This window comes from Bombina bombina, chromosome 3 (assembly GCF_027579735.1).
Source record: "Bombina bombina isolate aBomBom1 chromosome 3, aBomBom1.pri, whole genome shotgun sequence".
Classification (NCBI taxonomy): domain Eukaryota; kingdom Metazoa; phylum Chordata; class Amphibia; order Anura; family Bombinatoridae; genus Bombina; species Bombina bombina.
This window is the reverse complement of record NC_069501.1, coordinates 909,069,815-909,358,172: the sequence shown is the minus strand read 5'-3', so window position 1 is coordinate 909,358,172 and position 288,358 is coordinate 909,069,815.

Genomic DNA, 288,358 nt, shown 5'->3' with positions numbered 1-288,358 from the left:
ATCAGCTATTTCAAATGCCGAAATAGGGGTAAAGGAGCTACTTGTAAACAATTTAATACACGCCAGCAGGTAAAATGGATCACTGGGCACAATTTAAAGGGGAGAAATTTCTTGGGTAAACTGTCCCTTTAACATATCCAATGAAATTGGGAATGCCTTGTTTCACCTCATCAATTGAGGTTCAGGTTACATAGAAAAGACTGTTTTCATTATTCACTTTGTGATGAATATATATATTTTATTTGTAAATAATGTAGGAAGTATAACCATTTAAATGTTTACAATTATATAAAGAGTCTTAAAGTGAAGGTTAATGTTCATCAATGAGTGCATGGTTTTTAAAAATACTTTTAAAAACAGGGGCACTTTCATTGATGAAAATTAACATTGCACTGGATTTGAAGAAATACTTACCTTTTACTCTTGCAAAACCGGATCGCCGATCTCAGCCTCAGTTCCTCTGTAGTGACATCAGAAATTACGAAAACTGGCTTCCTCCAATCATGGCTTGCACCCCAGAGTGTCCAGCTCGTGATGCCTGGCTGTGATTGGAGGAAGCCAGTTTCGTCATTGCTGTGGTCTACAGCAGGAAGAAGAAGGAGGGGGATCGTGGATCCGGCTTTGCAGAAGTTAAAGGTAAGTATTTCTTCAAATCCAGTGCAATGTTAATTTTCATCAATGAAAGTGCCCCTGTTTTTAAAAGTATTTTTAAAAACCGGGCACTCATTGATGAAAATTGACCTTCACTTTAATGAAATTATGCAAAGGAACAAAATAAGTAAATACGCATTCATATCCTATCCAGCTGTGGTGATTATTGTCAACCTCAACATCTGAAAAATAATGAACACCCACAAGGAAGCTTTTGATTTTTTAATGTGTTTTCTTTCTTCATGAATTTCTAAATGGCCTTACAGACCCGGTGGGGCAGCAACTTTTCAAGTGAGCTTTATTGAATCTGGATGTCTGTCTTGAAGAAGGTAGTTTTCTTCCTCCAAAACATCACAGTAATTCACATTAAGAAGAGTGATGATTTTTTCTTATGAAAGCATGGACGTAGATGTGGTGTTTTTTTTTTTTTTTTTTTTTTCAGAACCTTTGCATTTGGCTTGTAATTATTTCCTTATTGTGTTATTATTATCTTACATTCTGTTCTGTACACCTGTCAGGGTCCTTAGCCTGGCCGCTTGTCATGGCAAATGTGTTACCCCCAGCAGACCTCTGCTGTGATACTTGTGTATGCTTGTCCTACTGCTGAGACCAAAGACCTCTGTTGTGATACTTATGTATGCTTATTCTACTGCTGTGTATGCTTATTCTACTGCTAAGACCAAAGACCTCTGTTGTGATACTTGTGTATGCTCATCCTACTGCTGAGACCAAAGACCGCTGCTGTGATCCTTGGGTATGCTTATCTTGTTCAGATCAAAAGGCCTCTGCTGTGATACCTATGTATGCTCTCTTGTTCCTGGACATTTTACAAAATACTACACCAACAGTACCCACTGGGTTCTGTGCTTGCTGAGAGACTTGTGCTTAAAGGTTTCATTGTAAAGACTTTATTTGTTTTTTATTCTGGTTCAATATTGACCTCAGTTTGATTTACCTGTCTCTGCATTATTTTTCTTCAGTAAAGTTTGTTCAAGAAAATACTTTCTTTGTTTTGGTTTTCTATTCCTGCATACTGAGTTCCAGACACCTCCCTCACAACAACTGGCTGCCCAGTATACTCATGCATCATGTTTACTGGGAAATATAATAACTTCTCTTGAAGGGACATTAAAAGCCTTCAATGGACATGCAATTAGAGGAGTGTTTCTTCTAACAAATGCTACAAGTGTTAGTGGTGGCATATAGTGCCATGTTGATAGTTTAGGACTGTATTAAGAAAAAAAAAAACACAGTACCGCCCAACCATACCTTTAATAGCTTTTTGACTGATATTATTAAAGCACCCCCCCCCATACGCACGCATAATCAGACCTGTCCCTGTTGAATAATAAGGATAACAAACTAAATTCATATTTTTACATTGTATTGCTTTATGTCAATGATTTCATAGGTCATTTATTCTTTTATATCTACAGTACTGTGCAAAAGTTTTAGGCACGTGTGAAGAAATGATGAAAAGTAAAAATGCTTCCAAAATTAGAAATGTTAATAGTTTAATTTTGTCAATTAACAAAATACAAATTAAGTAAACAAAAGAGAAATCAAAATCAAATAATATTTAGTGTGGCCACTCTTTGCCTTCAAAACAGCATCAATTCTAGGTACATTTGTGCAAAGTCAGGGATTTTGTAAGAATATAGTCAGGCGCAAGAATAAACTGATATACCATACCATACAGGTGCTAAAGATCATCAATGTAATAAGTAGGTTGAAACACATGCATTAACTGAAACAGAAAAAAAACTTTTGTAGGAGGAATAAAACTGGATAATGAACATCCAAACTCTGCTAACAAGGTGAGGTTGCTGAACACAGTTTAATTTCAAAAGTCATACACCATGGCAAGACTGTCCATAGTAATAAGACACAAGGTAGTTACACTGCAACTGCATCAGTAAGGTATCTACAAGACAGAAATTTCAAGGCAGAGAGGGGTTTCCAGATGTATTTCCCAAGCTCTTCTGAAACAGCACAAAGAAATGGGCAAAGTTGACGAACGTAGATGCAATGGTCAGCCAATTAAATTTAGTGCAGCAGATGAAAAAGACATCATGCTTACTTTCCTACTTAATTGGAAGGTGTCCAGCAGTGTTATCAGCTCAGAATTGACAAATACCAGTGAGACCCTGGTACACTCATCTACTCTCTGGAGAAAAGTGATATACAACAATTGCAGGATTGGACAAATGACTGTGAACTAAAGTTTAACACAGCAAAGTGTAAAATTATGCATTTAGGGAAGAAAAATCTAAAGGTTAATTACAGACTCAATGACACTTTACTTACTGTTAAAAATGAGGAATGGGACTTGGGAATTATTATTTCAGATGATTTAATGTTTAGTAAACAATGTAGTACTGCAGCGAGAAAGGCCAGCAGAATGCTTGGATGTATTGGTAGAGGTATTTGCATCAGAAATAGTAAGGTTCTTACGCCACTTTACAGAACATTAGTTAGGCCTTATCTTTAGTATTGTGTGCAGTTCTGGAGGCTATATCTTCAGAGGGATATAAACAAACTTGAATCTTTGCAAAGGAGGGCTACCAAAATGTTACATGGTCTAAAAAATAAAACGTACTTGGAGAGGCTCAATGACCTAAATATGTATAGCTTAGAGGAGAAAAGGGAAATAGGTGATATGATAGCAACTTTCAAGTATATTAAAGGTCTTAGTAAAACTGAGCAAGTAAGTATTTTACATAAAAGGAAAATTTAAGAACAAGGGGTCATGATCTCAAGCAGAAGGTTAGTATATTCAAGAGTAATTTGAGGAATCACTTCTTTACAGAAAGGGTGTACCTCTTGTGGAATAAACTTCTACAAGAGGTACTAGTAATGACAAACACTGTGGGAACTTTAAGAATGCCTGGGACAAGCATAAGGCTATCTTACCAACTAGATAAAATTATACTTTTAGGAAATATCAGGCAGACTTGCTGGGCCTATGGCTCTTATCTGTCATCAATATCTATGATTTTATGTTTCTATGTTAGAAATGGTCTTCATGGAAGACTTGTGGGGAAAAAGACATGCCTATGCAAAAAGAAACAAGGCCAAGTGACTCAGCTATGTATGAAAACACAGGAATTGGGGTGCAAACAAATGGCAGCATGAGCTCTGCAAACAAATGGCAGCATGAGTTCTAGACTGATGAGTCAAAATTTAAAATATTTGGCATGCAGTTTGTTCACTGAAGGGCTGACGAGTGGTACAAGAATGAGTGTCTGCAGGCAACAGTGATGCATAGTGAAGATTCCGTGCAAGTTTGGGGCTTTATTTCTGCAAATGAAGTTGGAACTTTGGTCAGACTCAGAATTAATGGTCTCCTCATGCTGATAAGTACAGGAAGATACCATCCCCTAATGCAATATCATCAGGGAGACATCTGATTGGCCCCAAAAAAAATTGCTGTGTGACAACAACCCCAAACATACAGACAAAAATCTTTATTGTAAATGAGTCCTGTAAGTGATGGTATGGCCCCCACAGATCCCTGATCTCAACATCATCAAGTCTGTCTGGGATAACATGAAGAAATGGAAGCAAATCAGAATGTCCAAATCCACAAAAGAACTGTGGTTAGTTCTGCAAGATGTCTGGAACAACCTACCTCTCAAGTTCCTTTAAAAAAAGATGTGAGCAAGTGTACCTAGAAGAATTGCTGCTGTTTTGAAGGAAAATGTTGGTCATACCAAATATTGATTTGATTTAGATTTTCTTCTGTTCATTCACTTTGTATATTTGTTAATTGTTTTTTTACTTTTTTAAAATATTTTTCACACCTGCCTAAAACGTTTGCACTGTACTACATATGTACAATAATTTGTAAGCTATTGGCAAGTAAGAAAACATTAATTCAACCCTAATCATGAGTAACTAGGAAATTAGGAAAGTTAATATTTAACATCTTTTTGTAAGGGCTCTTTGTATTGCATGACCAGTGTGATTGATTTAGAATTGTATGTGTGTTGGTTTATTTGACTTATTACTTTCTGTTTTATAGTTCTTTGTTTTATAAGTTTAACAGTTAACACAGATATTATAACATGAATATGACATTTATTTGAAATAGTCTATATATAGTTTGCTATTTTTTTATTCCACCAAATTTCTCTGAAGTCCCAGCTGCTGTTAATCTGTTTGTCTTCCTGACCCAATTTAATTGGGATAAATATAGACACATTTATCAAAAGAAAAATATTGCATGCCTTAAAGCATAAACATTTTATTTTTAAGCCTTGTATAAATAGTATTTTGTCAAGTTTTCTGATGTATCAGACTGTTGTTAAAAACCATATTTCAAAAGAGAAAATATATAGATCAGAATCTTAAAGAAGCTAGACTTAGTTTTTACCCTGTGCAGACCAAACATATCTTTTTATGTTACTAAAAATCAAGATTATACATTTTGTATATACTTTGTGTCACTATGTCAAGACATTACATATATTTACTATTTGTTTATTAAAACAAATGGTTAAATAGTGCAAAATGAGTACATGATTTGACATTATTAAAAACAGTCTTTGGCTTCTCTGGAAACTGAGGCATTTGCCTGACATATGCAGGTGCAGAAAGGACAGTGAACAGAGTTCTCAACCCACAACAATCTGACAATACCCGGGACAGTTAGAAGATCTGCATTCATACTGCAGTCCATGTTTTTGTGTGAGCTGTTTTAGTTACACATCAGCACATAGGTTTTATTCTGGATTGGCACATACATTGTAGACTTTGACACCTTGCAATAAAATATTAAGCAAGTGATCATGCATGTACACTATGCAGTAATTATAATGAGCCTGTCTTTTAACTTATGTAGGCCAGGGGAAATAAAAACATTATGATAAAAACAATTATTAAATAAATAAAATAATAAACATATGTAGGCCTAGAAAATTAAAATTAGCACTAAATAAAAGTAAATTAAAACAGCTTCAAAAAAATTCCTAAATGCAATTATGTTAATTATTGTCATCTGAGTAGGATGTAACCTTTCAATACCTTTTAAAAAGCTTTAACCTTGATTTCCTCTTCTAGGGCATTTCTACCTAATTTTTTATTCATTAGAGGCTTGTTTTCCTTTAAATTAATTGCATGTTTGACACTTTGTTCTCCCTGCTTTTTCTAATGAGACGGCTTATTGTTTTTGCCTGGGATGACAAGATACAAGACGTGCAGATAATCCACATCTTCCCTAGTAATGCAAGGTTATTAAATCTGGGCTTATAAATATGGCAAATATTTCCGTATTGCATATTGTAAAACTGTGCATTTTTAACAAAGGCACTGTATATATATTATGTTTTTTTATGCATTATTATGTTTGTATACATTACGTTTATTTTGATAAAGTAATAACTCTGACAAGCACTACCTTAAATTTTCTAAGTGAGCTACCTTCTCTAGATTAGAAAACAGTAGAGTGGAAAATAACAGAAGATTGGTTTCCATAGACCACTGTTTATTTCCTGCCTGTTATCCCTGAGAAATATTGAACTCTGGGTTGTAAAGATGCCAGTAGCAAGCACAAATAAATCCGTTTTACTCTCTGTTATGAACTATGACTATTTTTTATTTAGTGTATTAATTTTGAAGAAACAATCATGCCTGATTCCACACAAAAAAAGCCCAAATCTTTACTAGATTTAATAAAAATATTATGAATAGATAACATTATTCAACACATAATAAAATAACAAGGAATTGCTTTACAACAAAAAAAACAACTCATAATCAGATACTGCTTTTATCACATCAAATGCATTAAACTTCTCTGAACCAATGTCCTTTTCATCCTAATGTACTAAATTAAATATCTGCTCCTTGTAGGATTTGATTCATCTAAACTAGATTAAAATCAAATCATGTACAAAATCAATTTCACTTAAAGTACAATAATCTCAGCCCACTGAGACCCCCTTCTCGTAATCACTATAAATTCTGTCTTTGCCGTTTCCCCCTCTCGCATTGCAATGTGTGCATAATTTTAAGATATTATTAAAATATGACCTTGCACATCTTTTTTTTTTTTTTTATGTTGAATCGTTTCAGTAACTTGTATTTTAGCCAAACATAACAATTACATTATAATTTCCTCAGGTCAATGCAACTTAAACTGTATTTTTTCTTAATTAGAATGGAAACTACTGTGTACATTTTAATACTGTTTGGAAGCTTATTCTATTTTTTTTTTATTAATAATTTATCTAAATTGTTGACTCTATTATATTTCATATTATGTTTTATGTAAACAAATCTCCAAAGCTTGGATAAGCTGGTCCTTTCTGACTCATCTCTAGTCAATATGTGCCTTCAAATCCTAAAATATGCATTAGAAAATACAATGGATAATTCTGTTATGTCTTCTTGGTTAGTGGATGTTTCTGTCTTATGCTTTAGTTCTGTCTGACATCACTAGATGAATATTACTGTCTCAAAATATATATGTAGTGATAAGAAAAGAGGCAGGACTGGCAGTTTTACCTGTCAGCTGAACCTTAAACAACAATGGCACTTCATTATTTTCTCTTGGGAAAGAGTGTGTTGCTTGTACTTTAAATAAATCAGACTTCTGAAGCACATCAGGGAATATTGTACCATTAAAGGGACATCTAAGTGGAAAAAATGCTCTAACGTGTTATATCATTTTAATATTGACTATTGAGTCTGCATATTCATATAGTTAATGTCAACTCCAGGACAGCACCACTAGAACCTAATTGAACACATCTGCAGAGCTCATGGCAAGAGGCATATGTGCATAGCCACCAGTTTCCAGCTTGTTCCCAGTAGTGCATTGCTGCTTTAAAGTCTACATAGATATGCTGTTCAACAAAAAAATACCAAAATAAGTAAATTGAAAAGTCTCTTAAAAAGTCATTTTCTATCTGAACCATGAAAGTTTAATTTTGATTTTTATATATTTTTAACTGAGATTAAAAGCCTTGATCAATAAAACAATATAAATAATGTAACTGTCAACCTCAAACACCACTTAGACATTGTAAGGGGCATTTATCTAAAAATAATTTAAAAAAATTGTCATGCATTTGAAAGAATACCATTTACACATGTTGAAAATATTTTTTGTCTGAAAAATGTAACTGTAAAGTTAAAAAAGTTAAAACTAATACTAAAGAATTGGTTCTGTACTTTTAACCAACGCTCATTGTTGATAAAAACAGCTTCCCTTAAAGGAGCAGTCAACACAGTAGATTTGCATAATCAACAAATGCAAGATAACAAGACAATGCAATAGCTATTCAAATGAGTAGTAGATTTTTTCTGACAATTTTAAAAGTTATGTCTTTTTCCATTCCCCCTGTACCATGTGACAGCCATCAGCCAATCACAAATGCATACACGTACCATTTGACAGCCATCAGCCATTCACAAATGCATACACACTTATTCTTGCACATGCTCAGTAGGAGCTGGTGACTCAAAAAGTTTAAATATATAAAGAATGTGCACATTTAGTCAATGGAAGTAAATTGGAAAGTTGTTTAAAATGGAATGCTCTATCTGAATAATGAAAGTTTAATTTTGATTGAGTGTCCCTTTAACACAGCTTTCCTTAACATAACTTGGGGAGAGGGACACTCCTATGCAAGTATGATGAGAAAATATTGGTTTATTCAAAACACAAGTTTAAAAACAAAAGCTAAAATACAATTTGAAATGTCATCTTTTAGATTCCTTGAAGATTCCTTGAAGTGTTACCCAAATAAAATTATCCCTGACAAATTAAGATGTCTTAGATGATCTTGCCTGAGCAGAGAGGTTTTGAATACCAGGCCCTTTGATACAATACTTATAGGGGCCTATTTACTATGGTGCGAGTGGACATGATCCTATATAGCGGATCATAACCGCTGCACATCGATAAATGCCACCCCCTGCCGCTAACAGGGGATATCAATCAACCTGATCGTATTCGATCGGGTTGATTTCTGTCTGCCACCTCAGAGCAGGTGGACAAGTTATGGAGCAGCGGTCTTGAGATGGCTGCTTCATAAGGCTCGCCGGAAACAAGGGGCCTCAAGCTTCATACGGAGCTTGATAAATATTCCCCATAGTAATGTGTGTGGACATCGGGCCCCATTACATATACGGCGTCGCCCACAAAAGCCGGTGACACCAGTTTTTGTGCAGTTTTGGTATCCAACATACAGCGCTGCATATAAATGCGGCACGTATATTTCACCCGTCGCCCACAGTTTTTACTCCTATAAGCTAACATGGGATCGCGTCGCAAATCGATATCCAATATTCAGCGCAAGGACTTATGGGGCGAAAATGGAGAAATCTTAACCATTTTAACCTCACCACACAAGGCAGCCCCAGCAAGCCTTGCACTGAGTATGGGAGCACCGTAACTCCCGAAACTGCCTGCAAAAATAAACTAACACCTAACGCATGCGCAATATCTATCTACCTGTCAACCGCAATCCCCTACCGCAATAACTAATAAAGTATATTAACCCCTATATCCGCCATCAAACCCACATTTGAGTAGCTCTCATCCTATTGGCTGATTTGAATTTGAATAATCAAATCAGCCAATAGGAATTCAAGGGATGCCATTTTTAATCACGTACCTTGAATTCACTATCCAGTGTACGGCGGCGATCGTATGAAGAGGATACTCCACACTCCATGGCTCCGTGGTCACTGGTCTTCATTTCCAGGGTCGCCGGTTTTCATTTCCAGGGTCGCCGGTCTTCAGTTCCAGGGTTGCCGGTCTTCAGCTCCGCAGTCATTGGTCTTCAGCTCCGCCCTCTGCCGGATTGTTCCTGGAAGAAGAAAGAAGAGATTGCAGCTTGGAAGAAGACTTCACCACATGGGACAGGATCTTCTCCAACGGACTTCAGGAATGGTGAGTATCAACCTGGGGGTTAGACTTAGGTTTTTAAAAAAAATAAAAAAATATTTAGATTAGGGTGGGCACTTTGTAAAAGAGCTAAATGCCCTTTTAAGGGCAATGCCCAAACAAATTACCTTTTCAGGTCAATGGGTAGTTTAGGTTTTTTAGTGTTAGGTTCTTTTATTTTAGGGGGTTTGGTGGGTGGGGGGTTTACTCTTAGGGGGGACTTTGTGTGTATTGGCTGTAAAAGAGCTGTTTATGTTGGGGCAATGCCCTGCAAAAAAAGACCTTTTAAGGGCTACTGTTTATTCTTAGATTAGGGGTGTTTTTATTTTGGGGGGCTTTTTTATTTTCATAGGGATTAGGTATAATTTTTAAAAATGTGATAATTTTGTTTTTTATTTTCTGTAATCTTTGATTTTTTTTAGTTTCTGTAATTGTAGCTTAATCTACACCAGAATTATTTATACTTAGGTTTTTGTTTTTTTTTAAGTGGTGTTTTTTATTTTATTAGTAACTTTTTTTTATTTTGTAATCTGGGTTCATTTAGGGGGTGTTAGGTTAGGGGGTGTTAGGTTAGAGGGTTTAGTAATTTAATTATTTATTTGCGTTGTGGGCTTTGGTGGTTTAGGGGTTAATACTTTAATAGGTAGTTTGCGTTGTGGGCTTTGGCGGTTTTGAGGTTAATATTTTAATAGGTAGTTTGGTTGTGGGCTTTGGCGGTTTAGGGGTTAATACTTTTATAGGTTTATTGCATTGTGGGTTAATGGTGGATTTAGGGGTTAATACTTTAATAGGTAGTTTGCTTTGTGGCCTTTGAAAGTTTAGGGGTTAATACTTTAATAGGTTTATTGCGGTGTGGGTTAATGGCGGATTTAGGGGTTAATACTTTAATAGGTACATTCAATATGAAAGGAAATTTGTCCAGAGAATGCACAAAATAAAGTATTGGATAAATAAAGTAGAACAGGGGTAAAGAGAGCTATTCAGGGAGTCGTTACTGTAGCAACATGCAGCGTGTGGGAGGGCCAATGATTATTCAAATAACAGATGATGTAGAGATCCAGCATGAGATTAAATACAAGCACAATGAATGAAAAACGATAGGGGTATATACCATCAGTGTAATCAGTGTATTGACCCGCTAGTAACTTTAAGGCTCTTAAATGACTCAGGGAGGATTATGAAATAAGCACTGTAAGTAAATTAGCCACTCTTGGCAGTGCAAATCATCCAATATGCAATGACTCAATTTTTATGAATCAATAAGTAGTCCCGGGCTATATACAACCAATATGTACCTTGTATGCATTGTCTTTATCAAATAACTGGAACATCCGTGTGTGGCTGCAGCCTGGCTTCTCCGTGTCTTCTCAGCATCTCCTCTTCATGCACACGCTGCTCCGCTCTCAAGATCCTCCTATAGCTGCAGCTTGACCTCTCTCAGTGTTCCCAGCGACTCCTCTCCAAACACAGGCTGCTCGGCTCCTAAACTCCTCCCCCTGAAGTCCGTGTCAAGTTCCTCTGTCAGCTCTCTTGGGGTAAATGGAATAGTGCAATATAATGGAGTCCCAGTACTCCACAGATACAATAGTAAAAAGTGGATTCCAGTACCCCTTTGGGAAAAATTGAGCTGATAACAGAACAGTTTAAAAATGTGAAAATCTTTATTGGTAATCCATTAAAATGGCTAAGACTCTATGGGGTAAATGGACGAGATAAGTTTGACCAGTTTCGGTCACTAAGACCATAGTCATAAACTAAAACAGTGCAACAAGTGCACGCTATTTAAAAGAATCAAGCTCTCCTCATTGGAGGAACTTGACCACATCCATTTTAACCCTTTATGACAACAGTTCTGGATACAGAAAGCATATATAAACATATGTGGCAATGCAAAAATATATGTGTATACATAAAAAATTCCAACAGTAATACAAATCATATAAATGAGGTCACAGAAAATATATATCTACACGTATGCATGGACAGGGACCCAGTTATATCCTATAATTATTAAAAGAGTATGCAAGTGCTATACAAAATTGGCTAAGTAACAAGTTAAATTAACAATGTATAATCATAACTCAGAAAAAATAACTGATATAGGCAACGGGTATATCTAAACTAAGACACCTAAACAGAGTTCCCTGTATGATGACCATTCACTTATTTTATTTTAAATAGACCGGGTACAATAAACACATGATACCTGAGTAGCTTTAAGCATAAACTAAGTTAACAATTGTGTATATACTTTATTTTAATTTATTTTATTTTATTGTGCACCCTGGCATGCAAAACACCTATATAAGTATGTGGATTCAAATTTGCTTTGCTCGAAAGGGACAAGGAAGCCCATAATGGAGAAATGCAACAAAGATATAAGCTTATATATTAGCATTAAATCCCAATGTATCTATTGTAAACTAGTGCTTTGAAAAAGGTGATGTTGGAAAATAAGAGCAGGAAAAAGGGACGATAAAATGGGTAATAAAATTGAACCAAAAATACTACTATGTCTCCTAACACAATATTCCCTCATCTATAGATATATTACTGGGGAATATTATTATTAGGGCAATGTCTGAGATAGCTCAAGGTGTTAGCGGTGCCAATAATTTATTATATCAAATTCTGAAATGAACCCCACAGGTAGCAGGCTACCGAGTTTATGAATCCAGTATATTTCTTGCCTAGATAATATCTGGAATTTGTCTCCACCACGAGGGGGTCTCAATACCTGTTCGATTGCCTGCCACCTGAAGGATCCAACATTGCCATTATGAACCTCCAAGGAATGTTTGGAGAGTGCTGACACTGCTCTATCATGACTGAAATGAGAAAGGTGTTCTTTAATTCGGGTACCCACTTCTCTTGTGGTTCTACCAACATATTGCAGAGAGCACAGGGTGACCTCTATGAGGTAAATAACAAATTTGTTAGAACATTTCACACACGAAGGTTGTGGAAATGTGTACATGTTCACAGGACTTACAATTCCTTTTACCACATTTAAAGGTCCCTTTTTAAGTGTAACCATGAGCTCTGTGCTTTATTGGTTTTCAGTAAGCTAGGTGAGAGAATGTTGCCAAGTGTCATGTTACCTTTGCATACAAACTGGCAACCTCCACCTAAGGAGGTACGTAATTGTTTGTCACCTCTCAAAATAGGTAAATTCTTCCTAATGATGTTGCATACTTGGTGGTACTGATTTGAGTATGCTGTAACAAATAATGTTTTTTGTTTATTCACCAAGGAACCATCCTCTTTGCCCTCTTTTCCTTTCTTGGGGGCAAACAGTTGTTCTCTGTCCAGCAATTGGACCTTCTTGTGGGCTCTATTAATCACCTTTCTAAGATAATCTCTGGCTAATAATCTCTCTGTGAGTGTCTGACTCTCACTTCTGAAATCCCTTTCTAGGGTACAATTATGTTTTGGCCACAGGAATTGTCCTTTGGCTATTCCCTTAAAAACATGCCCAGGATGATTACTCTGGGCATGTAGGAGGGAATTTCCCATGATGGGCTTCCTGTACAAGGACGAGATAATTCTTTTATTTTGAAGGTCTGAAGTCAGGGTCACATCAAGGTAATTGATTGTTGTTTTATGCCACTCATATGTGAAATGTAACCCTACATTTCAAGTAGTTTCAAGTAGTTAACATTTCAAGTAGTTAACAAAATCTTGTGCTTGTGTTGGACCAGCGGACCAGATGATTAGTAGGTCATCAATAAACCTCATGTACCTAATTCATTTTGATGAAAATGTATTGCCATCTCCATAGAAGTGGAACTGCTACCATCACCCCATAAAGAGGTTGGCGTAGGCGGGGGCAAATTTTGCCCCCATTGTGGTTCCACGTCTCTGGAGATAGCAAACATCAAAAAATTGAAAAAGTTATGCTTTAGTAAAAAATCAATAACCTTCAGTATGTAATCCTTGTGTTCATCAGAGGACCCTGTATACCTATCCAAATAAAACTTGGCAGCCTCTATTACATATTCATGGGGTATTGAGGAATATAGGGAGACTACATCAATAGTCATCCAACTAAATTCCTGTTCCCATTTGATTTTCTCCAATTTAGATAGTGTATGGGTAGTATCCCTTAGGTGGCTAGGTAAATTGTGTACCGGGGGCTGTAGAAATTGATCCACCCACCTAGACAAGGGCTCTAGTAAAGAGCCTATACCTGCTACTAGAGCCTATACCTGCTACTATTGGTCTACCCTTGACCTCAGAAAGACTTTTGTGGACCTTCGGGAGATGGTGGAAGATGGGCATCACTGGATTATCGATTAATAAACAGTCAAATGTCTTTCTATCTATGATGCCCATCTCCAATACATCATCCAGGAGGTCTCTGAGCAGGGTCTGATATTGTATAGTGGGATCCCTACTTAGTGATGTATAGGCATCTGAGTCATTCAATTGTCTCAAAGCTTCACTAGTGTACATATTTTTATCCATAATTACCACGCTACCTCCCTTGCCTGATTGCCTAATAAATATGTATTCATTATTCTTTAGGCTATTCACTGCTTCTCTTTCCCTCCTTGTCAAGTTAGAGGGGCTTTTCTGTTTTGATATAGATAGTGTCTTGAGATCCTCTACCACCCTTTTGTGAAACACTTCCAGACTTTTCCCTCTAGTTTGTATGGGGTAGAAGTTTGACCTAGACTTAATTTTACACAGTGCTCTTTCTAAGGTAATCTGTTCAACATTACCATGAGACAGATCTTCTAGATTACTGAGAGCACAAATGTCAGAAAAAGTAAGATCATCGTAGTTAACCATAGACTCTATCTGTCTCTCATCCTCTGTGGTCTAATTTCCCTGAAAGAACTTTCTTAAAGTCAGTTCCCTCACAAGCCTATTCACATCTAAAATAGTTTGGAATAGGTCAAAATCTTGTGAGGGAACAAACCCAAGGCCATAATTTCGTACCTTATTTTCTGAATCCGTTAACCTATATGTGGATAAACTGATCACGGAATTCCCTTTTATTGGTAATTCTGTATCTGTACACTCCTGTTGCCTCTCACTGAGTATCTGTGCTCATTGCCCGCTGTTGGCGGTGCCTGTACTGAGCCCCTCCCCCTCCTCCTCGCGGTTGCCTGGGGGCCCAGTGAAAAACCTGAGTGTCAGAATTGGCATGGGCCTGTCCCTGGGTGTTTTCTCTGATGTTAGTATGGTAATGTGACCTGCCCCATCCTCTACGTCTACCTCTCTTAGGAATGGCTCCTGGGTTTTTGCTTTCCTTAAGAATGCTTTTAATTTGAGGGGCTGCTACTGTTCCCCCTACTGCAAATGATGAGTCTGCATCCTCTGGCTCAGAGCCGGAGCAACCATCTGCCTCAAAACTTGAAGCAAACCTTTCTTCATCCGATAAATCCGGCTCTGAGTCTGAGAATGCTACTTTTTCAGGGTTTTCTTCAACCTCGGTTCTGGTTCTTCAACATCCCTGCCTACTATTCTTGCCCTTCTGTACAGAAGTTTCAGACCTCCATTCAACTGGTTAGACCAAGATTTATTTCTTTGGTGTTTATGCCTAATGTAAACTACACCTTTCGTGTAGTCTTTTTGGTCCCTCAAAAATTTAGAATGTTTTGTCTGAATGATCAATTTCCTGGACTCTGCCATAGTTTCTTCAAAATGTCATCAAACTGGGGATACATTTCATACTGTTTATAATTATTCAACTCAGCTTGCAGTTGGATGATCCTGTTCTTAATTTCACCCAACATATCCTTATACTCTATTAATAAAGCAATTAATTTCAGAGAGCAGTCTGTAAGTGGTTGGTTCCATCTATCTATAAATGCAGTGTTCTTGATATCATAAGTGGGGAATTTATTTATCTGCAGACCCCTAGGGACCATTTTCAGGGTGAGGTATTTGTCCCATCTCAATTTCTGGTCCTTGGCCATGCATGGCCACATATGTTTAAATATGCTTTCTTTATCCAGAACTGTTTTTATAAAGGGTTAAAATGGGTGTGGTCAAGTTCCTCCAATGAGGAGAGCTTGATTCTTTTAAATAGCGTGCACTTGTTGCACTGTTTTAGTTTATGACTACGGTCTTAGTGACCGAAACCGGTCAAACTTATCTCGCCCATTTACCCCTAGATTCTTAGCCGTCTTAATGGATTACCAATAAAGATTTTCACATTTTTAAACCGCTGGGTTACCAGCTCAATTTTTCCCTAAGGGGTACTGGAATCCACTTTTTACTACTTTAATAGGTAGTTTGCGTTGTGGGCTTTGGCGGTTTAGGGGTTAATACTTTAATAGGTTTATTGCATTGTGGGTAAATGGTGGATTTAGGGGTTATACTTTAATAGGTAGTTTGCGTTGTGGGTTTTGGCGGTTTAGGGGTTAATACTTGAATAGGTTTATTGCGGTGTGGGTTAATGGCGGATTTAGGGTTTAATAGTTTAATAGTTTGTTTGTGTTGTGGGCTTTGGCGGTTTAGAGGTTAATACTTTAATAGGTTTATTGTGGTGTGGGTTTGATGGCGGATATAGAGGTTAATATTAGGCATATTGCGTTGTGGGGGGTTGTCGGTTTAGGGGTTAATACTTTTATTAATTCCGATGTGGGTTTGATGGCGGATATAGGGGTTTTTATGTGTCAAGCTTATTTTTGGAAGGCGTGTTAGACTTTTATGGAATTTTGATATTTTTTTAATCTTTCTTAGGTGCCTGCGCCATAAATGTAATCTCGCCCATCATCTTTCATTAACTATACTAATGCTTTTTGTCTCATTGATTTTTTTTGTTGTTGAAATTTCCAAAGCCTACATTTAGACTGGTTTAGAATCAGTATAGTTATTGTATATGTTGCTATCATCATGCTCATCTCAGCTTCGTAGAATATGAAATAAATAATCAAAATTGAAACTACTTCATGCTAGAACTGACATATTCCCTCTTGTACATGTTCAACTCTTAAAAAGCAATTTTCTATAAATTAGATAGCACTATTAAAACCTTAGTAACTAGTAAAAAAAAAAACGTTCAGTTTAGCATTATTATTTGTTTTTAAGTAAACTATGAATCAATATAATATGTTACATGAATTGTGTAAACCCATGTTTATCAATATACAGTCCCTACACTAAAGTATTGGTTTGTTATGTGATCAAATATAAAATAATAAAAATAAAAAAATAGTGGTGTACTTGGTTTTCTTGCAAAATAAATGGTGTCACTTAAAATTATTCTAATAGAACAGCTCAAGATTTTAATATGTATATTTATCTTTATTTACGACTACACATGAAAAGATTTAAGCCAAAAAAGTATAGAATACTAAATACAATAACTGCTGAGTAATAAGATAGAAAATATATCTAGGTTAGCACAACTATTCTCATACAGAATAAATAATGACAGATCACAAAGTATTGCTATGGAAATTGAAATCACAATGTGTACAATCACTTGTCAAGTCCCAATCTTTCTTCTATGTTGTCTATTACCTTATCAGTCTCCTTTTTTATTACCAGATTTTAAGCAAAGACCACAGTCCTCTATTTCAATCCCATATTTTTCTATGATCTACAACTATCTTTCCCTCATGTGCTTCTCTGTATGGATTTTTACCTTTCAATCTTAATCTCTAAAGGGACAGTAAAGTCAAAATTAAATGTATACGATTCAGGTAGAGCATGCAATTTTAAACAACTTTCCAGTTTACTTCTGTTATCAAATTTGCTTCATTCTCTTGGTATCTTTTATTGAAGAGTAAAACTAGGTAAGTTCATAAGAGCCCAATAATGAGCAGGTGTTGTTAGTATGGCAGCAGTGTTTTGCAACATTATTTGTAGCTTTGTTATACAATGTTGCAAACCCTGTCACTTTAAGTCAATCCTGAATTTTCCTGCCCACATGTTCTACCTAGCTCATATTTTTCCTGTCTTGTCTTGATCATTCCTTCACAATCTTTATTGCCACTCAGATTTGCTATCAGTTCAGACTTATATGGATAGTTTAAGTCGCAAGCTCTAAAAATAGAATGAAACAGAAGAAGGCATCACAATAGTGCACATCAGTGTGACAAGGTCTCTACACACGCAAATAATGATTGTACTTACAAGATGAGCAGCACTTTATAAGTGCCACAAAAGCCTCCTGGACCTTTAACAGCTGTCCAGATGCAGTAAGGATTCCCGTGTTTGCTCGTCTTTTAACCCCTTGAGTACTCTTGATGGAGTCTGGGGTTCCTGTGTCTTAGTAATCAACTGTATGACTGGAAACAGGGATAAAGGCAACTCCAAAGTTAACCTCCAGTGAGATTAATCAGTGTTCAACAGAATGTTCGTAAAAGCCGTGAAGTCAAATGACTAAAAGTATTTTAGGCTTTATTAAAAACAAATAAAATACAGCATACACAACGCGTTTTCCGGTCACACTGACTGCTTCATCAGGTGTATAAAGTAACACTAAAACATTCATGACTTTTAATGGACCCATTCGGCATCTAATGCCGCTCAGAGCGCATGCGTGTAAAAATACACCTGGCTAATGAGGTGCAGGGAACAACCGGCTTCAGTTTGATTGGATAAAAAAGTAGGCTTTGTCAGATAGATACTTATTCTTGCGGAGATGTCCGGGCATAGCAAAAAACCTATATTAAAGGGATCACTGAACCCAAATTTGTTCATTTGTAATTCAGAAAGAGCATGCAATTTGAAGCAACTTTCTAATTTACTCCTATTATCAATTTTTCTTCGTTCTCTTGCTATTATTTTTTGAAAAAGAAGGCATCTAAGCTTTTTTTTTGGTTTCAGTACTCTGGACAGCACTTTTTATTGGAGGATGAATTTATCCACCAATCAGCAAGGACAACCCAGGTTGTTCACCAAAAATGGGCCGGCATCTAAACTTACATTCTTGCATTTCAAATAAAGATACCAATAGAATGAAGAAAATTTGATAATAGGAGTAAATTCGAAATTTGCATAAAATTTCATGCTTAATCTGAATCACGAAATTAAATTTTTGGGTACAGTGTCCCTTTAAGTTGACGATCCATTCTTTAAAGATATATAGACAATAATGTAGACATCTCCATATACACTTAAAGTGGTCCGAGATAAGTATGAAAATTTATGTTCCAATGCGGTACATCGCAAAAAACGATCATATCCTAACCTTAAAAACCAATTCACAGATATACAACCAAGCCGGATGCTTACCACTCACTTATACTTGGCCAGGGTTTTCACATGTATTTGACAAAAAAAATTTTTTAATCTCCAATAAAAATAAAAATTAAAAAACATTCCAAATAAATCTGATATTTAAATTGCAGTGAAAGTCTTCATATTGCAACATTAAATAACCTAAGATCGTTAATTACTGACCTCACATAAAAATATTCTATCAGACAAACTAAATACTCCTAACATATGATTAATGAATGCCAGATAAATCTGATAATTCCAGAATAAATATGATAATTGGATGACAGTAAAAATCTACATATTGCAACAATAAATAACATTTGAACATTAAATATTGACCTCTCATGAAATATTATTCTATTAAACAAACTAAATACTCCTAACATATGATTGATAAATATATTCCAATATCAAATACTGTCCCAAAATGCATAAATACTAAATCGCTAAAAGACCAAGAGACCCACAGATTTACATTGTCCAAATTAAAATAAACATCAAATTGACATGATGTTCAAAACAAAGATACATACTAAAATACATAAAAATCTAAAGAGAAAATTATTTTTAGTTGAATGCTGCCATATCAATGTTTTCGTTCAAACCAAATGGATTTAAAGTTTTCATTTTCCAAATCTAAAATGTTTCTCTTTGTCTGAGATGGATAAGTCTATTCCTACCCCATTTGGGAAAAAAAATATTCTATTGGAAAAATACTATATATTTCAGTCTGACCCCCATGGCTGCACACCCCATGTCTTGGCAGACTATGATTAATCAAGGAATTTTTAACATTTCTAGTGTGTTCACCCCATATTTTTTTCAGGAGTCTGGAGGTTCTCCCTATATACTGCAAACCACATTTGCATTCCAATAGATATACTACAAATGAGGAATCACAAGAAAAACGAGATGTAATCTCAAATTCCTCCTTTGTAGAAAATTACTTAAATTTAAATCTATCTCCTGTAGTATATGCACAAAGGCCACAATTGGGTCGATTACATTTGTAAAATCATTTTTTACCTGACAGCCAATTGCAATCTTTAGAAGGTTTTTTATTTCTGTATTTCTTCATTACAACCTTGCTAGGGGCTAATTTATTTTTTAATGAGGGTGCTCTTTTAAATGTACATATTGGATATTCATCTATGAGGCTCTTCAAAATTGGATCATATTTAAGTATATACCAGTGTTTATAAAGTATATTTTTAATCTTATAATTGACAGTGTATTTCGTTATAAACCTAAGGTTGTTGATATGACTGTTATTACCTACTAAATCCTGCATCTTTATGTTTTTCTAGATTGAAAAATTCTGACCTCTCCTTGTTCCTAGCTTTCAATAAACCTTCTTCAACCAATTGCACAGGATATTCTTTCTCTAGGGATCTAGATTTTAGAGCCTGGGCTTGTTCATCAAATAAATCTAATTTTGTACAATTTCTATGTATTCTTCAAAATTGATTATAGGGTATATTCTTTTTCCAAGCCTTATAATGGTTACTTTTAAAATTGAGATAGCTGTTAGTATCTACTGACTTGAAGTGTGTCTTCGTCAATACACAACCTTCTGTATCCCAATATAATACTAAATCCAAAGAATCAATATTATCGAAACCTATTTTGGATGTAAAAGTAAGCCCCATCATGTTATCATTAAAGGGACATGAAACCCAATTTTTTTCTTTTGTGATTTAGAAAGAGCATGTCATTTTAAACAACTTTCTAATTTACTTATATTATCTAATTTGCTTCATTCTCTTGATATCACTTGCTGAAAAGCATATCTAGATATGCTCAGTAGCTGCTGATTGGTTGCTGCACATAGAGGCCTTGTGTGATTGGCTCACACATGTTCATTGCTATTTCTTCAACAAAGAATATCTAAAGAATTGAGCAAATTAGATAATAGAAGTAAATTGGAAAGTTGTTTAAAATTGCATGCCCTATCTGAATCATGAAAGTTTAATTTTGACTAGACTGTCCCTTTAAGGGACTGTATGAAATCCAAAGCTGATGTTTCAGAACCATCCCAAATGAATAACAGATCATCAATGAAACAGCCATAAAACACCAGATTCGCCCCTTTGGGGTGAATTGTATATATAATTCTCTTCATATAACCCCATAAATAAATTAGCAAAACTAGTGACGAATCTGGTGCCCATGGCCGTTCCCTTGATCTGTAAGAAAAATTGTTCTTGGTACACAAAATAATTGTGTTTTAACACAAATGAGATGGCCTCAAGCATAAAAAGCCTTTGTTTCATAGGTAAATATAGGTCCCTTTTCAGGAAGCTATCAATTGCCTCCAAACCAAGATCATGCGCTATGTTAGAATAAAATGATGATACATCACATGTCAACCAGAGCAAATCTTGTCCTCCTTTCTCAATTTTTGATAGTTTAGCAATTAAATCAGGTGTATCTTTTATGTACGAAGGTAAGCCTATTACAGGTTTCTTTAGAAAATTATCAACATACTCAGACAAGTTGCTAGTTAAATTCCCTTTACCAGAGATAATAGGTCTTCCGGGTGGGTTAACTGTACATTTATGGACCTTAGGGAGATGGTAATAGTAAGCTAGATTGGGAGAATTAGGTACTAGATATTCTTTTTCTTTCTTAGTTAAAATCCCTTCTGTAAAACCAGCATCTATCAATTTAGTTAAGCTGGCTAGATATTTTTTAGTGGGATTGAAAGAAAGTTTCTTATAGTTTTGAGGATCTAAAAGAATCCTATCAGCTTCTTTTAAATAATCAGACATATCCTGTAATACTATCCCCCCTCCCTTATCAGCCTGCCTGACTACTAAATCTTTATTCTTAGTTAACCTTCACAAAGCTTTCAATTCATATATATTGAGATTAGGCCTACTGACCTTACTTTCAAGAGAGCCAAAATCCTCCAAAACAAGATTCTGAAACAATGTGATGTTTGGACTAGTTACTGGGGGATTGAAATTAGATCTAAGCATCAAATTGGAATGTATGTAATCATCAAATAATGAATTACATAAATCCTCAGGTTCATAGTATACTATGTCTTTATTTGGTCTTTCCAGCATATTATCAGTGATAATAGAAATCTGATTTCTAGAATTTAATTTCTTGTCACAAAAGTATCTCTGTAATGATAATTTTATTATGAACCTATTAAGATTAACAAATAGTTCAAATAAATTATGGCCATTTGAAGGGCAGAAAGATAAACCCCTATTAAGTACACACATTTCTTCGTTCGTTAATATATGACTTGAGAGGTTAAATATACCTTCTTTCATTCTCTTAAGTTTCTCCTTTTTGGTTGATTTGGCTCTACCTCTGCTGCCACGTTGGCGTATGTTCTTTTTTTTGTTGATGAGGGAGTTGCAAACTCTTCTCTTGGAGATGCTCTTTCTAATTGTTTTAAACGAAAAGGAGCATGTCTTTGATTTGGTATATGATGATTTTGTTTTCAATGCAAATAAAAATCCTGGGGTTTATCCAATCTCCACTCAGAACCCTCATTTCTAAATCTTTGTTGTTGGTAATAATTAGGTTTATTATCCTTAAATGTTGGATCTATATAATATTCTTGGTTATTATCATAACGACTACCCTCTTGTTTTCTGTGATTAAAATATGGTTTAGGTGAATAAAGATTATCAGTATATCTCCTAGTGTCATGTAATGTTGAGTATCATAATCATAATCTTTCTCCATGAATTGTTAGTTTCCCTTGAAGGACCTGGAGATTGAAAATCATATCTAGGATTCCAATTCTTACTATGATCCCGAATGACATTTTTCTTTTTGTCTTTGGGTTTTTTATAATTAACTTTAACCCATTTGTTTTGAACTATTTCATTTTTATTAATTGGGGGTTCCTTATACTCCATATCTTCCTCAGATTGAAATTCCTCCATTCTGGTGTTATTATTGGATGTACTATATACTCATCCTTCCAGATAATCTTTCTCATCTCTAGCAAGTTTTTTAATTTTATTCTTAATGAGTTTTTTCTGAAATGTGTCAGATTTCTCTAACACTTCTTTATTTTTATTAGCATATTCGGGGTGCTGCTCAAATTTACCCAATAAAATTTGTAAACTGTCAATTTCTAATTCTGTATTACTCAAAAGAGATTCCCTAAATTCTATAAGTAGATCAATAAGCTTAAATGAACAATTGGTTAGTTCATTTTGCCATTTTAAAATCAAATCATTATCATGTGTGAAGGAACATAGTTTGGACAACCTAAGGTCTCTTGGTATATCACCTTTACTTTTATATTTCCTCAGAGTGTCAATATCCCACCAGTGTCTATGTTCACGTTTAAGTGCATCTTCTAATTTGTGGAATTATTGTGTAATTGATTATTCATCATCCCCTTTAGACATAGACTCTAAAGGGGTATCTAGATTACTCAGAGTTAGGCGTTGATTAACTCTTTGCTCTTTACTCTGCATCTTGTATTATTCAAAATATTCCGCAATATATAAATAACTGTGTGGAACAATAATGTTCAATAAAGTCGCAATCTAACTAGTGCCTGTGAAAAAATCTTAAAGTGTATAAAAAAGTCAGATGCGCCTATAGCGATGTCAGTGTCATAATATAACAAATTAGTGAATAAGTGTTGCGATTGCAAACCAATAGTGTCACAATATGGCACTAATGGAATAATGGTACTCGTAATCACAACGAGTCTATATACCACAAACAAAATATACCAGATAATAAATATATATATGATCGCTAGTGCAAAAATTAAGTGTTAGAAAAACAAAATAAATAGTGTCAGAAACAGCATGCTAAATTGTAGCAACCTATAAAGTGTAACAACCTATAAAATGCAGAGATATGATTAACAGGGTTGCACAAGCAAAAAAATATATGCATATATGTTAGCACAAAAATAATATATTCACCAGTGATAGTGTAAGAAAGTAAAAAAATAGTTCATATAAGATGTTTATACTGAAGACTTTAAGTCCACAACAAGTATCGCAGATGTGTCAGACCCATGGCTGCAATGCTTGTTCCAAAAACTTGATGGCAATTCAAGTACAGCAGGTCTAAAAATAGAATGAAACAGAAGAAGGCGCCACAATAGTGCACATCAGTGTGACAAGGTCTCTACACACGAAAATAATGATCGTACACTTGCTAAGTGCCACAAAAGCCTCCTGGACCTTTAACAGCTTTCCAGCTAAACAGCACAGCTCCCACAGATATATGCAGTAAGGATTCCCGTGTTCGCTCGTCTTTTAACCCCTTGAGTACTCTTGATGGAGTCTCGGGTTCCTATGTCTTAGTAATACACTGTATGACTGGAAACAGGGATAAAGTCAGCTCCAAAGTTAACCTCCAGCGAGATTAATCAGAGTGTTCAACAGAATGTTCGTAAAAGCTTTGAAGTCAAATGACTAAAAGTATTTTAGGCTTTATTAAAAACAAATAAAATACAGCATACACAACATGTTTCTCAGTCACACTGACCGCTTCATCAGGTGTATAAAGTAACACTAAAACATTCACGACTTTTAATGGCCCCATTCGGCATCTAATGCCGCTCAGGGTGCATGCGTGTAAAAATACACCTGGCCAATGAGGTGCAGGGAACAACCGGCTTCAGTTTGATTGGATAAAAATGTAGGCTTTGTCAGATAGATACTTATTCTCGCGGAGATGTCCGGGCATAGCTTAAAACCTATATTAAGTTGACGATCCATTCTTTAAAGATATATAGACAATAATTTAGACATCTCCATATACACTTAAAGTGATCCGAGATAAGTATGAAAATTTATGTTTCAATACGGTACATCGCAAAAAGCGATCATATCCTAACCTTAAAAACCAATTCACAGATATACAACCAAGCTGGATGCTTACCACTCACTTATACTTGGCCAGGGTTTTCACATGCCTTTGACAACATTTTTTTTTTTTAATCTCCAATAAAAATAAAAATAAAAAACATTCCAAATAAATCTGATATTTAAATGGTAGTGAAAGTCTTCATATTGCAACATTAAATAACCTAAGATCGTTAATTACTGACCTCACATAAAAATATTCTATCAGACAAACTAAATGTTCCTAACATATGATTAATAAATTCCATAAGTCTCAAGCTCCCTTTCTTTTTAAAACAATTCATAAAAGATTTAAAAAAAAATAATCACCTTAAAAGGGACAGTCTACACCTTAGTCATCTTAAAGTCTTACTTTAGATTAAGCTGCAGCTATCCTCCTGCACCATTTCTAAATCATGCAACAGTAACAGTAAAACAGTTATTTTAAAAACATAATTTATGCTTACCTGATAAATGTATTTCTCTTGTGGTGTATCCAGTCCACGGGTCATCCATTACTTGTGGGATATTCTCCTTCCCAACAGCAAGCTGCAAGAGGATCACCCACAGCAGAGCTGTCTATATAGCTCCTCCCCTAACTGCCACTACCAGTCATTTGACCGAAGACAAGCAAGAGAAAGGAGAAACTATTGGGTGCAGTGGTGACTGTAGTTTAAAAATAAAAAACACCTGCCTTAAAATGACAGGGCGGGCCGTGGACTGGATACACCACAAGAGAAATTCATTTATCAGGTAAGCATAAATTATGTTTTCTCTTGTAAGGTGTATCCAGTCCACGGGTCATCCATTACTTGTGGGATACCAATACCAAAGCTATAGGACACGGATGAAGGGAGGGACAAGGCAGGCGCTTAAACGGAAGGCACCACTGCCTGCAAGACCTTTCTCCCAAAAATAGCCTCTGAAGAAGCAAAAGTATCAAATTTATAGAACTTTGAAAAAGTATGAAGCGAAGACCAAGTCGCCGCCTTACAAATCTGTTCAACAGAAGCCTCATTTTTAAAAGCCCATGTGGAAGCTACCGCTCTAGTAGAATGAGCTGTAATCCTTTCAGGAGGCTGCTGGCCAGCAGTCTCATAAGCTAAGCGTATTATACTCCTTAGCCAAAAAGAAAGAGAGGTTGCCGAAGCCTTTTGGCCTCTCCTCTGTCCAGAGTAGACAACAAACAATGCAGATGTTTGACGAAAATCTTTAGTAGCTTGTAAATAAAACTTTAAAGCATGAACCACGTCAAGATTGTGTAAAAGACGCTCCTTCTTTGAAGAAGGATTAGGACACAGTGACGGTACAACAATCTCCTGATTGATATTTTTATTAGATACCACCTTAGGTAAAAAAACAGGTTTGGTACCCTTGAAGAACCTTAGGAACTAAATTTAAACTCCAAGGCGGAGCAACAGGTTAAACACAGGCTTGATTCTGACTAAAGCCTGACAAAACGCCTGTACGTCTGGAACCTCAGCCAGACGTTTGTGCAAAAAAATAGACAGAGCAGAAATCTGTCCTTTTAAGGAACTAGCTGACAAACCCTTCTCTAATCCTTCTTGGAGAAAAGATAATATCCTAGGAATCCTGACCTTACTCCATGAGTAACCCTTGGATTCACACCAATGAAGATATTTACACCATATTGTATGATAGATTTTCCTGGTGACAGGCTTTCACGCCTGTATTAAGGTATCAATGACCGACTCGGAGAAACCGCGCTTTGATAAAATCAAGCGATCAATCTCCAAGCACTCAGCCGCAGAGAAATTAGATTTGGATGGTTGAAAGGACCCTGAAGTAGAAGGTCCTGCCTCAGAGGCAGAGTCCATGGTGGAAAGGATGACATGTCCACCAGATCTGCATACCAAGTCCTGTGTGGCCACGCAGGTGATGTTGAAGGACCAAGGCGCTGCTAGAGCATCTATCAGCGCTGCCTTGGGATCCCTGGACCTGGATCCATAACAAGGAAGCTTGGCATTCTGGCGAGATGCCATGAGATCCAGTTCTGGTTTGCCCCAACGTTGAATCAACTGTGCAAACACCTCCGGATGGAGCTCCCACTCCCCCGGATGAAAAGTCTGACGACTTAGAAAATTTGCCTCCCAGTTCTCTACTCCTGGGATATGGATAGCTGATAGATGGCAAGAGTGAATCTTTGCCCATTGAATTATCTTTGAAACCTCCAACATCGCTAGGGAACTCCTTGTTCCCCCTTGATGGTTGATGTAAGCTACAGTCGTGATGTTGTCCGACTGAAATCTGATTAACCTTACTGCCGCTAGCTGAGGCCAAGCCTGAAGAGCATTGAATATTGCTCTTAGTTCCAGAATGTTTATTGGAAGGAGTGCCTCCTCCTGAGTCCACGACCCCTGAGCCTTCAGAGAGTTCCAGACTGCACCCCAGCCCAGAAGGCTGGCATCTGTTGTTACTATTATCCAATCTGGCCTGCGGAAGGTCATACCTTTGGACAGATGGACCCGAGATAGCCACCAGAGAAGAGAATCCCTGGTCTCTTGATCCAGATTTAGTAGAGGGGACAAATCCGTGTAATCCCCATTCCACTGACTGTGCATGCAGAGTAGCAGCGGTCTGAGATGTAGGCGGGCAAACGGAACTATGTCCATAGCCGCTACCATTAAGCCGATTACTTCCATACATTGAGCCACCGAAGGGCGAGAAGTATAATAAAGAACCCGGCAGGAATTTAGAAGTTTTGACAACCTGTCCTCTGTCAGGTAAATCCTAATTTCTACAGAATCTAACAGAGTTCCCAGGAAGGAAACTCTTGTGAGAGGGGATAGAGAACTCTTCTTTTCATTCACTTTCCACCCATGAGACCTCAGGAATGCCAGAACAATGTCCATATGGGACTTGGCCATTTGTAAATTTGACGCCTGTATCAGAATGTCGTCTAAGTAAGGGGCCACTGCTATGCCCCGCGGCCTTAGGACCGCCAGAAGTGACCCCAGAACCTTCGTAAAGATTCTTGGTGCCGTAGCTAACCCAAAGGGAAGAGCCACAAACTGGTAATGCCTGTCTAGGAAGGGGAACCTGAGAAACCGATGATGATCTTTGTGTATCGGAATGTGAAGATAAGCATCCTTTAAGTCCACAGTAGTCATGTATTGACCCTCCAGGATCATAGGTAGGATGGTTTGAATAGTTTCCATCTTGAAAGATGGGACCCTGAGAAATTTGTTTAGGATCTTGAGATCTAAGATTGGTCTGAAGGTTCCCTCTTTCTTGGGAACCACAAAGAGATTTGAATAGAAGCCTTGCCCCTGTTTCTCCTTTGGAACTGGGTGGATCACTCCCATAACTAGGAGGTCTTGAACACAATGTAAGAATGCCTCTCTCTTTATCTGGTCTGCAAATAATAATTGTGAGAGGTGAAATCTTCCTTTTGGGGAAGAAGCTTTGAAATCCAGAAGATATCCCTGGGACACAATTTCCAATGCCCAGGGATCCTGGACATCTCTTGCCCAAGCCTGGGCGAAGAGAGAAAGTCTGCCCCCTACTAGATCCGTTACCGGATCGGGGGCTGATCTTTTATGCTGTCTTAGAGGCAGCAGCAGGCTTCTTGGCCTGCTTACCTTTGTTCCAGGCCTGGTTAGGTCTCCAGACCGGCTTGGACTGGGCAAAATTTCCCTCTTGTTTTGCATTAGAGGGAGTTGATGCCACGCTCGTCTTAAAGTTTCTAAAGGCACGAAAATTAGTTTGTTTGGTCCTTAATTTATTAGACCTATCCTGAGGAAGGGCATCACCTTTTCCTCCAGTAATATCAGAAATGATCTCCTTCAGTCCAGGCCCGAATAGGGTCATCCCCTTGAAGGGAATGTTGAGAAGCTTAGACTTTGAAGTAACGTCAGCTGACCAGGATTTAAGCCATAGCGCCCTACGCGCCTGTATAGCAAAACCTGAGTTCTTAGCCGTTAGTTTGGTTAAATGAACAACGGCGTCAGAAACAAATGAATTGGCTAGCTTAAGCGCTTTAAGCTTGTCAAGTATATCATCCAATGGAGTTTCTACCTGTAAGGCCTCTTCCAGAGACTCAAACCAGAAGGCCGCAGCAGCAGTGACCAGGTCAATGCATGCAAGAGGCTGGAGAATAAAACCTTGTTGAATAAACATTTTCTTAAGGTAACCCTCTAACTTTTATCCATTGGATCTAGGAAAGCACAACTGTCCTCGACGGGAATAGTTGTACGCTTAGCTAGGGTAGAAACTGCTCCCTCCACCTTAGGGACCGTTTGCCATAAGTCCCGTGTAGCGGCATCTATTGGAAACATTTTCTTAAAAATAGGAGGGGGAGAGAACGGTACACCTGGTCTATCCCATTCCTTAGTAATAATTTCGGAAAACCTTTTAGGTATTGGAAAAACATCAGTGTAAACAGGCACTGCATAGTATTTATCCAATCTACACAATTTAATGGCACTATAATGGTGTCACAGTCATCCAGAGTAGCTAAAACCTCCCTGAGCAACACGCAGAGGTGTTCAAGCTTAAATTTAAATGTAGACATATCAGAATCAGGTTGAAGCATCTTCCCTGAGTCAGAAAAATCACCCACAGAAAGAAGATCGCCTGCCTCAGCTTCTGCATATTGTGAGGGGATATCAGACATAGCTACTAAAGCACCAGAGAGCTCTTTATTTTTTCTAGTCCTAGAGCTGTCTCGCTTTACTTGTAACCCTGGTAGTTTGGACAATACCGCTGTAAGGGTATGATCCATAACTGCCACCATGTCTTGTAAAGTAAATGCCATGGGCGCGCTAGATGTACTTGGCGCCACTTGAGCAGGAGTCCCTTGAGCGGGAGTCAAAGGTTCTGACACGTGGGGAGAGTTAGTCGGCATAACTTCCCCCTTGTCAATTTCCTCTGATGATAAATCTTTTAAAGACAGAATATGATCTTTATAACTTAAAGTAAAATCAGTACATTTGGTACACATTCTAAGAGGGGGTTCCACAATGGCTTCTAAACATAATGAACAAGGAGTTTCCTCTATGTCAGACATGCTTAAACAGACTAGCTATGAGACCAGCAAGCTTGGAAAAAACTTTGATAAATGTAAACAAGCAAAAAATAAAAACGGTACTGTGCCTTTAAGAGAAGCAATTTTTGTCAGAAATTGAAAAACAGTGATAAAAAGCAGTAAATCTTACCAAATTTTTACAGTGTGTATAATAGACTAACATAGCATTGCACCCACTTGCAAATGGATGATTAACCTCTCAGTTTCAAAACCTGATCAAAAAAACGATATAAACGTTTTTTTAACAGTCACAACAAATTGCCACAGCTCTGTTGTGGCCCTACCTGCCCATATAACGACTTTTGAAGGCACAAAAACCCTTTGCAGAGGTCCTAAGTGTTCAGGGGACTCCTTCAGGGAAGCTGGAAGTCTCAAGCTGCAAAAACTACTGCACGATTTAGGCCTGAAATTAGGCCCCTCCCAACCTGTAGTCACAGTGAGAGGGCCATAAAAAACTATCCCTAGGCAAAATCTAGCCAGCCATGTGGAAAAAACTGGGCCCCAATAAAGTTTTATCACCAATATGTAGAAAAAAAACCGTTTAAACACTTCCAGCAAACGTTATCTTATTTTCAGTAATGTGAGAAAGTAATAAGAATATTACCTTTTACAGCAAGCATGATACTAGTCGTTATTAAATCACTGTAATCAGGCTTACCTTATATAAATCCGGTATTAACAGCATTTTCTAGCATATTCATTTCTCTAGAAAAATCTAAACTGCACATACCTCATAGCAGGAGACCCTGCACGCCATTCCCCCAGCTGAAGTTACCTCTCTCTTCAGTTATGTGTGAGAACAGCAATGGATCTTAGTTACAACCTGCTAAGATCATCAAAAACCACAGGCAGACTCTTCTTCAACTTTCTGAGGCTAAAACAGTACAACAGTACCATTTGAAAATGATAAACTTTTGATTGAAGATAAACTACATAAATTCACCACATCTCTCTAGCTACTTCCTATGTTGTCGAGAGCTGCAAGAGAATGACTGGTAGTGGCAGTTAGGGGAGGAGCTATATAGACAGCTCTGCTGTGGGTGATCCTCTTGCAGCTTCCTGTTGGGAAGGAGAATATCCCACAATTAATGGATGACCCGTGGACTGGATACACCTTACAAGAGAAATGACTATTGTTTATGGTCACTTTGAAATGGCTGCAAAGCTCCGCCCACTGATGACATCATGATCTGGGCTGCATTAAAGGCATCTCTAGTTACAAAAGACATACCCATTGGATTCAAGAGGCTATCAATGCTATTCAGCAGAATGCATAAAAGCTGCAAGAAAAAAAAGCTAGGCAAAGGGTTTTAAAATAGAGATGCATACATGTAGCCACCAGTCAGCAAGCGCTACCCACTTTGTTGAACCAAAAATTGCCCGGCTCCTAAGATTACATTCCTGCTTTTCAAATAAGGTTAACAAGAAAACAAAGAAAAGTTGATATTAGAAATAAATTAGAAAGTTGCTTAAAATTGCATACTCTATCTGAATCATGCAAGTAAAAATGTGGGTTTCATATCCCTTTAATGGCTAAGTCATGCTATTGTATTAGTGGTCCCTTGTGAAAGGTATAAAAAATAAGGAAAAAAAATCAAGGATTGCTCAACATTATGGTGTTCCATATTCAAATATGCTCTTTAAGATGTATTTTAGAAAGTTATACTTTTATAATTGAACTGACACATGGATCAAAATTATTCTTGAAAGTAATTTCTGCACTAGAAAAAATATCCAAAACGAAGCAGCTGTATAAAAACTTGATTTCTTTATTCCTTAAAAGTGTATGCAAAGGACATACAGCAACATGGAAAGGGTTCAGACAAATAAACTCTGACCGGTTTCGGTCATATTGACCGTAATCATAGAATAGCACCTGTTAGGGGGTGCTCCCTTTTATGCTGAAAAATCCATGTTCATTGGTTAAAAATTGTGTTGCTGAACACCTTAACCCTATCAATACCTTTGTCCCTTTTAATCACAAATTGAAAAACTTTCAAAATAGTAAATTCATGGGTACATTAACAATTGACAAAATTTGTGAAGAAACAATTTAGATGAATAGAATCTTAAATAGATGATTTTTTAACAGCAAAAGAAAAAGCAAATGAATTAACATTTTAAGCCCATAGAACCATGGGATTTAACAAATTAACGCAGATGCTGGATATACAAGTGTAATATTGACATCACATAATTCATATTTATTCATTTTGTGCAATTATCTATATAATCCAATGACGTTGTATCTTTATTTTTACCATTCCACCCCTGTTAAAGACAAGAGAGGAATTGATAATAACAACAAACGCCAAGTGTATAAAGAAAAGATAAGTACAATAAAAATAAGTATAAATATGAATATATATTATAATATAATATGAGCAGGTTCATATATGTGAGCGTGTAATGATTTAACAGAAAAACATTGACCATATAGATGGACAACTAATAATACTCTTGAAACGTACATTAAGATAAAGTGTAAGTCACTGTTCCATAAGGTGTGTATTGTTTTATCTATGTATTTACCTTATATATACTTATGAGGCAATAAAATCAAAACACTCAAACCTGTTCAGTTGTGCTAGCTCAAATATTTGCTATCATTGGTGTGTATATTTGTCTAATATCAATAGTCTCCCTGAGTAGTTATTTTTGCCAATAATTAATGATGTCATACTCAGAGTTGTAGCCATATGGTAAGAGACATTTGGTTTTAAAAATCCAATATGTTTCTTGTTTGCATAATATGGACAACTTATCACCGCCTCTTAGTGGTGTTGTTACCTGTTCTATAGCTTGCCATTTAAAGGATGAAACATCCTGATGATGGAAATCTATAAAATGGGTAGAGAGCGCTGAACATGTGCGTTTATTAGAGATATACGATAAATGTTCTCTAATACGTTTACCTGCTTTTCGGGTAGTTCTGCCTGTGTACTGTTTTTTGCAAATAGTGCATTCTATTATATAAATTACAAAATTACTTTTGCAATTTACACAATCTTTAGTATTGAATTCTTCTCCCATTACATGGGACCTAAATGTTGATGAAATATTTACATGATCACAAGAAGAGCAAACTTTCTTTCCACATTTGAATGTTCCATTATATCTCAACCATGATGACCCTGAATTCTTTTCATTTTTTAGCATGCTTGGGGCTAAAATATTTCCAAGGGTCACTTTCCTTTTAGGGACAAACATACAACCCTGTTCAACTGTGTTCCTTAGGTACTTGTCCCCCATTAGTATTGGTAAATTCTTTTTAATTTATGCACTGTATCATTTTCATCATTATGATTTTTAATCATTACCGTTATTTTGCAAATTGGAAAAAAATAACTCTCTTTTCGTGTATTCAAATGCTGTGATGTACTTTAATGTGATATATTATGAAATGTTACATTAATTACAAATATTTATCAGCTATTTGACATTTCCAATGTGGACTTGTTAAAGTCCAAGAAACACACAGCTCAGCATTATTGTGATATGTGTCTTCACATTATCTGTGGTATGTTGCTGGATAATAAAATATATATGTCAGCTTACAGTAACAGCTGTCTTACATAAACATATTTTCCAGAATTAAAATAACATTTTGTTTTGCATGTGCTTTGATACATTTTTTTATACACATATTATAAAGACAAACAGTAAATACTAAAAAATGTTACCCTATTCTTGGCATTTCTTTAATTGTTATCTTTCTCACACACAGATTGACTGATGTTATAAAGATGCTGTGTTTTCAAAAGCACCCAAACAACTTATTTTTCTATCACACATTATCTTTAATGTCAAGTTTATTACTCATATTGTGCTGACAAAAATACAAATCAACTCAAACACTAAGATAGCATTAAGATGAATTCATGCACAACAGCTTTTTCATTACTTTAGGGGACATAGAATTCCAAGTTTTCTATTGAAGAAATATTGCATGCAGTTTTCATTCTTAATAAAAAGGGAGAAAGGGGAGAAGAAATGACTCTCCTGTGCTAAATGGATATAAATACTGAATCTACATACAGCAGAGGATTAAATGGCCATAATACCCAAATGTTTAAACACTTGAAAGTGATGCAGCATAGCTGTAAAAAGCTGACTAGAAAATATCTCCTGAACATCTCTATGTAAAAAAGAAAGATATTTTACCTCAAAAGTTCCTCAGTAGCCACCTCCCATTGTAAAGGATTTCTAAGCAGCATTTTAGTGTGTCTGTTCTAGGACAGCTTAGGGGATGAGCCTCGTGAACTCTCATAATATTTCACCAATCAGGTAAAGGAAGCATACTATGAAATCTCATGAGAGTTAAGTCAAATCTCATGAGATCACAGTAAGAGTTCATGACCTCAGCACTGCTGATGCTGATTGGCTGATGTTCATTTCTTAATTTTTTTTTATTTTTACCTGCAGCTGGGAGCAGGTGAAATATAACTTTTTACACAGAACTTACTCTGCTGAGCTGAGGAGATTGTGAGGTAAAATATCTTCCTTTTTTACATAGAGATGCTCAGGTGATATTTTCCTGTCAGCTTTTTAGTTAAAGTGCATCAGTTTCAAATGATTTAGCATATGAGTATTATGTCCCTTTAAAGTACCACAACCATAATCCTCATTAGGCAGTGAACTAATGAACATTTCATACATTAGCATATGATAGTGAAATTGAGCATAGCACTCTACGCAGGCTTATTTGGAAACAGTGACATCACAAACAATGTTACCACCACAGTAAGAGAGAGTTGGGTCTTGCACAACATAAAATTGATTATTTTCTGTGAGTCAATACATGCTCCCTGGAAATATATTAAGCCCCCCAACTCTTCATCAGTTGCATTCTAAACCCAAAATCTTAAAACAAAAATATATTAGCTAATATATGCTCCCCCTATGTGCAGCCTAGGTCCTATGGTCCCATCTGGATCAGTTATAGAGCCAACCCTGGCAGCAGCGGCATACCTACAGGGGTAATTGAGACTGGGCCCACACCTCTAGGGAGCCCATATTGCCTTGAAATCACAAGTGGTATCACTGTACAGGACTAATCAATGAAGAAGGATGATTGACAATTACACACAAGCAGCTCTTCTTGCTTCTATGGGGAGAGTGCCACAGCCTTTGCCCCGGACCCAGTGAGATATGGTTGTGTCCCTGCCTGGCAGAACACTTAGAATAATGTGTTTCTTTCTCTAGAAATTGTGACTACACATTAGAGCTTAATTTGGCCCACTACTGTTAATACTTAAAGGAATAGCCTAGTCAAAATGAAACTTTCATGATTCAGATTGAGCATGCAATTTTAAGCAACTTTCTAATTTACTGCTATTAGCAGTTTTTCTTTGTTCTCTTGGTATCTTTATTTGAAAAAGCAAGAATGTAAGCAAAGGAGCCGGCCTATTTTTGGTTCAGAAGCTGGGTAGAGCTTTCTGATTGGTGTCTAAATGTAGCCACCAAACAGCAGGCGCTACCCAGGTGCTGAACCAAAAATGGGCCAGCTCCTAAACTTAAATTAAAATAAAGATACCAAGAGAAGTAAGAACATATGATAATAGGAGTAAATTAGAAAGTTGCTTAAAATTGCATGCTCTATCTGAATCAGGAAAGTTTAATCTTGACTAGACAATTCCTTTAAGATTACTGTAAAAGTCATGTCACTAAGAACATACTTCCCTAAGCACCTCTTCCCCTACTTGGTCTTCCTTAGCTTTTTTTAACACTACAAAAGCTGAATGTTAGCCTTAGAAAATCATTTGTGCTTGCATAATTGCATAAAAGGCAGGGATACCTAGTTAGGAAAAGTGTGCACGTGCATGCCTTTTATAAATATTTCTATAGCACTCCATGATTGGCTTTGTTTGATGTCAGTCAGAGCTAAATACACCATCCTGCTTCAGATAGCCACAGTGAGCCCATATTAAAAAGCATGATCAACACTTATGCAGTATTTAGACGTAAATTATTTTAGCACTATATTAAAAAAAAAACAAGCTTTGTATTGGCTTCTGATTTAACTCTATGGGGCATATTTATCAAGCTTCGAATGGAGCTTGATGCCCCGTGTTTCTGGCGAGTCTTCAGACTCGCCAGAAACAGCAGTTATGAAGCAGCGGTCACAAAGACCGCTGCTCCATAACCCTGTCCGCCTGCTCTGAGCAGGCGGACAGACATCGCCGGAAATCAACCCGATCGAGTATGATCGGGTTGATTGACACCCCCTGCAGGCGGCCTATTGGCCGAGAGTCTGCAGGGGGCGGCGTTGCACCAGCAGCTCTTGTGAGCTGCTGGTGCAATGCTGAATACGACGAGCGTATTGCTCGCCATATTCAGCGAGGTCTGTCGGACCTGATCCGCACTGTCGGATCAGGTCTGACAGACCTTGATAAATAGAGGCCAATTTCTTTAATCAGTTTTTGCACTCTTTAACCTCCCTTTAAATCTAAACAAATGTTTCTTTTTTCTTAAAATATATTGAATTAATCATTTTTGTGTACACAATGTTCCAGTGAACATTCATGCAATCTATATTTTTTGCATAATAAAAGCTTACAATTCAATTTAATTTAAAAAACTGTTTTGTTAATTTTGTTGCCATAGTTATTAAACATCACCACACTGTCTATGTTATTAAATACAAATAGCAGTGAGAATTTTAGATCCTTAAAGAGACATTAAAGTCATTTTTATACAGATATCAGACATTGCAAAGTGAATTGCAAAAGCTATATTTTAAAAGCACTCATTTTGTAAGGGAAATTTGAGTTGATCTGCAATTCAGAGACAGACCCCTTGAAAAACCTCTTGAATGTTGTTTATGTTATGTCTTTATTATAGCCAGTTATAGACAGATAAAAATGAGTTGCTACATGTATAAAACAATAATTTTGCAGCATGTAGCAGAGTCAGGGTTCAGAGTTCCACGGATATTAAACAGCATTAGTTTGTAATATTAGATGTTTCATTATGTGTTATTAAAAAACTTTGCAATATACTTCCATAATTTATTGTATTCCTTTTTACTGTAATTTAAATTATTGTTTTTCTAAATTCAACTGAGTTTCAATAAAGTAATGGCTGCCGCCATATTCCTCAAACTGTTTCCCCTGCTAAAAGAACAGATATAAAACAAGTAATAAAAGAGACTATACAAACAAGGCTGTGTGAGTCCATAGGATTATATAAAAGGGATTCCACACAGCTCTGTTTGCGCAAACAGAGATAAAAAACTACTTCAAACATGGTGGCATCAGTTACTTTATAGACACTAAAATACTTTATAGAAACTAAACATTTACACTTATATTTTCAATATTTAAACAACTAATATAATTGTAATATCTACTGTTTATTAAGTCTAACCCTGCCACATGTACTCTGAGTTCTTATAATTTGAAAACCTATCATTTTCAAAGTTAATTTACAGGAAAAGGAAGGTGAATAACTAATGAAATTATATTGCCATTATTTTACTGTGTATAATTTAAAATTTATATTACAATCTCAAGGTCCTCTCCAGTTAATTATTCCTTTTATGGGGAATTTAATCTTGAGTAATATACCCATGACAAAACATAAAATAAGGAATCTTATATAATTCAATTTTTAAGCAGCAAATACCTGTGTATATCTTTGCATGGAAAAATAAATAAAAAACCAAAACTACAAGGAAGTACACGTGTGCAAGTTGTGTTGATGTTCAAAATGAACTAAAATATTTTTTTAGCTTAAAAGGGGGTGTTATCCTTTTAGTATGAACCTACATTTCTATTTAAATCCTTTAAGGGGACATTTGAGCCAAAACTATGAGAAAAAAAACATATACTGTGCCTGCGCACATAAAGCATATTTAAATATACTTCATGAACCAGCCTTTTGAACATTGTGTCTGCTCAGAGCTGGGGGTGCCTTACGTTGTGCTTGTGACACAGTACAAGTCACTGCCAGCAATCTCAGCAAATACATTGTTTAACATGAAAAGTAAAAGCTCACACTAAAAACAATAATATTGTTGACTAGAATAATTTTTGATACAGCAGGTATATTTGATAAAAATGCTACTATTTAAAAGAGAATTACAATGATGTGCATTTAAATTGTGTATGGAATGTCCCTTTAATCACACAATATCATTAAAACAACACAAGGTTAATGTTCAAAAATCTAAACTGTACAAATCAATGTTTAAAAAGACATGCATTCTAAATGCATTACATCTTCATTACCTATTAATACAATAATACTTTGCCTATTTGAAACTTGTATTACTGAAAAGAATTAGTGGGGCAATCTATTTTAAAAGCATACATGTATAAATACTTTATGAATCAATAAATACCTATTTATAGCAACATATCACAACCATGCCTTTTATCTGGGTAAATGCCTCTGGCATTCTTTATTTGTCATACACAGAAATGGTGCTTCATCTTTACAGTGTAATAATAACAATAAACAATTAGTATTATTATTATTATTATTATTATTATTATTAATATTATTATTATTACTATTATTACTATTATTATTATTTCTAATTTCTGTAGTGATGGATACATGAACAGACAGATACAATTAAATCACAAACCATAATAATATTATTATTAATAATAATATTAATAAAAATAAATAATTGCATAATGTTATTTGTAACTTCTGTAGTACGGAGTGCACAATGATTTATACAGACAAAGAGTAACAGACACGGACTAAATAAAACAAATTAATATAAGAGGGGCTTTGTCCTGTTCTAAAAAACATACAGTCTACACACTAATAATTTCTTCAGTGAGAGGTAAAAAAAATACACTCAGAATGTACTAAAATGTGTAATGATTATGGTAATATAAATATAGAAGTGGAGCTAGTTTAAATAAAAAGAAATCAAATATATTGGTATCCTACTCAAATTGCAAAAGTGACTACTGGTAGTAGTGTATTAATTTTTTATTTTTACTACTAATTGCTAAGTTTAAAGCTGGAAAATTATATAAAACATTGTGGGCCAGATTACAAGTTGAGCACAAAATATTTCTTCAGCGAAATCGATATTTGCGCTCAACTTAGTAATACCAGTGCAGGCAAATGTGCGCTGGTATTACAAGTGAGGTCTCGTTCATATTGCACGGAAGCATTGTGCTCAGGAGAGTTTACGCTTCCTTAGGCTCCAATGGGAGCCTCTTTCTCATGCCATCAGACATGACAGAGAAGCTAGCGCAGCAAAAGGGAGTAAGTTGTGCAGCGATGGGCAGAAAATATAAATATATATGTATATGAATAGATACGTATATACACATATTAACACATAAATATACTGTATATGTATATAAGCATTTACATATATGGGAACACACAGTCCCTATAGCCCGCATTGTAAAGGCACTTTTCAGTGCCGTTTTTTTGTTCTAATACCACACACCAGCCAACTTTAGCCCCCAAAATGTTTATTAAAAAAAATGATACTTTTTTAAAAAAAAATAATAAACTATACTTTAATTTGGGTCCAGTTGGGGCACTTTTAAAAAATTCACCAGAGGTCTGACCTCTGGTTAATTTTTTGAGCTCTAATTGCTACCATGAGCTTGCAGTAGCAATAACCAGCCTCTTGTAATGGCTGGTTATTTATTACGCCTCCATAAACGGGAGAATTTGCCTGTTTACAGGCACATGATATATTAGAGCTCCGCTTGTAATCAAGGCCTGTGTTACCAATTTTTAAATACATAATCAGTGTAACATCTTAAAAGCACATTCTGAAAAGCTTTCGAGACCTTGTAGTGCTGACTTGATTGCGCAAGCCTGCAACGTCAAATTTAGGCCTAGATTATGAGTGGAGCGTGAGTGCGATATTTGTGCTCCACTCAGTAATACAAGCACATGGCAGCCTCGTTCTCATGCCGTCAGACACGGCAAAGAACCTAGCGCAGCACAGGGAGTAAGTTGCGTGGCGGTGGCCAGCAAATTTAAATATATGTATACTATATACATATATAGTATATGTATGTGTTTATATATGTATATAGACATATTAACACATAAATATATATGTATATAAGCATATACTTAGATATTTAAAGTAAAAACACAGTCCTCATATACTTCAATGTAAAGGCACTTTTCAGTGCCATTTTGTTTCTAACATCCAACATCCCCTCACTTTAACCCATTAGAACTGCTTTTAGCAGTTATTTTAAAAAAACATAAAATAAAAATGCTCATTTTTTTTATTTTAAAAAGGAACTGTCCACTTTATTTAGGGGGCAATTGGGGCACAATTTTTAATTAACCAGATGTCTGACCTCTGTTTAATTGTGCTAAGCGCAAAGTGCTCCCGCAAGCTCACAGGAGCATTAAGCCACTTATAATGGCTGGTTATTTAACGTGTGTCCGTAAACTGGCAAATTCGCCCCTTTACGGGTGCAAGTTAAAATAGCGCTTCCTGTTTATTATACTCCTCACCACCACACTCACTCATTCAAGGTGATTGACAGGCATTGCTCTTTTGAAATTAGTTGTGTGAGAGCAGGGGCCGGGATTGCACAATATTAAAGCTCTGCTTGAGAATATATGCTAAATTTACCTTTATGTATTACTCTCTAAATCACCTTAGAAACTATACTAGAAAATTTAAATAAGTTCACAACTTATTAATTTGCAGTTCTTGCCTTTTCTAACATACCCTTTGTTTATGATGCATCAATCTTTTTATTTAGCTGTTAACAGCAAAATAAACACTTTATAAAGTAATTTGTAACCTTGCAGGCTTTGAAACTTAAAAAGCAAAGTTTTTTTCTTTAGACATCCCTCAAGTAGCTTAAGTCTGGCTCCCTCCTCCTCTGAACAATTTATATTATGTGGCACCTTCAAGCCATTTATGATTTATTGCATCCTAATTTTCAGTTACCATGGAATCCAGGCCTTTCATGCAAAGGGTGTGTTTGTATGCAAACTTTGTTTAAAATAAGGAGACATTTTTTACTTTATAATTATTTTTTACATTTGTATTTGCTTATCATTTGCAAAGCACACAAACATTACTTTAAATTCTCCTACAATCTACTGAAGCTTAATATTTAAAACTAATGGATAAAACAATTCCCAATTTACGTTATGCCTGTGACCCGAACTCTTAGCTCCATTTGTTTTTAGATAAAACATTTTTAGATAAAATAGTATGCCTGTATAGGGAGTAATTATCAATTGTAATATGTTCACTTTGTTTAGATTTCTGTACTTTAATTCCTAGAAATTAGTATTCACACATCATTTCTGAACCACATTTTGAAATATTATTCATTAACCCCTTAATGACCACAGCACTTTTCCATTTTCTGTCCGTTTGGGACCAAGGCTATTTTTACATTTCTGCGGTGTTTGTGTTTAGCTGTAATTATCCTGTTACTCATTTACTGTACCCACGCATATTATATACCGTTTTTCTCGCCATTAAATGGGCTTTCTAAAGATACAATTATTTTCATCATATCTTATAATTTACCATAAAAAAAATTATAAAATATGAGGAAAAAATTGAAAAAAACACACTTTTTCTAACTTTGACCCCCAAAATCTGTTACACATCTACAACCACCAAAAAACACCCATGCTAAATAGTTTCTAAATTTTGTCCTGAGTTTAGAAATACCCAATGTTTACATGTTCTTTGCTTTTTTTGCAAGTTATAGGGCAATAAATACAAGTAGCACTTTGCTATTTCCAAACCACTTTTTTTCAAAATTAGCGCTAGTTACATTGGAACCCTGATATCTGTCTGGAATCCCTGAATATCCCTTGACATGTATATATATTTTTTTAGAAGACATCCCAAAGTATTGATCTAGGCCCATTTTGGTATATTTCATGCCACCGTTTCACCGCCAAATGCGATCAAATAAAAAAAAATGTTCACTTTTTCACAAATGTTTTCACAAACTTTAGGTTTCTCATTGAAATTATTTACAAACAACTTGTGCAATTATGGCATACATGGTTGTAAATGTTTCTCTGGGATCCCCTTTGTTCAAAAATAGCAGACATATATGGCTTTGGCATCGCTTTTTGGTATTTAGAAGGCCGCTAAATGCCGCTGCGCACCACACGTGTATTATGCCCAGCAGTGAAGGGGTTAATTAGGGAGCATGTAGGGAGCTTGTAGTTTTAATTTTAGCTTTAGTGTAGTGTATTAGACAACCCAAAGTATTGATCTAGGCCCATTTTGGTATATTTCATGCTACCATTTCACCGCCAAATGCGAACAAATAAAAATAAAACGTAAAATTTTCCAAATTTTAGGTTTCTCACTAAAATTATTTACAAACAGCTTGTGCAATTATGGCATAAATGGTTGTAAAAGCTTCTCTGGGATCCCCTTTGTTCAGAAATAGCAGACATATATGGCTTTGGCTTTGCTTTTTGGTAATTAGAAGGCAGCTAAATGCTGCTGCGCACCATACGTGTATAATGCCCAGCAGTGAAGGGGTTAATTAGGGAGCTTTTAGGGAGCTTGCAGGGTTAATTTTAGCTTTAGTGTAGGTATCAACCTCCCACATGACACATCACACCCCCAGATCCCTCCCAAACAGCTCTCTTCCCTCCCCCACCCCACAATTGTCCCCGCCATCTTAAGTACTGGCAGTAAGTCTGCCAGTACTAAAATAAGAGGTTTTTTTGGGTTTTTTTTTTTTTAAATAATAATTCTGTTCTGTAGTATCCTCCCTTAGCCCCCAACCTCCCTGATCCCCCCCAAACTGCTCTCTAACCCCCCCCTCTCTCTGCCTTATTGCGCCATATTGGGTACTGGCAGCTGTCTGCCAGTGCCCAGTTTGAAATCAAATATGTTTTTTTTTTATTTATTTTTAAAAAAATACTATTTTCTGTAGTGTAGCTGCCCTCCCTCAACCCTCAACCCCCCAACCCCTGCCAGATCGCTCAAAAAATTTTAAATGCCCACCCTCACTCCCACCGAGTAAAACCTTGTGCTCCCACCGAGTACCATTATTGTTCCATAGTGTAGGGTTCCCACCCGCACGCGCGCACCCCCGCTCCCGTGCACGCGCGCGCACCCGCTCCAGTTCACGCGCGCGCACCCGCGCGCGCACACCCGCACTCGATCCCGCCCCCCTTCCCACCGATGGCCGCCCACCCGCCTCCCTGGGTAAGCTCCCACCCACCAACGAACATGGCCATCAATGGCTGATGCAGAGAGGGCCACAGGGTGGCTCTCTCTGCATCGGACGGCTAAAAAATGTTATAGCAGGATGCCTCAATATCGAGGCATCACTGCTATAACATGAAAGCAGTTGGAAGTGATCAGGATCGCTTCCACTGCTTTCAAAGACCAACGACGTATGGGGTACGTCCTTGGTCGTTAACTGCATTTTTTTGCAGGACGTACCCCATACGTCGTTGGTCGTTAAGGGGTTAAAGGGATACTAAACCGACATTTTTTTCTTTCATTATTCAGATAGAGCATGCAATTTTAAGCAAATGTTTAATTTAATCCTATTATAAAATTTTCTTCATTCTCTTGCTATCTTTATTTGAAAAGCAGGAATGCAAAGCTTGGGAGCAGGCCCATTTTTGGTTCAGCACCATGGATAGCGCTTGCTTATTGGTGGCTGTAAAGAAAAAAGAATAATAGTAATAAATTAGAAAGTTGCTTAAAATGGCATGCTCTGGGGCATATTTATCAAGCTCCGAATGGAGTTTGATGCCCCATATTTCTGGCGAGTCTTCAGACTCACCAGAAACAGCAGTTATGAAGCAGCAGTCACAAAGACTGCTGCTCCATAACCTGTCCGTCTGCTCTGAGCAGACGGACAGACATCGCCGGAAATCAACCCGATCGAGTACGATCGGGTTGATTGACACCCCCTGCTGGCGGCCTATTGGCCGCGAGTCTACAGGGGGCGCGTTGCACCAGCAGCTCTTGTGAGCTGCTGATGCAATGCTGAATACGGCGAGCGTATTGCTTACAGTATTCTGCGAGGTCTGTCAGACCTGAGGTCCGACCAACCTTGATAAATAGAGGCCTAAATCTGAATCATTAAAGAAAAAATTTGGGTTTAGTATCCCTTTAATTAATTATTTATTTTTGCAAGCTTCACCAGTAAATTACTACTAGTTGACAAGTATATTAAATGAAAATGGAAAATACATGCTCCATATTCAAAAACTAGTCTATCATTATTCAGGTCAATTAAAGGGATAGGGATATCTTATCCTATAATCTGATTTTTTTTAAATTAATTTTTAATTTTTGAGATTATTAAATCATTTTTTGTTGTCCACCTAAAAGAAACTGATTACCTTTACTGACTACATCAAATGTAAACACTGGCTTCCTGCCTTTCAAATGTTAATGATTGATGTTAAAAAATGTAATTCAGAATGTGAACTCTGCATATCTTTTGTGAAGTAAAAAAGGCAGGCTGAGGAATTAGTCTGGCAAAAAACCAGAACTCATCTAAAAACACGCCAAAATGCCTGACATTTTTATTTCCACTAACCGGAAAACATGCTGTTCCCTATAATTATAAAGTGTATTAGAATTATGATTTTAGAATGTGTTGTATAATGCATTCCATCTGCTAAACATAAAATGTAGTATTATATCGAAAAATATTTTGCCATCTTAGTGTAAAAACTACACCCAATAAAAAAGAAAAGTTCACCTTTTATGATATATATACACAGTATATACCTCAAAATATCACATAGTAAAGACTTTTTGCTTTAAATACCAAGAGTGCATTTTTCTTCATATTGATATATATATACTGTATATATATATATATATCTATATATCTATATATATATATATATATATATATATATATATATATATATATATATATATATATATATATATATATATATATATATACAGTATATATATATATATATTGTGTGTATATATATATATATATATATATATATATATATATAGTTATAATATAAATTATTCAACCCTCATTGCAAATCAGGTTTATTGTCAAAATTTACAGACTCTCAGCTGTTTGCAATGAACAAATCAAACAAAAACTATTGAATAAAGTATAGGGGAGCCCTTAGTCAGAGCAAACAAATCATTTGTATAAATGGAATATATCTAACAAAATAGACAGTGATATAATCTAATGATTGGACAAATCATATAACAGAATACAATTAATAGGTAAAAAAATATATGACAAAAGTAACTAAGTCCCATAAAATAAAAGCAGGGTGTTAGAAAAGGGACCAAGGGGTGAATGGTAAATCCAGGTCCAGGCAGCTGTCTGTGAGTGGATCAAGGCCAAGATCCAGGATCAGCCAATAGGATTTTTTCAACCTTAATTCCGATTGGCTGATAGAATTCTATCAGCCAATCGGAATCTAAGGGACGCCATCTTGGATGACATCACTTAAAGGAACCTTCATTCGTCGGGAGTCTTCGGAAGAAGAGGATGCTCCGTGCCGGATGTCTTGAAGATGGACCCGCTCCACGCCGGATGGATGAAGATTGAAGATGCCGTCTGGATAAAGACTTCTGCCCATCTGGAGGACCACTTCTCCCGACTTTGATAAAGACTTTTCCCGGCTTCGTTGAGGACTTCTCCCGGTTTCTTTGAGGATGGATGTCGGCTCTTCAAACCTGTAAGTGAATCTTCAGGGGTTAGTGTTAGGTTTTTTTAAGGGTTTATTGGGTGGGTTTTAGTTTTAGATTAGGGTTTGGGCAGCAATAGAGCTAAATGCCCTTTTAAGGGCAATGCCCATACAAATGCCCCTTTCAGGGCAATGGGGAGCTTAGGTTTTTTTTAGTTAGGGTTTTATTTGGGGGGGTTGGTTGTGTGGGTGGTGGGTTTTACTCTTGGGGGGGTTGTTTGCATTTTTTTTACAGGTAAAAGAGCTGATTTCTTTGGGGCAATGCTCCGCAAAAGTTAGGTGTTAGTGTAAGACAGGTTAGGTTTTATTTTACAGGTAAAGGTAGTTATTAAATAGTTAATAACTATTTAGTAACTATTCTACCTAGTTAAAATAAATACAAACTTGCCTGTAAAATAAAAATAAACCCTAAGCTAGATACAATGTAACTATTAGTTATATTGTAGCTAGCTTAGGGTTTATTTTACAGGTAAGTATTTAGTTTTAAATAGGAATTATTTAGTTATTAATAGTAGGTTTTCTTTAGATTTATTTTAATTATATTTAAGTTAGTGGGTGTTAGGGTTAGGGTTAGACTTAGGTTTAGGGGTTAATAACTTAAGTATATTGTTGACGACGTTGGGGGCGGCAGATTAGGGATTAATAAATGTAGATAGGTGGTGTCGATGTTAGGGGCGGCAGATTAGGGGTTAATAATATTTAACTAATGTTTGCGAGGGGGGAGTGCGGCGGTTTAGGGGTTAATATGTTCTAGTGGTGGCGATGTCCGGAGAGGCAGATTAGGGGTTAATAAGTATAATGTAGGTGTCGGCGATGTCGGGGCGGCAGATTAGGGGTTAATAAATGTAAGATTAGGCATGTTTAGACTCGAGGTTCATGTTAGGGTGTTAGGTGTAAACATAAATTTAGTTTCCCCATAGGAATCAATGGGGCTGCGTTATGGAGCTTTACGCTGCTTTGTTGCAGGTGCTTTTTTTCAGCCAGCTCTCCCCATTGATGTCTATGGGGAAATCGTGCACAAGCAGTCAGCTCACCGCTGACTTAAGCAATGCTGGTATTCAGGGCCGCCACTAGAAATTTTGGGGCCCCTGACTTAACCATTGATCAGGGCCCCCCCTTTGACTTGTGCAATTTTTGACCAAGTGACTAAAACTTATATGCACTTTATTCTTAAGTGTCTATTTAAACTTGGAAATGTTGTAAAGGTAGTAACATACAAACACACAGACACACTCATACACTGAAACACACACGCACACTCGCACATAAGGATTCACATATAGACACTCTAGCAGACACGCAAAGAAACACACTCAGACACAGACACCCAAACAGACAGTCAGAACTTGTTTACATTGACCTGACAAGTAATGAGGTAAACTACAGTTTTGTAAAAAAAAGGAAATTTAGAAAACAAAATATGGAGTTCTGATTATCTTTTTGTAAAGGAAGATGCCAACTAAATGACGACAACAGCATGCAGTGGCTGAAAGGAAGGGCCCTGAACTGCCTAAACAATAATTTAAAGGTTAAATGGTAGATTGGTGATTTCCGGAAAGGTCTCATTAGTCTCAAAGTCTGTAGAAAGATGTGAATAATCAGTAGTAATGTCAAATGTCCTAAAAAGAACAGTCAATGGAAACACACACACACACAAACTCAAACTTGCACATACACCCAAGAAAACACCGACAGAGACAGCCTCAGAAAACACACAAAGACATACACACACACAGATACCCACAGAAAACAAAGACATACACACACAGAGAGACAACCAAATAAAACACAGAAAGACATAGATACACACACCCTCACTGAGACATCCACAGAAAACACACAAAGACATACACACACCCTCACAGAGACACCCACAGAAAACACACACCCTCACAGAGACATACACAGAAAACACAGACATACATATACACACACACCCTCACAGAGACATCCACAGAAAACACAGACATACACAACCACCCTCACAGAGGCATCCTGAGAAAATACACAAAGACAAACATACACACCCTCACAGAGACACCCATAGAAAAAGCTCAAAGACATATGCACACACCCTCACAGACATCCACAGAAAATGCACAAATACATACACACCCACCCTCACAGAGAGACCCACAGAAAAAAAAATACACACTCATAGAGACACAAACCAAAGCACAAAGAAATAAACCGCACCCACAGAAACACTCACAGGAGGAAACATTTATGCACCTTGTATCCCCTAAATCAACAGTGTGTGACATGCATGATAAAAAAAAATTGCAGAAATTAAGAGGTCACTTTTTAAAGAATCATATTTGTAAATGTGCAAACAAAAATAATTCTGTGAATTCAAAATTGTACATTAATGATCTGGGTAGATGGCTAGATGAAGAAAAGTACTTTTAAAAGGTTGACATATGTTTGTTTGATTTTTCCCCATTTTCCGCAACCAAGAGCACCACTTCAAATATAGTGTACAAATGTTCCCATCTGTCAGCTGTACTTATGGATTTTGAAAATGCTGTACTTTATATGGTCTTGGTGGAACCATAAGCTGTGGTACTCATACTATTAGATCTGGTTAAAGGCAGGATTTAGGTTTGTTGGTATGTATTTCAAAATTAAGTCAGCTGTAGTGTAAACTGAACAGATTTAAGTTAACCTGTCTCATTTCAAAAACTGAGCAATCTTAGTCTAAGAGTATAACATGCTATGCAGATGTAAAAGTCTTAGATAAAATGCCTCCTTGCATCTGGAAAGTCCTTGCATAAAGGGGCGGTAAACTGGAATGTAATAATATATATATATATATATATATATATATATATATATATATATATATATATATATGTATATCTGCCAAAAGGGCACCTACCATTTGTGTATTGAGGAGGAAACATTTCTGCATGGTTTTAAATATAGAATTTCTACAGCATTGCCAAATATTCATAAATACACTGCTGCTAAAAAAAAATAATGTGTTTTTATGGACCCCTGGCCCCACCATACACAACTACTGCCACACTGAAGTTACAATCCAAAATTGCACAAAGAAATAAAAAAACATTTGCTAAGTAAGTCCTACCTCTGCAAATGAAAGTGATCTGCCGTCTGACTCAGGCACACACTGTACAAACAAAGTGCCAAGTCTGTCTCACACTATGCATAGTGGTTTAGTGCACACTCATAAATCCTCTCAAATGCTAATACTTTACTCCTTATAATAACATTTCCCATGCTCAATTAGCACTCTGCTGTAGTACCCACTGGTGGCTGCCAAAATTTAAAAAAAAAAAAAAAAATTTTTATTTTTTTTTTAGTCCTTGCCTCATGGGGCCCCCCTGGCTCATTGGGCCCCTGACAGGAGTCACCCCTGTCACCCCCTGATGGCGGCCCTGCTGGTATTGGAGTGCGGTATGGAGCTCAATTTTGCTCTATGCTCACTTCTTGCCTAATAACGCCGGGTTTATAAAAACCTGTAATACCAGCGCTGTAGGTAAGTGAGCGGTGACAATAACGTGCAAGTTTGCACCGCACCCCTCTTACCGCAAAACTCGTAATCTAGCCGAAAGTGTTTACGTATATGTATGTATGGGTGTCATTTTTTTTTTAGGTTTTGATACTTAAGATTATACTATATTATTTATATATATATATATATGTATATATATATATATATATATATATATATATATATGTATATATATATATATATATATATATATATATATGTATATATATATATATATATATATATATATACACACACACACACACACACATATCTACATATAGGCATAGATGCATACACACATGGATGTGTGTTGTTTGTTGTAAAGCACTTTTCAGTTGCAAAGTAGTTAAGAAACATAAACTGCATTAGCTAATTTATATTCAACAGATGAAATACATGGAACATGACTAAAAGAAGTCAATAGAAATGGCTGCATTGGCCAGCAAATACCAAAAATCGATAGAATAATGAAGATGGGATGAAGTGCATATGGAAGGAACAAGGTAATCTTTCAATTAAACCTTCAATTGCCTCAGGAAAAAAAAAAACTTTTTCTAATTCTGTATTCTGCTTATTTTTTATATGGATGTATGAATGAAACTTAAAAGCACCCACACTATTATGCACAAAATAGCTGGATTATAACAATTGACATTATATGGAAAGATTCAATGCACAAAATAAAATTCTCTATTTGCATTATAGTTGCTTTTTAATGGTAAAGCTGAGTAAATAAGCTATGGCTGTTTGTGTTGTCCTCGCAGAAAGGTTAATTGGGTAAAATGTTTTTCTTAAAATATTTTATAACTGCTATAAAAACAAAGTGATGTGTTTCTATAAGTAAATGATTCAGTAAGACATAATTAACACTGTAAGAACTCGAATTGCTCAGGTTATCACTATGGAGCAGATGATCAGTAAAAATGTAAATATCAGATGTTTAATTAAAACTATATTAACGTGATTATGCGCAACTGGGGGCACATGATTAGATTCTTGGTATACGTCAGCAAAACTCAGACACCTTTCAATGTAGGGAGGCATCATCAAATCATAATTGGAAAGAGCAGAATGTTCCATTTTGGACATTAATGAATGAGGTTTGTGTCATAATTATTGTTAATTTAAAGACTAAAATATAAGCTGACTGCTGCTTTTTCTTCCGTAAGACAAGGGTTCAAATAAGACATGTGTTTTGGATTTTTGCTCAAGAACATTAGTTGAAACTGATCTCCATCCTTAAAGGGACAGCAAAGTAAAAAATTAAACTTTCATGATTCGGATAGAGCATGCAATTTTCACCAACTTTCCAATGTACTTCTGGTAGCAAATTTGCTTTGTTCTCTTGGTATCTTTTATTGAAGAGTAAAACTAGGTAAGCTCATAAGAGCTCAGGAGTGTGCTTGTGTCTTTAGTACTCTATGGTATAACAAAGCTACAAATAATGTTGCAAAACACTGCTGCTTTAGTGTACTTAAGACACGTGCACACTCCTGAGCTCTTATGAGCCTACCTAGCTTTACTTTTCAATAACAGATACCAAGAGAACAAAGCAAATTTGATATCAGAAGTAAATTGGAAAGTTGGTTAAAATTGCATGCTCTATCTGAATCATGGAAGTGTAATGTTGACTTTACTGTCTCTTTAACAAAACATTATGGGGCCGAATTATCAAGCTCCGAATGTAGCTTGATGCCCCTTGTTTCCGGCGAGCCTTTAGGCTCGCCTGAAACAGAAGTTATGAAGCAGCGGTCTAAAGATCGCTGCTCCATAACTTGTCCACCTGCTCTGAGGTTGCAGACAGAAATCAACCTGATTAAATACGATCGGGTTGATTGACACCCCCTGCTAGCGGCCAATTGGCCACAAATCTGCAGGGTTCTGGTTAACTGCTTGTGCAATGATAAATGCCGACAGAGTATGCTGCAAGCACTTATCGATGTGCAGCGGACATGTTATGCTACAACGTATCATGTCCGCTCGCACTTTGCAAAATATGCCCCTTAGTCCAAGATATATAAGACACTTTATTGACAAGAGCATGAAAAGACTATGAATTGCCATAATACTCTAAATAGTAAAAATGGAGACTATTTTTTGGCTTATGAATGTTAGTATCATTAAAATTCCCTTTATCTTATTTGTAAATGTATAACGTTAGTAGTCCCCAGGCTGTATTCCATAAAATTAGTTGTGTCTTATTGTTTAGTGTGTCTTATATGCCATAAAATTCAGTATTTACTGACTTGACATAACAGTAATAAAATGCACTAAGAGCAGAAACTGTGTTCCTAACTCTACAAAACAAGATTCACAAATGAGACTATTTTTGGGAATGGTGTTTCTTCTTTCAAATGGAAGTTCTTATCATTTTAAAACTACTTGGATATATTTAAATGGACATTAAGCTTGAAACAAAATCCCCAATTAAGGGTCAGATTACGAATTGAGCTCATGCGCTAACTCTGCTAGAAGTAAGCTTTCTGCACTCTTCGGGTAGTATTACAAGTTGAAAGTAAAACGTTTTTGCTTGCACACTAATCCAATGCGTGCAAAAAGCTGAAGTTATAATATCGGAACCGCTTTAACGTAGTCAAAGGAGCAAAAAAAAAAAAGGAAAATAAAAACTAACACCCTACTCAAGTGCACTTACCCGACATGAAAATATGGATATTTCACATTTCAATGTTCTTCACATAGCATGATATGTTTCTACATATATCTGATAGTATTTTGGTTCAATATATATTTATACCTATATATTTCTATGGTTATATATAGATATAGATATATACAGATATAAATAGGAATATCTATTTCAAAATTCTTAGCACACATTCTGCTATGTGCAGAATATTGGAAATATTTATTAAATATGAATGTTGCATAAATATGCTTTTCCATGTTTTCATCTACTTGACTGCAAAGGGCTCCAATGCACTTATATATAAATATGTATTTATATGTTTACATGTGTGTGTGTATATATATATATATATATATATATATATATATATGTGTGTGTGTAAATTCATATACACATATAAATACATATGTTTATATGGTTGTACATATGTATTTATATGTGTATATATGTATTTACAGACATATATACACATATAAACAAATAAATACATATGTATACATATATAGACATATGTATATAAAAGTGCATTGGAGCCCTTAGATAGTGTTATTATGAGTGTAACTCTACTTTAAATGTATTTTTGAGGTGTTTTGTGACACTTTTTTGTTTCGCAAACCAGTTAAACCAGACCTCTGAGGTCTTGCTATCCCGACACGCGTTAACTTCAAATGCACTTATGTTTACTTTTAAACTTTTAAAACGAGCGCTACATCCAAAGTGCGCAAACAGCCACAATAAACCCGATATTGCTTGTGCATAACTGATAGTGTGCCATTCATAATCTAGCCCAAAATTTAGTATCCAAGCAGTATGGCTTATTAAAGTTATCACCTATATTTCATGTGTAAAAAAAGGCTTGTATTAAAATATGTTGTTATATTTACACAATAAAACCTTTATACTCTCCTATTTTTAGCATAACAACGGTTAGTTATTGGAATTATTATTAATTTGCCAATATGGGGGATATTTATCAAAGCCTCAACCGCAAATATGCTGGAATTTCGCAGCGTAATTGTTGCGAGCTTGATCCAGCCTAGTTATCAAAGCCTACAGACCGGCAAATGTTGAAATTTGTGACATAACATACGATCAGCCGGTCTCAATCCGATGCAGATAGATGCTCGATCTTCATCCAGCCAGCGAAGTCTTCATCCAGACGGCATCTTCTATCTTCATCCATCCAGCAGGGAGCGGGTCCATCCAGAAGACATCCCGTGCAGAGCATCCTCTTCATACGGTGGCCGCCGTAAACTGGAACTTCAATGCAAGTGAAGTCATCCAAGATGGCATCCCTTGCATTCCTATTGGCAGGATAGGGGTTAAACATTTTAGTATAGTGGCGGTGTTTAGTGACAGGGTATAAATAAAGTTTGGAAAAAGCCGAATCGACGTGAGATTGATGACTGCTAGTTAATAACAGTCTGATGCTCATCGCCCCGTACTTGGTGCGCTTCTTTTTGATGGCTTTTTTCATAACTAAGGAGAGCTGATTGAGATATGTGGCTGCGATGTTAGACGATGTTAGGCGAGCGTATTGGTGCCGGCGAATGCAACAAAGTTGAGGCTTTGATAAATATCAAGGTTTATGGAATCTCTTAACACAATTATAATCCAAATTGTAAACAAAGGTTGTACAATGGCACACTAAAGCTAGCTTCCCTAGCGTGAACTATTAAAATACTACAGAGGTTATTAACAACGTTTTCAGACCTCTAGTGAAGATTTAAATAGGGAAGAGGTGCTGTGCGGCAAGTCAAAACAAACAGGCTAGTGAGGGGAGAGTTCCCCAACAAAAGGCTGCACTGATAGCACTTAAAGCAAAGACTTATGGAAGGAGAAACAGGAAATGTTAAAATATAACTTTTATTCTTATAACATTAAAATATAGGGACCCAGTGTGTGAAGAATCACATAAAAAACAGCAAAAGACTCAAATGACCAGTATCCTGCTAATTATTAGGTAATGCCTTTGGAGATATACAAGTCTCTGCAGGATTGGCACTGGGCGGGTAATATCTAATGTAAGGACATCAGTATTATTGGTAGGAGTGTAACTACAACAATGATATTATCTAGAGCTGGGGAGGCTGGGATTATGGCCTAGTTCGCTGTGATTGTAGAGAGCAAAAGGTTTGAATGCTCTATTGAGCCAGATGGAATGTGTAACATATTATTATATAGATCTCAGTGTTACCCAATCTTCTATGATTGATATTTAGTGTAATGTAGTGCTTCAACACATGAAATCTTTATATGAAATATAATCACATATGTCACTTGTATTATGCTGACCTAGATTATTTCAACATGAGACCTGGATAGCACTTGTATTGTACTGATCTTTAATTATTGTATTTCAACACACCCTCTTGTTCGTTTTAACATAACAATAATATATTGGTTATTTACATCAAGGTTAATCCAAGAGGTTATGTTTTATTTTATAACCAATTGGTATTATAGAGATGGCTTCTTATGACCGTAATATGGTAATGATTTTAAATATTTAGAAGTGCCACTGTATATGCAACATTTAAGTTGCAGTTTGCTCACACAGAAATCATTGTATTACATACGTAACAAGTATTATAATTAACCACCTTAATGTTAACGTTTAGTTACCATCTGTGTCCAAGTGGTATGGTAGCAATTAGTACTTGAGCTATTGCATGTTAATAATTCATAGAGACAAATTGCTAAGTTATTAATTTATAACCTTGTGAAATACTGGACTTTTAATAACGTATTGATAATGTATTCATATTAAGTGTTGAAAGCTGTCTACAAGTGCCACAATAATCTCTCAGACACCTCAAAAATCACCACCGATCTCCTCCCCTCCCTAGACGCTGCAGAAACAACCTTTCCCTGCAGCGTGTAAGCTTTCAAGTGTGTTAGCTACAACATGCATATGATTGCTACACTCTCTAAAGGAGTGACATGCTGCTTAGTACATAGAGTATCTAAATAATTTTATATATAAAAGTAGCATTCCTCATAAGGATTCCTCCTAAGGACGAGTGTAATTCTAGATATCAATACTTCTAGTAAACGGCTACGTAAATAAGGCTGTAATATAGTAGATACCGCCAGTGCGGTCAACAAGTCTTAAGTTTAACTAAAAAATGGAGCTCCAGTGTGCTCCTAACCCCCTGACGCGTTTCGCCCGTTAAGGGCTTTTTCAAAGGCGGAAAAACGCCTGATCTGCGGGTTTAAGTGTGTGCACTAAGCCCGATTGGACGTTTCTCCTGATGAGTTCATTGGATAGCCAACCTGTCACTCAAGTCCTATAATCAATAAGGACTGTGACAGTTTACGTGTATAACAATAACTGGATTGTTTCAATCCAGTTCCAATTGGTTATAAAATAAAACATAACCTCTTGGATTAACCTTGATGTAAATAACCAATATATTATCGTTATGTTAAAACGAACAAGAGGGTGTGTTGAAATACAATAATTAAAGATCAGTACAATACAAGTGCTATCCAGGTCTCATGTTGAAATAATCTAGGTCAGCATAATACAAGTGACATATGTGATTATATTTCATATAAAGATTTCATGTGTTGAAGCACTACATTACACTAAATATCAATCATAGAAGATTGGGTAACACTGAGATCTATATAATAATATGTTACACATTCCATCTGGCTCAATAGAGCATTCAAACCTTTTGCTCTCTACAATCACAGCGAACTAGGCCATAATCCCAGCCTCCCCAGCTCTAGATAATATCATTGTTGTAGTTACACTCCTACCAATAATACTGATGTCCTTACATTAGATATTACCCGCCCAGTGCCAATCCTGCAGAGACTTGTATATCTCCAAAGGCATTACCTAATAATTAGCAGGATACTGGTCATTTGAGTCTTTTGCTGTTTTTTTATGTGATTCTTCACACACTGGGTCCCTATATTTTAATGTTATAAGAATAAAAGTTATATTTTAACGTTTCCTGTTTCTCCTTCCATAAGTCTTTGCTTTAAGTGCTATCAGTGCAGCCTTTTGTTGGGGGACCCTCCCCTCACTAGCCTGTTTACAATTATAATCCAATTGGGAATTTTATTGCCAATAAAAGTCAGACGTAAACATAAAGAAGCAGATAAATTACTAGTTTTATTTCTTGCTTTATTACTTGTTATGTGGTATATTCCATTGCACTCAAGCGATCATGTTTACTATCAACTTGTAATATTAGTGCTACATCCGACGCTCAAACAGCCGCGATAAACCCGATATCACTTGCGCAGAACTTTTTTTAATAATCTGGCCCAAAATGTTTATTGAACTTTGCAGAATTTAAAAAAAATGCAATAAACATTATTTGTTTATGTTGCTTTCTTTACATATAATTTTACTATTTTAACTCCTTTCAAAGATGCTAGAATGAATCCTGCATACTTAATCAGGCTGGTGTTTACCTAATCCTGTAATATGCAATACAGTAATTGCTTAGATCTCTGATAGAACTCATTTATCTCATAGATAGAAAGATAGATAGATAAATAGACAGACATATAGTCAGAATATTATACAGAAGTGAGTTCACCCCCTGTGCAATATCATTTAGAAATTATTCAAAATTATACCCCCTTTCAATGCATCAAAATTTAATACACCTGTGATCACTGACACACACGTTAAAAAACTTGTGATCATTGAAACAAAGTTGAGTACACCTGTGATCTCCAATTAGCATAGTTGCACTGGTATCCTCCATGCCGAGAAGGATTGAGTCTGTCAGCAAAAATAAAAGTGGACATACAAAGTATTGAAAAAATAAAAGATTTGAATCTTAGTTATGAAAGATGTACTGACTTTTGCTGCACTGATGACCTGTGGGTGCCTGGTTCATTCAGGGGTTCCAGTAGCAGAGTCTGAGGACCTACTTTCTGTGTACCTGGTTCACTGCTTATGGTGTTTGTAGAGCTGGCCTGAGAGGCAAAATCATCTTTGTGAAAACAGCATCAAGAGGATCAAACGTGTCTTTTATAAAGATGAGGTGGCGTACGCAAAGGGATTTAATACCTGCTGGGGAGGTGATGCTGCCCACTGAGACCAGACCAGCAGGGAGAGATATAGCCACTGGCTTGACCCAGTTTTAGCAACAATCTCTCTGGGGGCAAACCCAGTACTCTGTGGCTGCCCCGGGATTGAGCAGAGAGAAAGCGATGGAACACATAGCAGGACATGTATTCAAACTCATGCCTCCAGTACCTACTGGGGGCTTTTTTTTTATTCTTTTTTTTATAATAAAGTTTTTATTTTGAATTATCCAAAGATCCAGTTTGGCGTTACATATGACCCGACCAAAAGGGTTACAGAAATTGGTCAGGGTCCATTTGAGAAGGAAACGCAATAACATCGTAAGATATTACAAACAGAAATTGTAACTTAAATATATCAATACAGATAAAAGGAAAACACAAATTATTGAGTTCCCATCCAGTTTTACTACAAATTAATCCCAGGGTTTCAAGGGCAGTTGGAGCACTCAAGGTGACCACAAACTCTATTCATGATGGGGGGAGTAGGGAGTGGTCTATTCCTAGTTAAAGGATTAGCGGGGTCATAAAAGATAGGTAATGGAGAATGGGGGGAGGAGATCTCACTTCTCCTGTGCGTGTTATAGGGGTGGGGGTAGGGTCAGTATCAGGTTCTCTTAGTATCCTAGGTGGGGTCTGATCCTAGTAAGTATACAAGCTCAATGTGCCCTGGTCCTCAGGTATCTGCCCCAAGGTTCCCAGATCAGGCAATAGGTGACTATTTGTTGTTTAGCCCGGTAAACACTTTCTTCCATATTCTTTAGGTATCCAACCAGATCCAGCACCACCTGCTGAGCTTTTTTCCAATTCCTGGCTATCAGAAGTTTAACAGAAAGTAATATATATATATATATATATATATATATATATATATATATATATATATAAGGAGATATTGGTTGTGCAGTGGAATCTTCGGGATATCAAGGTGTAATAGGGTATTGGCAGGATAAACAATATCTGGTAGGCCTAATCTGGAGCAGAGGTGTCTCGTTTTGGACCAGTGTAAGGGGCTGCCTCTCTCTCCGCAGCCTCTCCAGCACAAATCAGAGCACATAGAATAGTATTTCTGTAGTTTGGTTGGGACCATGTTCCATCTCATCAGTAGCTTGTAAAACAGTTCATACATGGTGGTGCAGTGTATGGCGGCCCTGGTAGTGATTATGGCTCATTTCCATTGGTGTGGGGGACTGTATTTTTAATATTTTAAATCTAAACTGTTAGTTTTGAATTGTACATAAGAGCAAATACCCTACTGTTCAACTTAGAAGTAAAGCAATTACAGTAAAGTGATTATATATTACATTTGAACTAAAAAAATGAATCCACTCTCCAATTGCAAAAAGATATCTGGGTGCTAACTCGATTCAAATACAATATATTCTGTTCTATGCAACTATTCTGAGGAACGGGATAGATGTCCCCAAAAAAATTGAGTGCATCGATACATAAATATATATATTGATATCTGGTACTAAATAAATGATTCAGTTATGTTATTCAGAAGGTAGATTTGGTCTTGCAATATTTTAATCTTGTCAGTGCTGGATACATAAACACTCAGTCAGATTAATGTGAATATTAGCTTTAACCATGGTTTCTTCTGTAGTTTACTTCAGAAAACATTTTCAACCATATGGTATTATGAAATCTCCTATCCAAGACAAATCAACTTTCATGTTATAATTGGATAATTATTCCTGATCTTTATGCATAGTGTAATAGCAAAAACAAAGCAGGCACACAAAAAACTCACATAGAAGACGTTAGGACACTTGTTTAATCATTTGCTAATGTATGTCTTTACATTCTGAATGTTTTCACTTACTTAAAATTGTAAAAAAACATAAAGCAGATGCAAAGCACCATGGGATTACTTAAAGGGACATGAAACCCACATTTTTCTTTCATGGTTTAGAAAGAGAATGCAATTTTAAACATCTTTCTAATTTACTTCTATTATCTAATTTGTTTTATTCTCTTGATATTCTTTGCTGAAAAGCATATCTAGATATGCTCAGTAGCTGCTGATTGGTTGCTGCACATTGAAGCCTCGTGTGATTGGCTCACCCATGTGCGTTGCTTTTTCATCAACTAAGGATATCTAAAAAATGAAGCAAAATAAATAATAGAAGTAAATTGTAATGTTGTTTAAATTTGTATTCTCTATCTGAATCATGAAAGAAAGATTTTAGGTTTAGTGGCCCTTTAACTTAAAGCAATTTAAATGTCCTTTTTTTGAATAAAATGTTAACTTTGCGCTATTTGATAAATATCTAACAATAGATGAGTGGCTGGATTACAACTGGAGCCCAAATTTATTGCGCGCCCACATGCAGGCAAATCCGACCGTTTGCTGGCGCACCATAAATAACCATCCATTACAAGTGACTGGTTATTGCTATCGTGAGCTTGCGGTAGCAATTAGCTCTCTAAAAATTAACCATAAATGTCCCCCAATTGCCCCAAAATACAGTGGGCTAAATTACAAGTGGCGTGGTACAAAAAAACCATCGCTAGCGTTAGGCTTTTTACCGTTCTCAGATTCCGCTGGTATTACAAGTTAAAAAAACGTATTTTGTGCTAGAGGTAACCCAAAAAGAGTTTTTGTGTGTGCGTGCATGTGTTCCCCCATAGAAATCAATGCAGACAAAAAAATGGGAAAAAAACACCCAACTCGATCAAACAGCCTTGCATTTTTGCACTCCCCATAGGAATAAATAGAGAGAAAAAAAAAAAAAAAAAAAACACCCTACCATCAGCCCCTAGCCTAATAACCCCTAAACTGCCATCTTCTCACATCACAAACACTAATAAAAAGCTTTCATTCTATTGGCTGATTTGAATTTGAAGATTGTTGCTTCTGCCATCCCCGCCGACCTTGACACTGCCACTGACGTTGCCACCACCGCCGACCCTTGACACTGCCACCGGGATGAAGTTAGAAGATGGACCTCTGCAGGGAAGAAGTTAGAAGAAGATGGACCCGCGATGAAGATGGATGAAGATGGAGTGCTTCCGGGATGAAGACTGATCTCCTCCCATCATAATCGGTGAGTACCAACTTTGGGGAGTTATTTTTTTTATTTTTTGTGGGTGTTTTTTTATATATTAGGGTTTTGGTTTTTTTGGGCAGCAAAGGAGCTGAATGCCCTTTTAAGGGCAATGCCCATCCAAATGCCTTTTTCTGGGAAATGCGTAATTTGTTTGGGGGGGTTGGGGGGTTGTAATGTTAGGGGATTAGTGTTTTTTCTTTTTTTTTTACCAAAAGAGCTGATTGCTTTTGGGGGGGTTGTAATGTTAGGGGATTAGTATTTTTTTCACCAAAGAGCTGATTGCTTTAGGGTAATGCCCTACAAAGGCCATTTTAAAGGCTATTGGTAGTTTATTTTTAGAATAGTTTTTGTTTTGTGTTTTGGGGTTGTTTTTTTAAGGGGTATTAGAATAGGATTATTAATTTTTTTTGGTAAAATAATTTTTTTGCAATGTATTTTTGTTATGTTAGGTTTTTTTATTTTTGTGTAATATTAAGTTTTTTATTTTTGTGTAATGTTATTTTTTTTTTTTAAAAGGTATTTAATTTTACAGGTAAGTTTTTTTTTTAATTTTAAGGTATTTAGGATTTATTTAGTTAATTTAGGGGTATTTTAATTTTAAGTTAGGGTTTTTTTGGTTAGGGGGTTTAGATATTAGTTTATAACTTTGCGATGTAGGGGATGGTGATTTAGGAGTTAATAGTTTATTTAGGTACTTTGCAATGTGGATGGATTGTAGTTTAGGGGTTTAATAGTTTATTTAGGTACTTTGGGATGTGGGGGGATGCTGGTTTAGGGGATAATAGTTTATTTATGGGTGTAAGTGTACTTTGTAATGTATTTTGATTTGTTTTGTGACACTTTTTAATTTTGGAAAACAGTTTACCACATCTCTTAGATCAGGGAAAAGATTGAAGCATAAGAGGCAATTGCGTTAGCACAATTTCACTGAACTTGTAATATCAGCAGATTGAGAATGGATTGCGAAATCGCGATTGTGCTAGTGCAAAACCGTTTGCGCCACTGTTGTTATATTGCCCAGTGTGTAGTGCTTATTAAAAAATAAAAAATAGTAGCATAAAAAAAAATGGAAAAAAAAATGCACAAAGCAGTTATCAAGGGTTAAAGATGACGGGTGCACTGAAAAGTACCTTTACATAGCGGTCTATGAGAACTGTGTCTTCCCTGTAAAATATATATTTATATCCATATATATTTATGTGTTAATATGTATATAATCTAATACTTATATATTTACATTTGCTGAAAATCGCTGCGTGACTTATGCCCTTCACTGCACTAGTTCTTATGCTGTGTCTGACGGCATGAAAATGAGGCTTCCATTGGAGTCTAAGGAAGCACGCTCTCATGAGCGCAATGTTTTCATGCAATGGGAATGCAAGGATGCGTTCGAAATGCACCTAACTCGTAATACCAGCGCACATTTTTTGTGCGCTGGTAATAGAAATTGGAGTGTAAATATTGCTTTAGCAAAAGCAATATTTTGTGCTCCACTTGTAATCTGGCCCGAAATTGTTCAAAAATCTAGGCAACCAGAAGTGGTTTCCTTTCTTTGTTGTTGTTTTTTTATTATTATTTATTTAATCTATTGTTTCTACTGAAATGAATTGATTTTTTAAGACAAAGATAGTTTACAAGAAAACTGACTTCTTCATTTTATTCATTCATGGAAAACCCTATCCCATTTAATGTTACATTAGGGCTTTACAACACTGCTGCTCTAACATTGCCCAAAGGCACTGTAACCTAAGGTACTAGTAAAAAATGTAAAATGCCTTTGAATAGTTTCAAAGCATTAACTTTGAAGCAAGTCAATTTAGTAGTATGTTCACAAAACCTTAACAGTACATGTATTTTATTGTTAGATGAGGTGTATCATAATTTTTTTTTCAATAATTGAATAAGCTAAAGAAGAAATGATGGCAGAGCAATAAAATATGCCATTCACTTCACCATGAAACACATTCACATTTTGTGCCTGGGGCAGTGGGGAAGAACTAGCTTTTTTAAAGCCTCACTTGGATATATTGACATCCCTTTTTCTGTATTTTATTTCTCACTAAACCTTTTGAAGGAAAAAATAAAGTTTTGAAGAAGTTTTAAAATGAGTAAGAAATAAATATAAATCAGAATTGAAACATATTACAATATTTTTTCTATTCTTTATTTTTTGATCCATTTAAAATGTTTTGTGCAATATTTCAGCCATAAAAGTTTAACATAAAAAACAAATATATAAATATTGTACTATGTATTAAAGATTTGTATTATAGTAAGGTCAGTAAATATAAACATATAACTAAGGAGCATATTTATCAAGCTTCGCCGGAAACAGAAGTTATGAAGCATCGGTCTATAGACCGCTGCTCCATAACTTGTCTGCCAGCTCTGAGGCCACGGACAGAAATCAATTGATTGACACCCCCTGCTAGAACTGCTGGTGCAATGATAAATGCCGACAGCGTATACTGTCTGCATTTATCAATGTGCAGCGGACAAGATACGCTACTTCATATCATGTCCGCTTGCACATTGATAAATATGCCCCTTAAAGGGAATATTACAATCTAATATACACGTCCTTGTTTTAAACTAAATAACACCAGTTACAATCCATGCTAATTGGTGTAAAGGGGTATGTTAAAGGGACAGTCAAGTCAAAATTCAACTTTTAGGATTCAGTTAGAGCATACAATTTTAAACAACTTTCCAATTTACTTCCATTATCTAAATATACACAGCCTTTTTATATGCACACTTTTTGAAGCACCAGCTTCTTTTGAGCATGTGCAAGATTTACAGGCTATACGCATATGCATTTTGTGATTGGCTAATGACTGTCACATGATGCATTAGGAAGGAAATTTGTATTAACTTTTACATTTGTCAGAGAGAAATCTACTACGCATTTGAAATTCAAACTAAATGATTTTTCATTGTCTCTTTAGTATGCATTTATTGATTATGCTATTCTTCTGTGTTTAGTGGTCCTTTTAAAGAACTCCCATGCAGGGATTAATCATTTGGACATTAGCACTAGCACACTTTATTTAGAGAAATACCTCTTTAAGTTTTGTCTTTCATGAAAGTCTTTTATTTCACTCTTTTCCTAGATTTAATATATTATACATACTGTATAACAACATTCAAAAGAATTGGAACAGGGAACATAACTTGGTTAACCTATGTTAAACGTTACTTTTGTATGCTTTAGAAATTGTAGGATAAACTTTCATAGATTACAATTAAAAATAAAAGGTAAATGTTCTTCAAAGAGACTTACAGAGACTATCCATTGCACCCCACAAGTTCTGAAGTATTTTTCCTTATTCATTATACCTCCAGACAAATGACTTGCTGTTTTCGGTGCAGGTGAAATGTGTTCACAATCAATCTCTTTTTGCAAATTATCTTCACAGTACATTTGTTATGTTCAAAACAGAGTCCTAATGTATTTTTAAACATATTCTTTACATCTGACAACGTTACCATCTTTAATTTAAAAGGCCTAGGTGAAAAAAGAATGACACGGTATAGTATATTCTTACAGTTGCTAATTGTATTTGAGTTGACGTATGAAAACAAAAAGGAGCACAGTCAGTCAATTAGTTAAATGGCCGGTTGCCTGGTTGTAGAAATCACTTTCTTTCTAAGATGAAAAAAACTATAACTTTATAATACCATCTTTTTTTTTTTTTTCTTTTCAAACCACTTTAAGGTACTCTTTATAGGTGAATTTAAAATAAGTGCGCTACCTAACAAGTTTACACAGCAATTTCTAGATGGGAATATTTACTGTTAAAACTGTGGCACCTGAAAGTTTAAGACAATAACCCTCTTATTTTATAAGTTATTCAGGTAAAGCTATGCAAGAAAATTCAAGACCAAATTAAAAACAAATATATTACTGTATTTAAGAGTTGTACATTTTTTTGTAGACATAATACATTTAGGGCTAGATTACAAGTGGTGCGCTAACTGTTGCACACTAGTGATAAAGGATTTATTACGGCTCTTTGTGTGTTTAAAGTAGTGTGCATAATACAAATTGAAAGAAAATGCATAGCTTGAGCGCAATAGAATTTACCTCAACTTCAGAGCTCTGGCTGATTCTTCAGCTCAACTAAAACGTTGCACAAGTCACATCAAAAATACAAATTAAAAATACAGTTACAGTTATATTGCAATTAAACGTTTTAAGGGCTCATAGATATGAGGTCTCAGGTGTTAGGGGAAAAAAAGCCATGCAAAGGGCTTTAACATAGAGATACATACATATACAAGTCTAAATATGTATACATATATTTATATATATATATATATATATATATATATATATATATAAATATGTATATATATATAAATATGTACAGTATATATATATACAGAAAGAAGTGCACTCACAGGAAAGAACAACTGGCTCAATACCATTGTTAGCCTGTTCTATGGCGATTTACCACCTGGGTGCAGCTTTTAGCCCAGTAATGCTTTCCACAGAGAAGAACTTTCCTGTAGTATATCAGTCTGATCCCGCCTATTACGGTCAGTCCAGCGCCGAAATACCAAGCAATTCCTCTTTGAACAAGGAACACAGCAACCACAGACGATCTGTGTGTATATATATATATTTACCTCACCCAGCAGTGATTCAAACCTTCTCCCAGCTGATGAGTAGCAATAACTATGGTTATGAATCACTGCACTAACCCTAGCTAAACTAATAAGCTGTGTGAACAGCAATGCTTTGGCGTTAAGGGAATCTGCTGAAAAGCAGACTTGAAGTAAAAAGGTGTGTCATTGTGAACCTAATTTGCATATCTTACCCAGAATCCTTTGCTGCATTGGAAACAATGTATTCCAGAGGTTTTCTGTGGGAATAACAAGCCTTCTGGCCTGTCTAGATTTGTTAATGAACTACACAATTAGTTATTTTCTCTATATTTTATGCATAGTGGAGGATTTTAAACTCACCTTTTACCTTCCCCTAATTTTAAATGTTGTTGTATTTTGCCCGAAATCAACTTCACCCAGCAGTGATTCAAACCTTCTCCCAGCTGATAAGTAGCAATAACTACGAAACAGTCTGTCCTGAGATGGTTATGAATCACTGCACTAACCCTAGCTAAGCTTATAAGCTGTGTGAACCGCGATGCTTTGGCATTAAGGGAATCTGCTGAAAAGCAGAGATGAAGTAAAAAGGTGTGTCATTGCGAACCTAATTTGCATATCTTACCCAGAATCATTTGCTGCATTGGAAACAATGTATTCCAGAGGTTTTCTGTGGGAATAACAAGCCTTCTTGCCTGTCTAGAGTTGTTAATGAACTATACAATAAGTTATTTTCTCTCTCTCTCTCAAAAATACATGTGTATACACTTAAAGATATATATATATATATATATATATATATATATATATTTCCCATGTGTATCTGCACTCTCAGTACAATTTAGTCAACGACCAGGGTGCTTAGTCAGTATATCAATAAGTATCCACAAGTAAGGACTGCACTCACTGGATTCAGGTAAATAATAAATTATTTACTTGGTGGTGACGTTTCGGGGTTGGAGGAAGGGGTCTGTGAACCCCGAAACGTCACCACCAATTAAATAATTTATTATTTACCTGAATCCAGTGAGTGCAGTCCTTACTTGTGGATACTTATATATATATATATATATATATATATATATATATACTGTATATATATATATATATATATATATATATATATATATATACACATTGGAGCCCTTTGCAGTCAAGTAGCTGAAAACATGTAAAATAATATTATTATCCAAAACAGAAAGTCAGTGAAGACTAAAGAAAGCAAGGTGACTTGCTTAAAGGAATATTAAATACCTTAAGACTATGGGGCGAATTATCATTGTCTGTCGGACATGATACGCTGTAGCGTATTATGTCCAGCAGACATCGCTGAATGCCGATAGCAGAAGCTTTCAGCATTTAACATTGCACAAGCAGTTCTAGTGAACTGCTTGTGCAATGCCACCTCCTGCAGATTTGCAGCCAATTGGCCACTAGCAGGGGGTGTCAATCAGCCCGATCATATAGGATCGGGCAGATTGATGTCCGTAGCCTCAGAGGCAGCGGACCGGTTAAGAAGCAGCAGTCTTAAGACCGCTGCTTCATAACTGCTTCAAACAGGGGCATCAGAGTTCGGCCCTTGATAAATCGACCCCTATATCTTGAGATTACGAAATGTTTCAAGGTGTTTACTGACCCTTTAAGCAAATCTCTAAACCCCCTTACAGTTTGGATTCTATACTTTTTGGATTATTGTGACATAGGCACACAGAACACATTTAAACAACAAGACTAAATCTTGAGATTTTCAAATCTTAAGATGTTTACTGCCTCGTTAAAAAAATCTCTAAATCACCTTGCAGTCTGGAGTCTTTACTGACTTTTTGTTTTTGAGTTTTAGAGGAGGGAGCAAGGATGTCCTAAAATGGACACCGTATCTATGAAATAAGCCTATATTCTAATATTTGTTTAGTCATTTTAATTTCACTCTGTGGTTAGGTTTACTGTCAGGTACAGTAATTTGGTTTACTCCATAAAAATGTTTGCTGAATACAAAAAGTCCCTTGGAATGAATCTTAAATTTCCAGCCCTTTGTCAACTTCCAACAGTTGTATTGAGATTAAAAGCAAACCAAAACCACCCATGTTCTTAGCTGATTTGTAATAATAAAAAGTAATAATCTACTGGTACTGAAGTATGACGTGTTTAAAGGGACATGTATCAGCATTCAAGCACTGCATTTTACATTATTTAATCCATTATTGTTTCTGGCCTTCTTTGTTTTCACAAATAAGCTTGTTTTCTGAGATAACCAACCACTGTTTATAATGTTACAGACTTAGGTATATTTCCCCATACAGTCTACTCCAGATTTGTTATTGTTTAAAAAGATAGATAATCCCTTTATTACCCATTCCCCAGTTTTGAATAACCTACGCGGTTAAATTAATATAAATTTTACCTCTGGGATTGCCTTGTATCTAAACCTCTGCAGACTGCTCCCTTATGTCAGTTCTTTTGACAGACTTGCATTTTAGCCAATCAGTGCCCTCTCGTATGTAACTCCACAGGCATGAACACAATGTAATCTATATGGCACACAGGAACTAACGCACTCTAGCTGTGAAAAACTAACAAATGCATTCAAATAAGAGGCGACCTTCTAGGGCTTAGAAATTTAGCATTTATGTGCAGCCACTAATTAGAAGCTAGATCGCAGTCCTGAGCCTACCTAGGTATACTTTTCAACTAAAGATACCAAGAAAATTAAGTAAATTTGAAAGTTGTTTTGTTGCTCTGTTTGAATCATGTAAGAAAAATATTGGATTTCATGTCCCTTTAATCAAACAGTTAAACAAAATATTAGTAGGTGATCAATTTTTACCTTGAGTTGAAGTGATTTGCTACTAACATGATTTTGTTTTTATAAAATGTTCATAAAATATTTCAAATATATGATATAAAGGATTTATCAAGTATAAAGAATGTTGTAACGTAGTAAGACTCTTTTCAAATTTTCTTATTTCTCATGGTATCCTACGTTGGCTGAAGAGCAGCAATCGGACTACTGGGAGCTAGCTGATTATTGGTGGCTACATACATTAGCCTCTTGTCATTAGCACACTGGGAGTGCTCTTCTATGTCCCAGCAGTGTACTGCTGCTTTGGAGCTGTGTTTAAAGGGACATTAAACACTTAACACATTTTATAAGCATAGTATCCTCCACCTCCATCTAGACATGGGTGCTGCCATGTTGAAACTTTGACTTTCATTGCATTCCAATGCTGACATATTTGTTTATGTCCAGCAACCCTTCTTCAGATGTTGCAGTGAAACACCCATTGGCAACACCCATTATTACAGGGTTGTGCAATAAATGTATTTAGTGTTTAATGTCCCTTTAACTATCTTTTTGTTAGGGTAAACATTGTTATGTGCAAGGAACAGTGCAATAATAGAGTCTTTTCTTTTTGCACTTGTATGTCTCTTTAAATTTTGCACAATAAATGCTTTTAGCTTATAAGAGCATATAGAAAAGATAAAGGTTTTATTCTGCAACATAAATTAAAAAAATGAAAATCTAATTCTGTTTTAGAAATATACAATTCAACTGTCTGCAATATTAAGTTTTAATGTTTTGGCTTCATGTCAAGATCAGCGATGTTCTAAGTGTTGAAGAAATTGAGCAGACTACAAGTGACCTTCAGATAAAGTTTGTCCCTTGAGCTGAGTGTATGTGAAAATGAATTTAACATGCTAGTAAGTTTTCTAAGTACAAGGCCTAGTCATTTGCATCCTTGTCATGACAAGTACACAGATTAATAACTAATGTATTATTAATGTGCCTTTATTTCCTTGGCTGTATCCAATTTTATTGAGAGATGCATAATTAATAGGGTGTTTTAATCATGTTACAATAACAAAAGTCTCAAAAAGCAATTGTGTAAGGTGTAGTCAACGATGTCTAGGGGGAAACATTTTCATGTCATCCATAAATAAATAATTAGAGAGACAAATACAATTGTATGTCACTGGCCTTATTAAGGTAAAAAGCTTCCACTGTTGCACTAAATATCAACATGAGACATAACAGGTTGTATATTTTTAATGCATAGCAAAAACATTATTTAGATAGATATGTCCTATGAGGCTATGCTGTACAAATTCTGTTTTAATATGCCTCAGTGGTTTATATTTCTTATGCTACGTACTCACCCAGTGAAAAAAATGCCAGCTGACAAAGCAATGAAAGGAAAAAAAGTCTGCAATACTGATGCCTTTAAACGAAAAATGCGGACCAGTAAAGTTACAGTAGGGAACATGGCTGATAAACAAGAAAAAGCACTATATTGAAATTTAAGACACGAGAGTCCACTTAAACATATTCCCAAATACATTTGTTGTATAGTAAAATGAGCTTTAGCGGGAAAACCTTTAAACCAAATATCAGGAACATCATGTAGCTTTCAAATAAATCACACAACACATTTCCTTGTAAATTAACAATTTCACCACAAATGTTTGAGAACAAACATATGAAGTAACCAGGCAAATTCTCTTTTGTGAAAAAACAAAAATGCAGGCACGGATGCAAAAAAGATAATGCAATTTATTCAAAAGCAGAAGCAATCCATAAAACAGGGAGTGAAATAACTAGTTCTTACGTGCTTCAGCTATGCCTTACTCATAGGGGCCTATTTAACAAAGGTCTGTTGGACCTGATCGGACAATGTGGATCAGGTCCGACAGACCTCTCTGAATGCGGAGAGCAATATGCTCTCCATATTCAGCATTGCACCAGCAGCTCTTGTGAGCTGCTGGTGCAACGCCACCCCCTGCAGACTCGCGGCCAATCGGCCACCAGCAGGGGGGTGTCAATCAACCTGATCGCACTCGATCGGGTTGAATTGCGGCAATGTCTGTCCGCTTGCTCAGAGCAGGCGGACAGGGTTATGGAGCAGTGGTCTTTAGACCGCTGCTACATAACTGGTGTTTCTGGCGAGCCTGCAGGCTTGCCAGAAACACGGGCCCTCAAGCTCCATCTGGAGCTTGATAAATGGGCCCCATAGACCCTAGTCTTTCACTAACACATTAACATATTTATAGGCTATTCAATTATACCCATCTCCCACACAATGGAAATGCTTCCCCTTCTTAAAGGGACATAACAATGGCTTATTAAATCATTAATGAGGTTCAATATCAATATATAGTATAGCAACATACTAGTACAAGTTAGTTTTTTTTATACATATATTGGAAATGTCACAAATCATTATTGTTCAGGGTATATGGATATAATGTTATAATATAAGCATAAATATCCTTGTACATACTATGGAAAACATTTATAGCCATATGTTGAATTAATTACTGCTAAATGGTTAGCTGAGTAGATATAATCTAAGCAGAGCTTATATGTCTTAGGGCTAGATTTATGAAAGCCCTATGGCTGCAAGTTCTCACAAGAACTTGCTCGCCATCATTTATCAAGCAGCAGTCACCAGACGGCCGCTTCCCTAACCTCTTCGCCACCTCTAATGTGGTTAAATTCAATCTCCTCGGTCTGGAGATTGCTTGTGTGCAATGGCGAATACCTGCGAGTAATTTTGCACCGCCACATGCGAGCTGAGGCGTACAGGGGTGCGTATACGCGCCCCTGTACGCCTCAGCTTTAATAAATCTAGCCCTTAATATACAAACACCTTTCACCAAAAGTTAATAATGTCTCCCGTGCACGTAAGGTAAAGAACCAAAAGCTTCTTGCTTTTTTAGTAGTGCTTCCATATCACCATCTCTAGAAGAGCGTTTTATCTGTTCCAGAATACGCCATTTAAAGTTAAAACTTGGCCTCCATTACATATGCAGCGTCGCACGCAAAAGTCGACGACGCCAGTTTTTACGCGATTTTGGTATTACATATACGGCATAGCATACAAGTTACGTGTGTATATTTCACCTGTCGGACATATTTTTTTTTACCCATAGACTAACATAGAACAGACGCGCAATTTGGTATCCAATATACAGCGCGCAGAATTCAGAAAATCTACTCCATTCTCATCTTGCCACAAATTGCAGGCGCAGCAACCCTTGCACTGACTAAAAAACCAACGTAACTCTCTGAAGGCCTAACAAACGCATGCGCAATCACATACATATCAGCCGCAACTCTCAAACAGTTAAACCTCTTCTAAGCATTTATAATTCCTGCCCCTGCAAGTGTGTCAAACCAATCAAAAACAGCACAACCTCTCACCTGCAGCCTTAAAAAACCTAGCAATGCACCCCCTCATTATCCACCATGTTTCCCCTGCTTTATCTCCAATACATAGAGAGACAGCATCGTGGGGCACAAGGGGTGTTGGAAGCCCTACAAGCCCCTGTTGTGGAGGATATACCTGCTGATGCTATAGTTGCTGCTGAGGTCCCTGGTCATGGTGCTGTAGCCATCCCTGCTCCTGCTGCTGCTGTCCCTGCTCCTCACGCTGCTGTCCCTGTTCCTGGTGCTGCCCCTGCTGATGTTGTAGCTGCAGCTGGTCATAGGCCAGCAGGGCCTATAAGACGTCTGCATCAGCAGAGGGGAAGAGCAAGGGCACCAAGGATACACAGGGTTAGGGTCACCCTGTTTGGAATGACAGAAGGGGAGGTCAGGGAAAAGTATCGCTTGACTTCTGCAAGCCTCATTGACCTATATGAGGTCTTGAAGGATGATATTGACCCTCAAGCGAATAGGAACCGAGCTCTGACTGGTATGCAGAAGTTGTTGTGTGTAGTACACTTCCTGGCATCCGGCTCATTCCAGTCAACAGAGGGCCTTGTGTCTGGCCTAGTGCAGTCCACCTTCTCCAGGCTCCTAGGGGAGGTTTTGACTGCTCTAGATAACCAGACACAGCGATACATTCATTTCCCCCATACCCCCCAGGAATAGAACAGTCTTAAACAAGGCTTCTATCGACTGGGGGGTGTTCCCAATGTCATGGGGGCAATTGATTGCACACATGTGTGTATCGTGGCCCCACATGAGGAGCCATTCCTCTATATTAACAGGAAAGGGTTTTACTCCTTGAATTGCCAGATGGTCTGCAATACCACTCTGAAATTCACACATGTGTATGCAGGCTTTCCAGGGAGTGCCCATGATTCCTACATCCTGCGCCAGACCTCCTTATTCCAGCTTTTTGAATCTGGAACACTCTCGGGAGGTTGGCTGCTTGGTGAGTATGCACTACCTTCATTCTGTCTGTATATTTCTACTAAAGGGACACTAAACCCAAAATAATTATCTCATGTTTCAGATAGAGAATACAATGTTAAACAACATTACAATTTACTTCTATTATCTCATTTGATTTATTCTTTAGATATCCTTTGTTTAAGAAATAGCAATGCACATAGATAAGCCAATCATATGAGGCATCTATGTGCAGCCACCAATCAGCAGCAAATGATATCAATAGAATGGAGCAAATTACATAATAGAAGTAAATTATAAAGTTGAATAAATGTTTTATATATATATATATATATATATATATATATATATATATATATATAAATATAAAGTTGAATAAAATTGCAGCTTCTTTTGAACTCATGAAATAAGAAATGTGTGTTTCATGTCCCTTTAAAGGGACAGTATACTATAGATATTTTTTCACTTAAAAGTACATTTTCTTAAAATGGCATGTTCTATCTGAATCATGAAAATAGAATTTTGTCTAGACTAATCCTGGCATAAAAGTAGATTGCTTTCAATGCACCAATTTAATGTTTTTTTAAAATATATCTTTTAAATGAAATCCATGTTATGTCCCTTTAATCACATGATGAACCTGTAGTAATCATAATACATATGTTACATGACAGGTGACGCAGGGTATGGCTGCAGACCATAGCTGTTAACCCCCTTGGTACACCCCCTTACAGAGCCACAACTCAGGTACCAGGAGGCCCATATATGTACCAGAAATGTCATACAAAGGAGCTTTGGCCTACTCAAAACCAGATTCAGGTGTCTGGATTTGACAGGCGGAGCTTTACAGTATAACCCCAACAAAGTGTGTTCCATTGTCAATGCATGTTGTATTCGACATAACATTGCTGTGGACACACGTATATTGGGGGACATAGAACCAGACCAAGATCAGCAGCTGGTTAATGTACCTGAGGATGTGGACAGGGGGACACTGATGGGGAATGAAGTGAGGGACTTTGTCATCTGTGAATACTTCACCTGTAAGTTACTTGTTCATAAGTACAGTAAACCGTAACATATTAGTGTACTAAAACACACCTCACATGGATGTGGATGACAATTATATGGTAAATAACAGAGGACAAGACTTATGGTGAACTATAAGAATATTTATTTATTTTTTGGCTTCTTGGATGAGGGGGCTGAGGTGACTGTAGTGGATTTCCTTGTTCTCCTGGTTTGAGAAGATTCTGATGTTTCTGCTGGTGTGCTGGCCACAGATGATAGGCTAGAGGCAGTGTCCTGCTGGTGTGTAAAGTGCTAAACCAACACACCCAAGAGTTGATTTTGTTCTCGCCATCTATTGTCCATCTGAATCTGCATATCAGACAGAATCTGCATCATCTGTGACTGGTTTTGAACACTTCCACTTAATGATGCTGCCATGTCCCTCTGCAGCTCTATGCTACATTTGTGTAACCTCTCTTGGCTCCTGAAGAACCTCTCTTGGCTCCTCTGGAACCTCTCTTGGCCTCTTTGTCTGCTCTCTGAGCTTGTTATGAGCCTCCTCTGGAGTGCAATGTATTCCTCACCCAGGGGAGAATACAATGCATCCACAGGCTCTTGAGCAGCAGGGCTTCTAGTTGCTTGAGGTTCAGGTTCAGCTGCATCTGCTGGTTCTATTGGGACAGGTTCAGCTGCATCTGCTGGTTCTTTTGGGACAGGTTCAGCTGCATCTGCTGGTTCTGTTGGGACAGGTTCAGCTTCATCTGCTGGTGCTTGAGTACTTTCAGCTATATTTTCATCTGCAGATGGTGGAGCTCTCCCAAGTGATGAGGAGAATGATGACTCTTAGGAAAGGAATTGACACATTCCTTTAGCTGGGATACACTGCAGACTGCATGACTATAATTACCAGGAAAATCTAACCACAATTGCCAGCTTTGCCACAATAGAAAAAGTGGTTCAGGTAGGTTAAGATTCCTCTGTTTAACATGTTTCAGAAGAGGAAATAGATCCCTTACCAGCTCCCAAATCTGAGGTTCACCTCAGCTAGGGAATTGCAGTGCATACCTGAACAAAGTCGGAAGCATAAGTCGCAGGCCTTATGAATAGAGGATCTGACAGGCTGTGATAAAAGTGTGGAACTGTTGTATATACACCACACCATTCTGGTAATGGCAGATTTGGCTCTGGAAAGGTTACATGTCCCAACTGCTGTATACAGAGATAAGCCGGAAAACTAGACCTCTCAGCAGCAGATGAGGCTTAGCAGGTGAGGTGGTGGAAGATTCCTGGAGAAAGGAAAAAAAATACAGAGGCGCCTCTAAGTGCAGTATCACCAGACAGGATCCAACCAGCAGCAAATATATACGTAAATTTACTCACATTTAGCAAAGCACACAGTAGTGCAATTTGGGCAGACCGAGACTTCTGACAATGGCTCTCACAGGAGGATATTGCTCCGTGTTCTCCCTGTAATCATCCAAATTTTTTACCGCTCAAAGGTAGCTTTGTAAGCAGACTCCTATTTTGCGGGGATGTCGGTACAAGGTGCAGCAACTTTTAAGAAAGTTAAATAAGGCAGCGGTAGTATGTTTAAAATACTTTTTAATTTAAAACATCTTTAAAACATCTCAAACAGTGACGTGTTTCTCAGCGTCACAATCGGCTAAGAGTACAGTAAGTAAAATACCGCTCCTTACTGCATAACCTCTTTAGACCGTAGAGCTCTGGCAACATTTAAATAATACACGGACCTCACTTCCACATCGAGGACATACAAACAGACTCTGCAACACTTTTGCAACATAATATAACATTATTACAATATAAGGAGTACATTTTTACTAAATAAGTTGCAAAAAATTTTTACGCATACTTCCAAAAAACGTTTTGAACATTTTAATATTAAATCCACCGGTGGTTTTTTTAACCCAAATCTTGGGCATAAACTTTTAAAATATCCTTCACATTTATATACCATTTTCTAAAGTGTCGGCCAACCAGTAGAAGGAGAACTTTTATCTTTAACCATATTTCTGCCTAATATCAACATTGCATTTTTAGGCTTACATATTTTTATTGATTTACTCTATATATTTTTATTGATTTACTCTTTTTATTGATTTACTCTTTCTTTCTCCCCAAAACAAACCAAGAGCTCATCATGGCATACCCACTATACTAATTCTGCTAGACAAACATATACATTTTTTTCCTATGCAAGCATCAATATATTAATATAACCATTCGTGTTTCTTGACTTTTTTAGGCCATTGCACTAGGTATTTCTATGTACTAGGTACAAAAACTTAGATTAGCTTTTTAACACTAAGATTCCTCAAACAACACAGCTGAATATATCAACTATTTTTCTATCTAAAAGAAAAAACCCCAACTAACAAATAGTATAACCGTCAAAACTGCATACAGACCCAATTAACAAGTACAACTGCCTACACTACATACAGGCCCTTCCATATACCCAATATTTGAGGTATAGACATATATATGTTTTTAATGTATATTTATTTTTGTTTCTCCTTGAGCTAATAAAATATTAATAAAAAAAAAAAAAAAAATCTAGTACGTGGTAATTTTTAAAATATATCCGATACAATTAAAAATAGACTGTAATAATTCTGTCATTTTAAAACATAAGGGTATAAGCATTAAGTTGCGCCACACACTCCTTAAACCCACACCCCTCCTGCACACCACAACTAGATATTTTTTGGGGAAAATATCTTAGGAGCTAGGGCATATCCGAAACAAGGCAGCGCAAAAAAGTTTTAAAATTCTCCTACCGTGTTTCTCAGCGTGCAATGCTGTTTCCTCAGACTGTCTTAGGAAACATACTACCGCTGCCTTATTTGACTTTCTTAAAAGTCGCTGCACCTTGTACCGACATCCCCACAAAAGAGTCCCTTCTGTGCTACTCGTTCTCACTACCCTTGGAGCACCTGAAGAGACTTTATATCATAAAGACCTTTTTGGGATTGGTATATACCGTATATATAATGAACTCTATCTGAACGTATTTGCATATACATGTTGTGCCAATTTACTAACCGGTGTTCAGTCTAATATTGTTATTATATTCTCACAAGTTAATTGATACTGTGTGAGATATAGGCCTTGTTTAGTACAGGGCATATTGTCATATCTATTCAAGTCAAGCGCTCCCTATAATAGTATTAGAGTAATAAGCTCACCACTCTTAACGCTATTTACCTGAGGTGGTGGAGACCAACAGCAGACTGTGACTGAACCTGAAGTATTTTGAATCTCTACAATAAATTTAAATATGAGCAAGAATATGTAGTTCTTGCATAGGGTGAGATAGTTTTTTAATATGCTGTGACAGGGAGTTGATAATATTTGCCATATCCTCTAGATCCATACTGCTTGGTTATTATATAAGGTAATAATGTAATTACCTTGTTGGAGATTAGTGATGTCGCGAACCTAAAATTTGGGTTTGCGAACTGCTAATGAGAAATCCTGCAAAAGTTTGCGAACCGGCGAACCGGGCGAACCCCCATTGACTTCAATGGGCAGGTGAATTTTAAAACCCACAGGGACTCTTTCTGGCCACAATAGTGATGGGAAAGTTGTTTCAAGGGTACTAACACCTGGAATGTGGCATGCCAGAGGGGGATCCATGGCAAAACTCCCACGGAAAATTACATAGTTGATGCAGAGTCTGGTTTTAATCCATAAAGGGCATAAATCACCTAACATTGCTAAATTGCTTGGAATAACGTGCTTTAAAACATCAGGTATGATGTTGTATCGATCAGGTAGTGTAAGGGTTACGCCCGCTTCACAGTGACAGACCAAACTCCCGCAGCGGGTACAACATCATCATCATCACACCGTACGTCCATGTGTGTAATGCTGCCTGACTGAGACATATCCCTGTTATCTACATCCTCTGGCAATAATGGTTCGCATCACTCATTTCTTCCAACTGATGTGTAAATAACTCCTCTGACAGATCAAGTGAAGTGGCTGTGGTGCTAGTGTTGGTGGTGGCGGCAGGCGGGCGAGTGGTAACTTGAGAGGTGCTGCCCGAAGGTAAGCTGGAGGAGGATGGTGCATCAAGGTTCGGAGCAGAAACATCAAGGTTCGGAGCGGAAGCTATTGGGTGTCCTGTGTTAAAAAGTCAACTATGTCCTCAGAACTTTTTGAGTTCATGGTACGTGGCCTCTGAACACTGGGCATTATTCTAGGGCCAAAGGGAATCACAGCACCACGACGGCACCTGCAGGGTGGCCTGCCTCTGCCTGTCATTTTTTTTTAAATGTACACTTACACTACTATTAAACAAGATATGAGTGGTGACACTGGGCAAGTGGGCACAGTAGACGCTGTGAGCCTGACACAAAAAAGCAGACTGATGTTTCACAGTCCAAAAAGTTTTTTTTGTTTTTAAATGTACACTTACACTACTATTAAACAAGATATGAGTGGTGGCACTGGGCAAGTGGGCCCAGTATAAGCTGTGAGCCTGACACAAAAAAGCAGACTGATGTTTCACAGTCCAAAAAGTTTTTTTTGTTTTTAAATGTACACTTACACTACTATTAAACAAGATATGAGTGGTGGCACTGGGCAAGTGGGCACAGTATACGCTGTGAGCAGGAAACAAAAAAGCAGACTGATGTTTCACAATCCAAAAAGTTTATTTTTTTTAAATGTACACTTACACTACTATTAAACAAGATATGAGTGGTGACACTGGGCAAGTGGGCACAGTATACGCTGTGAGCAGGAAACAAAAAAGCAGACTGATGTTTCACAATCCAAAAAGTTTATTTTTTTTAAATGTACACTTACACTACTATTAAACAAGAAGATATGAATGGTGGCACTGAGGATGGAAGTAGGCACAGTATATGCTGGGAGCCTGACACACAGGCTGGCACTAGGCTGACCTGGCAACTAAAATTCAATAACACTACCAGACTGATGTAAAAAAAAAAAATTCAAAAAATTTACACTAATGTTACAACAGATATGAGTGGTGGCACTGAGGAATTAATCACAGTATATGCTTGCTGTGGGCCTGGCACACAGGCCTTATGAAAAATGAAATTAGATTAAACTTGCAATTAGCAAACTAATGTAAAAGTTTTGTTTTTTAAATTTAAAATAATGTTACACCAGATATAAGTGGTGGGGGTGGCACAGAGCAATTAATAACAGTAGATGCTGTGTGCCTGAGAGACCCAGGCCTGATGGAAAATGAAATTAGATTACACTAACAAACTAATGTAAATTTGTTTTGTTTTTAATTTACAATAATGTTCCGTTACACCACCAGATATGAGTGGTGGCACACAGCAATTAATCACAGTATATGGTTGCTGTGTGCCTGGCACACAGGCCTGATGGAAAATGAAATTAGATTAAACTGTGTTGGTGGTGGCGGCAGGCGGGCTAGTGGTAACTTGAGAGGTGCTGCCCGAAGGTAAGCTGGAGGAGGATGGTGCATCAAGGTTCAGAGCGGAAGCTATTGGGTGTCCTGTGTTAAAAAGTCAACTATGTCCTCATAACTTTTTGAGTTCATGGTACGTGGCCTCTGAACACTGGGCATTATTCTAGGGCCAAAGGGAATCACAGCACCACGACGGCACTTGCGGGGTGGCCTGCCTCTGCCTGTCATTTTTTTTTAAAATGTACACTTACACTACTATTAAACAAGATATGAGTGGTGGCACTGGGCAAGTGGGCACAGTATACGCTGTGAGCCTGACACAAAAAAGCAGACCGATGTTTCACAGTCCAAAAAGTTTTTTTTGTTTTTAAATGTACACTTACACTACTATTAAACAAGATATGAGTGGTGGCACTGGGCAAGTGGGCACAGTATACGCTGTGAGCAGGAAACAAAAAAGCAGACTGATGTTTCACAATCCAAAAAGTTTATTTTTTTTAAATGTACACTTACACTACTATTAAACAAGATATGAGTGGTGGCACTGGGCAAGTGGGCACAGTATAGACTGTGAGCCTGACACAAAAAAGCAGACTGATGTTTCACAGTCCAAAAAGTTTATTTTTTTTAAATGTACACTTACACTACTATTAAACAAGAAGATATGAGTGGTGGCACTGAGGATGGAAGTAGGCACAGTATATGCTGGGAGCCTGACACACAGGCTGGCACTAGGCTGACCTGGCAACTAAAATTCAATAACACTACCAGACTGATGTAAAAAAAAAAAAAAAAAAAATTACACTAATGTTACAACAGATATGAGTGGTGGCACTAAGGAATTAATCACAGTATATGCTTGCTGTGGGCCTGGCACACAGGCCTTATGAAAAATGAAATTAGATTAAACTTGCAATTAGCAAACTAATGTAAAAGTTTTGTTTTTTAAATTTTAAATAATGTGACACCAGATATAAGTGGTGGGGGTGGCACAGAGCAATTAATAACAGTATATGCTGTGTGCCTGAGAGACCCAGGCCTGATGGAAAATGAAATTAGATTACACTAACAAACTAATGTAAATTTGTTTTGTTTTTAATTTACAATAATGTTCCGTTACACCACCAGATATGAGTGGTGGCACACAGCAATTAATCACAGTATATGGTTGCTGTGGGCCTGGCACACAGGCCTGATGGAAAATGAAATTAGATTAAACTTGCAATTAGCAAACTAATGTAAAAGTTTTAATTTTTAAATTTAAAATAATGTTACACCAGATATGAGTGGTGGGGGTGGCACAGAGCAATTAATAACAGTATATGCTGTGTGCCTGAGAGACCCAGGCCTGATGGAAAATGAAATTAGATTACACTAACAAACTAATGTAAATTTGTTTTTTTCTAAATTTACAATAATGTTCTGTTACACCACCAGATATGAGTGGTGGCACTGAGGAATTAATCACAGTATATGCTTGCTGGGTGCCTAGCTCACAGGCCTGATGGAAAATGAAATTAGATTAAACTTGCAATTAGCAAACTAATGTAAAAGTTTTGTTTTTTAAATTTAAAATAATGTTACACCAGATATAAGTGGTGGGGGTGGCACAGAGCAATTAATAACAGAATATGCTGTGTGCCTGAGAGACCCAGGCCTGATGGAAAATGAAATTAGATTACACTAACAAACTAATTTAAATTTGTTTTTTTTTAAATTTACAATAATATTACACCACCAGATATGAGTGGTGGCACAGAGGAATTAATCACAAAATTAGATTAAACTTGCAATTAGCAAACTAATGTAAAAGTTGTTTTTTTTCTAAATTTAAAATAATGTTACACCAGATATGAGTGGTGGCAGTGAGAAAGTTGGTACAATATATGCTGTGAGGCTCACACACAGGCTGGTGGCAGGCAGGCAAATGCCAAAAAAACAACAACTGGAGTTCTAGCCCCACAAAAAAAAAAAAAAAAAAAAAGACTGAAAAAAAAAAAAGACTGATGTAGCCTTAAAAAGGGCTTTTTGGGGTACTGTCCTTACAGCAAAGATCAGATGAGTCCTTCAGGACTGTAGTGGAGACTGAATACACTAGCCTAGCTATCAATTTCCCATTAAAATCTGGAGCTGCAACACTAAACCTCTTCTCTATTCAAAAGCTGCATCACAATGATTCTAAAATGGCTTCTGCCTGTGACCTGGGAGGGTCTGGAAGTGAGTGTCTGCTGCTGATTGGCTGTAATGTGTCTACAGACTGTGAGATACAGGGTCAAAGTTTCCTCAATGATGACGAATAGGGGGCGGATCGAACATCGCATGTGTTCGCCTGCGGCGGCGAACGCTAACAAGCTATGTTCGCCGGGAACTGTTCTCCGGAGAACAGTTTGGGACACCACTACTGGAGATCTGGAACGAAACATGAAATTATGTGTTACAGACATATGTCAGGAACAGGCTGAAGGCATCTCCAGATAACCAGAACCAAATGTCTAGCAAAATAGTCAGCAAAGAATCTACGTTCAGTACTAGGGTATCCATCAGGAACCATACTTCACAGCAGAAGGACAGAAGGTGCAGACAAAAGAATAGTCAAAAGTTCCATACTTCTCAGCAGAAGGACAGAAGGTGCAGATGAAAGGATAGTCAAAAGATCTGTTAGAATAATTAACTACCAATTAATCAGTCCAAAGTTCAAGGAACAGGCAAGGGTAGGGTTGAGAGCATAAATCAGGAAATACGCAGGGATCAAAACTAGGAGAGCAGATCAGAGACAAAAATGCCAGAACATAAGAACATCCAGCCACCAAATGATGTTAACAGGGGCCTTCTGCAGCAGTGTCACTTCCGATGGAAAAGGCCATAAATAGAGCTAGCCTCTACCATAAAAGAGGAAATATGAGGACGTTGTGTATTAAACTTAGGGAACCCATCTGAAATTGGAACTTACATAGCACACCCCAGGCTACCAGCACACTTCTTTTTTAGCTCAGCCCTGGGCTCCAGTAACACTCAAGGTTCTCCTTTGTCACAACCTTGGATCTTCACCCTGCTTCCCATCTTAAGAGACTTCCAACTTATACTTATAAAAGTCATGGAGGCCTATTTATCAAATGTCTGTAGGACCTGATCCGACAGTGTGGATCAGGTCCGACAGACATCGCTGAATGAGGAGAGCAATACGCTTTCCGTATTCAGCATTGTGAGCTGCTGGTGCAATGCCAATCGGCCGCCAGCAGGGGGGGTGTCAATCAACCTGATCGTACTCGATCGGGTTGATTTATGGTGATCTCTGTCTGCCTCATCAGAGCAGGTGGACAGGTTCATAACTGCTGTTTCTGGCGAGTCTGAAGACTCGCCAGAAACATGGGCCCACAAGCTCCATACGGAGCTTGATAAATGGGCCTCATGGTCTTTTGCTGCAAGTTTTTGGACTATGCACTTTAATAATCATTGTGAAAGTTTGTTTTTTAAATGTATTTATAGACTTTTGGATATGTATTTGTTATCCTATGTACTGCTTGATTAACAATAGGTACCTGATATACACACATAACTGTTGAACTTTTAATGCCTCTTTTAATGCACATTAGATTTAAAGGGACACTGAACCAATTTTTTTTTCTTTTGTGATTCAGATAGAGCATGCAATTTTAAGCAACTTTCTAATTTACTCCTATTATCATTTTTTCTTCATTCTCTTGCTATCTTTATTTGAAAAAGAAGGCATCTAAGCTAAGGAGCCAGACAATTTTTGGTTCAGACGATGGACAGCACTTGTTTATTGGTGGGTGAATTTATCCACCAATCAGCAAGAACAACCCAGGTTGTTCATAAAAAATGGGCCAGAATCTAAACTTACATTCTTGCTTTTCAAATAAAGATACAAAGAGAATGAAGAAAATTTGATAATAGGAGTAAATTAGAAATTTGCTCTATCTGAATCACAAAAGAAAAAAAAATGGGTTCAGTGTCCCTTTAAATTTATATTTTTATGCTATTCTCTATAAACCAAAATACCTTTTCTCTACTGTCATTAAAGTACTATTACATCTGTATACCACATCTAAATACCATGATACCCAAGTGTTGAAACACTTGAAAGTGATGCTGCATAGCTGTAAAAAGCTGACTAGAAAATATCACCTGAACAATTCTATGTAAAAAAAAAAAAAAGATATTTTACCTCAAAAGTTCCTCAGTAGCCACATCCCATTGTAAAGGACTTCTAGCTGCTGATTGGTGGCTGCAAATATATACAAATTGTCATTGGCTCACCCATGTGATCAGTTAGAAACCAGTAGTGCATTGCTGCTCCTTCAACAAAGGATATAAAGTGAACAAAATAAATTAGATAATAGAAGTAAATTGTAAAGTTGTTTGAAATCACATGTTCTATCTGAATCATGAAAGAAAATATTTGGGTTTCATGTCCCTTTAAGTTAAATCTCATGAGATCCCAGTAAAAGAGTTCATGACCTCAGCACAGTTGATGCTGTTTGGCTGCAGTTAATTTCTTATTTTTATTTTTTTTTACCTGCAGCTGGGCAGCAGCGGAGTATAACTTTTTACACAGAACTTACTCTGGTGATCTGAGGAGATTGTGAGGTAAAATATCTTCCTTTTTTACATAGAGATGTTCAGGTGATATTTTCCTGTCAGCTTTTTACAGTTATACTGCATCAGTTTCAAGTGATTTAGCATATGAGTATTATGTCCCTTTAATTATTTGTGCTGCAAATATATAATTTTCCAGTTTATTGCTTTATGTTTTAAAAGATTGCAAGTTGTCCACCTCATACAGACTTTGGAAAGATATTAAAAAAAGTATACCTTCTCTTAAAACACATTACTGGAACCAATTTTAACTAAACTGTTCATTAATGTATTTTACTAATTTTCTTTTCCTTTTTAGTGTAGTGGTATATCTATGACACTGTTGTCTCAAGTCACTATATATATAAAACTTTCAGGAATTTGCAGGTCTTTACATAAACATTTCTCTATTTCTTTTCTCAAAACTGATGTAGTATTCTGAAGTGGCAATACCTTGACAATTCTTTTATGGAACTCCTGACAAAACTAACTTGATGAAATGTTCTGCTAATGGTGCTGTCAGCATGGACTGAATTTCCTTTAACTTTTGAATCCCAGTTACCTGGAACCAGTAGCATATTCTCTTTTTATTTTAATAATTTCCATCTGACTACCTACAAATTATCACCTGTTGGTTGTGGATTTATTTTTACTTTCAACGCCCTTGAAATAGTCAACTTGATTTAAATGATGATTACAAAAAGCTATACAAAATTGCATTATGTTTTAATCTTGAAAATCATATATTTTTTAAAAACTTCCATTTTAGTAGGACATGGAAATTCCTTTCTGAAGAGCAAGAAGGTTATATTTTACTTGCTATTTATTTTATGAGGTCTTGGAAATATTATGACCTAAATTACAAGTAGAGCAATACATTTTAATTGCTCATGAGTGCTAACTACATTTAAGGTTATTGTTGGTATTACTAGTTTAAGAAGTTAGTGCGCAAGCAAAAGACTCAGACAGCTAAATTCATGATTTTGGATATTATTATTATTATCATTATTCTTTATTTATAAAGCGCCAACAGATTCCGCAGCGCTGTTCAAAGGTAACAAAGACAAAAGGACAGTATAATATGAGACACCAGACAAAATTTAACAAACAAATACAGGGGGAATTGGGAGCCCTGTTCCCGTGGGAACTTACAATCTAAATGGGTAGGAGGGTGAGAAACAGGAGGTGGGGACTGCAAAGGTGCGAATGATGTTAGTGTGAAGTTAGATGAGGGCAACTATTAGGCAAGTGGAATTCATTAGTTACTGATTTGGTGATAGGCTTCCCTAAACAAGAAGGTCTTTAGGGAGCGTTTAAAGGAGGAGAGGTTGGGGGAAAGTCTGACTGCTCGAGGAAGTGCGTTCCTGAGGGTTGATGCCGCACAAGAGAAGTCCTGTAGTCTAGCATGAGAGGAAGTGATGGTAGAAGAGGCAAGGAGTAGATCATTGTTGGATCTTAGGGGACGGGCTGGAGTATATTTGTTGATGAGTGAGGACAGGTATGGGGGGCTACATTGGTGAGGGCTTTGTAGGTCAGAGTGAGAATTTTGAATTTAATTCTGCTGTGAATGGGGAGCCAGTGAAGGGACTCACAGAGGGATATTGAGACCGCTCCAACTTCATTCCCCATAGACTTCTATGGGGTGATTTAAAGAAAGCTTTTTCATTTCGGGCACTAACCTAAAACTGCGCAAGATCAACTGCGCTAAAGCCAAAAGTGCATTAGGAATACTTCAAATTCCTCTGCTCTTTTTTTATTTTGAAGAGAATTTAAACAGTAAATTGAAATTAAAAGCACTACTTAAACCTTTCCATAATTTTTTGTTTTGTTTTCATTTAACTCTCTCAATTTTAAAATCCCACATGCTAAAGTAAGCACATTCTTTGCTTTCTCATAGACCTGCTCAATAACAAGTTTGTAGTTAATAGTCCTCCTTGAAAATTCATCTCACCCTTACACTTTATTTCTAGCACTATTTGGGCTTTTTCCCGAGTGCAACACAGAACTTTCAACTTGTAATGTTGCAATATCTAATGAAAGTAATGGGTGCGCTACTGCATTGTTTCTCAACCGTGGTCCTCAAGTATCCACAACAAGCCAGGTTTTCATTATAGCTGAACCAGTGCACAGGTGAAATAATAAGCTGATGGGTTATAGCAGGTTAGTTACCATGGTGTTACTGATCAGCTAATTACTTTACCTGTGCACTGGTTCAGCTATAATGAAAACCTGGCCTATTGGGGGTATATTGAGGACCGCGGTTGAGAAACACTGAGCTAGAGCAATGTTACAATATGAGCCTATATCAGGAAAAATATAAAAATTGTGTATATGCGTGCTAGGATCACCATTTTCAGTTTTAAAAGAATGAAATCCTTGTTGAATGTTGGGAATTCCTATTTAATTTAACAAAATTAATTGTTGGGTTTGTAGGTAACAAATAATCTGTTCTATTTTGTGTGTAACATTCTATTAAATGTAAAGGTCCTATTATTTTTCCTTTTCATGGCACTTCTTACTTTGTAACTTTAATTTGGTATGCACGACTCAGAAAATAACAAGCAACAAAGATATCAAATTTCAAAGTATTCACAAATAAATAAGCCAATTTCTCCCTACATGACTTAGGTTCTCTTGCCAGCCATTAAAACTTTTGTTCTGCTATAACGAGAAAGGGCATATTGTTTATATGAAAATTGGTGTATATTTGAGAAATATTTATTCTTTACTTCAAGGAAGTATCAAAGTATACACAGCAGTATTTTTTTGTAATGGAACCAGATTAGCATACTTATCAGTTTACAGTATTGCTTCATTTTACCAAATAGTTGGTTGTTTTCTACAATGTTGTTTGCAACATTTAAGTATTTTTTTTTTTTTGATGACTTTGATTTTTTTCTTTTTTTTTTTTTTTACTTCTAGACGGTGCTGGTAAAAGAAAATATGAACTTTCTAAATCAATGACTGTTCTGGTGCATGTGGTGTGAAAGTATATCTTATCTTTTTTTCTCTTTTATGCATACAATCCATTTGTTTTTATGGCCTACCTATAAACAGGAATTTTTAATCTTGCAAAAAAAAAATAATAATTATATAATTAAAAAAATAAAAATAGAAGACCACCTATATTGTATTTGAACCTGGATATGACATATAAATAAAGTAATATTAATAATAATAAAAAAAACAATAATAACAGAAACAATACTGTATACAGAGGAAAAAATATATCAGAACTATAGACTAGCAATGCACATACATATGAGCAATATGTTTTATATATACAATAGATCTAAAATAAGATTTAAATTATTTTAAATGCAGTGAAGGGTAATGAGCTTCATATAAATATTTCAAATATCTTCAACAGTACACATTACATTTCTGTTGCTTAATCCATTGGAATTATCTTAGATGAACAAATATATTGACTGCATTATTGTAGGGAAAGTTAATAGTCTGTGTATTAAGCGGTCCAAAACATATGTTAGTCTTTCAATTAAAATGACAGTAAAATCTAAATGTAAATCCGGACAAAATTCTTGCAGATAACAAAGAATTAATATATTTTTGTTGAACAACCACAAAGTAGCTTAATTAACTTATAAAAATATCTATAGCGAGTACAGAAAGACCTGTTGTATAATTGTACTAATTTCAGGAAAATAGTTCCATTTCCATTTCCACATACAAATATTTACAAATAAAAAATGCTGAAAATGTAAATATGATTGTTTCAGTAGCTAGTTACCCTATGAAAATATAACTGCTACACTTGTGCTGAACCTCTTATTTAAATTTAACTATATTAAAAGACAATATAGAAAAAATAAAAGAGAAACTGGTCTCAATGCCATTTTACTGTACTAATGTTGTTAGCTAGATCTCACCATTTTAAATACTGACTGCCTAATCATGGCATTTTTAATGTCAACATTTTGCTGTTGATATTTTTCACAGTACAGCCCAGGAGGAGATATAGACAATACCCCTAGTGACTAGGCACTAAGGCAGTGTTTTTCAACCAGTGTGCCGTGGCACACTAGTGTGCCATGAGAGATCCTCAGGTGTGCCGTGGCTGACAACAGTGCGGGGGTGTCCCTCTTTCAAATTTCTAAATATTGGGAGGTATGTGACAGGCTCATCAGGCATCATTTACAACCATGACATTGATATTCATTCACAGACAATCATTATGATTGTTTGTGAATGAATGTCAATATGTCATGTATAGTTTGTAGGAGGCATGGCATGACAGCACAGTACAGTGTGTGTGTGTGTATATATATATATATATATATATATATACTTTATATATATATATATATATATATATATATGTGTATATATATATGTATATATATATATATATATATATATATATATATATATATATATACACACACACATATAAATATATCCTGTATTAGGCTACAATGTGTGATTTTGTAACATTTTGGGATGGTGGTGTGCCACAGGATTTTTTAATGTAAAAAAGTGTGCCACAGCAAAAAAAGGTTGCAAATCACTGCACTAAGGAAACAGGTGTGGCTGTTGTTTATTTGATGTGTATAAAAGCCAACAACATGCAGCTACCAAAATGATACTATCACTATTTGTAATGGCACATGTGAGAAAGCTACAGATTCACACAAAATTTGCATCTCTTCCTCACTGCTTCTATAAATCATGACAAAACTGTTCATAGGATGTTATAGAAAACTTGTCAATACTATAATTTACATGACTTTCATTATTTCAGGTAGTATCAGCAAACTAAGGCCTAAATGAACAAATCCCATAGATTTAAATTTGAGAAGGGAATGTAAACATAACAGTTGAGTTGTGCTTGTTTCTTATATACTCCTTGCACATCTGTACCCCATAAGTTATTTAACTCCTATCTGTAAGAGGGACTCATATGATGACACCCCAAAGCTGACAATAACCTTAGATTAATAAATTCACAATATCAGTTACCCTAATTTGAGCCACATTACAAGTGGCGTTATCGTTTGCACTCAAGCGGTATCAGGTTTTCGTGTTGGTTTGAGCACAAGTTAAATTTTGCTTGTATTACAAGTTGAAAGTAAATGCGAACATGTGAGCACAATCTCGATATACACTAAAATGATGACGTAAGAGCTCTGGTTAACTCTTTTGCGAAAATACATTACATAGTATAGTTAACACATATTATAACACCATCTAATAAAACAATTAAAAACAATTTTTCACAATAAAGTTATAAAGGCTCAAAGATATGAGATCTCAGGTGTTAGAAAAAAAAAGGCAAGCAAAGACTTTAACATAGACATACATATACATGTCTAGGAATGTATGTGTATATATATATATATATATATATATATATATATAAATAAGAAGGAAAATCCCACCAGGGGGAAAGAAAGTAGGAGACCCGGAGACAACAAACTTGAAGTTAATATATTTTATTCAGCCAAATGGCCAGATGACAGGTGTAGGTACAGATAGACACCTGACGCGTTTCGCGCATGCGTACATGCGCTTCATCAGAGGCTAAAGAGTTTAGGTGAACCAAGACCTATATAGGGGCCTGCAACCAATCAACAAACAAACTATAGATTGCAAATAGGCAAATGGTGAGTAGTTAGTTGTTTGTGAAAGAATGTCCGCCCCTCCATAGGTCTCGCAAAATATAATATTCATATCTAACGATACACACAATAACATATCCTAACAATAAAAACTAAGATAAAATAATATAATAATAACAATAGTGAACATAGAACATTTTCAAAAAACATATGGCGAAAAGAAGAGACAGCGCAACCGCACATCAAGGTAGTAGTTATTCAACACACGAAAGTAATGCACTTACAGACAGATTAAAAGGTATCGCATTAATCCCTTCATAGGGAAAATAAGAAGCAGGTCCCAGTTCTCTCAGGAATCCTTCCGGTCACAGCTTTAGTGCTGCTGCTTCAGTATTGCTTCCACACAGTCTTAGTATATCAGAGCCGTCCTTGGCTCCGCCCCAACGCATTTCGTCTGCGCTCTCAAGAGGAAATGATGATATATAGTACGCTCCTGTGCGTTGCTATTTACATCCACTCGTCACTTCTGATTGGTTGCTCACTGTCCTATCCAGTAGCGGTATGCGGACAAGCCTCTCTTTGTTAAAGGCAATATCATAAGATCCGTTTGATGCAAAATAAACGTAAAGTCTTTCTTTTAATCAGCATACTCCATTTAGATATTTAAATGCATAAATATTGAAACATTAAAAATATAAATTCATAAACATAGTAAAATCCATACATTATCTACCGATCATTATTGACATTGTATAAAACTTCATAAAAGAGAGTTAGCATAATAAAAAGCAAATGATTTGCATACTAAAAAGGAAAACTAATACTTACATAAGAAATGTCATACCTAATACACATTTTTCTTAAAGGAACCTATATAGTTTAGAAAAGAGTTAATCCGAATTCATTCACAATAAATATTTTTCTTAAAAGAACCTACATTGCAAAAGAAAGAGTTAATACAGATTCATTCAGCAGTCCATTAGAAGTTGATTGCTATTTTAAGGAAAAAAGGTACTAATTTTAAAACATGAAGGCTTGCAAGTCTATGTCGACATTTAACCCTTTTGGGGCCATACAATTAAGCAGGTGAATCCATTTGGTTTCACATTTTCTAAGGTGCATTAACCTCTGCTGTTCATTACCCACTGCCTGTGGTATAATCTCTAGGATTTTCACTTTGAGGTTGTTTGGATTTTTATTATGTACCCTCCTAAAGTGTTCAGATACACTATGGTTTTCATATCCCTTTGTTATGTTCTCTATGTGTTTATATATGCGGCGTTTGACTTTTTTTTTTCGTTCTACCCACGTAAATCAAATTGCACTCACACATGAGATAATACACCGCATATATGGACACACATGAAGCTCTATCTTTAATTTTAAATTCTTTAGAATGATCCCAATTATAAACATGATCACCCTTACTAATGAGGCTACACATGCAACAGTTAAGTCTACCACATTTGAAAGTTCCCCCCTTGTTAATACACCAATCTGAGAGGGTCCCTTTCTTTGTATTTTTTATTTCTCTTAGTTTTGATGGAGCTAAAATATTTTTGATACTTTTATTTTTCTTAAAAATAGTTACCGGGTAGGGCTCCAAATGGGGTCCTAACACAGGGTCAGCCTGAAGGATATTCCAATGTTTTTTAAGTGTAGTTTTAATAAAGTTAGCACCTAGATTGTATGTAGTTATAAATTTAGCTCCCCATCTCTTATCCTCATTCTGGGTTTTGGTAACGACTTGTTTTTCATTAGTGCTCAGCTAACTATTTTTAAGAAAAATAAAAGTATCAAAAATATTTTAGCTCCATCAAAACTAAGAGAAATTAAAAATACAAAGAAAGGGACCCTCTCAGATTGGTGTATTAACAAGGGGGGAACTTTCAAATGTGGTAGACTTAACTGTTGCATGTGTAGCCTCATTAGTAAGGGTGATAATGTTTATAATTGGGATCATTCTAAAGAATTTAAAATTAAAGATAGAGCTTCATGTGTGTCCATATATGCGGTGTATTATCTCATGTGTGAGTGCAATTTGATTTACGTGGGTAGAACGAAAAGGAAAGTCAAACGCCGCATATATGAACACATAGAGAACATAACAAAGGGATATGAAAACCATAGTGTATCTGAACACTTTAGGAGGGTACATAATAAAAATCCAAACAACCTCAAAGTGAAAATCCTAGAGATTATACCACAGGCAGTGGGTAATGAACAGCAGAGGTTAATGCACCTTAGAAAATGTGAAACCAAATGGATTCACCTGCTTAATTGTATGGCCCCAAAAGGGTTAAATGTCGACATAGACTTGCAAGCCTTCATGTTTTAAAATTAGTACCTTTTTTCCTTAAAATAGCAATCAACTTCTAATGGACTGCTGAATGAATCTGTATTAACTCTTTCTTTTGCAATGTAGGTTCTTTTAAGAAAAATATTTATTGTGAATGAATTCGGGTTAACTCTTTTCTAAACTATATAGGTTCCTTTAAGAAGAATGTGTATTAGGTATGAAATTTCTTATGTAAGTATTAGTTTTCCTTTTTAGTATGCAAATCATTTGCTTTTTATTATGCTAACTCTCTTTTATGAAGTTTTATACTATGTCAATAATGATCGGTAGATAATGTATGGATTTTACTATGTTTATGAATTTATATTTTTAATGTTTCAATATTTATGCATTTAAATATCTAAATGGAGTATGCTGATTAAAAGAAAGACTTTACGTTTATTTTGCATCAAACAGATCTTATGATATTGCCTTTAACAAAGAGAGGCTTGTCCGCATACCGCTACTGGATAGGACATTGAGCAACCAATCAGAAGTGACGAGTGGATGTAAATAGCAACGCACAGGAGCGTACTATATATCATCATTTCCTCTTGAGAAAGTCTGGAGAGCACAGACAAAACGCGTTGGGGGCGGAGCCAAGGACGGCTCTGATATACTAAGACTGTGTGGAAGCAATACTGAAGCAGCAGGACTAAAGCTGTGACCAGACGGATTCCTGAGAGAACTGGGACCTGCTTCTTATTTTCCCTATGAAGGGATTAATGCGATACCTTTTAATCTGTCTGTAAGTGCATTACTTTCGTGTGTTGAATACATTTGTGAAACTACTACCTTGATGTGGGGTTGCGCTGTCTCTTCTTTTCGCCATAGGATTCACATATAAAGAGAGCGTTTGGAAACAAGCCTCTGGAAATAGCTGCACCTCATTTTTGAAAGTCAGTGAATAGGAGCTGGTAATATAAACTACGGCAACAAACATTACTCTATGTGAACACTCCTAAGGACATTTCCCTGCAGTGGGTAATATCAATTCAGAAAGATCATCTGTGTTTTTTATTTTCTATTGCTCTTTTAAGTATTGATAATTTTATATACGAATTTATATTAACTTGTATGTGTATTTCTTATTCAATATTATATCGATGTATATTTGCTGCAATATTAATTCAGTAATTTAACTATTTATAACTATTTTTAATCTATTTTAATATCTCTCCTTTTTTAACACCAATATTCCATATCTACTACTCTACCAAGTTGCGCTGTTAATACTTCTAGTGTGGTATTTTCAAAAACAATTTCATTTACAGAAAAATAAACAAATAAGTAAAGTAATATTTATACAAATAAATTTTGCTTAAAAAGTAGATAAATGGATCTATAAATGGACAAATATTTAAATTAAATATATTATCTAAATAACATAATATTTCGAAAGTAAAAAACATAAATAATCACTAAAATAAAAATGAAATTAAAAGCAAATGTAAAATAAAATCTTAATAAATGTTATAGCATAAATATGATAATAATCATTGTGAATAATGTCTCAAGACCATATATTAAGGAATAATATTGGTGTCCAAAAGAAAAAGTGACCTACAATATTGGTGTCGAACAATATACACCAATAAGTTAAAAAAAACATGGTATTAGGTCTAAGGACACTGTAGGACAAAATCCTTATTTTTGAAAATTATATAGCCAAGTGGTCCAGATAGAAGGCATATTTTAACAATGGTGTTGAGCTATGTCACTGCTGTGGATTAGCATCTCATGTCAACTGTCACTTAAAGACCTTTTGAGACAGTGACTAAAAGTAAGGTGGTAATGCACAATTATCTGAACCATATCATATTGAGACAATCTAATATCCGATATATATAATGTGTTCTACCATCAGTAAGCTATAGATAGTTTAATATAAAGGATATAATAGATATGAACAAAAGTAAATGAGTCAAGGAGGAAAAGAACTAATCTAACATCTCCATTTAGGGATCAATTGAAGTAGTGTAGGAACAACAAGTGAGATTCAAGCACAATCTAAACAGCCAAAGAGGCCTACGTGGTGAGAAGAGAGTTTTCCAATAAGGAAAAGAAAGATTTTTTATATTTGTTATCTAGTATTTCTTATATTTTGTTTGTTATTTAAGTGTATGTATATAGATTTTATTCTCTCAAATATTTATTTTGTACCTCACAAGCGGAATATTTAAATTCACTGTCTACCTGCCTAGGCAGTGTCTTTTTAAAATTATATAAAGTCATGTGAAATTATGTAATATTATAGAAAATTATTTGAAATTATTTTAAATTATTTTAAATTATTTTAAACTATTCAGTGAAGAGGTCCACATCCATTCTTTTATTCATTCCATCTGGGGCCCTAGTGTGTAATTTTACTATCCAAAATATTTCTTTTTTTCGAAGGGTTTTCCCTCTATCACCCCCTCGGGGATGTTGTTTTATGGTATCTATGCCAATAAAGGAAAAATATTTGGGACCTATGCCATGAGTTCTGAAATGTTTAGCAACAGGTGTTTTTGGTTCTTTCTCATCTAAGGAACGTAGGTGTTCTCGAATCCTGTCCTTTAATGGACGGGTCATGATACCTACATATTGGCTCGAGCAGGATAAACAGTTAATTAGATAGATTACAAATAAGGAATTACAATCTATCCTACAGAAAAGTTTGTTTAGTGATATTTGAAGAGAATGTATTAGTAACTGTAATACAAGTACAGCCCTTACAGGGGACATGCCCACATTTGAAACAGCCAGATCTAAGGCTTAGCCAGTTAGTGTTGGTAGTGGGTTTTCCCGCAAAGTTCTTCCTTGTGATGTCACCTAAAGTTGGAGCTTTTCTAGCTACACATCTGACACCTTGTGTAAGGATGTTTGATAATGTTTCATCACCTTTTAGGATGGTCAAGTTCTTTTTTACTATTCTACAGATCTGTTGATATTGTTTGCTAAATTGGGTGATGAATAGCATATTGCTGTTTGTACTAGTTCGATTAAATTCAATGTTCCTTTTCTTGGAATTAGTTATAAGTAAATCTTGTCTGTTTATCCTCCCTACTTGTTCTTGGATGCGTGTTAATAGGTGCTTCTGATAGCCCCTATCCACTAGTCGAGCTGTCAGTTCATGTGCTTGTGTATGATATTGATTTAGTTCTGTACATTTTCGGCGCAATCGTAAATATTGTGCCTTTGGGATATCTCTCTTTAGATGGGAGAGGTGACAAGAATCGGCACGCAATATCATATTGCGTGCCAGTGGTTTTCGGTACGTACATGTGAAAATTTTGTCACCCCTACTCTCTATACTGAGGTCCAAAAAGTCAATTTTAGTTGCATTTTTATTTACTGTAAAAGTCAAATTGTAATTATTATGATTCATATAATCTATGAATTTGTCCACTGAAAATACATTACATAGTATAGTTAACACATATTATAACACCATCTAATAAAAACAATTAAAAACAATTTTTCACAATAAAGTTATAAAGGCTCAAAGATATGAGATCTCAGGTGTTAGAAACAAAAAAGGCAGGCAAAGACTTTAACATAGACATACATATACATGTCTAGGAATGTATGTGTATATATATATATATATATATATATATATATATATATATGTGTGTGTGTGTGTGTGTGTGTACACATGTATTAATGAATTTATATGTGTACGCATGTATTTACAGACATACAAACACATAAATACATATGTACACATATATAGACATTTATAAAAGTGCATTGGAGCCCTTTGCTGTCAAGTAGCTGAAAACATGTAAAAGCATATTTATGCAATATTCATATTTAATAAAGGTTTCAACTATGTATTTAATGTAAATTTATTTCATGCAATTGGTAACTTCAAAATGCCTATAAATAGACCCCTCACCACACCCACAATTCAGTTTTACAAACTTTGCCTCCTATGGAAGTGGTGAAGTAAGTTTGTGCTTGATTTTTATAATTTCTTCTATAATAAGTGCTTCTAAGCATTCTGAAGCCCAATTCCTCCCAGAGTAAAGTGTTTGTCATAGGGATGTGAAGAGAGTATCGCCTATTAATTTTTTATGGTTTCCCTCACGGGAAATTTTTTCAAGGGTTCTCTGTTATCGGTCGTAGGGATTCATCTCCTACCTCCCTTTTCAGATCGACGATATACCCTTATACCATTACCTCTGCTGATAGTTTTCAGTACTGGTTTGACTATCTGCTATATGTGGAGGGGTGTCTTTCAGTAAGTATGTATCATTATTTAAGACACTCTCAGCTATGGTTTGGCGCTTTATGTATTAATATAAAGTTTTAAATATATGTATTTTACTTATATTTGCCATGAGTCAGGTATATGTCTATTTCCCTTTGCAGTCTGGCAGTTTCATTATGGAAATCATGTTTTAGGAAGTTTGTCTTACCTGGGGTATAGTCTTTTTTTCAATTTGACTTGTTTTTTTTTTCTTTTGAAAAACTTGTGGGCAATTAGGCTCACGATGGCGCAAAATGCTGTTATTTATTGCGTCATTCTTGGTGTGAGAATTATTTTGACGCAAATATGCGTCTATAATGACGCAAGTTCGTCATTTCTTGTGTCTTAGTTGATGCCAGGTTGTTTGGCGCATTGAGTTTAGATTAGAGTTTAAGATTGAGTATATTCGTTCTCTGTTAAAAGAATTGTTGATAACTTTGGATATTGAGGAGTCTGCTCCTCTTGATAATAAATACAGTAAATGTTTAAATTCTATCTATAAACCTCCTGTGACTACTCCTGAGGTTTTTACTGTTCCTGATGCTATTTCTGATGTGATTGCTAAGGACTAAGGTCTAAGCTTGATACTTCTTTTGTTCCTTCTTCAAGGTTTAAAAAGTTGTATCCTTTGCCAGTGGCTAAATTAGAGTTTTGGGAAAAAGTCCCTAAGGTTGATGGGACTATTTCTACTCTTGCTAAACGTACTACTATTCCTATGGAAAATAGTACTTCTTTTAAGGATCCTTTAGAAAGGAAAATTGAATCTTATCTAAGGAAAGCTTGTTTACATTCTGGCTATATTCTCAGACCTGGCTGATGTTGTGGCTGCATCAACTTTTTGGTTGGATAGCTTAGCACAATGGGAAAAATATTCTGATTTGCATAGCATTGTTTGTTTGCTTCAACATGCTAATAATTTTATCTGTGATGCTATTTTTGATATCATCAAGGTTGATGTTAAATCTATGTCTTTGGCTATTTTAGCTAAAAGAGCTTTATGGCTCAAATCATGGAATGCTGACATGGTATCTAAATCTAGGTTGCTATCTCTATCATTCCAGGGAAATAATTTATTTGGTTCCCAATTGGATTCTATTATTTCCACTATTACTGAAGGGAAGGGAGTATTTTTGCCCCAAGATATAAACAGTCTAAAAGTAAATCTAAAGCTTCTAATCAGTTTTGTTCCTTTCGTCAGAATAGAGAACAAAAAAACACTCCTTCCCCTAAGGACTCTGGCTCCAATTGAAAGCCATCTTCGAGTTGGAATAAATCCAAGCCTTTTAAGAAGCCAAAGCCAGTTCCCAAGACTGCATGAAGGTGCGGTCCTCAATCCCGTTCTACTGGTGGGGGGCAGATTAAAATTATTTCAAGACATTTGGGCAGGTTCCGTTCAGAATCCTTAAAATCAGAATATTGTTTCTCTGGGGTATCGGATAGGTTTCAGAATAAGACCTCCTGTGAGAAGATTTTTTCTCTCTCACATTCCATCAAATCATGTGAAAGCTCATGCCTTTCTGAGGTGTGTTTCAGATCTGGAGCTTTCAGGGGTAATTGTACCAGTTCCACTTCTGGAACAGGGTCTGGGTTTTTATTGAAATCTATTCATTTTCCTGAAGAAGGAAAATTCATTCAGACCAGTTCTGGACCTGATGTTTTTGAATCAATTCGTAAGGGTCCCACCTTTCAAGAAGGTGACTATAATGACAATTCTGCCTTTCGTTCAGCAAGGTCATTACATGTCCTCAATAGACTTACAGGATGCATATCTTCACATTCCAATTCATCCAGACCACTATCGGTTTCTGAGATTCTCTTTTCTAGACAAGCATTACCAATTTATCGCTCTTCCATTTGGCCTAGCAACAGCTCCAAGAATCTTTTTGAAGGTTCTAGGTGCCCTTCTATCAGTAATCAGAGAGCAGGGTATTGTGGTATTTTCTTATTTGGATGATATCTTGGTACTGGCTCAATCTTTTCATTTAGCAGAATAGATTCAGTGTCCATGACTCTGTCTTTAAAAGACAAGAGACAAATGAAATTGTTTTCTGCCTGTCGAAACCTTCAGTCTCGATCATATGTGCATGGAAGTTTTAGGTCTCATGACTGCAGCATCGGCTCCTTTTCATATGAGACCGCTTAAGCTTTGCATGCTGAATCAATGGTGCAGGGATTATACTCAGATATCACAATTGATATCCTTAGATCCCAACACTCAACTCTCTCTGACTTGGTGGTTAGACCATCGCCAGATTATTCAAGGGGCCTCTTTTGTTTGTCCTTCCTAGACTGTGTTTTCAACAGATGCAAGTCTCACAGGTTGGGGAGCTGTTTGAGGGTCTCTGACAGCACAAGGACTTTGGAATCCTCAAGAGGTGAGGTAACCAATCAATATTTTTGAACTCTGTGCTATTTGCAGGGCTTTTCAGGCTTGGCCTCTATTAAAGAGAGAATCATTCATTCATTTTCAGACAGACAATATCACAACTGTGGCATATTTCAATCATCAGGGTGGGACTCGCAGTCCTTTAGCGATGAAAGAAGTATCTCATATACTTTCTTGGGCAGAATCCTGTCTAATTTCTGCGATACATATCCCAGGTGTAGACAATTGGGAAGCAGATTATCTCAGTCGTCAGTCTTTACACCCAGGAGAGTAGTCTCTCCATCCAGATGTATTTTGTCAGATTGTACAGATGTGGGGTCTTCCTGAAATAGATCTGATGGCTTCCCATCTAAACAAAAAGCTTCCCAGGTACTTTTCCAGGTCCATGGATCCTCAGGTGGAGATGGTGGATGCGTTAGCAGTTTCTTGATTTTACCAACCTGCTTACATTTTTCCATCTCTGGTTCTTCCAAGGGTGATCTCCAAGATCATAATGGAACAATCGCATGTGTTTCTGATAGCACCAGCATGGCCTCACAGGATTTGGTATGCAGATCTTGTTCAGCTGTCCAGTTGCCAACCTTGACCACTTCTTTTAAGGCCAGACCTTCTGTCTCAAGGGCCGTTTTTCCATCAGGATCTCAAATCGCTAAATTTGAAGGTATGGAATTTGAATGCTTAGTGATTAGTCATAGAGGTTTCTCTGACTCAGTGATTAATACTATGCTACAGGCTCGTAAGTCTGTTTCTAGGAAGATTTATTATCGGGTTTGGAAAACCTATATTTCATGGTGTTCTCCTCATAAATTCTCTTGTAATTCTTTCAGAATTCCTAGAGTTTTACAGTTTCTTCAGGATGGTTTGGATAAAGGTTTGTCTGCAAGTACTTTGAACGGACAGATCTCTGCTATTTCTGTTTTATTTCATAGAAAGATTGCTAAACTTCTTGATATTCATTGTTTTGTTCAGGGTTTGGTTATTATCAAGCCTGTTATTAAATCAATCTCTCCTCCTTGGAGTCTTAATTTGGTTTTGAAGGCTTTGCAGGCGCCTCATTTTGAGCCTATGCATTATTTGGATATTAATCTACTTTCTTGGAAAGTGTTGTTTCATTTGGCTATCTCTTCCGCTAGAAGAGTTTCTGAATTTTCTGCTCTCTCTTGCGAGTCTCCTATTCTGATTTTCCATCAGGATAAGGCTGTTTTGCAGAATTTGTCTACATTTCTTCCTAAGGTTGTGAATTCTAACAACATTAGTAGGAAAATTGTTGTTCCTTCCTTGTGTCCTAATCCTAAGAATACTCTTGAAAGATCTTTACATTCTTTGGATGTTGTTAGAGCTTTGACATATTATGTCGAAGCTACTGAAGATTTCAGGAAGACTTCCAGTATGTTTGTTGTTTTTTCTGGTCCTAGGAAATGTCAGAAAGCCTCTGCCATTTCTTTGGCATCTTGGTTAAAACTTTTGATTCACAAGGCTTATTTGGAGATGGGACAGTCTTCGCCTCAGAGAATTTCAGCTCATTCTACTAGATCAGTCACCACTTCTTGGGTTTTTAAGAATGAAGCTTCAGTTGATCAGATTTGCAAAGCAGCAACTTGGTCTTCTTTGCATAAATTTACAAAATTTTACCATTTTGATGTATTTGCTTCTTCTGAAGCAGTCTTTGGTAGAAAGGTTCTTCAGGCAGCTTTCTCAGTTTGATTCTTCTGCTTATGATTTAAGTTTTTTTTCTTAAAATTTATGTGAAATTTATGAGATACCTATTTTTTTGTAGATTTATTTTTTTCAGCGGAAATAGCTGTTTTTATTTTATCCCTCCCTTTCTAGTGACTCTTCTATGGTCTTCCACATCTTGGGTATTTCTATGCCATACGTCACTAGCTCATGGACTCTTGCCAATGAAAGAAAACATAATTTATGCAAGAACTTACCTGATAAATTAATTTCTTTCATATTGGCAAAAGTCTGTGAGGCCCATCCTTTTTTTGGTGGTTATGATTTTGGTATAAAAGCACAATTATATTTCCAGTTCCTCTTTTTGTATGCTTTTTTACTCCTTATTTTATCACCCCACTACTTGGCTATTCATTAAACTGAATTGTGGGTGTGGTGAGGGGTATATTTATAGGCATTTTGAGGTTTGGGAAACTTTGCCCCTCCTGGTAGGATTGCATATCCCATATGTCACTAGCTCATGGACTCTTGCCAATATGAAATAAATGAATTTGTCAGGTAAGTTGTTACATAAATTATGTTATTTCACATTCCAATGTTCTGCACATAGCAGAATATGTTCTAAGTATTTCTAATAATATATATAAACCAGTATATAGCTATACCTACATATATATTCATCTATATATAGGTATAGATTTACATTGTACCAAACTAGCATCAGATATATGTAGAAATATATATTTATGAATAAATAGAACATATTCTTCTATGTGAAGAACATTGGAATGTGAAATATTTATATTTTTATGTTGGGTTAGCGCACTTGAGAATGCGTTTTTTCCCCCACTTTGACTACTATAGGGAAATAGGTTATCACATGTGCGATATTTTAACTTCAGTTTTTTGTGCTCATCGGGTTAGCTTGCAAGCGATAACTTTTTACTTTCAACTCATGATATGAGCGCTACCCGATGTGAGCAAAAAGTTTACTTCTAGAGCAGTTAGCGCAAAAGTGCTAAATAGCGCCCCATTCTGGCCCTATGTGTAGTTCAGATAAAGCAATGAGGTGCAAGTATGGACCAAAGAGTATGGGTAGCTACCCCAATTCATTTCATTATGTCATTATGTCATTCATTTTTAGATATTTGGAGGACTAATATTGTAACTTTTTAGGATAGAGCACATTATTGTGCCAGTTTTTATACTCAACCTTCCATCTAGAAAGCATTTTTTTTAATTATATTCTGAGAGTGTTAAAGGGATATGAAACCCCCCCAAAAATTTGTGATTTAGAAAAAGTATATTATTTGAATAGATACCTAGGTATGCATGTAGAGAAATGGCCCAGCTCCTAAGCATACGTTACTGCTTTTTAACAAAAGATACCAAGGGCCGGATTTAACAAGCAGCGGATGCTGTTGTGTCCGCCGGAGGTTTCAGGTCCACCTGAAACCTAAGTTAAGAAGCAGTGGTGTCCATCACCAATATGATCATGATATTGACACCCCCTGCTAGCAGCTGATTGGCCGCGAATGTGCAGGGGGCGGCATTGCCATGTGCAATGTTAAATGCCGACAGCCTATGCTGTCGGCATTTAGCAATTCCGGGTGGGTATGATTTGCTACAGCGAATCATGTCGGCCCGGCATTTCATAAATACACCCCCAAGAGAACAAAGAAAAATTAATAATAGAAGTAAATTAGAAAGTTGTTTAATCACATGCTCTACCTGAATCATAAAAGAAAAAGTTTGGGTTTTATATCCCATGTAAGAGTACTAGGTGAGATGTAAAATGTCAATAGACGTGTTTTTGGTACACTTACAATAATAGGTGATAACATACAGTACCAATAGAACACTGATTTAAATGTGATTTCCCAGATGATGGGAAAGTTGCTCAAATACTGCAAGGGATTATTAGTCAGGGATATTAATTACTGATTGAGGATTAAGATATCTCACACATTTTATGGTATAGGTTGCAAGTCTCAAAATGGTAGACCAGTTGGAACATCAAAAACCACTTGTTCTTCGTATGATGTTTTATGTAATATTACTGGTGATGTCACATTGATACCATTTTTGATGTCATCAAAAATCATAGGAGGGTATAATATTTAAATTTTCTGGTATTTGTGTTTTGTAGGGGAAGATAGAGGTTCAGGGTAATCTTGCTATTATTTGCTAGTCAAATAAATATGTAATAGTCACAAGTGAAAAGGCTACTATTAAACTAACTCTAGGTGAAATACTTACATTGAATTAGTTTACTGTAAAATTAAAAGGACACCATTAGAAGAGCTTACCTCCTATGTCTTATTGTGTAAAATATTAAGTGCACCCTGGTATTTGCGATTGGCAGCAAGTGAGAGTGCACTTCTTTTGAACATTATACTGTATATATCTAACTATCATCTTTCTGCTAAAAACAACGGCCACTACTCAATTCTAATCTTACTTGACCTGTATGCTACCTTTGACACCGTTGACCATCCCCTTCTCCTACAGACTCTCAGATCCCTTGGGCTCTCTGACACTGCCCTCTCCTGGATCCACTCTTATCTCTCTAATAGGTCCTTTTCTGTCTCCTTTGCTGGGGACTCCTCCTATCCATTGCCTCTGTCTGTTGGAGTACCTCAAGGCTCTGTTCTGGGTCCTCTACTCTTCTCTATTTATACTTCCTCACTGGGCAAACTTATCAGTAGCTATGGCTTCAACTATCACCTCTATGCTGATGATACTCAGATCTACTTATCCACCCCTGCATTCTTTCCTTCTGTCCTTTCTCACATCAGTGTATGCTTATCCTGCATTTCTTCTTGAATGGCCTCTCACCACCTAGAAATCCACATGTCCTAAACGGAGCTCCTTCTAATCTCCCCCTCTAATTCTACCCCGGTTTCTAACTTTTCAATTACTGTTGTTGACACCACTATCTCCCCATCACCCCAAGTCTGCTGCCTAGGAGTTACACTTGACTCAAATCTGTCCTTCATACCCCACACCCAATTGCTCTCTTCATCCTGTCACAACCACCTACGCAATATCTCCAAAATTCATCTGTTTCTGAGTGCTGAAACTACTAAACAGCTAATCCACTCCCTGGTAATTTCCCGACTTGACTACTATAATAACCTACTAACTGACCTCCCTCTCTCCCACCTCTCCCCTCTTCAATCCATACTAAATGCCTCTGCTAGGCTAATCTATCTCTCCCAATGCTCTGTATCTGCTGCCCCTCTCTGTGAATCTCTTAATTGTCTTCCCATTCACAGCAGAATTAAATTTAAAATCTTCACCCTGACCTACAAAGCCCTTACCAATGCAGCCCCCCCCCCTACCTGTCCTCACTCATCAACAAATATACTCCAGCCCGCCCCCTAAGATCCAACAATGGCCTGCTCCTTACATCTTTTATCGTCACTTCCTCCCATACTAGACTACAGGACTTCTCTCTTGCGGCACCAACCATCTGGAACGCACTTCCTCAAGCTGTCAGACTTCCCCTAACCTTTCCTCCTTTAAACACTCCCTAAAGACCTTTTTGTTCAGGGAAGCCTATCTCCAAATCAGTAGCAAATGAATTCCACTTGCCTAATAGCTGCGCTCATCTAACTCCACACTAACATCATACTCCTCACCGTTGCAGTCCCCACCTCCTGTTTCGCACCCTCCTACCCATCTAGATTGTAAGTTCCCACCGGAACAGGGCCCTCAATTCCCACTGTATTTTTTTGTTAAACTTTGGTGTCTTTTATATTGTATTGTACTGTACTTTTATCTTTGTACCCATGGACAGTGCTGCAGAATCTGTTGGTGCTTTATAAATTATTAATAATATATATATATATATATATATATATATAGAGAGAGAGAGAGAGAGAGAGAGAGAGAGAGAGAGAGAGAGATGATAGATACGATAGATAGATAGATAGATAGATAGATAGATAGAAGATAGATAAATAGATAGATAGATAAATCTGAATGTATTATAATATTGCATAAAACATTGTTAATATTTTAACAAACTTAATTAAAGGAGAAATAGATGATTTGTTCATTGCCCTCTCTTTCTTTAAAGGACAAATTAAAGATTAAATCACATTTTCATATCATTATCTTCAGCTAAATAATTTGATATATTTGGACTCAGGAAATTAAGATATTAAAAATAGTTTTTTAATATGAATCAGCAAGAATTACTGAACTAATTAAAATTAGTTTGACGTTACACACAATGGGGACGATTTGTCAAATTGGCAGTGGCAGAACATTAGCTCGGTTATAACCCAATTGTGGATTAAATATTCAGATCACTTGTAGATTATCTAAAATGAATCATTTTATGAAGACATCCTACTTAAATTTATTCTTAAAATATTTTACCTTGTCCAACAAAACTAAAAGACTTATTTTTGAGAGAAAACCAAAGTATTTAAAATGAAAGATATTTTTCTGCACAGAATGCAATAGTTATTCTTAAATAAAAGTAAATGAAAGACAAGCCAAGATTTTTGTTTGTGGATATATGTTATGCCTTTTTTTTCTAAGAATTGTGCGTTTTGCAGCTCTCTAGTTTATTTACATACAACTATATTATACAAATAAAACATATTTTATTTCTGTATGCAATTGTACTTTTAAAGCACTGAGCAGAAACAATATATGATATATGCAATTGTTTTCCCTAGGTTTTGCAAACTCATGTTGCTTTCTTAAACAATTTTATGGCTATACACTAGATTTATTCTGCAAAACAAGAAATGATAAACAGGAAGCAAATTGGATAAAAAATAGGAACTGTCAGGAAGTTTTATTTGGCATGTGAAAGATATCTTCAAAATAATTGGCCAGCTGAATTTAATATCACCACATTTTTCCCAGATATTACTCTCCAAAATCCTACCATTTTTTTTACTTTTTCTGTTAAGGAAAATGAATCAAATGAAGCTCTGCAGCTAAGAATGACCCATGGTCTTCAAAACACTTATGCTGTTCCTTGACATAACACTTTTTTTTAGGTTTACTTATATTTATTATCAACCTGTTTCTAACTCAGGTCACTTTATTTCATGTCTTTCTATAGCTTTCACTGAAAAGCTATTACCAAGTTTCCAAGTGGGTAATTTGTCAAACAGCAATGACATTTAATATTCACCTAGTGTGTCAAAATCGATAAAGAACTTAAGATACTATGGGGCTTATTTATTAATGTGCAAGTGGACACGATCCGATATTGCGGATCATGTGCGCCGCACATCGATAAATGCCGATAGCATATGCTGTCAGCATTTATCATTGCACCAGTAGTTCTTGTGAACTGCTGGTGCAACGCCGTCCCCTGCAGATTTGCGGCCAATCGACCACCAGCAGGGGGTGTCAATCAACCCGCTTATATTGGATCGGGTTGATTCCTAGCAATGTCTGTCTGCCGCCTCAGAGCAGGTGGACAAGTTATGGAGCAGCGGTCTTTAGACTGAAGGCTTGCCAGAAACATGGGGCATCAAGCTCCATACGGAGCTTGATAAATATGCCCCCAAGTGTAATCATTGTGAATATTTATGATGCTACGTTTGACTGGCCAAATATGTATCCTCAATAATATATTTTAAACCATTTATATAGGATTTTTCAAGTGACAGCAAAGTTTGTGTAACAGCCCCATATGTATAGTGGCATCTCAATAGAACCTTGTTGCTATTGAGTATTATGTGTAGTACACCAAAGTATAGCAGCATTTTACTGGTTGCTACTATCTTTATCTGATGATGCCAGCCACTATAACACTGGTACCTATGTCATATAGGTACTAACGTTATACACCAGTATTCAAAATGGTGACAAGGCTCCACCATGATAAAACCTAGTCAAATGACAACTAGATAACAATGGCCTGATACAAATGCAATTAACCTAACTAACTTAGTGCTGCAGAACTTGTTGGTGCTCTACAAATAACTGATAATAATAATAATAATAATAATAATAATAATAATAATAATAATAATAATAATAATAATAATAATAATAATAACAATAACCTAAACACTTCAGTTGTGATTGCATTTGATTATTTTATTACAACTGTTAAGAAATTGAGGTTAACTTTGTTCTAGCTCTTTGTCAATTTATTTTTACTTTAACTAGAGACTAACAATTTAAAATTTTAGATAAAATAGGGGTGTGTGCAGCAGCTGCTTTAAAGTGGTCACAGTGAAAGCTTGCATATCACAAGTTAAGAAGCAGTGGTCATATGACCTCAGAGTTGGGAGAGATGGTAGAGATAGATTACCCCAAACATGTTTTGCTGGAGTAACAGGTAATGAAAGAGCATGGGAGGGCATGGCAAAGATCGGCATCCAGGTTACCTAATGTTAAATTGGACCCTTTATGTTGTTTGTCTGTGTATTTATTATGTATACTGAAGTGCTGAAGCATGTAGGACGTAAAAAAAAATCACCAATCATATGTTGCATCATGCACTACAGCATCCCAAACTTACTCTGGAAGCATCATCAGCACAAGAACTGTATCTGGTGCTTAAAGAGGTAGAATACAACAATTTTCATATAACTGCATGTAATAGTTACTACTATAAAGAAGAATATGCACAGATACTGATATAAACTCCCAGTATAAAAACTTTTAAAAACTTAGAAGCTCCCAGTTTAGCACTGTTGATAAGGTTAGACTGGGACACCCACTGGAAGGGTCTTGGAAAACAAGAAGAACAGAAATTCCCCCCTCCCCTCCCCCTACATATGAAAATACAGAGAACATAAACAGGAGCCAGCACAAGTCTGTAAACATGTGTATACATCTAACAATAAAAGGCTTAATTACGAGTCTGAAAATCAGCACAATGTTCTTAAAAATAATCAAAACTTTAAATTTTTACAAAAACACTACCAGATGGGCTATATAAATGGATCATCTACAATACTTTTATGCAAAGAAAAATCTAGTGTATAATGTCCCTTTAATTAAATTGGTTTCCATGTCTGAGCGGCTTTACACAAGCTTCATATCAACTTGTGCAATGCCAAATGTTGGCTGGAGTGGTGTAAAGCACACTGCAACTGAACTCTTGAGTAGAAACGTGTTCTCTCGAGTGATGAATTACAATTCAGAATCTGGGTGTGGTGATGCCAGGAGAATGTTACTTATCAGAATGAATAGTTACTGTAAAGTTTGGAAGGTTAATGGTTTGGGTCCTGACATCAACCCCATTCAACAACTTTGATATGAACAGGAACCAAAATTGAGAGAGAGGCCTTCTTGGCCAACTAGAGGCCTAGCATGTTCTCTTCCTGGGGCCTGCACTAAAGGTAGTTTTGGGTCTGCTTTTGTCCCAAAACAAATGCACAAGTCATATATATATATATATATATATATATATATATATATATATATATATATATACACACATACTACAACACAAAAAAGTCCAGCACTTGAGCACAAGCTCTCAGCTAGGATTAAAAGCAAAACTGGAAGAGTAAGTTACCGCAAACTTGTTTCCAGTTTGTTTGATTATTAGCTTGCATTTGTGTACATGGCTGCATTTGTGTGGCTGTATTAGGGACCCAGGTTTTTGGAAGAGACCTTGACGTGGTACCTGGGCTTGTCCCATTTGGCCAAATGCGGTAACTAACTCTTCCAGTTTTGCTTTTAATCCTAGCTGAGAGCTTGTGAGCAAGTGGACATTTTTTGTGTGTTGTAGTGTCTGTTTTTGTAATTCTCCCTATGGACTTGCATCCAGGCATGCCCGGGGTTAACTGCCTGTATCTCTGGAAATAGTGTAGCTTTAAGTGAGTGCCATAGCAACCAAAGATGAGCCTGTTTAGGGGTCATGGAATGTGTACCTGGTCCGGTCTGGGAGTGCTGTTCCTTTCTCCTTGTTTTGCTTATGCCCAGGGTGATTACAGAAGTCTGTGAACCCTGACTTGTTCCCAGTTTGTTTGATTATTAGCTTGCATTTGTATCCATGGCTGCATTTGTGTGGCTGTATTAGGGACCCAGGTTTTTGGAAGAGACCTTGACGTGGTACCTGGGCTTTTCCCATTTGTCTAAATGCGGTAACTGACTCTTCCAGTTTTGCTTTTAATCCTAGCTAAGAGCTTGTGAGCGAGTGCTGGACTTTTTTTGTGTGTTGTAGTGTCTGTTTTTGTAATATCCCCTATGGACCTGCACCCAGGCAGGCCCGGGGTTAACTGCCTGTATCTCTGTAAATAGTTGAGCTTTAAGTGAGTGCCATAGCAACCAAAGCTGAGCCTGTTTAGAGGTCATGGGATTTGTACCCAGGCCGTTCTGGGAGTACTGTTCCTTTCTCCTTGATATTATATATATATATATATATATATATATATATATATTATTAGTATTTTTTTCTTACACAGTATAGGTTGTAAATAGGAAAAAATATTAAATGCACTGATTTAGAACAAATTGAACAAATCTTAAAAAACTAATCACAGATGTGACTGCAGAACATTACAGCAGAACAACAATGGCCAAGATTTCCTATTTATTTTTTTCAGAAATAGGCAGAAATTTACAGGTTTAAATTTTATAAAGGATATTAATATAACAATGTTGGTTGTGCAAAGCTGGGGTAGTAAAGGCATTATCTATCTTTTTAAACAATAAACAATTTGATGTTGACTGTCCCTTTAAGCAATAATCAGGTGACAGTGCATCCATAATTTGACCAACTTGCACTGTCATTCATAATACCCATATAACGTATTTTCTTTATTCTCTGAGGCTATCACCCGTTAAAAAGTGATAAATTAATAAAATTGTTATTTACAAGAATGAGTCTCAATTTTGATAATATAGTCCGAGGAAGCTGAAGCTTGGGCATCATTGCACCTTCCAACAGGACAATGATCTCAAGCATACCTCAAATTACACCAAGGCTTGATTGCAGAAATCCTGGAAGAATCTACAGTGGCCATCACAGTCACCTGACTTTAACCCCATAGAATATCTCTCTAGGGATTTGAAGAAGGCAGTTGAAGCACACAAAGCATATTACTGAACTGGAGGCCGTTGCTCATGAGGAATGGGCTAAGATTCCTCAGAAAAGTGGCCGAATGCTGGTGTCTGGCTATGCATCTCGTTTGCAGCAGGTCATAACAGCAAAAAGGTGCTCTACTAAGTACTAAAGATACTTGCCATGAAGGGTTTGAATAATTTGAGACTGCAGAATTCATTAAAAGTGACATTTTTAGTTGAATTGGGGAAACCACTTGAAGCATTTGTTGTGTTGAGCTATTTCAATTGCTTTTGTTTGATTTGTTCTGTGCAAACAGCTAAAAGTCTGTAAATTTTGACAAAAAAATGATTTTTAATAGGGGTTGAATAATTTTGATTACAAATATATATATATAAATAAATATATATATATATATATATATATATATATACTTGCAGTCTTGTCTCAATACCATGGTGCAGAGTAAATATCACATATTATTCCAATGAACCAGTCACACTCACTGGATTTAATACACAGCAAACTTATTTAATGTCAAACAAGGGCCAGATTACAAGTGAAATACAAATAATGTTCCCGCTTGAGCGTTAATTGCCCTAGAAGTATGATTTTTGCACGATACATAGACATCTTTCCCTTCTCTAGGGGACAAAATGTGTGAATCTCTATTATTAAGTCGAGTGTTTTGATTCACCGCATTTATTCATTTTTTAATATGATATTTTGTATACATTTTATGTCACACTTTATATTATAATAAATAAAAAAAAATTAACATCTGAGACCTACTTTTGTGCTTTATTTTATTGCTATTTTATTATTGTATACTTTGTTAAGCCGAGTGTTTTGACTCACCGCATTTACTCACTTTTTAATATGAAATTTTGTATACATTTTATGTCACACTTTATATTATATTAAAAAAAAAAACATTTTCAACATCTGAGACCTCCTACTTTTGAGCCCGTATAACTTTTGTTTGCAATATTTTTTTAAATAATTTTTATGTGATAGTATTATTATGTGTAAGTGTATTATGTGTAAGTTTACTTTGTAATGCATTTGTATGAGTTTTGTGCAACTTTTTTGTTTCGCAAAACAGTTAAAGGGACACTGAAAGCAATTTTTTTCTTTTGTGATTCAGATAGAGCATGCAATTTTAAGCAACTTTCTAATGTACTCCTTTTATCAATTTTTCTTCGTTCTCTTGCTATCTATATTTGAAAAAGAAGGCTTTTTTTTTTGTTTAGAACTCTGGACAGCACTTTTTTATTGGTGGATGAATTTATCCACCAATCAGCAAGAACAACCCAGGTTATTCACCAAAAATGGGCTGGCATCTAAACTTACATTCTTGCAATTCAAATAAAGATACCAAGAGAATGAAGCAAATTTTATAATAGGATTAAATTAGAAATTTGCTTAAAATTGCATGCTCTATCTGAATCGCGAAAGAAAAAAAAAAATTGGGTTCAGTGTCCCTTTAACCAGAGCTCTTAAAGGGACACTGAACCCAATTTTTTTCTTTTTCGTGATTCAGATAGAGCATGCATTTTAAGCAACTTTCTGATTTACTCCTATTATAAAATTTGCTTCATTCTCTTGGTATCTTTATTTGAAAAGCAAGAATGTAAGTTTAGATGCTGGCCCATTTTTTGGTGAACAACCTGGGTTGTCCTTGCAGATTGGACAGCACCAATAAACAAGTGCTGTCTATGGTTCTGAACCAAAAAATTGCTGGCTTCTTAGCTTAGATGCCTTCTTTTTTAAATAAAGATAGAAAGAGAATGAAGAAAAAAATGATAATAGGAGTGAATTAGAAAGTTGCCTAAAATAGCATGCTCTATCTGAATCGTGAAAGACAAATTTTGGGTTCAGTGTCCCTTTAAGTAACTCGTAATACTAGTGGTAAGCCTGATGAGCGCAAACACCTAGGATAAACCCCTTTTCGCTCACGCACAAACGTTTTCACTCCACTAATAATATGGCTCTAAAGTTTGCTGTGTATTAAATCCAATGAGTGCTACTGTTTTATTAAAATATATACAAATAAATATATACAGTAGCTGTGTCTATATATATATATATATATATATATATATATATGTGTATATATAGTATATAGTATATATTTAATTATAAGTGAAGGAAAAAGGTATTTAAAAATATTTCTTAACACACCTTCAGCTTTTGTTTAGTTGGAATAGCGCACCTTTTGGTTAGCGTGTGAGTGAAAGCCACAAGAGGTTTTTGTAGCACCCCTCATCAAAGTCTATGGGGAAAGGGATTTAGCCTGGTCACATTATCCAACTTTCAGTCTTTTGCTCATGAACAAACTTTTTACTTGCAATACGAGCTGACGAATTGATCAATAGCGCTGAGATTTTTGCACTCCACTTGTAATCTAGGCCTATGAATGTACATTGCAATTTCTCTCTTGCTTTTTATACTTAACAATTTTGGGAATAATTTATGATTGTTTAAATGGCTATTTAAAATATATTTTTTTCAATAATTATGTGTGTATGTGCATATTTTGATTACATCAAGTCTTCTAGTCAGAGTAATTAAAGGGTGAATGAAAAACCACAAAACTGATTAAAGTAATTCTTTATCATGAAGCTTATCAGGGGTTAAGTTTAAAAACTTTAGGCTAATTAGAGGCTCTAGAGATTAATTACCCTATATCTGTATAAAGGAACTGAATGAAGATGCAGACAAGCTCAGAGCGACTAGTGATTTATTGATTCAACTAATTATTAGTTTGTACCACTACATAATGGTATTTTTAAACATGGTTCTGGTGTAGCCCATTAAAGGAGAAAGGGGCAAAATGAAAATGCTGATTACAAATAAATGCTACAATTTAGTTAGAGTTCCTATGAGAATTATTTTAATATTTTTGCATTTTCTTAAATAGAGTGAATGCTGCAATTTGTTATCTAGAGTACAGTTTTTTTAACATGTTAAATTATAAATATAACAAGCTGCTTAAATTCAGTGTAAACTAATTGGAAATGTGATAATAATAGCACATGAAAGTCAATGTTTCCACACACATTTCAAATATCAGAAAAGTATCTGCATGGAAAAGATGGTAAAAAAAAATCTTTAAAGATTGGCATACACCGTTTGTATCTCTTTGCATGTTAGGGACTGCAAAAATGATAGCACTCTAACAGTACTTCCCTAGATAAAAACACAAACGGCTAGATTTAGAGTTTTGTCGGTAAAGACCCACGTAGCTAACGCAGCTTTTTTTCCTACCGCTGCTTCCAAACAACGCTGGTATTTAGAGTTGTCTGAGGGGCTGCGTTAGGCTCCAAAAAGGGTGCGTTGAGCCTAATTTACTGCCACTTCAACCCTCAATACCAGCGTTGCTTATGGTAGCGGTAAGCAGCTAAAACGTGCTCATGCACGATTCCCCCATAGGAAACAATGGGGCAGTTTTGGCTGAAAAAAAACCTAACACCTGCAAAAAAGCAGCGTTCAGCTCCTAACGCAGCCCCATTGTTTCCTATGGGGAAACAGTTTCTAAGTCTGCACCTAACACCCTAACATGAACCCCGAGTCTAAACACCCCTAACCTTACACTTATTAACCCCTAATCTGCCGCCCCCGCTATCACTGACACCTGCATTACACTATTAACCCCTAATCTGCCGCTCCGGACACTGCCGCAACCTACATTATACCTATGTACCCCTAATCTGCTGCCCCCAACATCGCCGACACCTACAATATATTTATTAACCCTAATCTGCCCTCCCCAATGTCATCACCACCTACCTACACTTATTAACCCCTAATCTGCCGACCGGACCTTGCCGCCACTATAATAAATAGTATTAACCCCTAATCTGCCCCACCAACGTCGCCACCACCTAACTTCAAGTATTAACCCCTAATCTGCCGACCGGACCTCGCCGCTACTCTAATAAATGTATTAACCCCTAAAGCTAAGTCTAACCCTAACCCTAACACCCCCCTAAATTAAATATAATTTTAATCTAACAAAATATAAGTATTCCTATTTAAAACTAAATACTTACCTGTAAAATAAACCCTAATATAGCTACAATATAACAAATAATTATATTGTAGCTATTTTAGCATTAATATTTATTTTACAGGCAACTTTGTATTTATTTTAACTAGGTACAATAGCTATTAAATAGTTATTTACTATTTAATATCTACCTAGTTAAAATAATTACAAAATTACCTGTAAAATAAATGCTAACCTAAGTTACAATTAAACCTAACACTACACTATCAATAAATTAATTAAATAAATTACCTACAAATACATACAATTAAATAAACTAAACTAAATTACAAAAAAAAAAACACTAAATTACAAAAAATAAAAAAAGATTACAAGAATGTTAGGCTAATTACACCTACTCTAAGTCCCCTAATAAAATAAAAAAGCCCCCCCCAAAATAATAAAGGTCCCTACCCTATTCTAAATTAAAAAGTAACCAGCTCTTTTACCAGCCCTTAAAAGGGCTTTTTGCGGGGCATGCCCCAAAGTAATCAGCTCTTTTGCCTGTAAAAAAAAAAAATACAACCCCCCCAACATTAAAACCCACCACCCACATAACCCTACTCTAACCCAAACCCCCCTTAAATAAACCTAACACTACCCCCCTGAAGAGCTCCCTACCTTGAGTCGTCTTCACCCAGCTGGGCCGAAGTCTTCATCCGATGGCTCCATCTTCAAGACCTCCGGCGCAGAACATCCTTCTTCCCCGACGACTAGGATTCTATCAGCCAATCGGAATTAAGGTAGGAAAAATCTGATTGGCTGATTGAATCAGCCAATCAGATTCAAGTTCAATCCGATTGGCTTATCCAATCAGCCAATCAGATTGAGCTCGCATTCTATTGGCTGTTCAGATCAGCCAATAGAATGCCAATAATATATATATAATATATCAACTCCAAAAAATAATTAACTCCTTTATCTGGAATCATTAAAGGCACAGGGGCATCCTATCTCTATCTTATAAACTACTCCTTTCTCATCAGACTTAACAGCCATCAACATATGTTATGAGATGGGAGTCAGAATTAAATGACCATCAACCAATTAAGACTTGGGACAGGATATATAAACAAATGAGCTCCTCAACCTCATCTATGCAGATCGCTGAAATGAATATTAAGCTGCTATGCAGATGGCATTATACTCCAGACAAATTGGAAAAAATGATACCTGGTTGCAACGCAAGGTGTTGGAGAGGATGTGAACATAGAGGCACATTCACACATATATGGTGGACATGCCCACCTGTGCAACAATACTTGTCAGACATTAATAAATAAATAGAATCAGTATTGGGCTCCCCTATCCCCCTTGCACTGTGGACATTCTTGTTCAATGCTCTCCCCCCTATACGCTGTACATATAGACTTAAACTCTTGACACTAATGATATATACGGCTAAAAGGTATATTCCATATAATTGGAAAAAATTTACTTTACCAACAGTTCAATTCTGGAGAGACAGAGTTAACACGGCCTTAAACTTAAAACAACATCATTGCGCAAAAACAGGAAAACGTGATGATTTATATGCCATTCGCTTCATTTGGGAAGAGTATCGACTCCTACACCCTTAAACATTGGGATACAATTCACTAGAGAGTTTACTACTGATACACTTCTGCACTGTGTGCATTATTATATAACCTTCTTTGGTGGGGTTACTGGCCCTTTAAAGCAATGATAGCCCAGCTACTTTTGGTTGTTTGACTAGGGTCAAAACAACCACTAAGGTGTGATTTTCCTGTATTAAAGTTCATTTGCGATACAGTGATATGTAACATGTGCATTGCTTTTAAAAAAAATTGTTTTGTAAGTTTTCATATTTTGTTGATTACAGCTAACTGAGATGAGAATGTGTAAGTCATAGAAAATCTTGGGATATTGTGTCCCAGTAGACAATTAGAGCATTTCTAACTGGTAGATATAAGTACCCTTAGATTCACCAAACAAGACACAAACTCAATATTCTTATTTATTGAAATGTTGGTGATTATTTTGAATCTGAATGTTTTTTGCACAGTTTAAGATCTGAAAAAACATGGAGTATAAGTATGGCATACATTATTTATGCTATTTAGACCTTACCTCTTTTTAAAGGGACATTGTATTGGAACATTTTATCCCCTTTAATATGTTCCCACTGATCAATTTTACTTGTTGGATTGTATTAAATTAATTACAAATAGCTACTTTACCTTTTATTTATCTTTTGAAATAGCTTTTTCTGCCTATTAAAACCACCATCTCTACTGAAAATATGAATTATTTTGTATTATCCAAAGAAAAACTATATAAACAAGAATTAACAGCAGCCCAGTGTAGGGGTTTAAGTGACAGTTACAAAAATGTAAATTTTCAATTCAGACACATATGTTTCAATATAATGCTTAAAAAAAGATTCTCTCGATGCAGGTGAGTTTTTAATCATGAAGCCCTAAATGTCAGCCTTTGTATATTGACAAAGAGAAAAGATTAGGAGACATTTGTGTATAGAGAAATAGATAAATTAAAGTTATCTGCTCCTTTCTGCCAGCACAGTCCATTTCAATGTGCTGTGTTTTTAATGAGCAAAAACAGATATTGCATATACAAAATAAACCTAAAGCAGCAATTTATGATATATTTTTTATTCAAAGAAGTTTTATTAAGAATCAATGATACAAAAAGATTGACAATATAAACAAGGAAGAATGCCATAATAACAGTCAAGGAATCAATCTTACATAGAAAAATACCAAGTAATTGTCATGCATCTTAGACTCTTGTTTTCACTTTTCCTTAAAACAATATTAAACTGACAAAAACAAAAATGAAGATATCTCTATGCTTGTCTTTTCGTGTATTAAAGTCTACTTATGGATATTGTTCAAATGCCGTGCTTGTGCTTAGATAAAATCTGTCGTTATAGCTGGCCAATTGACCTTTATTCATTGTCGAATGGGTTAGGTGGGGGTTCAATAGATTTGGTATAGTTTGCCCATGTTATTTGCAGTTCTATAAATTGTTCTCTTTTGTCATTCACAAAGGAGCCGTACTCTTCCAGATCAATCAAATCTGTGACCTTATTGCGCCACATAGCTTGCGAGGGGATCTCTGGTGATCTCCAGTTTTGTGCTATCAGGACTTTCATGCTATTCGTCATGATTTTTAACAGAGGTTTGAAATGAGGTTGAGGCAGCTTAAATGATTTATTTAATAACCAGATAAGGGGGTCTAATGGGATACTTATTTGAAAGATGTGTTCTATTTCTGTGATTATTATTCGCCATAACGAATTTATCTGAGAGCACCACCACCACATATGACTCATGCCACTGCCTACATGTCCACATCTCCAGCAGCGATTATTGGTATGTGGAAAGAGCTTATGAAGTCTTCTAGGAGTCAAGTACCATCCATGTAATAGTTTGTAATTAAGTTCTTTAATAGACGCGGACATGGAAGCCGATTTAGTATTAAGAAAGATATTTGTCGCTGTTTGAGGTGTGATGGTGACTCCCAATTCCCTTTCCCACATCTCTATAGAGCGTGGTAGGTTACCAGGTGGCGGTTGGGTAATGATGTTGTTGATATATGAAAGGCTATGTTTAACCGGCGGGGTTGACATGAATAGTTTCTCTATGTTGGTCAGAGGTCTTAACATGTTTAGATGTTGTTGGTGAGTTGTGATGTAGTGATGTACTTTTCTATATGTGAACCAATTGCTGGCCCAGTTGTGTCCTATTTCTATGAGTTGTTTTTGGGATTTTATCTGGTCATTGGTATTTAGGGTTAGGAGTTGGATGTCTGCATCTTTGTATTGAGTTCCTATGCCAGTAGCTAAAGTTAGCAATGAGAACTCATTATTGTAGAGAAGCGAAGTCAGGGGGCCTGGGCATGAAGAGATATATGGATTCAACCTATTGGATGAGTCCCAGGTTCTCAGAGTTTCAATTTATGATATATTTTATACTTTGCAGCTGGCATAACAAGCAACTAGAAACATGTTTGGGGGGTAATTTTACAATCCAAATGGAAGTTCTTTCTCAAAATTCCTAAACGAGGGGCATAATACACATTGTCATAAAAAAATGAAACCCCACATATGAGCAGACAGTCATCCAGAGCAGGAGAGGAGCAGCAGGAAAGAGTGTACGACACAGCATCAGAGTGTTATCTAAAATTGTCACAAGTTGGAGTAACAGCAGCAGAACAGGACAGGTGAGCACTCAGAGCAACAGAGGAGAAGGAGGACATGATGAGCTGGTACCAGTAGTATACATCAACAAACAACACAGGACTGTTTCAAGACTATACTATTGGATAACAAGTGCATTTAAAAATCCTTTAACATGTACACTATGATGCCTGACCCTTAATTAACCGGATGGAGCTCCAGTTGTAAAGCATAATGAGAAGAAAAGCAAGTTTATTGAAAGAAAATATAGCTCAGGGGTAAAGCAACTGATTTATGTGGAATGTGCCGAGCCGCAGATTTAAAGGGACATTACACTAGGTTGGTCGGATTTTGAAAATGGGAAAAATGGTGCTTTCAAGCAAGGTGAAAAATGTAAACCGGGGGGCGGAGCCAGCTACTACAGCAGCCAGACGTGTTTTTGGGAAGCTCCGGGCTTTCAGCTACAAGACTAGAAATTAAGTCCTATTTAAAAGCCTGAAATTACTCTGCTGCTCAAAAGAATATAACTATTTGCTGTTCAAAGCTAAAAGTAATTAAAGACTTACTATAATCGAGTTTTTTTTTACCAATATACTTTCCATAAATATACCATGTGGTGCCACTGAACTCCATTTACATACAACTATTCCGACTAATATGGAAGCTTTACAAGCTTGGTAGCAGAACACTGAGCGACTTTTAGAGAAGCATTTTCTGAGTCTAGCTGAGGATATCATCTCGCTACTAGATTACCTATCTGCACCACAAAACAAGAAGCCCAGGAGTGCGGGCCTGCTGTTAATTAGTAGCAACAGCGTTGTCGCAGAGGATCCAGCTACACGGAGACCGGAGACCCGGATGAGATTGGCTCCTCTGCTACTAGTGGATAACGAAATCAGTCAATCGTCAGAGACTCTTCAACTTACTGTTTCCATGGACTTTTCACCCACCCAGGCCCGGGAGATGTGGCTGACCCACGGAGCCGGGAGATGCATCTTGAAATGAAGGATCCGATTGTTCATGTAGATGCACAGGCGACCTCTAGCTTACTCCACTACAAGTATACATTGGAAGGGCTGCTGGTGAAGCTCGGCTTCACCTACCTTACAGAGAGAATGCCAATTCTCCTGCCGAGTGCCAAGTTGTCCTACACCAGAGCGGATGGCTTTCATTGCCCTGCAAGATATGCGATATGTGTTTTTAATAGAGGGTTAGTTCTCATACAACGGAGCAAGCTTGTCAAATGTGGTGTGGGTTAGTTTGAGTTCCCCTTACTTAAATGTGGAGGACAGCTTAATCCTATCTAGATTTGGTATCTCCAGGACATTATGTGACTATGTTTCACCACATCAGTGAGGACTAGCTTAGCCCTTGTTGAGGTTATTGTGACATAGAGTGCCTTATCATTTGCTAGCTGCCTCTGTGTTTTAACAACATATGCAGGCCTCACAGCGGTTTCTACTTTCTGGTTATGTACTCCTATGTCATATGTATCTCCGTTATTAGCTTGTATTGGCGATATAGACACGGACAATTACCCCACCTTATTGTTTATTGTATGTAAGCCTACTACTTTAACTGTAGTTGTATTTCTTACGTTCTAGTTATAGTATCTTGTGAGTTCATACATGTGGGATCCCTGGTCCTTTTATAGCACTATTTACAATGTATATGTAGAGGACACATGCTCTTATATCATACCTGAGTATGCTTTTAGCCTGAATTAGCAATATAGACACGGATAGCTACTCTCCTTATTGCCTATCATATGCAAGTTACTGTTACTGTTTATGATTATTCAAGTTTTCCTAAAGTATATACTTAAATTGTCTCATTAATGTGGAATGATAACTCATTTTATAATCCTCCTCAATTATTATTATATATTCTGTGCGTGTGATATCTAGTTTCATTACAATACTCCCTTCTCTGCACATGTAGGGGAATCTCCTCATAGTGTTACTATTGTACATTTACGCCTTCCAGGCCCGATTCTCTACAGAGGATAATTGATTAGTCACTAGTATTCCAGTATTATATAAGATAGACCTTCTTGTAAACTAAACTATTTTTTATAGTAGATATATGTATATATATGCTCTCTATCTGTTATGGCAAAACACCTAATTGACATTTACAAATTATGTCGCAATATGACTTATTCTATCTGACAGTAGTTTCAAGAATATCTAACAAGTTCATAATCTATTTATCTAGTTTGGAGTAATCTTTGCGTGCCATTCTTATATACAATCTAGTGTTATTTTATATTATTGCTATAGTTCTCTCATGACCTACTATGTCTCTAAATGACTATGTTATGTATCCCATGTATGCTGTTTTTGTTTATGACTTCTTTCATGATACCACGATTTCCCCCTACCTTATACTATAACAGATATATTTTTCTGTAGGGATCTCTTTATTTTACTATGATGGCCCAATTATTCTTCACACCATTTACTTCCCTCCAAATTTGTATTGATAATTTTAAAATAGCTACCCTTCCCTTCTCAGGTCAGTGGCTAGATTAGGTTATGACATATTCCATGTATTTAATGTTTCACTATGCCCTGGATTTTCTTTAATATTTTGATATATATCCCCTCTAAGTAGCATCAATTGGTTTCCTTTACATAATCCCCCTGTGGATATACTCCTATTTATGTGCCCATAGTCTTCATACTACCCAATTTCATATGGCTTACATTTGTGTGTTATCCTATAACTACCTCCCTGACAATAACTCTGGATATTTATACACAATATACATGCAACGCTCTCACATGGCTCCACCCCTCCATATGTCTGTTCTTCCCCCTATTCTATAAGCGGCGCTTGCCCGCTGAAATTCCCCCCTCCCTTTCATACCCCACACTCACTTCTAAAGCCCATGAGAGGCTGCCCATCTGGCTATCTGTTGTCTCTTATTTTTCTAGAATACCTGGCCTAAAAATGGCCTTGTAACTAGTCAGTCTCTTATGCTACAGTATTATAAAACGGAGGTTTCATAAGCCTACTCAAGGTCTGTCTTGTTACCGTCAAAATATTTTGCTCAATTTTATTTGTATTTATGATGTTAAAAGGCGATCATTGTTTTTTGTCTGTTATGCAAAACCTCAATAAAAATAATATTTTTTTTTAAAAAAAGGAAACCCCTCTTTGCAAACAGTAAGTGTCACTTATCTATAATATTAGGAAACTATAAAGATGGATGGAACATGAGAGACTTCTAAAGAGTTTCAATTCAGGGCATTAACGTCAATTTAGCAAATCCACTGAACATATTTGCAAACATTTTTTTACAATAGTAATAAGCTTAATTGCTATTGGAATTACACAATGAGCATTTTTTTAAATGTTACTTCCTTGAAACACCCAGAGAAATAACTGAATTTACTGTTTTTTGTTTGAAATCTGGCTCAAATTGTTCCCAGTCAGTAATATCCCTGATTTGACAATGCCTTACCTGTGATATCACCGTGGGCAACATTGTCACGTAGGGCTCCATTTAACAATGGTTGAGCAGACATGATTCACTGTAGCAAATCATGTCTGCTGCACATTGCTGCGGGTGGACAGCATACGATGTCTGCATTTATTATTGCACAAGCATATTGCACAAGCATTAACCAGAAATCCCCTACCCTTAACTCTATCTTTATATTTCTGGTGAAAGTGAAAACTCTTTTTCACCCCTTGAATCCTAGAGAAGGCAATAATGCATTTTTTTTATCAAAGTGTTACAGCCCTTCTTGGTATCCAAATGGTTTGCCCTGTCCCTAACTACAACCATAGCACAAACCCTGACCTAACCTCAACATTAGAACAGGAGACCAGGAAACCTTAGTATATCATTAAAGCATTTGCAGTTTTAAACATTTCTATCATAATAGTTAGTGAATTGCACACTGAAAACAATTTAGAGCAGAAAAAAGAAAGCAATTCTGCAGCTTTAGAATTAGGATGAATTGAACACAATATTTGCTTTTTACACAAATATCATGTGGTTTATCTGTTGTTAGTAAAATTGTACATCACTTTACAGAATGCTTTTAAATGTCAAGTTATTTCTTTCTTCTTTATGATGTACTGAAAATGTTGCATTTCTCTATTGTTTTGTAATGTGGGCAGTGTTAAATATTAACTCATTGTAGCTTGGCTTTTTTAAAAACTTGTATACTTTTTTAACCTCTTAAGGACATATGACGGAATTTTTCCGTCATAAAACAATTGAGCAAACTGAAAGCTGTGTCCTTAATGGGTTAATGGGTGCTAAATAATGCACATAATCAAGCAAACATTTCAAATATGTCTCAATTTTACAACAAACACACATTGTATTTATATATACACACATTTAAAGAAAGAAACAACTTCTTTTCAATGTTTCTGTGCCCTCCAGTCTGTGGCTAAAATGCTCACATCAGCTGCTTCATAGTGGATTTCTATCTCTGCTTGGTTGCTTTTAAATTGCTCTAAGCTCTTCATTCCCTCTGAACTTGTATAGCTCATGCAGAACATCTGTACTTCAGGCTGTTCACAGTGCACCTCTGGAAAATTTAAGTGCGCGCAAGACTACTAACAAGAAACAGAGTTAAAAGTTTGAAGAAAAAAAAAAAAAAAAAAAGGCTGAGAATACTGTTGGGAGTGAACAGTAATCATTTGAAAAATAGTACATTTCTCTAGGGTATGCAGACCATGAAGAATTGAATCCCTGATTGATCCCTTAGGGTGTAGGAGGATATGTAACCATGTTTAACAGAGCGGAAACTCTTGAGTGTCAGCAAGCAAAATTATGATAAAACAAAATTACAGCCAATTCTCCACAGGCACACTCAACTGTACAACACACACACATTAGTGATCTAACTCAGCAATTTAAAAAAAGGGGGGAAAATATACATATAAAAGTATTATATCAAGTTGTGATATTATGAATTTGTTTAAGACCATTTTGCTTTTCTTTCAACATAATTAGAGCTCCACAATAAGTTGATTTCAAGGGTTAGAATGGGCTTATTTTTTTACTTACAACATAAAATAAAAAAGTTAAACTTTTAATGATCGTCGAACACTTATCCTGAATTCATGCATTTGAACTACACTGCTATGGAAATGTCTCAATTTGAATCATTCCTAATGAATGCATACAACTGCAGGCTCTGTGAACAGGGATGGTGTTTGAATAAGTGTACATGGGGAATATGTACATATGCTCGGTGCACAGGAAAAAAACATCATTTATGTAAGAACTTACCTGATAACTGAATTTCTTTTATATTGGCAAGAGTCCATGAGCTAGTGACGTATGGGATATACAATCCTATCAGGAGGGGCAAAGTTTCCCAAACCTCAAAATGCCTATAAATACACCCCTCACCACACCCACAAATCAGTTTAACGAATAGCCAAGTAGTGGGGAGATAGAAAAAGGAGTAAAAAGCATAAAAAAAAGGAACTGGAAATATAATTGTGCTTTATACAAAAAAACATAACCACCATAAAAAGGGTGGATCTCATGGACTCTTGCCAATATGAAAGAAATGAATTTATCAGGTAAGTTCTTACATAAATGATGTTTTCTTTCATGTAATTGGCAAGAGTCCATGAGCTAGTGATGTATGGGATAGTAATACCCAAGATGTGGTACTCCCCAGAAGAGTCACTAGAGAAGGAGGGATAAAAAACCCAGCTATTTCCGCTGAAAAAATTAAATCCACATCCAAAAAAATAAGCTTTTCTCATAACTGAAAAGAAAAAAACTTAAAACATAAGCAGAGGAATTAAACTGAAACAGCTGCCTGAAGAACTTTTCTACCAAAAACTGCTTCCGAAGAGGCAAATACATCAAAACGGTAGAATTTAGTAAATGTATGCAAAGAAGACCAAGTTGCTGCTTTGCAAATCTGATCAACTGAAGATTCATTATTTAAAGCCCACAAAGTGGAGACTGATCTAGTAGAATGAGCTGTGATTCTCTGAGTCTGGGCCTGACCCGACTCCAAATAAGCCTGATGAATCAAAAGCTTTAACCAGGATGCCAAGGAAATGGCAGAAGCTTTCTGACATTTCCTAGGACCAGAAAAGACAACAAATAGACTAGAAGTCTTCCTGAAATCTTTAGTAGCTTCAACATAATATTTCAAAGCTCTTACAACATACAGAGAATGTAAGAATCTCTCCAAAGAATTCTTAGGATGAGGGCACAAAAAGGGAACAACATTTTCCCTATTAATGTTGTTAGAATTCACAACTTTAGGTAAAAATTTAAATGAAGTCAACAAAACTGCCTTATCCTGATGGAAAATCAGAACAGGAGACTCACAAGAAAGAGCAGATAATTCGGAAAATCTTCTAGCAGAAGAGATAGCCAAAAGGAACAACACTTTCCAAAAAAGTAGTTTAATATCCAAAGAATGTATAGGTTCAAAAGGAGGAGCCTGTAAAGCCTTTTAAATCAATTAAGACTCCAAGTAGGAGAGATTGATTTATTAATGACAGGCTTGATACGGACCAAAGCCTGCACAAAACAGTGAATATCAGGAAGCTTAGCAACCTTTCTGTGAAATAAAACAGAAAGAGTGGAGATTTGTCCCTTCAAGGAACTTGCAGACAAACCTTTATCCAAACCATCCTGAAGAAACTGTAAAATTCTAGGAATTCTAAAAGAAGGCCAGGAGAATTTATGAGAAGAATACCATGAAATGTAAGTCTTCCAAACTCAATAATAAATATTCCTAGAAACAGATTTACGAGCCTGTAACATAGTATCAATCACTGAGTCAGAGAAACCTCTATGACTAAGCACTAACAATTTGAGATTCTGATGGAAAAACGGTCCTTGAGACAGAAGGTCTGGTCTTAAAGGAAGTGGCCAAGGTTGGCAACTGGACATCTGGACAAGATGGTGCTACCAGAAACACAAACGTTTGTTCCATGATGATCTTGGAGATCACTCTTGGAAGAAGAACTAGAGGTGGGAAGATATAAGCAGGTTGGTAAAACCAAGGAAATGCTAACGCATCCACTGACTCCGCCTGAAGATCCCTGGACCTGGATAAGTACCTGGGAAGTTTCTTGTTTAGATGGGAAGCCATCAGTTCTATTTCTGGAAGACCAAACATCTGAACAATCTGAAAAAACACATCTGGTTGGAGAGACCATTCCCCCAGATGTAAAGTCTGACAGCTGAGATAATCTGCTTCCCAATTGTCTACACCAGGGATATGTACCACAGAAATTAGACAAGAGCTGGATTCTGCCCAAGAAAGTATCCAAGATACTTCTTTTATAGCTAGGGGACTGTGAGTCCCACCCTGATGATTGAAATATGCCACAGTTGTGATATTGTCTGTCTGAAAACAAATTAATGGTTCTCTCTTAAGCAGAGGCCAAACCTGAAGAGCCCTGAAAACAGCACAGAGTTCTAAAATATTGATTGGTAACCTCGTCTCTTGAGATTTGCAAACCCCTTGTGCTGTCAGAGATCCCTAGACAGCTCCCCAACCTGAAAAACTTGCATCAGTTGTGATTACAGTCCAAGTTGGATGAACAAAAGAGGCCCCTTGAACAATACGATGGTGATCTAACCACCAAGTCAGATAAAGTCGAACATTGGGATTTAAGGATATTTATTGTGATACCCTTGTATAATCCCTTGCACCATTGATTCAGCATACAAAGCTGAATAGGTCTCATATGAAAATGAGCAAAGGGGATCGCGTCCAATGCTGCAGTCATGAGAACAAGAACTTCCATGCACATAGCCACTGAAGGGAATGATTGAGACTGAAAGTTTTGACAAGCTGAAACCAATTTTATTCGTCTTTTGTCTGTTAGAGACAGAGTCATGGACACTAAATCTATCTGGAAACCTAAAAAGGTGACCCTTGTCTGAGGAATCAAGGACCTTTTTGGTAAATTAATCCTCCAACCATGTCTTTGAAGAAACAACACTAGTTGATTTGTGTGAGATTCGGCAGAATGTAAAGACTGAGCTAGTACCAAGATATCATCCAAATAAGGAAACACCACAATACCCTGTTCTCTGATTACAGAGAGTAGGGCACCGAGAACCTTTGAAAAAATTATTAGAAAGAAAGAGATAGTAAACTAGACTTAGACACCATATCATCATTCCAATATTTGAGCCACAAAGCTCTTCTAGCTAAAATAGCTAAAGACATATATTTAACATCAATTTGGATGATATCAAAAATAGCATCACAGATAAAATGAGTAGTACGTTTGGCAAGAGTAGAAATAGCCCCATCAACTTTGGGGATTTTTTCCCAACACTCCAATCTAACTGCTGGCAAAGGATACAACTTTTTAAACCTAGAAGAAGGAATAAAAGAAGTACCAGACCTATTCCATTCCTTTGAAATCATATTAGAAATAACATCAGGAACTGGAAAAACCTCTGGAGTAACCATAGGAGGTTTATAAATAGAATTTAATTGTTTACTAGTTTTAGTAACAAAAGGACTAGTTTTGTCAATATACAAAGTAATCAACACCACTTTTAACAAGGAACAAATATACTTCATCTTAATGAGATAAGTAGATTTGTAAGTGTCAATATCTGAAGTAGGATCTTCTGAATCAGATAGATCCTCATCAGAGGAGGATAATTCAGTATGTTGTCGATCATTTGAAATTTCATCAACTTTATGAAAAGTTTTAAAAGACCTTTTACGTTTATTAAAATGCGGGATAGCAGACAAAGCCTTCTGAATCACAATAAAATCTTTTATATTCACAGGTATATCATTTACATTAGATGTTGAAGGAACAACATGCATTGTACTAGTACTGATGGATACATTCTCTGCATGTAAAAGCTTATCATGACAACTATTATATACTACAGCTGGAGATATAATCTCCGCTAACTTACAACAGATATCCTTAGCTTTGGTAGAACTGTTATCAGACAGCAGGGTTCCAACAGTGGTTTCTGAGACAGGATCAGATTAAGACATCTTGCAAATGTAAGAGAAAAAAACAACATATAAAGCAAAATTATCAATTTCCTTATGTGGCAGTTTCAGGAATGGGGAAAAAAAAGCAAACAGCATAGCCCTCTGAGCATAAAAAAGGCAAGAGGCATATAGGAAGTGGGGTTTAAATAATAAAATTGTATGATGCACAACGCAAAATGAAATTTTTTGGTGCTAACAACATCGGGGGAATGACGTACCTTCGCGCCAAAAAAATTCTCGCTCCATGAATTACACATTAAATATCAGCATTTTGCAACCTCGCGAGCCTAATTTTGCCCGCGAAAATTTAATGAAAAAGCAGTACATTTTGAAAAAAAGACTATACCCCAGGTAAGAAAAAAATAACTTCCTAAATATGTTTCCCAATTTTGAAAATTATAGTCTGCAAAAGAAAATATGCATAAACCTGACTCATGGCAAATATAAGTACAATACATATATTTAAAACTTTATATTAAAACATAGACAAAAAAAATTGAGCTACAATAAACCACTTTTTATCTTGCATATTTGCAATTATTTCGCTGTGACGAGCCGGACTTGCTATTTTGGATAAGTAAGTTACTACTTGTTTCTTCAATTTAAAGTTATCACTTTACTGCTGATGAGGTTCCAATCCTTTTCCAGCTCCTTTTTGAAAACCACCTCGTTGTTGCCCTTGGAGAGGGACATATCACAGAGAGATATACCATAGAAGCAGGACTCACGTTACTTAAGGAAAACTTACTATTCTGCAAGACCAGCGCCATCCATTTCGTTTTTGTCTATTGCTTATACAGTCCTTGGGGAGAGACTGAGGAAGGGCAGCGGTCACTTTATTTAACAAGGAGAGTATTGTTTTTAGTACATTGTGTTGAGCATATTTTCTGTTAACATCTATTTGTTTGCCACACACATCTTTGCACAGTTATATTAAAACATAAAGTGCCAAACCATAGCTAGGGTGTCTTAAGTAATGAAAACATACTTACCGAAAGACACCCATCCACATATAGCAGATAGCCAAACCAGTACTGAAACAATTATCAGTAGAGGTAATGGTATATGAGAGTATATCGCCAATCTGAAAAGGGAGGTAGGAGAATAATCTCTACGACCGATAACAGAGAACTTTTGAAAAGATTTCCCATGAGGAAAACCATAGAATCAATAGGTGATACTCCCTTCACATCCCTCTGACATTCGCTGTACTCTGAGAGGAATCAGGCTTCAAAATGCTGAGAAGCGCATATCAACGAAGAAATCTAGCACAAACTTACTTCACCACCTCTATAGGGGGCAAATTTTGTAAAACTGAATTGTGGGTGTGGTGAGGGGTGTATTTATAGGCATTTTGAGGTTTGGGAAACTTTGCCCCTCCTGGTAGGATTGTATATCCCATACGTCACTAGCTCATGGACTCTTGCCAATTACATGAAAGAAATACAATTTACAAACGGTATGTTTGCTAATACATTTGTATTGGAAAACATTTTCCTCTCAAAACTAAAATGCATTTATGCGCAAATCAATTTAGCTTTTTTATGGTTTATTAGCTCAAAGAACAAATTTTTTTTAATGAAATGTCCATTTAGGTATTCATTTGGCAAAAACATGAATTAAATGTAAGGGGAATTAAAGTAAAAATGTATTTCAACAGTTAGACATTTAAATCTTGATGATATAGCAACAGAAAGCATTAGTAGAAACAGCCAATGCCCCAAAGCCCATCCAGTTATGGCTACAGATGTAAGTCAGCTCCATAATTGTGGCAGGTGTGCAGACCAAAAGGGCAGTAGATAAAACCACAATAATACAAATCATTAAAAGGCAAACAAGTGAGTCATATTAAAAAACTATTGCTATTATTATTATGGTTTCTTTAAAACATACAGTACATAAAGAAAGAGAGCTTTATAAGCATTGTATTAATACCCTACTCTTCTAAGAGTGCAACATATTTTTCAACAGCCCCTGTGCTTAAACATTTTCTCTTCATCATAATGGTAATACAATTGTTTTGTTGTGCAGTATGTATTGTTCCCTTTATTTAGAGGCCTCAAACATATCATATGTATCATGTATGTACAGACAAACCAAAAGCAGTTCTTTTTCTGTTTCACCAGATTTGCCATTAGGTAAAGCAGACAGCAGCCTAAGGGTGTCATTAATCAGCAATGGGATTTCCCATCTTGTTTAATCCATATTCCTTTACATTTGTTCTGCTCCATACTTGGCTGCCAAGCAAAGTCAATAAGAAGCTACACTTGGGGATTCGCACACTTTTTTTTTTTTTAAACAGAGATAATCCTACAGGAGCAAACATTAGTGGAGATATCACTTGAAACAATTGGGTCAAAAAAGACATTTAGAAACTTGTGCCTTGGGGGGCTATAATTATAAATCTGAGCCTCATACAATGCTATACAGTACATCTGAGTTGTGCTGTTTTTTCTTTTTTATTTTTTAATCTGCAATTTGAACTAACCATAACCCGCTGATTAGCCAGAAGCTCTTATAAAGTATATGTTATTTCTTAATATACTCTGGTATACAGGATTGTCTGTTAGGGTTTGAAGGCATTAATAAAATCGTATATCATAAATAATAACAGAACATATTAATCGTATAAAAATATTATACAGGGGAAATTTAACAGAAAATATTTTGCTACTCTTTTTAAATTCAATGTAAGTGCTATTGCATTGAATTTTTATTGTGTATTTGTCAATTATTGTATTATACTATATTTAGTGGTTCTTTAATTCCAATCACTAACCTTAAAGACAACACCGACTGATAACAAAAACCTTAGACCAAACCAAAATACTAATTCTAATCCTTAACCCTACCTTAGCCCCTAAAATACACTTAAAGGGACAGACTATTGCAGATTTTTTATTGTTTAAAAAAAAAAAGATAATCCCTTTATAACCTATATCCCAGTTTTGCATAACCAACACTGTAATATTAATATTCTTTTTACCTGTGATTATCTTGTATCTAAGCCTCTGCAGACTACCCCCTTATCTCAGTTCTTTGGACAGACTTGCATTTTAGCTAATCAGTGCTAATTCATAAATAACTCCACAGGCGTGAGCACAATGTTATCTATATGCATACATGAACTAGCGCTGTCTATCTGTGAAAAACTGTCCAAATGCGACCTTCATGGGCTTAGAAATTAACATATGAGCCTACTTAGGTATATCTTTAACAAAGAATACTCTGAGAAGAAAGTCAAATTGATTATGAAAGTAAATTGGAAAATTGTTTAAAATTGCATGCCATGAGGCCTATTTAAGAAATGCTCTCCGCATTTAACATTGCACCAGCAGCTCACAAGAGCTGCTGGTGCAACGCTGCCCCCTGCAGACGCAGCCAATGGGCCGCCAGCAGGGAGCTGTTAATCTGTTAGTCTGAAGACTCGCCAGAAACACGGCCGTCAAGATCCTTTCGGAGCTTGATAGATAGATAGATAGATAGATAGATAGATAGATAGATAGATAGGCCCCCATATCTGATTTATGAGTTTATTTTTGACTAGACTGTCTCACTATACATAACCACAAATGTAATTCTAATGCCTAAACTTGATTCCTAACTGCAGTCTGTAAATTTACACCCAATCCCTATTTCCAATTCCTAATCCATTCCCTATTCCTAACTCTAAACCTAACCACAATCCAAACCCTAATCAATAACACTACACAAAACTCTAATTCATGACTGAAACATATTCTGCCCTTTAATTTGTTCCTAATAATCCGTTTTACCTGCTGAAGTGTATTACATTGTTTACAAGTAACCACTTTAACCTTATTTCAGCATTTAACATAGCTTATTGAGGGTTAGATATTTGCGCTCCACTGAGTAATACCAGCGCACGCAAAGGTGCGCTGATATTACAAGTTAGCTATAATGCGAAGGTGACCTCACATTCGCATTGCTGGGAAGCATTGCGCTCATGAGAGTGCACTTCCATAGGCTCCAATCGGAGCTTCATTCTCATGCCGTGGCACAATGATGGCAGCAAATTGTAAATATATATGTACAGCATATGCGTATATACATATATTTATGTGTTGATATGAGTATATACACATATTAGCACATAAATGCATATGTAAATAAGCATATACATATATATTTACAGGGAGCACATAGTTCCCATAGACCACAATATAAAGGCACTTTTCAGTGCCTATTTCTTTCTAAAACCCCACACCCACGACTTTTAGGCCCCAAAATATGCACGGTGCAGTTATTTTATTAAAAATTAAAAATGATACAGTTTTATTTATGTTTTTATAAAATACACACCACTGTATTTTGGGGGCATTTGGGGCACATTTATAAAATTATTGGCTGGTCATTTATCGCACGCAGCCAGCTGAAGAAATTATACTCCCAGTGGTGTGTAGGAGAGTTAAAGGGACACTCAATCAAAATTAAACTTTCATTATTCAGATAGAGCATGCAATTTTAAACAACTTTCCAATTTACTTCCATTATCAAAATGTGCACAGTCTTTTTATATTTAAACTTTTTGAGTCACCAGCTCCTACTGAGCATGTGCAAGAAAAAGTGTGTATGCATTTGTGAATGGCTGATTGCTGTCACATGGTACATGTATGCATTTGTGATTGGCTGATGGCTGTCACATGGTATAGAGGGAGTGGAAAAAGATATAACTTTTAAAATTGTCAGAAAAAAATCTACTGCTCATTTGAAGTTCAGAATAAGTACTATTGCATTGTCTTGTTATCTTGCATTTGTTGATTATGCAAATCTACAGTGTTGAATAAAATGTTATTTTTTCATTTTTCTCTCTCATTGGTTTACAGACAGATATAAGATAAGAAGCATGTGCATGAGCACAAAGTTATAAAATAATGAGATTTGAATTTAACTACAAGCTCAACCCATTTAAATAGGCTGTGGTTTCAAAGCCCAAAGCCTACTAATTTATATTTACAAATAACTGAAAATGCAATTTCTCCAACATTTTATACTCTGCAACCGTTATAACAAGTCATTGGAAACACAATTGTACAGTATACTGTCCTTAAAGAACCATTAAAAACATAAAAAGGGGATAATAAAGAGAAAATAAGAATTTCTTTGAATTTTTAATAAACATTAGATTTTTTTCTGAAAAGTTAAAAAATGTGCTTAAATTTGATGTCCCTTGTACCATGTGACAGCCATCAGCCAATCACAGACTAATATAGTTATACAATGTCAACTATTGCACATGCTCAGAAGTACCTGGTGCCTCAGAAGGTGTGCATATAAAAAGACTGACACAATTTGATAAAGAAAATACATTTGAAAGTCTATTAAATATGCACTGCTCTGAAAATACATTTTTTAAATAATTGTTAATAATTTTGATTTTAGTGTCCCTTCAATACTTATCCTAAACCCCAGCAAAAATACTAATCTTTAACCCGATAGGACATATCAAGCTCTGAATGGAGCTTGAGGCCCTGTGTTTCTGGCGAGCCTGCAGGCTTGCCAGAAACACCAGTTATGAAGTTGCAGTCTAAAGATCGCTGCTCCATAACCTTGTCCGCCTGCTCTGATGAGGCGAACAGGAATCGCCAGAATTCAACCCGATCGAGTACGATCGGGTTGATTGAGACCCCCCTGCTGGCGGCCGCGAGTCTGCAGGGGGCGGCGTTGCAACAGCAGCTCTTGTGATCTGCTGGTGCAATGCTGAATACGGAGAGCGTACTGCTCTCCGCATTCAGCGATGTCTGTCGGACCTGATCCGCACTGTCGGTTCAGGTCCGACAGACATATGATAAATAGGCCTCTTTGCCTGCTTCCAAACCCCAATTCTAAATTTATCTTAGATCCCTATTCTAAAACCTTAATTCTAACTCCAATTTCTAAGCCTAATACATATTCCTTATTTCAAAACCTATATCTAACCTTATAAACTTTAGCCCAAAATTCACATTTATTTCCTAATCCCAAACCCTTATCCCTAACATTTTTACCTAACTCCAATCCCTAACCTTAAAACAACAACAAAAAATGTACACAACGTTAAAACAAACCCCAAAACTAATTCCATTACCAAAGCATAGCTCGTAAATTACATCTAGCTCCATTCTTTTACCTTAATCCCTAATCCCTAAATTCAATCTCTCTCTGCAATCACTAAAGCTAATCCAAATTCTTACCTCTAATTCTTAATGCTAAACCCAATCCCTCATTCTACTTCTAAGACCAGTTTATAACCTTACCATAATGTTAATCTTAAATTCTAATATTTATATCTCAACTACACACAACTTCAATCTCCAAACCTAATCTATAAATCTGAATTTAACTCCAATTCCTAATTTTAAACTCTATTTACAATCACTAAATTTACTCCCAATCTCTATTTACAATTCCTAATCCTAACCCCAATCCCTAACCATAATACTAATCCTAACCCACATCTCTAACCCTATGCTAACCGACAATCTCTAAACCTATCTCAAAAGTCTATATTGCAAAAACTAATACCTAGATTATTTAGTCCTAAATGATATCTAGTCCCTAAACCTAAACCCCTATCCCTAACCCTATACCTTTCACCATTCCCTATTCCAAAACCTTTTACCTGCACTTGCAATCTTTAGCCCTAAATGTACAGTATATCCAGTCCCTAATCAGAAAACCCTTAATCCTAACCATATATTTAATTATAATCTCTTACCCTACACCTAACCCAATTATATACCCTGACCATAATGCTAATCCTAAATTATAATATTAATAGCTAAACTACACCTGATTTCAATTTTTAACCTTAATTCCTAACCTTATATTTAACTCCAATCCCTAAACTCAACCCCTATCTGCAATTTCTAAACCTACTCCCACACAGTTAGAAAAAAGGGTACGGTTGGGGTACGTTTGTGAACACTTAGGGTTCAATTGATGTGGTTGTACCGTCAATGGATCATAATTACACCTTAAGGAACTAATATGTACCATTTAGTGGTAAATAAGGTACAAATATGTTTCCAACTGTCAAAGGGTCCATGTCTGTACCATTTAATCCCCCCAAAAAGGTACAATCACTTGTGTGACTAAAAGGTTGAGGGGAATGGGTGGTTCAATGCTGCCAAACCCTGCAAGTCCATATCATTTGTACACCTCAATTATTCATATTCACATAACTGTCAGTCACCCAAAATTAATGCAACATACATGTTGTACAGAAAAATAATTATGTTCAATTGTTGTTAGTAATATACAAGAAGCGGGCAAAGCAAAAAAAATACTTAATAACCCATTTATTCAATGATACTGTGTTGCTGGTTCTAAATAGCAAACAAGCACTTAACATTTTAATGTTTATATTTAGAGCATCAAGATGTTAGTTCTTAAACATAAAGCAAATGTATTAACTAAAATTACAAAGAATTTTTTTTTGTTTTAAACTCTATAAAATAAACAAGAGCTGTTTAAAAATCAGTTTTTAAAAAAAATTAAATAAAATTGTAACCGTTCCCCAGTCACATACATGGACACTGTGTAACACGCCATAGCGCCATCTGTTGGTTGAAAGTTTCTTGACATGTGTAACACAGCTCCATCTATTGGTAGCAGGTTTATCACCAAAATGTGTATTGGGGAAATAGACTCATTTGCATATATTTTGCATAGAGTAACAATTCAATGAATGGCTGTGAGTTTTATCGTTTATCTATGTTTTCTATATATTTATGTTTTATATAGCATGTCACCCTAAATTAAATGGGGTGTTTTTAAAGTCTAGTACAGAGTGATATAAAACTCATTGAGTAGTTCTGTTTTGTTTTTTTTGGAACTGGTTGATTAGCCTGGTTCTTTCAGGTAGTTCTGTAGCAGTCTTTGGATTTGCTTTATGACTACAGTATCCACTCTTTTTTAAAACTGCAGTGTGGTTATTGTAATTACTGTCTGAAAAAGTACACGTTAAATGAATGCATATTTGAAAATGTTTTATAATAAATTTAATGAAACAGCATTTGTAATATGCTGTGTTGATGAGTACAAATTTGCCATCATGAGGTACAAAGGGCTTGTCACTGGGGCAGTACCCTTAAAAGGCCAGATTTGCACCATTTTTTAAGGGTACAATATGGTACCATAGCACTGAGGTCCAATCTAGTCACAAAAGGTACATATTTACCTTTGAAAGGTTCAATCTGCAAGGGTACCAATTTGTACCCATGTGAAAGGGTACAGCGGGTGTACCTTTGAGGGTACTGCCCCAGTGACAAGCTGTTGTACATCTAAAGGTACAATTTTTGCACATTTTTTCTGACAGTGCAATACCTATCTCAAATTCCTACTCCTAACCCCAATTTATAACCCTAACCATAATGATAATTTTAAATTCTAATAGTTATGTAACCCTTAACCCTAATCCCTAACTCAAATTGATATCACGTAATCCCTAACCCTATTACATACCCCAAAACCTATATATAATCCTGTTCCCTAATACCACTTTAGGCCAAGATGTCCAGACATAACATTCTTGGACTAGGACCTTAGGCAGCATTGCAAATGGTAAGCCAAAGAATACTTTACATTTTATGACATGGTTTGCAGAAAAATTAGTTTTTTCATTAAAGGGACTTGCAAACAAGAATGAGAAAAAATAAAATCTGATGTGTATAATAAAATTTGCTTCATAAAAATAACCTTTTTTTACTGATAAAAAGCAGTCCCCAAAAGAATGACACACGTGCCAAATCACAGCTATCAAATATCAGACTGTATTAGTAAACTATGTATTACAACACATGCTGCACACACAAAAAAACATATGATATAGGCCAATATCTTGTCTGCAATAAATTCTTCAAGGCATTTTGTTCACAGGAGACTGGACAGAGTCAAGACCCCTTGGGGTTGAAGTGGAAGGCATGTGAGGAAAGACTGCTGGAGGCAATCTACATATCTCAAGTACTTTGTCTGCCTAACTTGATGGATTCTGCTGATTTGCCTTAGGAAGAATGTAGTAAGTTGAATAGTGATTCCTTCTGTGAAGTATATCACTTTTTCTATATAATTTTTAGGAATTTGTGGTACCGTAATATAATAGTATCACATTTTATTGTTTTGTTTTCATACAGTATTTGATTTGCAGTAATTGCTTTTTCTGTCATTTTGCATATTTTAAACATCAAATTCAAACCATAGCACCCACTGTTTATACATAATGGAAATATAGCAAATCAGTAGTTCATAAATACAGACATCTTTAAAATGGACTTCAAGTGGCATACATTGCTTCTGCCCACTGGCTATATTTAAGGCTTAGAAACATAATTATGGCAAGTCTAGAGTATAAAATGTGTCAAAACACTGTTTCTAACCATTTTACACAAGAGTCAAATTAATAACATTGTTACAAACATTGTTGCAAAGAGTTCTGTCATATAGTGCTAAAGATATGTGTCCTTTCTAGGTATGCTCTCATGCAAAAAAGTTACGTTTCTAGAAAGGAGAACAAGAGAAATAAGTAAATCTGACAATAGAAGTAAATAGGAAATATTTTTGTTTTTAATTGCACTTTCTATCTGAATCACAAAAATGTAATTTTGGTTTCTAAATCCCATTAATAGCTTCATTTGCAATTTGGTCAAATTCTGCTATTTCAAAACTTGTTTAAAGGGACATGAATCCAAAAGTATTCATTTTTTAAACAGCACATACTGTTTAGCTGTGAAAAATTGTCCAAATGCACTGAGATAGGAGGCGGCCTTCAAGGGCTTAGAAATTAGCATATTAGCTTTTAACAAAGAATAAAAAGAGAACAAAAGCAAATTTGATGTTAAAAGTAAATTGAAAAGTTGAGAGTTTAATTTTGACTAGACTGTCCCTTTAAGTCCTAAACTGTACAGATTAAGTCCCACTAGAACACATATACAGAATAGAGAAGCAAAGGTTTTTAGATTTTTTTTAACAATTTAAATTTAAAGGGACAGTCAAGTCCAAAAAAACTTTCATGATTTAAATATGGAATGTCATTTTAAACAACTTCCCGATTTACTTTTATCACCAATTTTGCTTTGTTCTCTTGGTATTTTTAGTTGAAAGCTAAATTTAGTAGGTTCATATGCTAATTTATTAAACTTTGAAGACTGCCTCTAATCTGAATGCATTTTGACCATTAGAGGGCATTAGTCCATGTGTTTCATATAGATAACATTGAGCTCATGCACGTGAAGTGACCTAGGAGGTTCATATGCTAATTTCTTAGACTTTGAAGACTGCCTCTAATCTGAATGCATTTTGACCACTAGAGGGTATTAGTTCATGTGTTTTCATATAGATAACATTGAGCTCATGCACGTGAAGTGACCTAGGAGTGAGCACTGATTGGCTAAAATGCAAGTCTGTCAAAATAACTCAAATAAAGGGGCAGTCAGCAGAAGCTTAGATACAATGTAATTACAGAGGTAAAACGTGTATTATTATAACTGTATTGGTTATGCAAAAACTGGGGAATGGGTAATAAAGGGTAATAAAGGGATTATCTTTCTTTTTAAACAACACATTTTCTGGTGTTGACTGTCCCTTTAAGAGATGTGGGGGGGGGGGGGTTCATTACCTGGATATACAACCATATACTTGTGAATTTAAATCTATTACACCTTTTTCTAGAATTATTTTTAATATTAGAATTTTTTTTGGTTTAAAAATGGAAGCTAAGATAATTGATGTTGTAATTTCAGACTATGGGGTATATTTATCAAGCTGTATGGAGCTTGAGGCCCCATGTTTCGGAAACAGAAGTTATGAAGCAGCAGTCTAAAGACCGATGCTCCATAACTTGTTTGCCTGCTCTGAGGCCACGGACAGAAATCAACCTGATCAAATATGATCTGGTTGATTGACACCCCCTGCTAGCGGCCGCAAATCTGCAGGGGGGCGGCATTGCACCAACAGTTCACAAGAACTGCTGGTGCAATGATAAATGCCAACAGCATATGCTGTCTGCATTTATCGATCTGCGGCGGACATGATATGCTACTTCGTATCATGTCCGCTCGCACATTGTTAACTATGCTCCCTATGACATTATTTCTCTTAAAAAACATTAAAATATCCCTCATTCAGATCAGTTGATGAATGTTTTCCCCAAAACTTCTTATTGCATAATTTACAATTTAAAAATTGGTAAAAAATTGGTAAAAATTGGTAAAAAGTAAAAATGGAGAGATATTTTTTTTTTTTTTAAATCAATCTAATTATAGTAAACTTGAAATATTTAGGAAGCAGCAAAAGCTATCTTAAAAACAGAGACCAAAGCCTATTTAATTAGATTGAGAAAGAAGATTAATGATAGAGAAATTCAACTTTCGAACCAAGTACGAAATGTGTTCAGGAAATAAGTACATGCCGCTACTAAAATCTTTTGGGATAAATATTACGCTTCCAAACTAGAGAGAGATCTATTTTTGAAACAAAAGATGGTTTTGGGAGATTTAAAAACATAAGCATTCTTTAGTAGCTGTCATCGTAAATCTGCTAAAGTTTTAGCTAGACAGGTTAAAAATAGAAAAATAACAATACTATAGTGGCAGTGCAAGAGGGAAATAACAGATATATGGACCCAAAGGAAATCAAACTTTATATATTCAGGATATATATGCAAGGAGAACTTCTGGAAGAAAATAAATACACTTAAAATTACTGCAGAAGAATTGCAATATATAAAAGAACCTACTTCTGTAGAAGAAATAGTGATAGCTATTAATGACTCTAAGGTCAACAAGGCTCCTGGGCCAGATCAGGTACTTATTGAATTCTTTAAGATATTAGGAAATTAGATTTCTGATAAATTAGTGAATTTATATAATCAATATTATTTGGCAAATAATATAAACTCACTATATTTTACATAATCTATTATTACTCTGATCCTTAAAAAAGATAAAAATATGGAAGACCCAGGGTCATATAGACCAATTGTACTACTGAATACAGACCTATATCTAATATAATAATATATAAAGGGACGAGACAGGGTTGTCCCCTTTCCCCACTTCTTTCTTATTTAGCTATAGAGCCTCTAGCTATCTTTTTTATACACGAGTTAAAAGGGATCCAGATAGGTGGTAGAGATTGTGTCCTCTCTTTATATGCAGATGACTTTGTTGCTATTTCTTAGTGATTTAAAGAAAATAGTATTCCTAACTTTCTTCACTTAATTTTAGTTTTCAATTCCTTTCTCTGGTTACAAAATCAATTTAGAAAAAACTGAAATTCTTTGTTTTTTATAAAACAAAGTATACAGGCTCATCCATTTAAAGTTACAGAAAACATTACATATTGTGGTATCTAGCTTCATAGAAATCCTAAAAAATGGTATGCGTTAAACTATCTGAGAGTTTTTCTAAGTGTCAGGATCTGAAAAAATGGTTTACATATTTCCATTTTTACCAGGATTATGCTGATTAAGTCCACAAATGTTGTATTTAATGCAAAATTTTCCTTTATTTAATAAAAAAAAGAGATATAAAGCTTGTCCGAATTTTATTTGGAAAGGAAGAAAGCGCGTATCTCCATAGGTAAATTGGCTTATGCCAGTGATTACGCAAGATTGTCTTTTCTTATTATTTAGATTTATAACCGTGTGACTATGATAACGTTGGCAATTGATTGGTTTCCGAATGGGAACTATATTACATTTTTTGATATAGAGAAAAAAAAAAATAATCACTAGATTGCCCAAGCATAAAATTATCTTAAAATGTTGAAAATATTGTTATAGCCTGGCAAAAATATTGTTCTGAATTGGGGATCGATTATGAACATTTCTCGAATACTTCCTATACAGGGAATCGGAAGTTTAGCCCTGGCCTTGATTCAGGGTTCTTTAAAATCTGGGCTCAGAAAGGACTAAAATATTTGATACAAACTTGTTCAGGAACAAATAACTTCAATACTTTTGATAAATTGAATTCAGAGTTTAACATACTTAAACAGAATTATTTTTTCATATCTACAATTACGTCATTTCTTTTCAACCAAGGTTAATAATTCTGAGATAGATTGGTGCCTGGGAGATATAGATAATTATATTCAAGCTTATTATGGTAGACATTCTATATCTATGCTCTATAGCATAATGTTGACAAAATAAGGACAATTACTTTTAAACATACTTGTACAGAAGTGGCAACCTTTCTTTGAATCTTTGAAAGGTTCAACAGTTAAACAAAGTTTCCCTCTTGATTGATAAAGCCATGGCTTCAGTAAGTTGGAAGGAATCAAATATAAGATTAATAAATTCCTCTTATCTGACGCCAGATAAATTAGCTAAGTACACTTGTCAAAAGTGCTCACATCCAAACGCAGATATTATACATGGTTTTTGGATATACCCTAAGTTTACTCAGTTTTGGAATAATATTAATAATTTTTGGATCAATAAGTTCGGCAGAGAAAATTTGATTATCTTATCTTGCCACATTTTTTATACTTAAAGACAGAGGGAATTTATGAATATTAATCTAATAAATATGGCTATTTGAATATGGCAAAATGTAATCTTAAAAAAGTGGAAATCTAAGACACCATCTAGTTTTGCTGAATTTACAAAGGCTTTATACAGATGATTCTTTAAGCACCAACCCACTGACGACGATGTTGGAACAATATAAAAGATTGTTTTTTTTTTGTTAAATGGCTAACAATTATTAATATTCATATTCAGTTGATCTCAGTACAGAGACAAATTGTATGTCTTTTTTTATGTTGGAGACTTTTAGCTTATTGACTATTACTGGTACCTTCCCAATGGCTGATTAGTTTGGATGATATTTAATAAACCAGTCAGATAATGAATTTAGAAGAAATAAGGGAGTAGAGAGAGGGGTCACATGTTTTTCTTTCCTTTTCTTTTCATAGGAGATTTTCTTAATATATAGTTTAAAAACTGGACAATGCTGAATTATCTTATTGTATTAGATCTGGGAATAATATTTAGTGGAAGATTAAGAGTTATAAACATGGTTTTCCCAACTCCATTTTTGATATGTCTCTATGCATTGTTTGTATTTGCTGCAAAGATTAACTCAGCTCATTATCTGTTGTATTAAGTTGAGATTGTTTAACATTGTGGACTAATAAACATTACATAATAACAAAGAAGTTGGAAGTGTGTTTAAAATTGCATGGTCTATGTAAATAATAAAAGTTTCATTTTGCCGTTACTGTCCCTTTAAAATTGTCTCAATTTGTAACTTTTTTATGCAAGAATACATTGGGTTCCATTTATTAAGGGTCGAGCGGAAATGACTCACTACCATGAATCAGGGAACCCCTGGGAGTTCGAAGTAACGGGAAGGGGACTTGACCGTTGGAGGAATTAGGCCTTGGGTGTGATTGGTTAGTTACTGTAGGGGGGCGGGCTTAGCACGCGCTGTTACGCATTTAAAGAAAGAGCGGGAGAATCTGTCATCAGAATAATTATCAAACCTTTCTAGAAAGTGCTGTGCTTGTCAGTTAGTAATTCTGCGATGTCGCATTTTGATGCGATTTTTGACCAACTTAAGTTGGAAGCTGCAAAAATGGGCCCTACCTGGCTCGAAGAAAAATTACGTCCATTGCTTAGACCGGTTGTCGAACCCAGAGTGGATATCGTGGAGGTGGCTCCGAAAACATCGAGGCGTTCGAGGCCTCCAGTTATTTCTGAACCGGATTCTGAAGGGGGTAATAGCGGTCGGAGAAAATCCAGCCCCAGTCCGGGGTTAAAGGCGTCTGTGAGGAAGAAGTCAAGTTCTAGCTCCGGAAGTCGGCAGACCGGAGTGGAGTTTGCTGATAATGTGATGCAGTCCGGGAGCACTTGTTCCATTACGGAACAATTCACTGAGCCTGTAATGAAGGGTGATTCTTTGCCTAAGGGTAAGATGGCCAATTTAGGCCAGAAAGTAGTAATTAGAGGAAAAAAGCAAGCTAGTAAAAGTGACGGCCCGCCGAGGCCTATTTTTCCGTGTGGGGGTAATGAACAAGCGAGTATATGTAGTTTAGGTAGCGCCTTAATGAAAAAGAAAGGTGAGGGTTTGATTGTATCAGGGCCGATTGAAATACCTCAGGCAGTTTCAGAACAGTTACATAATGTTTCTAAGTCGACCTTGCAATAATATGGAAGATCAGGCTTATCGGGTGTTAGACGAGAGGGTGGAAAGGCCTGAAGTCAGCGATAGTCAGCATGATACCGAGGTTGATAACGGTGTGGTAGAATTAGATTTATATTTAGATTCTTCTGAGGAGGATTTTATTCCACCTTCTCCCAACGTAGTTAACACTATTAGCCAGTTTAATCCGTCAGTCAGGATCCAGCTTTAAAGGGCGAGTTAAGAAATTTGAGGGATAGGAATGTTGAAGTAATTAAAAATTTACCTGTCACTAATGATGTTTTTCTTTTAGAAGGGAATGAAACTGGGTCACGGCCTGAGAATTCCCAGGGTCTTTTAATGGTGGGAAATGACGGCCTAAGTGGGGAGGCTTATGGTCTTCAGGAATCTTGGACGGAAAATATCAGGCTGGATATTGAGGACGGCGTTCCAGGGGTGGAACGTTTTAATGCAAAGGGAGAAGAAACAAGGGTGAGTACGGCCAACCATTTTAATTTTGGTCTTCAGGGCATGATGGGTCAGAGTATTAATAATACATTTCATAGCTCGGTTAACTCTGTTCAACGTCCAAACAGGTCTGGGATTGGGAGAATACAAGGTAGAGGTAGACAACGCAAGAGGTATGGGGATTTAAAGGGAGAAGGGTTTGAGGTCCCATCAGCTAAGAAGGGTAAGGGTGTTTCAGTGGATAGTAGGTTGGGTATGTCTACAGCTAGTAGGGGCATTGGAATTTGGGCACCTTCTGGGGGTTTGTCACATGTTTCTTTTTTACAGACGGAAAAAGGGCAGCAATTAATGACTAACATGGATCCCAGGGCTACTGGTTTCCAGAATACAGAGAAGGTTACGGCTGCATCTCAAAGGGTTCAGTCTGCAGTGACTCAGGACCCGAGTACAGGTAATGAGGGATCTGGTGTTGTGAATCTGAATGTGGGGGTTGATACAGTTGGTGTGCATGCTGATCCTTTATCTATAACTGTTGTAGCGGGTTTAAGGGACTTGTTAGCCAAATTAGAAGGAGCAAAAGTCACGGGGGGAGTCGCCAATTCATGGGTTCCCACAGAATTGGCTAACCAAAATAGGGTATTAGGGATTGGTGGTGAGGGAATAAAGGATGTAGGGTCAGTACCTCAATCTCAAATGGTCGGTTTATCTCAGCAAAAGGGGGCTAATGTTGATAATAAAACGGCTGGGGGTCCTGAGCTGAAGATTGCTGACACGGCTTTGGCCAGGTCTTGTTTGTGTTCTATTGGGCCTTTGGGCATGCATTTGACGGTAGAGTTAAGAGAAAAGATATACAAGAGAGATTTTATTGAATTATTTTCCCTCCTTCCTCTTGATCAGTCTTTTGAGATACCTGAAGACTCAAAAAAGGATTCGGCCAAGAAGGAAGAGGAGGGAAGGAAAAGACGTTACAGAAAATTACCAAAAACATTTACTAACTGGTTCCAGGCTTTTGTTATTTATGCTAGTGTATTTTCTGTTAAGTTCCCTGATCAAGGAGCGGCCCTCTTTTGTTATTTAGATGAAATTGCAGCTGCTCAGAGAACATATGGTGGTATGGCTTGGTGGTATTATGATGAACAATTTAGAAAACGTTTGTCGGTTAAGCCTGAGATGAAATGGGATGATCGTGATATGGGTCTATGGCTAAAAGTGATGACCCCGTTAAGGTCTTCGCAGCCCTTTCGAGGGAGTGCCGGCGGATCTCTTCAAAATGGTTCGTCGGCAACAGCCAAAAAAGGTTTCTGTTTTGCTTTCAATGAAAAGTTCTGTAAATGGGGAGCATCATGTAAATTCAGACACGAATGCTCTGGGTGTGGTGGATCCCACCCTTCCAGTAAGTGTTTCAAAAAGAACAAATTGGGAGGAACCCAGGAGCTTCCTGAAAAAGGCATTAACTCCGGTGAGGCTAAGCGGGATGGAGCTGTGGCTCGTACTTTACGCTAAACAGAAAGGTTGTGGTGATAAGGCCTTGTTGTTGCTACATGGTTTTGAGTTTGGTTTCAGAATTCCATCTTCAGGAGGCGTTGTTCATTACAGGGGGAACCTTAAGTCTGCTAGGGAATGGCCTGAGGTTGTTAGGAGTAAGCTTGAGAAGGAGGTTTCTTTGGGTCGGATGGCAGGTCCTTTTAAAATCTCTCCTATCCCCCATTTGCGTATTTCTCCTTTAGGAGTGGTTCCTAAGAAAGAGCCTGGTAAATTTCGTTTAATTCACCACTTATCATTTCCAAAAGGTGGATCTGTTAATGATGATATTCCGGATGAATTATCGTCTGTGTCTTATACATCATTTGACATGGCGGTTAAGTTGGTTAGAGAGGCTGGGCAATTCGCTTTAATGGCTAAAGTAGATATTGAGGCGGCTTTTCGGTTACTTCCAGTTCATCCTTCTTCACATTATTTGTTCGGTTGTTGTTTTGAGGGTTTTCTCTACATTGACTTATGTCTCCCGATGGGTTGTTCTATTTCTTGTTCTCTGTTTGAATGCTTTAGTTCCTTTTTGGAATGGGTTGTTAAATTCAGGTCTGGATTTTCGTCAGTAGTTCATTATCTGGATGATTTTCTTTTTGATGGTCCCCATGATTCGGACGTTTGTTTGAAATTAAGGGATTGTTTTTATTCAATGGCATCTGATTTTGGGGTTCCTATTGCAATGGAAAAATCTGAGGGTCCAGTTACGGCCCTTAAATTTCTGGGTATTACAATAGATTATGAAAGTATGGAATGTAGGCTACCTCTGGAAAAGATTGTGGATTTGTCAGAAATGATTCAGCAGTTTTTGGCGGTCCGTAAGGTGACTTTGAGAAAAATGCAATCTTTGCTTGGAAAGTTGAATTTTGCTTGCAGAATCATTCCTATTGGTAGAGTTTTTTCTAGAAGAATGTCATTGGCTACGTCTGGTGTTAGTAAGCCTCATCATTTTGTAAGGATTAAAAAAGGTCACAAGGATGATTTGAAAGTTTGGTTGGAATTCCTTAAAAATTTTAATGGTGTTGCAATATTCATGGAAGCTAGGGTCTCTAATGTTGATTTGGATTTGATAACTGATGCAGCTGGGGGTGTTGGTTTCGGGGCTTATTTTCAAGGGCATTGGTGTGCTGAAGTGTGGCCTCAAGAGTGGGTCAATTTAGGTTTAACCAAGAACCTAGTTTTCCTTGAGCTATTTCCTATTCTGGTGGCTCTGTTTGTGTGGGAAGTGGATTTGATGAATAAATCCATATTGTTTCATACAGATAATATGGGTGTTGTTTCTGCTATTAATTCTTTATCTGCATCATCATTACCAGTTTTGCGTTTATTAAGAGTGCTAGTCCTGAAATGTTTAAGTATGAATGTTTTTGTCAGGGCAAAACATATCCCTGGTAAGCTTAATTTGATAGCAGATTCTTTATCTCGTTCACAGTGGTCTCGCTTTCGAGAGTTGGCTCCTCAGGCAGACGTAGTTGGAGCGACGTTTCCCGTCCAACTTTGGAAGCTTGGGACGGAGGATTGGCTGAATTAATTAAAAAATCTTTGGCTCCAGGTACTTGGACGTCCTATGTATCAGTTTGGAAGGAATGGGAAATGTGGTTATGTCAATCTGAAATTAAAGAAGGGTATGATGATGTCACGTGTTGCTTATTGGAATGGATGTGGCATTGGGGAAATGTGGGTTTGTCACCATCTAATATGGAAAGAAGATTGGCGGCCCTTGCTTTTAGATTTCGCTTATTAGGTTTGTCTGATGTTACAAAGGTTTTTTGGGTCCGTCAAGTTCTTAAAGGCTTGAAGAAAAAGACAAAGGTTAGAGATAAGAGAAGACCTATTACATTTTCTTTACTTCAAAAAATTTGGGTGGTATTAGCAGAGATTTGTGCATCAAGATTTGAATTAATATTATTTAGAACGGCCTTTGTATTGGCCTTTTTTGGGGCATTTAGAGTTTCGGAACTGGTAAGCCCTAGCAAAAAAGTTTCAGGTGGTTTACAAAAAGAAGATGTAATATGGAATGATAACAGAGTAGAAATATTACTGAGAAGTAGTAAAACGGACATATATGGGAAAGGCAAGAACATAGTGCTATTCCCTAGTGGTGGTGAAATATGTCCATGTCAGGTAATGATGCTTTATGGGTCCATACGGCCTTTGCAGGATGGCCCTTTGTTGGTTCATTCAGACGGTTCTTTTTTATCACAATATCAATTTAGAGCCATTTTAAGAGGTTCAATTGTTTTATTGGGTCTTAATCCTTTAGAGTTTGGATCTCATTCTTTCCGGATTGGAGCTGCTACTGAAGCCGCTATGTTAGGTCTCAGAGAGGATATAGTTAAAAAGATTGGTAGATGGGGTTCAAGTCGTTATAAATCTTATGTTAGGCCTGATTTAAGGATAAAAAAAAACAAAAAAAACAAAAAAAAAAACCCTTGAATAGAGTGTATGTTTTGGAATGTTTGAGTTGTAATCATCCTGAATACTTCTTTTTCTCTTATTTTAGGTGTAAAGATCGTATGGGTGATGGGGCATTCGTTTATATACTGGGCCAATGCTGAGGCCAGTAAGAAAATGGGCGGCCTTCAGCTTGGGTGTCCTGTGGATAAATGGGAGGTCAAATGGTTTGGGATTAGGGGGATGTGCTGGGAACTCTTGTTTCCATTGTTTCTAGATTTTGGCAGAATGTTTCCTCGTCCTCAGGTTTTGATAGTGCATTTGGGGGGAAATGATTTAGGTATGATTCCTCAAAAGGAACTAGTTAGAAGAATCAAAAGAGATCTGGGCAACATAAAGGAACTTTATCCTGAAATCAAAATAATTTGGTCACAGATTACTCCTAGGCTGGTTTGGAGATCAGCGAGGGATTATGATAGGCTAGAAAATAATTAGCTCTTTTGTTAAGAGGTTGGGGGGAGGTGTAGTTTTCCACCCAGATTTCGAAGTAGATGGGGCTGAGGAATTTTATTTAAAAGATGGTGTTCATTTTAACCAATTTGGGCTGCAGCTATTTCTTTTCGATATAAAAGAAGCTTTGGGAAAAATATTGGGTTTGGCGGGACTGGGCTGTTCGGTCAGTCCAGTCGGTGGCGGGGGTGCTAGTTCCCAGACAAATATGGTACGCAATATGGCCAAGTGATTTGGAGGATTTTAAGTAGTTGCCTCTCCATGGGGTGAGTGGACAACTGGTTTTATAGGGGCAAGGGGTTCCCTATTAAAGTTTAGGTGTACTTGGACGGACTCAACAGGGATATAGCTGAGTCCAGTTGTTGAATAACGGCCATCTTGTTTTTGTGGGTTTGGGAACTAGCACCGCTGTGGTTTATGTTTTATTTGTCAGTAATGTTATTTATGAACATCAGGTATGTTCTGTGAAAAAATGTTTGAAAATGTTTGAAAATATTTATTACTCAATATTTAAATTGTGATGTTAATAAAATGGCTGCGGCCAAATTTTATACCAAAGCTGTGTGTAACTCTTTTATTTATGTTATTATTTTAACTTATAATGGTTATAAGGTTAAGGCCGGGGATTGACGACTTTAAAGGTCATGTCTGCTGAATATCGCTGTGAGCAAACAGCATATGCTGTCCGCATTTATCATTGTCAAGCATTTCACAAGTTTGTGCAATGCTGCACCCTGCGTACTGGTGGCAACTAGCAGGGTCTGTCAACGATCCCGATCGTATCAGATTGAGACGACTTCAATCCACCACCTTTTTGATGGCAGACATATTAAATTAAATTCCTGAAACAATGGGCTCCAGAAGCAGAAACCACTGCTTGATAAATGGAGCCAATTAACTTAAAGGGACATTATACACTAATTTTTTCTTTGCATAAATGTTTTGTAGATGATCTATTTATATACTCCTTGAAGTTTTTTTAAAAAAAAATGTTTAGTTTTGCTTATTTTTAAATAACATTGCTCTGATTTTCAGACTCCTAACCAAGCCCCAAAGTTTTATGTGAATACCGTCAGCTACCTTCTCCAGCTTGCTCCTGTTTGTGTAAAGGGTCTTTTCATATGCAAAAGAAGGGGGGGGGAGTGTCTTATTTTCCACTTGCATTGGGCTTTACAGCTACCTTTTCAACAGAGCTAAAATTAAAGCTTCTAAGTAAGTTTTTAAACAGTTTTATACTGGATTTTTATATCAGTATCTGTGCATCTTATTCTTTATAGTGGTGACTATTACATGCAGTTATATGAAAATGAGTGTATACTGTCCCTTTAAAGCCATGTTAAAGGGACAGTATAAACCAATTTTCATTTAACTGCATGTAATAGACACTACTATAAAGAATTATATGCACAGATACCGATATAAAAATCCAGTATAAAACTGTTTAAAAACGTACTTAGAAGCTCCCAGTTTAGCTCTGTAGAAAAGGTTAGCTTGAACACCTACTGAAAGTGGTTCTATAGCAAAAAGAGCAGACACTTCCCCCTCCCCCTTCCTCTGCATATGAAAAGACTCTTTACACAAACAGGAGCAAGCTGGAGTAAGTATACATCAGTATTCTTCTAAAACTTTGGGGCATGGTTAGGAGTCTGAAAATCAGTGCAATGTTATTTAAAAATAAGCAAAACTATACATTTTTTTTTAATAAAACCTGTATAGGCTATATAAATGGATCATCTACAAAACATTTATGCAAAGAAAAATCTAGTGTATAATGTCCCTTTAATGCAGCCAAGCTTGACTAAATTCAAGCTTGGCTTCTGTGTATTATTATTTTTTTATTTTTTTTAAAAAGAAGCAGCAGTTTATTAAACACTCATTCTTTTTTAATGTTCAAGCACAATTTTACTTGTTTTTGTACAACTGATTAAGGGCTAGATTACAAGTAGAGTGTTGTTTATCACTCCCACTCACAAACTAACTCCGCTAGAAGTGTACGTTTCACATGAGCTGGGTACAGCAGGTATTACAAGTTGAAAGTAAAAATTGTGAAGAACATTAGTATGTACAATATTTACAGTAAATATATACAATTGAATTTATGTGTTTATATGTGTATATATGTCGGTAAATACATATCTATACTATAATCGCATTTGTAATGAGTCTGTCTGTGTCGCCAGTTGCAAACGCATCCTCAAAGGAATGTTGGCTGCGCGAGCAGCCAAAAGAATCCACCTAAATGCAGCGAAGTTGCATCCAGGTGGATTCTGAAAATGGCAGGGTGGTTAAAGAATCAACCTTAGGTGGATTCTTTCACCACCCTGCCATTTTCGGAATCCACCTGGATACAGCGTAGGCAAACTGAGCATTACGGAAAGAAAACCTAACCGCCCACACAATGTATTAAAAAAAAAAAAACTACCGCCCGCACAAAGTATTAACAAAGAAAAACACCCACATGAATTATGAACAATAGAAACCTAACTGCCCGCACGAAGTATAAAAAAAAATACAAGTAACTGATAGCAAAAAAGCCTAACCCTTAAAATGCCAAACTCAAATAACAGAAATTACCTAACCCTTAAACTCTGAAACCCCCACAACCACAAAGTATTAACAACAAAAAAACTAACCCTTAAACCGCAAAACACCACAACGCCAACTAAAAAATTACAATATTAACCCCTAAACCGCCAAACCCTACAACGCCAACTACCTAATTATACTATTAACCCCTAAACCACAAACCACCCACAACGCAAATAATGTAACTAATCACTAAGCCCCCTAACCTAACACCCCCTAAACTAAATCTGATTATATAAAATAAAAAACATTACAAATACACAAAAAAACTAATTACAAAAAATAACAACATCTAAAATTACACAAAACATAATTATTAAAAATAGAAAAACATTACACCTAACAAAATACCCCACCCAAAAAAAACCACCCAAAATAAAAAAAAAACCTTAATCTAAAACTAAAATACAAATAGCCCTTAAAAGGGCTTTTTGTAGGGCTTTGCCCTAAAGAAATCAGCTCTTTTAACCTAAATTTTTTTTATCAATTAGCCACTAAGTAACCCCCCCCCACCCACACAACCCCCCAAAATAAAAAAACTAAGACTAAATTTTTTTTATTAAAATAAAAAAAAACTAATCTAAACCCCCCCACACTAAAACTAAACTACCAATAGCCATTAAAATGGCATTTTTAAGGGCTTTGCTCTAAAGAAATCAGCTCCTTTAACATGAATAGACACAATTACCCCTAAGATTTATATTGGGGTACCTTGAATTCCTATTGGCTGAAATTTTAAAATAAGCCAATAGGATGAGTGCTATTAAAAATCCTATTGGCTGATTTCAACAGCCAAAAGGATTTCAATAGCTCTCATCCTATTGGTTGATTTCAAAATGTCAGCCAATGGGAATGAAAACAGAAACTGTGAGTACCTATTTTGGGGTTAGAATTAGGTTTTTATTTTTTTGGGGGGGAGTTTTTTTATGATTAGGGCATTTTTTTATGGGTGCAAAAGAGCTGAATACCCATACAAATGCCCCTTTAGGGGCAATGGGTAGCTTAATGTTTTTTAAACTTAGATTTTTTTATTTTTGGAGGTTCTGTGGATGGAGGGGTTTACTTTTAGGGGGTAATTGTTTCTTTATTCATGTTAAAAGAGCTGATTTCTTTAGGGCTTCTTTAGGGCAATGCCCTACAAAGGGCCCTTTTAAGGGCTATTGTTAGTTTATTGTTAGATTACAGTTTTATTTTGAGGTGGCTTTTTTAAAGGGGTATTAGATTAGGAATATTTTTTTTTATTTTGGATAATGTTGTTTGGTTTTTTTTCTGTAATGTTAGCTTTTTTATTTTTTTGTAACCTTAGATTTTTATTTTTCAATAATTTTAATATCTTAAAATTATATGTAATGTTAGGATTTTTTTTATTTTTTGTAATGTTAGGTATTTTTGTAAATAATTTAAGTTTTGTAATTATTTTTAATATTTAGGAATATTTTTTTTTTATTTTGGATAATGTTGTTTGTTTTTTTCTGTAATGTTAGCTTTTTTTATTTTTGTAACCTTAGATTTTTATTTTTCAGTAATTTTAATATCTTAAAATTATATGTAATGTTAGATTTTTTTTACTTTTTGTAATGTTAAGTATTTTTGTAAATAATTTAAGTTTGTAATTTTTTTTAAATGTTAATTTAATTAGGGTTAACTTATGGGGGTGTTAGGTTAGGGGGTTAGATATTAGATTACAAACAGTATATAAAATATTTTGGAGATATTTAGGACAGCAGTCCGTAGCTTAAATATTTATATTGAATAAGTCTGACCAAATAGGGTTTGGCTACATCGGCAATTTAATTATATTTATATATATTAAATATTTTGGATATATTTAGGACAGCAGTCCATCCAAATATGGTGTCACTACAACTGTAACTTAAATATATATTTAAAATAAGTGTAACTAAATATGGTGTTGCTACACCTGTATCTTAATTATATATAGAATAAGTTTGACCAAATAGGCTGTTGCTACACCTGTACCTTAAATTATATATATATATATATATATATATATATATATATATATATATATATATATATATATATATATATATATAAATATTTTGGATATATTAAGGATAGTAGTTCATCCAAATATATTGTTTTCCTATACCGGTAGCCTAATTATTTATATAAAATTAGTCTAACTAAATAGGGTGTTGCTTCACCTTTAGCTTATTTAAATATATAAAATATTTGGATATATTTACGACAGCAGTCCCTCCAAATAGGGTGTCACTACACCTGTAACTTAAATATATATTTAAAATAAGTGTGACTTAATAGGGTGTTGCTACATATGTATCTTAATTATATATAGAATATGTTTGATCAAATAGGCTGTTGCTACACCTGTACCTTAAAAATTATATATATATAAAATATTAAGGATATGTTTAGTAAAGTTGTTTGTCAAAATAGGGTGTTAATACACCTGTAGCTTATATATATATATATATATATATATATATATATATATATTTATATTTATAGAATAAGTCTGACCAAATAGGGTGTATCTACACCAGTAGCTTAATTATATGTCTATATAAAATATTTTGGATATATTTAGGACAGAAGTCCATCCAAATAGGGTGTCGCTACATTTGTAGCTTAAATTTAAAAACATGCCCCCTAAATGAAAGTTTTCTTTAGAAGAACAATCTGATGAAAAAAAGAGGCGAAATGAGAGACTTAAAAAAAAAAAGAAACTTAACTAAATTAGAGGCGGGGAGATGGCTGCACTGCTGTGAAGCTCAGTAGCCTTTTTTACTCATTTGGCCACATGTCACTTATCTCGGGTGCTAACTTAGCCTACACTAGTGGATGAATCACAGGAACACGCCAACAAGCAAACAATAATGGCTGATGGGTGAGGACGGCAATGCTAGCTGAAGAAAGGTTTGAAATTTACACAACCCCGGTGGCCATCTTGGATTTTTTTTTTGCATGTAGCTGCGTACACTCTAAACTGGTGTACAAACAAACCAGCTGACTACCGCTTCAACATCTAACTGCAGACGAACTAACACTGCTGCCACTAGACGGACCGGCAGCCTCCAGCAGTCCCCAGGGTAAGAATTGCATACTGCGACACACACAGCACTACAACAGCATGGTCACACATAAGGCCATTACCAAGCATAGATAAGGAATAAGAAGGCCATGCTGCCCAGTTAAATTATCCAACAAATGTCCTCAGCATTATAAGTTATAGCAGTCACGCTCTCTTTCATAAGCACCGGCTAATATATCAATTAACCTGCGCAAGGGAGGATTTGATCACCTCTCTGGTATATATAATATTTGCTAACTATGACACTCAGTGGGTTACTTATATCTCCCTGAAATGACGCTGAGTCACTATATTATTACAAGCTGCCAATCTTAAGGAGTAAATTGCGCATCTGATACAAAAAAAGTCAGAATCCTATACTTTTTCTACGGTATTAATTGCGCCATACGCATTATTAAAACTCTTTCTGAGTGTCATGGGTGCAAGTCACTGAATATAAAGTACGTTTTGAGTGAACATTTCTTCTTTACAATCCTCCTTGATACACCACGTGAGCACTATGCTTATATACTCCATAAATTATCTCACTCTCTGTGGCTTTTGGCAGCTAGGAAGTCTAGCAGAAAAACTAATAAGGCACTGACTTTAAAGATACCATCAGTGAGCTCCTTCTTTGCCTTACAATAACAAAGCGAGAACATAACACAATCAGATAATTTACACCCTGAAACCATAGCAACCACAATACCCACAGAACTGCCCGCATCATCAACGGAGCAGCTAACGCAAATTCAGAGCACAATAGCTGCGCTCCCATCAAAATCTGACATTGCTGATCTAAAATCTTTCATTAAGTCAGAAATTTCTTCTATAAGAAAAGATATTAATGAATTAGGCTCCAGGATCAAATATTTGGAAGAAGGTCAGGAAAATTTGGAGTCAATAGTCAGCGATAACAACCAACACCTCAATTGTCAAGATGCTATGATTCATCATGACCTACAAATAAAAGTGGAGGACCTAGACAATAGGAACTGGAAAAGCAACCGACGAATAAGAAGAGTTCGCGAAGACATTACACACAATCAAATTACCACATATCTCTTACAGATCTTCAAACACCTGGCTCCCACATTGGATCTGACAGAGGTCTCCTTAGAGAGAGCTCACAGAGCTTTACGCCCACGACCAAACCCGGATAGCCCCCCAAGGGACATAATCTTGAAATTTGTCTTGTATCAGCATAAAGAAGCAATTTGGAAACAAGCAAGATCACAGGGATCTACAACTTTTCAGGGTCATACACTCCAAATCTTCCAAGATTTATGCCCGGCAACCATAGAAAAGAGATGCTCTTTAAAATTTATAACCACCATCCTACAGGAAAACAAAATAAGATACAGATGGGGATTCCCGTTCAGCCTACTAATTCAGAAGGATGGGAAAATCCTTACATACAAATCTCCGGAAGATCTTGGGGTCTTAACCTGAACTTCCCACATCCACAGCAGCAGAAGCTTGAGGCACAAAACTCATCTTTGAAGGCCCCTCAGCGGGAATATGACTCACAATGGACTCTTGTCTACAGAAGACGATCTAAAGATTCTCCAATTAAGTGAAGGGATAATTATTCTAATCTATGATGTCAAATTACTTGTAACAGCAGCTGTCTGTGTGAATACAGGTCAAATAATTATTGCCTATATGTTACAAATGTTATTCTATAGTATTGCTACAAGTTTTTAATAGACACACACCTAGATTTAGAGTTCTGCGTTAGCCGTCAAAAGCAGCGTTAAGGGGTCCTAACGCTGCTTTTTACTGCCCGCTGGTATTTAGAGTCAGTCAGGAAAGGGTCTAACGCTCACTTTCCAGCAGCGACTTTTCCATACCGCAGATCCCCTTACGCCAATTGCGTATCCTATCTTTTCAATGGGATCTTTCTAACGCCGGTATTTAGAGTCTTGGCTGAAGTGAGCGGTAGAGCCTCTACCGACAAGACTCCAGCCGCAGAAAAAAGTCAGGAGTTAAGAGCTTTCTGGGCTAACGCCGGTTCATAAAGCTCTTAACTACTGTGCTCTAAAGTACACTGACACCCATAAACTACCTATGTACCCCTAAACTGAGGTCCCCCCACATCGCCGCCACTCTAATACATTTTTTTAACCCCTAATCTGCCGACCGCACACCGCCGCCACCTACATTATCCCTATGTACCCCTAATCTGCTGCCCCTAACATCGCCGACCCCTACATAATATTTATTAACCCCTAATCTGCCCCCCCCAATGTCGCCGCTACCTTACCTACACTTATTAACCCCTAATCTTCCGACCGGACCTCGCCGTCACTATAATAAATGTATTAACCCCTAAACCGCCGCACTCCAGCCTCAAAAACCCTATAATAAATAGTATTAACCCCTAATCTGCCATCCCAAGCATCGGCGACATCTAACTTCAAGTATTAACCCCTAATCTGCCGACCGGACTTCGCCGCTACTCTAATAAATGTATTAACCCCTAAAGCTAAGTCTAACCCTAACCCTAACACCCCCCTAAGTTAAATATAATTTAAATATTATTAACTAAAGTCTTCCTATTTAAAACTAAATACTTACCTGTAAAATAAACCCTAATTTAGCTACAATATAACGAATAATTATATTGTAGCTATTTTAGGATTTATATGTATTTTACAGGCAACTTTGTATTTATTTTAACTAGGTACAATAGCTATTAAATAGTTATTTACTATTTAATAGCTACCTATTTAAAATAATTACAAAATTACCTGTAAAATAAATCCTAACCTAAGTTACAATTAAACCTAACACTACACTATCAATAAATAAATTAAATCAATTAACTACAAGTACCTACAATTAAATAAACTAAACTAAATTACAAAAAAAACACTAAATTACAAAAAATAAAAAAAGATTACAAGAATTTTAAGCTAATTACACCTACTTGAAGCCCCCTAATAAAATAACAAAGCCCCCCAAAATAAAAAAATAGTTAACAGCTCTATTACCTTACCAGCCCTTAAAAAGGGCTTTTTGCGGGGCATGTACCAAAGAAATCAGCTCTTTTGCCTGTAAAAAAAACACAATAACACCCCCCAACATTACAACCCACCACCCACATACCCCTACTCTAACCCAAACCCCCCTTAAATAAACCTAACACTACCCCCCTGAAGATCTCCCTACCTTGAGTTGTCTTCACTCAGTTGAGCAGCGATAGACCAAAAGAAGACATCCGGAGTGGCAGAAGTCTTCATGCTATCCGGGCAGAAGAGGACATCCCGACCGGCAAACATCTTCATCCAAGTGGCATCTTCTATCTTTATCCATCCAACGAGGAGCGGCTCCATCTTCAAGACCTCCGGCGCGGAACATCCTCTTCTCCCGACGACGAATGAAGGTTCCTTTAAGTGACGTCATCCAAGATGGCGTCCCTCGAATTCCGATTGGCTGATAGGATTCTATCAGCCAATCGGAATTAAGGTAGGAAAATCTGATTGGCTGATTGAATCAGCCAATCAGATTCAAGTTCAATCCGATTGGCTGATCCAATCAGCCAATCAGATTGAGCATGCATTCTATTGGCTGTTCCGATCAGCCAAAAGAATGCGAGCTCAATCTGATTGGCTGATTGGATCAGCCAATCGGATTGAACTTGAATCTGATTGGCTGATTCAATCAGCCAATCAGATTTTTCCTACCTTAATTCCAATTGGCTGATAGAATCCTATCAGCCAATCGGAATTTGAGGGACACCATCTTGGATGACGTCACTTAAAGGAACCTTCATTCGTCGTCTAGTCATCGGGAGAAGAGGATGTTCTGCGCCGGAGGTCTTGAAGATGGAGCCGCTCCTCGTCGGATGGATGAAGATTGAAGATGCCGCTTGGATTAAGATGTTTGCCGGTCCGGATGTCCTCTTCTGCCCGGATAGGATGAAGACCTCTGCCGCTCCGGATGTCTTCTTTTGGTCCATCGCTGCTCGGCTGAGTGAAGACGACTCAAGGTAGGGAGATCTTCAGGAGGGTAGTGTTAGGTTTATTTAAGGGGGGTTTGGGTTAGAGTAGGGGTATGTGGGTGGTGGGTTGTAATGTTGGGGGGTGGTATTGTGTGTTTTTTACAGGCAAAAGAGCAGATTTCTTTGGGGCATTCCCCGCAAAAAGCCCTTTTAAGGGCTGGTAAGGTAATAGAGCTGTTAACTATTTTAATTTAGATTAGGGAATTTTTTTATTTTGGAGGGTTTTGTTATTTTATTAGGGGGCTTAGAGTAGGTGTAATTAGCTTAAAATTCTTGTAATCTTTTTTTATTTTTTGTAATTTAGTGTTTATTTTTTTTGTTATTTAGTTTAGTTTATTTAATTGTAGGTACTTGTGGTTAATTGATTTAATTTATTTATTGATAGTGTAGTGTTAGGTTTAATTGTAACTTAGATTAGGATTTATTTTACAGGTAATTTTGTAATTATTTTAACTAGGTAGCTATTAAATAGTAAATACCTATTTAATAGCTATTGTACCTAGTTAAAATAAATACAAAGTTGCCTGTAAAATAAATATAAATCCTAAAATAGCTACAATATAATTATTTGTTATATATTGTAGCTATATTAGGGTTTATTTTACAGGTAAGTATTTAGTTTTAAATAGGATGACTTTAGTTAATAATATTTAATTTATTTCGTTAGATAAAAATTATATTTAACTTAGGGGGGTGTTAGGGTTAGACTTAGCTTTAGGGATTAATACATTTATTAGAGTAGCGGCGAGGTCCGGTCGGCAGATTAGGGGTTAATACTTGAAGTTAGGTGTCGCCGATGTTAGGGAGGGCAGATTAGGGGTTAACACTATTTATTATAGGGTTTTTGAGGCGGGAGTGCGGCGGTTTAGGGGTTAATACATTTATTAAAGTGGCGGCGAGGTCTGGTCGGAAGATTAGGGGTTAATAAGTGTAGATAAAGTAGCGGTGACATGGGGGGGGGGGCAGATTAGGGGTTAATAAATATAATATAGGGGTCGGCGATGTTAGGGGCAGCAGATTAGGGGTACATAGGGATAATGTAGGTTGCGGCGGTGTCCAGAGCGGCAGATTAGGGGTTAATAATAAAATGCAGGGGTCAGCGATAGCAGGGGTGGTAGATTAGGGGTTCATAAGTGTAAGGTTAGGGGTGTTTAGACTCGGGTACATGTTAGGGTGTTAGGTGCAGACTTAGAAACTGTTTCCCCCTAGGAAACAATGGGGCTGCGTTAGGAGCAGAACGCTGCTTTTTTGCAGGTGTTAGGTTTTTTTTCAGCCCAAACTGCCCCATTGTTTCCTATGGGGATATCGTAAACTAGCACGTTTTTCAAGCTAGCTGCTACCGTAAGCAACGCTGGTATTGAGAGTTGAAATGGCGGTAAATATGCCTGTACGCTCCCTTTTTGGAGCCTAACGCAGCCCTTCAGAGAACTCTCAATACCAGCGTTATTTAAAAGGTGCGGGCGAAAAAAACATGCGTAGCTAATGCACCCCTTTGGCCTCAAAACTCTAAATCTAGCCGACAGTTATCTCAAAACTAGGTACTGGAAAGGGCTGGTAGTTACTGGTAGGTATTACATGACATACATCCTCCCTCACTTGAAAACCTATCTACATCTAACACTACCTACATGGGTGGTGGGGATTGTCAAATCTTCCCAACCTTTACATAAGGATGGGCACTATAAACACTACCACTGACAATTAAGGCTAACTTATTTATCATTACTCTAAAATGTCATTTGATCACTAGCTATTAACATTAGCATAGTCAGATAACTTTTAGTTTTGAGTATAAAGTAGTAACATGACGTAAGAACAAGATACGCATAGCTACCGCACAACATGTACTGCAATATGCCACAAAAAGATTGCATCAGCATTACAATAATCTAGAGTATGATATCGTTCTGTGTTGTTTCTGTTGTTCCAGTTTTCTATCTGAAAAATGTTATATGCAATGAATATTTTATAAGTTTATCTTTGTCACAGGATATATTTAGCAGTGTTGTTAACTGTGCCACCCAGTGGGCGGGCCTGGTCGCTCTTGGGGGGGTGCTACAGCCAATGTACATTCCACTATACAATTTAACTAACATTGTACTGGGTACTGGGGGCCCCTCACCGGAGCGGTCGGGTGGGCTCACGAGAAGGTATATTAGTTATTGAAACACTTCTGATAACATATCACGATAAACCCTTTTCGACTATCACCAAATAAATGTTGGAGTTGCTGGGCATCCTGAAATATATCTGTGTGAGCACCCTCTTATGTTTAATATGGGCCATAGAGTGAAAAACAAGTGCTCGCGGATGTCACTCTTGACAAACCTAATGCTTTTGTTTGTTACTGTTTGTTTCTTATTCACTTCTTTCTTACCCCCTCTTTTGCTTCACCTGCTCAATATCACCTTCTTACAAATAGCTACCTCGCTACACCTGCCCGGCGACACTCCCAGGTTACATTCACTTATAACTCCCAATTATTTGTCCCCCCATGGCTAACTCTCAACAGTCCACCAAACCATTAGATTCCATCAGAATCCAGACAATAAATACTTAAAAGACTTAAGATCCCAGCCAAAAAATCACAAGCATTAAGAGACTTTACCAAATACAAATCAGACATAGTATTTGTCCATGAGACTCATTTTAATAAAAGTAGGGAACCTCCAACATTCTTAACTAAATTTGGAACATGCTACTATGCCTCTCACTCAAAATCCAAAAAACAAGGGTTTGGAATTTCGAATCAGAAAAACGTCCTGTTCACATCACTCAACACTATTAAGGATAGAGAAGGTAGATATATTATTTTAGTAGGCCCCCTTTACGGTCGCCCGGTTACTCTGGTCTCCATATACTCTCCGAACTCTAAGCAGTCCACCATTATCGTAACAGTGACTAACCTAATCTTAGAACACCAAAAATGAATTTTGATTCTTTGCGGGAACCTAAACATATCTTTAAACCCTCAACTTGATTGCTCCTCCATGCATTCCTCAGTCCCAACCTCACAAATCAGTCGCACTAACAAGTACCTCAAAAAAATAGTTGTCCATGACCTTTGGAGGGTATCTTATCCGGAGAAAAGAGACTACACATTCTACTCGTATAGCCAAAAACTTTATACCACAATCGACTATATCCTCACTGATGTCACGGGACTATCACTATTTCATTCTACACAAATAACCCCTCTTACTTGGTCTGACCACGCATCGGTCCTGGGTACACTAACCTGGCCAACTAAACCAATTCAAGATTATATATTTATTAACTCCTAAACCTAAGTCTAACCCTAAGTCTAAACCCCCCCCTAACTTAAATATATTTTAAATTAAAAGAAATAAATTTACAACTATTAAATCAGCCAATCAGATTTTTCCTACCTTAATTCCGATTGGCTGATAGAATCCTATCAGCCAATCAGAATTCGAGGGATGCCATCTTGAATGACGTCATTTAAAGGAACCTTCATTCTTCGTTGGGACTTCGATTGAAGAGGATAGCTCCGCGTCGGCTGGATAGAAGATGGCTCCACTCCGCTCCGGAACGATGAAGATAGAAGATGCCGCCTGGATGAAGCCTTCTACCGGTCTGGATGTCCTCTTCTGCCCCGATCAGATGAAGACTTCTGCCGGACTGGAGGTCCACTTGTGCCCGGCTGGGTGAAGACGGCTCAAGGTAGGGTGATCTTCAGGGGGTTAGTGTTAGTTTTTTTTTAAGGGGGATTGTGTGGGTTTTGGAGTAGGGGTATGTGGGTGGTGGGTTGTAATGTTGAGGGGGGTATTGTATTTTTTTTTACAGGTAAAAGAGCTGATTACTTTGGGGCAATGCCCTGCAAAAGGCCCTTTTAAGGGCTATTTGTAATTTACTATAGGGTAGGGAATTTTATTATTTTGAGGGGCTTTTTTATTTTAGGGGGATTAGATTAGGTGTATGTAGTTTAAAATTCTTGTAGTTCTTTTTATTTTCATAATTTAGTGTTTGTTTGTTTTTTCGTAATTTAGTTTATTTCATTTAATTGTAATTAGTTTAATTTAATTTAGTTAATTTATTTATAGTGTAGTGTTAGGTGTAATTGTAACTTAGGTTAGGATTTATTTTACAGGTAATGTTGTACTTATTTTTGCTAGGTAGTTATTAAATAGTTAATAACTATTTAATAACTATTCTACCTAGTTAAAATAAATACAAAGTTGCCTGTAAAATAAAACTAAATCATAAGCTAACTACAATGTAACTATTGTTATATTGTAGCTATCTTATGGTTTATTTTATAGGTAAGTATTTAGTTTTAAATAGGAATAATTTATTTAATTGTAGTTATTTTATTTAGATGTATTTAAATTATATTTAAATTAGGGGGTGTTAGGGTTAGGGTTAGACTTAGGTTTAGGGGTTAATAACTTTATTATAGTGGCGGCGACGTTGGCGACGGCAGGTTAGGGGTTAATTAATTTAATATAGTTGCGGCAACGTTGGGGGTGGCAGATTAGGGGTTAATAAATATAATGTAGGGTTCGGTGATGTTAAGGGCAGCAGATTAGGGGTTCATTAGTATAATGTAGGTGGCGGCGGAGTCCGGAGCGGCAGTTTAGGGGTTAATAATTATAAAGTCGGTGTCGGCAATAGCGGGGGCGGCAGATTAGGGGTTAATAAGTGTAAGATTAGGGGTGTTTAGACTCGAGGTTCATGTTAGGGTGTTAGGTGCAGACATATTTTTTAATTTCCCATAGGAAACAATTGGGCTGCGTTAGGAGCTGAACGCTGCTTTTTTGCAGGTGTTAGGTTTTTTTTCACCCAGCTCAGCCCCATTGTTTTCTATGGGGAAATCGTGCACAAGCACGTTTTGCCAGCTTACTGCTCACTTAAGCAACGCTGGTATCGAGGTGAGATGTGGAGCTAAATTTTGCTCAACGCTCACTTTTCTGAGGCGAACGCCGGCTTGCAGAAAACTCGTAATACCAGCGTTGGCTTAAGGGAGCAGTAAGAATAAAAGGCTTGTTAGCACCGCACAGCCTTACCGACAAAACTTGTGATCTAGCCATATGAATTGATCAGAAAAACTATAATTAGAGACCTCTCTTCGTGGCTTTCAAAAAGGTTATCATGGTCGGGCAAAATAAATGTCCTTAAAATGAATATATTCCCCAGACTGTTATATATCCTACAATCACTACCAATTCCATTACCCAAGAAATACATCCCAAGCATAAAAAAGACTTTTAGTGATTTTGTGTGGAATAGTAAACCACCTAGAATTAACACTAACATTATACAAACACCTAAGCAGCAGTGAGGATTGGGTATTCCTAATATATCTTTCTACAGACAGGCAATCTTTTTACAAAGAATCATTGACTGGCATATACATTATGACCACAAAAGTTGGGTTCAGTTAGAACACTCAATCTCAGACACCCCACACCTGGGGCTGTGCTGGAGTTCAGAGAAATTGACACATAAATTAGCGAATAGTTCCCCGTTGACAATAGAAACATTCACTACATGGGATCATATCCTATCTAAATCTATAATGATTTCATCAAAACCATCTCCCCTTACATCACTTATAGAAAATGGCCAATTCACAATAGGATACAATAGTACAATAAGCACAATAGACATAACTATCTGAGATTTATCGATTCATATGGTGACCTCAAGGGAACAAAAAATAAATGTTAAGGAAAAATGCAACTAGGCATCAATCCCATAGGGGGTGCTTCCTAAGTATATAATAATAAAATCAAATTCAAATAGTAATTACTATAAAATATACATATAAAAAAAAGGACAAAATTAAAAAAACAAATTATATGTCCCAAAACAAATATTAGCAAAACAAAATTAAGCAATGAAAAGTCTTTGGATTCCCATGGTGTGGCCGCTCTCTGACATAGGATGGTCAATGAGGTGCGATATTCTGGAGAAGAAAAGACACAGAGGCGCCAACATGGCCTAGTACCATCAAGCAGATGGATATTAGGATATAAAAGAAAGGGTACTCACAAACGCAGTGCACCAAATAGTTTTAATGGGCAGACTGGAACTTTGTAGTGGTCCAGCTCACTGTGGATGGCACACTGGGCACATAGATAAGAGCTTGATCAGCAATACATCAAAGGTGCCTATAGGGGGTTATTAAAAAGAGCTACCATAGCCTAGTACAGTAAAATCAAGTGTAAAGGTGATATAAGGTCACACTTACAATAGGTGCTGCACCTGCACATGCAGTAACAGCAAGCTGGGACCTCTCAGTCACCCAGTAGACCACTCTCTTGGCAGAACAGAATCCTCGCCAAACTCCACGAACCGGTGTGAAAATATCCCAAACAACAGCAAGTGTATCATAAAAACATATATTATTTCTTTAAAAACAAAGCAACGTGTTTCTCAGCCTCTCAGAGGCTGTTTCCTCAGGCTATTCAGTATGGTAATGATTGATACACTTGCTATTTAACACAGCTTTCTTAATCAGCGATTGGTTAATTAGTAACTATCGAGAGCTGTGTGTGAGATGCCATTGCAAGGGTCGTCATGGTAACTAATGTAAACTCCCATCTAGGTAAACAACAAAATATTGTTTAAAACCAGAGTTATCATGTCAACCCTGCATCAGCAATAATGGTAACAATGCATATATATATATATATATATATATATATATACAATAAAAAACACATCAAAGCATATATTTATAATCAAACCTATACAATCAGACAAAATACAATCCAAAGTCGCGATTAGTAAATCATCTGGGCAAGAATATAAACATAACTGTGAAATAACAACAAAAATATGTATACAAAAATTTGGGGCCCGCAAACATACCAGATCCCATTAGTAGTAACACATTGACCCATCATCGGACATATAGACAAGCTCAAAAGGTAACATCAAATTTATTTATTAAAATTATAATTAAAAATTAAAATTGTGTGTTGTATAAGGCATCCATCTCTATGTTTGCCAGGGCACTGGCTCATTGCTATATTAGGTGAATTTTTATTCTAAAATTGGTTCATAGACCTATACAAAAATCTAATCATTAATGAATGTCATCTAGAAAAAAGTTGTAGGAAATATGATCCATTAGGACTAACTAATAGTGTTAACGACACCTACCATATAGACAGAAATGACTTTAGCAAGCGATGGCAATGAGGACATCACACTCAACTTCAAGGTACTTCCCCCAACAGGGGGCGTGTGACAGTTGTCATCCAATCAAAACAGCCACTTATGGCCAACGTAAGTGAGATAGTGATGTCATCGCCTACACTAAATAATGCCCTACCTCCAAACATTACCAAGTCGTTCCATGATTGAGGAGAGAGATATGTTCTAGGGGATTTAAATAGAATTTAACAACCTGAAGCTCAACTGTATACTTGTGATCCTACATCCATCTGGATCAGGGAATCTCACTATCGACATGCTTAGCTGCGGTAAGCACCCGATCGGTCACTCTCATACCAGAGGGTGTTTTGTAAACAGCCCAATCATATTGAGACTAAATGAGCCAACATGGAGGAAGTGATCCGATTAGTCTACTATACAAGGTCCCCGCCCCCAAAATGACTAATAACTCCCAGTGGAGGTGGTGAAATACGCTTCATCTGTAAATAACCTATCAATCAACTAACGCTGTGGGCAATGTGACCAGCTCAAAGTGTCTCTTATAGTGAGGAGTATCGAGAACAGAAAAAATACTAAATAGTGGCATATTTTGTGATATACATGTGTGATCACTAGAGGGGATCTAGTGGAACCTATCCTATTTATTCGAATACATATTGGATACAAATGAACACTATAAGAGCATTCCTGTACTAAATAGTGGATACTGTGTGCTAGCTAACCTGACAAATGAGCTAGAATATAGAATGGAATAAATAAAAATTATGGGAGAACCAATAAACCTAATGTGTAAGATGTGACTGATGCTAGTGATGAGAACAAGATTCTAACCTAATACACATAATATCATAGTGTAATATTAATTCTGATAAGGGTTGGAGGTATATAAAATTGTGTAAATTATACCTTAAAAATGTGAGATATACTCAAACTCACTACGCATGACGTGAATGAAAAATAATAAACTAACCTTCTAAACAAACCCCATACTAAATTACTAGAAATACCACCGTACATCACATATAATATGTAATGTATAGTAGATAAGGACTAGAAAGTTATTCCTTTTTCAGATGTCAGTATTATTAATTACCTATATAAATAGGTATGTGTGATAACATAAATTCAAACTAGAACCTTAAGAGTATATAAAGTAAGTGAATAATAATATTAAGATGTGTGTAGTGTGAATAAAATATATATGTATATTGGAATTAAGAGTGGTAATATTGAGGTGTCTCTCTGGGTATATACTAATCATTAGGCTATTAATATCAGATGTGATGTTATGAAGTATGTAATATATAAAAAAGATGAGAACTCAATGAGAATTCCTTTTGTAAACATCATCCTTCCTACTAACCTATATTAATAATAATAATTAAACAATCACTGATTAAGACAGCTGTGTTAAATAGCAAGTTTTTCAATCATTACCATACTGAATAGCCTGAGGAAACAGCCCAGAGAGGCTGAGAAAAGCATTGCTTTGTTTTTAATTAAAGATATATGTTTTTATGATACACTTGCTGTTGTTCGGGATATTTTCACACCGGTTCATGGAGTTTGGTGAGGATTCTGTTTTCCAAGAGAGTGGTCTACTGAGCGAATGAGAGGTTCTCAGCTTGCTGTTACTGCACCTGGATGTGCAGCCCCTATTGTAAGTGTGACCTTATATCACATTTACACTTGATTGGACTGTACTAGGCTTTGGTAGCTCTTTTTTATGACCCCATATAGGCACCTTTGATGTATTGCTGATCAAGCTCTTATCTATGTGCCCAGTGTGCCATCCACAGTGAGATGGACCACTACAAAGTTCCAGTCTGCCCCATTCGCACTATTGGGTGCACTGCATTTGTGAGTATCCTTTCTTTTATATCCTAATATCCATCTGCTTGACAGTACTAGGCCATGTTGGCGCCTCTGTGTCTTTTCTTCTCAAGGGAACAAATCCTCTCCCAGACAGATCTCCTAGACAGAGGCTACTCTTATTTTCATAATTGGTTTAATTATCACAGAGTTCACAGGTTTATCTCGCAACATGAGCAAAGAAGAAACATGGTCAGACCTTTAACAAATTTTGAATCCCTATGTACATGTACACCACCAATCACCCATACCCTATCATTAATATACAAAATCCTAACCATGAAACCTCCTGGCTATGTCCCACAGTATTTTGAAAGCTGGGAAGATGACCTGGGAATCATCATCCTTCCTGAAACATGCACAAGCATTTGCCAGAACATTACAAAAACGTCAATATCATTGTCTATGGTCTAAATTAATATAAAAAATTTTACATCGATGGTACCTAACACCTAAGAAAACTCACCGCTTATACCACCACAGATCTGATCATTGTTGGAGATGTGGCCATAGAGGTAGCAGCATGGCCCATATGTGGTGGTGGTGCAATTTAGTCCAATCCTTTTGGAGACCAATTATAACAGAAATAGAATTGATTCTAGAAACACAATTCCCTTTGAACCCATTGATTTGGCTGTTGTTCAAACCGCCCAAAATTAAACATAAACCCCATAAACAACTATTCAATGTTTTGACGAATAGTATAAAATTCTTAATATCGAAGAATTAATAGTATAAAATTCTTAATATCGAAGAATTGGAAAAGCAAAACGGCCCCAACCCTGGAAATGTGGTCTTGTAGGGTCTCAGAGTTTCTAGAACTTGAGGAATACTACTATATTAAAAATAATAAGATGGACATGTATGCAGAAATGCTGGCCACATGGAAATACTATCTCAAACATAAAACTAATAAAATGGAAAATACAACACTATAAAATTCCAGGGCATTGTACATTCAATTAGGCAGGTGTGATACGAGCTGAGTTAGACAATTGAGCAATCCTCATTACTTTCTTTCCTCTCTTTCTTTTCCTTCTACATCTTTCCCCCCTCTATTTTTCTACTCACCCTCATGTATACTCCATATAACGTTTATAAAAGCCAAGGAGGGTATCTTCGATTCTTCCAGATTTACCTTCTATTAATATGTAAAATCGTACTGACTTTGTCACTCTAAGAGCTGCTTCTCCCATATTGTAATTTTGCAACTTTTTACTTTTCAATAAAGTCGGTTTATAAAAAAAAAAAAAAGAAACTAAATTGACTTATGAAGAAAGGGCCCATTTACGGGAAGCAAATGCAGATCAGAAAAGAAAAGAGAGAGAGCAAATATGACAGCAAATCAGAGACATCAAGAACAACAAAAAAATGCATTTGCTCATAGAATAAAACATGCACAAAATGTAGTATCTCAAACAAAAAAACAGCACACCATAAGCAATACAGAAAGGAAACATAAAAGGAAACAGTGCAATTCATGTTCAATGCCATTGTACATATTTTGCAAAACACACTCAACACATTGATGCAATTAAGAGATATGATGATTAATTTGATCATCATAACTGTGGAGAGCTAAATGTTATATGCACCAACTGTAATGCACTACATTTTCCTAAAGACCAGCCATCAGACAAACTATTCAGTCAATGCTGCAGCAAAGGAAAAGTAATTATTGAACCTATTAAAGTCGCTCCTTTAATACAAAGCCTAATGACAGGAACTCATAAACATTCAAAAAACTTTCACAAAAAAATTAGATCTTTAAATAGTTCTTTAGCATTTGCTTCAATGGGGGCAAATATTGCTCATCCTCCTGGTTATGGGCCTTACTGCTTTATAATTAATGGACAAATTTATCACTGAACTGGATCACTTCATCCTTCCAATGAAGATAACCGAAAGTTTGCACAACTATAAATTCTTGATCCAGATGAGGTTGCACAACAGCGCCTTATGATTAATGAAAATGCTAATTGCAACCCTGAACTAATGACTAAGTTGAGTTCTTTATTACTTTAAACAATCCTTTTGCTGAAGCATGCAAAATGTTGTATGAAGTAGAACAGGAATGCTTAGAGGATGCATCTCAAAATGGCATTACACCTGCAACTGTGACCATGGCAATAGTACAAGATCGTAAAAACAATCAACATAGATACAATGCTCCTAGGTGTAATGAGGTAGCTATTATATTTCAAAATACAGATGGTGAACCTCCTTTTGATCGAGATCTTATTATTCATTGTTGCAGTCCTAACAATAAAAAACAACAGAAAGGATAAGCATTTTAGATCCAAAGTTGGAGCCAATGTTGTATCCACTTCTTTTCCCTTTTGGGGATCAAAGTTGGTCACCTAAAATTAAACTTAATTACAACCCTACTACTGTAAGAAATATAAGAACTCAAACCATAGCAAAGCCAAGAGAAAGGGTCTCACAAATGCAATTTTATGGGTACATGCTTTCTGTTCAGCACAAGTTTAAACCATTTCTGAGTGCCAGCAAACTGACCCAGCAGTACTTTGTAGATGCATACGTTAAGCCAGTGGGTAATTGTTTAAACTATGTTAGACAAAATCAGTCAAAATTGAGGGTTGAAAAGTATACAGGTCTCATGGACCCTCTTCAAAATGTAGCTGCAGAGCAGGGCTTACTTCCAGGCAAAGCAGTAATACTTTCATCTACATTCCAAGGTAGTACAAGAAACATGGTACAGATTTACCAAGATGCCATGGCTATTGTTAGAAAGTATGGGAAGCCTAATGTTTTCATTGCCATAACATGTAACCCAAAATGGTCTGGAATTGTTGTTAATCTGAAAGAAGGTCAAGCAGTTGCATTTCACCCTGATTTAGTGGCTAGAGTTTTTCATTTAAAACTTCAAGAATTTCTTGATGACATCACAAAGAAACATGTTTTGGGTAAACCAGCTGCCAAAGTTCATGTTATTGAATTTAAGAAATGTGAATTACCTCATGCACACATTTTGCTGATTTTATCTGCAGAAGATAAGCCTAAAATGCTGAAGTAATTGACAGCTTTATTTCTGCAGAAATACCGAACATTCAAGTCCAACCCCGGTTACATGCAATTGTACCCAAGCACATGATACATGGGCCCTGTATGTATGGCAGATGGTGTTTGCTCTAAGCAATTTCCAAAATCCTTCCAGGAAGAAACTTTGATAAATGTAGATGGGTATCCAGATTACAAGCGATCCAAAAAACTGTTTCAATTGAAATAAATGGATAAACTATTGATAACTCTTGGGTTGTACCATACAACCCATATTTGACATTAAAATACAACTGCCATATTAACATAGAAAGCTGTGTTTCCATAAAAAGTGTAAAGTACATATTCAAATATATTTATAAAGGACATGACTGTGCTAATATAGCAATTAAAAAACATAAAACTCTTCTTCATGATGAGTTAACTTCCTTTATGGATTCTTGATATGTCAGTGCTCCAGAAGCAGCATGGCGGCTTTTTGGTTTCCATATGCAGCATCAATCGCATACCATCATGCAATTAAAAGTACACCTTCCTGGAGAACAGTCAGTATATTTTACTGAAGATAATATTGAAACTGCTGTAGAAAGAATACAATTAAGAGACACCACTTTTACTGCTTGGTTTAAGTTAAACCAAGAAGATTTGTCAGCTCATGCATTTCTTTACACTGATATTCCTCAGCATTTTGTTTTTCATCAAAAGACAATAAAATTGAAAAAAAGAGTACAAGATTGAGCAAATAACACCATTGGTCACATGTACTCTGTCTTTTGAGGATATCCAAACAGTTGATGGAGTTCAATTTTACTCATTTAAAGAAGCAGCTCAAAAATGCTGTCTTTTTGAAGATGATCAATCATGGGACTTAACTCTGCATGAAGCTGCAAGTGAAATGATGCTTCAACTGCTTAGATATATTTTTGCTGATATTTGTGCTTTAGCATTTCTACCAAATGCTAAAAAGTTTGCAAAAAACTTTTTGAAGACTTTTAAAGGCACCCTGGTCACACACCAGAGTGTCAAAATTGTTTAAATTATGCACTTAGAGATATACAGGATAACTTGATTGTTAATGGAAACAATTGATAGGATTTTGTTTTACCAAATCCTCCAAACAATTTTTCCAGAAAATCCCAGACACCTCTATGATGCTGCTTTTGAAGGTTATACTGGAGTCCAAATGAAGGCATCTTTCAATTATCTTCAAAGACAAAGTTTTTAAGAAATCATTGCTGCATCAGAAAATGACATTTTACCACAAAGGTGTTATTTCCTTGATGGACCTGGTGGTAGTGGTAAAACCTACCTATACAAGACTTTGTTGAGGACATTCAGAGGAAACAATGAGGTAGCATTACCAGTTGTTTCAACAGATATTTCGGCAAATTTACTTGAAGGTGGACAAACATACCACTCACAGTTTAAGAGCTTAAGTTGCCAGTTCCTTTGTTGGATACTTCAACCTCTTCTATGAGACAAACCTCTAATGATGCGCAAATGATTCGTACAGCAAAGATTATTATTTGGGATAAATCTACCATGTCTTCCAGTGATGCACTCAGATGCGTCAACAAACTCCTTCCAGAGCTGATGAATAACAACAAACCTTTTGGAGGAAAAACAATTCTGCTCGGAGGTGATTTCAGACAAACTCTTCCTGTTGTTGCACATGGAAGTAGATCAGCTATAGTTGAAGCCAGCATAACATTCAATCCACTCTGGCATAAGTTTAAGCTTTTGAAGCTGACAAATAATGTAAGATTTGTTGATCCTGAGTTTAGGTCTTGGCTTCTAAAGCTTGGAGATGGAATACTCACAAACGAGCATGGCTTTCATGAAGATATCTTTGAAATTTTATCTCAAATGATCTGCAAAGACTTCATTGCAAAGGAGATTTTTGGTGAACAGTTAAAAGATTCTGTTGCTTTTAAGTTTGCCAAAATGGCAAATTTATGTCCAAAAATAGTGATGTTGACAAGATCAATGAAGAAGTTCTTAGTTTGTTAGAAGGTGAAACCTCTACTTATTTAAGCACTGAGTCTATTGATGATGGATCACAGGAAGACAGGGATAATTACCCAGTTGAGTTTTTAAATGAATTGGCTCCTTCTGGAATGCCAGTTCATAAACTCAGTCTTAAAATTGGTACTATTATTATGCTTTTGCTTAATACTAAGAGAGGTCTTGGCACCAGATTGGTTGTGAAAGCTTTGCTCAAGTATTAACAGGTACCACTGAAGGGCAAAATGTATTTATTCCTCGAAAAGACTTAGCCCCAAGTAATACAGAACTTCCTTTTATAATATGAAGATGACAATTTCCAGTTATATTGGCATTTGCTATGACTATTAAAAAGTCTCAAGGTCAAACTTTAAATAGAGTTGGCATCTATTTGCCTGAACCTGTTTTCAGCCATGGTCAGCTATATGTAGCTTTCTCTCAAGTAAAATGCTCTGCTGATGTATAAGTTAAAGTCATAGATGGACGAGAACAAGGCTACTTATTAACAGGAAGTTATGCCTGCTTTACAAAAAATGTGGTCTACACAGAAATATACTCAAAGTAGACATAATTAAAAGAACAGCAATTTTGGATATATTTAGGACAGCAGTCTGTCCAAATACGCTGTAGCTTAAATATATATATATATATTATATATATATAAAATAAGTGTGACCAATATATATATATATATGAAATATTTGTTATATATTTAGGACAGCAGTCCATAAAAATACGGTGTTGCTACAACCTGTAGCTTAAATATTTATATAAAAGCATACTTACCAAATAGGGTGTTGCTACATCTGTAGCTTAAACAATAAATAGACTGCCCTCTATGCAGGCTTATCGCCTAGTATACACATATAAATACATTTGTTAACACAACATATACTATATATATACTGTTTATATACCTATTAAGACATGTGTATGTATGTATCTCTATGTTAAAGCCCTTTGTAGTCTTTTTTTTTCTTCTAACACCTGAGACCTCATATCTTTGAGCCCTTATAACTTTTTTTATGCAATATTTTTTTAAAGAGAGCTCTGAAGTCACGCTATCCTGACGCACATTTAATTCAATTTTGCTTGAGTGAGCCTGTTTACTTTCACATGCTACTTCCGTCAGTAAGTGCGCCACTCGTAATATTGCCCTAAGTAATGATATAAAATAAAAAATAGAGAGAACATAGAATTAAATTATATTAATTCCATGTATAATAAAGTAATACATTGTATATTCACTGGTATTATCAAATACAAGTGTTACAGTTTCTAAGCATTTTTTTCTGTCTGAAATTGCATGCAAATAGCTTTCACATAAAGTAAAAATGCATTGCTAAATGTATTTTTATACTTTCAGGGATGACATTAACTGTAATTATTGGTTTTCTTTAAGTTTCTGAAGGCCATGTTTTTTAGAGTCGTGATAAACTTGAATGTGATTGTTTTGTTTTTGTTTTTTTTATAATAAACCAATACTGTTCTTTAGAGAATATTTATTCATTCTTGAAGTGGCTTCTAAATTCTAGTTAAATGGTTTCATGGGATACCTGGAATCGCTGTGAGCTTCTCAAAATTACTTTTAATTAGAAACTATTGCTTTGAGGCTCTTGCAACATTGCATGTGAACAGACCTTACAAGCAGCTAATGTTTCTTAAAGAGACACTGATTCCAATTTATTTATTTCATGATTCAGAGAGAGCATGCACTTTTAAGCAACTTTCTAATTTACTCCTATTATCAAATTTTCCTCATACTCTTGGTATCTTTATTTGAAAAGCAAGAATGTAAGTTTAATTGCCGGCCCCTTTTGGGTGACCAACCTGGGTTGTTCTTGCTGATTGGTGGATACATTCACCCACCAATAAACAAGTGCCGTCCCTGGTACTGAACCAAAAATTGTCTGGCTCCTTAGCTTAGATGCCTTCTTTTTCAAATAAAGATAGCAAGAGAATGATAAAAAATGTATAATATGAGTAAATTAGAAAGTTGCTTAAAATTGCATGCTCTATCTGAATCACGAAAGATTAATTTAAATACTTCAGATAACAAATAATTACCATAAAAGTGATACTCAGTCAAAAAAGGATAGGAGGTATACCTGTCATATCTGACTCACAGAAACATGCATTAAAACAATAAGTAAACAAATCCATAGAAAAAATGCAAGATTATTTCTTTTAAAATAAAGAAATAAATGTAATATATAATTATTGTATGTCATATTAAAACTGAGAGCAACATTTGCAGGATTCTGTTTTTTTGTTTTTTTTTGTACAACTGAGAGAGCAACTTAAAGTAAAATCCACAATCTGATATATATATATATATATATATATATATATATATATATATATATATATATATATATATATATATATATATAAGTTGTGGGGTCACTCACTGCTTCATCAGACTTTTATTTGTTTGATGACGGGGTAAGTAACTTGAAAAGTCAAATCAATAAAGTTATTACACTGATATCAAAATAGAGAGTGCCATTCTGTAGAAGATTATATTACATATTGATAGAGCTCTCTGGTAGTTGACCTCCAGGTGCAGAGCATACTGATCCATTTGGGATGATATATTTTATATATTGTGTGTGTATGTTTGTGTGTGTATATGTTTGTGTGTGTTTTTGTCTGTGCATGTGTTTGTGTGTGTGTATATGTCTGTGAGTGTTTTTGTCTGTGTATATGTTTGTATGTATGTTCTTCATGACAGTGCTGTAAGTCGCATACAGAAGCTTATATGGCATAATTTACTATATTCTATATTTAGTTTTATATATATATATATATATATATATATATATATATATATATATATATATATATATATATATATATATATATAGAGAGAGAGAGAGAGAGAGAGAGAGAGAGAGAGAGAGAGAGATGCAGGATAGCGCACTCTCACTCGCCAAAAGTGCCAAGACCAGGGTGCATAAGCTCCAAACTCTGTCTGAGGAAGGGGTGAATGCCCGTCACTACATAATAAAGTGTGTTGTGGTTTAAATCCAGTGAGTGCATATGTTTAGTATTTTATAATATATATATATATATATATATATATATATATATATATTAAATAGCATTTTGATTAAATATATACTTATACCTATAATCCATATAGGTATATATTGAGTATAGGCAGAACCTATATTATTTCCAGTCTCACATTAGTCTGGGCACAAAGTGTTATAAGCATTGCTTTTTTGGAACTTTTTTTGGAACTCTATCCAAACTTTACTTGTAACAGAAATTGATGCTAGCACCACTCCAAAAGTGAGATTTGAATTATAACTTGGAGGTTACATACAGTACTCTAATTTAACAAGAACAAACTGTTTATTGGGGAGCTTGCCTAAGTAGTGCCGCTGCCAGTGTGTGTGTATTTAGAACCTAATTATAAGCCACACCCGTAAAGTTTAAATAAAAATAACAAAAGAAATAAACAAACACATCAAAATAAGAATGTAAATATAAATAAACAAACTGATAGTACAAACAGCAGTACAACAGAATCAAATATTCCATCTGCAAGCACAGTTAGGGAAAATCAAATTATAAAAAGGAATGTGGAAGAGTCTATAAGGAATGTGAGCAAAACTTCCGATAAAATCCCCAAAAATCAAAGTAATTATAAAAATCCTCATAATAAGTCTCAGAATGCAAATAATAGAACATGGGTTAATTCTAACAACAGATATGAGGTTTTAGATGACAATACAAATGCATCCAACCATACCGATTATGGTCATGATTGGGATCATCAGGGGGCCAAACCTAAATTTCATCATGAAAAACAGTATGATGAAAATTGTCATTTTTTAGGACAGGGCAATCATTGGTGGGGGTCAGATCACAACAATTATCAGACACCCAACAGGGATTGGAGGACAGAGAGATTACCTCAGAGGGAGCAATACCAGAGAAGACAAAACAAACGAGCTCTAGAAACCGAAGGGGAGTTAGAGCAGGAGCTAGAATACAGACCAAAAGAAAGGAGACCCAGATATTAGGAAGAGCGTAAGCTGATATTTTTAATTTAGCAAAATTAGAGCTAGATAATAATGATATAAGATTATTGAACAAAGGACTCAATTTTGCACCTAAAGCTCCACCTAATAAATTTGAAATATATTTGGATCTGCAAAAATATATACGAAAATTAATGTTGCAGAGATATTATTTAAAGAATCCACAATTAAATACTCTCCCAAAAAAAGAATATCTGGAGAGTAGAGATCTAGATACTCTTAGCATTCTAAAGGAATTACAACATGAAAATGGGTGTGATAGCAATACATCAACTACTTATAGTGGTACTATTGAGGACCTATTAGAATGCTCATTGCATGAAACTGAACCTGAGATACAGCATTCTTTATTTAAGAAAAAATCCCTATTTTACCCTTTAAATGCACAGGGTGATCAAATACCGGTTTTCAGTAAAATGGTATTAAAAGATATAGAGGAAGCGCTTACGTCAAATAAAAACTATACTGTGAGTAAATACAATGATAATCTAAGTATTTTAGAAAGGAAATCTCTTAAGAAATTATCTGACAATAACGATGTGGTGTTTCGGGGGGCAGACAAAGGCGGTGGGATAGTCATTCAATCCAGAAATGACTATCTCACAGAGGCCTATAAACTTTTGGGTGACAGAGACACATACACCATAATAGATCAAGATCCTTCAGGCAAATATGTTCTTGAATTGAACCGACTATTAATTGCAGCTAAAAATGAGGAGATTCTAAACAATGAGGAATATTGATTCTAATATGAGCCAATTTACTAAGAAATCTATTTTTTACCATCTTCCCAAAATCCACAAGGACCCTATCAATCCTCCTGGGAGGCCTTTTGTCTCAGGGATAGGGTCCTTGATTGATAATCTTTCAAAATATGTGGATATTTATCTTCAACCAGTTGTTAAAAGAACAAAAGCTTATATACAAGACACACTGGAAGTAATTAAATTATATGAAGGTATATCCTGGGAAGAGGGTCACTGGTGGGTCACTTGTGATGTGTCTTCACTCTACACCTGCATCCCCCACGATGCAGGTGTAGAAACAGTGGAGACAGAATTAAAGAATTGGAGAATTCCCTTGAAACATATAGAGTTTTTAGTTGACTGCATTAAATTTATTTTAACTCACAATTTTTTCTATTTTGAGAATACATGTTATTTGCAGACAAGAGGCACAGCGATGGGGACTACGTTTGCCCCATCCTATGCCAACTTGTATGTAAATGGATTTGAACAACAACACATATGGAACAATAACCCCTTCAGTGACAACATTATACATTATAATAGATACATAGATGATATTATTATCATCTGGAAAGGGGCACAAGACAGTATCATAAGGTTTTATCAATATATAAACAATAACAACCACAATCTCAAATTTACAGGAAAACATTCAGCCCATCAAATCGAATTCTTAGATTTATTATTATACTATGATGAAGAACAGAAAACAGTTCTAGTTAAAAACTATAGAAAGCCCACCAAGAAAAACAGCTTTATAAATGCTAAAAGTAATCATAAAAAAGAATGGATACAAAATGTCCCCTATAGTCAGTATCTTAGACTTAGAAGAAATTGTAGCAGACTTCAGGATTTTGAAAGTGAATTCATCATATTAGACAATAAATTTATAGGAAAAGGTTACAACAGTATGGTACTAAAGAATGTGAAATTAAAAGCTCTTAGTCAAGATAGGAAGGAACTGTTAGAATATAAGAATAAAAATAAATATACAACCAAAAACAAATTGGATCAAGCAAAAATGAATACATTTACAGAGGCAAGATTCGTAACTAGTTACAATGAAGGTTCTAGTCTAATACAAAAAACGTTAAATAAGCACTGGGCCATTTTAAAATCTGATCCCATTTTGGGTGCAACCCTGGGGGATCGTCCAAATATAATTTACAAAAAGGGAAAAAATCTAAAAAATATCTTGGCCCCAGTAGGTTAAAAAACAGTTCTATTAAGTTAGAAAACAAAAATTGGCTCACTAATTCTAAAGGTACCAAAAAATGTGGAAAGTCAAGGTGCAGTATGTGCACACATATTGACTATTCAATGAACTTTAGTAACTCTGATAACTCTAAAAATTTTGGAATTAAACACAAAAGTAATTGTGATGCGATTTTTGTGGTCTACCTTCTCACCTGTGGGTGTGGCCTAAAGTACGTGGGGCATACAAAAAAAAAATAAGAAGACATTTTAGCAAGCATTTGTACAATATCAAAATAAATTTGCTCAAACATAGTATATCAAAACATTTCTTAGAGGTCCATAATTGAGACCCCAAATCATTAAAAATACAGGTCATAGATTGGGTTGCTCCTTCAGAGGAGAATAGGTTATTAAAATTAAGGAGGCAGGAGACCTATTGGATCTTCAAGTTAGATGTATCTGAACCCAAAGGTCTTAACGTAGATTTCGATATACAGGCATTTATGTGAATTTAGGCATCAGAGATCTTAATATATATATATATATATATATATATATATATATATATATATATATAATTTTATGAATTAATTATTAATTATGGTTTTAGGTACACTTATATAGAATAATGAAGTTTGCACAATTGTTATACTTAATATCAAATTCTTTTAAATTGAATCTTTTTAACGTTATTTTAATTATATATGAAGTACCGTTTACTATCCTATGTGTATATTAGTTTTTAATCATGCAGTTTTATGTATTATGTATTATGCATTTTTTCATCTTGTGTTTGTATTTTGATATTTTTTAAATGTAAAATTGTTCATTCATTCAATATTATGCGTGCAGTATCACGGTGTTTGTGAACAGCACATTGACAGACAGCTGTTGGCTACGTCACCGGTAAACATTGTTCTATTGGTCAGCAAGCAGCAGAGGGTGGAGTCTGCAGGATATAAAAAGCCTGCGGATGCCGAAGCTGTCATACAAAACAAACCTCTTGAAAAAGCCCGACCGGCATCGGGGGAAATGCGTTGGGGAGCATACAGAAGAAGATACATACCGCTATATTACTGACAGTGGAAGGCAGCCCTTGGAGGTTCAAAGTGACCAGATTTGCACAAATCCAGGAGCGGTAACTTGATTGCATTTGCAGTTTGTTGCAGTTTGTTGAACTAACTGAGGACTAGATTTACTGACATGCTGATTGTTTTTTTAAAGGTTGTAAGTGCATATTGTAGCTTGCGCTTATATTACATTTAAATAAATCTTCACTTGAGTCAGAGTTTTGCGCTCCTGTTCTTTTTTTCAGACCCTTAAAGTTTGGTGCTATTTTAAAATATACAGTATTTTATTTAATGAATAGGAAGACACATGTACTGGTATTTTTAACACTTTTGGTATCAATTTTGCAGTTAGCCCTGCTTTTGATGGCATATGTTATATGCTCACAGAAATATGGTAGATGTACTGTTTTTTTTTCAAGACTCTCGTTGAAACCATTATCCCCTTTGAAAAAAAGACTTGAGAGCAAAAGTGATCAATTAAACTATGGTAACAATCATTCATTCAATTAACAACACATAACACAGTGTATATAAAGATAAAAACTTACAGTGTCATTCCAATTGCAGCCAAATTCTTTCAAGTTGCGGTAATCATTCTAGCGTAAATCAAGTTTCTGCTTGTGCGTTCACATTTAATTTCAACTGGTAATATGAGGGGTATTTAACATGCGTGCATACAGGCTTAAAACCCTGATAGTCAAACGCAAACATTAGCGCTTCACTCGGATTCTAGTGCATAATAATCTAAAATCATGGCAGCAGAGATAGTTTACTATGGGTGGCATTAAAGGGGATCTTGGGCATTTCTCTAGGTCAAGTACAGATGATAAAGTGTTTGTTAACCTTTGCACCCACTGAACTAAGTCACAGGCTTGGCTGGAGTAACTAGATTGTGACAAACTGGTTAAAGGACCATAATACCCAAATGTTTAAACACTTGAAAGTGATGCAGCATAGCTGTAAAAGGCTGATTAGAAAATATCACCTGAACATCTCTATGTAAAAAAGAAAGATATTTTACCTCAAAAGTTCTTCAGTAGCCACCTCCCATTGTAAAGGATTTCTAAGCAGCATATTAGTATGTCTGTCCCGGGACAACTGAAAGGATGAGCTGATTTGCTGCTGTTCATTTCTTCATTTTTCAATTTTTTTTACCTGCAGCTGGGAGCAGCTGAGTATAACTTTTTACACAGAACTTACTCTGCTGAGCTGAGGAGATTGTGAGGTAAAATATCTTCCTTTTTTACATAGAGATGCTTAGGTGATATTTTCCTGTCAGCTTTTTACAGTTACACTGCATCAGTTTTAAGTGATTTAGCATATGAGTATTATGTCCCAAAAGTTATTATTTCCCAAAGTATACTACAAGCTGAAATGTCCTCAAACTTACAGTCTAAAGGAGAAAAAGGAAAACAAAAAGTGAAATAGAATAAACGTTAAAGTTCAGTGTAAATAATTATGCAATGCAGTCTAAATAAAAGACCAAAGTGGCAGTTGCAAAGAGATGTCTTTACTCTTAATTTAAAGAAAGAAAAAACAAATTTACTTTGCTCCTATTCTTTTAGCATCTTTAAATTAACAATGAAAATCTGCACAGCATAATGTCTTTACTTGATCTATAATAGTATAATATTCACTTCTATATCTGTCTCCTAATTTATATCATTTATCTTTTCCTTAGGGATGACCATTAACATCTCATGTATGCTAAGTTCACTACCGTCTTTCATTCATCTTGTATCAGGTTATTTAAATTAAGCTTTTATACCAGATATTCTTTCTAATTGAGCTGAAATGCATACCAGATGTGAAATGTTACCTAGCAAATAGAACCTTTTTGACTTTTCATTTTAAAATAGCTTTGAATAAAGATAGTTTTAAGAAAGTTATAAATAAAAAAAATATTAGTCCATATTCTATCAGAAAATAATATGTTATCATTGAGAAACCAAATTAAATACCATATCAAATATCACATTAATCCTATAAAATAAAAGGCCAAGTGTGTTTGTCCGAAGCTGTCATGTGCAGTAGAGACTGCGTGCGAAGACAAACACACTTGGCCTACCTCACCTGGCATCTGGAGTGGAGTGGGCGTGGCCGGGTGGGCATGACATGGGCGGGGTTTGGCACAGTGTGGACGGGGGTGGGTGGGGCATGGGCAGGGCCGGATGCGCCCTGAGAGATAGAGAGCTCTAAAGAGGGGGGATAGAGAGATCAGAAGAGGGGGAATAAAGAGAGTGGGGGAGAGACAGCAAAAGAGAGGGGGAGAAAGCAAAAGATGGTCATAGAGAGGGCAAAAGAAAGGGGGGAGAGAGAGCAAAAAGAGGGGGGAAGATAGAGAGCAAAAGAGAGAACGAGAGATAGCAAAAGAGAGAGGGGAGAGAGAGCACAAAAGAGGGGGAGAGAGAACACAAAAAAGGGGGAGAGAGAGCTCAAAAGAGAGGGGGGAGAGAGAAAGCATCAAAGAGGGGGAGTGAGAGAGCTCAAAAGAGAGGAGGGAGAGAGAGCGCAAAAGAGAAGGGGGAGAGAGAGCTCAAAAGAGAAGGGGGAGAGAGAGCGCAAAAGAGAAGGGGAGAGAGAGAGCAAAAGAGAAGGGGGAGAGAGAGCGCAAAAGAGAAGGGGGAGAGAGCGCAAAAGAGAAGGGGGGAAGAGCACTAAAGAGAGGGGGGAGAGAGCGCTAAAGAGAGGGGGGAGAGAGAGCAAAAGAGGGAGGAGAGAGAGCAAAAGAGAGGGGGGAGAGCGCAAAAGAGGGGGAAAAGAGAGCAAAAGAGGGGGGAGAGAGAGAGCAAAAGAGAGGGGATGAGAGCACAAAAGAGGGGGAGAGAGCGCAAAAGAGGGGGGAGAGAGAGAGCAAAAGAGGGGGGAGAGAGAGCAAAAGAGAGGGGAAAGAGCACAAAAGAGAGGGGGAGAGAGCACAAAGTGAGGGGGAGAGAGCGCAAAAGAGAGGGTGGAAAGAGCGCAAAAGAGGGGGAGAGAGCGCAAAAGAGGGGGGAGAGAGTGCACGAGAGGGGGAGAAAGCACAAAAGAGGGGGAGAAAGCGCAAAAGAGGGGGATAGAGAGCAAAAGAGGGGGGAGAGAGAGCAAAAGAGAGGGGAGAGAGTGCAAAAGAGAGGGAGGAAAGAGCGCAAAGGAGAAGGGGGAAAGAGCGCAAAAGAGAGAGGGGAGAGAGCGCAAAAGAGAGGGGGGAGAGAGCACAATAGAGGGGGGAGAGTGCAAAAGAGGGGGGAGTGAGCACAAAAGAGGGGGGGAGAGAGTGCAAAAGAGGGGGGAGAGAGCAAAAGAGGAGGATAGAGAGCAAAAGAGGAGGGAGAGAGCAAAAGAGGGGGAGAGAGAGCAAAAGAGGGGGAGAGAGAGAGCAAAAGAGGGGGGAGAGAGCAGAAGAGGGGCGGGGAAGAGAGAGCGCAAATGAGAGGGGGGAAAGAGAGGGAGCAAGGGATGGTACTTAAAAAAATTGGCCCGTGCACACGGGCTTTAGGACATTTTTTTGTCAATGAAGATTAAGATAAATGTTTGGGATAAGCTGGTGTTAAAAATAATGTTCTCTTTATCTATTTCATGAAATTGTAATTAAATGTATGCTTTTTGACTACAGTATAATAGCTCTGATTTTTGTTAAACAGGATTGCTAAATTATAAAATATATACAAGATACTTGCATACAGGGAATATAAAAAAAAAAATTGTAGGATGATTTGTGATACAATTCCGAATAACCTTAATTCTATGTTAAACATTTTTTTTCCCTATAACTTTACATAAAAAGGGTAGAATATTTTTCTAACATTTAGTTAATACAAAACCAATTTCTAAGCATTGTTATACAAACAATTTGGATAGTTATTATAATGCATCCAATTACTCTTTGAAATGTTATTAAATAATTGAGCAAAAACTTCCATAGTTCTCTATGTATCCTATAATATACTAAAAATTACTTCATAAACAACATTGCATTTCTATGAAATAATCTGAGTGAAGGGGTTATATGAAATGTGTATAACTTGTCTCCCATTTTATATACATTTTTATATGTGGTTCTAAATAAAGACTTTGCTTTTATCATTAAAGAAACAGAATTACTAGATCCTATGCAGGTATTTATAAATGAGTCACTCAGCAATCTACCAACAGTGCATTTTTTATAGTGACTCAATTTTAGAAACATGATCAAAAGAACACCACCATTATTTAATAATGCTATATGAAGTTAACTAAAAAATGATAGAGCCCTGCTGACCCCCATGCACAATGTCACTTATGCCAGATAATAGAGGGGTAAAACCACTTAATTGTGCTAAAGAGGAAAGCTTCCTAAAGGTGGGCACTCCCCCAAAGTGTCCAAATAATAAACAGAATACAAAATAGGGAAAAGGAAGTTTGCAAAGCTAAATCCTCAAAGGGCATAGAAAATAATAATATGTGAAGTGATTTATAAATGAAGTATATAATTTAATATACTAAACAAGCAAACAGAATAGCATAAAATCACATATCTAATCAAACAAGTAAATGACATAAAATCCCAAATATGCTGGGATATATCTATAAGACAGTGGCCCCTATTTATCAAAGGTCTTGTGGACCTGATCCGACAGTGCTCTCCGCATTTAACATTGCACCAGCAGCTCTCAAGAGCTGCTAGTGCAATGCCACCCCCTGCAGAGTCGCGGCCAATGGGCCGCCAGCAGGGGGTGTCAATCAACACGATCGTACTCGATCAGGTTGAATTGTGGCAATTCCTGTCCGCCTGCTCAGAGCAGACGGACAGGGTTATGAAGTAGCGGTCTTTGTGACCGCTGTTTCATAACTGCTATTTCTGGCGAGCCTGAAGGACTGCCAGAAACACGGGGCATCAAGCTCCATTCGGAGCTTGATAGATAGGCCCCAGTGGATAATACTACAGTGTAATAGATCAGGTACCAAGAGGCCCCGGTATAAAAAGAGTCCAGTAAGAGAACCATAAAAATATATAAATCATAAAACTGAACAACAAAAGATTTGCTAGTATATAGACACGATATTAGAACGCTATCCAAAAAAACAGATACTTGCATGCTCTGTGATTAAAGTCAGAAGTCGCTCTGTGAATAATGTCAGAGGGAATGCTAAAAATGAAGTATCCTCACAACTGCAACTTGTGGGACTCACAGCCCCTTCAATGCGGCACCACCTAAAGTTTCTCTACAGGCATCTATTAGTGCTTGCCCATCCAGAGGAACAAAGCAGCTGTCAATATGTAATCTAAACTGATCCGCATGAACTTCAATGCTTCCGCTATGGGAAGATGGAATGTAGCTGTATGGATTTTTTTCAGGAATAAAGCCCAGAGTATACGATGGTCAAGTGTTTCGGCCTTCTGATTGGCCTTTGTCAAACCATGACAATTAGGTGTCATCAGTCTCCTTTTATACCTGTATTCAGGTGTGCAAAACTTCCCGGTATTGTAATCATGATTGAACAAGCTCCTGGTTACAGACACATGCTTGAAAGCACACAATTGTGTCATATTTAAAGTTAAACAAACCTGAATTCTTTGCATATCTAAATTACGTTCTAGGCCAAGGTAATATTACCTTTAAACATGAAACTAAAACGTTGTTTTAGCTAAATCTATCTTTACTGTGACACTGTCCCTATCATCATAATTTCTCAACACATGTATTCCCCTATAAACGCTCCTAACACAAATACCCCTCTATATGATCCTTCAACCAAAAATATGTTATAAATGTATTGCTATTCCAAACACAAACACCCCTTTGCTTAAACCCTCTCATTAAGACTAATATCCACAATTACAAAAAATAAAAATAAAAAAATGAGTCTCAACATTTACATTTCAAATTAAAGGCAGAAGGATCTTTGTCATTTGCCCCTTCCGGTCAGAACTAACAGGTCTATTTTCTTGATCCTCACTATATACTGCTTCTTTGCACCTATATTTCTTATTTTTTCAATACTGATTTCTTAATCAGATACACACTTTAGACCACAGATATGTTCCATGACTGTATGGCGTCTTTACGTCACATACCTCCACCAGACCTCATGATCTTGCCACCATTTACCATAATATCACTACAGTGGATTGTCACATGCTCACTGTTTCCCTTTGTATGATGCACTGCTTCTCATAGACACACATGAACCCTGTCTACCAGGAAAAAGAAGAAGCCACACTCTATACAGTGTATCATGTGATAGATGGAGTGTTACTACACATGAAAATGGAAGGCATATTTTAATATATTTCTTCCGACACCTAGCAACCATATGTATTACACACAATTGCATAGAAATAAAGCATTTATGTCATGCAGATAAAACACAATACCTAGTATATATGTTTCCTCTGAAGTATTTAATGTTACATACACATCAAAAAGCAATTCAAATTGCATGAAAAATATAGCCTTTTTAATTCTGACATAGGAATCACATGTATGTGCCAGTGTCAGTTTTGGTGCTCCAAGCACTGGAATATCTATTAACTAAGCTAGTGCACAAGACTGTACTTACCAGTTAGCGGCTCAGTACCCTCTAAAATACATGAGGGTATTTGGAAATTTTAATGTGCAAAAGGTGAAAATGTAACTATTAAACAAATGCAAAAGAAACCTTTCAACCACCGTACGTATTTCTAAGTGTGTTCCAATATAATCTTGCAGCTGTTTAGCCTCTTCAAACTGTTGACTTTTATGTTTCTTTTCCAAGTAAATTGAAAACTATTCAGCACAAGAATGCTATATCTAATATGATTTGTCTATTCTATTTAAGTTAAAATGTACTGCTACCCTTGTTTTTGTTCTGTCACCATATCAAAGCTCTGTGTGTAAGGAATGAGCAATACAAGTACAAATACATGCATACATAAAATGACCTCTTGCTAGTTAGAAATCAGTTTGTTTATATTACTAAAAATAACTTAACAGTATAAGCAGCAGGAGCATATACATGAAAAAAAAAATCAAAACTGACTACAGCGTGCAGAAAACTATCATGAGGATTGAAATAAGCCTAGACTTATTTACAGGAAAATGTTCACAACAGACTTATGGAACAGTTGGTTATTATTTGACATCAAAGTCTGTGTTTCTTCTGTTGAAATGTGCTGCATCCAGAGCTAGTTTGGTGTTTGCCTTCTGTATTGGTTTGAGATTTAAAACCATTTAAGATACAAAGCTTTCATATTGAAAGTTATGTTTCTTGATTTCCAGATGCAGGGTTGAGGGTTCAAACTACCAGATGACACTGGGCCACAGATTGTTTGCAAACTCAAATCAAATTTGCTATACATATATTCACAAACCGTTTATCAATATTTCGGAAGAAATCGTACAATAATTGGGGATAACCAAGCACATGAAATGAAATTAATCCCTCATAAAATATTGTATACCCCTATCATTGTACCCAGCGCTGCGGAATTTGGCGGCGCTATACAAATAAATGATAATAATAATAATAAAACTTTTCATTAAAGAAAACAGTTTTGCAATAAACATTAATTATTTAATTTATCTGCATTATGTGTAAAATGCATCTCCATTTTTTCACTTATACAGTAAGGCTTTTGTGCTTTATGTAAAGGGACAGTAAACATTGGGTAAAATGCTACATTGTTCTGCACTATGTGCAAAATTATGTAACATGATGATAGCCTTATGAATTATGTTTATTTTTTAAAAACATATGTCACTCAAAAGTATACTTACCTCTACTGTAAAGCATTCCTCTTTAGGGTGCATGCTTTTTCAAACAGCATGTGACAGACTCACAGTCTAATCACAGCAAGCTTTTCTGCACTAAGTAAAGCTTAGTCGGCTGCTTTACCTAGTGCAAGAGCATGGTAAATGTAATTCAATGACATGATTAGACTTGGGGACCAATTTATCATCTGTCTGTCCGACATGATCCGCTCAGGGGATAATGTCCGACAGACATCGATGAATGCCGACAGCATATGCTGTCAGCATTTATCATTGCACAAGCAGTTCTTGTGAACTGCTTGTGCAATGCCGCCCCCTGCAGATTAGTGGCCAATCGGCCGCTTGCAGGGGGTGTCAATCAGCCTGATTGTATAGGATCCGGCGGATTGATGTCCGCAGCCTCAGAGCAGGTGGGCCAGTTATGGAGCAGCGGCCTTAAGACCGCTGCTTCCTAACTGCTGTTTCCGGCGAGCCTAATGGATCACGCGGTAACAGGGGCATCAAGCTCCGTTCTGAGCTTGATAATTCAGTCCCCTGCTGTGATTAGAAAGTGAGCCTCTGATGCACTACTTGAAAAAGCAGCCGTCCTGAAGAGGACGGCTTCACACCAGAGATCAGTATACTTTTGGGTGACATAGTATGAGCTAGATTACAAGTGGAGCACTAATTAATCGTAAATTTGCCCATTTGCGGGCATGCAATAAATACCAGCCATTACAAGTGGTTGGTTATTGCTACTGCAAGCTCGCTGTAGCAATTAGCGCTCAAAAAATTACCAAATAATTTGAAAATTTAAACGAAATGATTCCGTTTATATGTAATATAGGGTTGCTATAACAAATAAGATATCCACCATCACAACAAATAACAAATAACCCATAAGAAGTTGTTAAAATAAGACCGGGGCAGAGTTAAGTATATGCTAGAAAAATGTAAAGGACTTTCGGTGAGCGTTAACTATACGTTTTTATCCTGTTGAAAAAGTCTGTCCGTGAACAGATGAAACACGTTCAGGGAGCAGTAAAACATACACAGCCAGAAAATAGGCAAATTAAAATAGCAAGCTGTGGAGACCTGGAGATCGGCATAGAGCTTGTCACATAGCAGGTGAATATCTTCCTGGAACTGAGACTGGACTAAGGTCAAGCCTGAGTGCTGAGATGGTGTGCATGTTTTTCTAGGGGCATTTGATCACTAACACCTAGTAAGTGCATTATATTATTTATACGGAGTGCTATTAAATTAATACCATGGGTCGCGGGTGCTCTTGTTCCTTTTTGTGTGTTTTAGTAAATAAATATATATATTTATATATTTAAAATTGCTGGCCATTGCTGCATTACTTACCCCCTTCTCTGCGCTTAGGTTCGACGGCATCAGAACAAGTCTCCCATTGGAGTCTATGGAAGCACACTCTCGTGAGCACATTGCTTCCGTGCAATGTGAATGTGAGATAGCTTTCACATTGCACCTCACTTGTAATACCAGTGCACATCAGCACGTGCTGGTATTACTAAGTTGAGTGCAAATATCACTGTCGCAGAAGCAATATTTTGCACTCAACTTGTAATATGCCGCAATGTGTTTAAAAAATAAATCATAAGGCTATTGCCATGTTACATATTTGTGCACATATTGAAGAATTATGTAACATTTTCCCTAACATTTGCTGTCCCTTTAAAGGGACAGTCTACCCCAAAAATCCCTTTATTACCCATTCCACAGTTTTGCATAACTAACACTGTTATATTAATATATATATTTTACCTGTGTGATTACCTTGTATCTAAGCCTCTGCAAACTCCTCCCTTTTCTCAGTGCTATTTACAAACTTGCATTTTAGTCAATTAGTGCTGGTTCACAAATAAGTGCATGGAAGTGAGCACAATGCTATCTATCTCACTTAAAAAAGCTGATAAAGGGGGGGCGGAGCTTGGCCGCACAGGGAGGTGGCCGCTTGACTTACTAGCTCCTAGGCCCCATTCCGCAAACAGTATAAAATAAGCTATCAGGCCTCCACAAAAAATTGATGGGAGAACACACACAAACTCCGACACAAGCGGAGAGTGTATAGGCAGCAGAGCACAGCGGTGCGAACGGAACTCACGGAGCAGAAAGTAACGGCTCCAGCAACTGCGTGGCATACTCCGCCATAACTGCGCATAGAAGCGCAATCATCCAGTGCTCCGGGACCAGATAAAGAGGTGTAAGGAGGCATCGCATCGGCAACCCAGGAGGAGGTGAAGGGTAGGAGGTCCTGAGGGGATTGTAGCTTACCGGGAGTGCCCACCATAATAGGCGACCCTGTCGGCCCTCTCTTAGGCATAATAATAGCCACAACAGGCCACGCAGCAGTGAGACAAACAGAGGGCATGGTCCCTTAGTGAGAGGAATCACAGTCAACGTGGTGTACAGACTGCAGGGATATAACATATATCAAGTAGGGGATAACAGCTGAGGAAAACAAGGCAGAAGCGTTACAGAAGGGGTTAATATAAATACACACCCCTCACTGTTTATACACACACAGGCCCCTGCACTTCTACAAAACACAGCAACCAAGGAGCCTTGAGATACCAATAGCAACTACTGTACCCCCTGCATCAGCAATTTAGTGTGATAAAGGTGCATGCTCCATACTACTGCTTTTCCTGAGTGTTTAACTATCCACCAACTGCAAACTCACACATTTTGATCTATGTCTGCCAGTGGCCATGTCTAGTAGGAGACTGAGCAAACCAGACAAAAATAATAAAACAAAGTCTATCCACCAATTCCTAAAAGCTCCAGACGCAGCACCCCTAACTGCAGACATGGAGCAATCATAAGACACGATGTCTACAGCACCACAAAAAACACCATTAGACATGGGGAGCAGCACTCCATTAACTAAGGATGACCTTAGAGCCTTGTGCACAAAGGAGGACATAAAGGAAATCATTGGAGAAGTGAAGGGCTGGTATGGAGAGCTCAAAAAGGACTTATCTAAAATCACTAATAGGGTCTCAACACTTGAAGAAAGCCATAATTCCGCTTTTAATGACATACAACACATCTCAAAGCTAGCTTATGAGCAGGAAGAGACTATCCACCATTTGCTGGAAAGAGTTGAGGATCTCGACAACAGGGGCAGGCGTAACAACCTGCGAATAAGGGGTGTCCATGAAACAGTTCAACAAAATGCTATAGAGGGGTGCCTACAGGACCTGTTTAGAACTCTTAAAGGTACAAGTGGATCTCCAGACGTCTGCATAGAAAGGGCACATAGAGCTCTACGCGCTAAACCACCACCTAAAGCCCCACCCAGAGACATAATACTGAAACTCCTCAACCACAAGGACCGAGAGGAAATTCTATGCCATGCCAGGCAAAAACAGAAATTCACCCACGCAGGGAACCACATTCAGATCTTTGCGGATCTCTGTCCAGCAACACTTCAGAAGAGAAGGGAGCTACACTTTGTTACCTCAGTATTAAGAGAACAGAAAATTCCGTACCGATGGGGATTTCCTGTCAGCATAATTGCCACCAAAGACAACACCACAGCCGTATACAAAAATCTGGATGATCTCCCCCGTTTCAGCAAGACTCTACAACTCAACATCAAAGAACCAGTGGACGATACGCCCCATCTGGCAGAGAAAGCCTACCTAGGCAGGCCTAGGGCTACAGTGTCACAGTTGGATCAACCACATCCCCACTCTTCAATGAGTCTACCACTTACAGACGCGGGTGAAAAGTGATATGGGACTATATCTATACTGGACTATATATCCGAAACTACCCTGGTAGCTTAAGGTCGTATGTTTATCTTTATCTTATACATGTTTTGTAATCTGTTTGGGGGTGGGGATACTACCCTTGAATTTTATCTTACTGTTATTATAATTGCATTGTTTGTTACAATAGGGTTGTATGTACTAGTAGTTTATAACAACGTTATCGACCTGTTGCTCAGTAGACACTGAACACCATATACCGCCTAACTGTTTATATTATCAGTAGTAGCCTGTTACGAGAGCAAGACGCACACCAAAACACAGAGTCAGACAAAATCAAGACAGGCTAACATACAACAATTAAGGAATTGAATATCCGTGGGGCGCAGTTATACATCAATACTAGCTAGCTTCAGAGTGGTTAAGCCAGTAAGGAGAAAATACATTCACTCACACTTACAACGGTAAATGTAAATGGCTTAAACAGCCCAGAAAAAAGATCTATGATCTTTAGAGACCTATACAAAAACACAGGTGATATACTGCTAATACAGGAAACACACTTCAAGAGAGGCAAAGAACCAAGACTACTTTCACATAAATACAGGAACGTATTTTTGGCCTCAGGGACATCAAAAAAGGGAGGAGTAGGCATTTTATTTGAAAACTCAGTCCAATTTCAACTCACATATATTGAAAGAGACAAAGGTGGAAGGTACATAATTCTAGTGGGCCTTTTATTTAACAGACCAATCACTATAGCAAACCTATACCTCCCAAACAAAGATCAACACCACATTTTCAAAACTATGTTTCATTCTTTATTGACCCACACTAAAGGAACTTTATTCCTGGGAGGGGATTTCAACCTACCACTGGATCCACAGATAGACACATCCACCGGGTCCACTTGCACGCCCAAACGGGTGATTAAAGCTGTTAAGAGTTTCTTGCACCAGCTGAAACTACATGATGTATGGAGAGTGATTAATCCACAAACCAGGGACTACACGTTTTACTCAAACCCACATGATACATTCACCAGAATAGACTATATATTCACGGATCAATTAGGGCTATCACTGATCACAGACTCTAAAATTCTACCCACCACATGGGCAGATCACGCACCGGTACAATGCGGGGTGGAATGGCCAGATATCCCACAGACAATATATACATGGAGAATGGATGAACACATGTTGGATAATCCATTAACTAGACAAGCTATAGACAGGGCGTTAGACAACTATTTTAGAGAAAATGCCGTAGCGGACACACCGGACGGAATGGTGTGGGAGGCACACAATTGCGTAATCAGGGGGGAACTCATAGTAAGAAAGGCAAGGGAAAAAAAGGAGAACAGACAATTCTTAAATTCCACACTGTCGCAAATAGGGTATTGGGAGAAAGAACATAAGTCAAACCCACAATCCCCAGACACACTAAAACACTTACAAAAAGCAAGGCAATCACTAAGGAATTTCCTGACAAAAGAATATCAGAGGAAAGCAGCATTCCTAAAACAAAAATATTTCGACGTTAGGGACAAGACAGGTACAACACTAGCAAAAGCTCTGAGACGACGGCAACTCAACACACATATTCACTATATAAGAAACAAGCAGGGGGACACACACAAGGACAGTAAAGGCATTGTTGAGACATTCAGACAATACTACACGTCATTATATAATATACAAGACACAGCTACATCAGAGAGCATAAAGGGCTACCTAGCAGACTTAAACCTCCCTAAACTAGAGGCAGAAGAAACCAGTAGTCTGGAGCTTCCTATAACTGTGGACGAAATAAAAAAAGCAATAAAGTCCATGCCAAGTGGCAAATGCCTGGGCCCAGACGGTTTCAGCATGAAGTATTATAAAACCTACTCTCACCACCTAATCCCCCCGTTAACAAAAATGTTTAACTCACTTTTAAAAACTAATGGATATACAGAAAGCATGTTAGAAGCTCACATCACCGTCCTACCGAAGTCAGGGAAGGACCCAAATACACCTGAAAACTTCCATCCGATTTCACTATTGAACTCGGATGTTAAAATCTTCGCTAAAATCTTAGCTCTCAGAATAAACACATTTCTGCCCAAATTAATAGACACGGATCAGGCAGGTTTCATTCCAGGAAGAGAGGCTAAAGATAACACCCTGAAGGCCTTACAACTCATATCTTATGTCAAACACAACAATATACCGGTGGTACTGATATCTACGGATGCAGAGAAAGCCTTTGATAGGCTAAATTGGCAATTCCTAAAAGCAGTAATGCGCAAAATGAATTTTGGCGATAAATTTATTCAATACGTTTTCTTCTTATACACATGTCCCATGGCCCAGATTAAAGTGAATGGCATACTATCAGAAAAATTCTATATTAAAAATGGAACTAGGCAGGGATGCCCACTCTCCCCAGTCCTCTTCGCAATCTCAATAGAAACATTAGCGCAAAAAATAAGGAACAACACACAAGTTACAGGCATACAGATAGGGAATACGGAGCACAAACTTGCCCTGTATGCTGATGATGTCTTACTCACACTCACAGAGCTGGAGAGGTCTTTACCAAGAGTATTAGAAATATTCCAAAGCTATGGGAAAGTGTCTCATTTTCTTATAAATACCAGCAAATCTGAGATGTTAAACCTAACATATGAGGAAAAAAGATTTCAACAGTTGACACAAAATTGCCCACTTAAAATACAAAAATTGAAACTGAAATACCTAGGCATCTTCCTAGCAACAGATGACAAAACAGTATTCCAGGCCAATTATAAAAATCTAGAAAAGACCCTTGTGGCGGACCTCTCTAGCTGGAAGCACAAGTCTATCTTGTGGATAGGTAGAATAAATGTAATAAAGATGAACTTTCTCCCCAGACTCTTATACTTATTGCAAACAACCCCTATCCACCTCCCACGCCAATTCTTGTCTAAAATCCAATCATTAATGGAACAATTCATTTGGCAGGGAATTAGACCAAGAATAGCTAAACAAACGCTGTACCAGCCCAAAGAGAGTGGGGGACTGGGGGTACCAAATATCCAGACCTACAAAATAGCAATTGCATTACAAAATCTAGTGGAATGGTGCACTAACAATACACATAAGCAATGGGTACAAATTGACAGACAAATAATGGGATTATGCAACGCAGGCATAGCGGCGTGGCTCCCTGCTAAACAACGACCGACAACCATTAAACACTATCCGATATTGGAAGAATTCTTTCAGATATGGGATAGACTGTTAAACACCACCACATACCTATCTAGCACTGACTCCCCCATGCAACCCATATGCAACAACCCCACACTCCCTTGGAACCAAAAGGATAAGCGAGGCGATCCGGGTACCCACATTAAACACAGGACTATCTCAATATTTCTTCAAGACAGGAAGTTGGGACCTCTAGAATCCATTCTAGATGCACACCCGGATATCATAATAAACTGGTACTCATACATGCAAATAGGCCACTACATTCAAACACACCCCAAAAAACAGTGCCTAACTAGAAAACTAACTCCCTATGAAACTCTATGCCTATCCGATAATGCCCCCAGACACTTAATTTCCATTATATGCAAACAACTACTGAAAGGGGAAGCACAAAACTTACCTAGCTACACTCGAGCATGGGAGAAGGAGCTGGGACTAGACATAGGGGAGAGGGATTGGCAGAGAGCATTTCTTGTGACAAAGAAGTCATCCATATCGGCTAGGGTTCTGGAAACCAATTATAAGCTTCTAATGAGATGGTACCTCACACCCAGCAGACTGATCAAAATATACAAAACAGCAAGCAATAAATGCTGGAGGGGTTGTGGGGAGGAAGGAACTCTAGCACACATTTGGTGGAATTGTGACAGCCTAGACACATTTTGGATGGGGGTCCTTGGACATATGCCAGCTGTAGTGGGAAAGCATATACCTAACGACCCACTAATACTTCTATATTTGTCTCTCCCCAAAATTGATAACAGAGTAGCCAAACACCTCCTTATATTAATGATAAATAGCGCCAAATCACTAATCCCCAAACACTGGAAAACGAACATAACACCCACAGTAGAGGATTGGATATCACAAGTGGTGAATTTCCTTAATCTTGAAAGATATCATCATTTACAAGCAGGCACCACAGAAACACACAAATTAATGTCCCTCATGTGGAAACAACACTTCACCCCCGAGTAACACCCAGAGGCACACCACAAATACTAACATAGGAACATGTAGCAAGGGTCTTTCTGTTTTTTCTCACTCATGTGGTTGCAATGGGGGGTAAAGGTAAATGTAAATGGTTACAACTCTCTTTCTGGACTCTGATAGCTACCTATATACCCTACAGAAGAGTAAGATGCTTTGCTCATGGACCATGACTGGACTCTACTGATGTTGAGCATGGCTGTTGTTATGATATAACATTACTGTGCATGGACTCATACTACCCAATCTTAACAAGCGTCTATCTGGACTTTGCGAAGAACAATGTCTACTTGTCTTAACAGAAAATGAGCGCTACCAGCGCTAGCAAATATTACAGCTTTCATTATTGCAGGTTATTTTATAACCCTGTTTGCATTGAGATTTATTATGTTATCATGTTATATTGCATATCATGTATGACTTTATGGTTCAATAAAGCTTTTTTTTTTCTGGAAAAAAAAAAAAAGCTGATAAAATGCACTGATATAAGAGGCTTGTCAGAAGTTTACAGGTTAAAAAAGTTATAAAGTATATTAATATCACAATGTTGGTTGTAAAAAACTTGGGAATGGGTAACAAATGGTCATATGTGGTCTGTAGAAAATGTGGGCATATTTTTAATAATTGGGGATAACCAAGCACATGAAATGAACTTAATCCCTCATAAAATATTTAATTAAATATATACATTAATAAATCTAATTTATCTGCATTATTTGTAAAATACATCTGTATTTTTTCACTTATACAGTAAGGCTTTTGTGCTTTGTTTAAAGGGATAGTAAACATTGAGAGAATTGCTACATTATTCTGCACTATGTGCAAAATTATGTACATAACCTTTTAAAGTGTCTTATCTCTTTTGTTGAGGCCAATCATGTACTTTTCACAGGAATTATATTACATAATGGGAATATAATTGTGTGTGTTATGCCCCTTTAAGTATTATTAAAGGGACACTGAACCAAAAAAATATCTTTTGTGATTCAGATAGAGCATGCAATTTTAAGCAACTTTCTAATTTACTCCTATTATCAAATTTTCTTCATTCTCTTGCTTTCTTTATTTGAAAAAAAGACATCTAAGCTAAGGAGCCAGCCAATTTGTGGTTCAGAACCATGGACAGCACTTGTTTATTGGTGCTGTCCAATCAACGAGGACAACCCAGGTTGTTCACCAAAAATGGGCCGGCATCTAAACTTAAATTCTTGCCTTTAAAATAAAGATACCAAGAGAATGAATAAAATTTGATCATAGGAGTAAATTAGAAAGTTGCTTAAAATCGCATGCTCTATCTGAATCATGAAAGAAAAAATTTGGATACAGTGTCCCTTTAAATTCATTTTCCAAGTAAGTGCTTATTTACATGTTTCTATAAATGGCAGAAGAAAAGGAGACTAGGAACATGGATTCCATCAGGCTAACTGTTTAATATAGTTTCTAAAAATATAGATCAAAATCAGATCTTGACCAAGATCTGCTTATGTTTAATATATTTGAACTATACATAAAATACAGCATAGTATAAAAAAATCACAAGCAATTAAAACACTTCTGTGTGGTAATATTTTTTATTTGTATCTAACTCTGATCATATATAGAACATATGAGATTTGTGTATGTGTGTCTGATCTAAAAAAGAGTGTATGTAACACATTCTTCTCTAAATGAGTGTATTTAAATCTACGGGTTGCAATATATACCCTCCTCCTTTGCACCTTTTGCACACAACCATACAGTCATGCTGGTGTTTTAGCCTGGTTCAAAACTCTTTTCCTGTCTTTCCGGTTGCTGCTTTCTATAATATGTCTGCCCTGAGATTAAGGCAGCTAGGCCCAGTACTAGGGTTGACACCTTTAGTTCAGGCCAACCCAAACACTTTTGCGCTGTGCACAGCCCAGTACACACTATGTATAATAGCACATAAACACAAACTTGCACATAGATATTCACACTCTCACATAGGGCTCCATTTATTAAGCAGCAAAAGCTGCTTCGAAGGTTAATCGTTTTAGGCTCGCTTGAAATGGAAGTTAAGAAGCAGCGGTCATAAGACCATTGCTCCTTAACCTGTCTGCCACCTTTTAGGGGGCAGATTGAGATCATCTTGATCCGATCAGGATTACCGATCAGGATTATTGACAGCCCCTGCTAGCAGACGATTGGCTGCCAGAGAGCAGGGGGTGGCATTGCACAAGCATTTCACCAGAAATGCTTGTGCAATGATAAATGCGGACAGCGTATGCTGACCGCATTTAGAGATGTTGAGCGAACATGATTGGCTATAAATCATGTCCGCTTGGCAAATGATAAATTAACCTCATGATCTCTATCTCACACTTGCACTCTCTCACACATGCTCACACTTTCTCACACATTTACACTCTCACACATATACACTCTCACACACACACTCTAACACACTTACACACACATACTCTCTCTCACACACACATACTCACACACATGCTCTCTCACACACACACATACATTAACACTCACACACACACACAAATTTACTAACACTCTCTCACATATACACACACTCTAACACACATCTAATCTCTTACACACACAAAGACATTTCTCTCACAGACTCAAATACACTCACTCTTTTACACAAAGACTCACACACGCAGAAAGACACACACACAGACATAAACTATCACACATAAACACACTTACACACACAGTCATACACGCAGACACACTACCACACAAAGACACACATGCAAGAGATAAATACGTGTAAGCAGGTGTAGTATGTTGCATATGCACAATGTTACCTTTTTGGCTTTTTTGCATGCCTGGGCCTGACTCAGCTTCAAACCCAGAAACACAAATGGATATCCAAACTGTCCAGGTCATTCCAGGACAGGTGCAACCCGACCCAGTACTTTCAACTCATCTCCCATCTCCCCCCTCATATATAGCTCTGCATGCAGTGCTGTATCCAGAGGAAGCATGTGGTGTATTGGCAGAGAAGTACAGGACTCAGGGAAAAAAGGGCAGTCCAGGGGGCTTATGTGCTCTGTAGTGAGAAATGGGCATATGGAAAATGTAAAGTAGAGCAGGGGCCATGATTATAGTCTGCAGTGTGATCTGATGGTATCTGGGGGTGGGATAAAGCACAGAAGCAAAAGAATAAAGTGGCAAGGTTATGTTATTTTATCACACTGATCATTTAGGAAAAAGGATGTGGAGAACTGTGCTGTAAATTATAGAAAAAAATAATTAGTTTAACTCTTCAATGCAACACTTTCCACCATCAGTTTCTTTATGATAAGAAACAGAAAGTTATAGATGCAAGCCAGTACCCAATAGACAAATCAAGTTATTTTCTTACAAGCAAAGTACGAAAAAGTAGCAAAAATAAATATTTTTCTTCTAAGAAAATAAGAAAAAGTGATTTACTATAGCAACTTTTTTGGCCTACCTAATAAAAAAAATAGTGCAAGCTTTCAAGTCTACTAGGTCTCTTCATCAGGAAGTGGTGGCAATAATCCGAGAAATTTTAATCTAGTGTTTCTTGCCAGCACAGTAAAAATCTTTTGAGCTAAGATATGCAATTTATTTCCACATATCAATTTCCACCGGCTTTGGGATTTGTACTTATTTGAATGGAAAATTGCTTTATACATTTATTTAAAGAACATCAGGATAATGAATTGCTAAGCATGTCAATGATGGAAGAAGATATCACACTTTTTTAAGATCTTATTAACATTGTTCAATGAAAGTGAGAAAGAAAATAAGTCTCATCTATTTAAAAAGGAAACCAAAAAGCAGATGTATCGTTAATGAGAAATACTTTCTAATTTAAAATAAAAAAAAAGTTTTCTCAATTTTATCTGTAAACTAAAAAACATTTGAAAATCCAGCATCTAGCAATAAGACAAAACCAAGTTCCTGCAGAGAAGACGTTTGTGCAAACATGAGTCATGCTAAGCTCACCATAAAACAATTTGGCATGGGACTGTTATTGGCTTCAAAAACACAAGAACATCTAGATTACAAAATAATTATATCACTCAACAGCTGTTTATGAATCTGAACTATTACTCATCCTTATCAGAGCTAATACTTCAATTTATTTAAATTAAAATATATCTATTTATAACAAATGGAACAGTAGCACAATGCAAGTACTTTGATGTCTAGCATGGTAGCACCTGGCACTGCTAAAATCGCTTAGTTGGATTCAAATGCACTGATTTCAGGGGTGACACTTTTGTTTATTTGTCTAGTTCCCTATGCAGTATTCTACATCACACTTGACACAATTTGCCCAGTATTGTGTGCAAGCCTTGCGATTAAACCATTTGAGAGGCGGATCATCGAGCCATGAAAATCTAAATGGCTTTTTGATTATGATTAGAAATCAGAGAAATCTTTAAAAATGGCCATGAGAGCACCAATTAGCTGATGATACAAAATAATAATCTTGTTTTTTAAAATTTGTAAATGCTATAGTGGTCCCTTTGGAGAATAAAGTGTAAATATAAAGTGAAAAGTGAATGGAACATACAATAAGTGTGCTAAAGAAAATAAATATAAAATGCTACGTTCTTATAATTTGCAAACCTATCTTTGCAGAGCAATCTGATTTTTTTTTTGTCTGCACCTCAAATTTTCATTAAATTTTAATGAAATTTAAATTTTTCTAAGTCATTATTCCTATACTCTTAAAGGGACACTGTATGGCAAACTAATATTTCCCTTTAATGGGCCAGATTACAAGTAGCTCACTATTTAGAGCTTTAGCTCAAGTGCAAACACCACCAGAAGTAAACGTTTAATGTGCGTGTATTACAAGTTGAAAATAAATTGTGCGCAAGTGAAAGCCATCACACACTAACTTTAGGACTTTGGACATTGCGACCGTGCTATCTTCTTCTCCCCATAGACTTCAATGGAGAGCGCAACTTAAACGAGAAACAAAGACTTATCGCTTGTGTACTAATTAGAGATGGGAATGTTCGGTTCATCTATAGGAATCGGTGCATTTCGGACGGTTCGTTTAACTGGACCGGTTCATGAACCGATTCACCAGTTCGTGATGCACATGAGGCAGAGCCAAATCGCTGATCTGATTCCTCCTGAATGATTCATGAATCCTGAGTCACTGTGTGACAGTCCGAGTCAAGCAATGCTATATGTAGCTACAGCACTACCAGCTTGCAGTTTCTTTAAGGAGAAAATGTAACAAATTATATACGATGTGATTGCTTTCCTTATGAATAACAAAAGAAAACAATCTACTGTGATTCTTTATTTGAGAATATGTAGTAGCCTGAATATAGTAACAAGACATCATTATGTTAAAAAAAAAAAAAAAAAGAACATGTCTAACTTATACTGTGGTTTTCCACACACGTCATTAAAAAGCAATTGTGGGGAAAGAAATATGGGTAGCTAACAAATAAAATTCTTTTGATTGTGAAAGTGTAAGTTCCCCTGAAGTTATAGAAACAGAACGTATAGGTTAAAGGGGCAGATCAGAAGGTTCAGCCCAAGAGGAAGAAAATGCTCAGTATTGCATGACAGGGATATAACCATATTTAGGCGTTTCAGCTAATAATGAACACAATACAGATATTTAAACAGAATATTACTCTTTGAATCAGTGTACTGTTAACTGAGCGATTCATTGCAAACGAGTTGGTTAATAGTACACTGATTCAACAGCACTGGTAATATGATCCTAGAGTGAGTGATGTCTGATTCTGTTGAGTGATTCATTGCAAAGGAGTTAGAACTCACTCTAGAATCATATTACCAGTGCTGTTGCTGACTCAAGAAGTGAACTGTTTCAAACTAATCAGTTCAGTCTGGTGATCTGATTCATAGGGGTCAATTTATGAAGCAGCGTAAGCTGCTTTCGACCCACTCCGCTTCAGTTCCGCCTGAAGAGGAAGTTAAGAAGCAGCAGTCCTAGAGTTGCGGCACCACATGATACGCTACATCGTATCATGTCTGTCCGCACAATAATACATTTACCCCATACAGTTCATTGAAAAGAACCAGTTCAAAGAACGATTTGTTCACAAACTGGAAGTTACTAGTGCTAATTACTCACTTCTGGTTAGTGCTGTTGGTCTACTACAGTGTTAACCTGAAGTAAGAAATTAATAATTTATATTTTATTGTTCTTCACATAGAATAAAATGTTCTTTTTTATATATATATATATATATATATATATATATATATATATATATATAAAATGCTTTTAATAAAATATATATCTATACCTATATACTGTATCTATACAAATATATACAGGTATAGAAATTATATATATATATATATATATATATATATATATATTATTTTTTATATACACAAGTCCAGTATAAATGGCACACTCCAACATATACAACTCCCTGGAACACTGCTAAACACTGATACAAAGATCAAGACTATATCCCAGAGCTGGCCCGAATCCCCAGAATATACAGCAGGCCTACACAGGTAAGTGGAAAAAAATCAGCCTGTTGCCAAACATTTCAGCTCACGCAGGAGCTTTCCTCAGTGGATGCCCAAGTAAACATAATATATAAAAATATATAGGAATAAATATTTAGAAATACAAAGAACATATTTTGAACATTGGAATGTAAAATATTTACAATGCATAATTCATTTTAATATTCAATAATAAAATATCTTTCCTGTTTACAGGTAAAGGAAAGGGCTCAAAAGCATATATTTTCAGTTGTAGTCAATATTATTCAACCCCCATTTCAATTCAGGGTTATTGCCAACATTTACAGACTTTAAGCTGCTTGCAATGAACAAATAAAACAATAGCAATTGAAACAGCTCAACACAACCGTGGTTTCCCCAAATTCAAGTGAAAATGCAACTTTTAATGAATTCTGCAGTCTCAAAATTATTCATCCCCATGCATAGAATCCCTCACAACAGCATAAATATGCAAAACAGGTGTTGTCTTAAGCACACCTAATACAACTAATCAAGGGCTTAATTGGTTGCACTAGGTGTGCTTTATCTAGAACACATGAAATACCAGAACAGGCTAGGGGTTTTTGAGTGTTAAGTTTGACTGCATGTTAAAAATATGGCTAAGTCAAAAGAATGGTCCAAAAAAAGTTAAGATAAGCGATCATCGCCCTTCAAAAACAAGGAACAGGATACAAAAAGATAGCAAAGGCACTGAATATTCCTAGAGACACGGATGGAAGCATAGTTCGCAAGTTTAAAGTTAAGGAACAGTGTTTACACTACCTGAACAGGGCAGAAAAAGAAAGCTATCAACAGCTGAAACCAGATTTCTGAGAAGGCAGATTGTGAAAAACCCTTGAGTGACTGCAAAAGACCTGCAGCAAGACTTGGTGGCAACAGGAACTGAGGTTTCAGTCTGTACAGTAAGGCGTGTACTAAACGTAGAAGATTTCCATGCCAGAATTCCAAGATGTAAATAACTACTGACCCAATAGTACAAGAAAAGATGGCTCCAATATACTCAAGATCATATAAATAAGCCACAGAAGTTTTGGGAATCTGTTCTGTGGAGCGATAAAACAAAAAAATTTAGCTTGATGGATCAGTGGTATGTCTGGAGAAAGAAGACTGAAGCATACACTGAAAAAACACTCTGCCTACAGTTAAGCATGGTGGTGGCTCGGTGATGCTCTGGGGCTGCTTTTCCTCCTCTGGCACTGGAAACCTGCAGCATGTGGAAGGCAAGATGGATTCATTGAAGTATCAGGAAATCCTAGGAGAAAATGTTATGCTAGTTGTGAGGAAGCTGAAGCTTGGTCGTCATTGGACCTTCCAACATGACAATGATCCCAAGCATCTCTCAAACCAAGGCTTGGTTGCAGATAAAGTTCTAGAAGATTCTACAGTGGCTATCACAGTCACCTGACTTGAACCCCATTGAAAATTTATTGTGATATTTGAAGAAGGTGGTTGCAGCAACCAAATCCAGGAATATTACTAAACTGGAGGCGTTTGCTCATGAGGAATGGGCTAAAATTCCTAAGAAACGCTGCCAGAAGCTGGTGTCTGGCTATGTATCTTGTTTGCAGCAGGTCATAACAGCAAAAGGTTGGTCTACTAAGTACTAAAAATGCTTGCAATAATGGGGTTGAATAATTTTGGGACTGCAGAATTCATTAAAAGTTGCATTTTTAGTTGAATTTGGGGAAACCACTTGAAGCATTTGTTGTGTTTAGCTATTTCAATTGGTTTTGTTTAATTTGTTTATTGCATACAGCTTAAAGTCTGTAAATTTTGACTGTAAACCTGATTTGTAATCGGGGTTCAATAATTTTGATTACAACTGATTGTGTATATATGCATGTATGTATGTATATACATATAAACACATATAATAAACACACACACATATATATATATATATATATATATATATATACATACATACATTTAGACATGTAAATGTAGTGTATGTATATATATATATATATATATATATATATATATATATATATATATATATATACTGTATGTATATATATATATATATATATATATATATTATAGCCCTTTCCATTCAAACACTTTGTCATATGCCATATACTTTTTAACCCTTATAAATATTTTTAATTAGTTAATATTGATCTTAATGTTTTTATCAGATAGTGTATTTATGTGCGTAACACTATATTTTGATTCATTTTTGTTGTGTTTGGTGCAACTTTTTATTTAGCCCTAACCCTTTACGGGAGGACTTCACTCACCCTAACCTGATGAGTAATAATTTACGGCTAGATTACGAGTTTTGCCTCATAACGCTGCTTTTTCACTATCGCTGCTATTACGGGTCTTGCAGGTATAGGTGTACTGCACACTTTTTTGGCCGTAACGCAACATAACTACCGCACCTTTCAAAAAGTCCTTTTTCAATGGGACTTCCATAGCGCCGATATTATGAGTTTTGCCTGGGAGGCCAAAAAGTGAGCAGTACACCCTATACCGTCAAGATTCGTACCGCCATCTAAAGTCAGTAGTTATGAGTTTTACGTTACAAATCTGTAGCATAAAACTCATAACTAAAGTGTTACAAAGTACACTAACACCCATAAACTACCTATTAACCCCTAAAACGAGGCCCTCCCGCATCGCAAACACTAAAATAAAATTATTAACCCCTAATCTGCCGCTCCGGACATCTCTGCCACTATAATAAACATATTAACACCTAAACCGCCGCACTCCTGCATCACAAACACTAGTTAAATATTATTAACCCCTAATCTGCCGCCCCCAACATCACTGCTGCCACTATACTAAAGTTATTAACCCCTAAACCTAACCCTAAGTCTAACCCTAACACCCCTAATTTTAATATAATTAAAATACATCTAAATAAAAATTACTATCATTAACTAAATAATTCCTATTTAAAACTAAATATTTTCCTATAAAATAAACCCTAAGCTAGCTACAATATAACAAATTAACTAACTACATTGTAGCTATCTTAGGTTTTAGTTTTGTTTCACAGGAAAGTTTGTATTTATTTTAACTAGGTAGACTAGTTAGTAAATAGTTATTAACTATTTACTAGCTACCTAGTTAAAATAAATACAAATTTACCTGTAAAATAAAACCTAACCTGTCTTACACTAACACCTAACATTACACTACAATTAAATCAATTACATTATTAGTCTTTACCTCCTAGATCAAATTCCTTCCCTACCTTGTCCACATATAGCAATAGTTGCCAAGCTATACTCAGTGTCACTGATATTTACTTTCTGTTTTCTTCACTTTAGGCAATCACAATATAAACAGTATCATATGCTCAATTTACAAATTATACCATGTGGCCCAAGAGTGGTCCCTACGTAACTACCATTAGATATGATTTTAGTGATTCAGTTGGTCCAAAAGTGACCAGTTCTGTGGTTACCACATAATTATATTATATAAAGGAAATAGATATGATAATATGTCCATATTTGCTGCTATAGTTGTCTTATGTACAGTAGATAGTTTACATCCAGAGCAGTGAACTTGATCGGGATGTAATTGAGTTTGTTAGTATGAGCAGCCTTTTAACCCTTTAAGGACACAGCTTTCAGTTTGCTCAATTGTTTTATGACGGAAACATTCCATCATATATCCTTAAGAGGTTAACATATTTACGCTTTAACGTTGTTTATTCTGTGATTAATTTAGCTATAGGATATTATAACTTTATGTATAACTTTACTGTCCCTTTAAGTTTTTTCACTGACTACCTCCCTGAGATATTAATATTCTGTTATATTTGCATTTCTTACTGTTGTAACCAGTATGTAATTTGCATTTTTTATCACATGTTGAACTTTTAATATTTTTCTCTATTGCTCTTTTAATAAATTGTTCTTATATTGTCACATCATTTAATTCAGCACTGATTTCATTACTTGCGTGGATTTATTAAACCTTGCTAACAACCGGAGTGTCCTTGTCATCTAGCAGCGTGCATGTCTGAATATGTAATGCATTTTCTAAACATTTGTCTTTCATGCTGATAGTTGTATGCATATAAAAATAATGACAGAATATATACATCATGCACCCTGTATACGCAGATGACCAATGGCTGAATAAGGTTACTCATGCATCACCCAGACAACAGGAGGTTAGTATTGTGTGATGTGATACGTTAAATAACATTCATACTGTGCAAAGCAGATAATTAGATTTTCTCTTTTTATATATAACTTTGGGTTCTGTTGGTCAGAACCATTCCAATTAACAGTTTGAGATTCATGTATGTTTTTTCTGTATTTGGTGAACAAAAATACTGGGCAGCCTGTAGGTGACTGGGTGGTAGGTGATATCACACAATGGTCCAACTCCAATCTTTGCCTTAGGCCCCACCAGTTTTCAGAACTGAGCAGTGATTTTTTTTCTCTCCTTTGCAGCCAGTGACACAAGTAGACATATAGCAGTGATTTAACATCCCATGACTACCAGTAACACATAAGACCTTGTTTGTTTTAAACACATTGGCTGTCAGTTTTACATATAAGAGAGCATAGATAGTATCACTTCTTTCTGGGCCATATTTGTTATCCATAAAGAAAAAGGAGTCTATTTACATTTAGCTAAAACTCATAGGATTTCATATAACTGGACATTTAAGTGTCCCGTATTTTTGTGCAGATTATACCGGACAGCTCACTGAAATACTGGACTGTCAGAAACCTGGCAACCCTAACTACATTTGCTGTTGAATCTTCAGGTTGGCTGATTCTATTCTGGGCAGGGAATGCACAGAATTTTAGTCTTATAAGAATCAATTAAAGGGACAGTATACACTCATTTTCATATAACTGCATGTAATAGACACTACTATAAAGAATAAGATGCACAGATACTGATATAAAAATCCATTATAACACTGTTTAAAAACTTACTTAGAAGCTCTCAGTTTAGCTTGTCTGTTGAAAAGGTAGTTGGAAAGCCCACTGCAAGTGGGAAATAAGACACTACCCCCCTCCCCCTTTTTTTTGCATATGAAAAGACCCTTTACACAAACAGGAGCAAGCTGGAGTAGGTAGCTGACGGTATTCTCATAGAACTTTGGGGTTTGGTTAGGAGTCTGAAAATCAGAGCAATGTTATTTAAAAATAAGCCAAACTATACATTAAAAAAAAAATGTATGGGCTATATAAATAGATCATCTACAAAACATTTATGCAAAGAAAAAATGAGTGTATAATGTCCCTTTAAGTAGACTCTACCTTGATGTGATATACTTGGATTTTGCAAGTGCGTTTAACACAGTGCCACATGAGACATTAAAGTACAAGATTAAGGGACTAGGAATAGCTGAAAATGTTAGCTAGATAAATAACTGGATAAAAGTCAGGGAGCAACACTTAGTATTAAACAGATTATACTCAGATTGGACAAAGTTAATCAGTGGAGTCCCCCAGGGATCAGTACTGGGCCCTGTTATTGTTACCATTTATATTTATGAATTGGAGCAAGGATTTAATAGCAACATCTCTATTTTTGCAGATAACACAAAGTTGTGTAAGGGCATTAGGTAAGTACAGGATGAAATTGCCTTACAAGGGGATTTACAAAAATTTGATTTAATAAAATGTATTCAATTTTCTTTGAATAAACATGTTCAGCATGTATGTATATGGGCCTTGAATATAAAGTAAGCTGATAACCTCTCAAGTACCTTTTTCAAGAGAAAACAGACCCAGTTTGGCTAACCTCTTTTCATAGCTTAAATGATCAATTCCCTTATTAGTTCTGTGTCCTCTGAAATTTGTAAATTGGCAATATCTTTCATTTAATATTGGTCACCAGAACTGCACTTCATACTCAAAGTGAGGTCTTACCAGGGATTTATATAGTGACTTATTATTGATTACTTTTATGATGCCAAGATTTAGTCATATGAATTTATAAGTAAAATAACTATAACCATTCATATGAACTTTGATAATGAATCAAGGGGTGTGTTTGATATTTATAGAATAGAGTTTTCTTGTCAGAAATTAGTGGATTAGGTTTGTCTTTGATAGGAGGATGTCTTTGAGCGCCTAGGTGTGCTTGCTGTTGTGGATGATTACAGGAAATTCCACTCTTAAAACGCTTTAGGCTGAATGAATTGTGAACGAGCCTCCGTTTAAATAAAAAAAAAAAAAATTGAACATTCTCACTCCATTTATAACCCTGCCCTTTGGCCTCTATATCTTTTTTAACTCTTTCTGGATAGTGGATTATTGCTACTAAGCTGGGGAAATTGATGACTTTAACACTTCCCATATACAGGTAGCCCTCAGTTTACGCTGGGGTTAGGTTCCAGAAGGAATGGTTGTAAATCGAAACCGTTGTAAATGGAAACCCAGTTTATAATGAAAGCCAATGGGAAGTGAGGGAGATAGGTTCCAGGCCCCTCTCAAAATTGTCATAAGTAACACCTAATACATTATTTTTAAAGCTTTGAAATGAAGACTTTAAATGCTAAAACAGCATTATAAACCTAATAAAATATTCACACAACACAGAATGTATAATTAAACTAAGTTAAATGACCAAAAACATTTGCTAAACAGCATTTTAAATCTAATAAAATAATCACACAACACAGACTTCACTTGCATTTTTCTGCAAACAGTTCTTTCTATGCATTCCAATCTGGACTGATTTATAGACAGGAAGATCTTGTTCCTTTGAAATCTGCTCGATAGCTCAGGTCTGGTTAAACTGATTAATTTCAGCTTGCTTGGCTTTGCTGCAACACAAGCGGACAGCTCCACCTACTGGCTATTTTAATAAATGCACTGCTTCTCAATGCTTTGCAATAGCAGTCACATGACTGGAAAAAAAGGTTGTTATTCTGAAATGGTGTAAATTGAACCGTTGTAAAACGAGGGTCACCTGTATAGCTCTTTCTATCCATTCTTTGTATTATATTTTTAATTGTGTGTTTTCATGGTATTTTTTTAATAAATTATTGTAGTGTTTTAAGGAATATCCCACTAATTCCTCTTTAGGTATCATTAGAGACTTATGTTTCATCATTCATACTTTAAAGTCTGTATAGTCATGGAAAATAGTCGATAGAATTAAACATTGGGAAAAAAATAGATGTTTCAACAAATACCTTGCTAGTGTTTTGTTTTTTTTTAGATGAAAGATTCCTGGCCTCATATCAGAGGTATAGAGATAAAAGGAATCATACTTGGATAGGTATTCAATATTTTGAACTGTGTGAAGGGTTTTGCATTAAGGCGATATAATGTTGTTTAATATGCTAATGACATAAAAATGTTTTCTGCTGCCCATTAACCTGGCATATACATTTTACAAACTTTAAGAGGTTAGGCTTTAACTATGCTGAAGCATATGACAATTAAGGGGTTAATTTAAAAATGAAAACATGCAGGCATTGTTTCACTGTCAGTTTCAATACAGATGTGTTTATTATGAGTTAAAAGAGTCACATAACCTGCAAAATGAAATGATACATCATTTAGTCACACTGTGGCATTATTTACATTGAGTTCATAAATGTTGATCATTGTTACAAATACATAATAAAATGAACAACAGAGTTGTTTAACCTAAAATATTTTACTTTGTTTTATTACAGATTACAACATCTAGCAACAAGCAGAACTGCAATTTCAGAATTTGCATTTATTATCTCTCGGCCCATCTATCTATCTATCTATCTATCTATCTATCTATCTATCTATCTATCTATCTATCTATCTATCTATCTATCATCACCAACAAGTCATTAATCATTTGCAATATTTTACCAACAAAGCTTGTAATACTGATTTTAATCCTTTTTAAATGTGTGTTTTGTTTGCCTTTCTTGGCTCCTTTTAGTTTCCATTATCTACTCACTTTCTTTTCTAATGTTAATAGAGTTCCATGCCAAGCAACATTTAACTTTGCCAACAAAATCTCAAAGTTAATTCAGTGAGTCAACAGCATTAGTTTTTCTAAGTATGAGCCTTTCACATATTAGTGTTTACAGCTATTTCAAGTGTCAGCTTGTTCATTCACCCCATCAGAGAAGGCTAAAGCCATAGATAATTTTATTTTCTTCACTGAATGGTTTCAAGGGAATATATTATATTAAGCAATAGGCATAGCAAAAGGGGTTTAGAAAGAGAATAATATAATCTATTCTCATAAATCCCAAGAAACGTTTACTCACACTCATTGAATGGTTTAGTTTCTATAAAAAATGTGCAAAGTTTTCTGATTAATCACCATCATTAGTCAAATTAACAAGCTTACATGCATGTTTCATTTTATAGCAGAAGGAAAACTATACTGTCCGCAACAATTGCAGGGTATGGGTAACCTCCTTTCACTACCTCACCTTGTTAGTGGCAGGGTATTGAAAAAGAAAAGGTTTCTGGAGCTCTGAGGCCACTTATTCTGGATTAATAGAGGACCATACAACTCGACAGTGTGCAATGAAAATGCTGCCATATTAAACTAAAGACATCATTTCCATTGCTTTTAAAATAATTGATGATAATAATGCATATTTATAGAGTGAGGCCACTTGTCAGCTTCCTACAGGTACTCTTCTAACAGGGGACACCCTATTAATCAGCTTTTTGATAAATATTTCAGTTTCAATTTCTTTTGATTTCATGAATTAGAGTATAACTGTAGGTCTGCCAACCCTCCCGTATACATTTTGCCTACATTACATAATGTGGGGAAAGCTCCAATCTAGTGTGCATCAACATTAGTCTATTGTCTAAAAATAATTGACTTAAGGTACATATTATGATTTCTAACTGTCCCTGTGTAAAGCATTTCTTTTTTATGCAATTACATTCATTTTAAATATGAAGTATGTGAACTATAATATTTTAGTTACTTTCTGTGTGAAAACGTATTGGTTCCTTAGTCTCCTTTACATTTTTAAAAAGTTGGCAACCCTATTGTAGTGTGTAGTGTGCAGTGCATTGATGCTGTAATGCCATCAGTGATATGCACCTTAGCCACTTTTTTATAGACATTCCCCTGAAAAATCAAATTTTAGAAGAACAGAATCTCATTCAAATAAGCTTTGTATTTGCAGCCTTCTGTAATAAATTACAACAAAGAGATTGGTATGCATTCATTATTTGTTTACATATGTTGTAATGTAATTCAATCTAGACCTGATGACTACTTATAGTTTAGCATCTGCCCTGCACAACCTGCTTCCAAAATCTTGCTATATCCCTGAACTATGTTTGTCTATACTAAACCTAAATAGACATACAGACAGACAGACAGATTGATAGATAGATAGTATGAAACTGAAATTACATTTTCTTGCTAGAAGTTCTAGAAGATTTATAATCCTAAGGTTTAGAAATGATTCAAAGCATTTTAAATGGGAAAGGTGTTATACTTAATTCCTTATCTTTTTCTTATCTGTCTACTGTGTTCTTAGACTAATACATTTTTATAATAATAATAATACCTACAACAATGGGGTAAACAATGGCACTACAAATGGCAATCTCTCAGATATATAAGTATTAATATTAGTAAAGTATATTCAGTTTTAATAAACTTTAATGTCTGAGAGTGGTGCTAAGCATAAAATAGAGGATACATTCTAAAGGAGAATATATCCACTGGTAGTATGCACAACAGCGCTCTGAGCCCTGACTAAGCAGGCAGGGTAAGTGAAAAAATAAAATAAATAAAATATAACTTTTATTAAAGTAGGTAGATAAAAACTAGGAACAAACAGTACATATAATGAATACTCTGGAAATCAATTAAAGGTAATCAGTTTAAACCAATATATATTTTATTCTGAAAGGTCATCCACTTTATCGGTTGATAGCCTGAAGCAATGCTTCAATATAAGGAAATAGTTATAATTCTAACGATCAAAGGCCCAGTCGGGCGAAACGCGTCAGGGGGGTTCTATCAGAGCTGATGGGGGCTCTATTTTAAATGGAACAGCAGTACATTTACTTTTCAAAACACTTAATTATTGGAGCGGTCTAACTAACTTTAAATATAGACACTTTTAATTATTCTCTGTAATGCAATCACTCCCATGGGAGAGAACTGACCACCATATTACCCAGCATTGGGACACTTATATGGGTTCCTACAATTTGCTTACAGAGAATTAATTTACTGTGAAGTTAACCTAGCGGTTTTGGTTATATTAGCCTTACGAAGTCTTTATATATGAGATTCTTTACAGTGGCAATAGCGAATGTATGCATTGCTAGCTATTACGTGTGCAGCATCACTATAGCTCCTATAAATGTTTAAGTCACATTACATTATCAGCAGATATATGCAATATTATCTATGAGTTGAACACAATTACAGCTATGGATGTTTTATAACGAATAAAGATACACTTTACCCTACTATATAGGAGATATTTATAAGAGTGACGATCTATATCGTAACGTATATTATAATACAAACGTGCAGTGTCTCAGAGGCAGAAAGCAATAGCGAATGTAAGCATTGCTAAACATAGTTACTATTATTATAACTAACCCACATTGACACATTGTTTCACTTAAGATTACCTCAGGGCGGACAACTGTGCAGCATAAACATATGTGTATCGTGCAATTTGATCGTTAGAATAATAACTATTTCCTTATATTGAAGCATTGCTTTAGGCTATCAGTTAGGGATGGGCGAATGTGTTTATATTCGAATTCGAATGTTAGAACGAATGTTATTGTAGAAATTTGATTTACATAATAGAATGTTGATAAGAACGAATATTCTTACAAATTTGATTTTCGAATGTTATTTAGTTTTTGAATGTCACATTCGAATTCAAATGCCACATTCGAATTCGAATGTCACATTCGAATTCGAATGTCACATTCGAATTCGAATGTCACTTTTGAATTAGAATATTACATTTATAAAACACAATTGTAGACTAGAAACACTATTTCGAATTCGATTGTCACATTCGAATCGAATATCACATTTGAATCAAATATCACATTTGAATTTGAAAATTACATTTATAAAACACAGTATTAGACTAGAAATACTATTTCAAATTTGAATGTCACATTCGAATCGAATATCACATTCGAATCGAATATCAAAATTATTAAACACAGTTGTAAACTAGAAATACTATTTCAAATGTGACATTCAAATTCGAAATGTCACATTCTAATTCGAATATTACATTTAAAAAACACAGTATTAGACTAGAAATACTATTTTGAATTCGAATGTGGCATTCAAATTCGAATGTCACATTCAAATTCGAATATTACATTTAAAACAGAGTATTAGACTAGATATACTATTTCAAATTCGAATGTGACATTCTAATGTAGCATTCGAATTTGAATATTACATTTCGAAATTGAATGAATACATAGCTAAACATTCTATTATTCTAACGAATATTTTCGAATTTAATTGAAAATTTCGAAAACGAAAATTCAAAAATAGAATGTTACGGCTAGATTTAGAGTTCTACGGCCAAAGGGGTGCGTTAGCTACACGTGCTTTTTTCCCCCCGCACCTTTTAAATACCGCTGGTATTTAGAGTTGTCAGAAGGGCTGCGTTAGGATACAAAAAGGGAGCGTACTGGCATATTTACCACCACTGCAACTCTAAATACCAGCGGTGCTTATGGATGCGGCCAGCTTCAAAAACGTGCTCGTGCACGATTCCCCCATAGGAAACAATGGGGCAGTTTGAGCTGAAAAAAACTGCAAAAAAGCAGCGTTCAGCTCCTAACGCAGTCCCATTGTTTCCTATGGGGAAACACTTCCTAAGTCTAACACCCTAACATGTACCCCGAGTCTAAACACCCGTATATTATATTTATTAACCCCTAATCTGCCGCCCCCAAAGTCGCCGCCACCTACCTACAATTATTAACCCCTAATCTGCCGACCGGACCTCACCGCTACTCTAATAAATGTTTTAACCCCTAAAGCTAAGTCTAACTCTAACCCTAACACCACCCTAAATTAAATTTAATTTTATTCTAACAAAATAATATAAATCTTATTAAATAAATTATTCCTATTTAAAATTAAATACTTACCTGTTAAATAAACCCTAATATAGCTACAATATAAATAATAATTATATTGTAGCTATTTTAGGATTTATATTTATTTTACAGGCAACTTTGTATTTATTTTAACCAGGTGCAATAGCTATTAAATAGTTAATAACTATTTAATAGTTACCTAGTTAAAATAATTACAAAATTACCTGTAAAATAAATCCTAACCTAAGTTACAATTAAACCTAACACTACACTATCAATAAATTAATTAAATAAATTATGTACAATTATCTACAATTAAATCAACTAAACTAAATTACAAAAACAAACAAACACTAAATTACAAAAAAACAAACACTAAATTACAAAAAATAAAAAAAGATTACAAGAATTTTAAACTAATTACACCTACTTCTAAGCCCCCTAAAAAAATAACAAAGCCCCCCAAAATAAAAAAAATGCCCTACCCTATTCTAAAATAAAAATTGTAAAGCTCTTTTACCTTACCAGCCCTTATCAGGGCCTTTTGAGGGGCATGCCCCAAAGAAAACAGCTCTTTTGCATTTAAATAAACATACAATACCCCTCCCAACATTACAACCCACCACCCACATACCCCTAATCTTACCCAAACACCCCTTAAAAAACCTAACACTAAGCACCTGAAGATCTTCCTACCTTGTCTTCACCACGCTGGGTATCACCGATCCGTCTAGAAGAGGCTCCGAAGTCTTCCTCCTATCCGGCAAGAAGAGGTCCAGAAGAGGGTCCAAAGTCTTCCTCCTATCCGGCAAGAAGAGGACATCCGGACCGGCAAACATCTTCATCCAAGCGGCATCTTTTATCTTCTTCCATCCGGAGCGGAGCAGGACCATCTTGAAGCAGCCGACGCGGATCCATCCTCTTCTTCCGGCGACTCCCAACGAATGAAGGTTCCTTTAAGGGACGTCATCCAAGATGGCGTCCCTCGAATTCCGATTGGCTGATAGGATTCTATCAGCCAATCGGAATTAAGGTAGGAAAAATCTGATTGGCTGATGGAATCAGCCAATCAGATTCAAGTTCAATCGGATTGGCTGATCCAATCAGCCAATCAGATTGAGCTCGCATTCTATTGGCTGTTCCGATCAGCCAATAGAATGCGAGCTCAATCTGATTGGCTGATTGGATCAGCCAATCCGATTGAACTTGAATCTGATTGGCTGATTCAATCAGCCAATCAGATTATTACTACCTTAATTCCGATTGGCTGATAGAATCCTATCAGCCAATCGGAAATCGAGGGACGCCATCTTGGATGACATCCCTTAAAGGAACCTTCATTCGTCGGGAGTTGCTGGAAGAAGAGGATGGATCTGCGTTGGCTGCTTCAAGATGGTCCCGCTCCGCGCCGGATGGAAGAAGATAAAAGATGCCGCTTGGATGAAGATGTTTGCCGGTCCAGATGTCCTCTTCTTACCGGATAGGAGGAAGACTTTGGACCCTCTTCTAGACCTCTTCTTGCCGGATAGGAGGAAGACTTCGGAGCCTCTTCTGGATGGATCGGTGATACCCGGCGTGGTTAAGATAAGGTAGGAAGATCTTCAGGGGCTTAGTGTTAGGTTTTTTAAGGGGTGTTTGGGTTAGATTAGGGGTATGTGGGTGGTGGGTTGTAATGTTGGGGGGGTATTGTATGTTTATTTAAATGCAAAAGAGCTGTTTTCTTTGGGGCATGCCCCGCAAAAGGCCCTGTTAAGGGCTGGTAAGGTAAAAGAGCTTTACAATTTTTATTTTAGAATAGGGTAGGGCATTTTTTTTATTTTGGGGGGCTTTGTTATTTTTTTAGGGGGCTTAGAGTAGGTGTAATTAGTTTTAAAATTTTTGTAATCTTTTTTTATTTTTTGTAATTTAGTGTTTGTTTGTTTTTGTAATTTAGTGTTTTGTTTTTTTTTGTAATTTAGTTTAGTTGATTTAATTGTAGATAATTGTAGGTAGTTTATTTAATTAATTAATTTATTGATAGTGTAGTGTTAGGTTTAATTGTAACTTAGGTTAGGATTTATTTTACAGGTAATTTTGTAATTATTTTAACTAGGTAACTATTAAATAGTTATTAACTATTTAATAGCTATTGTACCTGGTTAAAATAAATACAAAGTTGCCTGTAAAATAAATATTAATCCTAAAATAGCTACAATATAATTATTATTTATATTGTAGCTATATTAGGGTTTATTTTACAGGTAAGTATTTAGTTTTAAATAGGAATAATTTATTTAATAAGATTTATTTTATTTCGTTAGATTTAAATTATATTTAATTTAGGGGGGTGTTAGGGTTAGGGTTAGACTTAGCTTTAGGGGTTAATACATTTATTAGAGTAGCGGCGAGGTCCGGTCGGCAGATTAGGGGTTAATACTTGAAGTTAGGTGTCAGCGATGTTAGGGAGGGCAGATTAGGGGTTAATACTATTTATTATAGGGTTTGCGAGGTGGGAGTGAGGCGGATTAGGGGTTAATACATTTATTATAGTAGCAGTGAGGTCCGGTCGGCAGATTAGGGGTTAATAATTGTAGGTAGGTGGCGGCGACGTTGTGGGGGGCAGATTAGGGTGTAATAAATATTATGTAGGGGTCGGCGATGTTAGGGGCAGCAGATTAGGGGTACATAGGGATAATGTAGGTAGCGGCGGTGTGCGGTCGGCAGATTATGGGTTAAAAAAATTTAATAGAGTGGCGGCGATGTGGGGGGGCCTCGGTTTAGGGGTACATAGGTAGTTTATGGGTGTTAGTGTACTTTAGAGCACAGTAGTTAAGAGCTTTATGAACCGGCGTTAGCCCAGAAAGCTCTTAACTCCTGGCTTTTTCCTGCGGCTGGAGTTTTGTCGTTAGATTTCTAACGCTCACTTCAGCCAAGACTCTAAATACCGGCGTTAGAAAGATCCCATTAAAAAGATAGGATACGCAATTGGCGTAGGGGGATCTGCGGTATTGAAAAGTCGCGGCTGGAAAGTGAGCGTTAGACCCTTTCCTTACTGACTCTAAAAACCAGCGGGCGGTAAAAACTAGCGTTAGGACCCCCTAACGCTGGTTTGGACGGCTAACACAGAACTCTAAATCTAGGCATTAGAATGTTAAATAAACATTCTAAATTCGATTCGAACGAACAAATGTATAAAAATTTGTTTTAAATTTTGAATTTTTAGAAACATTCGCCCATCCCTACTATCAACCCGATAAAATGGATGACCTTTCAGAATAAAATATATATGGGTTTAAACTGATTATCGACATAATTTATGGCTCTAAGAGTACAAGCATACTAATATCAGGGCAAACTGAAATTATATCTACCAGTTCACCCTATGCAAAACCACATTTTTTATATGAGTGGCGTTGAGTATGTGAGGTTTATGCTTTTTTATGGATTTGGAGTTATTTTTCAGTTCATGCCTTTCTTTCTACTATATTACCAACACCTATCTGGTGTCAGAGGAGCAGGCAATCAACATTCCCTATATAAAAATCTATCTAGTGTCTAAATGGGAATATGATTACTGTTTTTAACACTTATCAAATGCAACTTAGGGAGCAAATGATAACTAAATTGAAAAAGTTTCTTCTAAACTTTAACAGAATCCAGTTTTCCCCAGTAGGTCAGACAGAAGGGAGGTAAGGGTTGTATTAGAGTATCTTCTCCCTCAGCAAAAATGCCATGAATGCCTCCACAGCTAACTGCCATTGTATACTGATCATCTGTACCTTAGAGATTTATTCATACCCTTATTTGAAGGGTTTTATGTATCTCTATGCATAGCAAGGACTGATATATAGACATCATTCTTCATGCACCTCACTAGCAATGAGGAAGTTCCTTTTGATTTTGGCTGCATAAGGAATGGGGAAGATATAAAATGTAATAACATACTATTGTACCATATTTCTGTGATGTCACCAATCATGCAAAGGAAGTTTTGGCACTTATACTGCGCTCTCACCTCACTACCTGTCCCCTTGACCCTATCCCCTCACAGCTACTCCCCTCCCTCTCTGCCACCCTTACCCATATACTCACACACACTTTCAACCTCTCCCTCAGCACCGGTATATTTCCCTCATCGCTGAAACATGCACTGGTCACATCTATCCTCAAAAAACCTTCCCTTGATCCTACCTCCCCATCCAACTACCGCCCTATTTCCCTCCTCCCTCTTGCATCAAAGCTTCTCGAAAAACTAGCTTATGCACGCCTATCCCATTTCCTTACAATAAACTCCCTCCTTGACCCATTGCAACCTGGATTTTGTCCCCATCACTCCACAGAGACAGCAATTGTTAAGGTTACCAATGACCTACTTACAGCAAAATCAAAAGGCCACTTCTCTCTGCTTATCCTCCTTGATCTGTCCGCAGCCTTTGACACTGTTGACCACCCTCTCTTGCTCCAAACCCTCCAATCCTTCGGCATATGTGACATAGCCCTCTCGTGGCACTCTTCCTACCTGTCAAACCCTACCTTTAGTGTAGCCTTCTCTGGGGCCTCCTCTGCCCCATCACCACTTTCTGTTGGAGTACCGCAAGGCTCTGTCCTCGGTCCCCTTCTCTTCTCAATCTACACGTCATCACTAGGTTCCCTAATAAAGTCCCACGGTTTACAATATCATTTGTATGCCGATGACACCCAAATCTACTTCTCTGCACCAGACCTTTCTCCTTCCTTGCTAACCCGTGTCACTAACTGTCTTTCTCACATCTCCAACTGGATGTCCTCTCACTACCTCAAGCTAAATCTCTCCAAAACTGAGCTCCTTATTTTTCCCCCTTCTTTTAAACTCTCCACCCCCAATCTCTCAATAACTGTCGACAACTCCATCATTACCCCGCATGCCCGATGTCTCGGGTCACATTTGAATCAGATCTTTCTTTCACTCCTCACATTCAGTCATTGGCTAAAGCCTGTCGCTTCCACCTTAAAAACATCTCTAAAATTAGACACTTCCTTACACAAGACACAACTAAGATTTTAATCCACTCTCTAATTCTCTCCCGCCTCGATTACTGCAACTCTGTACTCTCTGGTCTCCCCACCTACCGCCTAGCTCCCTTACAATTCATAATGAATGCCTCTGCCAGACTCATCTTCCTTACACGTCGCTCTTCATCTGCTGCACCTCTCTTCCAATCTCTTCACTGGCTTCCTCTTGCCTCTAGGATCAAACACAAAATTTTCATTCTGACATACAAAGCCCTCAACTGCACTGCTCCCCCCTATATCTCAGACCTTGTCTCCAGATACTCTCCCTCCCGTCCCCTTCGCTCTGCTCACAACCTCCTACTCTCCTCCTCTCTTTTCAACTCATCACGCTCCCATTTACAGGACTTCTCCAGACTGGCTCCCATCTTGTGGAACTCTCTGCCTTGCTCCACAAGACTCTCTTCTAGTTTTAAAAGCTTCAAGTGCTCCCTAAAGACTCTACTGTTCAGGGATGCATACAACCTACGCTAACTTTTCTTTATACCAGTTCCTCTCCTCCATTGCTATCCCCTGAACCCCCTTAGCATGTAAGCCTAAGAGTCCAGCTGTTTGTTGATCACCTTCTCAAGAGCTGACTACAACAGTGCAACTCTTGGCAGGGCCCTCTACCCATTTGATCCCTATAATTGTTTTGTTGTACTCAGCCTTTGTTAATAGCGCTGCAGAATCTGTTGGCGCTCTACAAATAACCGATAATAAAAATAATAATAAATAAAAAGGTTACTTTCAAATTCTGAATTCATTGGCTTTAGTGCATTTGAATGAGCACATCAACCCCCCTTTTTCTAAATAATTTTAAAAGCATTTTATATAATAAAGATTTAATAGCAATTTAATTTGTGACACAATAAGCAAAGTCATAAAAATGTGTCTGGTATCTGAGGTCATTTCTTTTTAATCTTATTTCCCTTCTTCAATTTACCTCAGGAACTAGGGAAAGTAATGCTATATAGCAGAGGGAAATCTTAGTACCTTTGTCTCAAGAAAGCTATTACCTCTCTACATGAATAACAGACAGCAAACCATTGTTAAGATTAGCTGTGTGTAATATTTCTCTAAGAAAGAACAAAGAGATTTATCAATAAACAAAAAATCCCATTAACTGTGTTGACTGATAAGAATAGGTCATCATTTGAAATGTATGTTAGTTTTCAGTCACTTGCACAAAGGATATGCATCTGCAAATATCCACCTACTTTTAAAAGTCAATAAAATGAGCAGATTATATTGAATTTTAAGGGACACAACACTTTGGCCTAGATTACAAGTGACGCACTAACTTGCACAAGCAGCATCAGAATATCACAAGCACATTAATTTGCGCATTTATTACAAATTGAATATAAACACGTTCACTTAAGCGCAATCAAACTTAACTTGCTTTAAATTTGCGTGACTGAAGACCTTGTGTAAAGGGTTAGGGCTAAAAAAAGTTGCACCAAACACAACATGAATACATAAAGATCTAGATTACAAGTGGAGCACTAATTTATTGTGCACCCACAAATGGGCATCCCTATTATCTATTAACTCTTGATATATCTCTATATATCTCTAAAAGCAAAAATGGAAAGGTTAGTTATCGCATCTGGGATGGCTGTTTTAGGGTCCCAGGTATGAGATGTGTAACCAGTCCGGTATGAGAGCGCAGTCCCCCTCTGTGTTTTGTATATATATATATATATATATATATATATATACACTGTATATACTATATATATATATATATCTCAATCACACATACTGTGCCAGCTAGTACACTCTCCAGCAGCATATCTTGTGAAATATTAATATCACAGAAGCCATATGTGTGCACATAGGTGACTGTGGGTCCTTATGAATGTCTATGACCCGGGGGGGGGGGGCCCTTTATGGATTCTTGCACTGGGGCCCTGGAGTTTCTAGTTATGCCTCTGTTTTAAAACTTTTTAACACAGTTTACAGTGCAAACTGTCTTTCAATGGTGTGTTGGGGCTGTACAACTCCACCATGAATATTAACTTTCATGTCCATTTAGCTACTATTGCTTTTTTTAACAAATAACTTTTTGTTCTGGAGTTTTGTAAGGTAACTGTAGAATTTATGTTGAAATATTTTAAATAAGCATTAAATCCTTGCTTTATTGGCAAGAAAATGTTATATATATAAAAAGAAATAGTTAACCCTAACCAGTCATTGATGTAAATTGTACAATATCAGTAATGGTTAGGTTACAACTTTTCTAATATATAAACACTCTCACATAAGGAATAAGATGACTTAGAAGCTGTTAAAATGTAAAATGAAACTACGGCAAGTATTTTGGTTGTAGACTTCTTACTAAAGCTAATTTTTGGTAAGAACTTCATAGGCATGCTTGTTGGCTGATATGCACTTCCTGGTAATGCTCATTGGATGATTAGTACTTATTTTCTAATGCTGACTAACAATTATTATTAGTGTTCAAGTGAGGGGCAAAGTGTTCAAGTCAGGGGCAAAACTACCTTTGGCAGTGGCACCAGGGCCCAAGTGCTGGGGGAACATAGCAGCGAGTTTATATATATAGGGGTGTGCCTATGTAGTAATTATCTGTGTATAGATACTCATTATTATACTGCATATTGCACTCATTAATGTATTAATACATAATATTAAAAATCATTATACAGAGAAACATGTGTAGTATTATTTTTTTATTAATGATTACTGAGTTACCTTTTCGAACTTGAAACAGTACTGCTATTATATAACATGCTATTTTAAATGTATGCGTAATTTCTTTCTTTTGTTAAAGGGACAGTCTACCATAGAATTGTTATTGTTTTAAAAGATAGATAATCCCTTTATTACCCATTCCCCAGTTTTGCAGAACCAACACAGTTATATTAATACACTTTTTACCTCTGTGATTACCTTGTATCTAGGAACTTTCTTCCAGCCCCCGGTCACATGACTGTGACTGTTTATTATCTATTGTCTTAAATTTAGCATTGTTTTGTGCTAAATCTTAAATAACCCCCTGTGCCTGAACACAGTGAGATCTATATGGCCCACATGTACTTTCTATCTCTTTGTGTTGAAAAGACATTTAAAAAGCATGTGATAAGAGGCAGCCCTCAAAGGCTTAGAAATTAGCATATGAGCCTACCTAGGTTTAGTTTAAACTAAGAATGCCAAGAGAAAAAAGCAAATTTGATGATAAAAGTAAATTGGAAAGTTGATTAAAATTGCAAGTCCTATCTGAATAATGAAAGTTTAATTTATACTAGACTGTCCCTTTAAGTTTAGCTAATTAATTCTGGTTGGTCTTAAAGCTCAAAAGAGTTTTATTTTTATTTTTTAAATACATGTTTTAAAGCTACCTAATTTTAACCCTTTGAGTGCTAAGCACTTTCCCACTTGGGTGCTAAGCAGTTTTAATTTTTTTTTTAAATATTTTTTATTTTACTTTTTTTTCTTTTCTTTTCAGATCCCCAAGACTTACACTGCTGGAAAGGTTAGGCGATTACCTTTCCAATGGTGGGTCTTGGGGGTCTGCAGCTGCTTAGATGCCTAAGATACAGGCTTCTAAGCAGCATGCCCCCTGCTCCTATACTTAACATTGTGAATTTTAAATAAAGTTACACGGTGACGTCATCACTTCATTGCGCGTGACGTCACCACACATAACGTGAAGCCCCAGCGATGCCTGTCACTATGCAGGCCCGATCGCCGGGGTAGGAGCCCCTTAGTTCTCCCTCAAGGTGGGAGAGTGCTAACGATGGCTCTGAGCCGTCGTTAGCACCAGAGTGGGAAACTCTGCGACGGCTCAGAGCCATCGTTAGCACGCAAGGGCAACATTCTAATTCACTTCAATTATCAAATATACACAATATTTTTATCTGCACACTCTCTGAAGCACCAGCTCCTACTGAGCATGTGTAAGATCTAACAGTACATACCTAAATGCATTTTGTGATAAGCTTATGGCTTTCACATGATACAAAGGTAAAGAAAATTGAACTAACCTTGAAATTAATCAAAACATTTATTTGAAATTCAGACCTGATGATCTAAAGCTCTCCGCTCAGGTGAGATGATCTAAAATGTCTCATTAGTACGATGAGATTCTTCAATGAATTTTAGAAAAACAAATTTTACCTTGAGGAAAGTTTATCTTGCTATGCAGGGTTCTGTATGTGAAGAAGAGACTCCAATATTACAATATAAAGCCTAAAAAATCCAAAAGATTTTGTGTGATTTCCCGCCCCGAGTTTTTGATCATCATGCCGTAAGTACTCTTGCTTTGGCTTTCTATTATACATTTGTCTATTTTGCAATTCAAATGTATTTAATGTTCCTTTAAACATTCAATTCTTGTAATAATTCACTAATTAAATATTTTTTTTTTTAAAAAGATGAACAACCTTAAAAGGTTTAACTAATGAAGAGCTGGTTATGAAAAATAATTACTATAATGGCAATCATTTATCCAGAAATGTGTGTTTTTTTTTCTTTTAGTTTTTATTTTTTTGCACATATTTTTCATATATTAAGAGGTTTCATTATTTCCAATGAATACTGTGAATTGTCCTTGCTCTTTCATGTGGACACAAGCTGCTAACATTTCTGCCTATGCAAAATATCTGTGTATTCCTAAAACCTGCTATAGCCAAAAAGACGATTGTGCATTTAGCACTTACTGCACATGGCTACAGTTATTTCTCTCTTGCATGTGTGTCTTTCTGTGGGAGTGTGTCTGAGTGTGTAAGTGGCTTTGTGTGTGAGACATAGAGTGTGTGTGAGTCTGCGTGTGAAAAGTGTCTGTGTGAGAGAATTTGTGTTAGATTGTGGGTGTTAGTGTGAGAGTGTGTGTATGAGAGAGCGTGTCTGTGTCATGGGGGAGGGGGGGTGACACCATGAGTTACCACACTGGGTGCCACTAAACCTAGTGATGTCACTGCACATCTATTCTTTTTTCTTGACAAAAATAAAATAAATCGATATTAAACACTTTGAGATTGTAAAATAAATGTTTAGTTATGCATCATAAAACAACTATGTCACATATGTTCATTATTTTTTTGCCTCTTTTAATTGCTTAACAATCTCCACCCCTGTGCTGAGCTGTTTGCCTTAAAATGCTCCTACAATAGTCCATTTTTCATTGAGAATGAGAAACCAAAACATATTATATATCTTTTTTCAAGTTACCCGGCAGATTTAAATTATACCACAATTTTATGTATAAATCATGACATGAGACAAAACCTGCAAGAAAAGTTTTGAAAAATTGCATTTTTTTAATAAACCTGTTATAAACACGTTTTCTCCCCTAAACTCTATGGTAAAAAGGAGTTATTCTCATATAGATAAGGGTCTTTTGGTATAGTTATGTAACATTGATCTGCACATAGAGGCTCTGAAGAACCTCTATTTAAAAATGGACATTAATTCACAACAGGTAATCACTATTACCACAGTGAGGGATTATCTGGATATTAAAACAGAGGCTTTATTCTAAAGAGGGGCTCCTGGTTTTCAAAACAAAGGGTCTATAGGCTTTTTTAAAGGTCTGTAAAAAAGGATATATATATGCAGGGCTTGACAAACCCAGATATATAGAGATTAACACAGAAAGTTAGGAGCCAGGGATAACGTTCTAAAAACCAGGGGCTTCCTGGCTCCTAACTTTTTGTGTTATTCATAAAAGTATGTTGGGCTCCTAAATATTCTTATTGGTGCCTAAATTTTAAACAGATAAATAGACTTCTGGTGTAAGATGTATTAAAACAATTGTATTTATATTTTTTGTGCTTAAATTTTAATACCCAAGATACATATATCAACCAACCATCCACCTCTGTTAAGCCCTGTGGTCCTGTCCAGCACTTCCAGATTTCTAGGGTTGGTGAGCCACCACACATTCCCAGATTTCACTGGTGATACCAGAGCAATAGACCACCAGGGATGTGGAGGTAAGGGGTTGTCATCTGCACTAAATACATTGAGCAGACAATGACCAATGTTTTAATTTAGCTCAAAATTAAGACTTTTTCCATTCTGAAAATAGGAAGTATAAGCGTAACCCTGAATTATCTCTGTCCCTAATTGGCTTCAGCAGATTTTATCAGATAAGAAGATATAAAACAATGGAACTTGTTCTAAAAAAATGACAGTGGCTACTTGTTTCTACTTCGGTAACAAGTCCTGAGTGGCTGAATTTGGCTATTGAAAAAACAATTGCTGAAAACAATGTCTTAATCCATTCCACATTTCTTCACATTCACCTAGACTATTCATTTATTGCAAAACAAAAGAAAATATTGTAATTGTGAAGTATTTACTGTCCCTTTAAATGTCATTTATTGTTTCACTCAAACCACAAAAGGTCAGTGAGCTATGCCGTTACATCCTTTTCTCTTAGTCTGACTTCCCTGTCTTGTCTGTTTATTGTACCCTGTAGAGTGCTGCAGAATCTTCTGGCACATTATAAATAAAGATAAAAATGTTAAAAAGTCCCTAACCTTTGTCCTGTTTTAATTTTGTGACTAATACCTGCATTTTTGTTTAGGTTTATAATCACTAGTGTATTTGTTCTTCATTACTACTCTTCATTTGCAGCTCTCTGTAGCATCAACTGGTTGTCTAGATAGACTAAATGTTCGACCCAATAGAAAAAAAAAAGAATAAAGTATTAAGAATCTCATAGAGCTCAATAAGAAAACCAATATATGCCCTTATTTATCAACTTTAAACCTATTAACACAATAATACTTTATCACAGAGTAATTAATGAAAGTAAATAACAGGCAAAACCTTCTTAAGATTCTGCTCTCAAAGTTCAGAGAAATCATATGATGATTGATAATGATGTGATTAAGATAAGTAAAATAACATTTGAAATATATTGAGTGATAATCATTTCATGCAGAGAACGTTTACTGTGCAAATTAAAATATGGCAACTCAACAGAATTTAAAGATTTATATTAAAGTAGTCTAGATGTTTCAAAAGATGATTATTTGTGTAGCTTTGTCTGTCTGAGGCTTTAAATTATTACTGTATCATCTATTTTCCACTTATGGTACTGACATGATTTTTTTTGTAAGTCAGACAGTTGTCCTGTATTTCATTTCCTTTACTTCTATTTTTACTTATAGCACAGGATAATAATACTGATAATTATTGGAAGTGTGGAACTCACTGGCATTCTTGCACTGTCAAAATGTTTACAACAACAATATTGTTAAAATAATGCCAATGGCTAAGATATTGAGTGTTATGGGATCTCATCCCCATTATTTTTTTGTAGTGCAGTGGGTTATGCATTTGAGTTAGGTATTGGCAACATCATGATAAGACTAAGGACTTGGTGTAGATAAGGAATAGATAGGATTAGGGTTAAAGCAAGAAAATAGTTAGGGATAAGGCTTCTTATTTGATAAGTCTAGAAGCTACTTCACTTGCAGTTTGGAATGGATCCCATTCCAATCCCTTACAGATTTCCATATCCATTTCATGGTCAAAACAAGTTGTTTGTCTTCTTTGTGTGATATTGAAATCTGTTGAAAGTGTGAAGGAATTAGTTAACCCATTATCTAGGCTGTAGTGTTTTTACATATGGATTTTCTATATTTGATAATTTGAGTAAAAATATGAACACCTTTAAGAAATGTATTTTCCTCTCTCTTTTTACCATGAGTTTCCAGAACCATAAAATTAAAACAAATATCTTTTCAAAAAAGGGATATTATGCACTTCATCCTTTCAAAATAATTAAAATTGCAGCATTTACAGGTTACGAAATTTGTGGATCAGTACAAGGCACCATTTGACACAAAAGCAAAAGATGTTCAATATCTTTTTTTTTTTTTAATATTTAAAGGTTTTTATTGAGATATATAAATAACATAGAATACATGCATATTAAAACAACTTTGCTCCGATAGGTTACAGGAGGGAGCCAAAACTTAGTATCATCATATGCATGTTACAACACATAAATATCCAGGGCTAGTGAACTTGTCAGACACCATTTTCTACCTTCAATATCATCATGTGCCACTAGCATATATCTAATTTTATAATTAACATTATATAACACTAACAATCGCTTTGTAGTCAACAACACGTATCCCTACCTTCCATTAGCTACTATACATATATATAATTTATTATGAAGGGAGGCGTAAAGTGAATGGTCCCTCTCGAGCCTCACTACTCAATTTAAGGTACCACTTTTTGACCAGGCCAGTGAGGTGAAAGAGGATATAGGAGAGGTTTGGGGGAAAGGTCGAAAGGGGAAACAGAGTGGTAAGGGGGGGGGGGGGGCAGAAAAATGTATTCCTCATCGAGAACCCAGAGGTTAATTGGGACTCAGAGCATTCCAGAAGTCTTAGGACTAAATGTCCCAATTTGATAAACAAATCTTTAGTACTCTTGTCTAAGAGATCACAGGTCCCAGATTTTCCAGTATGAATCTATTCTATTCAAATGTTGGTAGAATCCTCGTTCCATTGAAGCATATAAGTCTATAGTTTGCTTGATATTAGTCATTGCAGGTGAGTTAGCCTGATTCCATTGTCTAGCTATTGGGATTTTAGTGGCAGCAAAGATGAAAATAGCCAACTGTTTCTGAGATTTGGGCATTCGTTGTGGAAAGATATTAAAGGAAATTGAATATGCCCAGGCGCCAACTATACGGAGGCAGGTATATACAAACACTAGTGGAATATAAATAAAAACAATTTATTGCATACAAAACATATATGGTACAGTAAAGGATAATTTAAACCAATAATTAATGGATCCATGATGGTTTTCACAATGATTTGAAATTTGAACATAAAACAATGTGTGTGTAACACATATAAAAACTATAGATATGGTATAAAAACAATGGAGGCAGTATAAAAACAATAGTAAACCTTCTGGTAAATATATAAAGATGTCACGACCAGGATGATGTAGTGTGATCCTATTAATAATATGGTCTAATCGTGATCCTAATGGTATTGACTAGATGGAAAAAATAAGTTAACTATTATATGTGCAGACAGTGCAGACCAAAAAATGATAAGATATAATTGTGAGAAATCCGTGTTAGGCCATTCTGTAAGTGTCAAAAAATGTCTATTTTGAAATAAAATAAAAATATTAAAAGGTGCCTATGCTGATGAAATAAAATTGTGAAAAAATAAAAATCGTAAAAATCAAAACAATCGATCATTTATCATTTTTTGGTCTGCACTGTCTGCACATATTGTATTTCATAGCAAATAGTTAACTTATTTTTTCCATCTAGTCAATACCATCAAGATCACGATTAGACCATATTATTAATAGGATCACACTACATCATCCTGGTCGTGACATCTTTATATATTTACCAGAAGGTTTACTATTGTTTTTATACTGCCTCCATTGTTTTTATACCATATCTATAGTTTTTATATGTGTTACACACACATTGTTTTATGTTCAAATTTCAAATCATTGTGAAAACCATCATGGATCCATGAATTATTGGTTTAAATTATCCTTTACTGTACCATATATGTTTTGTATGCAATAAATTGTTTTTATTTTTATTTATATTCCACTAGTGTTTGTATATACCTGCCTCCGTATAGTTGGCGCCTGGGCATATTCAATTTTCTATTTGTCCCTTGGGTGCTTGCTAGGTGCACCCTCCCAAGGCTATAGGTACACAGTAGGCGCTTATATCCTCCTCCACTCACGCGAAAGATTTTAAAGGGACAGTCTAGTATAAATTAAACTTTCATTATTCAGATAGGACTTTTAATTTTAATCAACTTTCAAATATACTTTTATCATCAAATGTGCTTTTTTCTCTTGGTATTCTTAGTTTAAACTAAACATAGGTAGGCTCATATGCTAATATCCTTTGAGGGCTGCCTCTTATCACATGCTTTTTAAATCTCTTTTCAACACAAAGAGACAGAAAGTACACGTGGGCCATATAGACAACACTGTGTTCAGGCACAGGGGGTTATTTAAGATTTAGCACAAAACAATGCTAAATTTAAGACAATAGATAATAAACAGTCACAGTCATGTGATCAGGGGGCTGGAAGAAGGTTCCTAGATACAAGGTAATCACAGAGGTAAAAAAGTTTATTAATATAACTGTGTTGGTTATGAAACATTGGGGAATGGGTAATAAAGGGATTATCTATCTTTTAAAACAATAAAAAATCTATGGTAGACTGTCCCTTTAAGGAGGGCCACCCCGGGTTCCCTGGAAAGCAGGATACCTGCCGAACTGCACAGCTGAAACACCTCCTCCCATAGTTTACCAAACTTTAGGCAAGATCGCCAGATATGGAGATCTGAGCCTATTTGTCCACAGTTCCTCCGGCATAGAGGCGAGTGTGATGGGGACATCTGGGCCAGTCTCAATGGGGTATAATGCCATCTAAGTGACACCTTGACAAAGAGTTCAACCGAATTAGCGCAGTGAAGAGTCTGTTTTGTGAGTGTGAAAGTTTTTGCCCAGACTTTGTCATAGATTTTAATCTTAAGATCTTGTCCCCATGCTTTCAGCTGCCAGACTTCGCCAGTGACAATGTCCTTCCTTATTAGCAAATAGAAAGGGGTCTCAAAAGGCTTAAGCCCGATACCCATCTCTGCTCCCAAGAAGATTGTTGTCTAAGGTCAGAGACTGGGGAACCACAACTAGTGAGAAATTTGTGGAGTCTGAACCATTCAAACTGGAACCACGGTGGAAGAGGCACTCCTCTTACAATCGTTGGAGCCGCTAATTGGAGAGTGTTTTGTTTATATAGGTCAGACACAAGTTAGAAGTCCCATTTCCGCCACTGGGAGACATGGGAATTCAGAAGGCCTCTTAGAAGGCCAGGAATTGAATGGATAGGGGAGGGATGAGGTGCTATCTCCGTATAGTGCCTGATCTTTTTCCAACAATCCAGGTTTTGTTTGATAATCACATTCTGGATAGGTAATCTATCAATTTGATAGTCAGGTATCCAAGGGAGATTGCCAAGGGTAATGCCTGAGGGTAATAAGAACTGTTCTACACTCTTCCACCTCTGTGTGTCGTCTGCTGTGCCCCATTGTGAGATATGAGTGAGGCGAGCTGCCTCATAGTAAATGGAGATATTGGGGAGAAGAACCCCTCCCATGTGGTAGGGTTTTTGGAGCTTTTTCCTGGAAATTCTTGGTTTCCTCCCCTGCCACACATATCGTGCGATCAGGGCATTAAATTTATCTAAGAGCTCTCTAGGAAGGTTTAAGGGGAGGTAGCAAAGTAATATAGGATCTTCGATAGGATGGTCATTTTAACTGAGGCAATGCGGCCCAACCATGAGACCTCCTGAAAAGTCCAGGAGTTGAGCAAGGCACAAATGTCTTGTAGGAGCTTATCGTAGTTCTTCTCCCTGACCTTGTCTGTATCTGGGGCCAGCTGGACTCCCAGGTGGGTGATTGTCTCAGATGTCCAGTTGAATTGATAGGTGTTTTGAAGAATCTCCAGTTCAGATTGCAGTACATGTATAGGTAAAGCTTCCGTTTTGGAGAAATTGATCTTATAGAAGCTTATGGAACCAAACTGGGTGATGATATCAAATAGTGCAGGGAGTGAGGACTCTAGATCAGTCAGAAATAGAGTAATATTGTCCTCAAATAGAGCTATTTTCTCAGCACCTCTATCTTCCCCCTCAGCTTGGTAGCTTAGAGGAACACCTCGTATTGAGGCAGAGTTTCGTACAGCTTGAGCTAGCGGCTCAATAGCTAGAGCGAATATTATTGGTCAGAGGGGGCATCCCTGCCTTGTCCCATTAGTAATAGGAAACTGTGATGAGTAAAAGCCTAGCCCCTTGACTCTTGCGTATGGAGAATTTTAAAGAGCTTGTATGGCTGAAACTATCTCGCCAGGGAACCCAAAGTGATTCAGCACCTCCCAAAGATATTCCCATCTGACCCTGTCAAATGCTTTTTCTGTGTCTAAAGACAGGGCCAGCATGGGAACCTTTAACCTATCTGCTTCAGTAAAAATATTCAATATTCATCTGGTATTATCTGGTCCCTCTCTACTCCAGGTAAAACCCACTTGGTCAGGATAGAGTAAGGTGGGGATAATGCGACGGAGTCTATTAGCCCATAGTTTAGAGTACAATTTTACATCAATGTTGATAAGCGACATGGGGCGATAACTCCCGCACTGAGAAACATCTTTATTTGGTTTTGGGATGGTTAGGATTGTTGCCTCTAGCAGTTTACTATAAAAAGTGCCACATCTTCTGGCCTCCTCAAATGACTGAATGAGTAAAGGTGAAAGGATGTCCCTAAAGGTTTTATAGAACACAGCCGGGAACCCGTCAGGGCCCGGCTCCTTTCCATTTTGGAGGTGGACTGGGAGAGAATTGTCCTCTCGTTCAGACTCATGAAGGTTATAGAGCTTGGAATAGAAAGCTGCAAAGGTTTCATCAATATCTCTAGGAGAGTTGACCTGCTGTCCCTCTCTAAAAATGGCAAGAATGCGAGAATTCGCACATCTGCCCTTTAATTTTCGGGCAAGGATCATAGATGCCTTATTTCCTTGATAGTACAGGAGTTGTTTAAACCAACGTACCACTTCATATATATGGGCAGTTTCTATCTCCTTAATTTGTTTACGTAAGGCTTCAACTTCTGCAGAAATCTCTGGGGTTGGGTTATCTTTATTCAGCCTCTCTTTCGTTCTAAGGTTAGATACCAAGATTCCTAAAGGGGCTCCCCTCAGTTTCTTAATAGAAGCTTCTTTGTGTATGCAGACTCCACAAATGTAGACTTTTAAAGCCACACATACTGTTTGTTGGGTGACATTGAAGTCTGAGTTGTGGGTTAGGTATTCCTGTATAGAGCTCTGTATTAAGGGCTGGAACTCTGGGGTGGCCCAAAGATAGTCTGGCAGTCTCCAACTTGGGGGTGAGGATGAGTAAATATTGGAGTCAAGGGAATATTGGAGTAAGAGAGTCATGGTCAGGCCATGAACACAGTCTAATGTCAGTACTTTTTATTTTGTTAAGCGTCCAGGAATACGTAAAAAAATGGTTGAGTCTCAAATAGGTATTGTGCGGTTTAGATAAATAAGTGTAGTCACGAGCGGTGGGATGGCATGCTCGCCAAATGTCAAATAAGTTATATTGTGAAATAATGTCTCTAAATTTCTTAGCTGTGGTATTGGAGTAAGAGTCAATGTTTTTGTCTAAGCTAACCTTTTTATCTAGTGAGGGATCCCAAATCATATTGAAATCTCCCCCAACTACTAGCCGACCAGTCTTAATCCGATCGATATTTTGCAACAAAGTCTTAAGGAACCTGGGCTGGTTCTGGTTCGGGGCATATATAGCTTACATATTCGAGGCAAATAGCTTACATATTAGAATGAGGAATCTACCTTCTGGATCCTGTTCTAAGCATATTTTCTCAAAACTAACTTGGTTTTGTATGAAAATTGCTACCCCCCTAGTTTTGTCAGAGTGGGAAGCTGCAACATTGTGGGTAAAGTATTGAGACTTAAAGATGATGGCTGAGGTGGCTAGCCAGTGTGTCTCCTGAGCAAACACAATTTTAGATTTGTTTGAATGCATATAGTTATTCAGTAGGCTCCTTTTGGTTGCAGAATTTAAACCTTTGCAATTCAGGGAAGCAAACGTGAGGACGTCTAGTTTCTCCCCCATAATGGGGGATATAGGGTATAGGATGAGAGAGGGGGAGAACAGAAGGAGGAGGGGAAAAAGAGCAGAAAAAATGGTAAAAGGAATGGGTGTCACCTCACCCGAATGGATGCCGAGGTCTGGAGTCAATGTCTGAAGAACTGAAGTTTGCATCACCTGTCCCCAAAATGTCTGAGTAGCTGTTAATGAGAGATAAGGATCATGTTTAGCATTAGCTATAACACATATACTAGCAAATAGACAGTAAAACTCACCTACAGATGGAACAGGTGTGCAACGTTAAGACCAGAGCAACTAAAATAGTACAGGTTAGTTTATTAGCCTGGGGACTAACAATAACAACAAGTAAAGTAATTGGCAGCACTCTACACTGCCTAACAAGGAACTCACGAATATACCCTGTGGGTATTCTAAATCCTTTATCTCATTAAGATGAGAATACACAATTGGTGGGGGGGGGGGAGATCTCGAGAGAGATCTTATTTTAAGAGCTGCAGAATATTACAAGGAGGAGGGCGAGTTAGGGGGCACGGGGGAGGCGGAACAAGGAGCAAGGGAAGTACCTACGGAGTCTAAGACCCAGAGGTAAGATTGGAGTCTATCCTAACCCATAGTGGGATCTTCATTGTGGTAGAGGAAGGCACATTTTAGGATATATTGTCAGAAGGGGTTATCTCATCTCTCAAGTGGGGTGGGCTAGGGAGCATGGTCATTTAGTCAGAGATAGGTATCACTTGGGGTCTTGACATCAAGTATCTCTATATTTTAGTCTATGATAACAATCGGCGCCCATATCATAGCAATTATATCTAAGCAACATGCTCTACCAACTATATAGGGTTAGGTAAATCTAATACAGCAGGGGAGGGGCATGGATGACACTTGGGTCTAATATAATAACACTTGGGTCTAATAATAAATGGGTAGCTGTCTTAGTAGGCCTGGCATCAGGAGCAAACCATTAGCCAGTACGAACTTCTGAAAGTAGCAGCCCCATCTGGGAGATGGATGCAAATGTGTCTGGAACCTGAGTTAATAGGCTAGTCTAGGGGAATACTTTATAGGCCATCATGCAAGAAGCAGTCTATTACCTTACAAATTTCTAAAGCCAGTGATATAATACACGTTGCACTAGGACAATATGACCATCAGACATATAAAAACATCAAAGTGTGCGTATTACGCTACAAGATGATAAGGTTACATATTTCTTACTGACTAACAATCCTATTGTAGCTTGTTTCCCTAACTATTGAAGTAGCCTAGAAGAGACCTATAGTCATCTACTAATCTGCAGGTGGAGTTGTCCAATCCTTAGTATTTAAAATGTATGATCTGTTATAAGTGACTAGTATCTTATACTAAGTAGGCCTAGAAGGGGTGATTTTGGCTTTTAATTACTATGTTCTATTCTATCCAAAGGGAAGTTAACCATATAGGTATGGTGTCCAAATTTATTAAGGTAGGCTAGTACAAAAACCTTCGGTTTCCTCCTGGTGAGGATAGGTCTCAGTTTGCCGAAGTAGGCTAGTCTAGGCTATATTAAATAGAAAGTTCTATGTGAGGAATGCTGAGAATTATGAGTGAGCTTAGAACTAATTAAATAACAACTAGAACTAAACTTTTGGATAATATAACATTCAAAACACAATAACAACAGATTAATAAGACAGCTATACAGCCTAACTTAGCTATACATTCTTTGCCAACTAATTTACTATCAATGCCTAGGTGCTCTAGCTAAGAAAGTAGAAAAAAGAATGAAGACTGTGATACTTAGGTAGTCAGTAGATCAAGTGTCCACATTCTTAAAAAGTTTCAGTGACGTTGCAAGGGCACCCAATGTATTCTGTCCCAAAGTAGGACGTTGAGGAAGGGGAGTCCATTCCTGTGCAGAAGCCTGAAGTTGTGGAGGAGAAGTGCTTATTTCTCCAGAGCTGGCTGAGTCCCCCTGTAGATCCCATTTTTAAGGAGGTCCATACTATCTCCCACAGAAGATACTGTATGCAGTGTGCCGTTTCTGTTAACAATAAGTTTGGTGGGGTATCCCCAGCGGTACTTTACATTGTTCCTTCTCAGAACTTGCATAAAAGGGGTAAAGGACCTTCGTCTTTGAAATGTGTATGGAGACAAATCTGGGAATACTGAGATCTGTTGAAATTTCTCAGGCATTGCTGGTTTGTTAGCTAACTCTCTTAGAATCTTCTCTTTGTGTGTGAAAAAATGTATCCTAGCTAAGACATCTCTAAGTTTATCTGCAGAGATATTTCTCGGCCTCGGGGTACGGTGGACTCTGTCAATGAGAAAACCTGGAGCGTCAGAGCCTGAAAGAAATTGGGTACAAAACTCTCTGATAAAGCTATCCAGGTCACCAGTGGTAATCTCCTCAGACACTCCTTGAAATCTCAAGTTGTTCCATCTGGACCTGTCCTCAAGATCTGAGAGTTTAAGCTCAAGATCTGAAATCTGAGTTGCTAGGTTTTGGGAGTATGACAGTAGATTTTCTTGATCTACCACTAGATCTTCCTGCTTCCTATCTAGTGCTTCTGTTCTTTCTCCTCCATGTCTCTGCGCAACTCAGCAGCTGATCCCTTTATGGCCTTGGTAAGAGAGTCCTGTAGGCTATTCATTCTTCTAGAAAGAGTGTCCACTAGGGCGGACGCATATTATCTAAGGTTGGGGTATCAGCTGTGTGGGTACTGAGTTCAGGAACAGTTTCTTGGTCCTCCATATTGTATGTTCCCTCAGTTGAGGATTCTCTATCTTCTCTAGGAATGCCTTTAAAGTGATCTACCACAGTCCTTCTAGGTGGCCCCCCTGGTTTGGTCTATTTCCTGTTAGATTGAGACATCTTGGGTTCTATAAGAATGTGTTTAATGCCCACTGACTACTCACAAATCCCCTGCCCCTGCAGTATGTTTATGGTAAAGGGACTCCCGGCATCACCTCCCCTCATGCACCCACTGCACCACTTAGGCCATTGTGCAGCCCCACATGTTCAGTTTGAAACAGTCACTATGTACCACTGAAAGCCTCTCCCTCCAGGGGAAGTGTCATCTAATGACAATGTGGGAGAGGGAAAGTTGGATATGACCCACCAAGATGACCCCAGCGGGAAATGGCAAGGGAGAGGCCCCAGCAATTGGGAGGCCAAGGCCGAAGAGGTCAGGTTATTGAGCGCTCACAAGATGTTAGGTTACTGATTAGTTCTTAGTATAAGAGCTAGAACTGCAGCGACTTAGTGATGATTCTCTCCTATTTCTGGTGAATCTGCCAGGAGTGGCCCATAAAAGTCTGTTCAAGGAGCAGATTATGATGCTATCCCCAGAAAACTAGGATTTAATTTAGTGGCAGTCTCTGATGGCAGCCAGAAGCATTGGCTGCAGTGTGAGAATTACAGGCTTGTCTCCGGAGTGGTGCCCTGACCCTCTGGAGATCTTACCTCGATCAAATAAGTGTCTGAGCTGCCCTCCTAGGTGCGTTGTCACCTCTGTTTCATCGGACTAGATGCGGCTGTCTTTCAGGTCTCACCCCCTTGGCAACTAGTGTGGCAGTCCCGTTTAGAGCAGATTCTCCTTGCTATCAGAAGGAAAGTTAGGTTGTAGGAGACCTCTGTAACATTGGATCCTCAAAGCCGGAGTATAGGCCCAGACCGGACCAGGGTAAGTAAGCGAGCCTCCGCCCGTCACACAGGCCGCAACTGTAGCGAGTCGGAATAAACTCCCACTGAAGCACCCGGAGCAACTTTAAGCCCTCAAAAAGTCTAACAGTGCCTTGAGGTAACTTTGCAGGCTGTCTGCTTGGGCTTAAGTAGGGCTTAGGTAACTTTATAAACTTATATGGGTCTCTTACAGACGGAGCTTTGGAGAAACACGTCTTCTCCCTCAGGCTGTTGGCTCCGCCCCCGTTCAATATCTTTTTAATTATTAATAATAATAATAATAATAATTCAAATGTATGTGGTTTTGCATAGTTTTAATGATTTTAGCCCAAACACTAAACTAAAAGGTTTAGGGCTAGATTTGAAGTGTAGCGCTAATTTATTGTGCACCTGCAAACAGGCAAAGTTGCCCATTTGCAGAAGCGCGAGAAATAACCAGCCATTATAAGTGACTGGTTATTGCTACCATGAGCTTGCACTTACAAAATTAACCAGAGATCAGATATCTGGTTAATTTTATAAATCAGCCACAAATTCCCTCAAAATACTGTGTAGTTTATTTTATTAAAAAAATAAAGATTGCATCTTTATTTTTTAATACATTTGCTGCACTAGGCAGTATTTTGGGGTTAAGGTTGGTGGGAGTGGGGTGCTAGAAAAAAAAAACGGCACTGAAAAGTGCCTTTACATTGCGGTCAATGGGAACTGTGTGTTCCCAGACATATATATGTATATGCTTATATACATATATATATATATATATATATATATATATATATATATATGTGTGTGTGTTAATATGTGTATATACACATATTAACACATACATATATGTATATAATCATATTCATATATATTTAAACATGCTGCCATAGCTGTGGTACTTACCACCTTTGCTGCGCTTATGGAGCCTATAGAAGATCGCTCTTGAGAGCAAAATGCTTCCTAGCAATGCCAACACAAGGTCGCGTTCGCATTGCTAACTTGTAATACCAGCGCACATTAGCATATGCTGGTATACAAAGTGGAGAGCAAATATCGCTTTTATCAAAGCGATTTTTAGTTCTCCACTTGTAATCTGGCCCTTAGTATTGTACAGGTTTCATAGTTTAAACATCTGACTTGAGCATTAGGTTTATCTTTGTATTAAACCAATAAATCATGTGATAAGCCTATACATAATGGGTAAAACAGGGCAAATTGAAATTTCAAGAGAATGTTGTAGTCATAGATAATAGTTGAGAAAAAGTAACATTTAATGTAAATAGCATATTGGCAGATTGGGTTAGTATGGTTAATGTTAAATTCAGTGTAGGTGTGTGGCAGTATGGATTAAGGTTTGGTGAGAGGCTTTGAGTTGGTGTGGTTAGGGAATTTTGCAAGGTATGAGATGGTGATAAGGTTTGAATTGTGTTTGTTCCGTTGATTAGTGAGTTAAGCTGTTTTCAATGTAGAACAGGGCAAATTGAATATTCAAGAGCTGTTGTAGTTGTAGATAATGGTCAAGGGAAAGTTACATTTAATTTAAATAGCATTTTGGAGGATTGGGTCAGTATGGATACTGTTAAAGTCAGTGCAGGCTTGTGACAGTATAGTTAGGATTAAAATGTGATAAGAGAGTTTGGGTTGGTTTGGTTAGGGTATTTTGCAAGGTATGAGATGGTGATGAGGTTTGAGTTTTGTTGGTTCCGTTGATTGGTGAATTAAGCTGCTTTCAATGTAGAACACATTATTTTTATTATCTTCATGGAGTTATATTACCTAAGATAAGATATAACACAACTAAGACACTTGTCATCAGCATTTAAGATGTGCATACAGGACAAAAGGTCAGTGTGGAGTAGGAGGGGTGAAGCAGTGATGTTCCAGTTCCCTCATGGTAGGGTTATCTTAAAATATAAGGGGTCTAAACTGCAATAAAAAAAAAAATCTAATGCATTGTATAATAATCTTATTGCACTTGTCCAAAGCAGCAATACACTACAGGTTCTGAGCTAAACAGGGACCAATGAACCAATCAATTGAAGCATATATGTGTAGCTTCCATTCGCAGGCCATGTCCAGCTCAGTAGTGGAAGATAATTACTAGTCTAGAATTGACAATTATCTCTGTGTTTATCTTATTAATGCTATTTAAAATATAGTATTGTATTTAAATAACACAAAATAATACATATGTCTTGCTATATCTGCTTATGAAAAGGTTTGCAAAAAGCATTCCGAGTATAGCATGCATTGAATATGTTTATATTGATTCAAATTAAAGAGTATAATACAAACATTCTATACATTTTCTACAACAGGTGTGAAATAGCCATTGTTGAATCATACATTGCATGTGTATTTCACTTATTTTTCAGTTTAAAATTCTACTTATTTTTTTACAAAATATTAAAACTTGTCACAGAGGTTTTAGCAAAATTACAAAGCTAGAAAACCAAGACTATATGTAATCATTTCAGTGATATCTTCAAGTTGCAGTTAGATTAATCTGACCTGAAATTGCTATGATTTATGTTATTGTACAAAGCTGATGTCAAACCATCTTTTTATTGTTTCTTTGATTTGTAAATGCTGTAGTAGTATTTATTATCTTCTAGAGCAGGGTGTTCTGGTGTGTTACAATCATACACAGATTTCAGAATCTCTGTGTCTGAGCAAAGGTGATTTATTCAGGTTAAACAGACGTGGATGTCAAAAACCCAATTAAAAGCTTTAATGCATATTGGCTGATAAGGACAACACCTGTAGCTGCATTGATGGATAATGAAGCCCCTACTTTGTAAGGAAAGCACATCATTATTTAGCACAAGAAAATACAATAAAAAATAATGCTTAATAAGAGAAAATAAGATAAAATTTTGCAATGCACAGTATCTAATTTCAAATTTAAATTGAATAATTTTTGTAATATACAGAACATCTATTCGGAAATAATCACCTAGATTATGAGTTTTGCGTTAGAGGCTATGTGGTGCTAATGAGCAGTTTTCTCTCATCCCTCACTTACCTACAGCTCTGGTATTACGAGTTTTCAGAAACCCGTCGTTAAAGACAAGAAGTGAGCGTTGATCAAAACTTTGCTCATTACCGCACTCCAATACCAGCGCTGCTTAAGTCAGCGGTGAGCTGGTGTAACGTGTTCGTGCACGATTTCCCCATAGGAATCAACGGGGAGAGCCGGCTGAAAAAAAGTCTAACACCTGCAAAAAAGCAGCGTAACGCTCCCTAACGCAGCCCCATTGATTCCTATGGGGAAATAAAAGTTATGTCTACACCTAACACCCTAACATGAACCCCGAGTCTAAACACCCCTAATTTTACACTTAGTAACCCTAATCTGCCGCCCCCGACATCGCCAACACCTACATTATATTTATTAACCCCTAATCTGCCCCCCCCCATGTTGCCGCCACCTACCTACACCTATTAACCCCTAATCTGCCACCCCCAATGCCACCACCGCTATAATAAACATATTAACCCCTAAACTGCCGCAATCCCACCTCGCAAACATTAGTTAAATATTATTAACCTCTAATCTGCCGGCCCTAACATCGCCACCACCTACCTACATTTATTAACCCCTAATCTGCCGCCCCCAACGTCGCCGCCACTATATTGAAGTTATTAACCCCTAAACCTAAGTCTAACCCTAATACCCACTAACTTAAATATAATTTAATACAAATATCTAATGGCAGTCTTATCAGTACAATAACATAAAAACAAAGTAAGGTGATTCAGATAATGACACTTAATGCATTGAAAAAAACTGTTTGTACATTTTGCTTTCTTGTGGGTCCATCATTTTACATCCGAATTGAACCTCTCCCCTTGTTCCTCACTAAAATCACCAAGATTATCTGGAAATCTGTCTATGTGTTAATGGAGAAAGCGTACCTTTATTTGTACCCACATTTTTAAAGTTAGTGAGCATGTTTTGCACCAAGTCTTAATAATTGTCTGCTTTGCGGTTACCCAAGAAGTTCTTGACAACTAAGACATAACTGCACCAGGCAGAAGCTGCATCATCATTCATAAATGTTGTGAAATTCAAATTGTCGATGAGTTTACTAATTATAGGACCATTAAAGATTCTTGCTTTTAGTTTTTCAAAACTCAGTCCAAGGAAAGATCTACAAATGTATATGAAGCTTTCACCATCTCTTTCCAAGGCCTTAACAAATTGCTTCATCAGTCCAAGCTTGATATGGAGTGGTGGGAGAATATTTTTTTCCTCTGTCAACCAACCAATGGCTCATTAATGATGTTTGCTACACCTACAGTCATGTCTCCCTTAACGGCCATGTCACCTTTTTTTAAATGATCTTGCTTTGCCCTACTATCCCACAGGCAGGTGAAACAAGGGTACTTTGTGTTTACACTTTTCTGCCGAAGCAAGAATTTCACCATCTTTAGATCAACACAAATAGACCACTGGCATTCATGATAGCCTAGCTTATGCAAGACCATTTTGATATTTTCATAATTTTCTTTAAGTTTTCTTGAGTGAGAAATTAGAATTTCAAGCTTCTGGTTGAATATGTAATTATAAAAAACTTTCAAAACAATGTTAAAGATAAAATTAGTTTAAATATTACATTAAAAATGTCACAGAGTAAAAAGACAGACCAAAACCCTGCTGCATATGTCGTATTGGGGTAAAATCATAATTTTAGGGCTCTACATTATCTCAAAAACTAGGGATAATTTAGCAAAACTAATGTCATTTTTGGATTCAACCACCAAAAAATATCCTAAATTTGGCATTACAAAAATGCATTATAAATATTATGGAAAAAAACAAAAACAAATTAAAGCCTTTATGAAATCAACATGCTGGGCATAAGTGTAGAAGAAAAATCCTGACTATGGGGGTCGATTTATCATGAGTCTGGCGGACATGATCCGCTGTAGCGATCATGTCTGCCAGACATCGATAAATGTTGACAGTATACGCTGTTAGCATTTATCATTACACAAGCTGCTTCTTAATCATTGCACGCTGCTTCTTAACTCCTGTTTCCGGCAAGTTTGAAGGCTTGCGCAGAAAAATATGTATTTGGCCCCATTTGGGCCATTATAAATCGGCCCCTATGCCTCTACAACACCCTAGAATGCCCATGGTCAGCCCATCAAGACACCTTCTATTTTCTCCAGCGAGACTACCATATCAAAACAGTTATGTGAATATTTTACAATTATAGACATTGACGAAGCATTTAGCAAGCATGTTGTGGTTATAATTCTTGTTTTTCCACTTTGCTGGCAGTTTGCGTTTCATGTGCAAGTTTTTCTGTATTGGGCATTTCACGCAATGTTAGATGGAATTGGATAAAACTCTACTAACAAAATACTCAAAAAAAACCAAAAAATAGGTGAAGTGATGTTCAATTAATTTAGAATATGATCTCACAAAAGGCCTTCTGTAACGAGTGTCTATGAGCCCAGGTCTTTGTGTATGCAACACACTGAGATTACAGTGGTTCAATGGACCAGTGAAGTCACACTACACATCCCCAGCACCATTACAAGCAAGCATGACAGAAAAATGCACACAATCTACTGCTGTAGGTTTGCGCTAGTTTAGGGCAGTTAAGTTATCATAAACACTGCAATAGCTTTTACAAACAAAAGGCTTTTTCAAATATATGAATGTCGCAAAATTCTTTTAAAAAAACTATGGAATTCATCATTCAATTTAAATAACTGTTTAAAGTGCCAGGATTTTCTACCATGTCCATTTATTAAAATATTGTCTATCCCTTAAAGGGTAATGAAACCCCCCTAAAATATTTTATGAGTCAGACAGATCATACAATTTTTAAAACGCTTCCAATTTACATTTTTATTATTAAATTTGCTTCATTTCCATGGTATTATTTTGTGAAGAGATACCTAGGAAGTGTCTGGAGCACTACATAGCAGGAAATAGTTCTGCCATCTAGTGCTTTTATAATGGATAACATTCTTACCAAACTGCTACAAAAAGTGATCCAAACACATGTACTCTCCTGAGCATACATCTTTGCTTTTCAATAAAAGATACCAAAAGAACAACACTTTTATGAAATAAGTAAACAAGAAAGTTGTTTAAAACAGCATGCTCTATCGGAATCATGAAAGAAAAATGTTGGGTTTCATATTCCTGTAACCAGGAGAAAAAAATATATGTAGCATCTCTGTTGTTAGTACAGAATACACCTGAGAAATGTAGGATTTTTCACACAATATTGAGCTACATTTTAAAAGCAAATACCAGGCAAGTTAAATATTTCTTACCAGTCTGTGCAAATGTTGAAACAGCATTATATGATTGTAATATCAGGGGTAGCAATCAAATAATGTTTAACCTTTTTTTTCAGACATTTACTTTTTGCCTTTACACACCAGTTTAATGTAACCAGCAATAAAGTATAGAATGCCATACTTAAGCAATCACAAAACTGATAACGGGGGTTTGCTTGGGCTAGGTTATTTCAGGGGCAGAATAAAAATATTCATATTGGGTATGGATAATTAAACAAAGATCAAAATACATTTTAATAATAACTAATCCATTGTATTATGCTAAATTTCCTTTGAATTTAAATACATTTGTATAAGTTTTTTTGAGTGTTTTTTTTTTGTCTTTCTTATTTTCAAAGGTTAATATGCAATAAAGTTATTATGAATACCAACAATTAAATAAAGGCATGGGGGCATATGTATCAAGCTCCAAATGGAGCTTGATGCCCCGTGTTTCTGGCGAGCCTGCATGCTCGCCAGAAACAGCAGTTATGAAGCAGCGGTCACAAAGACCGCTGCTCCATAACCTGTCCGCCTGCTCTGAGCAGGCGGACACACATCGCCGCAAATCAACCCAATCTAGTACGATCAGGTTGATTGACACCTCCCTGCTGGCGGGCGATTGGCCACGAGTCAGGAGGGTGCGGCGTTGCACCAGCAGCTCTTGTGAGCTGCTGGTGCAATGCTGAATACGGCAAGCGTATTGCTCGCCGTATTCGCCGAAGTCTGGCGGACCTAATCCGCACTGTCGGATCAGGTCTGCCAGACTTTGATAACTAGAGGCCATGGTATCATCCAATACAAGAAATGCTGCATAATTTTAAACAAAGACATACTGCTTACGTAATGACCTTATGTACTATAAAAATTAAACTTTCTTATTCAGATAGAGCAGACAGTTTTAAACAACTGTCCAATTTACTTCTCTTATCAAATTTGTTTAATTGTTTCAGTATTTTTTGTTAAAACGCATACCTAGGTAGGCTAAGGAGTAGGACTACTTTTCAGCTAGCTGTTGATTGGTGGCTATACATACATGCCTCTTGGTATTGGTTCACACAATGTTTTCAGATAGTTTCCATTAGTGCAATTCTGCTCTTTTCCCCCCTAAAGGATAGCAAGAGAACAAAGCAAATTTGATAACAGAAGTAATTTGTAAACATTTTTCAAATTTGTATGCTCAAACTTAATCATGAAAGAAAATTTGGATATCATGTCACTTTAAGGTTAGCAGCATATGCTGGTGTATTAGTTATTATTTCATGTCTATGCATAAAACTGAAGCCCTCCATTTGTCTCTCACATTTCCAAAATAAGTATTTTGGCCACATGCTAGTAAAAAAATGTGATGATAGAGATGGAAGATAACTACACTTAGAGAGATACTGTATGTGTGCCTGTCTGGTACAATACAGAAATACTCCAATAAAGTACTCTGTTAGGCAGATAGAGGTGCTTCACTAATGGAAAACAAAATTATGTAACAATGGATTTTTTATAACATTTTGGATAAGCTGTAGTTTATTTACACTGGAGCTTGTGTATGGTATTTGTTTCAAGGAATAGGTGCTCTTGTCTCTCCAAAACATCAAAAATGTATTTTCACAAACTCAGTGAATGTAGATATTGTGGGAAAATTTTGAATACTGAATACTGCTCCCAGATATGCCAAACTGAATGTAATGCAGCATTTTTAAGGGCGGACAAGTGAACAGATGGATAAATCGATATATACTGTAGATATTGATCCATTCTAAATAAGCAGTATTGTTAAAAATATATCTAGAGCTTCATTGCTTCTGATTTTATCATTTCTAAATTTGCACTAACTTCAAGGGTTTGAAGTGTCTACAATGTTAAAGAAACATCATAAATCAACTAAACACTTATATAAACACTGATAGCTATATCACAATAAAAGCAGTTGTGAAAAACTACGCTAGCAACTGAGAAATAATGGATTTTAACCTCGATTGCGGCTTTTTACATATGAATTTTGATCCATGCATGGATTTTGATGCCAAATTATACACAAAAGGTAACTTTGATGCTTAGCACATGGGGCCATATGTCCACTTATAGTAGGAAGAGTATCCATTCCTTCCAAATACCTATTGATTCTAATTTTAGTATAAGCTATTGGGTTAAATGTATAAGCTATTTGGTTAAATGTAGATGCTCGAGTTACAACAGTGATAGAAATATGATGCCAAATGACAAAGGAATAAGCTATCCCTGGAGGAATATGTCCCTCAACATATACAGAAAAAGACAATGGAGTTAGTTTGTGGCAAGGGAGCTCTAAAAAGCAATTCCAAGCTATTAAAATAAATATGAATATAAAATAGGTGTTATGCCACATAAAAATTCACTATGTGATAAGACAGTTAGTAGTTAACGATCATTTAATTAAATTAGCACATAAATAAGCACAATATTAAATACTTAGGCCTAGATTTAGAGTTTGGCGTTAGCCGTGAAAACCAGCGTTAGAGGCTCCTAACGCTGGTTTTAGGCTACCGCCGGTATTTGGAGTCACTCAAAATAGGGTCTAACGCTCACTTTTCAGCCGCGACTTTTCCATACCGCAGATCCCCTTACGTCAATTGCGTATCCTATCTTTTCAATGGGATCTTTCTAACTCCGGTATTTAGAGTCATTTCTGAAGTGAGCGTTAGACATCTAACGACAAAACTCCAGCCGCAGGAAAAAAGTCAGTAGTTAAGAGCTTTCTGGGCTAACGCCGGTTTATAAAGCTCTTAACTACTGTACTCTAAAGTACACTAACACCCATAAACTACCTATGTACCCCTAAACCGAGGTCCCCCCACATCGCCGACACTCGAATACATTTTTTTAACCCCTAATCTGCCGACCGCCACCTACGTTATCCTTATGTACCCCTAATCTGCTGCCCCTAACACCGCCGACCCCTATATTATATTTATTAACCCCTAATCTGCCCCCCACAACGTCGCCTCCACCTGCCTACACTTATTAACCCCTAATCTGCCGACCGCAAAGCGCCGCCACCTACGTTATCCTTATGTACCCCTAATCTGCTGCCCCTAACACCGCCGACCCCTATATTATATTTATTAACCCCTAATCTGCCCCCCACAACGTCGCCTCCACCTGCCTACACTTATTAACCCCTAATCTGCCGAGCGGACCTGAGCACTACTATAATAAAGTTATTAACCCCTAATCCGCCTCACTAACCCTATAATAAATAGTATTAACCCCTAATCTGCCCTCCCTAACATCGCCGACACCTTACTTCAATTATTAACCCCTAATCTGCCGACCGGAGCTCACCGCTATTCTAATAAATGGATTAACCCCTAAAGCTAAATCTAACCCTAACACTAACACCCCCTTAAGTTAAATATAATTTAAATCTAACGAAATAAATTAAATCTTATTAAATTATTCCTATTTAAAGCTAAATACTTACCTGTAAAATAAATCCTAATATAGCTACAATATAAATTATAATTATATTGTAGCTATTTTAGGATTAATATTTATTTTACAGGTAACTTTGTATTTATTTTAACCAGGTACAATAGCTATTAAATAGTTAAGAACTATTTAATAGCTAAAATAGTTAAAATAATTACAAATTTACCTGTAAAATAAATCCTAACCTAAGTTACAATTAAAACTAACACTATACTATCAATAAATTAATTAAATAAAATACCTACAATTACCTACAATTAACCTAACACTACACTATCAATAAATTAATTAAATAAACTACCTACAATTAGCCTAACACTACACTATCAATAAATTAATTAAATACAATTCCTACAAATAAATACAAATAAATAAACTTGCTAAAGTACAAAAAATAAAAAAGAACTAAGTTACAAAAAATAAAAAAATATCTACAAACATAAGAAAAATATTACAACAATTTTAAACTAATTACACCTACTCTAAGCCCCCTAATAAAACAACAAAGCCCCCCAAAATAAAAAATGCCCTACCCTATTCTAAATTACTAAAGTTAAAAGCTCTTTTACCTTACCAGCCCTGAACAGGGCCCTTTGCGGGGCATGCCCCAAGAAGTTCAGCTCTTTTGCCTGTAAAAAAAAAACATACAATACCCCCCCCCAACATTACAACCCACCACCCACATACCCCTAATCTAACCCAAACCCCCCTTAAATAAACCTAACACTAAGCCCCTGAAGATCATCCTACCTTGTCTTCACCTCACCAGGTATCACCGATCCGTCCTGGCTCCAAAATCTTCATCCAACCCAAGCGGGGGTTGGTGATCCATCATCCGGTGCCTGAAGAGGTCCAGAAGAGGCTCCAAAGTCTTCATCCTATCCGGGAAGAAGAGGCGATCCGGACCGGCAACCATCTTGATCCAAGCGGCATCTTCTATCTTCATCCAATGACGACCGGCTCCATCCTGAAGACCTCCACCGCGGACCCATCTTCTTCCGGCGATGTCCAACTGCAGAATGACGGTTCCTTTAAGGGACGTCATCCAAGATGGCGTCCCTCGAATTCCGATTTGCTGATAGGATTCTATCAGCCAATCGGAATTAAGGTAGGAATATTCTGATTGGCTGATGGAATCCGATCAGCCAATAGAATGCGAGCTCAATCTGATTGGCTGATTGGATCAGTCAATCGGATTGAACTTGATTCTGATTGGCTGATTCCATCAGCCAATCAGAATATTCCTACCTTAATTCCGATTGGCTGATAGAATCCTATCAGCCAATCGGAATTCGAGGGACGCCATCTTGGATGACGTCCCTTAAAGGAACCGTCATTCTGCAGTTGGACGTCGCCGGAAGAAGATGGGTCCGCGGTGGAGGTCTTCAGGATGGAGCCGGTCGTCATCGGATGAAGATAGAAGATGCCGCTTGGATCAAGATGGTTGCCGGTCCGGCCCTCTCTGCACCGGACATCGATGGCCGGTATCGTTGGTGGGTGGGAGCCGACTTGGGAGGCGGGTGGGCGGCCATCGATGGGCCGGGTAATGTAGAGGGGGGCGGGATCGGGGGCAGGGCCAATGGGGGCGCGCACGGGCGCGCGCGTGCACGGGGGTGGCGGGCGGGCGCGTACACGGGGCGGGAGCGGGTGGGAACGCTACACTACAGAAAATAGAACTGTGTATAAAAGTTTGAGAAAGGGGTATTTTAATTTGAAAAAAAATATAAATCGAAGGTATCTAGGAGGGGGTGGGGGTTGGTCTTTGGTGGGGCAGGGAGCTACACTACAGAAAAGGGGAAAAATTAAAAAATCAGCAATTTTATTCTAAACTGGATAGTACCCAAGATGGCGGCCATTAAGACAGAGAAGGAGAGTTAGAGAGCTGTTTGGTGGGGGATCAGTCAGGTTGGGGGCTAAAGGGGGGTCCTACAGAGCAGCATATGTAAATATGCCTTTTCTTTTTTTAAAAAAAAGCCCAAATATAGCTTTTATTTTAGTACTGGCAGTTTCTGCCAGTACTTAAGATGGCGGGGACAATTGTGGGGTGGGGGAGGGAAGAGAGCTGTTTGGGAGGGATCAGGGGGTCTGATGTTTCAGGTGGGAGGCTAAGCTCTACACTAAAGCTAAAATTAACCCTGCAAGCTCCCTACAAGCTACCTAATTAACCCCTTCACTGCTAGCCATAATACGTGTGATGCGCATTTAGCGGCCTAAGTACCAAAAAGCAACGCCAAAGCCATATGTGTCTGCTATTTCTGAACAAAGGGGATCACAGAGAAAAATTTACAACCATTTATGCCATAATTGCACAAGCTGTTTGTAAATAATTTCAGTGAGAAACAAAAAGTTTGTGAAAAAGGGAACTTTTATTTTTATTTGATCGCATTTGGCGGTGAAATGGTGGCATGAAATATACCAAAATGGGCCTAGATCAATACTTTGGGTTGTCTGCTACACTAGACTAAAGCTAAAATTAACCCTACAAGCTCCCTACAAGCTCCCTAATTAACCCCTGCACTGCTGGGCATAATACACGTGTGGTGCGCAGCGGCATTTAGCGGCCTTCTAATTACCAAAAAGCAATGCCAAAGCCATATATGTCTGCTATTTCTGAACAAAGGGGATCCCAGAGAAAAATTTACAACCATTTATGCAATAATTGCACAAGCTGTTTGTAAATAATTTCAGTGAGAAACCGAAAGTTTGTGAAAAAGTGAACGATTTTTTGTATTTGATCGCATTTGGCTGTGAAATGGTGGCATGAAATATACCAAAATTGGCCTAGATCAATACTTTGGGATGTCTTCTAAAAAAAAATATATACATGTCAATGGATATTCAGGGATTCCTGAAAGATATCAGTGTCCCAATGTAACTAGCGCTAATCTTGAATAAAATGGTTTGGAAATAGCAAAGTGCTACTTGTATTTATGGCCCTATAACTTGCAAAAAAAGCAAAGAACATGTAAAAATTGGGTATTTTTAAACTCAGGACAAAATTTAGAAAATATTTAGCATGGGTGTTTTTTGGTGGTTGTAGATGTGTAACAGATTTTGGGGGTCAAAGTTAGAAAAAGTGTGTTTTTTCCATTTTTTTCTCATATTTTATAAAAAAAATTTATAATAAATTACAAGATATGATGAAAATAATGGTATCTTTGGAAAGTCCATTTAATGGCGAGAAAAATGGTATATAATATGTGTGGGTACAAAAAATGAGCAAGAGGAAAATTACAGCTAAACACAAACACCGCAAAAATGTAAAAATAGCCTTGGTCCCAAACGGACAGAAAATGGAAAAGTGCTGTGGTCATTAAGGGGTTAACAGATCATCAACATCAAGCACTCCTACAGCATCTTTTCATTTGGTCTGCATCTACCAAAAGTTCTCCTTTGTTATCCAAACACTTTAAACTTAGATTTGTCTTTTTCTTTGCAACTTGGCCTAGATGGCCAACATCCCAGAGTTGCATATATATATATATATATATATTGTATGGGTTTAAGACAGAGAAGAAATCCTGAACCAAGTATATCAGGATGAAAGACAGGGAATTCAGCACTCTTTTCAAAATGTATTTTATTTAGCTCATCAAAGTAAAATGAGGAGTATCCAAAAAATAAGCTTATGTGGCAACAAGAGAGGACAATATCTAGCACTTTTTTAGCGAGACATATTGTTTCGATTTAATAAACACAATATGTCTATATACAATAGACCAAAAATTGTACAAACAAAAAATTAATGAACACAAAATAAATATACAAACCTGACCGGTCAGGGGTTAGTGTGAATGCGTGAACCTGGTATGTATACTGACTAAAAGTTAGAAAGGTATACCAATATTACAGCAGATAGCTTAGTCTGCTGTTTGTTATCATAACAGACAGAGATATCTCATTGTATGAACAGTAAAGTGAATATATTTCATAGGAAGCCTTTGTCAGACTACTACACCCTGCTGCGAACGGCACCTTCAAGTATAAGGTTAATTGCCGGGCAGGTATAAGGATGGGATCTAAGTAGGTACTGACATTGCGCCCAAATAAATATAGTACAACTATGTGCAGTACATAAAAGGCATATTCTTGTAGTGTACATACATGTATAAGCAGAGATATATTAATAAGACACACTTATCAAACTACTACACCCTGCTGCATACGGCACCTTATTACATAAGGCTTAATGCCGAGCAGGTATATTGATGGGATCTAAGTAGTTGTTAATAATGTGTCTCAAAATATGTACATTCGTCTGTTAGTAAGCAAGTAGCAAACAGTGTAAACATAAGCATAGAAAATAGCTCAGCAAAAAATGAGTAATAGGCAGGTAGTAGCGTATATTTCTGTTAGTCGCTAGACAGTCCCTTACAAGCAGTCTTTAATGCATGAGGATGAAAAGTTCATGATAAAGATGGCAAGCATAAGTGCAAAGTAGAAAACTGCATGTTAGTTTTGCATAGTGAGGGTATTTCTTAGTGACTTGTAGTTTAACCCTCACAACCGGGTAGCGATGTCCAGATCAGATATAGATGTGCCTATCTATCAGGCAAAAACTATAGTAGTATACGACCTGTTTCCTGCACAGTCCTAGGACTAGTGAACGGGTAGATAGTCCTTTGTGGATCCCCAAAAACATCTTACAGGAGATCCTTCGTGAGCGTTAGTTTGCAAAGCTTCTGTGTTCAGTGGCGTTCACACAGACCACATGTTCCGTGTCAGCTTGTCCAATGCCGACGCGCGTTTCACCCGCTGGGTGTGTCGGGCTTCGTCAGGGCGTAATGACGTAGGGAGCATCTCCTCTCCCTTTTAAGCTTAAAAGAAAACACGCCCCTATTGAAAAGCTTTAGAGCTCCATGGTGCTAAACAGGATAGTTAAAAACAAGTGAACACACTATATAATATCCTTATTTTGACATTGCTAATATTGAAAACATAGCAAACCTAGCTTATAACCTAAGTGGAAAAATATAAATAAATGTACAAAACAAGTCATGATTTGGTCGTGTATATTTACAAGGTAAACATAAGAGAATTACCAATTAAAGTCTACGGCAATAAGGGCCCTAAATTTAAAATACTCAATTGAAAAAAATGTATCATATTACAAGAGTGAAAAACTAATATAGGAGTGTGAAATAAGTACTCAATTGAGTAGTTTTTTATATCACTGTATGGTAAACAAATGTCTGAAGACGAGAATAGGGTTAAGATGGCATCCATGCCTTATAAAAAGCAGGCCATGTCTATCCTGTCATTCAACCCATTGGGTATTTGGGTTTGTAGGATCGTAATCCACCTACATTCCTTCTGGAGGAGGACTTTATCATTATCACCCCCTCTGTTATTGGTAATGCCTCTGTCAATACCAACGAATGAGAGGGAGTCAGGATTGCAGGCATGAATTTCTTCAAAGTGTTTGGCCACATTACTCTTGGGATTTTTATATTTAATGTCATCCCTATGTTCAGTTATCCTGTCCTTTATGGCTCTCCTGGTTTTACCCACGTAAAAACGTGGGCAACTGCAGGAGAGGAGGTAAATAACCCCTTCAGTACTGCATGTAATGTGGTGTTTTAATTTGTATATTTTGCCTGTGTGGGTTGAAAACATTTTAGTTTTTACCATGTATTTGCATGCCACACATCTTCCACAGGGATTTGGGAGCCTGGGAGATGGAAGATGTATACCAGAGCCCTCTCTTTGAGGAGAACATCCACATATGGCTTCGATATGTGGATGACATCTTCCTCATATGGGAGGGCTCGGAAACAAGCCTTTCTGCTTTTGTAGAAACTCTGAATAAAAATGACAAAAACATCTATCTCACACTGCAAAGCAGTAAGGAGGAAATATCCTTTCTGGATATTAAGATTAACCTCAATCAGGGCTCTATTGTGACTGAGAATTTTCGCAAAACTACTGCAACTAACAGTTTGCTTCTTGCGACAAGCCACCATCCAGACCATCTCAAGAAGGGGATACCTAAGGGGCAGTTCCTTAGACTACGTCGTAACTGCTCTACCAAAACAAAATACTATGAGCATGCCAAAGAGATGCATCAACGTTTTCTAAATAGGGGGTACTCTAAAAGAGTTGTCAACAGAGCTCTAAATGAAGCAGCTAATCTGAACCGAGAGCAACTTCTTGTACCCAAGCAAAAAGCTAAACAGGGTCCAATCAGACTAATAGCGGACTACAATTGTCACTGGAAAGCCCTGAGAAAGATACTGGAAAAAAACTGGCACGTTCTAACGAGTGATGAAGGGGTATCTAGAGAAGTAGGAGATCACCCCACAATCACTGCCAGAAGAGCACCCAACTTGAGAGACAAATTTGTGAGAAGTCAATATATGTCACTCAAAAAACAAACAGATTGGCTTACCACACATAGGTCCACTGGAAACCATCCCTGTGGAAGATGTGTGGCGTGCAAATACATGGTAAAAACTAAAATGTTTTCAACCCACACAGGCAAAATATACAAATTAAAACACCACATTACATGCAGTACTGAAGGGGTTATTTACCTCCTCTCCTGCAGTTGCCCACGTTTTTACGTGGGTAAAACCAGGAGAGCCATAAAGGACAGGATAACTGAACATAGGGATGACATTAAATATAAAAATCCCAAGAGTAATGTGGCCAAACACTTTGAAGAAATTCATGCCTGCAATCCTGACTCCCTCTCATTCGTTGGTATTGACAGAGGCATTACCAATAACAGAGGGGGTGATAAAGATAAAGTCCTCCTCCAGAAGGAATGTAGGTGGATTACGATCCTACAAACCCAAATACCCAATGGGTTGAATGACAGGATAGACATGGCCTGCTTTTTATAAGGCATGGATGCCATCTTAACCCTATTCTCGTCTTCAGACATTTGTTTACCATACAGTGATATAAAAAACTACTCAATTGAGTACTTATTTCACACTCCTATATTAGTTTTTCACTCTTGTAATATGATACATTTTTTTCAATTGAGTATTTTAAATTTAGGGCCCTTATTGCCGTAGACTTTAATTGGTAATTCTCTTATGTTTACCTTGTAAATATACACGACCAAATCATGACTTGTTTTGTACATTTATTTATATTTTTCCACTTAGGTTATAAGCTAGGTTTGCTATGTTTTCAATATTAGCAATGTCAAAATAAGGATATTATATAGTGTGTTCACTTGTTTTTAACTATCCTGTTTAGCACCATGGAGCTCTAAAGCTTTTCAATAGGGGCGTGTTTTCTTTTAAGCTTAAAAGGGAGAGGAGATGCTCCCTACGTCATTACGCCCTGACGAAGCCCGACACACCCAGCGGGTGAAACGCGCGTCGGCATTGGACAAGCTGACACGGAACATGTGGTCTGTGTGAACGCCACTGAACACGGAAGCTTTGCAAACTAACGCTCACGAAGGATCTCCTGTAAGATGTTTTTGGGGATCCACAAAGGACTATCTACCCGTTCACTAGTCCTAGGACTGTGCAGGAAACAGGTCGTATACTACTATAGTTTTTGCCTGATAGATAGGCACATCTATATCTGATCTGGACATCGCTACCCGGTTGTGAGGGTTAAACTACAAGTCACTAAGAAATACCCTCACTATGCAAAACTAACATGCAGTTTTCTACTTTGCACTTATGCTTGCCATCTTTATCATGAACTTTTCATCCTCATGCATTAAAGACTGCTTGTAAGGGACTGTCTAGCGACTAACAGAAATATACGCTACTACCTGCCTATTACTCATTTTTTGCTGAGCTATTTTCTATGCTTATGTTTACACTGTTTGCTACTTGCTTACTAACAGACGAATGTACATATTTTGAGACACATTATTAACAACTACTTAGATCCCATCAATATACCTGCTCGGCATTAAGCCTTATGTAATAAGGTGCCGTATGCAGCAGGGTGTAGTAGTTTGATAAGTGTGTCTTATTAATATATCTCTGCTTATACATGTATGTACACTACAAGAATATGCCTTTTATGTACTGCACATAGTTGTACTATATTTATTTGGGCGCAATGTCAGTACCTACTTAGATCCCATCCTTATACCTGCCCGGCAATTAACCTTATACTTGAAGGTGCCGTTCGCAGCAGGGTGTAGTAGTCTGACAAAGGCTTCCTATGAAATATATTCACTTTACTGTTCATACAATGAGATATCTCTGTCTGTTATGATAACAAACAGCAGACTAAGCTATCTGCTGTAATATTGGTATACCTTTCTAACTTTTAGTCAGTATACATACCAGGTTCACGCATTCACACTAACCCCTGACCGGTCAGGTTTGTATATTTATTTTGTGTTCATTAATTTTTTGTTTGTACAATTTTTGGTCTATTGTATATAGACATATTGTGTTTATTAAATCGAAACAATATGTCTCGCTAAAAAAGTGCTAGATATTGTCCTCTCTTGTTGCCACATAAGCTTATTTTTTGGATACTCCTCATTTTACTTTGATGAGCTAAATAAAATACATTTTGAAAAGAGTGCTGAATTCCCTGTCTTTCATCCTGATATACTTGGTTCAGGATTTCTTCTCTGTCTTAAACCCATACAATTTACTTCAAGGGTCTGCACCACAATACTGTTATATTTAAGGCCATACCGGTATTTATCTATGAACTGGTGGATCACTATATACTAGCTCTCAGCAGCTGCGTCCCCTCCGTCATTTTCTTCCAATATATATATATATATATATATATATATATATATATATATATATATATATATATACATACTAGACGATAAGCCTGCCCAGAGGGCAGTCTATGTTTAAGAAATGCAAACCCCAAGCTAATTTTACTAAAAATAAAAAAATGTAGAATTACAGAAAAAAATAAACAAAGCTATCCAAAATAAAAAATGTAAATCTAAACGAATACCCCTATAAAAATAAAAATCCCCCAAAATAAAAACACCCCCTAATCTAATACTAAACTATTGCCCTAAGTTAAACAGCTCTATTACTTAAAACAATTACCAATTACCCCATAACAGTAACCCCCCCCCACCCAACCAACGCCCCTACATAAAAAGGGCATTTAAAAAGGCATTTGGGTCTTTTACTGCCCTTAAAAGGGCAATTAGCTAATTTACAGCCCATTAAATCCCTAATCTTAAAAATAAACCCCCCCCCCAAAAAAAATCCTTAAACTAAGCCCCAAATAAGTACTCACCATTCCTGATGTCCGGCGGAGAAGGTCTTCTTCCAGACATCTCCATCATCTTCTATCTTCATCGTGTGCGAAGGTGGCACGGAGTGGAGCAGTTTTCCCCTATGTGCAGATCTGGAGCTGTCCTCAGCGGCGGTTCTCAGCGGTGGTCCTCAGTGGTGGTCTTCAGCTGTGGTGATCCTCATCGGCGTAGAGGCTCCTCTTCATCCGATCTCCGGTGTACACTAAAGAATTAATGGAAGGTACCACAATCAATTTGGGGTTCCTTGCATTCCTATTGGCTGAAATGTTGAAATCATCCAATAGGATTAGAGCTACTCAAATCCTATTGGCTGTTCAAATCAGCCAATAATATTTCAATAGCTCTCATCCTATTGGCTGATTTTAAAATTTCAGCCAATAGGAATGTAAGGTACACCAATAAATATGGGATACCTTGCATTTAATCTTCAGTGTGCGACAGATAATCGCTGAAGGACCACCGCCGCTGAATACCGCCACTGAGGACCGCTGCTGAGAACTGCCACTGAGGACCACCGCTGAGGACCTCAACTGAGGATCCGTGCAACAGGGAAGCAAGCTCTGCACTTCTGCTCCGTGCCGCTGCTGAGGACCACTGCTGAGAACTGCCACTGAGGACCGCCGCTGAGGACCTCAACTGAGGAGCCTTTGCATCGGATAAAGATAGACGATGATGGAGCCACCTGGAAGAAGAACTTCTCCACTGGATTAAGGAACGATGATTACCTATTTGGGGCTTAGTCTAAGGCTTTTTTATTTTTTTTATTTTTAAGATCAGGGATTTAATGGGGTTGTAAAAGAGCTGAATGCCCTTTTAATGGAAGTAAAAGAGCTTAATGCTCTTTTAAGGGCAATGCCCATACAAATGCCCCTTTAGGGGCAATGAGTAGTTTAGGTTTTTTCAGTGTTATTTTTTTTATTTTGAGGGGGTTTAGTGGGTGGGTGTTTTTACTATTGGGGGGACTTAGTATTTTTTAAATGTTAAAGAGCAGTTTAATTTAGGGCAATGCCCTACAAATGGCCCTTTTAAGGGCTATTGGTAGTTTAGTTTAGATTAGGGGGTGTTTTTATTTTGGCGGGGCTTTTTTTTCATAGGGATTAGGTTTAATTTGTTTTATTTTTGACAATTTTGTTTATTTTTTTTTCTGTAATTTTAGAGTTTTTTTTTTTTAATTTTAGATTTTTTTGTAATTTTATGTTAGGTTTTATTATTTTAATTGTTACATAGTATTGTGGTTAATTTAGGTTAGTGGGCTTAGTAATTAAATTAGTTATTTGAGTTGTGGGAGGTTGGCGGTTTAGGGGTTAATAGGTAAATTAGGGTTTGTTGCGATGTGGGGGTTTGGTGGATTATGAGTTAATAGGTTAATTAGGTTTATTGCGATGTGGGGGTTTGGCCGTTTAGAGGTTAATAGGTTAATTAGGTTTATTGCGATGTGGGGGGTTGGCGGTTTAGGGTTTAATATTTTAATTATGTTATTTGCGTTGTTTAATTTGCGGATTAGGGGTTAATTACTTTATTATTTTGCGATGTGGGGGTTGGTGGTTTAGGTGTTTTTTAATACTTTGTGCGGGAGGTTAGTTTTTTTTGTTATATTTCGTGCGGTTGCGTGTTTTTTTGGGTTTTTTTAAGGCTTCGGTTGCCTACGCTGCATAAAACATTTGCAACTGGCGACGGAGACGAATGCATTACAAACATATAGAAAATAAAACATTTTCTTATCTGATGAAAATTGGATTTTAAAGAATTACTATTCAAAATACATTAAAACCAAATTAAAAATAAATAAAAATGTTTCAAGGTATTTGACAGAGAATGGCTCAAATGTATATATGTGTGTGTGTGCACATACATATTTACACAAACATACACACATATATAGTGTGACGTTTTGGGGAAATAAAACCCCTTCTAGAAACAAAACATTTTGGCTGAAGAAGGGGCTTTGTAACAATATGTCACAATAAACACATTTAACCCACTTGACAACTCAAGAGTGCTGTTCCTTGAGGTTTGAATTATACATGGTTTATTCTATTAAAAATAACTGGCATCCCAGCAGGCTATATATATATATATATATATATATATATACAGTACATACACACACTTTGGAACCCTTTCTAGTCAAACACTTTGCTATATACCGTATTTTAACCTTTTAAAAATCTTTTATTATTATTTATATATTTTTTATAAAAAATTTATATATATTTATAAGTAATATTGTATTTTAATGTGTTTTATGCATGTTTTTTACGCAACCTTTTTTTAACCCTTACAGTTTACTAAAGGGCATCGATTTCTTAAGGGCCAAATGGCTCACCAGAAACAGGAGTTAAGAAGCAGCGGTCTGAGGCTGCAGACATCAATCTGTTAGATTTCATAAGATTGGGTTGACACCTCTGCTAGAGGCCGCAGGGCTGGATTTCCCATTAGGCACAGTAGGCGCATTGCAGTGAGGGGCACCTGCCTGTCAGTGTATCTTAATTAAAAAAAAAACCTGAGGGAATTCATTTTAGTAAGAATTGTGCTGCCAGATTCTAACAGAGTCAGAGTGTTTAATTGGGAATATGTTACAGCAGTCCAGGGAGCCATGAAGGAGAGAGGGACAAAGATTAAAACTAAACCCCTCCCATTTTTGCCAGACATGTTTACTGTTAAAGTTTAACTTTTATTTTATGTACTTCTGTTGCCTCCCTCACACAGCCAAGCTCCATGCTGATGTGGAGCAGACACTTTTTGCTGAAGGAATGAAGGCTTCAGGACAGGTTAGGACTGAACAAGGCTTCTAATGCTGCCTAGAAGGACAACATAACAAGCAGAGCACACTTTAACCCCTTGGCTACCAGAGAGGATTAGAGTGTATTCACTTGTTATGTGCTGTATTCCTTATTTATAGTCAGGGGGTTAAATTCTGCTTCAGGATATATGTTTTTGTTTTATAAAGGCCTTGGCAGTGAGGATATTATGTGGGACTAGCTGCTCTGCTCTTTATTACAAGATGCCAATTGTGATTTACAGCCTTTAGGGCACTTTGACAACCATGTTTGTAGATGGTAAGGCTGTTGCTATAAATGAAGAGCTTGATTACTAAAGGTTAACTAGCAAAATAAAAATTTGTATGTGTATAAACCACTCACATGGCATATTTGTATATATATATATATATATATATATATATATATATACACACACACACAGTATATACATATACATCACATTAAAAATTGTTTATCTGTTCTTTTATCAAGTGAGTGTGGTATGTTTGTGTTTTGTCGTAAGTTGAATTTTACCCCTGAATTTTCTGGATTATTTACTATAGATCTATATACAAATACCACTGTATGGGTCCTAAAAGTAGAGCTCCTAAATATCCTTACTGCCTACACATTTGTTGACCCCTGGATTACATATAATACACAACATTCCAATTTTTTCCTTTGAGAGCAACATATTATATTTAAATTGAGAACAAAATAAATTTAACATCTGTATGTATTTGTATCAAAAATATAAGAGTTCACAAGATTTTTTTTCATGTAGTGGAAAAAAGACCTACATTTTATATTTTCTTCCACTGGCTGCAAAGGTTGTTGATGAGTTTGCATGCTGCTAGTTTTAATATTGCTATTGTTTACCCAAAACTGTGTTTAACTCCAACAAAATGTTAAGCACATAGTCAAAATCATCTCCAGAAAAGCAATACACTAATGGCTTGTCATTAAACATGTTCTATAAACCCATCTGAGTCTGCACAGATGTGTATTGCTACCTCAGAACTGACATTGACATTGGCCTCTATGTATGAAGCTGTCTACTTTCCTGCATTCGCCGGCCCAATACGCTCGCCTAATCTCACCTACCATCGCCACCGCAGACCTGAATACGTTCGCCAAAGTTATCAAAAATGCAGTCAGGAAGCCGCGCACCAAGTACGGGGTGATGAGCAGCGGACTGTTAACTGACAGTCATCGATCTCGCTGCTCATCGGCTTCTTCGCAGCTTTTCTGATAGCCTGTCACTAAGCACCCACACTAAACTACACTGTTTTACCCACTCAACCGCTGCTCCCGGAGCCCCCCGCACCTAAATAAAGTTATTACCCCCTAAACTGCCGCTCCTGGACCCCGCCGCAACTATAATAAATGTATTAACCCCTAAATCGCCGCTCCCACACCCTGCCGCCACCTACATTATACCTATTAACCCCTATCCTGCCCCCCACTACACTGCCATCACCTATATTCAAGTTATTAACCCCTATCCTGCGGATCCCAGACCCCACCGCAACTAAATAAATTGTTTAACCCCTAAACCGCCGCACCCAGAGCCCACCGCCACCTACATTAAAGTTATTAACCCCTATCTTGCCCCCCACTACACCGCCGCAACCTACATTAAACTCATTAACCCCTAAACCGCCGGTCCTGGACCCCGCCACCACCTATATTAAACTTATTAACCCCTAAACCTAAGTCTAACACTAACACTAACACCCCCCTAACTTTAATATTATTTTAATAAATCTAAAAAAAACTTACTATTATTAACTAAATTATTCCTATTTAAAAATAAATACTTACCTATAAAATAAACCCTAATATAGCTACAATATAACTAATAATTATATTGTAGCTATTTTAGGATTTATTTTTATTTTACAGGCAACTTTGTGTCCATGCTATCATTAGCGCAACACTTGTAATCTGGCCCATATTGAACCAAAGCCTCTGATTTTTGCAAATTAAAATATTTTTTTATCACATACATTATGTACAATATACAGTATATATACAGTATATATATATATATATATATATATATATATATATATATATATATATACTAAATGTTTATGTATGTATATTCAAATACATATAATATATATGTAATTATGCTGTATTTAGCTAGATCAGTACTCAATTGACTGATTGATTGAATGATTGATTTTTTTTATAAACAATATTCATTCATAGTTACTTTAAAGGACAGACATCCAAAGTGTTACTATGTATAAAAAGCATGCAAAAGAAAATATTTTTGGATTTTATTGCATAACTCTGTATATACACTGTATAGTCCACCGAACCAATACAAAAGGATTCCCCTTCAAGCAAGTCTGTTTACACTAAGGAACTGAAATTAAGGCATCAAACCCACTTGAGCAATTGTTTTATGCCAAAATATTATTAATATTGCCTCTCAGGGAATGTTTCTTTTAGCATTAATTTTAAGAAATGCTCTGTACATTAACATATTTTCTCTGTGTTTTGTACCAATAAAAGCAATGATGAAAACAAACAGTGCACACTAGCTTAAGTTGGGATCATTTAAGGAGAATAGTTGCAATAATTCACAATTCATATAGTCCAACAATACCTATTGATAATAAAAACGAGTGAGCAGATCTTCTTTAGATTTAGCTCTATATTTCCTTCTCTTCTCCAGGTTGCCAATCATGGGAATCATAGGAGTGAGACAGAGCTGAATTAAGTTATTCAGAGCAGTGGTGGAAAACCTAATTGTGTTCACTTGCATCTTTTTTCTTTCTGCCACACAAAAGCATCATTGTTTCTTACTGAAGTATTTCCTTTCACTCATTAAGAATCTCTGCCAACTTGATTGTGAAAGTCACACTACATTCCCAAGTGAAAATTAGGCCACAGAAGAGGAGAATGGATATCTCCTGCTTTTTTTAGAGCTATGAAATTTGAATGCACCAGGCATCAGTAGTCACACATTTAAAGTTCATTCGGCAAGTGATTTCATGGAAATGAATGTGAGAGGAGGACAGTATAATTTTATAGTTTGGATGCAAGCTGCATTGAAAACTATTTATGCATGTTGTCTAAGTATGTATGCTATGAAATTACACTTGTTAAACGCATCAGAGATGCTGAGCTTCAGAGAACAAATCTTATCTCAGGCAAAAATATAAACGTCCACTTTCATAGATGAATAGCTACAGTGAAATTAAACATTTTCCAAATGCAGCCTAATTAAGACTGTAGATTAAAAAGGATTTGGTCACATAAAATTGTCAGGCTAATAGAGAACTTTTAAAAAATAAGGATACTGTAGTAACTTAAGTAAAAATCCCAACATATGTGATATGTGATGCTTTAGTTAATCCCAATAAAGTTTTGTCAAAGTCACAGAGGGGCTGTCTTGACAGCAAAAGCTATCAACTAGCATGTTAGAGACCTAATTCTTCCATACACGCTGCTTGCATGCATTTGCCACATTTCTAAAGCCCCAAGGATCAATTGGTTTAAATTACAATTCTCTAGATTCATAGACATTTTTAACATTGACCTTTTATAGTTGGCAAATGTAAGATGTTCTGTACTTTTAATGGTTTTCTTTTTTCACAACTAGAGGACATTACGTATCTGTACATTAAATTGATTAAAAGGTTTGAAATCAGGTATGGGCATGAAGTAAACAGTACTGTAATGTTAAAGCACCCAGAACTGTTACTACATAAATTTATATGTTTGTATTAGTTATAACTTAGCATTTTATGTACTAGAGGGTTCAGGTTGTTTTTTTAACATTTCCAACTTATTTCTGATGACCAAGGGATGTTGGAGTACAACTTATAAATTGATAACTGTGAATATTTAATAACCAAACTTTGGAAAATGGTTTGAAAACTCTAATACAAATATTTTAAAATAAAGTAATGATTTAAAGTGAAAGTAAACTTGTGTAGACCACTATATATGTTTCAATAAATCTTTTATAATTAATATCACTTTAATTCATCATTTTTTATAAAACTAAATAATAGACCTGTTTAGTAACCTTATTTTGTAATAATACCATTATGCAAGTGCATTAAGATAATTATACTGACTGGCTTAATATTTTAAAAAACTGAATTCTAAAATCATATATTGTATACATTTAATACCATCTCTACTAACCACTAAAGCAACGTAACTACATTATATGCAAATATAAGAATATTGTGTCATTATGTATTACTTCTAAGGGAACTGCTCCTTCTATACCTTTAACAATAGAACATTGAAGTTATAGTCAATGATTCACAGGGAAATGTACAAAATGATCCCAAACATCTGCAAGACTTAGCCAACCAACTCTAAGCTCATTCATTATATTGAAAACCTGATCAAAAAGCAAAACAATTCCTCAAAGCAGTGTGTTGCAAAGGGTGTCATTAATGTGGATTGGCAATTTATTTCAGAGGAGGATGCCTGTTATGATGGTGACCTTTATGGGAGGAGGGATGAGGCAAAAGATATAAAATAGATAGGTGCACTAATATCTGGAGGTCAGACATTAAGACTATGCCAACTTCGTTTTCCCCATAGACTTCTATGGGGCATGCTAAAAAAACCTTTTTTTAGATAGAATACATAGATAGATAGATAGATAGATAGATAGATAGATAGATAGATAGATAGATGATAGATATTTAAAGAGATAGAAGATAGATATATAGATAGATATAGATAGATAGATAGATAGATAGATAGATAGAAAGATAGATAGAAAGATAAATATAGATTTAAAGATATAGATAGATAGATAGATAGATAGATATAGATAGATAGATAGATAAATATAGATTTAAAGACATAGATGATAGATAGATAGATAGATAGATAGATAGATAGATAGATAGATAGATTATAGATATATGGATATTTAAAGAGATAGTTGATAGATAGATAGATAGATAGATAGAAAGATAGATAGAAAGATAAATATAGATTTAAAGATATAGATAGATATAGATAGATAGATAGATAGATAGATAGATAGATAGATAGATAGATAAATATAGATTTAAAGACATAGAGGATAGATAGATAGATAGATGATAGATATATGGATATTTAAAGAGATAGTTGATAGATAGATAGATAGATAGATATTTAAAGAGATAGATGATAGATAGATAGATAGAAAGATAAATTATTAAATATAGATTTAAAGACTCTTTACATTCGCTGCTGTATGTACCATTACACACTCAAGGAAGTGTATTATGCCAAGCTCTTCTCTCGTGTGATTAGGCCTGCTAATCACAGCTAGCGTGTCCAAAGTGATTTCAATCTGCCACCTCAGAGGTGGCGGAGAGTGTAAGAATCAGAGGTCTGACAACCACTTCTTACATTGAGGGTTGTTTGTGTTGCTTACTGTATGGAGCCCATAGACTCTACCTTAGAAATGTTATTAAGTGGTGCATTTACACACAAATCTATTGAGCACAATAAGCTACTCACAAAATCCTATTCATGTGAATTCTAATACATATGCCTGGCACCTTTCAAAACAACTGACATGACATTGTATCTTTGCTCTAAACATAATATCTTCTTTTTTCTAAGTAAGATTATTTTGTTATTTCTTTTGTCAGTGTAAGCTATTACTTTTGTTCTTTTATCTGAAAAAGGAAGATGTTACAAGATGGATTTGTCAGTAGAAAGAACTTAAAATGCATGTTGTTTGTATTTCCAGTGTTGCCCTGGAGTGCTCCAAAGCTTTTATTCCTGAAGCCCTTTCCCTCCAATTCTTTGCTTATCTTTCTTTCTTTTCTTTTTATTAATACTGGAGGGTTAAAACATTCTTTAGATAATAGGTCTCAAGTTATTGTCTCTGAGACTTTTTAAGTGAATAAAACAAGCCATATATTACAGTGAAATTCAAAAGTCAAAAAAATCAGCTGATAAAGTAATAAAGCATAACCTGAATTGGAACATTTGGTGCTTTTAGAAACTATCAGAAAACCTATTATGAAATATCAGGAAAAAATAATAACACAAAAATACTGACATTTAAATTAACAGCACCAACAAATCTGTCAAAATGACTTTCGGCTAGATTTAGAGTTTTGTCGGTAACGACCTGCGTAGCTAACGCTGGCTTTTTTTCCCCCGCACCTTTTAAATACCGCTGGTATTTAGAGTTCACAGAATGGCTGCGTTAGGCTCCAAAAAGGGAGCGTAGAGCATAATTTACCGCCACTGCAACTCTCAATACCAGTGGTGCTTACGGACGCGGCCAGCTTCAAAAACGTGCTCGTGCACGATTCCCCCATAGGAAACAATGGGGCTGTTTGAGCTGAAAAAAAAACCTAACACCTGCAAAAAAGCAGCGTTCAGCCTCATTGTTTCCTATGGGGAAACACTTCCTAAGTCTGCACCTAACACCTTAACATGAACCCCGAGTCTAAACACCCCTAACCTTACACTTATTAACCCCTAATCTGCCGACCCCGCTATCGCTGACACCTGCATTATACAATTAACCCCTAATCTGTCGCTCCGTACACCGACGCAACCTACATTATACCTATGTACCCCTAATCTGCTGCCCATAAAACCGCCGACCCCTATATTATATTTATTAACCCCTAATCTGCCCCCCACATAACGTCGCCGCCAGCTACCTACAATAATTAACCCCTAATTTCCCAACCGGACATCACCGCTACTATAATAAATGTATTAACCCCTAATCCGCCTCACTCCCGCCTCAATAACCCTATAATAAATAGTATTAACCCCTAATCTGCCCTCCCTAACATCGCTGACACTAACTTCAAGTATTAACCCCTAATCTGCCGACCGGACCTCACCGCTACTATAATAAATGTATTAACTCCTAAAGCTGAGTCTAACCCTAACACTAACACCCCCTAAATTAAATCTAATTTAAATCTAACAAAATAAATTAACTCTTATTAAATAAATTATTCCTATTTAAAGCTAAATACTTACCTGTAAAATAAACCCTAATATAGCTACAATATAAATTATAATTACATTGTGGCTATTTTAGGATTAATATTTATTTTACAGGCAACTTTGTATTTATTTTAACCAGGTACAATAGCTATTAAATAGTTAATAACTATTTAATAGCTACCAAGTGAAAATAATTACAAAATTACCAGTAAAATAAATCCTAACCTAAGTTACAATTAAACCTAACACTACACTATCAATAAATGAATTAAATAAAATACCTACAATTATCTACAATTAAACCTAACACTACACTATCAATAAATTAATTACATAAAATACCTACAAATAAATACAATTAAATAAACTAACTAAAGTACAAAAAATAAAAAAAGAACTAAGTTACAAAAAATAAAAAAAATATTTACAAACATTAGAAAAAGATTACAACAATTTTAAGCTAATTACACCTACTCTAAGCCCCCTAATAAAATAACAAACCCCCCAAAATAAAAAAATGCCCTACCCTATTCTAAAATAAAAATTGTAAAGCTCTTTTACCTTACCAGCCCTTAAAAGGGCCTTTTGCGGGGCATGCCCCAATGAATTCAGCTCTTTTGCCTGTGAAAAAAAACATACAATACCCCCCCCAACATTACAACCCACCACCCACATACCCCTAATCTAACCCAAACCCCCCTTAAATAAACCTAACACTAAGCCCCTGAAGATCATCCTACCTTATCTTCACCACGCCGGGTATCACCGTTAGGTCCAGGCTCCGAAGTCTTCATCCAAGCGGGGGCTGAAGAGGTCCATGATCTGGCTGAAGTCTTGGCCCAAGCGGGGGCTGAAGAGGTCCATGATCCGGCTGAAGTCTTGGCCCAAGCGGGGGCTGAAGAGGTCCATGATCCGGCTGAAGTCTTCATCCAAGCGGGAGCTGAAGAGGTCCATGATCCGGCTGAAGTCTTCATCCAAGCGGGAGCTGAAGAGGTCCATGATCCGGCTGAAGTCTTCTATCAAGCGGCATCTTCAATCTTCTTTCTTCCGGATCCATCTTCATCCCGCCAACGCGGAACATCCTTCTTCACTGATGACTTCCCGACAAATGACGGTTCCTTTAAGGGACGTCATCCAAGATGGAGTCCCTCGAATTCCAATTGGCTGATAGGATTCTATCAGCCAATCGGAATTAAGGTAGGAAAATTCTGATTGGCTGATGGAATCAGCCAATCAGATTCAAGTTCAATCTGATTGGCTGATCCAATCAGCCAATCAGATTGAACTTGCATTCTATTGGCTGTTCCGATCAGCCAATAGAATGCAAGCTCAATCTGATTGGCTGATCCAATCAGCCAATCGGATTGAACTTCAATCTGATTGGCTGATTCAATCAGCCAATCAGAATTTTCCTACCTTAATTCCGATTGGCTGATAGAATCCTATCAGCCAATCAGAATTCGAGGGACGCCATCTTGGATGACGTCCCTTAAAGGAATTCAACCAAACAGAACCGGGTGAGTAAATCAATCTGGAACTTTATTTCTTCATTTTAAAATAGGCAACACGCTATTAAAAACATATAGCACAGACAAGGGAGACTAGTCTGACATGTTTTGGCCTTGACTGGCCTTAATCATAGACACTTTAGTCATAGTAAATGGGGCGGCTATTATACCACCCACCTTGATTTCATTGGCTGTCTGTGCTAAAATTGAATTGTTAAACCTGCTATCCTGTATGCTGGATATATATAAGATGATTGCTGTGATAAGTGAAATTTTTGTTAGCATTGTTAGGTACCTCTGTCTGAGCTTAGTGTGTTCATTCATAGTTTACTACCCCCAATGTGCTAAATGTGTAATTATAAAAATCATGTAATTACAAATCTTAAGCGCTACGGACCCTGCTTGAATGGTATATTTAAACAAACATCATCCAATCATGCCATCTAGCATGATATTGCTGTGTCTCCACTTATTTGACTTATACACCATAAGCTTGGGTAATAAATAAATATTACAATGTACTCTAAATAAGTGCAGTCCAATGATTGTTATCCTAACTAGATCTAAGCTTAATACTCTTTCTTAATAAACCAACATTGTAGACCATAATTTTGAGGTTTTTGTTTTGTAATTTTTTAGATATAATGCTAAGGCAATCTAAGTATGTGAAGTTGTAGAATAGTATTTGGGGAGATATCTAATACCAAAAGTTAATCAAATCTCCCTCTATATTCATACCATTCGGACTGCGTGTATACAATTTGAAAATCCAGAAGGCTTCCTTTTTATACAACTCCATAGTCCTACTTCCTCCCCTTGGTTTATTCTTAATTAAATCTATGATCATCCAGGTGAATGTCTTGACACTTCTGTCATGCTCATGTATGAAATGCTTAGATGCACCTGTCGCTGTCCTCCCTCTCTCAATATCATTAAGGTGTTCACGTATACGTTCTCTAGTCTCACGTGTAGTACACCCTACATATTGCTTCTCACAGGAGGTACATGTTATGACATAAATTGCAAATTCTGATCGGCAGTTTGTACAGTAATTACAATCAAAGACTCTTTGTGTGTAATTAGACTGAAATACTTTGCTACTTGTAGTGTGACTACAAGCAATACAGCTGTGCAGGCCACACTTATAGTGTCCTTTACAGCTGAGCCAACTACTCTGCCTAGGTGGCTTCCTAAGGGCACTAGGTGAGACAAGATTTCCAATAGTTACATTCCTCTTGGAAACAAATAGACAACCCTTATCAACCACATTCTTAAGGGCATCATCAGCCTTCAAAATTGGAAGGTTCCTCCTAATGATTTCGCATACTTCCCTATACTGATTAGAATAAGTGGTGACAAAGGTTATTCCATTTTTCCCTCTAGATTTAGTAGATGTTTTGGTTGTAAGTAAATTTGCTCTGGGAATGCTCTCAACCTCCAAAAAAGCTTTTCTTATGGGTCCCTCCGGATAACCCCTTGCCTTAAGTCTTTTCCACAAAGCCCTGCTCTCCGCCCGGAAATCTTCCTCTCTAGAGCAATTGTGCTTAATCCGGATGAACTGCCCTTTAGCCACGCCATAATTCATATGGCGTGGGTGGCAGCTCTTGGCGTGGAGCAGGGCATTTGCAGAAATAGGCTTGGCATACAATGATGAGTTAACCAATTTATGGTCTCCATCTCCCTCTAGCTCAACATCCAAATAGGGCACTGTGTTTTTGCTGAAGTTATATGTAAACTCCAGAACTGCCCTATTATTATTGAGATACTCAACAAATTGCTGAGCCTCCTCCTCAGAGCCTGACCAGACCATCAACAGGTCATCAATGTAGAGCTTATATGCTACCACTGAATGTCTGTATGGGTTAGTATCTGCATAGACGTGGGACAGCTCCCACCAACCCATGTAAATGTTGGCAAATGCCGGGGCAAATTTTGCCCCATGGCTGTCCCACGTCTCTGCAGATAAAACACTCCATTGAATTCAAAATAGTTGTGTGTCAGCAAGAAGAGGAGAACCTGCAATATGTAAGCTTTAAGGTTAGAATCATTGTCACTGAATCCTTCTAGCATAAACCTGACTGCCTCCAGCCCTTCCCTGTGAGGTATGGCCGAATATAGGCCCACCACATCCACGGTGAGCCATCCAAAGCTTTCCTTCCAGGTTAGTCCGTCCACTAAATTGAGCAAGTGTTTAGTGTCTTGAAGGAAGGAGGGAAGCTTCCAGACAATGGGCTGGAGTAGTGTCTCAACCCAGTTTGACAAATTTTCAAACAAAGAGCCTATGCCAGACACTATCGGACGTCCCTTGACATCCTCAATAGACTTGTGCACCTTCGGCTGATGGTGGAAGATCGGGGTGACCGGTTCCTCCACCATTAGATACTCAAAGGTGACAGAATCAATAACTCCCAGCTCCAGCCCATCATCCAGAAGGTCCCTCAATTCCTCCTGAAAAACAAACACAGGATTACCTGGTAAAACAGAATAGACTTCCTGATTCTCCAACTGCCTCAGTGCTTCTTTGATGTAAGCTGATCTATCCATCACTACTATCGATCCACCTTTGTCCGAGTTTTTAATCACTATGTTATCACTTGCTTTCAACTGTCTGAGACCATCCTTTTGTTTAATTGTAAGATTGTCCCTAGAGTTTCTACTCTGTTCTTTTAGCCTTATCAAGTCCTCCTCTACCCTTCTGTGAAATTGTTCAAGTATTTTACCACGACTATGTGTGGGGTAGAATATGGACTTGGGCCTAAAGCCAGTATGTGAGCTCTTAACACTTACAGGTTGATTACTATCTCGTTCTAGTTGATATTGTGATAGAAAGTCAACAGCATCATTGACCTGAAAATAATCATTTAGTACTGTTCTCTCCACTAGATCATGGGCTTGTGTGTCATCATCTTGCTGAGTGTTCTCTGTGGCAAAAAACTTTTTAAGTGTCAGGTTACGAATGAGTTTGTTAACATCAAGTAATGTTTCAAAAACATCAAAATCAATTGAGGGAACAAAGTTTAACCCAAGTTTCAAAACATCCAATTCTTTTTCGGTCAGTACCGTGGATGACAGATTAATTATTTTTAGATTTTGTATCTGTTCTGTCTGCCTCTTCTGAGAGTATATCTCTCTCTCTGTTCTAGGGACTGCGGTACCTCTTGAGCTATTTGTGTTCTGGTTAGCATACCTCTTCCCCTCCCCCCTCCCCCTCCCTGTCCTGCCCCTACCTCGTGAAAAACCTGCGGCTGATCTACATGTCCGCTTTGTTTAAATTGTTTCTCACCTTCTATTGCTCTCACATATCTATTCCTATGTGTTTTATTTTTAGGTTTAAGTATACCCGCATTGGAACTGACAGGCAGGGAAAGGGGCACAGTGTCAAGGTTTGGGGCTGACAATCCCCCTACATCAGAGTCATTATATTGTTCCCCCTCATCAGAAGAGGGTCCACTGGTCATGAAATCCACAAAGTCCTGTACCTCCACCTCATCATTGGACTCAGGATCTGTGTCAGAAAAAGTCACCTGTTTTTTAGTTGTAGGTGGTTGTTGACTCTTAGTGTCCTTGGGTAATAGGTCACCCCCTTTCTTATGCTTTCGTTGTCGTCTATTCCTTTTTCCTGTTTGTAAATTATTAGGATAGACCCTATTAAAGGTGTAATCCTCTGAATCTCTAGTGTATTTGCGGAACTTGAGTTTATCTATGTCTCTCTTCATACTGTCTACAGTCTGTTTTAGCAAGTTGTCAAGTTTTTCATATTGACTATGATCCACAAACTGGTTGAGATCTTTTTGTACATGCTGTATTTGTTGTCTGGCCTCAATTAGCCTCTGCTCCTTATGTCTTATGATCAGGTGCATAAGTCTAATTGAGCATTCTGTTAGGATATCATTCCACTCCCTTAGAAAAGCATCATCAATCATAAGGAATGTTGGCCTTTTCTTAAGCCTAAGACCCCGGGGTATCATGTTAAGGTCAATATATTTCTCAAGGGACTTCTTGTCCCACCATATTTGGTATTCCTTTATGAGTGCTTTTTCCATCAATAGAAAAACCTCAGAGATGTCTTTAACTTCATTATCAGGATTAAAAATGTCCTTAAGTGTAGGTCTACTTTTCTCTAAATCCTCCAGGGATAGCAAAGAATAAAAATTACTGTTAGCCATGTTGCCTATGTAAATCCTTTATATTCGATATTTCCATTAGTAGAATAAAGGAATATGAAGAATTAAACTTGGCGTAATTCAAGTTACCAAGTATACATTAATATTAATCCCACAATTATAATCCAAAGGATATTATTTACTTTGCAGCACCATACTCTGTTAGTTTGTCAAAAGTTCTCAATAAGCATACCAAGAGAATTAATTTCAACCATAGATGAACATTGCTTGAGATGTGACAATATTTCTTACCGCTATCGGTGACACCCTTTAGCCTCTATCCGGTACTATCCTCTTATTCAGACTAATACCAAGTAATGCACACATCAAGCGACAACGTCTTCAGTAACAATAGGGCAATAATGCGGCTCACCTCCTTGGATCTATCCGAAAGGAATCCTTACTGTCCGCCTCTCTGCTTGTGATCACCACGTCTGAAACTCAGCGTCTGACGTCACTCGGTTTCCCGATCATGTGACCGTCCATCTACCGGTAGTGTGCGGGATCAATCCTGGGATTTGCGTCGCTCTTCTATGATGTGTAAACGTGCTTATGGGTTTCAGTGTCACCGGTCTTGGCGGTCTGGCTCCGCTGCTTATGTGGGATTGCCCTGGATACTCCAAAGGTCTTATGCTCCAGCCTAGATGCTTTCTCTCCGGACGGCACTCTCCTCTACCGCAAAATAGCAATTCAACCAAACAGAACCGGGTGAGTAAAACAATCTGGAACTTTATTTCTTCATTTTAAAATAGGCAACATGCTATTAAAAACATATAGCACAGACAAGGGAGAATATTCTGACATGTTTCGACCTTGACTGGCCTTAATCATAGACACTTTAGTCATAGTAAATGGGGCGGCTATTATACCACCCACCTTGATTTCATTGGCTGTCTGTGCTAAAATTGAATTGTTAAACCTGCTATCCTGTATGCTGGATATATATAAGATGATTGCTGTGATAAGTAAGATTTTTGTTAGCATTGTTAGGTACCTCTGTCTGAGCTTAGTGTGTACATTCATAGTTTACTACCCCAATGTGCTAAATGTGCAATTATAAAAATCATGTAATTACAAATCTTAAGCGCTACGGACCCTGCTTGAATGGTATATTTAAACAAACATCATCCAATCATGCCATCTAGCATGATATTGCTGTGTCTCCACTTATTTGACTTATACACCATAAGCTTGGGTAATAAATAAATATTACAATGTACTCTAAATAAGTGCAGTCCAATGATTGTTATCCTAACTAGATCTAAGCTTAATACTCTTTCTTAATAAACCAACATTGTAGACCATAATTTTGAGGTTTTTGTTTTGTAATTTTTTAGATATAATGCTAAGGCAATCTAAGTATGTGAAGTTGTAGAATAGTATTTGGGGAGATATCTAATACCAAAAGTTAATCAAATCTCCCTCTATATTCATACCATTCGGACTGCATATATACAATTTGAAAATCCAGAAGGCTTCCTTTTTATACAACTCCATAGTCCTACTTCCTCCCCTTGGTTTATTCCTAATTAAATCTATGATCATCCAGGTGAATGTCTTGACACTTCTGTCATGCTCATGTATGAAATGCTTAGATGCACCTGTCGCTGTCCTCCCTCTCTCAATATCATTAAGGTGTTCACGTATACGTTCTCTAGTCTCACGTGTAGTACACCCTACATATTGCTTCTCACAGGAGGTACATGTTATGACATAAATTGCAAATTCTGATCGGCAGTTTGTACAGTAATTACAATCAAAGACTCTTTGTGTGTAATTAGACTGAAATACTTTGCTACTTGTAGTGTGACTACAAGCAATACAGCTGTGCAGGCCACACTTATAGTGTCCTTTACAGCTGAGCCAACTACTCTGCCTAGGTGGCTTCCTAAGGGCACTAGGTGAGACAAGATTTCCAATAGTCACATTCCTCTTGGAAACAAATAGACAACCCTTATCAACCACATTCTTAAGGGCATCATCAGCCTTCAAAATTGGAAGGTTCCTCCTAATGATTTCGCATACTTCCCTATACTGATTAGAATAAGTGGTGACAAAGGTTATTCCACTTTTCCCTCTAGATTTAGTAGATGTTTTGGTTGTAAGTAAATTTGCTCTGGGAATGCTCTCAACCTCCAAAAAAGCTTTTCTTATGGGTCCCTCCGGATAACCCCTTGCCTTAAGTCTTTTCCACAAAGCCCTGCTCTCCGCCCGGAAATCTTCCTCTCTAGAGCAATTGCGCTTAATCCGGATGAACTGCCCTTTAGCCACGCCATAATTCATATGGCGTGGGTGGCAGCTCTTGGCGTGGAGCAGGGCATTTGCAGAAATAGGCTTGGCATACAATGATGAGTTAACCAATTTATGGTCTCCATCTCCCTCTAGCTCAACATCCAAATAGGGCACTGTGTTTTTGCTGAAGTTATATGTAAACTCCAGACCTGCCCTATTATTATTGAGATACTCAACAAATTGCTGAGCCTCCTCCTCAGAGCCTGACCAGACCATCAACAGGTCATCAATGTAGCGCTTATATGCTACCACTGAATGTCTGTATGGGTTAGTATCTGCATAGACGTGGGACAGCTCCCACTAACCCATGTAAATGTTGGCAAATGCCGGGGCAAATTTTGCCCCCATGGCTGTCCCACGTCTCTGCAGATAAAACACTCCATTGAATTCAAAATAGTTGTGTGTCAGCAAGAAGAGGAGAACCTGCAATATGTAAGCTTTAAGGTTAGAATCATAGTCACTGAATCCTTCTAGCATAAACCTGACTGCCTCCAGCCCTTCCCTGTGAGGTATGGCCGAATATAGGCCCACCACATCCACGGTGAGCCATCCAAAGCTTTCCTTCCAGGTTAGTCCGTCCACTAAATTGAGCAAGTGTTTAGTGTCTTGAAGGAAGGAGGGAAGCTTCCAGACAATGGGCTGGAGTAGTGTCTCGTCCCAGTTTGACAAATTTTCAAACAAAGAGCCTATGCCAGACACTATCGGACGTCCCTTGACATCCTCAATAGACTTGTGCACCTTCGGCAGATGGTGGAAGATCAGGGTGACCGGTTCCTCCACCATTAGATACTCAAAGGTGACAGAATCAATAACTCCCAGCTCCAGCCCATCATCCAGAAGGTCCCTCAATTCCTCCTTAAAGGAACCGTCATTCGTTGGGAAGTCGTCGGTGAAGAAGGATGTTACGCGTCGGCGGGATGAAGATGGATCCGGAAGAAAGAAGATTGAAGATGCCGCTTGATAGAAGACTTCAGCCGGATCATGGACCTCTTCAGCTCCTTCTTGGATGAAGTCTTCAGCCGGATCATGGATCTCTTCAGCTCCCGCTTGGATGAAGACTTCAGCCGGATGATGGACCTCTTCAGCCCCCGCTTGGGCCAAGACTTCAGCCGGATCATGGACCTCTTCAGCCCCCGCTTGGATGAAGACTTCGGAGCCTGGACTGATCAGTGATACCCGGCGTGGTGAAGATAAGGTAGTATGATCTTCAGGGGCTTAGTGTTAGGTTTATTTAAGGGGGGTTTGTGTTAGATTAGGGGTATGTGGGTGGTTTGTTGTAATGTTGGGGGGGTATTGTATGTTTTATTTTACAGGCAAAAGAGCTGTTTTCTTTGGGGCATGCCCCACAAAAGGCCCTTTCAAGGGCTGGTAAGGTAAAAGAGCTTTTTTATTTTAATTTTAGAATAGGGTAGGGCATTTTTTTATTTTGGGGGGCTTTGTTATGTTATTACGGGGCTTCGAGTAGGTGTAATTATCTTAGAATTGTTGTAATCTTTTTCTGTTTGTAAATATTTTTTTTATTTTTTGTAACTTAGTTCTTTTTTATTTTTTGTACTTTAGTTAGTTTATTTAATTGTATTTATTTGTAGGTATTTTATGTAATTAATTTATTGATAGTGTAGTGTTAGGTTTAATTGTAACTTAGGTTAGGATTTATTTTACAGGTAATTTTGTAATTATTTTAACTAGGTAGCTATTAAATATTTATTAACTATTTAATAGCTATTGTACCTGGTTAAAAAAAATACAAAGTTGCCTGTAAAATAAAAATTAATCCTAAAATAGCTACAATATAATTATAATTTATATTGTAGCTATATTAGGGTTTATTTTACAGGTAAGTATTTAGCTTTAATTAGGATTAATTTATTTAATAAGAGTTAATTTATTTTGTAAGATAAAAATTATATTTAACTTAGGGGGGTGTTAGTGTTAGGGTTAGACTTAGCTTTAGGGGTTAATAAATTTAATAGAGTAGCGGTGAGGTCCGGTCGGCAGATTAAGGGTTAATACTTGAAGTTAGGTGCCGGTGATGTTAGGGAGGGCAGATTAGGAGTTAATACTATTTATTATAGGGTTAGTGAGGCGGATTAGGGGTTAATAAATTTATTATAGTAGCGGTGAGGTCCGGTCAGCAGATTAGGGGTTAATAATTGTAGGTAAGGTAGCAGTGACGTTGGGGGCGGCAGATTAGGGGTTAATAAATATAATATAGGGGTCGTTGGGGGTTAGGGGCAGCATATTAGGGGTACATAGGGATAATGTAGGTGGCGGCGGTGTGCGCTCGGCAGATTAGGGGTTAAAAAAAAATTAATAAAGTGGCGGCGATGTGGGGGGACCTCGGTTAAGGGGTACATAGGTAGTTTATGGGTGTTAGTGTACTTTAGAGCACAGTAGTTAAGAGCTTTATAAACTGGCGTTAGCCCATAAAGATCTTAACTCCTGGCTTTTCTCTGCGGCTGGAGTTTTGTTGTTAGATTTCTAATGCTCACTTCAGCCAAGACTCTAAATACCGGCGTTAGAAAGATCCCATTGAAAAGATAGGATACGCAAATGGCGTAGGGGGATCTGCGGTATGGAAAACTCGCGGCTGGAAAGTGAGCGTTAGACCCTTACCTACACATCTCTAAATACCAGCGGTAGCCCAAAACCAGCTTTAGGAGCCTCTAAGGCTGGTTTTGACGGCTAACGCCAAACTCTAAATCTAGGCGTTTGTTTTGTAACACAATTCAATAGTGAAATACAAATGTATGAGATACATATTTCACTGGTAATATTTCTGTGTAACATTTTGTGTCCAAAACAATTACATATTAGAAAATGGCTTTATTCTCTTTTAGAGATTGGAAATAATTAGTGTTAAAATGTGTCTGTACCATTCAATCTGGAGGTCTGTAGGATTAAAAAGTCCACCAATACATTAAGCTAAAACATCTGCTGCAGGAATCTTTTGCTCATTAAAATGTAAAGCAACAAGAGACATAAAAATGTGGTAAAGTGAGAAAAAAACATATACACAGTTTTAGTATTTTGAATATGAAAGAAGTTTAGGGGCATTTCATTTCAATACTGGATTCAAATAGTGTCCTGAAATAGTTCTGCTATCATAAACATGCCAATCAATTGGAAACATAATGCAAAAAATTCTGAGTGACATTTCACGCTGTATTCATAAGCTAACCCACCTTATTCAGCTCAGTAGAAGGAAAGAACTTACAAGCCCACAGTGGAAAGTTATTGAAATGTGACTGACATCTCAAAGGTACCTACAGAATAGCATGACCTGGTGCAGAAACATTGCAAAGTTAATCAAAATTATGGAAGCCTGGCATCATAAAATACTCTCTTTACACTCAAGCTCCATATACGCATTATTGAAAAGGTCATAATCTGCTTCAGTTCTGTTCTCATTTCAATGAACTACTGTCATTTTATTCAGCCACTGCTGGGATCTAAAATACAAGCAAAAAAGGCCAAATCTTTAAAGACTCCATAATACCAAACATTATTTAAAAACTCCTGTTGATATACTGGAAGGGGCTAAATTATCAAGCTCCGATGCCCCTGTTTCTGCACGAGCCTTCAGGCTTGCCGGAAACAGTAGTTATGAAGCAGAGGGCTGATTGACACCCCCTGCTAGCGGCCGATTGGCCTTGAATCTGCAGGGGGCAGCATTGCACAAGCAGTTCACTGGAATGATAAATGCCGACAGCGTACGCTACATTGTATCATGTCCGCTTGCACTTTAAAAAATCGGCCCTGAAATGTGATATAATGGATTTAAATGCAACAAAAACTAATTAAAATAAATTCAATATAATATATTTAAACTCGATTGAACTTTTCAGTTTTGCATTTAAATTCCTTATTTTAATTATAGCAAGTGATGATAGTTCAAGTAAACAGAAATAAAAATAACAGAAAATGACTGATTAAAATTCTCAGGTATATTTTGATTTGATCTTGGTATTTTGATGAAGTCACTTTGCAGCTGTGAATTCAGTCCTGATTAAACTATAAAAAAGGCATTACAAATGAAATCAAATAGCATGTTGTTATGTTGCCCCTAATTTGATATGTATGTGTTATAAACTAAAGCAAATTAAATGTGTATATATATATATATATTATTTTTTTCCTAACATTCTTATTTGATGCAGGTCTACTAAAGACAATTAAATAGTTTCTACCTACTACCAATATGAGGGAAGACACCACAAAGGAAATTATATTCTTAAGCTGTTAAGAATATATATACATATGTATATACATGCACACACACACAAGAACACTAATATACCATATACATCCATATGCAGTGCTGTCTAATGGCCAGATTACCAGTTGAGCGCAAAATATCGCTTCTGCAAAATCGATAGTTGTGCTCGACTGAGTAATACTAGCGCACACAAATGTGCGCTGGTATTACAAGTGAGGTGCAATGGGAACGCGACCTTGTGTTCGCATTGCACGGAAGAATTTTGCACATGAGAGTGTGCTTTCATAGGTTCCAATGGGCTTCACATTGCACAGAAGAATTCCATTCATGAGAGCGTGCTTCCATATATTCTAGACACGGCATGAGAACTAGCGCAGCAAAGGGGGTAAGTTACACAGCGATGGGCAGCACATATACAGTTGTGCTAATAAGTTTACATACCATGGCAGAATTTATGATTTCTTGGCCATTTTTCAGAGAATATGAATGATAACACAAAAACTTTTTTTTCACTCATGGTTAGTTTTTGGCTGAAGCCATTTATTATCAATCAACTGTGTTTACTCTTTTTAAATCATAATGACAACAGAAACTACCCAAATGACCCTGATCAAAAGTTTACATACCTGGTGATTTTGGCCTGATAACATGCACACAAGATGACACAAAGGGGTTTGAATGGCTATTAAAGGTAACCATCCTCACTTGTAATCTGTTTGCTTGTAATTCGAGTGTGTGTATAAAAGGTCAATGAGTTTCTGGACTCCTGACAGACCCTTGCATCTTTCATCCAGTGCTGCACTGATGTTTCTGGATTCTGAGTTATGGGGAAAGAAAAAGAATTGTCAAAGGATCTGGGGGAAAAAGGTAGTTAAACTGTATAAAACAGGAAAGGGATATAAAAAGATATCCAAGGAATTGAGAATACAAATCAGCAGTGTTCAAACTCTAATCAATAAGTGGAAAATGAGATGTTCTGTTTGATAGCATACTGCATTCATCTTGCCACCATTTCTGACCAAATTTCCTGTGCCTTTGTAGCTCACACATCCCCAAAACATCAGTGATCCACCTCAGTGTTTCACAGTAGGAATGGTGTACCTTTCATCATAGGCCTTGTTGACTCCTCTCCAAATGTAGCGTTTTTGGTTGTGGCCAAAAAGCTCAATTTTGGTCTCATCACTCCAAATGACTTTGTGCCAGTAGGTTTGAGGCTTGTCTCTGTGCTGTTTGGTGTATTGTAAGTGGGATACTTTGTGACATTTGCGTAGTAATGGCTTTCTTCTGGCAACTTGACCATGCAGCCCATCTTTCTTCAAGTGCCTCCTTATTATGCATCTTGAAACAGCCACACCACATGTCCTGTATTTCACCTGAAGTTATTTGTGGGTTTGTCTTTGCATCCCGAACAATTTTCCTGGGAGTTGTGGCTGAAATTTTAGTTGGTCTACCTGACCTTGGTTTGGTTTCAACAGAACCCCTCATTTCCACTTCTTTATTAGAGTTTGAACACTGCTGATTTGCATTCTCAATTCCATGGATATCTTTTTATATCCCTTTCATGTTTTATACAGTTCAACTACCTTTTCCTGCAGATCCTTTGACTATTCTTTTGCTTTCCCCATGACTCGGAATCCAGAATCGTCAGTGCAGCACTGGATGAAAGATGCAAGGGTGTGTCAGGAGTTCAGAAACTCACTGACCTTTTATACACACACACTAATTACAAGAAAACAGATCACAGGTGAGGATGGTTACCTTTAATAGCTGTTACAAAATGCTGTTTGTAACTGGCCCTTTAAATGGAAAATTGCCCTGCTTCCCTGGATTTTGGAGAAGCCTATTTGCCAGCCTCCTTCCACATGACTATGGCCCCTGGAAGATTGTGCCCCTGAGGACATATTGACTTTTGTTGGGTGTGTGTGGCCCTTTAAGAACCGTCTGGGGACATATTGTGACTTTGGTGAACAATGCCCCTTTAAGACTATGTCCCCAGACCTGTGAAATGACTTGTCCCTGGCTTTATCCCACTTGGTTCAGTTTTATTGTGTGCCATTAAGTGCTATGTGACAGACCCTTCGGTCAGAACTACAGAGATAACTTTGTTCAGCTTCAAGAAGCATTCTAAATACAAGTTTGCTGGGATCAGCTCTAATTAAGTTTAGTGATAAAACATTCCCATTGTCTAATCAGACTTCTAGTAGTGATAAGGTGGACTGCATTGTTTTATTGTGTGTAAAATGTTATCTGCTGAAGTAATGTTGTGGCCTGTCAAAGGGAGTGTCTCTCTATCTAATATCAAATGTGTGATGGGGGATTTTATGCCTCCCCCTGAGAGTGTCCTGTTTGCATGTAACCTGAATAAAAAGCAGGCTGTGTGCTCCAGCACATGAGACCTATTTCTGTCCCTCTAACTTGCAGCTTTGACTCATGTTTGTAGGGGACAGCTTCAGCTATAATCACTACAGGGATTGCATTGCTTTTCATACTCCCTTAGCTACAGGGATTGCTACAGAAGGAAGAGGTTCGCCTACTGGAGCCTGGTCGTAGGTCCAGGGCGCAGAGCAGACGGCGAGATACCAGCCCAGCAGCGGTGGTTCATAGAGTCTGCATTACTGATGGTGGCTACGCAGCAGTTATAGAGTCTACGGTGCTGCTGCTCCTTTGGTGAGCGCTAGGAGCATCCTTTTCTACGGTCCAACTTCCAGCCAGCCTGGAGGCAACCGTAACATTTGGCGGCAGCGGTGGGATTGGCGTCCTAGCGCAAGGAGCAGCACCACAACAGCACTGGTGTCATAGGAAAGTTATTGAGGGCAACGCTAGCCACTGCACAGCGTCCCTACCTACAGCAGCATGGAGCTGACAAGACACTGGTCAGAACCCTGTGAAGAGCACCTCAACCTGATCCGTCGCTATGAGGGCGCGGATTTCGTTCCAGAGGTAAAGAGGCGGCTAGTCCGATATGGTCCAGACCCTGCACAGGAGGTAGTCAGTCGCCTCATCCGGGAATTGGCTACTGAGAACGAAGCGGCACGAGCCTTTGAGCGCCAACTGTGGAGTTTGAGGGTATGGACACCTGGTCTCTCTCCCCAGCCGCAGCATGTTCCACAGGGAGAGGAGAGCAGCGACCTCCCTCCCCAGCGGCAGTATACTGTGCAGAGGGAAGAGACAACCGGTCTCCTTCCCCAACCCCAACCAGAGATACTAGAGGCAGCAGGCCTCATAGACTGGTCCTGGGAGGACCCCCAGCAGGCAGGTGGAGATGGGACCGCAGTCTCTCTACCGGCCCTACAGGGATGCTGGGCAGGCGGCCCAGATCCCCAGCGACAGACCCAGCTACAGGGAGGGGAGAGCATCGACCTCCCTCCCCAGCCGGAGTGTGCCTTCCAGGGAGAGGAGACAACCGGTCTCTCTCCCCAGCCGCAGCATGTTCCACAGGAAGCGGAGAGCATCAACCTCCCTTCCCAACGGCCGCCGGAGTATCAGGAGGAGGTAAGCCAATCTCCCCCTCCCCAGCTAACTCCTAACTTGGGCCCAGGGTTAACAGTGGAGATGTTAACCCCCACTGACCCCCACGTTCCCTTTGCCACCGGGCAGGACTATGCCCCAATTCCCCCAGCAGAAGAGCTGGCATCAGGACAGAGCGCTGCTGCCCTCTGCCCTACAGACCTTGTCCTTGTTACAGAACTGGCCTGCAAACCCCTCACCCCAGCAGAAGTGCTGGCACCAGGGCAGAGTGCCGCTGGCCTCTGCCCCCCAAGTACCATCAGCTATTTGCCCAGCTGCGCCAGGAAGGCCGAGGATGCTACACTTTCATCCTACAACCTGGAACTTACAGGCCAGTACTACGTATTGTGGGGGGGCTACTTTGCTGCTAACGATTATTTGTGGGTGGGTTGCGAGACTAACTTAGGCACTGACCGGCAGAAGGTCAGGTGCCTAGTTAGTCTCCCTCCAAAAGGGGAGATATGTTACAAAATGCTGTTTGTAACTGGCCCTTTAAATGGAAAATTGCCCTGCTTCCCTGGATTTTGGAGAAGCCTATTTGCCAGCCTCCTTCCACATGACTATGGCCCCTGGAAGATTGTGCCCCTGAGGACATATTGACTTTTGTTGGGTGTGTGTGGCCCTTTAAGAACCGTCTGGGGACATATTGTGACTTTGGTGAACAATGCCCCTTTAAGACTATGTCCCCAGACCTGTGAAATGACTTGTCCCTGGCTTTATCCCACTTGGTTCAGTTTTATTGTGTGCCATTAAGTGCTATGTGACAGACCCTTCGGTCAGAACTACAGAGATAACTTTGTTCAGCTTCAAGAAGCATTCTAAATACAAGTTTGCTGGGATCAGCTCTAATTAAGTTTAGTGATAAAACATTCCCATTGTCTAATCAGACTTCTAGTAGTGATAAGGTGGACTGCATTGTTTTATTGTGTGTAAAATGTTATCTGCTGAAGTAATGTTGTGGCCTGTCAAAGGGGGTGTCTATCTAATATCAAATGTGTGATGGGGGATTTTATGCCTCCCCCTGAGAGTGTCCTGTTTGCATGTAACCTGAATAAAAAGCAGGCTGTGTGCTCCAGCACATGAGACCTATTTCTGTCCCTCTAACTTGCAGCTTTGACTCATGTTTGTAGGGGACAGCTTCAGCTATAATCACTACAGGGATTGCATTGCTTTTCATACTCCCTTAGCTACAGGGATTGCTACAGAAGGAAGAGGTTCGCCTACTGGAGCCTGGTCGTAGGTCCAGGGCGCAGAGCAGACGGCGAGATACCAGCCCAGCAGCGGTGGTTCATAGAGTCTGCATTACTGATGGTGGCTACGCAGCAGTTATAGAGTCTACGGTGCTGCTGCTCCTTTGGTGAGCGCTAGGAGCATCCTTTTCTACGGTCCAACTTCCAGCCAGCCTGGAGGCAACCGTAACAATAGCCATTCAAACCTCTTTGTGTCAACGTGTGTGCATGTTATCAGGCCAAAATCACCACTGTATGTAAACTTTTGATAAGGGTCATTTGGGTAGTTTATGTTGTCATTATGATTTAAAAAGAATAAACACAGTTTATTGATAATAAATGGCTTCAACCAAACACTAATCATGAGTGAAAGAAAAGTTTTTGTGTTATCATTCATATTCTCTGAAAAATGGCCAAGAAATCATGAATTCTGCCAGGGTATGTAAACCTATGAGCACAACGGTATATGTGTATATAAATATATATATATATATATATATATATATATATATATATATATACATACAGTATATATTTACAGAAGTAACACAGTCCCCATAGACTGCAATGTAAAGGCACGTTTCAGTGGCATTTTTTTCTAACACTCCACACCTGCCACTTTTAACCCCTTATAACTGCTTTCAGCAGTTTTTTGTTTTTTTCAAATAAAGGTGTTTTTTTTTTTTAATATAAAAACAAAACACACCACTTTATTTTGGGGCAATTCGTGGGGCATTTGGAAAATTAACCATATCAGATCTCTTGTAAGAATTGTTTATTTTTTGCGCGCCCGTAAACAAGTGAATTTGTGTGTTTGCGAGTGTGCAATAAATTAACACTCCACTTGTAATCTAACCCTATAGAAGTAAAAAGAATAAATCTGGAGCTCACTATCTAAATTCTATCTGCACACTCCTAAAAAACGTGATCTTCTCACTCACGTTTAGATAGAGATAAAATCAAATATTTACAGATGGAGTGGCGCCCATATACCCAATAGGCTAAAGGAATAAAGTTAAACTCAGATAGGGTTAACTAAATAACCCCTCTAAACACTCTATAATATAAGTAAAAATGCAATATGGAAATTAGCAATATGTATTGCGCTATAAAAAAATAAATAGTTAAAATGAAAACAATATTTAAATGGTAACAAATTCCTGCACTAGTGGCAAAAATAAATGCAATGAAATCTAGAATTATTAAAATATTTATTACATAAAATAAATATCCTAAATTATAAATATATATATGTTGTGGCCACAACAACTAACAAATGAGTGTGGATTATATCAGAAATGTCTATAGGCAGATAGATACCTTTATGTCCACTCTGTAAGCTATAGAATAAGAGTAACATCTTTTTTCTTGTATAAGCAATGCTTGGAATCCAGAATATCCAGATATAACAATGTAGCAAAGTACCTTCAGTGTTAAGAAAGTCGGCGTTCTCCAGCCGTTACCTCACACAGAAAGACATGTGGAATACTTTCAGCCTATCATCAAGCAGGTCTGTGTTAGCGTTGCTTCTATTTCAGATAAGCTTCAAATCCATGTATGTCCGCTCTTCTTTTTTACAGAGCGGACATACACAAAGGTACCTTATCTGCCTATAGACATTGCTGATATAATCCGCACTCATTTGTTAGTTGTTGTGGCCACAACATATATATATATTTATAATTTAGGATATGTATTTTAATAATTCTAGATTTCATTGCATTTATTTTTGCCACTAGTGCAGGAATTTGTTACCATTTAAATATTGTTTTCATTTTAACTATTTATTTATAGCGCAATACATATTGGTAATTTACATATTGCATTTTTACTTATACTATCGAGTGTTTAGAGGGGTTATTTAGTTAACCCTATCTGAGTCTAACTTAATTCCTTTAGCCTATTGGGTATATGGGCGCCACTCCATCTGTAAATATTTGATTGTAATCTAACCCTATGGTGTATATTTATTAAGCAGCTGATGCTGCATTTTCCACACGAGCCTTCTGGCAGACCGGAAACAGGATTTAAGAAGCAGCGGTCTCTAAGGCCTTTAGGTGGCGGACTGCAATCATGATTGACACCCTCTGCTAGCGCCCGTGAATGCCGTCGGTATTTAGCGATGCAGGGCGGACATGATTTGCAATAGCGAATCATGTCTGCCCGGGGTATGATAAATCGACCCCTATGTCTTTTCTTGTTTTAAATAGCTGTGTTGTTTACCAGTTTTATTTCTGAAAATCATATTATCCACATCACTTTACTGAAAATAAACTTTTTTTCCCCCTTAATTACGATTCTGCTGTCTGCTCTCCTTTTGAGGACTTGGGTATTAGTTATGTCCATTCAAGGTTGTCTAGAATTGTGCAAAAGGGAAAATATATTTGAAGATTACACACAGATTGTTCAACAGGTTCTTTTGAGACTGCTGATCATGTGAAGTATTGTTATTACCTGAGGTTTTAGCTGAGGTTAGAAATAAGTGTAGCAGACTATGATTTCACTGGAACATTTCATTATTTATGTATAGCTACACAGTGTTAGAAAAGGATGTGCTTGTCTTGTGTTTGCAAGCTGACTGATAAGTCGTTTCCTTTTTGGGGAATGCATGTCAAAAAGGAAATTACCATGAATCTTTTTTTTTTTTAGTTGTACAGGCTTTTAAGGACAGTTCACGTGAAAATGTCCATTAATCATATTTATGCGCAGTATTGTTGCATTTATGTCCTTTCGTTTATGGCTTATTGAAGCACAACAGTCTCATCTGATCATAAGTGCTTGGCAGTTACAAATGTTTATTCACTGTAACACTTTTCAACATTTAATGTTGGTAGACTAAAAGGCATCATAAAGTGGGAATAGAGGGGCCCATTTATGATGGTGCGAGCGGACATGATCCAATATAGTGTATCATGTCCGCTGCACATCAATAAATGCAGACAGCATACGCTCTCAGCATTTATCATTACAACAGCAGTTCTTGTGAACTGCTGGTGCAATACTGCCCCCAGCAGATTCACGGCCAATCAGCCACTAGCAGGGGGTGTCAATCAACCTGATCGTATTCGATCGGGTAAATTTCTGTTGATTTCTGTCCGCAACGTCAGAGCAGGCGGACAGGTTATGGAGCAGTGGTCTTTAGACCACTGCTTCATAACTTCTGTTTCCGGCAAGCCTGAAGGCTCGACGGAAACACGTGGCATCATGCTCCATACGGAGCTTGATAAATATGCCCCATCGTCTCTACACAATTATAAACCAAGAGAGGGTCTGCAACCAGCCCCTGGTGATACCATTTGTTTAATCCAGCAAAAGTATAAAAAAAAAACCAGACATATGAATATTTTAAAATTAAAGGACCAGTCAACACATTAGATTTGCATAATCAACAAATGCAAGATAACAAGACAATGCAATAGCACTTAGTCTGAACTTCAAATGAGTAGTAGATTTTTTTATAACAAATTTCAAAGTTATGTATATTTCCACTCCCCTTGTACCATGTGATAGTAATCAGCCAATCACAAATGCATATACGTATAGTCTGTGAATTCTTGCACATGCTCAGTAGGATCTGGTGACTCAAAAATTGTAAATATAAAAGACTGTGCACATTTTTTTAATGGAAGTAAATTGGAAAGTTGTTTAAAATTACATGCTGTATCTGAATCATGAAAATGTAATATAACCTGGGTGTCCCTTTAAATTATTCACATAAACTATTTGACAAGCTTGTTCCCTAAGTGTTACAGTTGTAATAATTGTTTTCCCATGTTGCTGGCGTTTTTTGTTTGTTGTTTGAGATAGCTTGTATTGGGCACCTCATATAACTATAAATGTTAATGACAGAAATACCCACAAATGAGACACTAGAGTAAAATAGGTAAATCAATAATCAATGAATTTCAAACATGGTCTTACTTTTTACAAGGCCCCTCAACACCCTTAAGAGCATCTATAAATCTAGTGCATAATCTACCATCCATGTGACATAGCAGCATTTAAACATGCTATTTTTCTATGAAAAAATATAAAATAGAGTAAAAATTGTTTAAATTAAAACTTATACAGTGGAATAACTGCCAGTGAGGATTAGTATAAAGTACTTATCTGTCAATTAGCATTAGTGAAGCACACAAGTAAAAATACCAAACTTATCAACACGTTTAAAATTAGGTATTTTTGTATTGCTTTTAAAACAATAAGGACCAGACAAGTGGAGAGCCAAATATCGCTTTTACTAAAAAAGCAAAAAACTACTTCACTGAGTAACACCAGCGCAAACTACAAGTTGACAGCATGAGAGCGCGCTTCCATAGGCTCTAATGGGAGCCTCGTTCTCACGCCGTAACATAAATACATATGTAGATAAGCATATACATATATATTTACTGGGAACACACAGTCCCCAAAGATCACAATGTAAAGGCACTTTTCAGTGCAATTTTTTTCTAACATCCCACATCCATCACTTTTAACCACTTGAAGTTGTTTTTTTTAATTTATTTTTTAAATGCTTCATTTTGTTTTAATAAAAAAAACTATAATAACCTCTATTTTGAGGGCATTTGGGGCACTTTTAGAAAATTAGCCAGAGATCTGATCTCTGGTTAATTTTCTGGGTACTACTTACTACCAACAGCTTGCGGTAGCAATAACCAGCCACTTGTAATAACTGGCTATTTATTGCGTGCCTGCTAAAGGGGAAAATCTGCCTGTTTGTGGGCATGCAGTAAATTAGCACTCCACTTGTAATCTAGCCCTACATAAAGAAGATATATATATATATATATTCCAAAAAACAAACTTTTTTTTTTAATTTATAATTTTTAAAAAATCATTATAAACTATCATTTACTCCATGGGTTAAATGTATTCATCGATAAATGCCGATTTATCATTGCACCAGCAGTTCTTGTAAATTGTTGGTGCTATGCTGCCCCCTGTAGATTCCTGGCCAGTAGGCCGCTAGTAGGGGGGTGTCAATCAACCTGATCGTATTCAATCAGGTTGATTTCTGTCCTCCACCTCAGAGCAGGCGGACACGTTATGGAGCAGCGGTCTTTTTTTAGGCTCGCCGGAAACAATGGGCATCAAGCTCCATACAGAGCTTGATAAATTGACCTCCACAAGTAAGTCCCAGGCTCCTTTGCCTGAATCTTTGGTTTATTTTTTTATGCGCTAAAATGCAAATGTTATTCTATATTTGTTTACAGTGTTGTACTATCTTTGTATTGGTACAATGTATACAAAAGTAATACAAATTAAATTTAAAAAATTACCTTTAGGTTGAATGTATAAGCTGTAAATTGATATGTATGTATTGCCTAAATGACACAAGAAATAGATTTTTACACTTGGTCCAATCCTCACTCCAAGTTGTCCTATTTGACAGATACAAACATTCCAAATTTGGTCCCATACAGTTTGGATAAAGGGTTTCCTACCTGTATTTTATTTATATATATATGGAAATAATGTTTAAAGTATTTTGTGTGCAGTAGCTTCTTAAAATAGAAACTGAAAATCCTTCAATGCAATATTTATGCAGTAAAAGCTATATTGTGTTAAAGCTCTTTTCCTGGAGCAAAAAAAAAATTATGTTTAATGTTTAATTACCAGTATTCATTTCTGTAGTTACAGTAGGTAACATTTTTTTACAAACAATTAAATATTTAAAAAAAAAACAATGTCTGCTGTTGGATTTGAACGCTCACTTAAAACTCATGACTATGTTAAATAGACCTAAAATATACAAATAGGATTTATAAATGGTATATGATACATAAAAAAAACACACCAAAAGCAAAACACACAAATTTTAAAATCATGACAAGACTTACTATACTTATTATAGAATTTTGCAATAAAATACATATAAATAAAATGTTTTGGGCCAGATTACAAGTAACTGTGCTTGAACTAAGTTTTTGCACGTATCAGGTTGCAAAAAAAAGTAAACTGTTTTTGCTTGCGCACTAACCTGACAAGCACAAAAAGCCGAACTTATAACCTATTCCCCATAGAAGTAAAAAATAAATATTTTCTACATATATCCGATGTTTTTTTTTGCCCAAATATATATATATATATAGATGATTATATAGTATAGCTATATACAGATATATATTGGAATATCTATTTATAAATACACAGAACATATCCTGCTATGTGCATAACATTGGAATGTGAAATATTTACAGTAAATACTAGTTAAAACCTTTATTAAATATGAATATTGCATAAATATGCTTTTTCATGTTTTCATTTACTCCAATGGCTCCAATGCACTATATATATATATATATATATATATATATATATGTGTGTGTGTGTGTGTGTGCATGTAAATATATATACATGAAATAGGAGCGCACTCTCCGGGTCTTAATTTCATATCCTTTAATCTAGTGACGTTGGGGGCCAACTGGATTAGCATTGCTTTTTATAAATCTACCTAATCTGGTATTCTCTTAACAAATAGGATTTTTTAAGTTGCTAGGAAGTACAGTTAGAATGTTATAGCATTTAGAAGTGAGGAAATATATTCTTTATGTTCTATCCACAATAGTAGCCCTGGTTTAGTCCCACATAAGTTAGCATGTATGTTATAGTTAAGGGATTTATCTAAACATAGGGATTAGCTGGTAGGTACATTCTGATACTGTTTATACATTACTATAGGCACATTTACAATATTTCAGCTATACTAATGCCCTTAAAGTTGCTATTAACACAGGCTATCCGAGTCCCCACTGACGTAGACTAACAACAACGGTTGGCATGACAACCAGATATGTCTACACTGCGGTTGAGACTCAAATAGGGTGCTTTAAACTGCTTGCACTAGCAGAGTAAATATTACTATAGTCTGGACATATGCTGCAAGTAGTATTGTTATGTCTTAAATTAAAGACTTTGTTAATAAGATTCTGTAACTTGATATGAAATAAAGGTTGTGTTGCTCTTTTATGATCTAAGCAGAAAATGAAGTTTTGAATTATCTGCATAGGCAATGTGAGCAAATTATTATGAAATCTTATTACAGACCATAAGTAAATATTCAGATTGGAGTTAAAATCTGTATAGGTAGAATGCTTGTGCAGTAATACATATGATAATCTCAGGTTCAGAGAAAAGTCTTAAGGTATTCCACTTCCTGTCTTCACGCACACACACACTCAAACTAAAATATATACAAATCCAGTCAAATCACACAATCCAAGTAATTCAGTATATGTAAGGTAAATCTTTAAGTAAGAATTATAGCAAGCTGAGATATGATACTGAGTTTGGTAACAGGTACTGCTGTATGAGAGATAATGAAAGTTCAAAGCAGGTTCGGTCATATGAATTAAATATACGTATTGACAAAGGTAAGTATGACAAGCATAAGCATATAATTGTTCCCAGTTGTTAACTTGTGTAGTATACGATACCCAACCACTTTGAAGAGGAGTTCTGAAAGATCACAGCCGTTAGCGGTCAGAGGCTGTGTGTGTGTGCGGCTTAGTTCCGGGACGCGGAGAAAGAAGATCCGGCGGCGTAGTGATAAGGTTCAAAAATAGAAAGTTCAAAAAGGACTGTAGTTGAATCCAATGAATCTTTTAGAGGTACAAGTATTGAACTTGTCGAGGTATGACCTGAAGGATGAAAACTAGAAGCTAACAAGTGTTAGCAAACAAAACACTTCAATTTTCAGGCAAGGAATGATAGTAGATTGCCGCCTTATAAAGGGAGGAGAATAAGCTGGGAGGGGATAGGCCTTAAAGGGATATCACAGTTCCCCCCCCTCAAGGAACCACCCCCGAGGTCCCCAAAGAAGGTCTCCCAGGATAACGTAAGTGAAAGTTTCTCACCAATCGGGGAGCATGAATGTCAGTAGAGAGTTGCCAAGAATTATCCTCGGATCCGTAACCCTTCCATTGAACCAAATACTCCAGACGACGCCGTCGTAATCTAGAGTCCAGAATAGACTCAACTTCAAATTCTTCCTGATTGTTAACAAGAATAGGTGATGGATGAGACTGACCATGAGTAGTAGGGTCAGCGGTATAAGGTTTCAAAAGCGATACATGAAATGTAGGATGGATTTTATAAGATTCAGGTAATAGTAACCTAACAGCGTTAGGATTAACAATCTTGTCAATAGAAAAGGGTCCAATAAATTGATTAGCTAACTTTTTACAAGGAACTTGTAATTTGAGATTTCTTACAGACAATAAAACTTGATCCCCTATTTGGTATGGTGGACTAGGTCGGTGATGTTGATCATAGTAACGCTTTTGATAATTTTTTGCGTTTGATAAATGAGATTTTAGAATGTCTAACCTTTCCTGAAGGTTATTTGTAAATTCTTTGGCATAAGGTGAACTAACCTCAGTCTTTGTAACAGATATGGTGTTTGGGTTATACCCATAAGTGGCAAAAAAGGGTGTCATCTTAATGGAAGCTGAAAGAGAATTGTTGTACGAGAATTCTGCCATTGGAAGATAAGTTATCCAATCATCTTGTAAGTGGGTGATGAAACATCTTAGGTATTGTTCTAATGTTTGATTTACTCTTTCAGTTAAGCCATTGGTCTGTGGGTGAAATGCTGTGGAATATCTAGAGTCAACTTTAATTAGTTTGCATAAAGATTTCCAGAAAGAAGAGGTAAACTGTGTCCCTCTGTCAGTGATGATTATATCGGGTAACCCATGTAATTTTACTATATAATCCAAAAATGTTTTAGCAGTAATTAATGCTGAAGGTAAACCTTTCAAAGGTATGAAATGTGCAAGACGTGTTAAATGATCAATTACCACTAAAATTGTAGTAAAATGTTGTGAGTTAGGGAGGTCGACAATAAAATCCATGGAAATGGTACTCCATGGCTTATCTGGAATTGGCAGAGGTGTTAAGAGGCCTATAGGTTTTTTATGCTCAATCTTATTTCTTGCACACACGTCACAATTAGATACATAATTGTAAATTGTGTGATTCATCTCTGGCCACCAGAAAGTTCTTCTGGCTATTTCAATGGTTTTTTGAATACCAGGATGACCAGATAGGGTTCCATCGTGGGTTTGTTTTAAGATGGAGCTTCTGAGTGTTTGGGGTATAAACAGTTGAGAGTTATGATAATATAATCCAGTCTTTGTATCCTTGTTACAGGACAGGGGAATCTCAATGTTAGTTTTTAAGACCTCACTTATTTCTCTTTCTAGAGTTGTCAGAACTACTATGAATCTTTCTTCAGGTATTATAGAATCATGTTTTATATAATGGTTATTGTCATATATCCTGGATAAGGCATCTGCCTTTGTATTTAAATTACCAGGTTTGTAGCTAATAAGAAAATTAAATTGGTCTAAGAATATAGACCAGCTGGCATAAGCATATAATTGTTCCCAGTTGTTAACTTGTGTAGTATACGATACCCAACCACTTTGAAGAGGAGTTCTGAAAGATCACAGCCGTTAGCGGTCAGAGGCTGTGTGTGTGTGCGGCTTAGTTCCGGGACGCAGAGAAAGAAGATCCGGCGGCGTAGTGATAAGGTTCAAAAATAGAAAGTTCAAAAAGGACTGTAGTTGAATCCAATGAATCTTTTAGAGGTACAAGTATTGAACTTGTCGAGGTATGACCTGAAGGATGAAAACTAGAAGCTAACAAGTGTTAGCAAACAAAACACTTCAATTTTCAGGCAAGGAATGATAGTATATTGCCGTCTTATAAAGGGAGGAGAATAAGCTGGGAGGGGATAGGCCTTAAAGGGATATCACAAATATTGACTGTATAGCTTCTAGGACATATGCATTATTAATTTTTGTTCCTTTTTATAGATTGTTTACACGGGTTGCTATGACAACCGGCGGACCTGCGCAATGAGGCTTGCAGGACGCCGGAGGCACTTCCGGTAGTACGTTGTGATGGTGGAGGGTAAAGTATAAATGTTGTATATTAATTTTAATGTATGTAATGGTCTGAGGACGGGGCTAACAACCCCGAAACTCCATTTGATTAAAGGATATGAAATTAAGACCCAGAGAGTGAGCTCCTATTTCATGTATGTACATTTGTTTTTAAATGCACCCCGGGCACCTGTGTCTATTGAGAGTGTGTGCAGTGCCCTACGGACATTTATTGTAAATATATATATGTGTGTGTACATAGGTATTTATATGTCTGTAAATACATATATACACATATAAATACATAAATACCTATGTACACACAGTATATACATATACGTATATGTATACCATATATACATATACATAGACATGTATATACATGTACATACATGTATGTATGTCTATGTTAAAACCCTTTGCCTGCCTTTTTTATTCTAACACCTGAGGCCTCATATCTTTGAGCCCTTATAACTTTTTTTAACAATTTTTATTAGATGGTGTTATTATGAGTGTAACTGTTCTTAGAATGTATTTTTGATGTGTTTTGTGTAAAAAAAAATTCTTTGCAAAACAGTTAACTATAGCACTGTGGATGCACTCGGCGCATTAAATTCAATTGCGCTCAATCGATTGTGTTTACTTTCAACTTGTAATACAAGTGGTAAACCCGACATGCGCAAACACCCGTGATAAACCCCTTATCGCTTGTGCATAACTGTTAGCCCTCCACTCGTACGCTAGCCCTTTATATGCATGTATAATATACCCACATCCCCAAA